General features: G+C 45.6%; 6 protein-coding genes across 36 annotated transcripts; 5 read left to right on the top strand and 1 right to left on the bottom strand.

Moving 5' to 3' along the window:
• The first annotated feature begins 1077 nt into the window (after positions 1–1077).
• On the top strand, positions 1078–3838 carry FOS (Fos proto-oncogene, AP-1 transcription factor subunit). Its single transcript, XM_065063901.1, has 4 exons — positions 1078–1381; positions 1847–2092; positions 2211–2318; positions 2444–3838. Exons 1-4 carry the CDS (start codon positions 1241–1243, stop codon positions 3050–3052), a joined length of 1104 nt encoding a protein of 367 aa, XP_064919973.1. The 5' UTR covers positions 1078–1240; the 3' UTR covers positions 3053–3838.
• Positions 3839–44899: 41061 nt separating this feature from the next.
• On the top strand, positions 44900–61673 carry JDP2 (Jun dimerization protein 2). The gene is made up of 4 exons (XM_065063899.1): positions 44900–45166; positions 54802–55025; positions 59628–59732; positions 60607–61673. Exons 2-4 carry the CDS (start codon positions 54825–54827, stop codon positions 60790–60792), a joined length of 492 nt encoding a protein of 163 aa, XP_064919971.1. The 5' UTR covers positions 44900–45166; positions 54802–54824; the 3' UTR covers positions 60793–61673.
• A 14270-nt stretch (positions 61674–75943) lies between these two features.
• BATF (basic leucine zipper ATF-like transcription factor) lies at positions 75944–81976 on the top strand. Its single transcript, XM_005502348.4, has 3 exons — positions 75944–76687; positions 78499–78603; positions 81336–81976. The coding sequence occupies exons 1-3, from the start codon at positions 76622–76624 to the stop codon at positions 81540–81542; spliced, it is 378 nt and encodes a 125-aa protein (XP_005502405.1). The 5' UTR covers positions 75944–76621; the 3' UTR covers positions 81543–81976.
• A 10954-nt stretch (positions 81977–92930) lies between these two features.
• FLVCR2 (FLVCR choline and putative heme transporter 2) lies at positions 92931–133779 on the top strand. Of its 10 annotated transcripts, XR_010472874.1 has the most exons (13): positions 92935–93631; positions 107179–107320; positions 108579–108719; positions 113419–113486; positions 114328–114431; positions 121254–121364; positions 122007–122112; positions 122591–122702; positions 123103–123158; positions 125351–125448; positions 130590–130689; positions 131085–131116; positions 132268–133779. XR_010472874.1 is itself a non-coding variant. In XM_065063891.1 (12 exons), exons 1-12 carry the CDS (start codon positions 93122–93124, stop codon positions 132322–132324), a joined length of 1539 nt encoding a protein of 512 aa, XP_064919963.1. In that variant the 5' UTR covers positions 92935–93121; the 3' UTR covers positions 132325–133779. The 10 variants fall into 10 exon arrangements, 8 of the variants coding, with proteins under 8 accessions (XP_064919968.1, XP_064919962.1, XP_064919963.1 ...); XM_065063891.1 differs by lacking the exon at positions 125351–125448; XM_065063893.1 differs by lacking the exon at positions 130590–130689.
• A 511-nt stretch (positions 133780–134290) lies between these two features.
• Positions 134291–136841, bottom strand: ERG28 (ergosterol biosynthesis 28 homolog). Its single transcript, XM_065063900.1, has 4 exons — positions 136587–136841; positions 136333–136423; positions 134962–135080; positions 134291–134792 (listed from the first exon to the last, which is right to left on the bottom strand). The coding sequence occupies exons 1-4, from the start codon at positions 136717–136719 to the stop codon at positions 134713–134715; spliced, it is 423 nt and encodes a 140-aa protein (XP_064919972.1). The 5' UTR covers positions 136720–136841; the 3' UTR covers positions 134291–134712.
• A 196-nt stretch (positions 136842–137037) lies between these two features.
• On the top strand, positions 137038–281177 carry TTLL5 (tubulin tyrosine ligase like 5). Of its 22 annotated transcripts, XM_065063870.1 has the most exons (37): positions 137056–137189; positions 137748–137899; positions 140415–140524; positions 142379–142461; positions 143416–143522; positions 144076–144206; positions 144884–144966; positions 146940–147009; positions 147303–147387; positions 149621–149692; positions 162878–162979; positions 163105–163196; positions 163697–163735; positions 165290–165397; positions 173211–173292; positions 174800–174861; positions 175614–175705; positions 178170–178211; positions 181107–181220; positions 181603–181694; positions 182293–182355; positions 183281–183319; positions 184244–184389; positions 185378–185669; positions 189669–189789; positions 191500–191646; positions 193900–194000; positions 198092–198225; positions 198923–199036; positions 199418–199828; positions 201312–201502; positions 220590–220744; positions 249609–249786; positions 257649–257869; positions 264939–265024; positions 265816–265839; positions 274450–281177. In XM_065063870.1, the coding sequence occupies exons 2-36, from the start codon at positions 137826–137828 to the stop codon at positions 265818–265820; spliced, it is 4044 nt and encodes a 1347-aa protein (XP_064919942.1). In that variant the 5' UTR covers positions 137056–137189; positions 137748–137825; the 3' UTR covers positions 265821–265839; positions 274450–281177. The 22 variants fall into 22 exon arrangements, 19 of the variants coding, with proteins under 19 accessions (XP_064919948.1, XP_064919947.1, XP_064919942.1 ...); XR_010472872.1 differs by lacking the exon at positions 257649–257869; XM_065063869.1 differs by lacking the exon at positions 265816–265839.
• Positions 281178–284248: the final 3071 nt, after the last annotated feature.

Raw genomic sequence — 284248 nt, 5'->3', positions numbered from 1 at the left:
GAGCCAGGGGCTGCCTGACATCCCCGTCGTGGGTGGGTGTCTCCGGGCTTCACTGCAACAAGGATCAAAACAAAACCCAAACTGGAGGAAAGGACGAGCCTCACCCCTCGCTCCTTGATGGTGGTTTCCCGGTGGCCCCTTGCCTGTGCCCTTGGCGCGCGTCCCAGTATTCCTGAACACTGCTCCCAAGTTCTCCTAACCTTCCTGGAGGGCTGCGGCCTCCCAGGCTTTCCTGGCAGGGCTTCCCAGCACTCTGTGCCACTACCCCCACTCTTGACTATTACTCTGCATGTGTAACAGATAAGTAAACAGCGCCAGATGAGCAAAACCCCTTCCTCGCCGCAGCAAAGAGGGTAGGTCAGGCTCTCCGCAGGTAGCGCCCGCTGTGTCCCCGTGCCCAGAACTTGCTCTGGTCCCGGGACAAAGTTTTGCTCGCAGTGCAAAGTGCACGCCAGCCCGCCCGGGCCGCAGGGGGACCCGGCCGTCGGCCCTGCTTTGCCGCCTCCTTTGCAGCACCTTCCTCCGCGACGGGGTTGTGCGGGAGCCCCGTCTAACTGCGGTGTCGCCGCCCGCCCCCCTCCCGGGGAGCGGGTCGCCTGCGGCGGGACGGCACCTGCGGGGGTAACGTTGGTGCATCGGGGCCCCCGGTGGGGTCTCGCCACGCGTGGGGGTGGGGAGGGGCCGCCGTGTCCCGTCGCGTCGCGTCCCGTCCCGTCCCGCGCGCTGCCCGCCGCACTTGGCTGCAGCCTGGAGCGCTTCCCGTCAGTCACGCCCCCTCGCACAGGATGTATCCCATATAAGGATATCTGCGTCAGTGGGTTCCCGAGGAGGCCGTACCACTCCGCGCGGGGGGGGGATCCGGCCACCGCCCCCCTCCTCGGCACCGCCCGCGGGATTCTCCCCGCCTCAGCGACCGCCTCCTGCACCTCGTCCCGTCTCTCTTCCGCGGCAGGCGACGGCGGACGGCGCTCAGGGCCGCCCCGGGGGTGGTGCAGGGCTGACGCGCGGCGGTCGGCCCCCCCGCGGGCGCGAGTGGCACGTCCCCAGTGACGTCGGCGAGAGGGTATTAAAGGGAGAGGCGCCGCGCGGTACTCAGCAGCAGAGGCAGCCCCGGCGGCGGAGCGCAGAGACGCGCGGCGCGGACCGGACAGAGGGACACACGCAGCCGGCCCCCTCCTCGCCTCGTCCCCAAGGGCGCTCTGCTATCACCGCACCGCCAGCTTGTGCGCACCGAGACGACATGATGTACCCGGGCTTCACTGGAGAGTACGAGGCGCCCTCCTCTCGCTGCAGCAGCGCTTCCCCGGCTGGGGACAGCCTCACCTACTACCCCTCCCCGGCGGACTCCTTCTCTAGCATGGGCTCGCCTGTCAACCCGCAGGTGAGGCGCCGAGCACACCGGCTGCGCCCCCGCCGCGGGGTGGGAGCGCCCGGGAGGGGAGGGGACGGGACGGGACGGGATCGCCGGACGGGAGCGGGCGGCTCGGGGCCCGGCGGTGCCCCCGAGGAGGGCAGGGGAGCCCAGGCCGTGGCGGCTGCCCCCGGGCCGGGGGCTGGGCGAGGGGAGTGGTCCGGTGCCGTGGCGGGGCGGGCGGGGGGAGTCGTGGCCCGGGCCGCGCTCTGCGGCGGGTGTGTAAAGCGGCTTCATTGATAAAACGCGAGTTCATTGAGGAGACTCCGGAGCAGCGTCTGCGTCAGCGCAGACGTCAGAGATATTTATAACAGGCCTCTCTCGTGTGGAGCCGGCGCTGGCAGCGCGGCGCCGCGGCCGGCGCGGCCCCGGGGGTGGCGTGGAGCGGTCCGGGTGCCCCGCTGACGGCAGCCCCCCACTTCCTCTGCCCCGCAGGACTTCTGCACCGACCTGGCCGTCTCTAGCTCCAGCTTTGTGCCCACGGTGACGGCCATCTCCACCAGCCCCGACCTGCAGTGGCTCGTGCAGCCCACCCTCATCTCCTCCGTGGCCCCCTCCCAGAGCCGCGGGCACCCCTACGGCGTGCCGGCGCCCGCCCCCGCCGCCTACTCCCGCCCCGCAGTGCTGAAGACGCCGGGTGGCCGTGGGCAGAGCATCGGCCGCAGGGGCAAAGTCGAGCAGGTGAGCGGGCAACGGGGTTACTGGGGGAGATGTGGAGGGCGGGGCGAGGCCGGCGGGCTGTCTCGGCCAGGAGGCACTGGGCTGGCGGCGGGACTGAGCGGCCTCTCTCTGCCCACAGCTGTCCCCGGAGGAGGAGGAGAAGAGAAGGATACGCCGGGAAAGGAACAAGATGGCAGCGGCCAAGTGCCGCAACCGGCGGCGGGAGCTCACCGACACGCTGCAGGCGGTAAGTGCTGCCCGGGAGGCCGGGGAGGATAGCCAGGGGGAGGGAGGGAGGGAGGGTGGCGAGGGGGGGGTTACTCCAGCCGGGGTTGATGCTGGCCCTGGCTGACAGCCCCACTTGCTCTGCAGGAGACCGACCAGCTGGAGGAGGAGAAGTCTGCGCTGCAGGCAGAGATCGCTAACCTGCTGAAGGAGAAGGAGAAACTGGAGTTCATCCTGGCAGCCCACCGGCCCGCCTGCAAGATGCCCGAGGAGCTGCGCTTCTCTGAGGAGCTGGCGGCTGCCACGGCGCTGGACCTGGGCACTTCCAGTCCCCCTGTGCCCGAGGAGCCTACCTTCACCCTGCCGCTGATGGCTGAGGCACCGCCGGCCGTGCAGCCTAAGGAGACCAGCGGTGGCGGGCTGGAGCTCAAGGCTGAGCCCTTCGACGAGCTGCTTTTCTCTGCGGGGCCACGGGAGGCCTCTCGCTCCGTGCCTGACATGGACCTGCCTGGAGCCTCCTCCTTCTACGCGTCGGACTGGGAGTCGCTGGGCGCCGGGACCAGCAGTGAGCTGGAGCCTCTCTGCACCCCTGTGGTGACCTGCACCCCTTGCCCGAGCACCTACACCTCCACCTTCGTCTTCACCTACCCCGAGGCGGACGCCTTCCCCAGCTGCGCCGCTGCGCACCGGAAGGGCAGCAGCAGCAACGAGCCCTCGTCTGACTCCCTCAGCTCCCCCACCCTCCTGGCCTTGTGAGGGGCTGTAGCACTGACTGATCTGCCGGGCCCCCTCCCCTGCCCGTGCACCCCCACGGACCTGCCGCTGTACCCCATGGGGCTCCCCGGGCCTGGGGAGGGCCCCACCACCGCCACCCCCCATCTGGCCTGGTGCCCCGGGGCCTGGCAGAGCTCCCCGCGCTGAGGCCTCGTACCTCTTCCAGAGATGTAGCAAATCGCATGGAGTTTGTCTCGTCCCCAATGGCCCATCCATGAGAGCTGGTAGTCTGTAGCATGTCCCACATGGCTGGGTAGGTGACTCCCTCCCCTCCTTAGTATCACTAGCATTAACTAATTAATCTCTTGGTTTTAAATGATTGGAATTTAACCTGGTGCTGGGTATCTCCAACTTGTATCTAGTGCAGCTGATTAACAATAACTACTGTGTTCCTGGCAATATTGTGTTCTAATGACTTAGCAATGACCCATCCTATGTGGGGGGGAAAGAGACTCTTTTATTTTCTAGTAGGTAGATAACTAGCTATATCCATGTACTGTAGTTCTACATTGATGTTCATTGTAACTTTACTGATCATGCATTGTTGAGGTGGTCTGAATGTTCTGACATAAGTTTTCCATGAAAACGTTTTTATTGTGTTTTTAATTTATTTATTAAGATGGATTCTCAGATATTTATATTTTTATTTTATTTTTTTCTACCTTGAGGTCTTTTTTGACATGTGGAAAGTGAATTTGGATGAAACTTAAGCATTGTTTGCTTATTATTGTTCAGAGACATTGTCAATAAAAGCATTTAAGTTGACTACTGGAGCTGTCCTTGTATCACCTTTTTGCATCACTTCCCTGTGACCCTAAAGGGGTTCCCTATCCTTTAATTTAGACTGGGCTTTATAAACTGTAGACTAGTGCTAGCTGCCTGAGCCATCAGGATGGGAATGCCATTAAGGCCAGACCTCAGGGCTGGCTGTGTCTACACCCTTCTCACTCAGCCTGGTGGGCAGCAGGGTCATGCCTTCCCCATCTGATTGGACTCTGGTCCTCTCCTGTGCCTCTGCATGCTACCTGCTGTGGCCTTTCAGTGACAAGCTGGAGGCCTCACTGGAAAGGAGGTAAAAAGGGTCGTGTGAGTTCATGCCTCTGAATCGAGGAGGCCATCTGTGGGCTGGGGCCCACTAAATTGTTTACATATACCTAGCAGCCCAACTTCTTTGTGCCTGGAGAGGCTAGACATGCACCCTGGCTCTCGGTACCCTTGTGCTTGGTCTGGCACCCCTAGGAGCAGCTACAGCAGCATATTTGTCTTTTGGCCATGAGGGGAGGAAAAATGCTCATGCACTTTTTTCTCACTTTTGGCTGAATGGTATAAGGCAAGATACTGCCCTTGCCCCTCAGCTTCTATTAAAGCTAGCCTAGTCCTTGAATGAGCTGAGTTACAGCAAACAGCCCACATGCTCTGGGAATGTGTCCTTCCTGGGGCTCTGTGCAACACGGCCTCTCCTGCCCCAGTCAGTTTAGAGGCTGCTACCCTGTCATTCCTGCTCCCCGTGCAGTGAAGTGCATGCCCCTCTGTCAGGACAGCAGCAGGGACAGGCCACCCCTGGGTGCAGAGCTCTGCTTTGTCCCTGATGCTCACACAGGAACATTCCCACAGGAGCAGCACCACCTCCCTGATGGCCTCCAGCTCTTCACCTTTCTCAAGGTGAAGGTAAAGATGCCACCTGCACTGGCACGTGTGTCCAGCTGAAGGCCACCTTGATGCTGTGCTCTCAGGCAATCTCTGCAGGCTAGAGGTTTCTCTGGTGTTCAGGGCTGTGTTTGTGTAACTCCACGTTTCCTGGTCACTGCAGCGGGCTCTGCTTTCTTCACGCATTCCCTAACCAGAACACACACAGGATGTATCTCATCTCAATTGCTGCTTCATAGCTTGCTCAACAAGGCCAGCCCTGTGAAAAAGCAAATATGCACACGGCTTCCCATCTTTCAACATTAAGCTGGAGGCAGCATTGACAACTGATGAAGAATGACCCCACTTGCTACTCAGATGCCACCCGCTGAGAAGCAGCTACTTTGATATCACCACTTGAGTTTACGAGGGCAACGCCCAGGCACAGCAAATGCACAGTAGTGCTGACCCCTGGAGCAGTCATGTAGGTGTAGCTGCAAGAGAGTGAGACTTCTGTGACAAGTAACCCTGTGAAGTCAGTAAATCTGGAATCACAACGTGCCTTCTGCTGAAAGACCATCAGGTTCAGAGCTGAAGAACTGAGAGCTCTCTGAGCACTCATACGTGCTGTTGAAATCACCAGATGTTCAGCACAGAGGCAGAGAAGACAGGGGTTTAGAGAGTCTCAAATATCACACAGTTCCCCCAAAGCAGGTAGAGTGATCCTGGCTCAGTCATCTCTCATGATCACTGGACAAGTTAAAGCAAAATCTAGAGCTGAATTCTGAGAGATGGCAGTCCTTCAGCCTAACTGAGGCTTTTTATTTCCAACAGCAGCAAGTGCCAAGTGTGTCAGGTTTTGCATTTGTTATGCGATTATGTCAAACTCAGGGGTGGCACTACATGAGACACATCATGTTTAACCCCAGGCTCCAGACCTACTCCTTGCCTTCAGCCAGGGATGATCTGGAATTCACGATGTACTACACAAAATTTATGGCTTGTCGTGGACATGATTTATCTGCTTCCTCGCATTTGAGAATGCAGTAGTGAAATCTCACTTAAATCAGTGGGAATCTTTCTACTAACTTCAACAGAGCCATGAGAGGGAGTAACACATCAATCTCTGCTTGGAATGGATTGCATGCATGTGCTTCAATTATAAACTGTATCTGATACATCACACAGATATCAGTACAAAGCTTTGTGAAACAAAACAATGGAATGAGATAAGACAAGCGGGTAATGCTCACATTATTTCTGACACCTCCTGTGCTCCTGATCCCATTGAGGGCAGTACTGTAATTAATTCTTAGAAATGAAACTGCAACACAACGCAGGGAATAGTGGAATCGTTATTATAAATTACAAAACGTAGAGCTGTAAAACAACGTGAAGAGCCTTAAACATGTTTACAGTAGAACAAAGATGGCCTGCCTGGCAGAGTAACCCCGGACACAGGGGGGTGCTGCGGGTCCAGAACTGTTCGGGTGCTGGCAGAGGCTGCCGTGTCACACGCTCCTGCGCACCCCGCCCCCACCCCTCCTCTTCAGCGCTCCGGCCCCGCGCCGCGGCGGCCCGTCTCCCCGCAGGCCCGAGGGCTGGGCGCGGGGGCCGGAGCTGGCACCGCTGCCGATACCTGAACTCACCGCGGAGCTTCGCAGCGTCGGGCCAGCCCCCGCGCGGCCCCGTGGGGCTCTGTCCCCGAGCCGGGACAACGGCGGAGAGGCCCAGAGCGGGGCCCAGCAGGCCTTCCCCGGGACCCTCCGTGCTTGCGGGGGCGGTGCAGGCGCTCCCAGGCCCACCCCGCCGCAGGCACAGTCGCTCTCCCCCCGGGCGGCCCACCACCCTCTCCGGCCCGGCCGGCGCTGCGGGGGCCGCCTCCCCCGCCGCCCCCCCGCCGCCCCGGGCCGCGCCTGCGCGCCCGCCGCCGTGTTGTCTGTTTGGTTGCCAGGGTGCCGCGCGGCGGGCGCGTCAGGGACGTGACGTCCCGCTCCCCGCGGAGACGCTGCGAGCCAACGCCGTGACGCAAGTACTTCCGGCTGTGCCCATATATGGCAAAGCGGCGGCGCCTTCTTCCCGTGGCCGCTGCTGGGTCTCGGTTGGCGCGTGGGGCTCGGGGGCGGGAAGGTTCCAGAAGGGAGGGGGGCGCGCGCGCGCGAAGGCTGGGCCGTTGGTCCAACGGCCGGGGCGCGCGGAGCTGTGCTTCAGCTTCGCCCGGCCCTCCCCTCCCGTCCCCACAGCTGGGGACACCGCTCAGTGCCCGGGCTGGGGAAGGCATGGAGCCCGCGGCTGAGCTCTGTATGGGGCTCCTGGCAGGTGGGCGCCTGGGGTGGGCTGACCGGGCTGCCTGGGCTCCGTTACTCCTCCTCCGCTTTGGGGGGTGAGGTGTCAGGAGAAGGGGTGGAAGCCTCCCTGGCTCCCTGTAGTGCTGGGCATTGAATACTGGGCGGATTCACAGGTAACAGCTTGTACCTCTCGCTGTCCTAGATTGGGCTTCCCTAGCATTGCCTTTCCACCTGCAAATCTCTCTTGGTAGCTGTGATGATGGAAAATGGAAGATTACGTAATTAAACTTAAAAAAATGCATAATAAGAACTAGCTTTCATCGCCATGTGAAATTAAGTGAAAGCAAACAATTACACTGTCAGTGTCAGAGCTACCCTATGAAACCTGACTTCAGTATAGCAGGTGTCCAGGTACGTGTATCCCTGAATACTTGTTCTGCTGGTTTTCATTGTATTGTTGTTACTTTGCCAATAAATCTGACTCCTCCTCTCAGTCAAAATAGAACAGGAATCCTGCCAAAGAAGTAATCCGAACCAGTGGACAGTCAAAAATAAATGAGTTGTTCAGAGGAGATAAGGTTCTAGAAAATAATAAATTAGTGTTTTTGTTCTACACTCACTGTAGAGGAAGTTAAGAAGATTCCTGTGCTTATACTTGGTTTTGTGACAGATTTATCAGAGGGCATGTGTTAAGCTGAAGTGTCCATATAAAGGATAATTAAAGATATAAAAAGTGCTGAACAGTTGCACTGCATGATGCTCATCCAGGAGTTCTAAGGGAAGATTTAAATAGCTGAGCTGCTTACTAATGATTTTGTGTAACATCTCATTTAGAAGTGCTTTGATAACAGCGAACGTGAAGATAGTTAATATGCCAATTAAAAAAAAAAAGTGACTAGAAAAGTTCTGGAGTGCTGAGCAATTAGCCTGTTAACCGTACCAGGCAAGTTAAATAAAACTATTTTAAAAGGCGAACTAGTGGACGTGTGTGGTGGGGATGGTGGACCAGGAGAGGTGGCGGAGCTTTTCTAAAGAGGAGTCCTGGCCTCAGATGTCGCTTGGAGTCCTGTGACGAGTTGGCAAAGCATGTGGAGAGCTCATGTGATCTCCTCGGGTTTCTGAAAAGCATTCAATAATATCTAGCAGCAAAAACCTCTGAAGAAACTAGAGTAAGAGGGGAAAGTTTTCACATGGGTAGATGATGCTGGGTTAAAGACAAGTTGCTGTAAGGGCGAAAAATATTTTCCTGATGGAAGGAGTCAATATGTGCCGTTCCACAAGGATCTAATTTGGAGCCTGTGGTCTGAGAGGAACTTTAGTAAAACTTCATGATACAAAGTGAATGGGTGATGCAGTTTGACACAGATAAATGTAAAGTGTTTTAAATGGAAGATAGTCCAAACTTCAAATATCCAGGAACAGCCTAGAAGCTGATTTATCTCTTAGGAACAAGATCTTGGCATAATAATAACAATTCTGTGAAAACCTCAGCTTAAGGCTTGGTAAGTGAATAAATCCAATGTTGGGAAGTAAGAAAGAAGGGCTAGAGAACAAAGCAGAGAGCATCATTATGCCATGGGCTAAATCCACCATGTGCCCATACTTTGTGTGCAGTTCTGATCTTCAGAAGGACGTAGAGCACTGTGAGAGGTGCAGAGAATTGGTGATGTGAGGTGTGAAACAGCTTCTGGGTGAGAAACAACTAACACTCATGGGCTTTACAGAGACATGAGTGAGGGCAGGTTTCTTTCAGCGTAAGAATGATGTGCATCGAATGAAACTTGGGAAAAACGTGGAATAAACCCAAACTTGATGAGGTTGCTTACTCCATATTGTTATTACTTGTGGAAAACGTTGTTGCATGATTTTGTGAATACTACAAAGGTTTTATCTGACCTGAAAAGAAGTCTTGAAAACACACATAAGAAAAAGCTAATGAGGACTATTAATTACAAAAATAACTCATTTTGCTGTGGAAGTCCTGATTTTTGTACATTTCTGGGGCCTTGGAGAATACTGTGGGGAGGCAGCACTACACCCTGACTTTGTCCTCACAGCCTGCTTCGTGTGGTTGCTGTCAGGTAGTGTCAGAAGACTGTGGCTGACAGCAGAGAGGGGGAAAAGGTGTGCTTGACCTGATCAACTATGACTATTCCTGCATGGGTTTGTAAGTACTTAGCTGAACTTTTGCTCCTATTCTGTGCTTCCTTATTGTAATTGTATTTGAAATTTGTTTAAATTACCACAAGATGTGATCTCATTTGTCCATGCTCCTCATCCGTTCAGATCGTTTGCTGATAAGGTTGTTCTTTGACGCTGCTTCCGGCAGACTTTCCAGACAGTTGGTTGATAGGCTGGTGACCTGGTGAGGTGCTGAAGTGAAACTAATACCACTCATTCTTCTCATTTGGAAGCAGCGGATGTGCACAAGGGACATGGATATTATATCAACAGGATATAGTGGGAAAACAAAAGAAGGTCGTAACTATCATGTGGACAAAATATCTTTATTATTTCCAGTTATGGACCTCTTGTTCTGTTTCCCCCCACTGCATCTTTGGCCTGCAGAACAACATTTTCAGATCTTCTTCACTGATTATATTTGAGCTCTGTTTTCATACAAATGTTTTGTAACTTGATCCTGTTGGCTAAAGACAACCAGCTGCAACTTTAAAGGAGTCATTTTAATTCTGATTGCATTGCATCTTTCATTTGGCAAGGGTTTAGCTCCTTTTAAATATCTTGTATCTTGTATCTTCTTATGCTAGGGAATAAAGGAAGTGAACACAACTCAGAGTATTTATCTGGTTTTGTTTACAAAACTAAATATTTGTTTTGCATAGATAGCAGCATTGCAAAGGCGGTAAAATACAGTAGCAGTGTCAGTCCTATAAACTGAAATGTACAAGATTCAGATATTCGCAAGTTATTGGGGTTTTTAAATAAAACACAACTTTGACACTGCTCTGAAACACAGTGGGTGCTTCAGGATGAGAATGATGCAATTCCTGCTATGAAGCATTTGAACTCTAATGGTAGGAGGAATGACAGTTGCTTGTAGCGCACAGTAGAAAGAAGGACAAGCTCTGTTACAGCATTTAAGCATGTGGTATGGCAACTGAATTAAAGTAGTAACGTAACCTAATGATGATGTGTCACTAACCTTGAGGACACACAGGAAGAGAAACCAAAGTAATTTGCTGTCATTACATAAGAGTTGAGTGCAAAGCCAAGAATGGAGTTTCAGCACAGATAAGGATTTCACTCTGAGCCTTTCAAAGAATTCAGCTCTTCATAACTTTAACTGTTCATGAGAGTCTCAGCTTTCCCCCTCCTTTTTTTTCCCCCTACTGTTTGTCAGCAAGTTCCAGGTGCCACAAGCCTGGGTTCCTTGGCTATGTCTGAGCTGTTAAATCAACGGGGTTGAGCATTGGACTGCTGATTTTCTACCCTGCTCTATTACACGGTAAAAAAAACTGGTCCCTGAAACAGTTTTGGCCTGTGTCAGCTAGCAATCTCCAAGATGGTGCTTGGGTGTAGCTCAGAGGGTAGCATGTTTCCCATGAGGAGGAGGCAAGACTCTGTGAAACTGGGCTCTCTCCACTCTATTGAGGGGTCATCCAGCAATATCCTAACATATTTCATCTTATCAAGCACACCTCTGTGCTTTGGCATATGACGAGTCCTTCAGCTTCATGCCATAGATTGCCTCTATGGGCTACAGCACAGCTCTTGTTTCTTCAATTCTGGGTGTTTGAAATAACACCCCTCAAATAATACTTATGCCTTAGGGCTACGGGGACACCACATGCAGTTCAGAGGTGACTATGGGCCAAGTGCTGTGTAGTGTGGATATGGTGCGTGTGTGGCCTGGCCCTTCCACCACAGAGCAGTTCCTGGCCCTGCTTCATTTGGTATTGCAGATGCTACTTTTGTCACCACTCTATAAATGAGGTCTGGCAGCTTAGAGAAGGATTTACCTCTCACTGTAAGGGTCATGTGAAGTGTTCAGTGCTCCAAAAGGAATCCTGATGACTGCAGTGTGTGGTAAACTACCCCCTAAATATTAGATGGGATTTAAGGGAAACATGAACTTATGTTTTTCACTGAAAGGTAGATACATAGCTTTAATTGGAGACAAATACAGTGAAATAACACACAAGGTAACATGTTACTCTAGCTCAGGGATGTCAAACTCATATTCACTGGGGGCCACATCAGACTTGTTGGTTGCCTTCAAAGTGCCAAACATAATTTTAGGGCTGTATAAATGTTTATCTTTGTTGCAGTCTGTGAGCTTAGGATGATGGCAAGCTGATGGGATGGTTTCTATAGCTTTTAGAACTGCAGAATGATACTCATACAAGCTCACATACCTCACCCAGAAGGTATGTTCCCAATTAGGAACATTTATTTGAGAAAAGTTTCATGTATACTGTACATACCCCTATGTTTCTAGGGAGCTTACCGAGGGCAAATGCTTAATTTGGTATAGCTTCTGGCTCTTAGTGCCAGCACATTTAGTCAAGACGTGAACTTGTAATCACCCTCCTAATGAAATGTCTTTTGTTGTTGCTTTAGTCCTTGTTGCAGAAAGGTACTACAGGAGTGCAAAACTCTCAAATGTTACACCAGAGTGGGATCACATGGCTTCTCAATAAACCTGCCATATAACGTAAACATAAGTAATTTTTGCCAAGAGGTCTTTAACACTTCAAAATTGAATATTTTTTTCCCAATTTCTAGAACCTATAATGTGGGAAACATCTTACTGTGCAAGTATTTTCATGCCAAAAATAAATGCAGTTTTTTTGCCGATTCCTTCTAGAGAGTAGTTATTAATAAGACAGTTCTGGAATTGGTGATGCTTGTGTGTTTGTGATCAAAGTGCCAACCAGTTCAATTTGCTGCATATGTGGAATTGAGTATAACTCCATGCAGCCAAACCCGAGCAAAATCTCATTTTTCCAAACCATTTTATGATCAAAGTCTGCGAAATTTTTCCTCTCTGTGGTACATTGTCACTTGCTGTTGTAACATCACACATTGGCTGCTGCTGAAGGCCTGAACTGTTGTGTGCCTTGAAAATCATTATCAGCAGATTTAAAGCACATGTAGTTGCGTGGTGAACGACCTCACAGCTTCCAATCTTGTCATAAATATAGCTTAATTACTGGATACTGCATGGCAGGTTGTGCCCTGCAGGTGATCAGGCACAGAATGTGGTAACGACCAGCTCTGACTCTTAAGCAAAGGTTTGTATTTCCTTCTAAGATACATCATGCACTGAAATAATCACCTATGTTTATGAGGACAGAGTATTTATGATATGATTTCCACCTGAGGATCTCGGAGCTCCTTATGGGCACTAATGATTGAAGTGTTCTGTTCTATTCTGCAGCTTACCATGAACTGTTCAGAGCAGCACCTAAGTACTTTCCCAGTAACCTCAAATGTGACTAATATGCAAGTGTGTAGTCTGTTCCCCTCTCCCCAGTGGATTTTTTGTTGCAGTGTGTTTGCATTACCTGTGAAAGCAGCACAGCTTGCAGTCTAGACAGGCAGGTACTGAAAGGTTGTTAGTCCCTAGGGAGCTCATTCTCCACATTTCGACAGGTCTTTGGAAAATGGGGTCTCCTACACAGGCAAGCATTGCGTTATTGCAGAATATACTTGTGCTAGAGGGTCAGATTTGTTGTCTACAGTCTATCTTGGTGTTTCAGGTGACTTTTTTTTTTTTTTTTTTTAATGTGCTGGTGCCAGGTCACTGAGTGCCTTGAAAGTGGCAATCTCAGCTTTTCACTGACTTAACTGTCCCACAGAACCACGTCAAGCAGGTGAAGAGTGTGATTCCATTTTAATAGCCAGGTGAATTGAGGCACTGAAACGGCGATTTCAGGACAGCTTAAATCCATCTACATGTGTGGTCCTGCTATCTTCTCTGCTCCCATCCATGTGATTCTGTTTCCTTCCTGTCTTCTACACAGTTACTTGTCTGACATCTCAATGAAATGGTTCAGGAAATTACATTGGCACAACAAACATTTTTATGTGGGAGGGTTGAGTTCAGCTGGTCTGAGTCCATGACTGAAGTTACTGCAGGATCAGTTAAATGCCAATACCAGAGCAATGGAAGAAGCAGACCCTGTAGCTGACAGAAGTGTATAAACTCCTGTGGAAGAGCATATTGAGGGCATAAGTGATTTGCCTAAAGTCAGTTTGGAGTGGCGACTCTTCAAAGTGTGTGCTAAAATCCTAACATTTTACTGTGAAGGTGATCAAACACTGGAGCAGGTTGTCCAGAGAACCTCCAGCCTAGAGGTTGCTAGAACTTGACTGTCTGAGATCCTGAGCAGCCTGCTCTAAGAGGCCCTGCTTGAGCAGGGTTGGGCTAGGTGACCCCTTCCACCCTATGTGATACATGGAGTCGATGATTGGCAGTGTCAGCTTGGTCACGGAAAGTAGAGTAACGCACTGGTGGTGTGTGTGAAAGCAGCTGAGTGGTGACACACAGCATTTGTGGCAAGGACCTATTCTAGATGTATGAAACATCTCTCTGCATATGTATGATGTGGATGACATGCTCTGACAGATCTAACTAGCAGTTTAAAATACCATCTTTGCTGTCTGTCATGGGTTGTTGGCTCTCCCAGGTGACAGAAAGAGAGCCTGTGTGTACCCTCCCCATCCTCAGTGCTATTAGCTAACCAAGTGACTGAGGAAAGGGGCTTGTGCAGAGCTCCTCAATGCCTAGTGACAAAGGCTGAAGTTCACATTCCTTTCTGCCTCCCCTGGAATGGATGTGTTAACCCAGTCCAGGAGAGCAGGTGGAGAGACTGGCATGGGAATGCCTGAAACCACCTCTGCCAGTTGCATCAACAGAGGAGTCAGACCCCTGAGGCAGAGCTTTTAGGCTCAGCCACCTCTAAACCCAGGTCTTTGGGTTCCCACAACATCCATCCACTGGGCTTTCTTTCCCACATGTCTGATTTTCCATAGTTGTCATCTGTGGATAAAGTGCCATAGTTTAAACCAACATGCTATAGTTCTTACTGGATCTAACAGAAGCATGAAAATGTCTTTGTGGCTTCGATGCTCGGTTGTGTGATGAATGTGAACATGACCCTGAGCTGTAGCAAAGCTATCTGGTAAAGTGGCACACGGCTGCTCCTGTCTGCTGAGTTTTGGCAGTCCCCCTTCCAGGTCCTGTGTCAGTGGAAGAATCTTGGTGCTACTTGGGATTTCATCATCCCAGTGCCTGGAGTCATGTGGTTATGTAAGAATTTAAATTTCGGTTTTTGTTAAGCATGTGTTTAGGTCTTGACATCAAGGAGGAGAGTTGGGCAATATGAACCCTGTATCTCCAGACGCTTGAAGCAACAAGCAATGTTCAGTGCTTACCACAGCAATATCGAGCCAATCTTGGGAGTTACTGGAGATGTGGCTGGTGGGCTGGCACCCGCGGGGGCAGCCGGCCGGGCAGCCTCCTCCACATGACTCCCCGGCTGAACAAAACGCCCCCAGCCTCTCTGTGCCTCGGCCAGGGCCCCGTGCAAGTCCCCTCCTGAGACCCGCGCTCCCCGGCGGCTGCTCAGCCTCTCGTCGTGTCGCCGCGGCTCCTCCGTGACAGCCGCCACTGTCACCGGCTCCCCGCCGGGGCTCTCCCGTCCCGGTGAGAGCATCCCGCAGTGCGCTCTGCTGGCCGGGCTCCTGCCCCGCTTCCCGGCGCTCGGCACTCGTCACTGCAGCCCTGGGCAGTCCCGGCATGTTTTTGCAGCCGTGCAGGAATGCTGCTGGTCCGGTGGGTAGGTCTTCATTCCTCGCCTTCCACTGCTCTCTGCTGGTCACCGGGAAGCTGAGCACTGGTGGAGAGAAGCAGAAGTGACTAGTTCTAGTTGAGGAGGATTGAATCAGGGTGCTCTGACCACGGAGGTCGTTACTCCAGCCCCCGGCTCAGAGCACGTCGAACAAGAGTGTGTTGCTCACTGCATTGTCCAGTTGGGTTTTGAATGTCTCTGGGAAGAAAGGTTCCACAGATTTTCTGGGAAACTCAGTCCAGTGTTTGACCACCCTCATAGTAAAAAATCAGGATCTTTGAAACATTCTTGGAAGAGTTCCCCCACTGCATTTGCAAACTTTTGATAAATTCCAAGTACTTTTTCAGCAAAGTGGATCCTCAGCCAGGTAGCATCCCGTACTGTTGCATGGAGTTATTCCCTCCCAGGTGAGGGGCTTTGCATTTGATTTTTTTTTTTTAAACTTCAAGAGGTTCCTATCAGCCATTTATCCAGCCTATTGGGATTTCTCTAAGTAGTAGCCCTACTCTCTGTGTATATCAGCCACTACCCCTGGTTTGGTGGCCATATGCTTTGTCACATCATTCAGGGTTTTGATAAAGGCATTACAGAGCATTTGCCCTGGTATTGACCCTTGAGAGGTGCTGCTCAACTCTCCTGGTTGTCACTTGGACTTTGTAACTCATCAAAGCTCATCAGCTTTGAGCTCGGTGGTCCAGCCAGTTTTCGATAAACCTAATTATTCATGTACCCAGTGACTATCTCACTAATTTGATAATACAAACACTAGGGGAGATGGCATTGAGAGCCCCACTAAAGTCAATCTAAACTAATGGCTCAGCCACAACCAAAGCGCTGATGCTTCAGCCCCAGAGCATCAGCCTGTTTTGCCAGCTGCGCGCCAGACAGACCTTCCAGTCCCCTCCACAGAACCTCTACCCCAGTCACTCACCTGATCCCATCTGCACTGACACTCTCAGGCTGCCCTCCTTGCTCTTGCCCATCTGCTTTCCAACGATTGCCCAGCCTCACAAGGGTGCTTCCTGGGGCAGGACCAGGTAGGCAGGTAGACTTTTCATGGTTGTTGATACATGGCCAGACTTGCTGTCAGAGTCCTTTGCCTTGCTGTGTATCTGCTGTGCAGTCTGATAATTGAAATAGCTTCTGATGAAATCTTATTCTTAATCCTCTCAAATATGTCTATGCGCTGATATTGAGTCTAGTTTACCTCATGAAGCTTTGGAAAGAGTGGTCTGTTCCTGTAAACACCTTGCAGAGCAGGGGCCCCAGCAACCTCTTATCAGATTTTGCCCGAGGAATTAGTAAAAAGTCTGAGAGAGATTGTGGGTTTGGGATCTGGCAGAGACTGTTGGGCTGGGTTCTGGCACTTCTGAAAAGTACTGAAGACTAAAGCACAGCACACAAGGAGCTTGGACTCCCACAGGCTATCCTAGTCAGGGGAAGAGTTTCGCTTTTGTTTATTTTGCAAAGTCTGTTTTTTGACTCTTTGAACTGTGTTCTGCAGGAAGGATTTAGGGAGATCTTGGGCTGAGCCTATCTTGGGTGAGAGAGAGCCCAATACTGAAAAACTGACAAGAGACCAGATCTTTGGAGTGTCTTGCTGTAATTACTGTGCTGGCAAGAGGACGTTCAGTTGGCACTGGCGCTGAAGGGCTTTTTGGATCTAGAAGAGAACATAGAGCCTGCTGGATTCAAATGTTGTGCTGTGTGTATATGTTTGGGCTGGTCTCTAAAGTAAATGAAAAGGCAGGAAAATACAGCCATGGTAGAGGGTACCTCAAAATTTTCTGCACTGCTATTAAATTACTTAAGTCCTTGCTCCAGAAATGGATAGCAAGAAAAAAAGCCCTGTCCACATATGGCTCGTGCTACATATGACTTGTGACATTTATTTGTGAACTTTTAAACCCATAATAGAAATCTCTGTGTGGCAAGGGAAGTTAAGAGTTGAAAGTTAAGAGTTGGATAAGAGTTTGGGTAAAGTGTACAGTAGAGCCTTCAGCTCTGTGAGCATCAGCACTGCAGCTGTTTCTCAAAAGTTAGCTTGTCTTCACCCCTTGCACAGTGGCAGAGGGAAGGCAAGTCAAAGGCTTCTGAACCCAGCACTGACCTGTTGCTGCTGCTGTCTCTGTTGGATGGGACTTTTACATGGTTGAAGAGTAGGCAGGGGACAGATGTTGAGGGCAAGTTGGAAATGGCTGTGGGGAGATATGGAGGGGAGGCAACCCGAAGCAGCAATGTAAGAGACATGCCAGGGACAGCATTAGAAAGGGTATCTTCCTGAGCCTGTAAAGGTCTGTCCAAACCCATCTGACCACTATGTGATAGATACTGCAGCGCTTTGTTGGGTTTGCAATTTCTAAGGCACTTCCAGAAAGTCATGCTCCTAGTTGTTTTTATTTCCTTGCTCTCGTCAAAGAAGCACCTATAGGTTTACGCTAATCCGATCTTTTGGCTTCCCTTGTACCTGAGAGTTTGCTGTGTCCAGCTGCTCACCATGCCACATCAGAGAATCAGCCCTGTGTAGTTTGAGATACATTCACTTTGTTGTACCTGCTTGGGTTAATCTTCCATTTATGTCCTGTCCAGAGTGGCCAATGGAAGTCTCTCTTCAAAAACAACATAACAGATATACTTATTTTCTTTCCTCACTGAGGACCGTCTTTCTTCACCCCTATCTGCTAACATTCAGCATGTTGGAAGCAGAACAGTGGGAGCCCTGGTCATTGCAGTCAGCTGTGCAACAGAAATGGCCACTGTTGTGCTTGTAATGATGGTTAATTACCTGGGTTTGAAAGGAAACAGTATGTTAGTAGTTACACGGCTACAGAGTCCTGCCCGTCTTACATGCCCTGCTTTGTTCTCAAGACCTTCAGAATAAGAATGGAGACATAGTGAACTGTACAAGCAGTAACAAATGCTGTCTCTCATTTTGTTGATGCTGGGAGCAGGGGCATTTTGCTGTGCTGAGTTTCCTTGTGAAGGGTATTTGTCCCAGGGAAGTTGTCTTTCTCTCCTGTGGACTGTCAAGCACATTCCTGCCCTTCCCTTTGGGAGCACTGCCATTGGAGTTGCAGAGCTGTAGATGGTGTCTGCAGAATGATGTCAAAGATGCAGAAGGAGTGGGCTTTGCTGAGGAGATCACATAGCTGCAGTACCTGAGGAGCCTTCTCCTTTTGCTAAACCTGTTGTACGGTCCTCCTGCTCCTGCTCTGCCCAAATCCCTCGGTACATGAGCTAGCACCTACCAAAGGAGAGGCAGGATGAGTCCTGCCACATGTCTGGCTAATGCTTCACAAGGAACAGGTTTTTCCTTTGCTTCCCTCTGCACTGTAATCCTTCTGCTGACAGTCAAGGCGTTAAAATAAAGTTTGCATGGCCCCTATTGATTCTACCCAATATGCATTTTTACTTTTATTATTTTTACTTTTATTTATTTTTCTTTTTATGAAAGCCTTCTTGCACTGTGCCTTTCAACTCAGGCTCTGGATCAAGTCTTGCAAAGACTGTGTGCAGCTGCAAGACTGCTGGAGGGGTTTTTATCGTGACATCAGATGGGGCTGGGGAAAAAAAAATAAATTTGTAAATCACAGAGCCAGCAACTTTCTTGGCGTCTCTGGGATTGTGGCTCCTCCTGCCCCTCCGGCGTTCAGAAATGTACTCAGCAGAGCTGCCCGCATAGAAAAACAAATGCATCCCAAACCAAAACAAACAGAGTTGGGTGTTGGTAGTGAATGGGCCAACGCTGTGCTGGCGTCATCGCTGCCCACTGCCAGCACGTTGTCATAGGAACAGCTGGATTATTTTACAATCCAGCTGTGGAGCCAATTCTCCAAAGGAGTAGCCTGGAGGGAGGAGAGAGGGGCGGGCAAAAGGGAGCACTGCTGCATTTTCTGGTAACTGGAGGGAGGAGTACTAATGGAGAGAGGGAGGGAACGATTACCAGTGAGTCCCACCTATCATAGCCTGAAACCGCAACGAGTCATTTCCAGATAACTGACTCTGCCATTAACTGCATCTGGAAGTTACTGTGGGAGAAGGGGGTGAGGAAAAAGGCAAATCTTTTTGTGTTGAGGCTGATAATGTGTGTTTCACAGCCATGTTGTCCTGCAGTGACCATGGCTTGCAAGCTGCAGGGAGTGCTGTACACCTGTATGGGGCCCCACCACTGCAGAAAGTTGGAGCTGATCAAGTAATGGGTGTTAGCTCACCAGGAAAAAGATTCATCACTGTTTCCCTTGCCTTCTCTGAAATATTTGTTGCCCTGTTTCCTTTCTGGTAGCTCCTTGAATCCTATTTTGCAGCTGCAAAGCACTGGAGGCATTATAGGTACCTAAGCGGAGGTTTAGTGTTTGTGCTGGTGAAGGCTGTCCTACCAAAATGAATACACTTGGTCCAATGGCAGAATGTCTGCTCTTTACACGAACTGCAGGCCTTTTTTTTTTTTAGCAAGTCACGCTGTTTTTGTGCTTGATGAGTACTCTGCCATGAAGATTTGTTGACAAAAGCTAAGAGCCTGCAGTGACTGGGAGAACAAAAGCAGCGTCTTTGGTCTGATACAGCTGAGGCTGCGGAGGGTTGCTCTTCCGGCGGGGGAAACCAGGCGGAAGGAAAATCTCTTGCCTGCAGGAGCACTCCTGGCCCGGGTGGGATCGGGGTGAGGCAGGGAGGCCCGGCTGGAGGTGCCGGTGTTAGCAGCTCTCTACAGCGCCGTGCCCAGGCCGTGGCTACACCGCTGCGGTCTGAAACGAGACACCCCGCATCCCCTCTCAGCCCATTTTAGCGTTACAAGTGGCGTCACGGAGTCCCGGCACGCGGTGGTGACGGCGGCGCCTGCGAGCTGCGGCCGGTAGAGGGGGCAGCCGGTCGGACCCGCTGCCGGCAGCGGGCAGGCGGCGGGGGAGCCGGGCAGCGTCACGGACCCTCTTCAGCCGGGCTGCCCCGGCGTAGCTGGCGGCTGGTGCGAGGCTGGGCCAACTCGGCCTTGGCGAGCTGCTCAGGGGAACTCGGGCTGACGGTGTGGCCTGGGCTCCTGGAGTGTGTTAGCGCTTCTGGAGCCAGAGCTGCCCAGCATTGCCAGGGCACGGGCCTGCAGCTCCTGGGATGGACAGAGCCAGCAAGCCCTCTCACTGCGCTTTGCCATACCTGGGAAAAACACAAGGGCTGGCAGCTGCCTCCTGTCGGCTCTGTCAGTGTGCTCTGCAGCTTGGCTTGGCTCTACAGAAATTGTCCTTATACCAGTCACAGGGTGGAACAGTCGCACAAGAGCTGACTGTGGATTGACTGCCAGGAAAGGTGAATTCACCTGCTGTAGAAAACAGAGTCTTGCTTCCCCCTTGCAAAGTCATCTGGCTGCTCTGATAGGTCTGGCTGGCTCTGGAGACTCCTTCCCTCAGTAAGCTTGCAGACGACACCAAGTTGGGTGGGAGTGTTGATCTGCTGGAGGGTAGGAAGGTCCTCCAGAGGGATCTGGACCAGCTGGCTTGTTGGCCCGAGGCCAATTGTATGAGGTTTGACAAGGCCAAGTGCTGGATCCTGCACTTGGGTCACAACAACCCCAGGTACTGCTACAGGCTCGGAAGAGTGGCTGGAAAACTGCCTGTCAGAAAAGGACCTGGGGGTGTTGGTTGATGGCAGCTGAATATGAGCCAGCAGCATGCCCAGCTGGCCAGAAAGGCCAACAGCATCCTGGCTTGTGTCAGACATAGTGTGGCCAGCAGGACTAGGGAAGGGATCATCCCCCTGTACTCAGCACTGGTGAGGCCGAACGTTGAATCCTGTGTTCAGTTTTGGGCCCCTCACTGCAAGAAAGACACTGAGGTGCTGGAGAGAGTTCAGAGAAGGGCGACAAAGCCGGAGAAGGGTCTAGAGAAAAAGTTGTGAGGAGCAGCTGAGGGAACTGGGGCTGTTTAGCCTGGAGAAAAGGAGGCTGAGGGGAGACATTATCGCTGTGTACAACTACCTGACAGGAGGTTGTAGCATGGAGGCTGTTGGTCTTTTCTCCCAAGTAACAAGTAATAGGACAAGAGCAAATGTCCTCAAGTTGCTCCATGGGAGGCTTAGATTGGATATTAGGAAAAACTTCACAGAAAGGGTTGTTAAGCGCTGGAATAGGCTGCCCAGGGAGGTGGTTGAGTCACGATCTCTGGCGGTATTTAGAAGATGTGGAGATGTGGCCCGCATTATGGGGACAGTGGCAGGCTTTGAGTATGCACATCCAGCCTAGCTTTCAGCATATGGGCTGCTTTACCAGTGCATCTCCAAGCTTGTGAGAGAAGCTCCAGTGAGAACCAACAGCTTTAAATTATTTGCAGGATTTGGACTTACTAGTAAAGACACCTGCTTGAAAAAATGACTTCTGAGCTTTTTTAGTAGTGCAGGTCTGGACCTGGCCCCTGTTCTGGATGAGTTATTGACCGATGAAAATAGCACTGTAGAAGAGGTCAGAGTTTGGCCTGTAAAATATAAAAAGAAAATTATTTGTCTGGCATCTAGACTGCTACTCCAGTTATTTCTACATTTTTGAGGAGATACAGAGATTCCTCTTTTCTCATTGTATTTTTGGACTCTACTGCTTTGGGGACATGTTCGAGGAGGCCAGCTGCAGGCAGTGACTAATGAAGTGTCTCAGATGTCTTTCCATGATGAGACAGCCACCAGTGTGGAAAATACCGCACTTTTTCTTTGGGGAATTTTGTCTCTTACCCTCTGATATAGGGAACCCACTTTCTTGTTCTTCTTTATTTTAGCCTTCAGCAGGGGAGGAAGATTTAGGGGATTTCAGGCAAGGCAGCAGGACCCTTTTTTCTAGAGTTTCAGCAGATTATCACCGCTGTGATGTTCAGGTTAGGCTTTGTTTCCAACTTATCCCCAGTCTCAGCTGTTACAAATGTACCTGGACTTGTCTGCCCATGCAGCACATCACCCTGAGGCTGCGCTACCAGTGGGTGAGACCTGCTAACCCAACTGCTGTTATAAGTAACCTGCTCAGCTGTGTGATTTGGCCAGAGCTGTGGCACCAGGGAACATGGTGAAGCAATAGCAGTGGCAGCCCCAGCATGCTGGTATACAGGCAGGTAGCTGTTGCCAGTGCATGGATCAGCTCTTGTGATGTGTGTAGTGAGAGAAGCAATTGATGGGTCCCTGGATTTTGCAAGTATGCAATGTAAGATCTCTGGTTGGTTGTGATCCAGCTATATGGAGCTTTTACTCTTCAGAAGGTTTGCATTGATGGGTAACAGGACTGTTCATCAGTAGTAATTACTGAAGATGAGACATGGAAGCTGGGGCAGAATGTGGGAAGGAAGAAGAGAGAAAATAAAATTGGTACAGAGTAATTGCAGGAGGGCAGGATGGTGTGATGTTGGCTTTTATGGGGATTACATCCCCTTGGTGTGGGTCCAGGGAGGAGCAGGCAGCTGAGAACATCATTGTCTTGTGGAATTACTTGGGCTAAGCCTAATCCACATTGGCACTTTGAGGGTGCAGTGTGGTAGCTGAAGCCCATCTCTGCTCCAGAAGTCCCCCAGCAGTGATAGGTCCCTGGCAGGGTGAACCCAAGACCCTGCAAAGTGATGCAGGGCTCAGCACCCAGGCTGCTGTGCCACTGCCTCTGCCGGTGGTGGTGATGCCAGTACAGGCAACACACACAGCTGAGTTTGAGCGTGCTGCTACCCAGCTCCTTCTGCTGCTCAGGTTCTGTCTTAAGTGGTACTGAGAGAGGCACTTGTAGCCAGTGATGGATCTGGGTCTCCTGTGCTTGCTGCTGCATCCCCAGAAAACCAGCAGTCTAGCACTGAACCAGTGCTTAGCCGCACTTTCAGACAGAACTGCCCATGCAGAAAGGAGCTTCAGGTACTCCTCCAGGGCATTGTTTGTCCAGCCTATCCCCAAACTTCTGTGTTTGAGAGTGTCCTGTAAGGAATCCAAATACGTTTTTTGAAAAGGATCATTAACAGACCATCCTCCAGAGACACTGAGTGTGCTATCTTGAACAGGAAACATAGATAGGAGTGATGTTGCTGGGTTGTGGCGTTTGGTGCCCTTCCAAGCATCAAGTATACTGCTGGCCTTTGAGTAGTAAGGCATTAAAAATTGTTTTGTAACATGTCAGAGCTGATTTCTCTTCCTCTGATTGCAAGAGCTTTTCTTCTTCCAAGCTTTTCAGTTTCCTAAGCTAGGCATCAGTTGTAATTTTTCATTGGAAGGAAACATGATCAGGTCAGCTTTGTCCCTCCAGTGTAAACTTTAGGTAGCAGCAAACTTGAAATCACTTGATGATAAAAAATAATGACCAAGTGAAGATTTTCTCCAAAAACCCAAATGTGCCTCTGTTCATCATGTTTATAACCTTGTTATTGCAGCCATGAAATCCTGCAGAGGAGAAGGTCTTAAAAGTATGGATAAATGTGATACTAATTAGCTTGGTGTCATTGTCCAAGCTGAATTAAGTGCTGAAAGAAAATAAACATTCACAGTGAAACACAGCAGGGATCTAAACAAATTCTTTCAGCTTTACTAATAATCTGCAGTGCTTCCTTACTAAATGAATGGCTGGAGAATTTTTTTATTTTAAAACCGAGGTCACACACCATCACTGCCAAGTCTGCACGGTTCAACATGGACCTGCTTTTCCAAAGGGCTTTTGCCACAGAGGCTGGGCCAGAATCTTCCCCTCTCTCCTATCAAAGTGTTTCTTTGTGCAGACAATAATGGTAGCTGCATGTGTCAACTAAGCAAGCAGCTGCATGCACAGTTTTTCATGTTGCTTTGGACTCCTGCCTTTTAGAGATCAGGCCGTGAGTGATTATGGTTTTTAAATTTGCTTTGCAACTAATACAATCCCTGAGAGTGCCTTCATTTCCAGAAGTAGCTGGTCAATGGATTTGCCTTTAGATAAGAATTTTCTACACTCTGCCCTGAGTGGAGCTTGTTGGCTACAGGGAAGATTGTAGCTGCAGTTAGGTCTGCTGTGAAATTCCCAAGATTCCCATCATCACCCTCGTTTAAACATCCCCCAGCCCTGCTATAAACAAGTGAGAGACACTCATGTTGCACCCTGGCTGGGAGCCAAGGATATCGGGCACTCTGGATGGAGACAGAAGGGGAGCACAGAAAATAGTGTCAAGTCATGAATCATCTCAGTGAGGATCGACAGCCACCATCAACAAAACCAGACAAACCTGGGACTCGCTGCTTAATAAGCAGTTTATTTCACATCAAAGTTACAATGTGCAGGCAAGCTGGAAAGTCAGCAAAGTGCTGCTGGCAGGCAGCTGCCTGTGCTCTCCGCACACAGGGCACCTCCTCGCCACGTCCTCTTGCAGCACGATACCTGTAGGGCTGTGGACATAGTGTATGGGCCTCTCAGCTGTTTCTGGCTGGGTTCCTAAGGTGACAAAGCCTGTGTAATCATGCTGTTTACCATGGGGCCCTTCTGGCAACTTTTGAATGTGCTAGACAGTTTCAATCAAATTTGAGAGAAGAGTAGAAATTTCCAAGCTTGTTAAATTTCTACAGGTTTTGTGATGCTCTGCAGGTGGACAAAAGAATATCAGGCCCAATTCAGCACCAGCCACAGGAGAGGCATGGAGCGTGCGGCTGGTACGGACCCTGGTCTGGAAGCTGTGACCCATGTACTCAGGGTGCACATGTTGGTATGAGAGCCTGCACGTGTGTACATCAGGAGTAGCCAGAGCAGGGGATGGGAAGAGGTATGAAGAGAAAGCCAGGATTAATGCACTGTGGGAGAGGTGTACAAAGGAAAAGGACACCAATGTGGAAATTGGCTCACCAGCTGTTTTCTTCTGTTCCAAGATCTTTATCCAGACTGCCTTGTGCCTCTTAATTCTGGAAAGAAATCTAGACAGTCTGTGCTCATGAGTGAAGATTTAGATGTATCTGTAGCTTCACACACTGAGTGTGAGACTCACTTGATTGCATCCTAAGCTCCTCATTAATGAGATTTGAAGCTTGAAAGTGGTGCCTCCATCCTGAGGGACTTTGGGGGAATATAGGTGCAGCCCATCAGCTCTTGGCAAGTTTCCAAGATAGCATGGTTTCTTTTCTTGGGAAGTCCTTGCTGCCTGATCTATAAATGCTGTCCCCTTCCCTCAGGTTGAGTGGGACAACAGAAACTTAGGGAGGTGCTGCATGGCAGGTGAAGTACTGCCTATGCAGAAAGTTCATGGGTCCACAGCCTTATGAGTTGTTTATTTTTTTGTTGTTATTTTTCATGAACAACCTCATGTCCTAGCAGGACTCATAGTTTTTACCTTATGGTGTATCTTACCACATTACACTGGAAGGGCTGTAGCTGTTTTGCTAGGCGGTCTCCTGCTGCATGGCTGATGCCAGCGGATCCTTGTGATTAACTGCACACCTCGGGGGTTCCTCCTTCATCTGTGCCACACTGCAGCACTTCTCATCTGGGCTGATTTGTGCGGTAGTCCATGTGCTCTGTGACTCTGGGGTCACCTTGGTCAGCCACCCTCCCCTCAGTTTGAATAGGGAGCACATGGCCTCTTATCTGTGACTTAAGGTTGCAGCCAGCCCCCTCTGCTCGCCATGCCCCCTATTTCTGCAAGGTTATACAAGGAAAGCTGAAACTTTCTTGGCAGAGGAGGGGGAGCAAGTTCAGTCTCCAGCAGACCTGGAACAAGGAACAGCTCGGAGAAGGTGTGCTTTCAGGACATGTGCCAGCACTGAACCAGCACCAGTGGCAGGTTTACAGAAATGCCACAGGCATAACGAGAGCTCTGGTAGTTCACAGGCTCCCCAGGTTTGACAGGCAATCATCCAGGCACACCTCTTGTATAAGACTGGCCCCTTCATTTCATGTAGTTACCCCCATCCCACACCCAATAATACATGGTTGCCAGCAGCACTTTTAGGAAGTTAACCAGCCTCAGTGCAGAGTCAAATGGAGACAGAGAATCTACCATGTTCACGGGCTGATCAGCCACACTCTGCAAAACAGTGTTTTATTTCTAATCAGAAATTGCCTGGTTATGGCATCCGGCTGTGGTTCCCATTCTTCCTTTCTTCAGGAGATTAAAGACTTTTTGAGTGCCCCATGTTTACTCCCTGGGATTACAGTGGGATAAAGGCTCTTCTGAGAGGCTGAACAGGCTGAGCTTACTATGGGGCAAAAAGTGCAGAGCTCAGCCATTGGAGTCTCTCTCCCCTCTCTGTCCACCAGTGGTCAACGTCCTTTTTAAAGCAGGGAAGTAATGCTTTTGCCAGTGCTGTACACTGGTGTTGCATACCTTCCTTTACCCCTACCCACCGTGTCCTTCTCTGTCTACTGTGAGGACTCAGGCTGGATTTAACCCATGTTCCCAAAGGGAAGTGCTTGTAGCCATTTTATATGATGCAAGGTGCATGTTGAATCAGAGAGGGACAAAACCAGCAGTAACAGAAGACCTTTTCTGTGTTGTAAGGTCCAAAAGCAATTAATCACTGCAGGGAAATAGGCTCTCTCGTCTACACAGAGGATGGGAGAGAAAAGTAAGTGCTTTAGAAGGGAGAAAGTAAAGAAAGGTCCTGGCAGTGTCCCTGTCAGTACCAAAATAAATCTCTGAAGAGAGAGAGGGGAAACAATGCCAGCAGAAAGCTGCCAGAGCCATGGCAGAGCAGAGCTTTAGGAGCAAATATCTTCCTGACTGCAGGCTGCCAGTGATTAGTTTGCTGTGGTGAACCCAGTAACTGCTGGCATGTACTTGTCTTTCTCATCCGTGGACTGCTTGCTAAACAGCCTGAGTGGTGATACTGAGGGCAATATCCTAGCAGGAATGTAGCTGAGCCATTGGATCAAATATTGGATTTGAACCAAACCAGTCCTGTTTTGGAGCAACTAAACTGTCCGGTGGGCTGGAAAAAGCTCTGGGGAACCTTGACCAAGGTTGCTAGAGAGCAAAGTAGAAGAGAGTTTCCATCCAAAAAGGATCCAGGCAACATCTCCTTACAGTAAACAGAAGAAAACCTTGCAGTTCTGTGATCCTTAAGCATACGGGGGAGTGGATGAGGCTGCCGGGAGCAGGCTGACAGCCCTGGGAGGTTTGTACTGACAGAGCACATCTGTAGAGGAGGGCTGCCAGGCTGTCGTGCAAACCCATTGGGGTACCATCTCACACTTCGAGCACATGCTGTCTGCATCTCCAGGGGCTCCTCACACCTTCCTGTACATGACTGCATGCGGGGAAGCAGGTCAAATCATCAGCATTATTAACAGCAAATCTGACATCTGGGCTGGCTGGTGGAACAGCCCAGGCATTTGCTTTGTTTGTTTTTCTTCTGCCTTTGGCGCTTTTGCACACAGAAGAACCGAGTGCGTTGCTAACACACTGCTCGGGATAAGCACTAAACGAAACTCCCACTATTTTGAGGAACCCAGCTGAGGCATTTTTTAAATAACTGATGCTTTTGTATAATTCCTGGACAAATTGAAACTAAAACCTCTTTCCTGACACACTGTTTTTGTGTGTTGTGCTGGTAGGCTGCTCTGTGGTTATAAATCAACATATTGACGTATCCTGATTCTGCTCTCACTTGGCCTAACTTGACACTCTGGAGTAATTTCATTAATGTCAGTGGAGATGTTTCCTCTTTACACTGGTGCAGAGCTAGTTTGGATGTGAGCCCCCACCATACATAGAGGAGAGCTGCAACGCTCCCCTGCTGCAGCTAGCAAGATCTGTGGAACAGAGGTGAACTTGCTGGAACACAGAACGTGAGCACAGGGCTGCTGGGGACTGGAGAGAGCAGCTCACCTTTGCCAAGAGCAGGTTTTCAGCTAGGGGCTGTTCATTCCTGCAGTATGTGCTCTGCAGCACAAGAGAAACAGACCTTTGCATTGACCATGGCCTGTTTGGAGATGTTCTTCAGAGGCACCTGCTCTCCTCCTTTTTCTCTTCACTTCCAAACCAACCCATCAGCATCTTGGTGCCTGGTGTAATGAGTGGCTTGCTCTCATGACGGTGAGGCTCCATGTTAGACTCTTTGAAGCAATTAGGGTCTAGTTTTGGCTGAGCTGCTTTCAAGAGCAGTTGAGTAGGTGTAGGTACAGTGTCTGGGGATGAGTTCTTGGGTGCCTGTGGCTGCTGAGCAGACCTCTGGTGAGTCCAGCAGTGGGAGGTTCACTGATCCCTCTGGGGGTGATACAGGGAGGGGGCTGGAGTGGGTGTAGCTGGTGATATGTATATGCAGCCAAAACCTGGTGTTGTAATGTCTGAGACGGTCTGAGTTTGGAAAAGGCCCCAATGATATCACCCTGCAGAACTGTTAACGGCAGAGTGCAGGAAGGGAAATGTTCACAAGTCCTTTCCAAATCTGTAAAGGAGAGGAATTAATGCTCCCTCTTCGCATCCCCACCACTCTGCTTAGAAATGGCTTTCATTCACCACCAGGCATCAAAATGCTCGTTTATTTCTCTTTTGTCTTCTCCTTGCTGCTGCCATCTACCACATGTAGCTGAGAGTGCTGAGGGCAGAAAGTGTGGGAGCAGAGGCTCTTCTGCATGATCTCCCTGCCAGGACACTGAACTCTGCATACCATCCTGCAGCTTTGCTTAATCCACTTACAGAAGAGATAAGCAGGCAACGTTGCTTTCAGTGCAACCACAGAACATGCAAAAAGAGATTAAGTTCTGCAGGAGCTCTCCCATGCTCCATCTCCTTTGTGGCTGCTCACTGTCTGCAGCTCTCGGTACCCCCACCTGCCCGGCACAACTGCCAGCCCCCACCCGAGCCCCTTCCAAGTCCTGCACTGCAGCCCTGCTTGGCTGCAAGACCCTCCCTGTTCATCGTGGCTGTTGCCAGCACAGCACAGCCCCTCTGCTTAAGAAAGCATCATTTCTCTGGAGATAGGGAGCAAGACTATGCATCGATTGCTTAGTTGCTCTCAGCTCTGCTTTTTTAATTTGATCCACCCACTGTCACAGGATCCTTGGAAGGGTGGGAAGGAGAAGCCCAAAGCTGGAATCAGTTAGTGTGAATTAAGTGAGCAATACCCTGCACAGCACAAGGAACATGAAGAATTATGTCAACCAGTGACAGCATGAATTAGGCAATTATCTTTGTGATTCTTCTCAAACCAAAATGTGGAGAACGTGGGTGAAATATTTTCCCCTAGAGCTTCACGTGGCAAGACCTGCAACCTGACAGGGCTGGTATGTCCTACTGAGAGCAAGTGAAAGCAGGGCCTGTTAAGCTGCTTTGACAGGGGGAGCTTTCTATTTTAGCCGGTTGCTCCCTGCCAATGCACAAAATCTTGCATTTCCCCTTCCCCACCACTCAGGAGCATGGGCTGATTTTCCTCCCACCATCTGTGATGGATGAGATCAGCATGGAGCTCTCACCCTGCTGCTTGCAAAAGGGCCAATGTTGTGGACAATTCGAGGAAGGGGCAAGGCAGGTAACAACCCTTCTCTATGGCTTTCATGAAACCTCATGTCCTGGAGTCACCTGTTCCAGCATGGACACTTGTCTGCAGACTGGCTGACATTTGTTTATGCTTGTGAACATTAGCTTGGTGGTAAGTGTGGTCCTAGCCTTGTGAAAACAGAAAGATAACAGGTGGGATTGACTTTCCAGTAACTTTCACTGATTTCTGGAGTGCAGCCCAAAGGACAGCAGTGGGGAGCAAGTCAGGCAGGGGGTCTGTGTTGCATTATGGCTGCAGAAAAGGTCAGTGTGATTTTCTTCTCTAAGGAGGGGAGTGAGAGTCTTTCTCTGAACAGTTCTCCAAACATTGTGATCTGAATTTGGGATACTGGAACTGTTGAGAGACTGGGGAGATGGATTGAGCATAGTGCTAGCCAGTTTAGCCAAAAGATGACTAAGGTAGGGGAAGCATTGTTGTCTCCAAACATCTGTGAGGAGATGGGGACTGTGTCAACAAAGGAGAAAATTTAGACTGAGCATCAGTAAAGTACTTCCTAGAAGTGAACTGTGTTTCCCCAGGGAGGGGGTGGGAGTCCCATATCTGGAAAGATGAGAACAGCAGTAAGTAATAACGAGTCTCATTACTTGCCATGCAATGATAACAAATAATGTAAAATGAGTCTTGATAAAGAGCTAGAGTTCTCTGATAACAACCAAATGCGCAAGCCAGAGGGTGAGCAAGGTGGGACTTGGGGGGTTACAGATGCTGGCAGGGCATGCCTGGGAGTTCTGCTGACACCCTTGAGTAATAAAGTCTGTATTTTGGCTTTTGCTCACTCAATACTTGGGAGCAGATGTAAGTTCGGTTCTGTGGCTCCTTCTCTGATGTTTTTCATTTGAAGGAGAAGGAGTCTGGTACAACAATGATCAGTTTGTGCTTTATTTGCTGGCAGTGGGATCCTAGAGACCTTCCCAGCTTTATTTCACTTCCATGCTGTTTGAAGTGGAAGGATCTCCCAGCAAATCATGCAGAAAGGCAAATGTATGCTTTAGATGGGAGTTGTTCTGTGATATGAGCCACAGATTGGACTGGAGTGGGGTCTTAAATGGACAGTCATATCCAGGAGTATGTGAGAAGCATCTCCTCTGAGATGTGGCAAAGACCCTAACCACCCTGGCCAAAGGGAGTCCTGCCTACAGAGCAGGCAGAGCTGTAGATGAGAGGAACAACTCGGTCTGTGTGCCCAAGTGAGGCCCAGACACTCATATCATAGGGCCAAGCCCCCAGGTTCTTCTGCAGCTGGTTTCTTGGAAAGAGACCAGAAACAATCTCCTTTTTATACACCACTCAAAAAGATGGAGTTAAGGCCAGGGATCTTTAGTGGTTTTGGGATTTTGGTTTTGGTGAATGATGAGTCCTTGATTTGCTTTGGTAAACCTGGAGCAAGATGGCAGCATTTTGTCTTGTTTGCAAACTTGAAGCCTTGGTTTTCTTTAGCATGGGCTGTAGTGCCAGCCCTGGAGGGTTAAAATGTGAAAAGGGAACACCCTTCGCTTATGCCCTTGCCCACTTGGTCTTTGGTGATTTTCTCCTAAGTGGTAGTCAGATGATAAAAGGGAAAATATGACCGAAAGGGTGCTTGGAGAACTGCACCAGTCCCACCAGTGGAAGAGGAAATGGGTGACTCAGGACCTGGGAGGACATCAGGGGCAGGAGGGAGGTGGCAGCTGCCTTACAGGGTCCCGGCTGAGAGTGGCTGAATGCTGTCCATGGGGGTCTGCCTCTGTCCCCCAATGAGCTTTGTGAGCGATGAAGGAGAGGAGTTTCCAGCCTGGCCGTACAGCAACCACACCTCAAGGAAGTGTCAGACCAGAGGCCACTTGGCCACATGAATATGAGACACAGGCAAACGTGCAGAAGAAAGACAAGAAAGGGGCTAGTGGTTGAATTTGCTTTTTATCCTGGAGCAGGTTTGTTGGAGCACAGCCATATCTGCACAGTCATCTCATAGTCTACGGGGAAACAAGCACAAAGGGAAAATAAACTATAAGAATCAGGCACTTCAAAAGCCAGATCAGCAAGGTTGTTGTCCACAGTTATCCCAGAAGAGGCTGCGTGATATCAGAGACACTTCCTCTCCTCCAGTCCTGCTGCCTTTACCCAGTAACCAGTCTCCTAGCATGCTCTTGCCAGGAACTTGTTGAACTTCCATGTAGAGCTTGCAGGAGCTGAGTGCAGAGGGTGAACAGTGGGTGCTGGGTTGGATGGCATGGCCAGCCTGGGTAAGAGGAGCACAGCATGCTTGCTTGAAGATCCAGCTGTAAGCTCATGGAGGCTCCGTGTTCCTCCAGGCTTGACTCAGTGCAGCCTGGCCCTGGTGCATGTGGGATGATTTCAAACTGTGTGTTGCTTATAGAGGCTTCCAAGGATGCTTCCATCTTTCCCTGATGTGCAAACCATACCTCCTCTTCCCCCATGGCCCTGCCTCAGCTAAAAGCTGTCGTCTTCTTCTTTGTCCTGTGAAGGGTTCAGTTCCCTGTATCTTTGAGGCAGAAGGACAGAAGTAATACCCAACGCCCTTGGATCCATTCTCCATCCTAAGAACCCACATGGTTTACCCAGAGCAAGGTCAGTGCATGGAAATTTATCATATAGCACAAGTGCCAAGAAGAGTGGGACAATGTGGGACAGAGCCAGCTTGCAATGGCAATGTACTTCCAGTGGGAAACTGGTGGTCAGCTTTTCTCCCATGTGCTATGGATAGGTGAAGGGAGCCTCAACTGGCAGCATGCACACCATATGCAATATGAAAGGAACCTCAGTCACATGAAACCCATTAGCAATGTCACCTGTCACTTTTGTCTGGCTTGTGGATGGCCTGGCTGATTGCTGACCAGCTGTCCCATTCCCACCATCTCCACCTCTCTGTTGTGACAGGGGTATCTAAATCAAGCAAATATGGGTAGCTGTGAGCTCACCTGTGCTGAAGTGGCTCCCGCGTCTGGCTGCTTAGCTTGTGTGATGCTCCTCAGAAATGTCCCACAGCAGGAGGCCAAACTGATCTTGTCGCAGGAAAAGGAACCACCACAGGCAGCATGGCCTGCACACCCTGGCCCTTCCTACAGTACCAGCCAGCCTGGCTTTGCAGACCACTAGTGGGGACAAGCACTCGGGGAAGTATTATCCCTCCATCCTCCCCCAGCTCCATTGCTAAAGCCTGGCCTAGTTGGGAGGCCAGGTACTAAAATATCTAAGGAATGAATGGAGAGTCCCATGAGGTCAATGCTGGGACTGATCTGGAGTACAAATTTCCCTCTGTCCCTCCCTAAAGCAGACCTGCCCTGAGTGCTATGAGGGCCGTGGAGAAGTTAACTCTGCAGCTGGGGAGACATCTGCAATTTGGCGAGGATAGGTTCTTTCCACAGAGGCTGCTAATTCTGCATGACTTAATCTGGCTTTGCTGCTTCTCTGTGCTGTGAGTCACGGTGCACACGGTCCTTTGGTCACTGTGACAGGCTGCAGGACTTCATAGTGGCCTTTTGCTCTTCCTAGAGAGGATGACTCTCTTTGACTTGGCTGCCATGTGCTGTTTGACACTTCCCATTTATGTGTAATAAGATCGCTGGGATCTGCAGCAGCAGCAGTAGGTTGTCATCCTAAGATCTTCTCAGCAACAAGCCATACATTAGCTGGCCAGGAGTCACACTGGTCCAGAATGATGCCTGTATAAAAATTTCCTCAGAGGAGCCGTTGACAGCTCCTAGGAATTGAAGATCTCAGAGAGATACAGCCATCGTGAGGCAGCCCATCTTGTCAAGGTAAAGCTTTACAGAGCTGGGTGGAAGGGGAAAAAAAACCACTCGGTATAAAAATAAAGCAGAAGATGATCATTCATTGCAAGGCGAGTGCTGCCTTCCTCACCAGCCTGCCCAGCACCCATGGAAAAGCTGTTGCTGTTGGTAAACCCAGCCCCTTGACCGAGGACTCTCTACCCCACCCTGCACCTACTGGGGCAGCTGAGCCCCAAGACCCTGCAGATTCCCGAGCTGCAAGCACTGGGCCACAGGCACCAGATTAGCTCTTTTTATTTCCTTTCATTTAGCAGGATCCTGCAGAGCTGGGCAGCTGCCAGTCAGTCTGTCAAGACGCGAACTATTTTGGGAATTTTTATGATGGAGCAATATTTTTTTGGTAAACAAACGGAAAGCTGTTAAACAGGGACCTTCACCTTGCAGCTCCCGGTTCAGCTCCCTCACTGCTGTGATGCCACAGTGACTGCACTGTCCACTCTGCGGAGCTCCTTTCATGGCTTCAACAGGGGCAAAACAAATAGCAGCTTTTTTTTTTTTCCCTTTTCATGAACTCCTCAACAACACCAAAAAAAAACAAAACCAACCAACCAATGAAACAAGAAACAAAAAGGAGTCATCTAGGTTTAAGCAGCACAACTGTTTTCTTGGTGGACTTAACCCCTCACACACCTGAGGCAAGGGCAAGCTGTGTATTGGCTCTGTGTGCCGTGTTATCTGACTGTGCAGCATCCAACCACATCCCAGGCTGTATTTCTTCAGGACTGCTGGAACACAAATCCAACCAGCAGTGACACAGATCTGACTGTGCATGCACAAAAGGAAGACTTCCTTTTTTTTGCAGTGTCTGTTAATAGGAAGCTCTGATGGAGTTACAGAGTGCACAGAGGAAGCTGTTTGTATGGAAGAACTGAGCAGAGAAGGGAAGGGCAGAAGCCTTTCCCGTTCTAAAATGGAGGGACTGCACTTCTCAGGGGAAAAACCCTAAGGAGCCAGTGAGTCCTTCTTGATGCCATGGGCTAAAATTGGTTTCATGATTCCTATGTATTGGTGGCAGTGGAGAATCCAGTCTCACATGGGATGTATCTGCTGCAGCTTTCGGGGCAATTGATTGATGGCAATCAACTGGAATGAGCTAAGACATTTGTCTGCTCCACACACGCTTCATCCATGTCATGAAGGCAGTTTGTGGTTTTCCTCAGTTCCCGGAAAGTCCAGTCCAGCTTGTACAACAGCATTGGCTCATGCAGGCCCGACTGGCAGCCCGGTAACTCCAGAGCATGCAGATTGCTGAAGCGTCTCAAGGGATGGCATTCTGCTTCTCTCCTCTGCCCCTTGTTCCACTCTGAAACTCATCAAGGAGTTGTAGTTTGCCCCACTGGAAACTTGCACAATGGGATCTTTTGCTTGCCCCATCCTGGTTCTGCTTTGGGATCTCTCCTGTAACTCATGCACTGTTCTCACTTTGAGACCCTAATGACTTTTTCAGAGGAGCCTTCGGTAAAGTTGCTTGTGAGCAATTGCACCTTCTCCCTGACCGCCTGTCTTCCCCTCTCTGTGGGCAGTTAAAAGGCCTGCACGTTTCTTCTGTTTGCTTTCACAGCCTCAGCAGATCAGCTCTGGCACCTCTGTCCCTTATCCTCCTCCACTGCGCTCTGACGGGATTCCTCCCATGTCCATTCCTATACATGACCCTCTTCTCACCTGCAGGACTTCAGCACACTTCCAGGGCAGCTGCTCCACCCCGCTGTCCCTTCTCTTCCTGCCTTCTGCACAGAGTGGCTTCCCTTGGCTCTGTACTCTGCTGTCTGCCATGCAGGAGCAGAGCTCACCTGGCCCCTCTGTGAGAGTGCGTTTGCTGCATGTTCAGGATGAGAGTCCCAGGAGTGCTGGGAGGACACAGGGTGAGCATCTCAGGAACTGCAGCAGTGGTGCTGTGAGAAAGATACACACCAGTCCTCAAGCTCCCTGGCATTTAAGACATCCTCATTCTGCAGCCAGATGTACAGAGACTGATTTACTCAGGTCTTTTGGATCCCAAGTCTGCATTTTAAACAAGACACATAAGCTGTCAAAATCCTTGCAGCTCATATCTTTTGTGATTAAAGCTTCTGCTGGCTGTTATTGGAGTCCCACTTCTATTTAATTTTCTTGCTTCGGCTTCCCACTCTTCACCCACTAACTTCCCCTCTCTTCATTGCACCCCATTGCACCCCCATGAATTGAACTCATGGAGAACAAACTTCGGGCCCAGTAAATAGCCCAGCTCTCCTCCTTTTTCCGTTTTTCTCCTAAACTGTTTGTGCTCTTCTGCAGGGTGTTATCTCTTCAGCACTCACTGGCTTACCGAAATCAGTGTCACTTATGCCTATCACTCCTGTTCCTCCTGCTCAGCCTCATTCCTTTGCTAAAGGAGGCTTCTCTTTCTGCTGCAGTTTTATTCCTCCAGCTTATATCCATCTTGGTCTCCCCCAGGTCTAGCTACACTTTGTCTTCTGTGCCAGCCCGGGAGCTACACTCCAGAAGGGTCACCGTACTGGTGGCGGGACAATCCTTCAAGTCACACCAATATAATGTGTTCTGCTTGTGCTTATCTTATGCTTCTCTGGGTCTTAGCCTATAGTTGTCCAGCTCTATCTTCTTCATGTCAAGCTGTCAGAGCCAGCTTTACCATCCCCTGCTTGGATTTGAGCACTTGTCACATGGAAGTACAGCAGAATACATGAGTTTTGTCCCAGCAATTTCTCTGCTCTGGCTTGGCTACAACTGCTTGTAGCTCTAGGCACTAGGCACCAAAAGAACGCTCTGAATCTATGATTTTTATGGCTGTTCTTCAGTCAGGCTGTAGATAAATACACCCACAAGGCAGGAAGGCAACTTAGCCCTTCTGTGGCAGTGACAACAGCCAGCTAGTCTATGGGGTCACTGGTGGGGGCCCTCCCACAAGGGTGCCTTGTGCTTGGGAGGAGCAGGGAAGAGGTCTCAAATGGTGACACTGGCAAAACCAGTGCCCTGGGCAAGACCTCAGTCCTGCCTCATCTTCATTCCATCTTCCTGTGCCTCCATGAAGGATGTTCTTTCTCTCAGCTTCTAACCTGCAGGCATCTCCTGGTCCTCAGTTGTTTATGATACTGCAATTTGTTGCCTTGGAAATAAGTGCTGTTTTATCCCAAACAGAGCCTACGGTTTCACAGCGCAATCAAGCGAGAGAAGCAGATGGTTTCCCCCATCTCTTCTGTTGTATTATCCTTGTCCCCATTTGGATGACAGGAATCTGTGATTCAGCACAAGTATCTGTGGCCCGGCTGTATCTACCCATGTAAGCCATTTTTCTTCTGGAATATGACATGCCTTTGTGTCTAGCATCACCTTTTTGGCTTCCTGCAAATGGAATTTGACCAAAAGCCTAAAATAAACAATTTCTCACTGACTTAAATGGTGTCTATAAGTGGTCAGCAGAAAGAAGGTTCAACACCTGCAGCTGCTGCTTCCCAGGCCTTTGTAGTATCTCTCCTTAAGCTTTCAGCCCCCTGTAAGCTCATTTTATTGTTTTATATGTTGAACTTTGAACAATATGTGCCTTGTACTCTCTGCAGACACTGGTATTCTCCTTTCTGCAGCTCTCCTGGGCTGAAGCTCAGTTGCAGTTTGGCAGCAGCTGCACTAGGTAGGACTGGGGGAGCTGGGTGGGAGGTAGATCTTCATGCAAATGTCTTTTCCTGGATGCAGTTTTCAGAAGAGCTGTTGGTACAGGGGCACAGTGGGGTCAGGGCTCTAATATGCACTTGGGGAATCTAAGAGACATGGGGACTCAATAGGGCTGAGGAGCCTTTGGGATCTGAAACGGCTAGGAGAATCGGCACTTCCAAGCCGGGGATTAATTGCTTTGCAAACAGTTCTGCTTTCATTCCTCGGTGTTATTCTTTGTGATTCAATCTGATTTGTTTGAATTCTGTTCTGAGGCTTATGTTTTACCCAGCACTTTGCTACTTTGGTGCTGTCTTTCATTGCCAAGGGAAATGGGAATGAGTACATTTACACTGGAGATTAACAGAATATTTCTTCCTTTCATAGCAGTAGGATCCTTGAGCAGCTTTCTAGTGGGAACAGGGAGAACAGGGAGAGCAAAACCCCAATTGGTTTCAAGATTGAGCCTGATTAGTTTATGAAGGAAATTATATAAGTGATGCTGTCAGAGCTTGTGGCTGGATTTAGTGATAGTGTCTCTTCCACTTCTACCTTTCTGGGAGCCAGCTCTGTTTAACATTCGTTTGAAGAAAGGAAAATTCTCCTCAAGGTTCAAATGTTCTGAACTAAAATGCAAAATGGAGTGGAGGCGATGACTGAAAATTTTGGTTCTTGGTTATCCTTGTCTAGCAGCAGGCAGGCTGCAGGGCCGGGGCAAGTGAGGAGGTTGGCTTGTGGAAAGAAACAGAATTCCTGTAGTTCGGTGTGGAAATGTGGCCTGGGGAGGGTAAGGCAGAGCCCTAGGGAGGGCGATCATGAGCGATGGGGCAAGAAAGGAGGGACCAGTGCAGTATTGGGGTAAGGAGTGCAGGTCCATGAGATATGGGAGTAGGAGAAAGGGAGAGAGTTGCGTTTGCTTCACATACCGTATCTGGCTCCTTTGCTTATCACTGAATTTATCCTTTCTGCAATGAGTAACTTGACTAAGGCTCCTTGTGCTGCACCATTAATCTGTGGCTTTCCATTAACAGGCAGGTGCTTGTACCCGGGGGACCACCATGCTGACTGCCAGAGATTCCTGGCACCGGGTACTACGGAGTTAAGCAGCCAGGGCAGAGTGTGCAAACAAACATTGAGACCTGTACTAACAGCCCTGCTTTGTGTTAGTGGGAAGCACAGGCTCCAACTTCTTCCGTTTTCTCACCTGTCCAGACTGGTACAGAGAGAAAATGTTTCTTGGATTTGCAGAGAAAACCACACCTATTTACAGTGGATTCCCCAGGGCCCTCCTGTGGGGTATTAACCCTTCAGCCCTGGGCCCACAGTCTCCTTTTGACATGGAGAATTTCCCTGGGAAAATCAGCCCTTCTCCCTCTGGTGCAGGGATTTCTCCTGTTTGTGGCTCAGGTCAGTGGCCCATATACTCCCTAGAGCAAGTCACTGCTTTCTCTTTCCTCTCCATATGTACAGTTATCTCCATCCTTTGCATAACTCTGCACCGGGGCTCTTTCTGTGAGAAGCAGGCTGCCTGACCCAGCTTCTTCCTCCAGAAAGCAGAACTTGCTCTGCTGCATTTGGGTTGGACCTGTGATTGTGTCTCTGTGTTTGTCTCAGACCCCACCAAGTTTCCCTGAGATACCAGCTCATCCCTCCCCCTTGAAATATCCTTGCTCTCTTCTGACTTCTTCCTGGTCTCACTGTTTGCTTTCCCTCTTTTCCCTGGTTTCTGAGTTTTCTCGGAAGGAATCCCGTGCTCTGGCCTCCTCAGGCTGGAGTGTTGTGTTGTTGTTTTTCCTTTCGTCGCTATGGGCAGGGATTTTGAATACTGAGCCAAGGAGAGGGAGGGAAGAAGGGAGGCAGAGAAAGAAGGAGGGAGTACAAGGGGAGGGATGAAGAAAGTCAGGAAAGTGAGAAAGCAAAGTGTGCAGGAGAGAGGGGTAAGGAAGAGACAGTGAAGGAATGAAATGGGGAAGGAGGATAGAGGGCATTGTGAAGAGAAAGAGTTTTGGATAAATATGGAGAGATTTTTCATTGGCTCTTTTAATAATAACACTATTGCAGCAGACAGCAATATCCAGAGGAAGACAAGGAACCCTACCCCCTCCCCCACCATCTGCCTAGGACACAAGGCATGAGAGGTTATTCAAGGCAAATAGATCCTTCAGAAAATGAACACCCAAGCCTAGAGCAGCCAGTAGGAGCACAGGCTGCAGCAGGGAAAATGTCAGATGGGAATTTGGTGGGTAAGGAGAGAATGTGAAGCACAAAGACCCAGAAAAAAAAAAAATAGGATGTTCTTTCAGTCTATTGGAAGTAGGAAGCCTGGGAGAGGGCTCACAGATTTTCTGGGAACAGGGAAGAAAGTAGAGCAGCTAAGGAAGCTTAGGGCTACTGCGGAGAAGCTGTGTAATTCCTATACCAAAAAGAAAAACGTAACCACCCCTAATAGTGCAGCTCAGCTGCTACAAACAAGGCACCCTCAGGCAGTGAGAACTACTAAACACAAAGGCTGGTGTCTTAGAAAACGACAGTCCCCAGGACTGGGCACCCGCACCTGAGGAGCAGAATGCTAGAGACCAGCAGCTGCGTGCAGAAATAGAGGAGAGCAGAGAGAGCCAAGGAACTGCAGACATGGGTCTTATTTCGATCCCAGGAAAATTACTGGGATGCTCATTAAGGATCTGCAGGTCCTCTCTGCATACCCACCTGATCTGCCACATTGCAGCAAAAAATCTGTAGCTCACTTTCCTCTGCAAAGGAAAATCATGCTCCTGGAACTTCCAGAAGTTATGGAGCGTTTCCTGCTGTATGAAATAACAGCAGAAAGTGGATTTTCAAAAGGCTGGGAACAGTGTCTTTCACAGGAACTTCTCGATGATGCCAAGTGTCCACGAGGTGATTTGTGCTGGCACTGCTGAAATACTGCAAAGAAGTAGAAAATCAAAGGTCCTGAAGGTTCAGAGCATTTAATCTCTGGCAGCCATGCAAGGGTGGCCTTATAGTAGGATGGAAACTAACCCAGAGAACATTGTAATGTCACTGATTGAGTCTGGGATAGACCTTCAGCTGGAATCCTCTGTGTGCTTCTCACCACCCTTGCTGGGGAAAATAGGGAAGACACAGACAGATAAAGAAAGTTGCTGAAAGGATGAAGCCCCTTCCACGTGAGCAGGGGTTGCAAGGAACACAACGTGTCAGTTTACAGAGAAGATAAATGGGGAAGGAATATGAATTAGATAGGACTATAACTTTTTTTTAGGAAAGACTATATATTTCAAAGCCTAAGCCAATCCTAGGAAATAAGAAAGGAAAATAAGGAAATAAGAAAAATGAAATATGAAATAAGAAGGGAATTCCTCTTTGCAGAGGTTATTCCACAACTGTCCAACACAAAGATTATTCAACTTAAGGATCCAGCAGTGTCAGAGACAAGCTCTTGCACAGCGTTTGCACAGCCCCAGTGTCTAATCAGTCCCATTTTTATAAACAAGCAGCCTGGGGATCGATCAACCGATTGGCTTGTGTCCATTAGGGCGCTGTCTGACTGCTGTGGCAGTCTGAGCACTGCCACCAGCCCGGACCCAGCTGCTTTTCCCCAGTGACTTGATGGCAAGTTACCATCCTCTCACTCCTTCTGCTTCTGTGATTTGTATCTTTGCTCCCCAGACCAATTCTGCAAAATCACTTCAAGTAGCAGTTCTTTAAAGAAAACTCAGACTAGAAATGAGGTAGGGTGGCATGAAGGGAACAGCTAAATCAGTGCTTAGTGGGGACCATATGACGTGCAGCCAGAGGAAGCCGAAGGGCAGCTATGTCTTGACTTGCATCACTGCCATCCTCTCCTGCAGGCTGAAGCTCTTTCTTGCTGCAGATAGGTGCTGTACTTTGATTTACATGGGTTTGAATGTGTAAGTCCTAGGTTGCGTCCTTCAGTGGATGATTGTCAGTACTGACCATCAGGATTGCAGATAATCCTAATACTGAAGGCAAAGATCAGAAGAAAGCGAAGCAGGGTCTACATGATTTAGGTGGATGGGTGACATGAAAAGCACTGTTTCATGTAGCAAATGTTAGATGGCAAGTGTGGGAGCAAGGAGCTGGTACGAGGAATCCCAGTTAAGGAGAAACACAGCACAGCTCTGAGCCTCAGGGGGTGGAAGGGGAATCATCAGCCCTGACAGCCTGCATGGAGAGGCAGTGCGGGATGGAATTTTACATGTAGGAGGTCAATGTGGCTTTATGTCTGCCAGGCATGTCCCACATGCATGTTTTTGTGCTAGTCAGTCCTGATGAGGTTACAGAAAGGAGATGAACTGGAGTGGCTCACAACCTGATTAGACCTAGAATATTAATTAATATCAAGAACTGTGCTTGGACATGCAACAGAGATATTTAGGTCTAGTGTATTATTATATTTCTTGGTCAAGAATGTCCGGGAAAATTACTGTGAGTTCATCTCTACTGATGGTGGCATCAGGAGGGTGCTGAAGGCAAGCAAAGGGCTGTCATTGCTGAGGTCTTAAACATGCTTTCAGTGCGCTCGGAGGACATGGCAGATTAAATGTTGGGGACTCTCAGGAGCCTTGTCAGCTCTCTGTCTCTCATCGCTGTGTGATGGATGGGCTGTAACATCAAGAGTAATGCTGAGAAACCTGGCAAGGTAGACCAGTACTGACTCAGCCTCCCCTGCCCACCTTCAGCGGACACGGGCCTGCCCCAGGCAGCATCTACTGCTGCTATGAGAGGGCCACCAGGCAACCCAGAAGGGAGGGGTGAGAAGGACAAGGATGGCTGCAGTGCTGTCACATGGCATCCTGGCCTGCGCCTGCATCTGGCCGACAAGCCACACAATTCACCCACATGGGGAAGGCAGAGAAATGAGTGCTGGCGAGCAAAAAGCAAAGACTTTTTCCCAAGGACTGAGAAAAACTCCTTTGCAGTCAAACTTCTGTGCTGGAGCAGCTCTGTTTTGCTCTAGAGTTTGCTCTGCTCCTGATAACTTTCTGGCCCTGTGTTGTGTTGCAGGGGCTCTGTTTCCACATCCATGAGCCTTCAACTTCCACACACTTTATTTTGGACAAAAATATGCAAATCACCCCTTTTGTCTGAAGAGAAAGCCATCTTCAAGTGGCGAGGTACCAACAGTTTTTTATATTCTGTGCAGTGGAACTATTGCTTATTTCTCAGCCACTCCTGTCTCCATTGTAGATGCTGCCTTTCCCACTTTGTTAATTTGTCTCTGTCTACACATGTTTCCACAGCAGTGGCAAGACTGACCGGCCCTGGAAGGGCCAGCCGTGTTTACCCAACCACTCCACATCCTTCAGCGAGCAGCCTGTTGTTGGTGACTTTTCTGTTAACTTTCACCCACTGAAGCCACAAATTCTCAATGAATTCTTATGCCTTTTCTAGCCCAAATGAAACTATCTGAAAAGTAAACATGTTTGGTGTTTACATGAGGCAAAACCCAGCTTGGGAAAAGAACAGTTCAAGCACAGGCGGCTGCAAGAATGAGGAAAATTCCCCTGTGAGACAAGAGTTCCCAACTCAAGAAAGAATGATGCAAGTTTGTCCCTTTAAGCATGTGCGTAAGCACTGTCCCAAACAAGGATACTTCCCTGGAATTAGCTCTTCAACGGTTAAGTTAAACAAGTCCCAGATAGGACTAACTTGGATTATCATAATAAGGGAGGGTCAGCTGCCCCAGGACCTGCAAAGTGGAGCAGGGAAGGAAAGACGTGGTAGGTTGGAGGGAGAGATTCGGCTATACTCTCTCCTCCTTTCGTCCCGACCTTAGCACAGTGTTAGGTACACAGCTTTGAAATCAGCGCACTGCAAACATGCTGCGAGTGCCAGCCATGCACAGACTGGTAGGTGTGGGGTCCCTGCTCCTCTCCCATGGGGCTGGCTGGTGGGGGGAAGAGCACCCATGAAGAGGTCAATACTGGAGGCTGGGGCTGTAGATGTCTATGTTGCAATAACATGTCCCAGCTCTGCCCACTAGAGAAAGGGAAATGAAAAAGGGAAAAATAGTGGAAGACAGAGCAGGAAGAGCCCTCTTCCAGTATTCAGCAGAGAAGGGGAAATGGCACTTTCCCACCTTCCCTATGGCATGGAAGGACTGCGGGAGGAACCACTGTGCTCGACTGGACCTTGCTCAGCTAGGTCATCAGCCTCTTCTGAAATCCTCTTGGTTTTCCCTCTCCCTTGCCTCTGGAGGCAACAGATGTGATGGAGCTGCCATGCCCTGAGGGCAACTTGTGTGAATTGCTAGAGAGACATGTTGTTTGTCAACCACATTGAGATCCCTGCAGCTTAAGGCACTAGAAAAGTCTGTCCTATCTGATATAGAAAGGTGAAGGGAATGCTTATGGGAAAAACTTATCTCAGCTCGTGCTTTTCCCTTCCCCCCAAGAGGAGGTGCCAAGATTAAAGAAATACTGGGCTTGTGCGCAAAGGTATATAGAAAGTATTTTGCCTGTCTGAAAATAACAAGATAAAAGAACAACAGCATGAGCAGAGTGGGAATGAGGATATGTGTGCAATGTCCTATCAAGCCAGGCTGTTACCTACTTCTGTATGGGACAACTTGGGCAGAGTATATCCTATATTGGACACAATGTTTCTGGTCCCCTGTTCCTGATCACTCTCACAGCTCCCCAGCTGAATTATCTTTGTTGCTGAGGCGCACATGAAGAGGACAAAGCTGGAAGTGCTGGCAGTGAGACCTTGTGGATGATGAACACCATGAATTGTCAGGGGTGAAAATAAATGAAATTGGTGAATGCTGAAAAGAAACAATGACTGAAAACCCAAGGAGAAGGAAAACAAGGTAGGGTGGACGGTGTCCCTCTGTGCAGCTGGGTGGGTTGGAAGGATAGGGCAAAGAGATGGCAGCATAACTCAGCTCCATGACAGACTCTTCTTGTGTGCAATGACCTGCCCACAGGGCCCAGGGACACAAAAGCGGTCTCAGAAGAATTTGCTGGCAGTGAGTCTTCTTTGGGTGACATGTCTCGTGTCTTTCCCCATTTACTTTGGGCATAGGCTCAGGCAGAGGGAGCTGGGCAGTACCTGTCAGCCCAGCGGTTTTCTTAACCGCCCTAGTATCTTTTTTTGTTTGTTTTTCCAAAGAATAAAGGAGCGTTTCTCTCCCAAAATGCTTGAGGAGCAACAGCCCTGCATCAGCCAGTACCTGTGGCAGGTCCAGTGTGGCCCTGCGGCTGTGCAGAGCTTTGCTTCCCAGATCAGTTTGACAAATACAGGTGGGAAGAGGCCGCAGGAAAGAGGAAGCACGCAATTCAAATCCATGCAAATAAGTTATCAGGAAGGCCCCAGTTCACCACTTGCTCCCCGTTCTCCACCTGACATGATGCTGCCTGTGCTTTGGGCAATGTCCCTCCTGGGACATTGCAGTAATGTGAAGGGAAGGAGACCAAAGCAATTGGGCAGAGGAACCTTGAGCCCCTCTGCTTCCTCCTGGCTCTTCTCCATCCACGTCAAAGGGCTAGTGTAGCTGGGACTGACAGCCTTTGACCTACGTATGGGGAGAGACATCATCATGTGAGGTGTGAGCAGGCCAGGCTGAGGTGGGATGAGAAGTAGCTCGCTTCCCATGGGGTGGGGGGATTGCCCTACAGCCCTCCCTGCCCCTGTGGCTTTGCTGCCCTGGGTGAGGTGGAATTGGTGCTGGGGAGCCCTGGCGACTCTCTCTGGTCCTTTGTCTCCTTGTTCCCAGGCGCAGGACTGAAGACCGGGGGCTCCGCACAGAGTCCGCCGCTGCGGACTGGCCCAGGCAGGGCTACTGCGGCACCGGGCCGGGTTGCCGGGGTTGCCCGCCACCGGGTCTTGTCGTGCGCGGGGGGCGCGGAGCGGAGAGGTGGGGGGGCGGGGTGGCGCAAATAGGAGCGCGGATGGAGCCTGCGCCCGGTCGAGGGGGGTGCGAGGTGCCGGTGCGCTGTGGTGCAGAGGGATCGGGGGGTGCCGGGGCTGCCGGCTGCGAGGGCGCAGGGGTGTCAAGGGGTGGCTGGTGCGGCGTCCCGGGGTGCAGGTTGCAGGGATGCTGGGCTGTGGAGTGCGAGATGCCGGTGCGCGGGATGTCGGGGTGCCGGTGCCCGGTTGGTCCCACCCCTGCGCGGCACTCCCCGCCCCGCAGCCCCGCTCCCCCGCCCTCCCTGACGTGTGGCGCTGGCAGCCCGACCGGTTCCGCATTCCCGACCCCTCCCCGCAGCCCGGGGCCGCTATATAACCGGGGCTGATGCAACCCACCCCGCCGCCCGCCACAGCCTGCGGGAGGCGCGCAGCGGGGCGGCGGGGGGCGGAGGGCCAAGGCGCCCCAGTGGCGGCCGGCACCGACATCGGCACCGACATCGGCACCCGGCGGGGCCCGGGGGTCGGGGCAGCGCCGGGCGGCGGAGGCGGCGGGGCTGAGCCTGCAGCCCGCGGCCGGGCCCCGCGGGCACCCCGGCAGCCCGGTCCCCCTGCACGGTGGGTGCGGGCGCGGGCGGGGGGAGCACCGGGCAGGCCGGGATTGCCGCAAGGGGTGGCGAGGGCTGCGTGGGGGGGGACGCTCGGAGGACCATCCCGGCACCCCGCGGCGGCGGGCAGGGTGCAGCCCTCCGGGCGGCAGGGGGTTCGGCTGCCAGCGGTCGGGCGCAGCGCGGTGGTGTGGGGAGACATTCCGGGGGTGGCGGCCAGAACCGCACAGGCGGCTCCGAGCAGGGCTTCTGCCCCCGCATCCAGCTCTGCGCGGGGGCTAGGGCTGCCTTTCGGGGGTGCCCGGCACTGGGATGCTACCCCCGCACTGATCTGATTCAGGGGCGCTGGGGAGCGGCTTCTCCCTGCTTTTGGGTGCCCTCCTTGCCTCCACTTCACCTGTCACTAGGCGCGCAGGTGAGGGGTCCGGACTCCCTGTGGCCACCGTGTGTGTGCCGCGGGCAGGGCTGGCGTTGCGGTGAGCCGTGCTTCCAGCCCGCGGGGCCCGGGAAGGAAAGGGGCCCCGGACGTTCCCCCACTGCTCGGTCCCCAGTCCGCTTTAGCAGTCAGGCATGGAGTTGAATGGAAGTTGCATTCTTTTGCACGGTCTGCTCTGGGAGGCACTTTTCTTTTTCCATGGAAGGGAAATATGTTTGAGAGCAAATTGGGGGAAAGGGAGAAATACCAAGAGAGCAAGAGCCACGTTATGTTTCCATTTTCCTTTAATGAAGGCCCTGTGGAGGTGTATTTGAAAACACAGGGTCTCCTATGCCTTCAAGGAGGGTGAGAACACTGTGCTGGCTGGTTCCAGGGCCATATGCAGTGTATGGTGGCCAATGAAATGGGGCCTGGCTCATTCTCTTGCTTGTCTTGGCAGCCTGCTCCATGGCTTGTATTACCAGCCCTGGAACACAACCACTGCCAAACTGTGTGTGTGTGCGTGTGTGTGTTTGGACTCTGAGAGCTCAGCAGAAACAAATGCTTCTGCAGCTCCGACCAGGGCTTTTTAGCTAGTTTTGAGAAAACTTGCATGAAAACTCTATGTGAAGGCTGTTGCCAGAGCCTGCACTGGGAATTTGTTGTTGAGTGTTTGTGTGGCGACATCTGGGAATGCCAGTCATTGGAGTTCAGATTGTTAGTATGACTCCTACTGATTTTTAAAAAGCAAAAACCTGCACATCTGGGGGATGACTGAGTGGGTGCAGGAGCTGCTGTCCAAACCATCCCTGTGTTAAGCAGTGATTGGTTGTCCCAGGTTCCTGGGGTCTGAGGGATTAAGAAGTTCTGCTGAACATTAACATGCAGGTTGCTGCCTCTGTCTCCTCACTGAGACATCTATGGATGCTTTTCCCTCCTCTTTATGGCTGAGTGTTGAGTGTTTCCCTCCTTACAGGATGCAAAGGTCTCTGTGCTGAAGTAATTTCTAAGGAAGAGTAGATACTCCCTCACACCTCTTCCCTCCTCCTGCCTCCTCCATCTGAGCGTTGTGTCCAACTAGGCTGCTCAAGCACAGGGCAGTGCTGAGCATCTGCTCTGTGGGCTCCTTCCCTGGGCTAGCGTTTACAACTTCAGCTGCACTGCCTGGGCCAGGTGCTCGGCAGCACACAGCGTCCTGAGTGTGAAGTTGTTGAGAGGCTCTCTTCACTGCAGTAGATTGTTCCTGGTGGCCCTGGCCCCAAGAGCAAGGGAGGCAGAGCCATGGTGTGTGGCATGGACCCTTTGCCAGCCTGCATGTGTCTAGTGCAGTAAGGAAGAGAGCATAACAAACCTGATGCTATCTGTCTTTGGCTGCTTGCATGGATCTCTCAGTTGCTTGCACTGTCTAAAGTATCAGTCCAAACATTGCAAGCTATTTTAACATGCAGCCAGGGTGCTGAAGGTCCATATGGGCCTCTCATCTTAGTAGGGCTGTTGCAAACTAGCCAGAACTGGTCTTTATGGGGATTAGAGGCCTTGTGGATGACCTTGGCATTCAGGGCATAATTTTGAGGAGTTTCTCGGGGGGGCTCTCATCTCTGAGGCCATCCTTGGCCCCTGAAGGCAGAGCCCTGTGCGGAACAGGGTTGTCTTCTTGAAGATTCCAGCCCTGACCGCATGTGGTCATTGAAGGTCCTGGGGGATTTCAACAAGTCAGATGTCAGCCTCAGTGTCTGAACTGCAGCCTAGCTCAGACCAAGATATTCCAATCCCTTTGAGCTGCTTCAGGCAGAAATAGAATAGGTTTCACCTTTCTGCTCTGTACTGCTGTCCAGTGGGTGGTGCAGCATTATTGAATGTCTGAATGTTAATTGCAATCTCTAATATAAAACTGTGATAATTAATTGTATTTTTTGCAGTTATTGCAATTAATTATTGCAATAAAGGAGTCTTGCTGTGCTAGGTGCTGGACAAAACCCCACTGTCACAGGTTGCTTCCAAGTCAATCGCTGCATTGCAGTGGTGGGGGCAGTGTAATGCCAAACTAGAACTTTTTACTACCCTGTGATGGTATGAAGAGAAGTGCTCAGGGAAGGAGAAAGACTGTGAGCTGACTGCTTTGCTAATGGCAGAGGGGAGGTTATTTACACAGCTGAGGACTGGAGGACCAGTATTCCCCCTCCTCATAATGGCGATAAGGAGTCAAAGCATCAGACAGGCAGGTGTGGGGGCTTGATGGTGGGACTCAGTGGGGGCTGCAAAATTGCACTTCTGCTGAGGAGAGGCTGTGTGCTCTGGGCTGTCCCATGGGTACAGCATAGGGAGTTGTGTGCAAGAGAGGCAGCAAGGCTCTCTGCATTCCTGTTTTCAGAAAGCTTTCCGTAGCCTTCTGTATGTGAACGACACAGACGTTCCTCTGCCATCTGTGTGAAACTAGATGTGCAGGACTGAGCCCATACCATTCCCACTCAGGAAATGGGTTTAGACTTTCATCTCCCGAGGAACTGTCCTGCACAGCTCCTTCCCGTCTTTGGCATTGTGGCCCTGCAGTCCACTCACCGGAGCTTGGGAGTTTGGGATGTGGGACATTACATGTGTTCACAAACCCTGCAGTTCTTTTCCCGCTATGCGGGATTGCCTTTGGGAAGAGGGAAGAGCAAGGGCAGCAGCTGGAGGTGTCTACGTGAAGGGCATAGATGCTTCTTTCTGCAGACCCAGGACCTGGTTGTAAGAGCTGTCTCTCCCTCTTGGGATGGAGTGTGGAGGTGGTGAGGCACTATGGTGTCTGGCATACAGAGGTGGCATGCTGCAGCTCAGTGCACCTCGTAAGCCGTGCTGTGATCATGCCTTAAACTGGCCTTTAAATAAAGGGGAATCTCCCTGATGCCATAAAATGCTAAGTAATGTTAGGGCATGCACAGTTTTATCCCAGTGTGTGTCACTGCAGCTCTTCAGCACAGTCCAGGTGGTGCATTCCTTGACATCAACAGGTTCAGCAGGGGAATGAATGGATGCAGAGTGGCTGTTGTTCAAGTCCATGTTTGCCAGCACTACTGCATGAGTACCTGAAAAGACTGTTTACAACCGAAGGGCTTGGCTGCCTCTGTGTTCTGATGGTTGGGCAAATAACTTTGATACTGATCAGTGTGGCCTTTGGCACTGACACTGCAAGTTAACTGCTTTTAGCAACGCAGACCAGAAGAAGCTCGACAGGAGATGGGGTGACCTGCTGCAAGGCACTACTCAAAACTAGGTGTATGAGATGTATTCAGACCAGACAGCAGTTGTGTGGGAGTGGGAGAGCATTGCATTTTAGACAACAGAAGAAAACTGTAAATGCATGGCTAGGTACTTGTGGCACTGGGACTGTGGGATAGTGGCTTTCTGCCTCCAACTTCATTGTGCTTAACTTAGCACTCACTGGGGGCTGAACCTCAAAGTGGAAGAAGGTCTGTAGGCTCCAGTGACCCTCAGCAGCCTACAGTCTCCCCAGCCAGAAGAGTCCAGATGGAAAAAAGCAAGTGGCTCTGTGCTTCAGAGAAGGAGTGATAGCCAATTGCCCTGCCTTTGTTTAGAAGTGACATTCTTGGGGCATGAGAAGTTGGGCATGTCAGGAAAGGGTTTTTATATAAATCATCCTTCTGGCAACAGAGGAACGAGAAAGATGTAATGTATGACATACAGGCTGAGCAAACTTGATAGCCAGGAGCTAAAAAAAGTTTAAAAAATGACAATAAAGCCATAGTAAAATCTAAGGAACCAGAAATTGTTCCTCATGGATGGTAGCGCTACTTGCGATTTCCACAGCAGAAGTATTACCTGTGGGCCAGGAGCAGATGAAAGGCCAATTGCTGTGACTTGGGTACTCCAAGACAGTACATACAAATGGCGATAGTATGTTAAGTGCTTACACACTGATGAAGAGATTGAAGATTGCTTGTGTGGTGGCTTGCAGGCTTTGGCGGTGCTCTGATTCATGGCAGCTGACGAGTAATGGCAGGCACCCAGGTCGAGCCTGGAGTGAGAGAACAACAGGCAAGCCTGGCCTTGGTTCTGCAGGCAGCATGGAGAAGGGCTGGTAGGACAGACTTTGCCTTAGTGCAGCACTTAACATGGGCAAAAGTAAAGCATGCTGGTATGTACAGTGTCACAATCTGCTGGCTGGCAATATTAGGTGCTAGACTGGCTCTCTGAGCATCAGAAGGGTACTTGGATCAGCCATTCCAGATGTCAGAGCATGTAAAATAGCTTATATTGGAAGAAACTGTGATTTAGGAGACAGCAATATGGAAAATAAAGTTGCAAACAGCCCTCACTCTTGCCAAGGAAACTGACAGCAGAGATAAGGCAGTAATGGCAATTTAAATTGAAGTGTGACTGTCAGAGCCTACTTTGGGATGTTGTGGTCCTCTCTGCCCAATGATGCTGTTGACACAGCAGTAGCAACTGCATTTGCTTTATAAAGAAGCAAACAGCACCTCTGGATAATCAAGAATGCATAGGATGGTCCTGGGGGAACAGTGGATACAAACTAAGGCAGGTTGTGCACAGGGAAATAAATGTATGATTTCAATGCAGGTAGGCATTCCTGTGCCCGTTTTAGTCTGTGGGTAAGAATAGCACTGAAGAGGTGGCAGGAGGGGTGTGAATACAGGCTGGTAAATGGAGTACAGGCCCCCGGGGACACTGGGTTACGTGGATTATGCCTACGCATGTCAGATTTATGCCGTAACTGCTGTGCAAACTTCAGCTCCTTAAAAAACAAGCAAACAAAAAGAGTCCTCAGAAAAAGCAGCAGTAAAATCAGAATAGGGAGGAAAAAACAAACAAACAAAGAACAAACCAAAAAACAAAACACAAATGCAGGCAAATGAAGATTAGAACTGCAGGAGAAAGAACAGGAGGGTATGCAGGGACAGTGTCACCAAGGAAGCTGAGCAATTGTATGTGACAGTAACAACTTGGTAAAGCTGCTTCTTGCTTGCTTGTGTGCTCCAGAAGATAACAGACCCCAGCAACAGGAGAAATAGGCACTGCATTTAAGAAATATGAAATAAACCAGTGTCACAGAATGGTGACCATGAGGACATATCTGGGGAACGAAGCACAGAAACACTCATCACCGATAGGAACGATGCAGCAAAACCAAGGTGAGCAACGGCAGCTTTACTGCTGTCAACTTATTGAGGATGAGACTGCTGATTAAATAACTGAGCTTGGCTGAGACCACAAGAAGAACAGTGTCAAAGCAAAGACGCAAAAGTGACAGCAATAATTAGGAGGGTTTGCAGACATTTCGGCAAGAGGTCGAGTCTTCTGTTACAGAATTTTAACCAGAACGATGGGAGTGTAGAGGCAAAGCTAAGGAAATACAAACTGAATTTTGACCCATGAAGTGGCATATTGACCAGTTTTTTGCTGTAAGGATAGTTGCTGAAGAGAGCATTGAATGACACAAGCTGCTCATCGCTGAACTGAAGTTTTAAGAAAGCCTTCTCTGGCTTCTATTTCACTCTGGAGCATCTTGATGTTGTGGCATGAAATGATGAATAGCATCAGAACAGACGGCACAGCTACAGCGAATGTAAACTTGAGCAGCTGGCGTCATGCAGATCCCAGCGTCAGATGTAAAACTGCACATTATCTTCCCCTCCTTGCTTTGCTGTTGGCTTCATTATGTGAAAAAACATAGTTGATACAATGCAGGAATTGTGTAGTTCAGCCACAGGACAGCAGAAAGCTAGGTTTTATGGAAGACACGACGTTTCTCAGCTCGTGTAAGAAGACATTGAAAGACTTCCTGGCACCGAGGAAAAAAGACCGTGTTAATAATCAATTATGAAAAGAAAAAAAACTAGTAAGTATCCCAGCTGAAGCACTGTGTTAGAAAGGAAAGGAATACAGAAATGAGTTGGTTGATTTGCCTTAGAAATAGCAAACGCTGCAAGGGAATATCCAGAAAGGAATTAGGAACTGGCAAGGCACCAGCCATATTCACCCCATTGAGCAAGATGTGGCTATTGAAAAATTGCAACTTGAAGGTCAAACTCAGGTCTTGAACTTCAAAATTATTTCTGCTCCATCATGCAAACATGGTAGGAATATGCTGGAGCTATACGCAGGCATCTCAGTGTCTTTCAGGGTAACAGTCTTGGGAAGAAGACCAAAGTATTAAACAGAATTACATGCCTTGTTTTTTTGACATGATCAGAGTACAACTTCTTACCTCTAGCATTAACTAGAAAAGAAGGTGACAGTATCTGGGACTTGGGATGAAGGGTAAGCCTTTCTTACAGGAGGAAGAGGCAGAAGGAGTAGAACAAGGGGGTCCCTCCGATCAGCAGGGAGTGACAGTGCCTGGGGCTGAGGGGCAGCAAGAGCTGGATGGGATGCTCTGTCACTGCACCCTTGCTCTGCAGAGAGGGACAGCATCTCTCAGTGTTCCCTTCTTCTTTCTGTGGTTATAGCCCTGCTGGGAATGGTTTTACATTCCTCTCCATGGTCTAACACAGCTTGACTCTTGGCAGTTCTCACTGTGCTCCTGATCTTCCTGCCCCTTGAGCAAGATCTTGCTTGTAGAAGTCACTTTCCCCCTTCCCACCTAGTTCTCAGCTCATGTTAATGTGCAGGCTCGTGTTCTTCCAGGTGACTCCTGATGCTTTGGTTTGAACAGCTTTACATCTAATTTACACTGATGCAGGTGTGATGTGGGCTTTGGCAGTGCAGTTGCTGGATCCAGGATAAGTTTTTTAGACCGTGTTAGGTACTGGGCCAGCTCCTTCACTCCAGCCTGTGCCTGATGTCACCCTGTGAGGGGGCATCTCCTGACACTGTACAAGGCAATCACTGCAGACGTGGAATTACAGCTGTCTGGTTTAGAGATCACTATGGAAGAATTAATACTTTGGATCAGTTTAGGTCCTTGCAGTCTCAAGGAGTTGAAGTGCGTCTTTTCTGAAGTGTCATTACAAAGTATTTTCTCTTTTTCTATTATCACCAAATGGGCTGGAGTCTATTTCATCGGGTAGTATCACTTCGCTTCAGAAGTTAGTTTTCTCTCCTATTTTTTCCCATCTTCTATTTTTCTGGCTTTAATGTCCTTGTGCAGATCAGCTCCCCTGGACCCAGCTTCCTCCCTTTCGCACACCAGCAAGACTGAGCACTGGTTGCTCTCCCTTTTCTGGTCTCTCCTCCTGAAAAACGATTGGAGCAGAGGGCTCGATTCCTGCTCCCTGCCTCTTTACAGTCATGGTCTTGCTGCATTTGCTTTCCACACTCTTTCTCAAGTCTCATTGGTCACCTCTGCTGGCTGCTGAGCGAACTCTGCCAGGGTACATCTCATGCTGATACTTGGACCTCTTCAGCAGCAGATTAGAGCATATAACAGCTCACAGCATACTGCATACTTAGGGGCGCTCTCTGATGCAAATCCCCTTGTCTGTTGTGCTGGTATAGCTTGTACAGAACCTGTGCTGGGAGCTGTGGAGATTGCATTAGCCTCTCTACCCTTGACTAACCTGTATGATTGGCTTTCCTTCCCTTCTGCTGCTCATCTCCCGTTCCTTCACATTAACAAATACACCAGATAATCTCCTGGGTAAAGAGATGTGCCAGTGCAAATAAATCCTTAACTTCTCTGTTTGTCATGATTAACCCTGTTTAATGCGTTCCTGCTGACCCTGCTTGAGCAGGGGGTTGGACCAAATGATCTCCAGAGGTCCCTCCTCACCTCAGCTGTTCTGTGACTGTGATCCAGCAGTCCTATCTCACATGCAGCTCTACTCAATTTTTCAGCCTGGTGCTGACATAGATTTGTCACCCCAGGCGAGGGCTGAGCAACTGTGTCAGCTGGCTTGACGATGTGTGTGTGCCTCTGCTTAGCACGCACCAAAAGTCTGCAGTGCCCGTTACCTGGTCTCTCAGCAGCTGAGAGCGGATGCTTTGGAAAGAACAGCGCAAGTGCATGTTATCCCTCTCTTAATGCACTTCCTTGCTCTGGCAGTCGATGCTGTCAGAGCTTCCAGCAGACTAATGTGACTGATGGTCCTTTGTGGATCTGTCTTCCATGAGTTTGCTCAATTGTGCATGGAATCCTGCCTTGTGACTGGCTCTAGTGGTTGTGGGAAGCTGCTCAGTGAGATTTTGGGTCCACTGCTTTAGCCTGTTGCTCTCTCCTGACATCGCTGGTCCCTTTCACCACCGCATGGGTGCCTCCTGGTGCGGGGGCTGGGTGGGATGGATGTCTGGGGGCTCCCGGAGTGCGCTGGGACCAGTCCAGCTGGGCAGAGCAGAGAGAGCAGTGCATGACACTGGGACACGTGGGTGAGTTGAGGGGGTGGAAGAATGGTTGCTGTGTGGACAGAAGTTGACTCTGCATGTTGTAACTGGGTCACTTGTGAGTGTCCCCGGCCAGTTACACAAGCAGGGATGTACTTGTGCTGTAGCCAACAACCACCCGCTCCCTTTGCTTTTTGGCTGATATAACAGCTCCAGCTCTATGGTCTTTCCATTTTAGGTGTAATTTTATTTCTTTATCTCTTAACAACTTCTTCATGTTTCCTGGTAACTCACTTTCTTTAGCCTACAAGTGACTTGCCAAAGCTTGTCAGAATCCTATTCTTACTTGTGCTGCAACGTTTTTTCCTTCCTAGGAGGAGAAGCCTTTTGCACCTTGCTCCACTTCCCATCCACTCCAGCCTTCACTTCCTCATGTCTGTGCTGGGAGATGCTTACTCAGTGGCAGTTTTTTCTTTTGTGGTTTTATCCCTGGTCCCCATGTACCACATCCCAGCCCATGTAGAGCCTGCCCAGAAGAAAACTGGCCTAAGACATATTATGGTCCTCTTTGTGCCATTTTCTTCTTGTCCTAATAACCTACACATTATGAAGAGCAAACCTTGATCTTCTGCACTCCAGAGAGAGGTGTACTAAAATGAGTACCACCACCACATCACTGTCATTGCAGCCAGCTCCTGTTCTGCTGGTGCTTTGCCTCTTCCCTTCCTGATCTTCACACCAGTAGCATATCCTTCCTAGCAGGATTCATATATTTTGGTTTCTGTCACCCAGGTTCTGCTTAGTCCTTGCCTTTTCCATCCCTGGTGAAGAGCGTCCGCTTTTCCTGGTTCACACGCTCTTAGGTGATGGGACTGTAGCATAAATTCTGTTTGTGCTGTGTTGTGAGGCCATGTAGCTGCGTTGTAATGGGCTGTGTCTCACTTTCCCTCCAGCCTACAAAGCTGTTTTCCCTGCTATGATGCCCGGGCAGATCCCCGACCCGTCCCTGACGGCTGGCGCGCTGCCTGGGCTCGGCCCCTTGACGGGACTGCCTGGCACAGCCCTGACCGCTGAGGAGCTGAAGTACGCTGACATCCGCAACATTGGGGCCATGATCTCGCCGCTCCACTTCCTGGAGGTCAAGCTTGGGAAGAGACCCCAGCCTGTGAAAAGTGAGGTGAGTCTCGGGGGCTGCTGGCTGCAGATGGCCCTGCAGGGCTGCTGCTTGCACCTGCCTGGGCTTCTCTCCTGCCTGTGCTTGGGTTTCCTGCCAGGGTGGCCAGCAACGTGTTTTATAAGCATGTCATGCTTCCCGTTTGGTGATGTGCATGTGTGTTGGAAGCTGCTCCACTGGCTGACTCTTCCCCATGCCTGAATTTCAGTCTCTGTGGCGTGGGCTGGGAGTGGTGGCCTTGGTGTCCCATACCTGACCGGTCCTATGCAGCTCTTGACAGCTGGCTGAACTCAGACTCTACCTCTGGAGCAGGGTTTCACACAGCCAGTGTGTCCCTGGGTTGGTGCATGCACCCAAAGGAGAATCCACACAGCCCATCAGAGGCCTTACACAATGCTTTCATCCCATCTCCAGTGCCAGTCAGCCCTTGGTGCTGCTGGCATTGGCATTGCCTTCCCACAGGGACGGGGAGAGTGGGTGAGTGGTGCTGAGCCACACCAGTGACTCCGCTTGTGCTGCAGGCACTGCTGGCTGGGGCTGCCCCTCCCCTGCTGCTCTGGGGTCCTGGCTTCACCTCAGGGCTCCTGGGATAGGGAAGATGGGCAGCTTCTGCTCAGTACCACATGCTGGCATGTCAGAACCAGTCTGCAGGGACATGGGTGATGCACAGCATTTTCCTTGTGTCATTGTCTCATGTGTTGGTTGTCCAGTCTTGGACTCCTTAAGCCTTGCTGTACTGGTGGTGAGTGTTTCACCTCCCACTGCCTGCAGACAGAGCTGGGAACCCATTGAATATGGAGGCCCCACATTGGTGAGGCTGCTGTCAGAAGGTTTGATAAACAACCCTTCTGAACAGTGCATTTGCTCCTGTGTGAGGATAGCTCAGATGATGCTGTGTGAGGATGGGGTGATGTGCATTCTCTGGAGGTGCTAGCGAGGAGGTGCTAGATGAGGTGAAAAGCTGCCTGTGATGAGCTGTGAGCCGAAGGGGGTAAAACATCAGTTCCAGGGAGCAGCCCACTCTCCAAATGATGCTGACACTTGGTTTGGCCCAACTCTAATAGCAAAAGTTCAGTGTCATCCAGGCCCACCTGCACAGAGGGTGCCTGTTCCTTCCCCCCAGCCCCTTGCGGTGGACTCCTGTGGGGAGAACTGGTACTGTGTAGTCTATCTGATCACCTTGCACAAGAGCCCTGTGCCCAAGAGAGTGTCTGGTCAGCTTGTGCAGCATCCCATGGAACTCACCTGGGGAAGGACTGGGCAGCTCCACAATGGCAGGAGCTGAGGCCAGGATGCAGTGAGAGGCCATCAGATTGTTCTGGTGGATGCTAATGGATTTGGTCCCTCTATGGGAAAAGCAATTGTGGGGTTGGCCAGCTGAAGCCAAATGCTGTCCCAAGCTCTTGGCCTGGGTATCATGCAGCAAACAGGGTGCAATACCCACCTTACTTCATGGGTTGGGGAAGAAAGAGGGAGTCTGTAGCTGTGCTGTCTCCCTGGGCACGACTCCTTTCCTGGGGTGTCTCAGTCACCTCTGAGCTGTCCCTGAAACAGCTGCTTTTGCTCAGTGGGTGTGGGGATGTGGTCTCGCCAGCATCTGTGTAACAGGGACAGGGCAGCTGTGCCCTGCAGTAGGTACTGTAAGTGCTGGGTGTCCTCTGGGCCAGTTGATGAGACTCCATGTGAAGGAAAGATAAGGGGAAATCCACTGGCAGCCCCCACATGGCCGCTTTCCCTGCAGCCAGTCCTCCCCTGTGTGACCTGTGAAGCTGAGGAGTTGAGGACAGCAAATGGAGCTCCCCTTGGCACAGGCTTTGCAGTGAAAGCCTGGGGGAGCTGAAGCAGTAGCTGCTTATCCCATGAGTAGCCAAGAAGCTGCCCACGCATAATTTTGCAATGCATCCTGCAGCTGCTGTCCTCTCTTGGGGAGCCAGAGCATGGGGACACTGGGTACCGACATACCATGCTCCGCGTGGTGCCCGTGAAGGCAGTCTGCTCCGCGCAGCTTTCTCTGCTGTGCTGGGGGTACCAGCATCTCCTGGCACTGGTGGTTTTGTTCCTGGATGTGTGCACAAATCCCACCTAGTGGGTGCTGGCTTCCCCGCAGACTGGTGGACAGCCCCACTGGGCAGGCTGCCTTCTCTTGGGGCAGCTGGAGACAGGTGCTGCTGGGCTCCTACGCCATCAAGAGATGTCTAGGGTGCCCCCTCTGGGACAGAGCCCTGCCCCTCAGGCTGGTGATCACCTCTGTCCCTGATGCTGCTGACTGAAGCAATTCAGGAGGCATCCCCAAACCTTCTACCCACAGGGCTCTCCTGGAGATCCACTGCTGAATCATGCTCTGGGGTGATACACCATTGCTGTCCCTTATGCCTCTGAGCAGAGTCTTAAACCGCAGCACCAGGGCCACATCACCTTTTTGAACTGAAGTCAAGCAGAAGTGGAGAGGGGGAAACCTTCTTTCTTGAAGTCACAGCAGCTGCGGTCAAAAAGCAGAGTCAAGAGTTCAAGCTGCCACTGTCTCTGCTAAGCCACCGTCCTTGAGCATCTGTACCCCATCTAAAGGACATGGCCCTTTGCTGGGCCTTTTGTGGTGTGGAGGGGAAGCTTCAGGGACAGGGAAAGGTCACTTATTCTTTGATCCTCACTGAATGGAGCAACAGGGCATAAAAATATTTTGGGCAGTTCCCAGGGAAACTGTGAGGCTTGTGTGGTCACTGTTTGCTCTTCCAGTTCCTGTTACAACCCAAGATGTACTTTGCAGGAAAGTTTGGGGGGTGTTTCTTGAGCTTTGGAGCTGTGAGCACATCCCCTCTCTACACCCTCCTAATAATCCTTAAACTAAAAGGCTGAGAGGCTGTCTAAGGATAAATGTGTGGCTGGTAGATGTGCGGAGGGAAATGGTGGCTACCCTGATGCCCACCTCATTTAAAAATCTGTGTGAAAATTTTGTAAGAGATGCTTGTGCCTTTCTGTGGGGTATTCCGGTCCTGCTGGGAGGAAAAGGCAGCAGAGCACGGAGTGAGAGCCTTCCTGGTCACTTTTGCTAATTCCTGCCACCCCTGAGTTGCACGGGTGTAGTGAGAGCTGGCCATTTCTAATTGGACTTGGGGGCATCAGTGCAGTTCCCATCCTGGTTCTCCCAAATGTGGTGCATGATGCCCATGTCACTGATTTGGCAAAGGAAGGGTGGTAGCCCAGCATTATGGAAGTCTGTGCATAGCTTGTACTGACTTTGCTTAATGTTTGTAGCCCCATCTAAAATAGTAGCTTTGGTATAATGCTTGGGAAGTAATGTAGAGAAGATGTAAAAGCTGTTAGTGCTACAAAACTTGGACGTTGTCTTCTAAAACATGCTATGTGCTGCATATTGCACATACAGCTTATTTAAGGTACCCCTTCATCTTAACTCTGCTGAGTCAGTGTTTCATGCCGTCTTTGCACGTCACATTGAGATGTTTTGATTAGTGGGCTTTGGACCCTGAGAATGTTAGCGGCGTGCACAGTTTGCTGTGGATGATGGCATCTGCAGCTTTCGTTTCCTGCAGGCACCACCAGTGTACCTATGCGTGGGGTGATCTGGTGGCCCCCCACTCCTGCCACGATTTGTGGCTTCAACATTGAGAATCTCTGACTTTCCTTTTGCGGTGACTAAGCCCAGGTGCAAAAGCAACAAGGTTGTTCAGATGGTGTGTGCTGCAAGAGGCTCTTCTGGGAGATGCACCCCTGAACCACACTGACTTGGGGAAGGGAAGGGAAGGATGCGGCTACCTTCTCAGGCTGGAGCTGCCCTTAGAGAAGGTGCAACCTGGATGCTGACTTCGCAGGGCTTTCTAGCACTTGGATTTTCCTTGAAGGAGCTGGTTTGGATTCTCGAATATAAGCATGCCATAGGCCATTTACACAGGCTTTGTAGTAAATATCCCTAAATACTTTGATTATGGGTTTCCAACCCGTAGGGCTTATTGGCCTGGCCTGTGTGGTTTGAGTTAGCACAGAACAACTGAGTTATGGTGAACAGCGCAGGCACTGCCGTGTCCTGCTTCTTTACAGGGGATGCAGGACCCATCCATGCCTCACTGTGGTGGCCCTGTGTCTCAGCCAGCCCTGGAGCTGCAGCATTCAGTCCCACATACTGGAAGATGGGGAGCAGCCTGGCATAGCTGGGGCATCTTTCAGGTTTTTCTGCCTCTTGCCCTTGGCTGCGTGTTTGATGCTTTGGATGACTGTGCTCACAGAGCTCTCCCTGTAGATGTCTGGGTGACAAACTGTGCCCGTCTTTGCAGGACAGGGCTCTGCTCCCCTTGTCTCTGCTGTCTCTCAGGGAGGGAGCAGCCCTGCAAAGAGTTGTCTGTCCCCTGCCAGCTGAGTCCCCAGCTGTGGGTACTGTCTCCCTGTGTCTCTACAGAGTGGAGTTAGAGGCTGTGGCAGCAGCACTCCTGGTTTCTGGTGAGGATTAGACCACGTCACTGGTGGCCACTGGCACGGGTGGCTGCCACCCCGCTCCTTGCCCTGCCATGGATGAGGCTGCCGGGTGCTCACCCCTACCTCCTGCCCTGCCCTGCACCTGCTGGCTCTGACCTGGGCTTCTCCATCTCGTTTCAGCTGGATGAGGAAGAGGAGAGGAGGAAAAGGCGCCGGGAGAAAAACAAAGTAGCAGCAGCACGATGTCGTAACAAGAAGAAGGAGAGGACGGAGTTCCTGCAGCGGGTGGGTGCCCTTGGCCTGTCCCAGGGCACAGCAGGAACCTTGGCAGGGGCATCTCTCTAGAAAGGTGCCCCGGCTGCGGGCAGCACACCCCCCTAACTGCCCCTCTGGCTCCGCTTGCTCCTGTGACCTTATCTGGGAAAATATGGGCCCGTTGACCCTCTTTTTCACAAGGCTGTGAAGGTGGTGGCCATGTGCATGCACAGGCAGAGCTCATGGGCATCCCTGTGCTCATGGTACTGAGGATGGAGAGGGCTGGAGGTGGGCTCTGGGCTTGAGGGAGAGAGGGCTCACAGGGTCCCTGCCCAGTGCTGGGGCAGGAGCACTCATGGGAATGTGGCACAGGACAGGGGCCAACAGTGTGCTGGCCCCTTGCCCAAATTCCTGAAGGTTTTCCCATTCAGAGGCCAGATGCCTTTTCACCCCTGACTCCAAGGCAGAAAAAACTCTGATAGCACCTTGCTGCTTTTCTACAAGGCACAGTGGCACATGGGCAAATCACACAGCAGGGGACAAGGAGCCATTTCACAAGGGCAGATATTTGCAGATAGGGGATAAAAACTTAAATACGGATTTGTTTCCAAACACCCTTCCAGACCATGGGAAGGAGCCAGGCAGGGTTATTCCTGTGGCACAACAGAGACCTGTCCTAGGACATGGCTGTGTATTTCCTTGCACTGGCACTAGGTAATGCCAATGGGGCTGGGGATGAACTGCCTGGAGGAACCTGGTGCCTTGGCAGGTCTTCAGGCTGCTCCTGTGCTGCAGGAGCCAAGGGGCAACACTGAGCAGACATAGCTCGTTGGCCAAATTGTTTCTCCTTGTATCTTGTCCTGCTGGAGTAAAGTCACATGCAGTTGTGTTTCTGTCCTGCTAGGAGTCTGAGCGTCTGGAGCTCATGAATGCTGAGCTGAAGGCCCAGATAGAAGAGCTGAAACAGGAGAGGCAGCAGCTGATCCTGATGCTGAACCGGCACCGTCCCACCTGCATTGTGCGGACAGACAGTGTCAAGACGCCTGAGAGCGAAGCCAACCCGCTGCTGGAGCAGCTAGAGAAGAAGTGAAGGTGGCACTGGGGCCAGGAGGAGGAGACAGTGGTGGCGCAGGGTCTTCCAGGGTCTTTAATGTATGTACTATATGAAGAACTGTGCACCCAGGCCTGGTGCAACCAGGACCCAGTGGTCTTCCTTGGGAACTATGGACCAAGCAAATATGGGAACAGAGAAGATCAGGAACCTGTCAACCATGTACTCTGAGGCTGAACCCGGGAGCAGGGCTAGTGGCACCGGTGAGGGCAACCTCCCTGTGATACCTCACCACGGCCCTTCAGCCTGCTCGTGGCCCCGGGGACCCAGGACACTGCAGCACGTCCTGCAAGGACCACGCGCCCCCTGGGGAGCAGGGGCTGCAGGCAGGGGAGCAGTGGCCGTGTGGTCCCTGCTGTCACCCTGCCCAGAGGCTGCCACCGCTCCTGGCGCACGCTCCCGAGGGAAACCCGAACCCAAGAACCGCAAACACTTGATGCAGCCCTGTCTGGTGGGCAGGCCTGTCGGGGCTCGGTGGCGCAGGCGCCCCCCACAAGCACACTCTCAGTATAATGTTTACAGCCCAGCTGTCCATGTCGGCCGTGCTTTTGAATGCACATTTTTACACTTTTTTAAAAGTATTTTTTACAAAGTTTTTATACAGCGATCTCTATATGGATTTATATAATCACTAGATGTGATCCCATAGAAATGTATGTTATGATGGTCTGTTTGTTACAAATGCATATGCCACAGTTATCTCCATTGTGTTACTTGTCTGGTAGTGTCTGGCTCCTTCCCTGGGAGGCTGGGAAGGGGGTCCAAGCTGCCCTCTACAGTGGTGTTGCTACCCTCTTCATCCATGTATGTCCTTCATAATACTCAGTTCTGTATCTCCTAGTAAATGTTACCTTTACGTACACCGTCCTCCTGTGCTCTGTCCAGGCCAGGCCATTGTGGGCTCTGGCCGGAGCTCAGCACTGTGGCAGCATGTGCTAGGTCTGACTGTGCCAGGTGTGTTCCTGGCTGACTGGGACAGTGGATCTGATCCCAGACCTGTTTTTAGTGATTCTCTGTGTGAGCAGTAATGGGCCAGGGGAATTCACGCTGTGGAAGCTGGAAACCTCGGAGGCAGCTCTGATCATTGTCAAGCAAGGAGTAGCTCAGTGCAGCACTGGAGAGGGCAGCAGGGCAGGGCTTGCTGGGTGGAAGGGCAGATGTGTGAGAGGGGGAGACCATCCCATCCTTACCTGATCCTTCTTGTTTCAGACCTGAATACAAGTTCTTGAACTCATTTCAGGGATGAGAAAGAGATGTGGGAGCTGGCAAAATGTCCTTGTGGTGGTGATTCTTTCACGGAAGGAGGTGGGGAACAGTTCCTTTGGGTCTCTCCTGGGTCCTAGCCTTTTCTCTAACTGACATGCAGGGAAGTCTCCTAAAGCTTGTCCTGGGCTTCGGCCAGTGCTGAGGACAGGGGTGTGGAGGTTGGGGAGATAATCAGTCGGGTGTGCTTCAGATCCTAGGACGGAAAGAGTTAGCATCCTCTTATGAATAACCAAGCCCTGACATGATTGCTGTGTTTGTGGCTCTTAGACATGAAGGCAGTGTGAAGGTGCCTTGGTCTGGACGGGGGCAGATCCCATCTCACACATGGGCATCACTGAGGGTTGTCTCAGAGGAGCAGTGGTGCGCCCAGTCTTCTCCCAGTTGGTGTCCTACCCATTACCAGTGTGGGTGAGGCTATTTTGATGCAAACTGCAAGTGAAAGAAGCTTTCAGCATCTGGTACAAATGCACACTCAAGCCGGGAGCACTGAAGCAGTGTTGAGGAGAGGATGTTGAGGAGAGGATGAACTTGACCTAAAAGTAACAACAGCTCCAGGGACATCTGTCATTAGCCCTTTCCCTGTCTCATACTTTCTTCCTGGATTTCCCTTCTCTTTCCATAATTTCTGTCTTTGGGACCTCCCAAAGTTCTGCTACCTGCCTTATTTAGTTTGAAGCATGTTGGATCTGCTACAGGCAAAGGTTTTGCCTTGGGAGGATTTGTTGACTGAGGTGCTCTAGAGGGATGTGCAAAAACAGGATCTGAAACAAAACTGGTGGAGAAAAGCGTTGCCTGGCCAGGCTGCCAGCACCTGCCATGCAGGCCTTGAAGCTGGGCAGCTGTCCCTCTGTGCTTCCTTCTGCCCAGACCCTGCAGCAGTGGCTCAGACCTGACTCACTTCTCAGTTGCTGTCAGGAGCCAATCGTCATACTTCTGAGGAACTCCATGCCTCTCATCCAGCTCTTCTCAAAGGACACAGAGCCTTTTCTGGGCCTGCTTCTCTCTTCAGGACTTTATTTCCCTCTGCAGGGAGTACATGGTAATGAATTTCCAGGCTCCTGCAAGTATCAGTTTCCTCTTTGGTGGTCAGCAGGAGCTCCCTGTGAGACATCAGATGGTCCAGCCACAGGGTTTGCTCACATGGAGAGCCTGTGCACTCACGTCCACATGGGAGGACTCTCAGGCGCCTGCCACGCACCTTCGAGCAGCACTGGCAGGGCCATGGGTGCCTGTGATGGCCCCTCTCTGGCAAGTGGACACACTCCAGTAAAACTTCCTGGTATGGAAACAGTTGATTTGAAAGAGAAATATAAGTTGCCTTTTCAATCTAATTCGGCTGGAAGCAGCTAGCAAAGGCAGCAGCAGCAGAGTGATGGATCTACATCGATTTAATGCTCAGCTACTCTGGCCAAGGCTGAGGCAGGAGCTCCCTGAGCTGTGGCAGTGCTCAGAAAGGTTTTTGTCTGGTCTCCTGTATATCCTTCGGCCAGCCTTTTGCTCCATTCTAGTCAGTACCAAGGGGTTTACGACTCAGTCTAGGGCATTTCTGTTTGGGGTACTTGGAGTTGCTGGCAGCTGGCACAGGAGCCTGAAGGACCGCAGCCCTACTGCAGCTACTGGCACACAAACCTCATCTTACTCGCTGGCTGGTCCAGCCTGAGGCTCGCTTGTGCTCACAGAAAGCTGCACACGAGATGGCTGGAACTAGGTTTTCGTGAGATCATGGCTGGGCGGCTGCAGTGCTCACGTACTGGGGACCAGAGAAGTGCAAGGAGAGTCCAGCAACCTGCGGCCGAGCTCCCTCCTCCCTCTTCCCTCTGCTCTCCCGGGCCGCTCCCTCCCGGGGCCACCGTACTCTCCTCATTCTCTGCTTGCGTGGACCCCTTTAAACCGCCCCACGGTCGGTGTTGCCCCCCCCGGCCCCGTTCCTCCCTCCGGGCCCCGGCAGGGCAGCCCGTGCGCTCCCCCGGGGCAGGAGGAGGCGGAGGCAGGAGGCAGGCGGCAGCCGCGCCGGTGCGGGAGCCCGGCCCGCCGGCAGGAGGAGCTGCGCGGCCGCGGGAGCGGTGGGGCCGGGGCGCCGCGGCAGGACCTGCCCGGTGCTCCTTGTTGCCGGGCAGCAGCCAGGCTGCCTCCCAGCCCTTCTGCGGCTGAGCCGCCGCCAGCGGGTCCGGGTGCCTGTCCCGGAGCGTCGGCTTTGTGTAACCGCTGCGTTGTGAGAGCCCTCCTGGAGCTCTGCTCCTGCTCCGGGGGTCCCGGCACAGGACATGAACCTGTTCCAGTGCGTCTGGAGGAGACCCACGAGAATGAACAGCAGGCTGGAGCACCTCTCCTATGAAGATAGGCTGGGAGAGCTGGAGTTGTTCAGCCTGGAGAAGGCTCTGAGCAGACTTTATTGTAGCCTTGCAATATCTGAAGGGAGGTTATGAGAAAGACAGGAAGGAAACTTCTACGAGGACCTGTAGTGACAGGACGAAGGGCAACAGTTTTAAACTGAAAGAGGGTAGGCTTAGATTAGTTGTAAGGAAGAAACTTTTTAGGATGAGGGTCATAAAACACTGGAACAGGCTGTGCAGAGAAGTTGTGGATGCCCTGTCCCTGGAGGTGTTCAAAGTGTGGATGGATGGGGCTTTGAGCAACCTCATCTAGTGGGAGATGGCTCTGCCAATGGCTGGGGAGTCCCACCCAACCCAAACTTTTCTGATTCTGTGGTTTGTTGTGCTGTTCCACAGTGTCAGATGGTTCTTGTCAGAGACATGAGCTCGCTCAGCGTTGCTGGTGCTTCATGGCCATTTCACCCACAGGTCCCTCTGCTTGCAAGATACCTGAGGTGGCTCGACAGCCAGGACCACCAGCAGTAATACCCAGGTTGCCAGCAGCTCCCTGCCAGCACACGCCCATCTCCTGTTTTGAGACCCACTTTCAGGTCATAACCCTTGTGCTCCTTCCTATACTCACAAATTCAGTCAGGAGCTTTCCCCAGGGCACAATACCACATTTTTCCTGAAGCCCAAGCAGATGAGCCTCGTCACATTTACATTACTTAGATGCCTGTCCCAGCTCCCTTGTGTCCTTCACATACTACCCCCAGTTCCCTCTACAAAGCCACTCTCACTGCTTCTCCCCCAGGGAAAGGTAGGTGCCACTTTGCCCTGAAGCACCAGACCTGAGACAGCATTGGGGTGATAGGCTGGGGGTGCAGCTACTGTAGGCTGGTGTGAGTGCTCCACACTGCATGTCTGACTCTCTTCTTCTCACTGGGCTCCTGGCAAGTTGCAGGGTCTGTGGGCAGTAGGAACCCAGTTTCCCCACCCAGTTTTGCCATCTCCTCACCTTTCTCTCTTGAAACCAGGTCATCCCGGTATGGCTGAGCAGCCCATCATGCTACCCAAAGATTGGTCATAGCTCCCTTCCTTTCCTCACCTTCTCCTCACCTGCTGCACCTGCCCTCCTGCAAGTGCCAGCCCATTTGTGCTGCCAAGGGCATCCAGCTTCCCCCAGCCCACAGCTGGCCACAGCTAAAGGATGTTTGGAGGCCATTACTTTGCAGTTTTTCATAGTATCATTCTCACTTTGTGCTTGAAAAACTGCCTCCTGGGCCCTTTTCAGCAGGGCCCGAGGGCGACTCCATGACACTGTGGTAAGCGGTGTTAACTAACCTTTGCCAGTGACCTGCCTCTCTTGTTTCATTTTGAGCCAAGGGCAGCAGGTATTAATTTATCTTTGTCCTTATTGGTTCTTCTACTCAACTTGCTGGAAAACAAGCCCCAAAAATCCCCAGCCTTGATATTTACCAAGAGACACGGAAACTGCTTTGATCACCATGGGTACCAGACTGCGGTGCTGCCATTGGCACAGCCCGTGGCTGGGCAGCAGGACTGGAGCCAGGGAAAACTCCTGCACTGCCAGGATGGTCACAGAGGAGTAAGAAAAAAACAACCACCACTTCCCCGAGCCTGAAAATATCACCCAGCTCCCCACGTTTTTGTGCATTTTTTGCTTATTTGTGATGACTGGTTGCTGGCAATTGGAGTGTAGGGGTGAGTCAGTGGGAGGCAGGCACCAGCTGTGGGAATGGGACCGTGGGCATCCCCTGCTCCTCTGCAGGCACCGTGCTCCCACTGGGTTGGGGAAACTGCCCTGCAGGGCAGAGCTGGGGGGGGTCACTGGTCCCTGGTTAAGGGCATGAGCCTCATCGCACTGTGTGGCTGATGGGGTGGCCAGGGGCATTTCCCAGCTGAGACGTGGGTGCAGGCAGGGTGGGTGCTGTTAGAGGTTCTGCCAGCCCCATCAGCAGGGAACTCATTGTCAGTGGCTCTGCCACTGGCCCTTTCTGTCCCAGGAAAAGCCCTTTCCTGCTGCTGGGAGGTCTCACTGTCTCTCACCGAGCAGGGCTGCTGGGAAGGGCTGGCACCCGTGACAGTGTGGCTGGGGTTTGCCTTTTCTCTGGGGCTGAACCCCTGGAGCAGAGGCCTGGGAGCAGCTACTGGCTTGGGCTGTGTCCCCCGCTGCGACTGGGTTTTAATTCCAGGTACAGCCAGTGCCTGCAATGCCTCCCTGAGCCTTGGCACCCACGGCAGCCTTGGTGGCTCTGCCTGCACACAGCTGGGTGTCCTGCCCAGTGCAGGCACGTTTCAGCTCCTCACCACACACACTAGGGAGAAAGCAAAGGGGGAGCTGGGGCTGGAGCTGCCATGGCAGGGAGGCAAAGAGCAGCTTGCACAGGCCAAACCGGGGCTCTGCAGCTTGGGAATTGCCTGGGGCTGAGTTTGGGTCAGAGCCTGGCTGCAGATGCAGTGTGTCATTGTGGGATGAGAGAGCTTTGTGTCACTGAGACTTTGGGTTTGTTTGTCAGGGTTTGCAAAAAGTTAATCTGAATTAGTTAAAGCAGTGGGATAACGTGGTGGTGCAAAACCCTCCACCAAATGCCCTGCTGCTGTGTTAAAGTGGGTTTACTTTGACTTGGCTTTTTAAGCAGAGTGACTGACTCAAGTGCACTCCAGCCCAGGGGGTTCAATTAGCAGAGCAGGCAGTGGGTATGAGTGCCCATGGTGATACACAGTTTGTGAGCAAAGCCTGCCTAAGGGGGAGGGAGTGAGCCCAGTTGTACCAAGACCACTTTAATTCTGAATAAGAGCATCTGTCAAGGGCTTTGTTGCACTTCAGTTGCTTCCAAGCTTAATATAGGTTTGCCATTCTGAATGTTTCTGTGCAGAGAGGCTCTCAGTTCCCCATCAGCAAAGGAATGACTTTACTCTCTCCAGCCCTTTGTCCCGCTGTCCATGCACAGAGTGTGAGCAAGGTGCCATGGGGTTCTGGGAAAGGTTAGCTCCTGGAGAGGAAGAAAAACACATAATTCAAGGCAGGAGGTGGGTCATTGCGGGTAGGACCAACAGCTTCACATCCCTGTCCAGGTCAAGGGACTCTGCTAAACAAAAAAGGCCCTGTTTTATCAAGCTGATGAGCTTTTCCAGGTCTGGCTCTCAGCACTGTGAGCTGGAGCTCCTAGGAAATACCAGCAAGAAGTTACTTCCAGAAGCCCACGTGGGTCTTAGCAAGAGTAGAGTTTGGGTCTGTGTAACAGCGCGGTTTCACTGCAGCCTGTCATGTCTCAGATGAAGCTTCAGGAACAGGATCCTTTGCCAGTAACCACCACCTTGTGCTGATGTTATCTGGTTTCTGCAGAATGAACTTGCTGAGTTGTCATCTGCAGCACCGTCAGGGGAAGTCCTGACTCCTGACACTGCAGTTCCTGCAGCTGCTTTGCCATGGCCCCAATTCCAGCAGCATCCTCCAGGCTGGCTGGATTTTCTGGACACCTGCTTGTGCTGAAACGGCCAGGACTCATCCAGAGGAAGCGGGCAGCCAGGCTTTGCCACAGGCCTGTGGGCTCCTGAATGCAGTGGAGCCTTTAGGCTGTCTAACATGTAGTTTCTGGTTAAGGATAAAATGGCTCCTGACAGCAAGGTGATGCTGAACACCTGGTGACCAGGCAGTTAGCAACAGGTGGTTTGTCCGAGAGCTAACGTGTGTGTATTGGCAAGTGCCTCAGTACGTGGGTTACCAGCTTCTCTGACAGAGGCAAACTCCGCGGGTGCCAGGCAGAGTCACTGCTGCATTACGTAGAGGTTTGCCGAGTAAGGCAGCCCTTTTCTGCTGTGCAGACCTTCCCTGTAAGCAAAGTGACCTGATTCATTCGGCAGCTCCAGCCAACAGATGAGTGGTGAAGCTAGTCAAGGTGCTGGTGCACACTGGCACTGCCATGTGAGCAGGCAGGACGATGGCGCCGCTGTGTGATGGGCCAGAACAATGGCACTCCATGCTGCCAGCAAAACCAAACTCACTGGTTCAAACAAACTCCCCTGGGTGCAGGCGCGAGGTCTTCGCTGTGTCTGCGAGGGAGAGGTGCGGAGCTTACTTACATGTGGCTGCAGGCACGCGCTCCACTGCCCTCGGACACCTGCGGGTCTCTGTCTCATGCACAAGTTTTAGGGGCAGTGCAAGCTGCCAGTGCACCTCACCAGGCTGCCTCATGTGTGACATGGAGTCTCATTCTGGCAGGGCTTTGGGGCACACTTCTTCACCTCTGTGGCTGCAAGGGCTGGGGCTGTTTGGTGGCCGGGTTCGTATGCTGGGGTAGCAGCACCTCAGCATTTCTCCCCGCCATATACACCAGCTGGCATCTAGTCAGTTTAGATGAGAGTGCCAATGGGTTCAAGACTGCTCCAGATTCATTGTAGAGCTACCCGATGGGTGCTGCTCACCGTGCAGCAGTGGGGAAAGGAGGAAGGCTGCATGAGGAATGGGCTGGAGAAGAGTACATCCATCCTTTATAACTGTGATGGAATCATAGATGGCTGTGGGGCAGCTTTCCTGGGGTGCTGTGTTTGCTCCTAGTTGCCTCACGGTGAAAACAGGAGACATCCAAAGATGAGTGCTGACCTAAATCAGGGCAGCAGGAAAATTTCCCTATGTGGAGACTAAAAGTCCCACTAGCTTAGAGCGGAAACTAGTGAAATGCTGCATGACAGAGATGTGCAGAGCAATGCCTGGCTTAGAGATAAGTCTGTTCCTCTGCTCACCCCCTCACAATATGTTCAAAGAAATGGAAAGACAACTCATTTCAAACTGGTAAATTGACACACTTCTCACAGAGCCAGCAAACTGGTTTGTGCAGGTGGAGAAGATGCCCTGTTGGCCAACAGTTTCAGAGGGCTCACAAGGGATCAGATATTAATATGAAAAACAAGGATACCTAAAACCCAAATAAAAAAAGTTTGGCCTAGAAAAGATAGAAGATGGCATAGGTCTCAGGCACCTGCCTTGGGGTTCAGGTAAAGAAGGGCAGGAAGGAGTTTCTGTCTTTTTTCCATCCCCTCTTTGAAGCCAGTGTTGGCAATTGTTAGTGACGGCAGGAGGACTGGCTCTTCAAGCCAGGGCCTTGCAGCATCACTGCTGGCACAGCTTAGGGTGCAGCACTTCTCCCTTGTCCCACCTGCAAAGCACTGTTGAGGACGATGTAACACTGAGAGCCTGCAGGTCAGCTGTGTACAGGCACTGGTGCTGGCAGCCAGTGCCAAAGCCATAGGAAACACAGCCATTCCATGGCAGTCTGGTTAAGGAGCACCTCTGTCACACTGGGACAGCGAAATGCAAAGGCAGAAAGCACAGGGTCGGTGGTCATCTGAAACTGTCCCACTCCCTCCCTCTGCCTGCTGCTCTCAGCTCCCTGGGAAATTCGTGGGGGTTCACAAGGCCTCTGAAATAGCCAGCACTAAGGATGTCCTCCCCTGTGTCCAGGTGGTGGACCATGAGCCTCCCTCCTCATCTTTCTCTCAAAAAGGCCTTGAGGAGCTCTGAGGCGGCCAGGGGCTCCGCGGGACAGACCAGGCGTGGGGCAGGGTCTCAGCTTTGCCGTTGCCTCCCCTGGCAGTCCGCTCTGGGATGGGCTCTTTCCCGATTGCTGCCACAGGTGAGAGCTGTGCGTGTCCACTGGCGGCTGTGCCAGCCGGTGCCAATGCAGTGCCTGGACAGATGCGGCTTACATCCATTTGTGTGTTTTGATAGCTCTGCCAGTGCAGTACTGCTGGTCCAGGCTACTTGTACAGCTGCCAGTGTTCCTTCTGCACAACTCCCCTGCCCTCTCCTTCACAGCTGCTCTGCTCCATGCTGCTTGTCCTCTCCCATGCTGCCTCCAACGCGCTGTGCTCCAGCACCGCTTATATGAGCACCACACGCATCCCGGGCACAAGCTCACTGCACATGCACTCATCAACACAGCTACTTGTGTTGAACACCTCCTCCAACCACACTGTGTGCACAGAAGGGTTTGAAAAGCACTTGTGCCCACCAAATGGGGTGGGAGGAAGAGTGAACCAGTGTATACACCCCACCCTAAGCCAAAAGTGAAGCAGATCCCATTGGAGTGGGAGTACAGTACTAGCATCAGTGCTGTTCACAGCACAGTCATCTCCTGCTGAGATGCGTGTCTCAGAGTCTAGCTGCAAGAACATGCCCTTATTAAACTGGACTCAATCCTTGGGAGGCTTGAACATATCTTATGGTGATGGATGGTGTTGAAGAACATTTTCCTCTGAATGGAATCATGGAGCAGCCATATAATATGTTCAAGAATCATATATTAATTTAGAGACAAGCAATGTGTTCACCCTCCACCCCCATGCCATGTGGCATGTTTGCAACCAATGCCCAGTGAACATCAAATGCCGCTCAGGCTGTGGTCATCCCCTGGGAGCACAGATTTTGCTGCTTGGTTGCTGTGGTTGGATTCGCTGCAGCACTAGCAGAGGCCCAAGGTTGAGTCTTTCTGCCGCTGCGCAGGGCTGGACAGCCACGCGTCTCTCCTCTCTTGTGTAGCCTGGAAATGCACGCGCTGGGCAGCATGATGGAAGCTGGGGCTTTGGGCCCTTAGCAGCACTGGTAAGTCTACCCCTGGGTGGATCAGCCCTTCTGGTTAAACGGGTCGCTGCCCTTCCTCTTTGGGCCTTCCCCATCACCACTGAATGAGACTCCCACCGAGATGAGTCAAACCGTCAGACAACATCTGCACCTCTGCGCGCCCCGTCCATGCGCTTGGATAGTTCAGCCAGTGGGCTCAGCCCCAGGCGGCGGAAGCAAAGGAGCCTTGGTTGACGGGGTGGGGGGGAGGGTGTCTGGCAGCTGAGCCTTTTTGGTGCCCCAAGCACGTATGTATCCAGCACGTCTGGGTGGTCTGGTCCATTTCTGACCAGATCCCGGAAGCTAGACAAGGCCTGTGAAGTCAGAAGTGAAAATTTGGCCTTAAATGGATATACTCTTCCAGGATTTGGGATCTGCTGACCTGGAGAGTCATGTAAGTGCACATATGAGTACTTGCTCATGAGCTGCTAAATCCTTGCCAGGAACAGATCAGAGGTTGCTCAACTAATTACCCAACTAGTCAATATGTACAGGACAGGAGAACAAGACATTCACCTCTTCAGTAGCCTGGGGTGAACTAAAATTATCTGTCAAACTCCTGTATGTGTCGAGGGTGAGACTCTGACAACCTCCTGCCAACCCTTCGGCTTGGAGGCTCTGGACAGGCTTGCTCTGCCCCTCCAGCAGGGTCAGATGGACCCCACCTACCTGGAGCTCTATGTCCATATCTGGAAGGCAGCACATTTGCTGTTTCCTTTGTGTTGTTTCCTTCTTTTAGAAGAGACATAAAAAGCATTACAAATGACATTCAAAAAGACCCCGTAAAAGTGGCAAAGTCAATTACTGAAAAACTAGAAATTGCCAGATATGGGTTTGCCTGGGCAGCATAGCTTCAGCTGCCTTGTGCATATCATCACCTCCTGTATTTTGTCCTGGATTGCCACCTCTTCTGCTGGACCTTGGCCAGAGGAATGATGAGCTGGTCAGCCAGGCTGCCTCCTCTCTTAGCAGTGCAGGGAAACTCCTGCAGAAAGAAAGGAGCTATATAGAGCCAAACACTGAAAAATCAAATCCTAGTTCGTTCAAACTGTATGTCCAAAACAAATCAGTATTTATAACCTAAATCTGTCTTTGCCTCTTGTTTTGCAAATATTAAATAGGGATAACTCCACCCTCACACCTGAAAAGGGGGCTGAGAAAACAGCTTCATTAATAGCCCTGAAGCACTCAGTGCTGAAGTGATGAGCACTAGAAAGAAAAGGAAAAGCAGGATGTTGAGCAAGCTCTGAGCACAGGACAACAATGAAGGTAATGCAGCCATCCCAGGGAAGAACGCTCTGTGCATCACACAGTTATAGAGCACAGCATGTTACGTGGCATGAGCGTGTAAATGCAGCATGCTTAAGGGAGCTAATTCTGGGATTTCCATACTTCCGTGTACTTGACGTACAGCCCTTGTCATTTATCAGACATTTGGGGTGTAAAGTCCCTGTTTCCTGTACATTGGCAGGTTGTGACAAGCAAGGACTGGAAGTGTTCCTGTGATAGGCATTGGCTCTCTGCTAAGTGGGATGAATTTGGTAGGACTACACTTGAGCTCTCCTGACACAACCTCACTCTCACACTCAGCTCAGCTGAGATGAAATAGCCATGCTGGTGGAGACAAGCCATCCCACAGCTGGGAAAGCTGCCCACATGGCAGTCAGGACCAACACGTGCTGACAGAGTGGGGCAAGGCAGAAACTTGTCTGGTAGAGTGCAAGGAATTTGTTCAACACCACCATTTGCTTAACATCTCTTATGAGCACCTAATCCCACACAAGTCTTCAAACTCACATGGGGAATGAAAAGAAAATTGTTGCAAGTGTCCAAATATTGTAAGAAATTATTTGCATAAAATGCTACATGTTGAAGCAGAAACAGCCTCAGTGGTTTACAGGAGGCTGAAGTTGGTAGCTGCTCTTGGCTGGATTTTTAAATAGCATTATGCAGTGAATGGTCATGCAAACGAGATGTGTATGATGGATGGGGTAAGATGCATTTTGAATGTTGCTGCTGTAAGCCTGAAGCAAGTAAGAGGGCTGGAGCAGCAGGTTCATAAGGAAACTCTAGCAAGCACCAGTGCTGAGGAAGCTGCTATTAATAGCACAGGTGGGATTTAGGGACATTTCTGGGCTCTGGAGGCAAAGGGAATGGCTGTAGTTAAGCTTGAGAAATGCCCCATGTGCTCTCTGGGCTCTGAGGAGCCCATCGTAGTAGCTTTTTTTTTAAAAAAATCCTTTTTTAAAACCTGGGAACATAACCCAAACCCATCTTACAGGGGCAGGATTCAGCCTGGATCCCTTCCGACAGAAGTTTGTTCCAAGCCCCTTTATATGAAGGGGCTTGAATAACTTTCCTGAACTACACATCCCAAGGTCTTCCTAACCTCGTCTTGCTTTGAACTTCAGACCCAAACTTTTCCTGCTGCAGTTGAAGCCTGGTGCTTTTTACCCGGCGGTGGTGGCACAGTAGACAGCTGACCAGCCTTTCCATTACAGCATATCAAAGACTGCTCCTTCCTCCCCACCCACTTCCCGCCCCCAAGTCTTCTCTTTTCTAGGCTAAATGGACCAAACTTCTTTACTCCTTTTTCTTAGCGCAAGATTTCTGTGTGTTTGTCCTTTGTATTGTTTTCTTCTGGGCCTTTCCACTTCCAGATCTGGGACTTTGAATGTGTCTGGCCCTGCACAGGCAGCACAGAGCAGTCACCTCCTCTGACTTGTACCCAGCACCCCAGGCCAATACCTGGCCCTCTGTGACACCTCCACACTGCTACAAAGCTGCTGTTTACGATGCTCTGCAACCCCCAGATTTTTCCCTGACATTCTGCTGCCCGGTTGGTTATTCCCCAGTTCTTCTACCTACATCACACTTTGCTTTGCATTTGCATTTGTTCTTGCTGAGCTGCATCTTGCTGCTTTCAAACCATTTCTCTGGCAGCCAAGATCATGGTAAGCCCGGCCTCCAGAGTTCCTGCAGCTGTGCTGTCCTGGAGAGAACAGGGCTTCCTTCAGCAGCACCTGCTGGTATTCAGAGGGGACAAACACAGAACTGGATGGCCCCATTCTTCCTCTAAAAACATCTGGAATTATCCCTGCCCCATCAAACTGCCAGTATAGCAGTAACCTAACACTTGTGAGTTCATCCAGTGCCACTGACAGCGATTTCACAGCTACTGTGATTAAGATCAAGAAACCTGAGTGATCCCAGAGAGAGTCAGGGGATGTTATTCACAGTGCAAATTTAGTCACCTAAATCAAGCACAGAGACCAGGAGGCTGGCTCCTGAGGCTTCCCTGAGAGCAGAAGAGGGGGAGAGCCTGGGGAGGGACAGCAGGATACCAGCTCCCCATGTTGTGCATGCAGGAGGTGCAAGGGCAGGGCTAGGAGAGCTGGCAGCAGACACTGGTGGGGCCACGCTGGTGGTTTCTGCTGCTCTGGACCAGGGGATTTCAGCTGTCTCCGGGGGAGCAGCACGGGGCAACACAGGTCCTGCCCAGCCTGGGGGAGTGCTGTGAAGGTTCTACCCACCTTCCTGCTGGAACAGTCTCATTTACAGAATGCTATTTCATGGCTTGTAAGTAACAGAAATTCATTAACATCATAGGCAGCTTGAGCGCGAGGATACAAAAGGAGATAATTCTGCTTATTTGCCCGATAATGCAGCAAGGATATTTTTCCTTGTGTGTTCTTGAGTGGCAAGGCTGGAAAGAAATGCCAGCAATGCCCACACAAGCCTGCACTGTGGTCCAAGCATGCACTGCTCTGTGCATGTGCTTTTTGTGCTGTGATAAGGCTGCAAACTCAAAGATGCCCATACTTTTGCCCTAATGACAGCCACATCTCAAGTGCCCTTGCTGCTGCCCTGCTGCTGAGACTTGCTCTCTGCTCCTGCTTGAGGCAGGAGAAACTCAACCAAAACACCAATATGCAGTGAAAACCAGTAAGTGGGAACTGGGAATCACTGCTTTGCACAGGAGTGGGTTACTATGGATGCGTTCATGCCTGCTTCTGTATCTGCTCCTCATGGCACATGCGAGAACTCAGCTGCTCTGAAGACACGTGCTCCTGTTTGCGGATGGAGAGCCTGTTGGTATGTGGCCCTGGTTCATCCCGCTGATTCTGGTGACATGAGCAGATCAAAAAGCATATGGCTCCTGCTTTGGCACTTCCTGCCCTTGCACTGTCACCTCCAGAGCTGCTAGCATGGGGTACCCTGCGGACAATCCTGAAGCACTGCTGTCCCAGGGGCTGCTCGCACATCTTCAGTCTACTGAGGCTCACACTAGGGATGCTATTAGTCCCATACAGCACAGATCAGGGGACAAACAAGGGGATGCAAAGCAACTTTGCTGCTCTCTGCATGGGACAGGTCCAAGCTGGGTGCTGGCAGAGAGGGAACAGCAAGGAAACAACTTCCAATGTGCCATAACACTCCTGTCTCCCTATAGCCCTGTCCCACATAGTCTACTGCCAGCTGTGGTGAGAGGGGGTGAGCAGGGAGCAGGCAGCGAGTCAGGACCCTGCATGACGGTGCCATGTCCCCTGGGCTGTAGTCAAGCGCATACCGTGGCTTGAAGTGAGAATTAGTCTCAGGTTTAGATTCTGGATCCACAGATTGTTATGTTTACAGCACTTTAATTTGTGTGCCAGTGTTGATATTCCCCTTACAGGCCAGTGGTGAGGCACTAATGAATGTTTTAAAGTGCTAGAAAGCTTTTGCCTTATAGAAAATACCAGTCCTACCAAACGCAGTCCAAATGTGCTATGATCCCAAGCCTTTCTTCCTAGCTGGGACTCATGCTTCATTGTAAACATCCGACCCATCTGCCCAAACAGCATTTACGTGACACCTGCTAAGGGGACCTGTCCCCTCCCTGGGACCCGCGTCAGCAGTGCCGGGGCGGCAGGAGGGGGTGTGTGGGTTGTGGGGAGGTGGGTGGCTGCCTGGGAATTTCCCCGGCAGGGCCGGGGTGGCAGAGGCTGCCCGGAGCTGGACCAATGTCCTGCTCGTGCGGGGCTGTCACGGCATGCGGTGCCCCTGGAATTTCTGGGTGTCCCAGCAGCACCTCCTCCGCACTGCCCTCCTTTGAGGGTCCAGGTTTCACAGCCAGGGACGGGGCTTTTCTTCCTTTCCATCTCTGCTGTTTGTCTCAGAGAAAACCCAACTCACTGTTTTTCAACTGCCTGAAGGTGTTTTTTGGGGGTTTTTCAGGCTATTTTGAAGCTCATTTTTCCCAGATGTGCTTTTTTTTTCTTTTCTTTTCTTTTTTTTTTTTTTCTTCTTCTGTAACTTTTCTTCTTCGCCTTAAAGTTTCCGGCCATGTGACTTTCAGCTTACATCCCCGAGGTTCTGAGAAACCACAGGAGGCCGAGACCTAAAGGGAAGGTGCAGAGGCTCGGAGAGGAGAGGCAGAGAAAGTGGCAGGAGGACAGTGTGCCTCCGGGACGGGCGAGAGCCGGGAAGCCAAGCGCCACCTCAGCGGGGCCAGAGGAGGGCAGGAGACAGGGAAGCGAGGCAGAAGGCCGGCACGCCAAGAGCACGAAGGAAGCTGAAGAGGCCCTGGGAGCCAGAGACGGGAGCCATGCCCCACAGCTCTGACAGCAGCGACTCCAGCAGCTTCAGCCAGTCTCCCCCTCCCAGCAAGCAGGTAAAGCAGGGACCCTTCCCCGGCTCTCCCCCACTGGAGAGCCCTTTGGGGTGGGCCATGGTTGGGCAGGACGAAGGCTGGCACCCACCGCTGCTGTTTTCACAGTGCGCTGTGGCGGGGCTTTCTAGGAACTGCTATGAGGAGAGAGATGTGGCGCTGAGCCGGGAGCCCTGGCAGGAGCCCCAGCCACCAAGCTGGGTACAGGTGGAGTGAGGGGGGCCGGTTCCCTCGGGCTGTGCCAGGGACAACTGGGGGGCCGGGACCCCTGGGCACAGTGGGGCCTGCGATACACGCTGGGCGGGCAGCAGGCAGGAGCTTCGGTGTGAGAGTCGATGCTCTGGTGAGGAGCCCGAGCGTTCACCTCCTCGCCATGGACCGGCATGGCTGCGGCAGCCCAGTGGCTTCCTGCTGCCGAGACAGCACTTGGCTCCCAAAAAAGTCCTGCCATTTCAGATCTGCTTTGTTTTCTGTCCAGCCTCAGAGATTTTTCATCACAGTAATGCTTGACAGAGGGATTTTGTTTTTTTACAGAGTAGCTTAATGGTAGGTCTTTTGCTGGAAGATACTGATACAAGTCCAAGGTATTTCCACTGCCTTTTCTGGCTAAGCTTTATTATATCTGTCATTTGTCATTTCTCTACAGCTGGCAACAAAGGCAAGTAACAGAGACTTTGCTCAGAAACCTTGGGGATGATTGCAGCAGATGATTTTGGGCTTTGGGAGACATCCTGATAGGGAATGGGATAAAGCACAGGGGTTGCCAAGGGACAGGAACTGGACTTGCTGCAGGACATAGGAACTGCTGTATCTAAGATAGGTGTAGGGTATTGAAGGCAATGATAAAACAGTTAAGTTCAAAGAAAAGAAAAGATCTTGGGTGGAGTGGAGGAGGGAGAGGATGTGGACAGACTGATGGGCTGGGAAGATAACATTTGTGGCTGAGTCTTGTAGTCCTGTGGAGAAGCAGTGGTGTGAATGTTAGCGAGTCCACAAAGAGGCAGTGCAATATGAAAATAGAAGATGAAAGAGTCTGTGTGACGGTTTCAACTGTCAGAAGGCAGCAGCAGACCAGATCTCAGCAGAGAACGGCTGCTGCATGAAGCTGGTGACCTGAAGCCTGGAGCCCTGTGCTCTCGCCTGCCCAAGGAGCTTGGGAGTGCTGCAGTCAGCATTGCTACCAAGGGACTCCAGAAAAGAGCAAGCACAGAGATCAGGGTGCTGGAGCAAATGAGATTTGGGAAAAAAAAAACAAACCAAAACAAAAGCTCTGAGTGTCTCTAGTTAAACAAAGCAGGAACCACATTGGTCTGCAACAAATAAAGCCTTACGGAGAATGGTGATGGAGAGGGAGTGGGACCTACAGGGAAACACAGGATGAATCTCTGGAAGGATGGTTTAGCCAAGGACCTGGAATGACTTCAGTGCCATATCCCCATGGAGAGACAGGGGAGGGAAAGGTTTACTGTACGACAAATTCAAATTGTCTCTCTTTGGGAGAGAGGTCCTTATCCTGGTCCCTCAAGCTATATCTCAGGCCTGTGTCTTGGTGAAGGGAGCGTGGTCTTTATCTGGCTGTGCTGGGTAATGAGATGTCCAGGGGTATCAAACTTGCCCCTCCTGGCAACTGAGATACCAATGTCATTACACATCCCTGGGGCAGGGCTTTATCCTGATGCTGAGGGTGTGTGGTGTCCCATGTTCTGTGTTTCAGTGATATTATTCGCTGTGTCTCCCTTCCCCATCTCCTGCTTGGCAGGACCAGGGCAATGGAAGGGATGCCCCAGTCATTCTCATGTCTTGTGTTTCCCTAGGACTCTTCTGATGACATGAGGAAAGTCCAGAGGAGGGAGAAGAATCGCATTGCTGCCCAGAAGAGCCGCCTGAGGCAGACACAGAAAGCAGACACGCTGCACTTGGTGAGCGCTCCCACCCTTCCTATCTCTGGTGCTGAGGGCTCACATAAGGGACAACATGCTTTTACCCTGGGTACTCAGAGCAGAGGTGCTCAGTTGGGGCAGGACAGGAAAAGTGAGGACAGGGCAGGAGATAGGAGTCAGCGCTTGCAGCGAGAACGCACAGCCCAGGATGACTGCCACTGAAGCACTTAGTTTTGCAGCTAGTTTTGAGTCCACTTTTATCTCTCACTCTGACAGTACTGATTTCCTTTCCTAACCTCTTATGACTAGCTCAGTCAGAAGCTCTTTGAAAGCTCAGGCTCACCTGCACTGGCTTTCCCTGGGCTTGTGCTTCATGCCATCACTTACACAGCAGTGCAACAGCGTACAAGGCTTTTCTGAAATGTAGCACTTTGTATTAATTGGTATGGGTGACGGTGCAATGTGGAGCCAGATGTGCCATCTCCTCTGGTCTGTTCCCTGAGACACTACACACTGTAGATAAATAAATATTAAAACATTTCTAATATTTTTAAATGTCTCTATCATAGCATAGCTACTGTATCCCTTTCTACATCTGGACACTGAAGAGTACCTGGAGGCTTTTCCTGTTATTTAGCACAGATTTTCCCTCGTTTGGTTTCACGCTGCTCTCCCACTCTCCTTCTGTGGCACTGCGGGCACCTCTGTGGCTCTTCCCAGTGTGAAGATCCAGGCGTCTGCTTTTCAGGAGGGACAGTCACTTCTGGCTGTGTGTGTTTGGACAGGAGTGTGTGGTCAGTGTTCAAGCACAGGCACTGGGCTCCTTTGCATTTTGCATGTTGCTAAGTGCAGACCCATGTGTTTTGGGCCACTGGCAGTCAGGGTGCAGAGCACACAGCCTGCGGTGGGCGGAGACCATTTTTATCCCTGTGCTGGGCTTGGCTGCCCTTTGAAAAGTGGTAGTTGGGCTCATGTTAACAAAAAAAAATCCTTTGACTTAGAGGTCTTCATATGCCCCTGGATCCTAATTTTTGGAAAGAATTCTTGAGAAGCTGGTCCTGAACCTTCCTCCTTACATAGTCCACTCAGTCCATGGTTGGAGCTGGGTTTAAGATAGTGATTTCACTCTTTTCTCAGTAGCTGGTGATCTTTCTAGACCTGACATAGCTCTACGCTTATTGCATTATGTCTGTCAGCAGCAGTGACTCTGGGCAACTGTGCCTGAGGAGTTGAAGAGAAACCCTTTCCTTGGGGTCAGTGCACTCTCCAAGGTAATCCTAGAGGTGGATATGGGCTTTGATGCTTCTCCAGGAAAATACTGCCTAGCTGTGCACCAAGAAGAATGTGCTCTTAGGGCAGATGACAAACCACTTGCTTACGAGATTACTACTGCTCAGCTAGCACTGATAGCACAAACTCCTTGCCTTCCCATGGGGACAAGAGCAGGGGGGCCCAGTTTGGTTCAGACAAAGTATCCTGGCAGACAGCTAGAGAAATGCAGGGAGGCAAGCAGAGGGTGGATATGAATTTTTGTTAACGTTTTTACAATTTGTGGTGGACAGTGATCTCCTCCTGCTCCTGGGTTCATTTCCTGGGTGCTCTTTGGTTGGCTCTGCGTTAGGGACTTTGCTTCTCTGACGTGGTTCTGCCCAGAAGAGTATGTCTCAGCTCGAGCTATGGTAGTATGAAAGGAGCCGGCAGCTCCATCCACCCCAGGGCTTTGTAGCTGGTGTTCTGAGGGGAATGAGTCATGGGGAGGCTGGGGCTCCCAGCCTCTGGGTGATTCCCGTCAGCTCCTGAGCTCGACGTCAGTCAAGATTTCCAAAGCATTTAGTCACGTCTGAGAGATGTTCGTTTGCTGTGCGAGCTCCTCCTGTGACAGCCTCTGTAACTGCCGAGTGCGTTTCAACCTGTGCGCGGAGAGTAGGCACTGTCAGCAGTCAGTGTGGCAGCAGAGGGGTGACAGGTTTGCTTTGCTGAGGTGGTGGTGCAGCTTTCCAGGACCTCAGAGTGCTGGGTCCCACTTTAGCTGTCTCAGTTGAGTTTGCAGAGCCTGCTACCACATCCTCTCTCCCTGCTCCGGTCCTGCCAAGGCTGCTGGATCCGTGGTTGTTTGGTGCCTGGGGTGCTCCAGCCTGGAGCTGGCTGCACTTCAGCAGCAGTAGAGGTAGCAAAGGCTGCAATGCTCTTGGAATCATTGAGACAATGCTGAGCATCATTATTAAGACGTTTGTTGTTATTCTCATTAATAACAGTATTAATTCAGCTCTTCTGAGGCCTCGGTTTCTCTTTTCTTCTGACTCAAGCGTCTCCCCCTCCTCCCCACCGTGCCGCTGGTTTCCCCGGCTGCTAGCAGGAAGCAGTGAGTCTTTTCTTTCCAGGGCAATGACAGGTTTCCTGTGGCAGGTGGTTTTCTGGTTAAAGACGGCGGTTATTCAGCGCGCCCTCCCCCAGCCGGCCAGGCAGCCCGGGAAGCGGCCGGCGGCGTGTGTGTGTGAGAGGGAGTGAGAAAGCCTGGGCGGGAGCGTGCCATCGCCATCGTCACTTCTCGTAAGCTGGGGCCAGGGAGTGTGGCTGGGGCCACCAGCATCGCGCCTGCACACGGCCTGGCGAGGGGGTTTGCCCAGGCATGGTTCTGTGCCGAATTTACCGGAAATATGTAATTCTGGAAACTCTGCGGGGCAGAGAGGCGCGGGACTGCGACCTCCATGTCCCCAGCTCATCCCTGTGGCTACTGAGCTGAGGAAGCCCCTGTGGTTTTGTCTTCTCAGGAGAGTGAAGACCTGGAGAGGCAGAATGCTGCCCTGCGCCGGGAGATCAAGCAGCTGACAGAGGAGATGAAGCACTTTGCCTCAATGCTGAGCTCCCACGAACCACTCTGCTCCATCCTGACATCCCCTCCGCCACCTCCAGAAGTGCTTTACGCCACACACTCCTTCCACCAGCCCCACATCAGCTCCCCACGCTTCCAGCACTGAGCCAGTCAGCAGGATGGCAGCCCGCCGGCTCCGCTGATGGCAAGAAGCAACTTTGTGGGGCTTGCTTTTCCATCCAAGGGAAAGAGACGAACAGATGGACACCCCTTCTCAAAGTGTGTACTCTGAGTGACTTGCCTAAGACTTGCTCCCTGTGCAGAAATGGCAGAGCCACCAGGAGGCATCTTCAGGCAGTTGCCAGCTTGCATCCTGGGAAGAGAAGACATCCACAAAAGGGCACCAACCCACTTCCCTGGTGCTTGCCTGGGGATGCTTGCAGGAGTGTGCAGCACCAGCAGCCTCCGTGAGCGGCTGGCTGTGGCATGCAACAGCCAGAGCTCCAGGGAGAGGTGCAGAGGCAGAGGGAAGATTGGGGGCCACAGAGTACCAGAATGAAAGTGGTTTATTTTTGTAAAATAAAGATTGAAAATGCTTAACTCTCTGTTTTCAAAATAGGACCCGAGCCACTCCTAAGGTGCAAGATGACACAGACAGTGGGAGGGGAGAGCTTGGTGTCCAGGGAACAGCCCTGCATGTGCTGGTGTCTAATCCAGGGTCGGCAGCTGGAGCTCCACATTTAGAAGGGGAGGCCATGTGCATGGGTTTGGCAGTCTAGAAAGCAATGGTTTGTGAGGTGATAAGGTCCCTGGGGGACATGGGTCCCTCTTTGCTGCAGGGCTGGACCTGGCTAATGATCTGATGTGCCACATAGCTTCACAGGTTTCTTCCCTGCTGACCCCCTCAGCTCCCTGCTGCTAATGGCTAGATCTTCATGTGCTCCCGTTGCAGGTGTGGAGGTGTGCTGCCATATCACGTCACCTCCCATGCGGGTGCTGGTGGGCTGGTGGGGCCTTCAGCTTGACCAGCAGTGTGGCTGAGAAGGAGCATCACAGCATGGAGGGGGTTGGTGGTGATGTGCTGGAGTGCGCGGGGGAAGCAGGACCCTGGTCCCTAGGCACCCCGCTAGAAAGCACGTATCTGCAGCCAGCGCTGTTTTCCCCACTAGTCACAACTCCACGAAAGGTTGATGCACCACCTCATGCATTGAAGCAGATAAAACCTGGAAGGTCAGTGAATAGTTGATTTGTTCTGCTGGGTTTGATCTAGTGGAAACACAAGCTGGTCCATACACACAGTCTCTGCACCTTAACACCCCCTAGCCAGCAGTCTGCCTATCAGCCCCACTCTATACACAAGGCTGAAGCCCACCTGCTAGTGCAGGTCCTGTTGCTAGTGCTGGCTCAGTGCTGCTGCCATCTCCAAGGATCATTAGCTGCAATTTTCTTAGCATAGGGGACTACAAGCAGTGTTGCTGACACAGGCCTTTAATTGAGCTAAATGGACCTAATTTGTAGATACCCTTCTTGCGGGCACAGAGAAGCAGCATATTTCCAGATGGATTTTGACTCATCATCATAGCCCAAGAGCAGTTGGGATGCAGCAGAAGTCTGCAATGTGCTGTGCTGTGCCCATTTTCTCTCTCTGGTTCATGCTAGTGGGATGTTAACCAAACACTGCCATGCCTCAGCAAGATGTCCTCAGGAGAGGCGCAGGTAGCACAACAATTTCTCCTGCCACGGCCTGTTAAGAGGCTTGTGAACCTCCTGCCTCCAGCTTCTCTGCCAGCATGGGAAGCACCACACATTGGCCTGGGTGTCACCACCCTACAGAAGCAGTGCTGAGGCAAGGGGCGATTGCACTGGCCCTTGCCTGTGCAGCTCGGACCCCTCCCCAAGGGGGTTGCTCAGATATAGGGGAGGATGGTGGTTATTCCAGCCAGGCACGTGAGTTTCTGCATACAGGACATGCAGAAGACACCTACGGGCAGCAAAAGAAGATTCTAACCACATTCACAAAAAAGCAGCAGGAGCAATTTTGGTATTTCTTACACCACCCCTATCTGTTAGATCTCGCACCAGCAGGCTTCAGTCCATCCATTGGTACAACAACCAGAGCTGCTGATCCCCCACACAGGCCATGCTTTGAGCCAGACAGGCTTGAAGGCCCTTCCCAAACTGCATTTCTCTGGGATTTGGTTCTTTAAGCCCAGGAGAGATAACTGGCTGCAGCTCTTGATGAGCTTGTTTCTACAGGCTCTGTTTCTGCCCCTTCAGCTTCTGGTGGGTTTGCTTCTGGATTTTTCACTTGCTGTTCCTTAGGAATCAATGCTGGGGTGCACAGAATCAGAGAAAAAAGCTCCTGCTACCTTGCTTGGTGTTTGCTGTGCAGGGCACCATAGGCTCTTGCTCCTCACTGGGGGATGCAACAAAGCCCCAGCAAAGCCTGCACTGACTTAAAACACATTATTGCCTACAATAATGAGAAATCCCCATCCTTTCTGTGAGCCTTTGTGTTTTCTCATGGCTATAAAATGCTAAGCTTGGTTGTAGCTGAAGACGGAGAAGGTCTTATCCTGATGTGTATGTATCACCTATGCCCACACAGACACAAAGCCAATATTTTTGCTGCAGAGCTGTTGAAGTCTGAGATACTGCAGGCTGGGTGGGGTTCTACGTAATGCCCACAGAATTGCTAGACTACTCACTGGTAACGTCTCAGACTTATTACTACGACTCAGAATGAAATTAAGTGGTAAGTGGTGAGACCGGGAGACGGGTTTGCAACAACATCCTCTCCAGAATCTAAACAATAGTCTTGGCATCACCAGTTGAGGTGCCTTTCCTCTGCATGGTTGGCTGTGAGCTGGAAGGCCTCCAAGCAGCCTTGTTCTCAGTCATTTTGGACAAACACTGGGTGTATGTTGGTGCTAAGGGATGCATCTTCCAATCTGACTTGTCTTTGCCCCAGTCTTGCCCTCAAAAACCTGAGCATAGAAGATGATCTGCATGGTTCAAGTGGGTTTTGACCTCTCAGTTTCTTCTGGGGATTGTTAGGTGTCTCAGATCCAGTCTCTCTTCGTTATAAAGAACCATTCTCCTGGGAGACCATCCTTAGCACCTAAGCAACAAGGGACAACGTATCCTTTCAGGGCCACCAGACCTTTCAACGAGTTGCAGAGAAAAGGTCTTTTCCTGAGACTATTTGCAGAACTGCACGAACTGGTTGTTCAGGCTATGGGAGGAGATTCCTTCACTTCTGTGCAGGTGCTGTCTCCTGTTTCTCTTTCACAGGGTCCTGGCCTCTACAAAAAGTTCCTCAGGCAAATAGTTTTGGTTTTTAAGCAGCCAAGTGCCAGTCCTCTGGTGTGGCCCTCACTGTTGTGAGCAAATGAACTGTAACTGAGCTCAAATGAGGAGCAATGGGTAGAGTGGTGGCCAGGGCTATAATCCCTGAGTGGAATGCACTTGTCTGCTCCTGCTGGCAATGCACTTTTGCACTTCATTTGCATGGCATCTGGCATTTCTAAAGTGTTGCATATTGTTTCTAAAATGTTGAGTGTTATCTGGCCATGTCCATTCTCTGGGAACACAGTCCTGCTTGCTGCACACAAATGGAGAAATTGGGTGATGGTTGGGCCTGTGGCAGCTCGTCCCTACCCAACCAGGATATCAGTGCCCTTTTGCTGCACTACATAGTCCCTCACTGAAAAGGTGTTTCAAAGCAGTAGAGGGCTCACGGGAGGTCGAGAGACTCATTTCAAGCTGAGAAAGGCCAGGCAGAGAGACAGCTCTTCCCTGCAAGCACAGCCTGCTGAAATCTTGTGTTTGTGCTGGCCTCTGCTGGGCAAAGGCTGAGCTCTCTCAGCCTGCAACCAAACTTCTTGGCAACCTCCTCTTTGCTCTCCCCCTACGGCAGAGCTGGCTTGAAGGTTAGTCTGACTATTGCCAGAGATTGGGGAAAGAGCTGGGGAGGCTCAGGATTAATGTGTGTGAAGACAAGGGTTGGGTAAGGTTCCTTAGTGGGGGATGTCCAGGTCCAAGTGGTTTTCCTTGGCCAAGGATCCTGCATCTTGGGTCAGGGGTCAGTTTTGCTTTGTGGTCCCACCATGTTTCTGTTCTGTGCTGGGCTGGATGTGGGGACTGAACATTAGGGAAGCATCACAAGTGGAGGAATAACAGCTACTTGTTTAAATAAAAACAGACACGGATGCAGCTCTGATGAATTATAATCACCTTCACCCAGACCTGAGACGAGAATGGTGGATTTCAGTGTTTTGATACAGGAAAGATTTTGTAGAAGCACTTGGTCTGAATTTCTGCCCAGCAGCCTTGTCCTGGGGGCTCTGCTGTGGACACACACTGGGTAAAGCCAGCCAAAAACCCAATGGCTTGTGGCTGGGAGAGCAGTGAGGGCAGGTGGAAGGTGGCACTGGAGGCGGCTGCTATGGGTGCTTTTCAAGCCTCAGTAACTGTTGCATCCACATTTGCTTGCTGGCTGGTGTCTTCTCTGCAGACAAAACAAAGGTGTGTGGTAAACATCTGTTGATACTATCGGAAGGTGGAGATCGGAGCTGGGGGACATGAGAGTTGATATTTTCCTTTATGACCTTCACCGAATCTCAGTACCTTCTATGGATCAAGCCATACTGGCAACTCTGTGCAAAAGGACAGTAAGTCACAAAACATGGAGGGTGCAGTAATTTTCTCCCTCTCCATCCCCCTAAAAGCACAGGCTCAGCACTTTATAAGTGCTCAGTATCAGCATTTCAGGGCTTCTTCTATGGTAAGATAAAGATATGACATTTGGTGCTGACTTAAGCTTCACGTGTCTCCCCAGATGGGAAACCCAGGGATGTTTTTCATGCCTGGTATTCCCTTCCTGCTTCATCCTCCTCAGCTCAGCTGCAGGCTCCCAATGAGCCAGGTGCCAAGGTGGGGAGCTACAGAGACAGCCAGTCCAGGGGAAGGTGCTTTCACCCTGCTCTATGGGGCTGTTAGGATCCCAGCTCTCATCACTATGATGCCATCTACATTGATTCACATGTGGATTTTCTCTCTTGGAGGACAGAAGGGGTAATACCCAAGCACAGTATGCATGGAGACAGAAGAGAAACAGAGGCATATCTTCAGTTTGGCAAAGGACAGACTATGCAGCTCTGCCGCCTGCTTTGCCATGGCTCCAAAGTATTTATGCACTTGTTTTGCAAATCTCATCTCAGAAGTCACTTCTGTTAGTGCTGCAGCATCAGCAAGAGGATAATCTCCTGCATACTGAACCAAAGCAGCAGCCCACAAAAGAGACCTTCTCTCTGCCTCTTACAATGATCATATAGTGTTCAAAGCAGAGAGTGTCATGCAAGAATGCTTTCTGGATGCTAATATTTCAGCACACAGATATCAAAGACGATCAGGAATCACTGCAAAGAAACAAAGTATTTTTATGAATCAAAAGCATGGCATGAAATGGTGACACTTTCTCCTAGCTAAAAGCACTGTGTTTGCTTTGCCTGGGTTCTTCTGCCATGTTGTTGCCACCTTATTAATTAATGATCTGCAGGGGACTTGAGGCAGCAACATGTGCACACATAAAGTTTTTTAGGTTTAAAAAAAATCTACTCAACTAAACAATAGGGAATGTATATTCGTTTCTTGCAGAGGCAGGGTTACAACCAGGTGTTAAGGGTACTATATAAGACCATAATTTCTCTTGCAGCTGAGGTTGCAGACACCAGCTGCTGAGAGTCCTGCTGCTTCAGAGACATCCATGCAGAGAGCACAAGTTCCTTCCAGCTCCGGCTCCAGTTCTGTACTCCTTCCTAAGATGCAATAACTTTCCTCCCCTCACAACAGTGACGGTTTGGTGGCCTTGGTCCTCAGGTCTTGTCCCAGGTTTGTCTTTTTTGCTGCAGTGAGAGTGGTAGAAAGAAGAGGAATGTGCCTGAGTTCAGCAATGAGCCATACACATTTCCAGCACTCTTTAATTGTTAATTAACACCAGCTGCAAGCATTAGGAGATGAAAACCTTTTTTGTGTCATTGACATGAACTGGTATGACTCACTGAGATGGAGGTTGGAGGATGCTGAGTAAGAAGGGTTTATATACTTCAAGTTTTTGGTATTTGGGGTTAATCTGTGACCCTGATCTGGACTGGGGATGTAAATCTAGTCTGTGGCTGAGTTTTGAGTCTAGCTGGTTCTTTTTTCACTTCTTTTGTTCTGAGCTGAGCAAAGAGATATTCATGTCCCACGTGTGTGCTTGGTGCACGACAAAGGTGTGAGGTGGGTTTGCTTCAATAACAGAGCAAACAGAGCCTGTGCACGGCTCTCCTCACAACTACCTATATCTCCACAACTTTTCACAAGCAAAGGTTGAGAGCTGGGCTTAGATGCTCGAGCAGTGCAGCAGGCTAACCACAGTTACACAGCTTTTGGATTAGAGAGGGTTCTCTTCCGGCCAGATCAGAGCATGGGGCAGAGCAAGTTAAATCTGTTTGCAGAAGGCCATGCAGAGATAGAGTAACCACCCTGTGTCTCGAGGGGTGTGCACTAACTAACAACCCACATGGCTGAAGTTCCATGGGTGCAAGTGCTCTTCCATGCTGCACATGCCTTTTATGCCCTTGCTGCAAGTAGGCAGCTGTGAATAAGAGCACTTCAGCCATGCCCTCCCACATACCCTTTACAAGTTCAGACCTATATGATTCACCCATACAAACGTCACACCTGAACTGGACAGGGTTAAATTACAGCCATTTCTGTGTTAAAGCCAGATTTTGGACAGAGAGATTAGTCTACAAAGAGGTGGTTATTTAAGCTCCGGTTGGGCAAGCCCTTGCAGGCAAGGTTGGAAAGTGCAGGCTGGCAGCCAGAAACAGCAGCCCTGCCCCTGGCAGGGCCACTGACAAAGGTTTCCCTTGTAAAATAGATGTAGGCGATACATCCCTAGTGAAGTTGTCTGAGAGCAACAGATGACATGTGCTGAAAGGGAGAAAACCATTATTTCCCTTCCATGAGTTATGCTTTCAAAAGGCCTTAAAATTTGAAGAGGACAGGTTTGGTGCTCAAAGTTATTCCCTGCACAGTGCTGGTGGTTCTGAGGTCTGCAGTTTTCTCTATATGAGATTTTAGATCGTGCAACTAAGACAGCATATTTTGTGTAGAGGAAGGTAAGTTTGCAAAATTTTGAATGTTGCAGAGCCCGCATGCTGCACTGTTATAAAAGTAATTGGCCATCACTGTATGTGTCTCCAGATCCTTACGCAATAAATGTAATAGGAAAGATTCATAATGGTTTAGCGTATCAAAATAATTGTGTATCTAACCTACATAATATACTAATCCACTGCATTTATAAGCTGTACACTGGGTCCTGCTTCCTGGTGGCTCGTGAGACGTAGAAAGCTACAGGTGCCAGCAGAGGGCTGGCAGCCTTCCCTGCTCCATAGGGGACGAGTGCTGCCTTGGTCCAGCGCCGCAGCCCTTGCCAGCCCACTCTGCACAGGGTGTCTCCAGCTGCGCACTGCATCCAGTTGTGGCCCAGAAGAAATGAGTGGTTCTGCCAGTTACGTGAGCCTCGCTCTTTGGTCTAATGATACATCTGTCTGACTCCTGAAGACCTTCACTAAAGCAGTTTGGGTGTTGAACCTGATATAAAACATTCTCCCTCCATCAACAAAGATCTTGAAATCTTCCTTGCAATGTCTGTTGCGAAAGGTTGTGCAGGGTAGACTGGGAGATCTTCTGACATCTCTTCTAGACCTTAATCCTATCAGTCAAAAAGTGACAGAGCAATCGAAGAGCTGCACAAGCTATGCCTTCTAACTGCAATGATCAGATTTAGGGGCACAAATCACAGTGCTGTGAGTTTGAGAGCAAGGGACATTCTGTGGACCTGTGAGCTTAGATACTTCCCATTTAAAGGGAGCCTAGGCATCCTCTGAAATCTCTGCAGGAACTGAATGGCTGGAAGACCCAGTAGATCCCTGAGTACCCTCTTCCCTGGCAAACTTCACCTTTTGAAGTTTGGTGAAGTTTGAACCTCCTTGAACCTCCAATCCAGTGCAGGAGAGAAAAGGCATCAAGGAATTATTCTTTTCACAATAATTATCTAATGTGCCTTCTGCACACCTTCCCAGCCAATTTCCACCACCCATTCATTATGGCCTTGCTTGTCATTGTGGCCTGTTGCCATCCACTAGAAATCAGAAAGGTGGATTATCATTGCCAGCATCATGCCTAGCAGTTTGGTTTATTGGGTGGGCTTTGAAACAAGCCAAGCTTGTTCCAAGGCATGTTCTTCAGTCCTTACAGAATTTAAAGGAATCACATGTACTCATTGGTCATAAATGCAGAATATATTCCAAGAGTGTCTGAAGTTGGATTTCTTGAGATCCATAGGGAAGCCAGAGATGTTAGGTTCTATCTGGTGACCTGTGCCATCACATTCAGTTTGGGCCCTGCTTCTGGTTTAGCGCCTTCCAGTCTTCACAGATACTTTTGGCTATAGGATCCTGTAACCTTTTTAGCACTTGTATCAATCTCCACATAAAGAAGATTTCCCTCTAGCTTTAAAATCCACATCAAGGGGTTGTCCTGAAATATAAATAATTTTTCATAGCTAAGAAGTTTTTACATAAAGATGCCTTGATGAGGGAAATCCAAAAGCAGCTGCTGTGTTGCTTCAAGAAGGGAAAGAGGCTAATCTGAGTAGGAACAGATGCAGCAATGGAGAGAGGAAGAAATGCAAAGCACAGGGGTTTTATTTTGGTCCAGAAATTGGCAAATTATATAAAGGGGTGATTGAACAGTTCACAGAGCCAAAAATGAAACAAAACAGCCCTAAAATCAGAGGAGAGGGTTTCTGGGAAGTGTGAGCCTATAAGCGTGAAAAATAATTGCCCAAATCAGCATTTATGGAGCCAGGGTTGCCTCGCTGCGCGGCCCATGGTCACTCGCCCAGCCGCAGCCACCAGAGGCTGGGTGCTACTCTCATCCATCCGCTTCCAGCTGTTATTTTCAGTAGGGTTTGTGTTTTAGTCTTTCTTGATTTGCTATTTGATTTTTCTGGTTGGACTAAGACATCAGTTTATTGTGAGCAAATGGCTCTTTGCTTGGTAGGCTCTGGCTTGCTATGAACTTTTTGTTGGTGATGGGTGAAACTGATGATTTTCAAGAGCAATTTAGGAGCTGAAGGTGAGACTAAAACACAACTCAGGACAACAGACTGTTTCTTGCTCCAGTTTGCAGTAGGGCTGATGGGAAGAAAAGGACCTGACGTGTGTTTCTTATTTCTCTCCTACATATCTAAAGGTTTTTCTAATGTGTGTACTCTTTGTTTGTTTGTTTTTCAGTCACATGTAAAGAAATCTAACCATTCCCAGAGCTTTTCCTAATATGTGACAGTATTTCTCAACTCCTTATTTTTTCTTTATACTCTTTCTGTTTTTTTCTTTTTCTGTGACCTAAGCCTGTAAACCACATTCAGTCCCTATTAGTCACTGATATCTTCCTCTGTGCTGCCCAGAGACCTTTGACTACAACAGCCTGCTGTACAGTACCTAACGACTTCGTTATCCTGCATTTATCTGAATTTACAAATTAAAGATGTAATGGACTGTGATAACACTTTCAGTTACAGATACCTAAAGCTACAGTCCTAAACTCACGCAGACCCAAATACTTGACTTAATAATGTTTCGCCATCTACAGATTTTGCTCTTTGCTCTGCTTTCGGGATTATTAATGAATGATGCTTCTCTAATCAAACCCAGTTTGCCTTGCTAAAATTGCCTTTTTGTATCTTTTCTTGATCTTTGCTTTTTGACTACTCTTTAATCAATAATGGTGATTAACTCTGGGTAACATTGATTTCTTTATAATATTGTGGAGAATTTTGTAAAGACCTTTCATATCTGATGAACCTGAAAGTTTATTTTCTGTACTATTTTAATGTTACATCCTCAGAGTTTTCAGACTAAGCAGGTGCTGGACCATGACAGTCCTTTTCCTGCTTCATTTCACCTCTGCGCTCTCAGACCACTTATTGCATTCCTGGTACATTTACATTTCAAATTTATTAGAACAAAATCCTCTATTGTTTCTGTTGTCTCAGTACAGAGCTTGGAGCAACTTCAGATGCCTAACCTAATGATAAATTAGATTGAAAACCTCTCTTCTGCCTCTTGCTTCTGAATTCGCCTTTCTTGTTTATTATGTAAAAGGGCTACATTAAGATTATGTTGTACCATGGTAGTGAACATGCCAGGTAAGGCTGGAGGTTCACTGGCAGAGCTGCAGGCTGAGGAGAGGAGAGCAGGAGCATTTGCAGCTCTGTCCTGGGATGCTTTCAGAAGAGCACATAGAGAAGGCTGCACTGATTTTACTGGTCTCCACCTGTGCTCCTGGCCACTCTGTTGGGAGTAGGAAACCCAAGCAGGTGACAAGAAGTGAGCTCTGTGAGGACACACAGCAAGAACCACTTAACGTGATATTTGCTCTCCTTGGAATAATTTGTCCAAAGGTGTGGTCGTATTTTTGTTTTGTTCATTGTTGCTGCTGTTATTGTTGCTTTTTCTTGCATGGGAAATAAGAGCATAAAGGCACCCAAGCTGAGAGTCTCCCTTTGCTCCTGGCAGCAGTCAGATGGCTAGCTCAGAGGACAGCGCCAGTAACCTCTGACAGTGTTCCACAAAGTAAATACAGGCCAGAGAAACTTCACTTTTTCATTCTCTGACCCACGTCTTTGCTTCAGGAATGCAACATCATAAAGACAGATCATTGCTCCATCTTTGCAAATGAACTTTGAGCTGTGTGTTTAAAGCTGGAAGAGCTGAATAACACCAGCACACAACCAAGCCTGCATTCTAAAGCTTGCGCTCAGTAATGTTTGCACGACTCAGATAACACAACGTCAATTAAATGAACTGTAGATCGCAAGTGACCTCCAGACAATCATCTGTCAGAGTGGTGTGTTGCTCAAGTGATGGGAAAACAGGAGCTGACTCATTAACTGGAAGTTCCTCATGAGGATGAATGCAAACACGGCTTTTGGCTCTTCTGCTTCAGTCACATTGAGATGTTTTAATTTTGGCATCACTGGGTGTTTTCACTTTATAGTGAGCTATGCCATGAAAAAAACATCAGAAGCCAACCCAAATGAAATCCCAAACCAGTTCATCCTCCAGGCACCCACCCCGGCACCTCTGGCTGGGTCGGGCACTGCCCGCACGCATACAGCCCCCCCGGACACAGTTCTGGGTCGGTCCATGTCCTGTTCACCACTTCTATGCACCGGCGACTGAAGTCTCTCCTTCACTGGCCATTCCCTCCGCCGGGGCGGCCGCTCGGCGGGACCTGGGAATGGCGGCGGCCGTGAGGAGGGGTCGCGGACCCTCTCACCACACGGGCAGCGCTTCCGCAGGGCCCGCACCGCAGCTGCCCCTCCGCAGGATCGCCGGCTCCCGCCCCTGACCCCACCGGGCAGACCGACGGCTCTCCCGCCCCCGCGGCGAGGCGGGGTGGGGCGGGGTGGGGCGGGGCGGGGGGCGGGGAGGGCCGGGCCGGGCCGGGCCAAGGGGCGGTGGCGGCGGTACCTCCCCGCACGGTGCACCCAGTCAGCTGAGTGGGGGCGGCCGGGTGGCTTTCCCTAGCCTAGGTCTAGGTGGCTACCCGCCTGCTGGCGGGTAGCGGAGCCGAGCGGAGCCTGCCAGCCTGCCAGCCTGCCTGCCTGCCTGCGCTGCCGGCATGGTGCAGCAGGAGCCTGCCGGGGCGCCGGGGCTGGCGGAGGGAGAGGCCGCTGCTGGCACCGCCGTCGAGGTGCGGCTGTCCCGGCGTCGCTGGGCCGTGGTGCTGCTCTTCAGCAGCTACTCCCTGTGCAACGCCTTCCAGTGGATCCAGTATGGCAGCATCAACAACGTCTTCACGCGCTTCTACGGTGTGAGCGCCTTCGCCATTGACTGGCTCTCCATGTGCTACATGGTCACTTACATCCCCCTGCTCTTCCCCGTCGCCTGGCTGCTGGACAAGAGGGGCCTGCGCCTCATCGCCCTGGCCGGCTCGGCCCTCAACGCCCTGGGCGCCTGGGTGAAGCTGGGCAGCCTGAAGCCGCAGCTGTTCCCTGTCACTGTCCTGGGGCAGGTCATCTGCTCCATCGCCCAGGTCTTCATCCTGGGCATGCCCTCATGCATCGCCTCCGTCTGGTTCAGCTCCCACGAGGTCTCCACTGCCTGCTCCGTCGCCGTCTTTGGGAACCAGGTAAGGGGTGGCTGTCCCCTGGCTGGCTGGGCACGTGGGACAGGCCTTCACCAGAGACCAGGTGGCCTTTGGCCAAAGACCAGGAGCACTAAGGGGGAAATGCAGCAAACCAGGGAGGTGGAAGAGATGCACAGGACCTGGAGGGCAGGAGCAGGGGTAAGAGTCACCTGCACAAAATTCTCTCTGGGAAATGCAGCTGGTACCTGGAGGGGTGCAGCTTGGGTTAGGCCGTGGGTGAGGGTGGCAGCAGAGGCAAGTGGGACCTGTTTACAAAGTTGGGGGAAGCATCAGGTGTGGGTATGATTTTGGCTTTGAGCGGTGTTTGGACACAGGGTCCTCCCCAGTGCCCTCCTGCTCCTGTGTCTGTGGATCTCCAGTCCAGGGTTATGATTAAGTAGCACCACAGATGGACTGGAGGGGGATGCACTATACTGGGAAACGTGCTTTAGGCAGAGTGTCCTGCAAACCTCAGACCTGCACCTGGACCTGACACTGCAATAACCTCCTTATGCTGACAATGAGAAGGGACAAGGGAGATTAACTGTCTCCTGAAAAGAGTACTTGTCACTGGGTCCTGGAGGAAAAGGACTTTAGCACTTTCATGCCTCTTAAAAGTAGGTACAGAGTTTCCACCAGGAGTTGCTTTGAGAAGCAGCAAACCTTCCATCAGGTGAGGGTGAGGTCAGGTCCCTGAGTACTCTTGTATCGAAGCAGGTCAGGGAGGCCAGCGACCCGCACTTGCTCAAGCTGTGACGATCTTGTAGCCAGGTAGTGCTGAGGAGATAAATTTTTCCACAGCTTTGAAAGGATCGGGGAAGTAGCTTCTTGACCCTTGCACCCGAATACCAATTCTTCCCTGTTGAATGAAGCAGACAGACCAATACTGATGCAACATGCTGTAAGTGAAATTAGTCTGGCTTTATAATGTTGACGTGAAGAAGAGGGAAGTAGAACCTGGCACAAGCTGCCACACTGGACCTGTACCCTTTACCATGAGACCCCTATAGATGGCTGCGCACAACTCTGGTCTGTGTTTAGCTCAGCCTGTGGGTGCTATTCAGATTTGAAGAGTTTGCAGTTCAGATAGTTTCTAAAGCACAGTTTTACTCACAGATAACTTTGTGTGCAGAGGGTTTGAGGTGTCCTTTCCCCACATTCCTGGGTTTTTGTACTGCTGAGGCAAAAAGAGGTGAATGCTTTGAGATGGTACTTAAGGAACTGAAGTTTGTGGAACAGCACTAGGAAATTAAGGAGCCGCTGGCTTACATCGTTTGGAAAGAGAAAAAATTACTTATCTTTCTAAGCTTTGCTCTTTGCTCTTATCACCCAGGCTAGTGGGCTGGTTTTTATGTGTTTTAAATGAATCTTTAGAGTGAAAGGCATTTAACGTGGCGTGAGCACTCTGCTGATTTAGGAGTAAATAAGTAACAGAACATTTTGCTGTCAGACTTTCAGACTTTTTTTTTTTTTTTTTTTTTTTTTTCAAATTATTCAGATGGAGTTTCTCAACAGTGTACATAAGAAATCCAAACAATGAGGTTTTCAGTCTGTGCTGTATGCGTGTGCGGTATCCTCATTGCCCTAAAAGGAGCAGACTAGTCTAGTGGTTGTGAAAAGCAAACTTTGGCTACACTTTTGGTGCCCTACAGTGCTCTGGGGGTTGAACTGACATGACAGTAAGGCCTCAGTTCAGTGTATGGCCTTTACTTTCTAAGCCCAGACTTCTCTTGTAGAGAAGCAGAGAAATCAGAAATGGCAATGACTGAAGAAAGGGCATGCTCCATAGGAAGGATGTATTCATTCCCTTAATTTCATTCTCTTAGTCAAGGGTCCTGAGGCACATAATCACAGTGAATGAAAAGTAGCTATTTTGTTTAGCAGTGAGGTTGAGCACGGGGAAGAAACAGAGGCATCCTTTTTTTCCTGACTCTCCAATTAAAGACCGTGTTTTGGGGAGTGTTAGCAAAGGGTATGATACAGCGGGTTTGTAATTGCAGCGTGCCAGTATGGCAAATTATTCCCTACTCTCATTCCTTTACAGCTGTATGGTTTTCCTTTCCTTGCACATCACTTATTTATAGTTCCTCAAGGTGGAAAACTCTGTCACGAATTATTGTGGCCAGTATTATTATTAAATGCCAAGTAGTCACGTTTGTCTGCATCAGGAATTGCAATCAGCTATGTGGAGGAGCGGGGCCATGTCACCGCTCCTTTGCTTGATGGTCCTGCCCTGTTGGCCGTAGGCAGCACTTGGGCAGCGCTGTCCTGAGGGAGCCCTGCCTGCTGGTTCCTCTGGGTCTGCCTGGGTGACGTCTGCTCAGAACCCCCCTGCTGCTGCCACTGCCTGAGTGATGGAAACCTTCAGGTTCAAAGTTAGCCCTGAACAGTAAATCATTGAATCAGTCAGACTAGGTGTTAAATATCTTTTACAAAACAAACCAACCCTAGCGGATTGTCTGATTCTCTTGTTTCTGGTCATGTGATGGCTCTAGTGTCTGAAGTGCAAAGAGGATTAGATGGAGTAGTCCTAAACTGATGCTGGACAGCTTCAAGAAGAGAAGAGTGTGGACACTGCTGAGGCGGCGATCACATTCTCTTGGCTCCCCAGTGTTGGTTTTCACTGCATTTTACTTCATTTTAACAGGGAGATGCATAGATTTTTCCACTATTTTTCCTTGTCTCTGCAAGTGCATGTATGGGTTGGTGTGGACTAGGGTTTACTTGCATGTTGTGTGCTTTAACATTAAAATATTAAAACTATTAAAATATTACTAGCATCTTCATGCTTAGAAGACTAGGAAAAACCTATGTGGGGACTTTTCCTCAGGCTGAAATTATGGGGTAAGGAAGACCAGTGTTCGAAGAGTTCACCGAAGTCCTTCAGATGTGTCTGAACTTTGGAAATAATTTTTCTGACATGTTTGAGAAACGCAGCCATGAGTAGCAGCGTGCCTGCTATGTCGCCAACAGTGTTGCTTGTGGAGGAGCTCAGTGCTGGATATCTACGTAAGTCCTGTGCACATGAGGTAGGCAGGAGGGAGTGGTTTGTGTTAGGACCATTTCAGTGTATTGATTCATCAGCTGGTTCCCTGTTTGGAGTGGTGATTCAGACCTGACAGGTTGCAGCAAATGGGCTTCTGATATCTATGTCAGAGGCAGACTGTCCCCTCACTCTCTCTGGTGACAGGACCACAGCAGATAGAAACATTCCTGAGATACAAGCATTTGCAGAAGCGTGTCCTTGCTGGAGCAGCAGGCCTTGCCCTTTAACATACTTGTTCTGCTGTCTTTTGGGATGAGGAAACACGGTGCTGTGGCGTTACAGAACTAACATGGTGGTGGGAATGTTTAGGTAATGAGTGAAATATTTGTGGCCTTTTGAGATTCATAAGTTGGATCCTGGTGGCCAGGTACCAGTTCTCTGCATCAGCTGCCATGGTGCATGCTGGACTGCTGTGCTTGGGCCACACTTCTTCAGGCACATTGGTTTTAGGAGCATCTCTTGGTGCTGCATCTCGCTGTTGTCACCTGGTGGGCAAGGGACATCGGCGGCACAAAGAGAAGTGTATAACTGTGTTGCACAGGACAATGAAAGAACATTTGTGCATTTGTGTTTGTGACTTTGCATTGATTTGCCACCAGTATTGTTACTTTTTTATTATTTATTTATTTAATTAATATTAAATAGACCTTGTTCCTGATTCTTGCTATTCTGAAAAAGAGAAACAAGCGGCTTGTGGGCTTGGGACTGAGGATGCGAGGGTGCTAGACAACTCTTCTGCTGTAATTTTGCCTCTTCATTTTTTAGCAGGCATTGATGAAAGGTGTTGACGTGGACTGGAAGTAAAACTTCAGCTTCATGTTCCTCTCTGCATTTGGGGAAAAATGATGCAGCAGCTTACTGATCTTCAGGTGGGGTCTGTCTTTGTTCTGATGCAGCTGGGATGTGATGTCAGAGATTTAGGGCTTCCATAACAGAAACTGCCTGAGGCAGAGCTTGTAGGTGCTATCTGTGTACTGCTGGGAGTGCCAGTCCAGCAGTGATTAGGTGATGGCTTTTGAAGTGGACAAACTGGACGACAGGTCATGAATTAAATTCAGGGAAATGCTCTCTTTCTCCTGACGGGTACTTTCCTCTTGTTCTGAACTGGGGGAAAGAGTCTGCATGGGGCAGGGGTTGGGGTGACCATTCCTGAATAATCAGGTCTGCAACATCTGAATGGCCATTGCTTTTGTGCTGGTGAGCTGGCAGTGCCCTTTGTGCTGAGCATGTGCTGCTGTTTGATGCCTCACTGCTAACTCTGTTCTGTACCTTTTGCCATTCAGGTGAGGCAGCATCTGAAAGTCTAAGAAGTGTTGTGGAAATGGAGTGCATCCTGTGGGATTCTTGTCTTCAAACAGACTTCTAGACCTTTTTGGCTGTTCTGTTCCTGCTGGAAGGTCCTCATCTCTTCAGCTGATATTTGATCCCTGTTAGAAACAGGGGCAGGTGGTGGTCTTTCTCACACCCCTCTGTAGCCTGGCTCTCTATCTCCCGGGGTTTTAGCTGTTAGAATAGAGAAGATTTCAGTGGGGAACCAAGAGGAGTTGGTATTGGCAGTAGTTAATGGTTGACATTCTCCAGCCCTTTCTGCCCCTGTAAAAAAGGGCAGGGATCGCAAGGAATGCTCTGTGGCCAGCTCTCCGAGATCCTGGACGTGGCTCAATGTGGGAAGGCGTGCTGGCCAAATAGCAACGTGGCTTTCCCAGGAATGCCTAGGTTTCTGTAAATGGACACTGGAGCCTGAAATGACCTTTTTCTACCTGTTTCATCTGGTGCTCCCTTCCCAGCCACCCACCTTCTCCCTCACAGAAGCAGTTGGCTTTTGGCTTATTGTTCTGTGGCAATTGCCTGGTAGTTAAATGAATGACTGCAATGTTTTTGCTGGGAGGGGCTGCCCTCTGGCACCCTCAGCACTTTCTCTGCATTATCCCCTTGGTCTGCCTATGTTAGGTGACTGTAGTAGGTCCTTGACCAAGGTATTATGTCCTGTCTGAGAATTCTAGCAGCCACTGAGGTAGCTGTCAGAGCTGAAACCCCTCTTCTGCTTTATTTTCTATCTACTGCTGTTTTGCTGTGTTGCATTTCTTTCCCAGTAAACTGGGGGAAGGTGCGTTCAAGGCTGAGGCCCTGAATAACTTGCATAGAGAAGGAGTCTTTGTCATATGGCATTGCATCATATTAAGCAGTATGAGGAGATGATGGCACAGAAGCAGAAGTGTGATGAGGAAGAGTTTGTTTTGCTTTCAGAAGAGCTTTGGTTGTGCAAGTGCAGTTAGAAAAAATAGTATCTCCCACATCAGTGGGAGAGTAAAAAAGCCTAAGCCCTATCTTATCTTTTCACAAGGCCGGGATTACAATTTTTCCTTTCACAACTTGGATACTTTATGCAAGAAAGGTGACTGACCTGTGGTTTGCAAACATTTAAGTATGTTGACTTCCTGACTATCTGGATTTCTACAGGCTTAATTTTGCTATGAATGGTATGGAAGAAGAATCTTCTGGACAACAATTCATACAAAAGTATACTGGGTAGGAACTGGCAGCTTCTGATTTACACAGCTCTTCAGCTGGGTATTTTCAGTTCTACTGTAGCCTTTTGTGCAGACAGGCAGCTGGGACCTGTGCGAAGGACTGGGGAACTGATGTGCAGTAGGAGTAACAGGGTGTGAGAAGCGGGTGGCTGTCTGCTCTCTGCAGGTTGCGATACGTGAATTGTAGGGCCAGAAAGTTCATCTGCTTCTGTGAAATGTCATGGTTATAGCATGGGAGGCACCTGTAGTTTGAACAGGAGGGAGCACTACAAGGCAGAGCTTTGACACACAGACAAGAGTAGAGGAAGAGCCTGTGTTGCCCAAGGCTTTGGAACATGTACATCCTCAAAGACATTCCCTGCGTGAACAGAGATCCAGGTCTGATGCATTTAAAAACGCTGGCAGAACTGTCAGAGAGGCATCTGGCATGGGTCCTATATGTACTGACCTTGGTTCAGCGTTCCTCTCTCTCACATGCGTAGAAGCAACGTAGTGAGGAGAGCCCTTCTGTTCCCCTTGGAGCTTCCCTGCTGCAACAAGAGATGCATTGTTCAGATCCAGCAAACTGCTACTTCCCGCTCCTCCTACCTGTCAGGTGGGTCCTCTTCCCACTGCTGGTTACGTTCTTCATCTTTGCACTGGTTTGCACCACAGGGTAGTTAGCGTGGGCTACGGAACAGCCTGACCTAGTTTCACCTGTTACTGAACATCAGCGATGTTGCTGTACTTGGCTTGTGCATTTTGTCTGTAAGATTTTTGGAGAGACAACCTATTGAGGTGGCTATTTGAGAGAGAGGTTTCTGGAAGAACAGCAGTTGCAGTGTGCAGGCTTGCTTTGTCGACTTCTCACTGAGAACCTTGGCTTTCCTGGCGATAATGTTGGTGGGTCAGTTTTCGTCGTTTATTTCGGTAATGTAACAGGATTTGTTTTTAAACTCTCCGTATCTGAAGTAACTTGTATAAAAAATCAAATATCATTAAAACCAAACCAAAACAAAACCCCCAACCCCAAACTGATGTCTACTGTTTTGTCTGGAGGAACATCTTGAAAATGTGAAGCCTTAAACGTATCTGTCAGAAAACAGGTAAATCAGTGTATATGGCAGGACTGACTTACTGAAACAACTGAAATATCAATAATTTTCTTCCAAACACGGTAGTCCCTCTGGTTTTCTAGAGGATTCCTCATCTTCATGTTCCTTGGTTGATGTGGCTATTGAAGATTAGAGGTAGTGCTGAGCATTGTAAGCAAATGGTTCAAGACTAGTACTGCATGTCCCCAGCAATTACACAAATCTTTCCTGCTCCCTGGCTTTTGGAGGCAGTGGAGGAGGCTCTGTTAGAAATGGAGGAGTGACCCTGGAGGGAACTGGGTTGGTGTGACCCTCAGAAGGCTTCTGGCAGTGGCACAGTGGGTGGCTCAGTGTAAGGCTGCCAAAGGGGAAGTCTTTGGCACAGATGAAGTGTTGGTTTTGTTCACACTTTAAACATTGAATTTGACAGAGTTTCACAAATGTCCCTCAAAGAGAAGCCTGCGGTGGTTAGTTAGGTTCTCCTATCTCCCTTCTTCAGGCTGATCTGGGGTGGTGGGTGTGGAAGATTGATTCCCAGATCAAAATGTTAAAAGTCACTCTTCTGGGAGTGGAAAGGTGGAGTAGCTCCAGAGGTGTGTTGACAAATGCAATGAGCTGTCTTTGATAGTTGGTGAAGCCCTTGATTTTATTTTTTTTTTCCCAAAAGCCTTTCCTTTGGAAACATATGGTACATTGGAACAGAGGAGCATCTGGCCTATGTCAGGTCGAATTTGTCAGGCAGCCCCAGGCCAGTCAGTGATGAGTGCAAAGGGAAAGACAGTAAAAAAGGGGTGTGTGTCCTCCTAACTCTCCAAAGTCTTGGCTTGGGAACTTGCTGAGACTGTGTTGAAACTAGTGTTTGAAAAGCCTGTTGTATTGGTGTTTGTCAACATGGAAATCTCAATCTTTTGATTGCAGCAGCTTCTGCCCATTTGGCCGAACTGGCTGCTGGCCCTGGGGTTTCCTGGGACTCCTGTCCGTGCTGTACTTCTCAAAAATTCACATCGCTTTTCCCTTCCTCCATTCCTGATTTGTGTATTTGGTAACAGAGTGGAGTTAGCATTTTGGTGTGTTTGTGTGCAAGTAGTGTGGGTCTTCTGTTGACTTGTTCTTTTGAACCCCTGAATGGATACCGCCTCGTAGAAGAAATCAGTTGAAACAAATTGATTAACATCTTCCACTGCTAACGCTTCAGATGTTTGCAATGCGATGTGGAAACCTCCCATAAGTATCACGTTGTGAACGCTGGTGCAAGACTTCACTTAGTTCTTCCTCTTTCTTGAATGTTCTTCTTCCACAGTGATCATCTTCTGGCCCTACAGACTTTCTGGCAGGCTCCCTGATTTGTGTTTGAAGAGTTTTGATTTAGTTCGTAAAGTTGTTCCACAGGCTTTTTTGGCACAGTTATGGTTTTACTTTAGCTTCGTCCAACTTGCTCTTTTTTTTTTGCTTGAAGTATAATGCCCAGTTTTTGAGTTGGGAGGTGGTGGTGGTTGTTTTGTTTTGTGGTTGTTTGTTTTTAATTTTAACTTAATCGTAGTTCTAAAAGATTTTGCAAATATTCTCTTGGCTTACACTGAGCCTCTGCAGTGTCTTTACAGTCTTAATGCCACTTGCAAGCATTTAATTTCATGGGCTTTTCCTTTCTTTTTAATTTTCTTTTACCAAGCTTCTTTCAGGCAGCTCCCTCTTGTGAGTTAAATATTGCTATAGTACTTTGGAGAGTGTTTTTTTTAGTCGCTGTTGTAAGGAAACTGAATTTGAGTGCAGCGCAGAACTATTCTGTAATACTCGTTGTGGTCACACTGTGCTGCTCTAGGTCGAAATCACAAATTGGGCTGCCTCTTACAGCTTCTCCTCAGAAAAGAGTATTTATGGAATCAAAAATGCAGTCTCTGCATCATCCCTGTCATGACACTTATTTAGCCTGCAAGGGCATTGTCAGGATTTCTCACTGTTGTCTTTTTATTGCCTTTGCAGCATCTCTCTCTTTCTGTCTTTTAACAGTTTAATTGACCTCCTGGGTTTGATGGTCTGCTCTATCAATATTTGTGCTTACTTATGGAATTTTATAGAGCTTCTGTATTCCTCTTGCTGACTCTTGGTTTTCTTTCAGGTGGAGACCCACTTCTCCATCGATCATTCATTTACAATTTTTATGCTGATACCACACTGATTATCTTCCTTCAACAGACTCTTAGTATACAAACAGCTAAAATTAAATTAGACATGCCATTTTCCATTTCAAGAGTTCAGGTACATTTATAACACCTTATTAGTCACTTGCTCTTGGCCTTGCTACCTGTTCTTGTATATGCTTGAATCTTGAATATGATGTTGTTGTTGAGACTGGTCCTTGAAAGAATTCAGGTAAGAGATACATTCCTTCTGTCCTTTATCAGCCTTCAAAGAATAAGTCATCTGAACACTGCACTGTGCTGTAGTTGTTGACTTCCCTGGTATTTTGTTTAAAAATTACCCCAGGGCCTTAAAATAAAGTGCCAGCATCCTGGTTCCTGAGGAGAGATTCTTGGCAATCAGGACAGTGTGGTGTGTTTTGGGAGTGGGCATGCCGAGTGACGTGCTGAATTTTGGGATCTTGAGCCTATCTATACCAGTCTTGGAGACCTTTCTGCCTGTACAAAGGTTGGAGATGCTAATTTGTTTGCTGGTGAGAGGGGCTGCTCTGTGAACTGTAATGACTGATGGTCTCTGTAAGAGGGGTAGCACAGGCTGTTGCAGAACCAACCCTGTTTTTACATCACTTTATTTTCCCAGCCCTGACATGAGAGTTGTGGAGAAGGGAGAACAGTTATTTCCCCCCCCTTCCTAAGGCATCTTTAAATTTTCTTGGTAACTGGTTATGGTGTTGTCTGTTGAGCTGATGGTGATGTGGGCACTGGCCTGCTGAGAACCAGGCTAAAAATCTCCTTGTGAAAGGTGAAGTATGTGCTGTATAGTACTCATTGTATTGTTAAGAGCTTGTCTTTTTTGCTGGAAATGGTATGGATAATCCAGGGTCTGTGAGTATCCTCCAGGAAACTTTTAGTTTTAGTTAACTCAAAGGGCCTCATCTTCGTAGGATTAATAACATCAGTTGCTCTGAAATATAAAACGTAGCTCCTGTTGCTGTGATTGTTGAGTGTTTTTTTTCCCTTTCTACTACTTAGTCCTTCTCAAAGACTTAACAAACTCGTAATGGATAAAAGTAGTTTCTCTTTCGGGGAGGGAAGAGAGTGGACAAAACATCAATTTATGGCTAGAAAATTTGTTCATGTCTTCTGAAAAGACAACAGCAGTGTCCAAGAAAGCTGAGGAAGTCTGTGTCCCTTTGGGTAAATGATGACTACAGGACTTCTCAGTAAAGGATTTCTGAAAAATTTGCAAACCAGATTCTTAATATCTTCTCTGCCAGCTACATCAGATCATTTTTCAGGAAGAAGCAGCTAGAGGGAGAGCTGAAAGGAATGAATCTTGACTGTGGCCCTGGAGAAACTTAAGTCAGAGATCAGAGTTAAGCATGGATCTCTCCTCCTCTCCTGTTCTTCTTTTGCTGCGGTACAGCAGCTCATGGGACTCACACGTGATTGCAGAGAGCAGGAAACCAAGAAGCACCTGGCACAGGAATCCAGCCCAGTTCTTGCAAGAATGAAACGGTGATTAGACAAAGGAGCAATTTCCAGGGAAGTGTTTATAGACTTTATTTGGTAAAGGTTGAAGGGGCACATGGGATACCTGATATGTAAGAGCTAGTAGGACTCTCCCCTTGAATGGAAAGGGGCAATGTTGAGTCTTCTACTTGAAGCCTGAATGTTTGTTTGGGGAAGCTAAGGAGATAGGAGTGAAGCCCAGCCTGGCTGTGTCCTGGGCTGAGCAGCCACACCAGAGCCACAGGCTTGCACTTTGGCCACAAGCAGGGCAAAATAAACATGCTGCAGAGACAAACAGGCTTCTGCCCTCTAGGAGTGATCTCTGTGGACATCTGTGTGGTGCAGTTGCCTTATCTGTGCAGATGTAGACTTGTCTCCCTTGTGCAGAGAAGGAGGAGGTGTGCAATTTAATGGAGATCAGAGCTTGAAGCCTCCAGGCCAGCTGCTGGTTGTGCTCGCTGGTGGTCAGGAGGTCTCGGGCTCACTGGGCAGCGTGGAGGAGAGCAGACCCGCCTCCCTGTGATGAGAGGCTGGAGATAAACCATGTCTGAGCAAAGCTGGGTTCTGTCAAGTCTAGTCCCGTGTCAGAGTCTGCCTGTGCTGTGTGGGTGTTAGGAAGGTTTAACCTTCCTAATGGTCTCTCAGGTTTATTCCTAAGCTCTTTCAGTCCTTGACTTGCTATCTGGGACAGCACAACTTGTGTCTGTCTTCAGTCCATTTAAACAACCCCTGTATGTTCTCATTCTTGGTAGTGCCCTGAACCAGTAGGACACATCTGCCATCTCTTGGTGTAACCTCTACCCTCACCGTCTCTCTGTGATATCCCAGCACCAAGAATGAACTCAGCACAGATGTCTGTGATCCTGACCGAGGCTATTCCACGTCTTAGTGGAGGGCGCTGTTTGATACAGGAAAAGTTTGGCCAGATGTGGCTGAAAGCTACTTGTTTGTAAGCTAAATAGGGTGTCTGAGTCTTAACAGATAGCTCTGTTTGAAACATAAGAATTATTCCTGTCTCAGAAATTCACCAGCTGGATGGAGGAGGGAGTTTATGGAGAGTTTTCTGGGGCTGGACGGCACAAGCTGGTTTTTATCCCAACTAACAGATTTGGGACCTGGAATGTAGCTCTTCTGTAATCTCGATCTGGCCAGTGTGTGGGTCTTCCAAAATGAGTCCATTGGCATGCCAGGAACATCAAGATATGACAGAGAAAGGACGCAGAAAGCATAAGGAATTTTTGCTAGAAGGCAGTCCAGATGACACGTCCAAGCTTGGTCCTGGCTTGTTATGCTTTGTATGCTTCAATGTGTTTTATGGGCAGCATAGTCCTCACCTTTCTTAGTCCTTGCTTTCCTTACCTGTAGAGTAGATAGACCCTTTCCAGGGACTGTGCAGCCATTGAGCACTGCAGAATCCTTCTGTAGGGCAGCAGTTGGCTCATGGTGCTGCCTTGCTGCCGTTTGCTCATCAGCGAGGCATGAACTATCCTGTCCAGTCCATTATCCTGCAACAATGGGTCATGGTGCTGCTAACTGATTCCTAACGATCTGATGTTTCCTGTAAGGAAATGGTAAATGCAATGGGCTTAATTTGGCTATATCCTCATTTCCATGTTTTGCATATTCCTACCTCCTCTCTTAGTGTGATGAGAGCAGTGGCAATACAGAGGCTGTATTGGTGTAGCATGAATAACCACTGTGGGTGGGATTTTTTTCATGCTGCTAGTCTGTATTGATTAAATTAGCACTATCCTGTCTCTAGGCAAATCGTACAGCCTGAAAAAGAGATTGGAAATCTCTCTTTCAAGCAAGCATGAGAATGGCTGCATAGCCACATAACATCTCTCTTGGGTGCTTTCTCGGTCCTTCCATCTACTGGAGGCTCTTATGTGTGCTTTGTCACTGTCCACAACAGCAAACGTAGGCTTAAATCGGGAAACGGCAAAAATGAGGGTGTTGCTAAACAAAACGTTGCTTTTGTCTCAAAGAGGGGTGAGTGTGCAGAGCCTTGAGAGCAAAGCAAAGAGCTGAGCTCTTTTTCTTGTGCCTGAAAGGGCTGCAAATGCTGGGAAGGGCCAGGGGAATAGGTAAATACACAGTGCTTGAGAACCAAATGGTGGCTGAAAGGCAGCCACAAACAGTGAAACATGAAGTAGGGGAAAAGTGGCTTTTGTAGGCTCCTCTTGTGTTTAGAGTACTCCTGAATGTGCTGAGTGTGCTTTGGCTCCCACTTCATGAAGAGTGTGCTCCTAAGCACCAACGCAGCTGTTTCTTCTCTCTCCCATTTGAGGGCGGCACTGAAGGTCTGTGCCACTGTCCACCCCACTTATCAGCATGGCAAAGCCTGTGCCAATACAGCTTCTTGTCACTCTCCAGGAGAAACAGCTGTGGAGTTAAAAGCCACACTAAGGTCCTCACTAAAGTGTGTGCTGCCATTGCAGGAGCTCCTCAGCTGGACAGGTGGGACTTTGGGCACAGTAGAAGCCAGAGCTTCAGGGGTTTCTTTGTGTAGCCCTTCACAGCCAAGCATTTTATTCAGGGGTAGTTGCCAAACCCCATCACACTACCTCGATGTTTACGATATGTGCCATCAGCGCTTCCTTTGCTCGCAACCTTGATGCTTTAGTAAGTTCTCCTGGTGGTCATAGGGGGAGCCTTTTCTTGGGAGGAGGCTCATTAAGAAATCATTTAATAAAGCATCTGAACCATATTAAGATCTCACTCATTAGGAGTGGGTAGGTTTTTGTCTCGGCCCTTGCACTTGTCTGGAAAATAAATTGGTTCAACTCATTAACCCTGCAAAGAATTGTGGTGGGTTTTGAGTCTTATTTTCTGCCAATTTTAATGAGCAAAATTGGATTACCAGGTGATCAGACCAGCATTGGAGCGGGTGCAAGGTAAGGAGTGGGATGTGTGGACAGAAACATACGTGCATGGGGGTGGACAGGGGAAGCAAGACCTCTACTTCGATGGAGGCAGCTATTAATTCTGCTCAATTCTATTGTAAAAGCTTGTCTTGAATATCCTGACAGTTGTGAGTGCAGTGGGGGAACCTGTTATGACCTAAATGGAATGCGTAACTGGCTTTTCTCTCTTAATTGTTGGATGGTAAAGAAGATTTTCACCTTGGTTGTGAAATTGGGTTATGTTCAGTTGAGCTCTTACTGGGCATCAGGGGACTGAGCTGTGAGGTGGTGTCAGTGTTGTGGTTCCATGTCACACCTTTGTGTCCCCTCTCTCTTCTGCTCAGCTCGGCATCGCTCTGGGCTTTCTGGTCCCTCCAGTTCTGGTTCCCAATTTGGAAGACCTGGAGAAGCTGGCCTACCACATCAGCATAATGTTCTTCATGACTGCAGGCGTGGCAACAGCCCTGTTCATCCTGGTTGTCATAGGTAAGGAGGTGGGAGCGTGCACATGAAACGAGGTGGGACTGAGAAGATCAGCCTGTGATCATGAGGGGCCTGTGTGCTCGGAAATCGGCTGGGGAGGTCATCTGGGGATGTGTCCTAGCATGCAGCTGGCAGGGCCATGCAATACCCTACCTTGCTGCTTGAAGCCCTTGATGAACAGATGCAGAAGGGAGTACAAGAGGTGGTGAGTGAGCTTGATTAATTGTTAATTTCCTCCTTTGCCTGTGTAGTAAAACCCTGCCACGAGTAAGTCCTTTAAAAGCCAACAGAAATCTTCCAAGGTTCACAGTTATGTTGCCTGCAAACAGGGTGCTGGACCTTGGGTTATGTGATGGACCTGGCTATCTCTTAAGGGTAGGGAGAAAGAGGCAGGTCATGTAGCATCACAGGAACAAACTGTTGCCAGGGGGAAAAAAGGTAACCAATTAAGAGTGGAGAGAAGGAAGCATTAAGGGCAGCAGCAGGACACCAGAGGTGCAATTCCCCTGCTTAACATGTGAAGTGGAAGCCAGATCTTTAGCATGAAAGACTGATATTCTCAGTGGAGAGCAGAGCTTGTTTGCTGAACTCCATGACTTTTTTTTTAATAGGCTCCTCTTGCTGGCTTGTTCGTGTTGCCTGCTGGCTGAATCAGATGTAGACTTTAAAGAATCTGGGGCAGGGAATGGGCAAGGTACAAAAATGGCTGTCTAGCACCTAGTACAGCAGTATCACCTGTGACCTGGATTTCTGGTTGCTACTTTAATGCTAGTTAGGAACAGCAGATGGCTTGCCCAGCCTAAGAAGTGCCCAGCCTGAAATAAAACTTGGCATAGGTCATTGCTCCCTAGGCACTGGGCACTGCAGGGCATCAGGCCACCTTTGCCAGCTGTCTTTTCCCATTCCATTTTTCCATTTGTAATGCCACACAACACTTTTGCAGCTGGCTGGCCACCGTTTGAAGACACAGACATTGTCAGTCCTGAGAACTCTTTTGTTGCTGCCAGACACTGGCTATGCAAAAAGCTAATTGAAGGCAAGGTGTTTATGCAGTGGCAGGAATTATTGTTGGAGAGGCTCTGTTCTTTCCAGTTCCTGGGTAAGTTCATGCATGGAGATCAAAGCTTAGGGACAATGGTGTGTTTTGTACACTTGGTTTTACTAGTCCCTCAGCTGTTCCTTGAATGGCTCTACCCATAGTGTGTGCTCAGGCTCCCTGATTGCACTGTTACAAACAGGTGCATTTTGTGTCTGGTTTCAGTCTTCAAGGAGAAGCCCCTGCACCCTCCGAGCCGAGCTCAGGCCTTGGTCCAGTCAAGAACAACAGAGGAGTATTCCTATGTGCAATCAATCCGCCGTCTGCTCCACAATGCCAACTTTTTGCTGCTTATGGTCACTTATGGTAAGGTTTGGCTTTTCTTCTGTGCAGTTGTCACTGCTAGACATGCTTAGCTTCTCCCTCCCTCTCCATGCTCTGCTGGGGCAGTAAATGGCCTGATTTGTTTTAGGGCACAGACCAGGGGTCCTTCAAGCCCAGAAATCTCCAGCAGTGGTTACAAGCAAGTGCCTAGGGAAGGACCCAAGCAAGGCAACCACACAGAGGGCAATATGCCCCACTGCAGTTCTCCCAGGTTTTGACTGTTTTCTGTTCAGGAGATTTCCTTGTTGTTGTTTTTTGTGTGTGTGTGGTGTGGTTTTGTTTTGTTTGGTTGGTTTTTTTCTAGTCAGGTAGTTATTTGCAATGAACTAATCCATATGCTTACCTAAGAGATAAATGGAGCTGTGTCTGAGTGTGTGTCACAGCACTGAGTGAAAGTCCTTTCCCAAGGCAAGGGTATGGCTGCCAGGCATCCCAGCAGAAGTCATGTGGAGCACGCAGATGTGCGGACTGCATCAGTGTCCTTGGAAGCTCTTATGAAGCAAAGGGAAGGAAGCACTGGAGGACATCTTCCTTTGCCAGCTGTCCTTGCACACTGGGTTTTCTGCTTGCTCCTCTTCAGCAGCCTTGGTCTGCTTCTCTGAGGGCAGTGTGGTGTGTTGAATCTGCTCCTGATGCTGAATTGTCATATGGAAAGTACTTTTCTCTTTAGCAGAAAGGCCGCTGCAGTCGATGCCTGGCTGCATGATAGGATAGACTGTAGCCAGCTAGTCTGCTGGGAGTTCTGCCCTTGCTTCCTACCAGCTTGCTGTGGAAGCTCCTCAGGGGGAAAGTTAGATAAAGCTGGAAGTTCTGCTGTTCTGCCAGAAGTTGTGCCTAAACGACCTGGTGGATGAGTAGCCAGGTTGGAGAAAGTGAGATGGTGGCTTCGTACCTGCTGAGGGTGCTAATGGTCTTTGGAGCTGCTGAAATCTCTTCTTTCTCAGTGCAGTAGCCTTCTAGAAATGCTCCTCTCAGATCAGCCTTAATCGCTGCTGGTTTGCATTGCAGCTGCTGGTTTGTTTTTTTGGTTTGTGTTGTTTTTTTTTCGTAGTAGTAGTACATGATGTCCTTTCAGAAAGTGGAGATAGAAAAAAAACCTGTCAGGCAGACTGTGTGTAAAAGTTGGATTGTGTCATCTACTCAGTTTGCACTTACCCTTCAGGGAAAAGAAAAGGGAAAGCATTTCTCATAGGTGTAAACAAGTCCTAGAGGAGAGAGGAGGGCTCCCAGTCCAAAGAGCATGTTTAGAATCTGACCTCCTTGGGGCAGTTTGCCTCTGGCAGTCACAAACAACATGGAAAGGCTGTGCAGTGGCTCATAATTCAGTCTCTCTTCCTGCTGGTCTGTGCATTTATTCTGTTCCTCTCTATCAGCCTCATGTCAATCACCAGCTTGACTTGAGATTGTGACGGTTACTCAGAGAGGGAACTATGCAGTGAAACTATTTTTTTTAAACTAGTCTTGTTTTAAAATGGTGACAGATTTTCCTACTCAAGTCAAAAGTTTTGTTGGCCAAGATTTAAGACATCTGCAGCCACATGAGTGCAAGTGAGTCATCATCACTAGCTAACACAAAGATATCTGCATCTCTGCTTTTGTATTAAGGTAGTGCGTGTCAGGGAAGAGAGGGGGAAACCTACTGCTTGTTCATCTCCTCTGGCTATAGAAAGAATGGAGGCCCTTACATGATGCCAGGTCAGAACAGGTCTGCAGACCTCTGAGGTCTTGGTATTACCAGCAGCTGCCAACTCCTTTTCTGCAATAAGACTTGCAGTGCTGGAAACAATGGTGGCAGTGCTAGTGAACTGCTATTCAGGAAAACCCTCTGATAGGCTTTTTCCAAAGCCTGCTGACATTGCTTCTTTAAAGCTGAGGCATAACATGGGGTGGGCATTAAGAAACTCTTGAGCTTATTGGGTTGTGCTTTGCACTGAAGAGCATGTTGCCACTGAGAGCCAGTAAGCAGGAAAAGGGTGGGAAAGGCTGATGGAGTGGGAGTCATGAGACAGCTTTTGGAAAGGTGACGTGTCAGTGAGGAGGAGGCAGGGCAGTTAGACCTGCATAAGGAACCGTTGTCCTGGAAGATGACAAGGGTGAAGAAGAGGGAGACCAATAGTCTGGCATGTAGGCAATAGGCTGCTTAACTATAGAAGACTTGGGTTCTGAGGCTTAATCAGGGCTCCTTTTGGAGCTGTAGGCAATAAACTTGCTGTTTCTGGCCTCTGTAAAATAGAGGAGACACTGTGAGGCCTGAAAAATGTTTTTCTACAGCACATTACAAGCAAACCATGGTAACTAGCTAATGAATCAGGTGGGGCTGGACCTTTAGATGTCCTGCTCCCAGTTACTAATTCTGTTTTTCCTCATCTGCATGGCCAAATGGACACTGCCCCACTGGAAACAACCCTTGTCTGTTTTAGGGGTATTCAAACAGCTGTAATTCATGAAGAAACTTCACTGAGCAACTGTGACATGTGAAATGCCTACAACTTTTGCCAGCCTTCACAGATGCAAATTTGGCACATTGTCTTGATTCTTAGAATACTTTGCCTGACTCTGGTGCCAAGTGTTGCTGCCAGCTCTGCATTGCTTTCTGCCCAGCTTGGGAGCAAGGGCCCTTCTCTCTCTTGGAAATCGCATGCATCACAGAGCTGCTGTGAAGCTGGCATGCTGACAGCATCAGCTCCCAGAGCAGTGTCTGGCTGTCCCCACAGCGCTGCTGTCCTCTTGGCTGGACAAGAAGTGGAGGTACACAAATGACTGGTCCATGTTTACACCCAGCTTTGAAATGAAGCAGTGGTGAGAAAAGGACAGTGCTGATCTGCGGTACTCCCATGTCCTGGCACTGCAGTTTGTGGTGTCTCCTAGTGAGTAGGGTACTCCAGAGGTAAAGATAGGATGAAGCTGAATTAGGCTCTTGTGGGCTGTTCTGTCATAGACAAGTGTTTCAAAGAGCCAGTTTTCAAGGCTGGAAGGCGCCTCCTTGCTGTGGGATCTCCAACTGTTCTCTCCTCTCTCTGGCTGCTGGGCCCTGCTGGAGTTTCCAGCATTTCTGAGTAACTTTTGAAAAGGATGGAATGGATTCTTCCTGACTAAAGAGCATGTCACACAGCTTACTAGCCTCTCCTGTAGCCTCCTGACACAGGCTTTTGGAGCAGGGAGTGTTGTCACAGGTAATTTTCTTATTTGGGATCACTTGCCTAAGATTATTCATCTGTTCTCTGTGCCATGAAGCTGTGGAGTGAGCTCTGCTTAATGTTATCAGTGATGGTGTGTGAGGGAAGTGCGATGTCCCCTCCAGTTCCCTATCTTGTGGCTCCTCAGAGTGCTCATGATCTGTGTACAGCAACAGGTGTCCAGTGTCCCAGTGGAGGATTGGGCCAGGTGCAGGATCGCTGAGGGCTTCAGGGTTAGGGGAGCTCAGGGTTTTGTTCCCTTTGTCAAAGCTCTACCTGCTAGACTGCACTTCTGTATCATGTAGTGCGGTGTTTCTGCTTTTAGCTGAGGCTGAAAGAGGAAAAGCAGGAAGTGGGAACTTGACATGTATCTGTTCTGTCAGGATTTCAGGCATCTGTTTTCAAACTCGTGCCTCCTTATGGAGCCCAGAGATGTGTGAGCTGTAGCGGTGAAATCTGTGTCCCCATCCTTCCCCCCATCAGGATCACTGAAGCCTTGAAGAGAAGCTAACTGCAAATGTAAATGACTTTCTGAGAAGAAAGTTGTGCTGGCTGTTACAGACCTCATCCACCTGGGGGAGGTTTCTCAGTATCGCCCAAGGTGAGAGTGTAGCCGTTGCGGTACTGCTAGTCCAGCACCCATGTGGATGTTCTTGGTTTTTGTACCTTTTGGCAAGGCATTTAGCTTGAGTTGCATGTAAACCGGAGCGGAGTGTCTGAATAGGGCTTGACCAGTATCACCCTCAACGGTTTCCATTCTCACCTTGGGTGATACTGAGAAACCTTCACCAGGTGGCTGATGTCTGTAACAGTTAATCGAACTTCCCTTTCAGAAAGACAATTACTTTCACAGTTGTTTTTTTTTCAGGCTTCAGTGACGCCTTTTAAAATGCAAGACTTTTCCCATGCAGACACACACACCAGGTGCCTGGGGGAAGTGCTGTCTGCTTCACCATTAGTTCTGCTCCTACTTACCTTCTGGTGTTTCTTAGCTTGGAGAGGATGTTTTTTACTGTCTCTAGGCAGGGAGACTGCTATCAGTTTTCTCTGTGAGAAAACCACACAGGTCAGTGACACTAGTGTTAATAAATCTCAGGTCCTTGTTAAAGGTGTGATGCTGAGGCAGGTGCTCTTCTGGTATTTTACCTTGACTGGGGGGATGAAAAAACTCCAATGCTAAATATAAATCTGGCTGTGAGAGAGGGTTGAGACCCTGTGAAGGACTTGCAAGAACTTTCAGTACCAGAAATGTGCACGGCCCTTCCTCTAGTTGTAAAGGTAAGAACCATCCTGAAACTGCAGAGTGCTTCCTCCTGCATACTGAAATCTGGCTGTCCTTGGTCTGCATTTCTTTCAGTAACCTATGTGTAGCCAGTTTGGCTGGCTCTCCTGAAACTCAATAACCTTGTAGTGGACCTCTGCTCCCAAAGTTATCTCTCTCTGCATTTCTGCCCTTTCACTACCCAGCAGGCTCTGAATGTGCTGCATTTTTATCCCCCTCTCAGGTCTGAATGTGGGTTGCTTCTATGCCCTGTCCACTCTGCTGAACCGCATGGTGATCCATCACTACCCAGTAAGTGTATCCAACCCTCATGGCCCTCTCATGCTTGCTGTTGTCCAGCGCTGGCTGCCAAAGGAGTGTGTGAGAAATACAATGCCACAGCACTTGTGGCTGACTCTGGAACAAGCTGACTGGCTGACAGAAGACCATTGGTTCCTTCAGTTCTTTACACCACCCCATGCAAAAGTTGGTGAGCGCTAGCAAAGTTGGCTCCTTTACACCCCAAATGACAGCATTTCCTTCTGAGAAGCTCTTCCAGCAATTGCCTCCACCCTGTTACTGACAGGAGTTGGAATTGATGATCCTTGCGGGTCTCTTCCAGCTCACAACATTCTATGATTCTATGATTTCTACTGGGACATCTGTACGAGGAGGCTGCCCACACTCGTACTCTGGTGGCAGACGGGTGGGGTGTCTCCATAGCTGGGCTACTGTGGAGCTTGCTGCTGGGGCTGCATGCCAGAGAGCTCCTTTCCATGCTGCCTTAGAGTGGGTCCAAATATTTCCTGGTTGATCTGGCCCAGATCCTAATACCAGGCGGCAAGTTGCACGGGGTTTAGGCTGACTCCTATGAGAATGTCTGTTCGTGCTGGCCAGTGCTCACCTTTTTCTCTGGGCTGACTCAGAGAGAAGTGCCAAACCACTTCATGGTTCAGAATAAGACACTGCATTAGCTCATAGTGGGCCCAAAAGTGTTCTTGCAAAGGTTAGTTCTGGTTGATGTGTTACCAGCAGAAGATGTGTTATGGACATTAACTTTGGTGTCTCTTCATCTCTGGGTTCTCTGCACTTTTTGCTTCTTGTTGGCTATGACTTGGTTCCTACATTTGTGTGTGTGTATGTCTCACCACAGGGGGAGGAGGTGAATGCTGGCAGGATTGGACTCACCATTATACTGTCAGGGATGGTTGGAGCTCTGATCTCTGGCATCTGGTTGGACAGAACGAAAACGTACAAGTAAGTCCCTTGTTTGCTTCTGTGTAGCTAGTGACTGTGCTCTTCCCCCATCCTGTGCAAGTAGCAACCCTGTGCAGTTGCAACTTGGCAGTCCAGGGCCTGAATCATTGGGAGGGTTTGTAGGAAAAAAAGGATGGTTCTTCAAAATCCAGTTAGTCTAAAGTGAAGTTTGGAGCTGTGTGAGCACTGGGCCCATACAAGGCCTGGTTCTAGTGCTCCCTAGGGAGGCAGAGGGAGAGGATGAGACGGCTCAGTGGCTGCTTTGTTAGGGATGAGCAAGTTCTTGGCACAAGCAGAATCAAGACTGTACCAGACCATTTCTCAGCCTTTACAAACCAGCTTCTGTGAATCTTTGTCTGAGTTAATGAAAGGCATGTTCAGTCCAGTGCCAGAGGCATTGTGTGAGGGTGTGTTGCTGTATTTAGGGCAGGCACTGGAGTTGCAGGTGGATGATTCTGGGTTTGCTGACTGATGGGTTAGGAAGGCAGATCGGCAGATCTGGCCCGTGTACCCTGCCATCAGCAAAGTGACAGCTAAGAGTCTCTGGGTGTTCTGCAGTTCCCAGTCCTCAGGAACTCAGATCTTGCTGATAGACCTCTGTAGGGTGTCCCAGGGATTGGGATGCCTCTCCTGTCATATGTTTGGGTCTGTGTAATCAGCTTTTCAATTTCTTTTTGGCTTTGAGAAGTGTGCTATAACCTGTTGTCTGAGTGGGCTGGGTGAGAGGAGGCTTAATGGCTGATGAGCTGAAGTCAACTTCAGAGTTCTTTTTCTTGCAGCAGCTTTTCATCTGCGGGAGTCCCACTGCCATTATCCTACCTGTATCTTGGTCCAGAAAAGCACATTCTCCTTGTGGGCAGCTTAGATGAATCTGGCTAGCTGTGGACTTGCAGCTTCTCAAGTGGCCTCTGGCCCTAACTGTCAAGTACAGGGCTCAAAAATGGAGAAGAAATGGTCTTCTCTAACAAGAAAGAATGGTAGCTGAGGATTCCTGGGCATGCTGGCAAAGAGGAGCAGATGACTAATACAGAGACTGGCAGGTTGCTTGTTGCTGTTTCTAGCTCATTGTGTGCCACTGAGTAGTTCTCATTTGTCAGACCTGGGCAACAGAAACACAGCTGGTGTGAATGGCTCCAGCTTATTGTGCAATGTAACTTGTCTCTTTCCAGCCCAGGACTGGTGGTAAGGCAGCCTCAGCTGGCACTGCTAGGGTGGATGGTCTTCCTCACTCTCCCTGAGCAGATCTGGGTTGCAGCAGATAGGCTGAAGAGCTTCATGGCTCACAGGGCAGAGCTGGGACTTGGTGGAATTGGGGGGGGGGGGGGAACGGAAATCCTGGATTTGTTCCATGGCCCCTGCTTGCTTGAAGGGACCACATAGATGCACAGAGCTGGCCCAGAGTGCAGAAAAATAGGGCTATGTCATTCATGGAATTTATCCTACAGACCCCAGGAACTATCTGGGGATAGATTTAGCCTTAGGTGAGGAAAAATGCTGCTAAGAATTTGTTCTGTGTTGCAGCCCACAAAGTGGATTTCTGTGTAACTAGCAAAATTTTGAGTGCTACAGTCTCTTTATATAGCTGCATTTAAAAGTCTGTTTAAAAAAAACTTACAAGATGCCAGATGTTCTAGGTAGGTACCCTCCCCCTTCCCTTCACTGCTCAGTTACTGTCAGGATCTAAATGGTAAGCACAGGAAAATCAGGAAGGAAAGATGTCAAGTCCTTTTTTTAGTCAGCTTGGATAGAGAGGGAAGCAAATGAATGGGATCCAGCTGTGATTGAGGGTAGCAGAATAACAGAATAGCAGAATAACAGAAGGAATTGCAGAGCTCTACATGCATGTTTGATCTTTACTGTCCCATCAGCAGTTCCTTGAAAGGGTGAAGCTGTGCTAAGTCAAGCTTTCTGCATCTGTCATGATCAGGCACCGAATGGCCTTGAATTCTTGCTTTTATTTAGCAGGCAAGTCCCTGCAGCAGCCCCTGTACTGTTCTTATTTTTGGAATTAGCAGACGCAGATTTGGCCCATACAAATACGTGCATTATGTTGTGACGAGTGTGTGGGGCGGCCTCTGGTGGGTTGGCTTGTTGAGAACAGCCTATCTCTCTTCGCAAGAACACGCTTTGACATCACGTTAGATGGTGATCCACGTACATCCTTCAGGCTCCTGGCTCAGAGGAGAGATGGGGTTGTGACACCTGGAGACTGCTGGGTATATGAGTGTTTGTCAGGGAGTCTGGCTCAGAATCAGGGATTTGGAGACTGGATTGATCAGCATGTCTCTTTGGCCACACTTTGCTTTTAAGGGCAGTGTTCACATGGCCTCAGGTCCAGCTGGTTGCCAGCAGCACTATGCTGTCATCTCTGCATCTCTTTAAGGCAAGATGTCAGAAATACCCATCGCTCTCCATTGACTAGGCAGAGAACCACAAGTGGTGTTGTAAATTTAGGCCTGTATAGGCCCAAAGTGCATTAAAATTTGGGGAGAGAGGATTTTGGAGAATGGGCTGCTTGAGGCCCTTCCACTGAAAGGTGAATGTGCTCTCAACCTAGCCTGGCCTGCTGTTTGTCTTCTTGTTGTAGCCCTTTTCCAGGTTAGTTCTTTTGTACTGGATATGCCTTCACCCTCTCCTGCCATATGTCTTATATAAATAATTTACCAAGGCTGTCCTTTTTTGTGACCTTCATACAGGAAGAAAGTTGCATAAAACAGAGTGCTGAAGGATGAGGGAGAGGTGAAAACCAAACCAACGCTCTCCAATTCTTCCCTTTTCCAGTATCTGACACCTCAGTGTCTTCAGCAGTGAGATCCCTCTGGGAGTATAAGGACAAGACCTTTGCTCAGAATCTTGCGCAGCCTGGAAGGTGCTGTTCTCGTGGCAGAGCCCATGGAGGCCATCTGTCACCCCAGTCCATACAGAACAGCGCTCTGAAGCTGCACACGACATCCTACTAAGCAGCTAAAGCTGTACCATGTGGCTGTGGCCTCCCCGCCTGCCCCTTGTTCATTTGTTGGTTCATATGTTGCTTGACTCTAAAGTTTTTGCAGCTCCAGCCCCCCGTGAGCCTGGTACTGTCCCTTTCTACATCCAACTGACCTTGTGAGACATGGCTTGGCTGGGCTGCGCCATGCCCGTTCCTTACTCTAGGTCTTCCTTTGGAATTGGCTGAATAGCAGGAGTTGTGCTCTCCATTTCAGTCCTGTTCCCTGCTGGTGCTGGCCCTGGCTGGCTTTTACCCCTAAGGTCTCTTTTCTCACAGTCCCTGGTGTGACCTCTTTAATCTGCCGCTTCAGAAGGGTATGGGGAATGTGGCTGGGCGGGCAGATGAATGTCAGGGCAGCTTAGGTTCACTTAAGTGACAAGCCTGTCAACTCCTTCACAGATCTCCCTCTGGCTCTGCTGCAGAGACTTGGCAGCTGGTGCCCTTGTAGCGCTGTGTCCACAGTGGTGTGCTGGGCCTCCTTCCCACACCCCACAGCAAGGAGGCAGGTGAACCCCAGCTGTCCTAAGGTGATGTAGCAGGATGTGTAACTTCCAGCCTACACGCACTGCACTAGTCAGCCTGTTAAGGAGATGGGCAGTACCTGTTCCACAGTTAAAGTTTTCAGTCCCTGTAGGGCCATTATGGGAACAGGTTGTTAAAAACACCAGGATGCTGTGCAAATGTCTTCTGTGAATCTACTTCTCCTCCTTTGTCCTTTTATCTCTCCCGATAATCTATTTATGGCTATTTATCAAGCAAAACTATGCATTCTTCCATGCCCAGTGCCCCTAGGACCGCAGAGCGTTCTTCTTGTCCTTTAGAGAACATGGTGACAAAAGGCCACTTCCTGAGAAACAGCCCTGCCTTGTTGTCTTTCCCCAGGGGTTTCTTTGTTTCCCTATTAACCAGTATCTCCCTGTGTCCCAGTAAAATCCTTTTCAAAATTTTGGGTCTTGCTTGGACTGCTGGGCACTACATCTTTTTTGTACATCAGTGGTATGCTCAGGGGAGCAGGGTCTTGCTAAAGTCTGATTTAGTCTGACTGTGTGCTTGAGGCTGTTCCCTGCAGCAGGAGATGCATCCAGGGCTGTCTAGGTGCGGGTTAGGGACTGTGGCCAGCAGGCAGCTGCTCAGTGCATGGCTTGGGGGCACTTCCTGATGTGTGATTTCCACAGCACTCAAGCCTGCAGTCTTGTTCTTGAAGGGCCTTCTGGAGCCTAATGATTCAGGGAGGTCAGCAAGGAAAGCTTGTAGTCCCCTACAGCCAGCCAGCTAATGTGCAGTGGATGAGGTTCCCATGGCAAGATGAAACAGTTCTCTCCATTTTGTCCTGCAATGATCTGCAGTTCCAAAGGAGAACACCTTCAAGAGCTGCCTGCTTCTATGAGCCTGCCTGCTGTAGTTCTCAGTGAGGGGCTGTATGTTCGGGGAACTTCTTGCTTGCAGCTTGACTAGTGACATAGCAACAAAGTCCTGAACACATCTGGTCACTAACTCATTCATCACCTTCGCCTGAAGATGAGGGGCAAAAGTGCAGCTGTTGGCAGGTGTCACGACAGAGTTAATCTGATACAAACTACTTGGAATACGTGAACCATAAGCCTAGGAAACTAAGTGAGATTTTGTGGGACTAGAGCTCTGCACTGAGACCAAAACTGGCTGTGGGGAGAAAAAATTCAACTATGATGTGCCAGGCATCCCTACTGGCAGAGACTAAGCTTCTAGGGGACACAGCCACCTCTTGGAGCCTTGCACTGTATTTTACCACTGAATGCTGTGTAATTTGGAGACTCGTATTTATAGAAGCAGCACTCAGTTCAAACTTGGTCTGTGTAGCCCAGGGAGCTGTAATTCCAGCTTCCTAGTCAGCACTTTTCCTCTGTGACTGCATATCAAGGGATGGGATGTGTAAGAACCCATGGGAGATACCTCAGGAACCCGTGTGGAGCAGAAAAAGGCTTTTACCTGCTTCTCTTGCTCTTTTTGGGGCAGCTTTCTAAGTCCTTTGTCAGTCTTTCAGCTCTTCTTCTGCAGCCTCCAGGCTATGTACTGGCCACATGGCAGCTCTCTGTAATGGCTTACAGCAGAAGTAAGCAGCCCCTTTCTGTTACTTTCACAGATGAATTTTACCTCCATGAAAGCACTGGAAAGAACATATTCTATAAATGACACAGCATTGGAGGTTAAGGGATTTACCTACTCCTTTGATACAAAAGAAATCACTTGTCACAAAACAAATCACTTGTCACAGCAAAATGTTCTTTAGCCTTTAAATACATTAAATGTGTCTGAGCCTATGCAAGCATGGATCGATAGTCAAAGTCTGATATTAGCTTCTCAAGCTTGTATTTGGATAATGATCATGTATTTGGAGCATGAGACACACTGACTTCAGTCATTGCAGCATTGAGGCAGGACAGGACCTTAGCTAGAACATTCTGGTTTTATCTGTAGTAATTCAGTGCACTGGAAACATTTTAGTACACAATATAATACTGGCTGCCTATTTGGGTTGCATTTTTGACAGTGATCATTTGTATTAAAAAGGAAAAAAATAGTGAAAATAGTTTAAGATTTAGTTTCTTTAGTAGAATTCTAGGAACTGATATCAAACGCATTCTTTAATGGATTAAAACTAAAATTTGGTAGAAAGCACTCAAGTAGCTCATGCTTACATATTTAACTTCTTCCCAAAAGACAATTCTCAAAAAAGTTTTGTCAACTCTGGTGACTGTTTCTGCTTTCAAGATCCTGGTGGAATTTCAGTCAGCTAAAGGATTTACCCTTTCCCCCCTCGCCCCCCTTTTTCCCCTTCCTTTTCTTCCCAAAAGTATGTACTGTGAAGAGCTACTTGCTACCTTCTGTACTAGAGAGAGCCTTGTTTTTTTTGGATGTGGGAAGGGTTTCCTTGTTGTCTACTCAGGGATGACAGTTGCTAACATCTCAGTTGCGGTAAAGCTGCCCTGGGCTGCTGCGTGTCTCGCAGTACCAAGCCCACCGATGCTCCTCAGCGTGGCCAGGCTGCAGGTCTGGCTGTTCCCAGCTGCTGGTGTGCTCCCTGGGCACAGGCTCTCTTCGGCCACTCTGCCCAGAGGTGACCACTTGTGGCTCAGTCGCTGCTGGCCATGGAACTGGCAGTAGCCCTGCTAAAAGTTCCCATGGCTTGAGGGTGAGGCTGTAAGGGCAACGTGGTTTGCACGTCACCTCTTCAGGTACAGTAGGCAGTTTAAACACAGAAGGGAGCAGCAATGGAAAGTGGTTTGGATAGCACTGAAAAATACAGGCCCATAACACTGTAGCAGAGCTGTCACCTCTTCCCTTTGCTTTTCTGCTTGGGAGTGATCAGTCCACTTGGGTCCTGCTTATAAGTAAGCATGTCCAACTGGTTATATTAATAGTAAAGAGGGTGCCTAAGAAGATTAATCATTTCTTTATTTTACTCTTGTTCTTCCCCTGGAGAGGCATGTAGAGTACATCACCAGGGACCTGTCAGCCCATGGTAGGATCTGAGCTTCTTGGCTGCCTCATAGGTGCCTCCTTGTAGATGTGATGCCCTGACACCCCGCAGGGAGCAAAGCTCCTGGTCATGAAGTGGGGATGTGACAACTCCTAGGCTCCTGTTCTTGTTTCTCCCGCAGCTCTGCTGTGTGTGCAGGCCCTTCTGTGCTGTCAGTCCGGTTCCCCTGCCCTGGGGTAAGGGTGTCAGAGAGCTGTGCAACTTGCAACTTTTTTTTTTTTTTTTAAATCTGTGCTGCAAACTATACCAAGATGTGTGGGCAAAAAGAACAGGAGGACTGGATTAAATAAAACGCTGACTCTGCTTTTCCTTGCAGACAGACAACACTAGTCGTCTATATCATGGCTCTGGTGGGAATGATAGCCTACACCTTCACTTTGAGCTTGGGCCACCTCTGGGTGGTCTTTGTGACTGCAGGTGCACTGGGGTAAGTTCATGTGCAGGCTGCTTTTCTCTACATGTGAGCTGGTAGGGGATGAGCAGGGAGCAGAGCTCATGGTGCAGGGGGAATTGGGGAGAGCCGTAGCCTGTGCGTGACTTCTGCATGATTTAAGGACAAAATGATCTGTTCTTCCCATCTCTCTCTTGTATGTGTTTCACTAGAGTCAGGGACATTAGTGCAGCCCTGTTCAGCTGCTGCTGCATTAAATGTTCCAGGTAATCAAGTGAAAGCATTTGGAAAGTAGAGTGGTACCACAGCCCCGTAGATGAGCAGCGGACAATAATGAAAAGCATGTTGGCCTGGGTGGCTGTTTGACTGTGCTGGAGATGGTGCCCCTTAGAGTTGCTTGTGGGAGATGCTGCTTTTAATGCTTCATCCTTGTAGCAACTGGCAGCTCCATTCTGGCCTGGCTTTGTGCCTTGAGGCTGTGGGCAAAGATATTTCTGAGTAGGAGGAAGACTTGTGCCGTGGTGAGGGAATCGGACAGCTGCTTGGGCTGTGGCAATGCCAGAGGAAACAGCCTGTGCAGTCACTGAAGCGTCCCAAAGGGGATATGGGCTACACCATGCCTCTTCAGTCTTCTTTCTGGCAGTTTTTGAGTCTTCCTTTCTGTGTGCTTCTTTACAGGTTTTTTATGACAGGATACCTTCCCCTGGGCTTTGAGTTTGCTGCAGAGTTGACATACCCAGAATCAGAAGGAACATCATCAGGACTCCTTAATGTCTCAGCACAGGTAGGTGTGCTGTTTTCCCTTTGCTTGCCACTTTATAGGCAGAGAGATTAAATTGTAGTTCCCAGCCTTGACTCCTTATTCTTGTCCATGATTATTGTAAAGTACTGCAGATGTAAGCACCCTGGGACCTGGCTTTTTGAATGATGTTCCTCATGGCATTTCTCTAGTGGCACCCATTTTGTTTCTGCTTAGGAAAATGCATCAGGATGCCAGTCATCCTTGTCTCTTCCAACATTGTCCCTAACAGCCTAGGACCTGGCTCTACTTCAGTGAGAGATGGGATTCCAGCCTTAAAGGTCACCTGTCTTCCCATCAGCTACAGGGAGGTGCCATTGGATGTGTTTATAACCAAACTTTAGCCTCGCTAGGCCAACAGCTTGGTTGGCCCATGTGCTCTGATACTTTGGTAAAGCCGAGAAATTCTTTGGGTTGCTTTACAATAACAGTACAGCTTGACACTGCCTTTGTTTGTTTGTAGATTTTTGGTATTGCCTTCACCATCAGCCAAGGGCAAATCATGGATCACTTTGGGACAAAGGCAGGAAATCTCTTTCTTTGTTCTTTTCTGTTCCTGGGGACCATCATGACAGGTAACTACATTTTTTTTAGTGTTCCTCTGCCATGACTCTTCCCTTTGGGCTTGACAAATGACTTGAAGAACTTTTGTGTGTAGTAGTGCCAGCAGGAAAGTGCAGGACCTGTGCAGCAGTACCATAGCAATGCTGCTGTGCTGCTTTAAGCATCTGGCCTGTGTTACAAAGATCCAGGGCTTCTTGCCCTGGCTGGTGTCTCAAAGATGTACATCCTGCATCCTTCCTGGTTCACATGTGCTCTCTGCCTCATCCAGGAGAGTGGTTTCTCTTGCTCACTGCAATGTGTTCCTGTCCTTTCTGGGGCCTCTGCTGCTCCTTTTGAGTCCTGGGGAAATCCATGTGGGTGCTGCCTGATGACTTAACTGTCTTTACATCTCTCTTCCTCCCTCTGTCCCAGCATTCATTAAGGCTGATCTCCGAAGACAGCAGGCCAATTTGGATAATGAACAGATGGTGAGTAAACCCCCGCTTCAGTTCCTGCTGTGCCCCTGCTATTAGCTCAGGGCAACACCCAGCCTTTCTCCTTTCTAGGAGTGGGGCTGGCCCTTTCTGAGCTACAGTTGCAGTTGTGATTCTCTTCTCTTATCCCACCACTTCTTGCCCAGCCTGTGGGGAAGCTCCTTGTTGGCATTTTCAGACAGATATCTGTAATCCCAGCTCTGCCAGCCACTGGGCCCCCTGTTTGCTTACTGTTAATGTCACGCACAATCTGTAGGCTCTGGTTCTCTGGGAGTCTGCAGGGCTTCACACATCTTTGTATTGGCTAGGCACAGATGTGGGGCAGCACTGCACTTGTTTCTCTCCCCTGACAATGCACTGAGCTCTCCAGTGCTTTGCCCCTGTTTAGAACTGGGTAACTATTATTCCAGGCCCCTAGGGAGGCAGGTTATTCATCTTATTCCCTGTCCTCAGCTGCCAAGTGGGGTTCAGTGTGTGGGACTGGAGTAAGATAGGTGGCAAAGCCCAAATGAGGACTTGAGCAGCCTGGTTGCCCACACTTTGAGCAGTGCCACAGACAAGGCTGCTAATTCATGTGTGCACACCAGAGCTTGGGGTATGATGTCCCAGGGGCATGCTGTGCAATAAATGCAGCTGTTTGCCTGTGGGAGAGGGCCTTCACTGAACTCATTGCAGTGGATACTCTTAGAAGCAATCCCTGCAGGGAAAGGGAGGGGACTGGTGATTGTTTGAGGCTCTTCTCCTTATTGCTCAGGGCTCCTCTTCTAGGACATTACAGAGATGTCCACTCAACATTCATTAAGCCCTCAGTGACCATGAACAGCAAAGTGCATGAGCTCAGTTCTCTGCTGACTTGAGTCGACTCTTTTCAGAAGGCAGTGCTGCCTTCCTCCAGATAATCTAACCAGTCCAATCTGGAGAGAGACCAGAAGGTCCAAGAAGCAGCTCTGCTCTGACCGGCTGCTCAGGAAGATGGATTTTCAATTACAAAATATATGCTTTTTCATTTTTTACTTATTTTTACTGAACTATCGGAGCACAAATGCAGAGGGTAGTATAGGTAAAGGGAAATGATGCTGCCTTGAGTAGTTCTTGCACGTATAATTCTAGACTAGATGCAGGGGGGGAAGGGCTGTACAATTTATGTAGTTTGGGTAATAATTTTAAAAGAATTCCTACTTTTTTCTGCTCTGAGACTCACAACTTTGGCTGATTTTAGCAGCGGTGAGCATCATGGTCTACAGGACAAAGGTTGGAAGACAACTGCTCTCCCAGAATCCTGGCATGAATGGGGCTAACTGGAACATACTTAGCTAAGCTGAGCTGGGCTAAAGACCAGTCTGTTTTGATACACACCAAACTCCTTATATCCCTTGATTAACAGTGCTGAAGTCAAAGGCAGAAAATGAATTGAAAGGCCAAACTATGCTCTGCAAGCCCTGAGGCAGTAGGGTTGTAATGAGAGGTGCTGATGGCACTGTGATGTAGTTTATAACATATATGTGGAAGGCCCAGGAAATATCAAGGTCCTTTGGCAATCAAGATGATGCCTAGTAGTAGTAAGATCCTTTCCTTTTGTCAGACACATCTCTCACCAGACAAATTGTGCATTTCTACTTAAGCCATTTTTAGTATAAATCTTTTTAGTATAAATACAATTGTAAGATCTTGCCTCTGGGGGGGGGCAGGCATTGAGACCAGAACAAAGGTGGTACAGCTGTCATTTCTATAATCCTGAAAGCCTCCAGAACTGACTGCAGGAAGAACCAGAGGGATATTTGTGAGGTAATAGGTCTCAGTCAAGCAAAAACTTCACTGGCAGCTCCTTTCCCTTGAGGAAGTCATGACAGACACCCTGCCACACCCCCAAATGTGGCTTCCACGTGGCTGAGCTCACTTGGGTACTTCTCAAACTTAATAAACAATGCCAGCTGACGGTGGGCTGAACCTGGTGTTCTGCACTGGCATGGATGCCTCAGTCAGGAGAGCAGTCAGCTGGGCTTGGGCATTGGGTGCCACCTTTGTGGATAGCTCTGACGGAGCTGGACCTTTTCTGTATGGCACAGCTGCCTTAGACATGTTTGAGTTATTTTACTGGTGTCATCCTTTGCCTGCTCGTCTTTTTAATTTCCCTCCCTGCTTGCTTCCATCTTTTCTGGGATGGTGACTTGTGGCTGTTGTTACAGAGACTCCAAGGCAGCGCTCAGATCATGGATTATGGGACTGTAGCTTGTAACCCTAACCCCATCAATTCCCATTCCTGCTCACTAGCTCATACACAAAGGTAGGAGAATCGCACTAATCTGCTTCTCTGAACACTCACGGGTAGCACAGGCACCAAGCCAATGGCACTTCTGGGCTGACAGCAATGGCCATAAAGTACTGAGAATCTTTCTGGCCTTGACCTGAGAGGAAAGACAGGACAGTTTTCAAGAATGGTGCAGAGATCCCACCAGGGCATAGGGTTTCAACAAGGTGCAGCAGGCAAAGCCTGGTGCTGGAGCAGATGGAGAAGTGACTTGTCAAGAAGTTATTGCAGAGAGGAGGTGCAGACATTTGAAGACTCTTCTCTGACATGACTTTTACAGTCCAGATTCTTGCCTGGAAGTGATACCAGGAGCCCTGTAGAAGAGTTAGCTTTGACCACAGCCAGGGCATATGACCAGCTTCAAGAAGGAAGTTTAAAAATGTATAGCAATAACAGAGTCATTGGGTTGGTGCCTTTTGGTATAAGAATGCCTGAAAATTGTAAAGCTCTGTGCTTGCTGATCTGTGAGTCTCAATGGCACTTGGCATTTTCTTAGCTGTTGCTCAAGGTGTAATGCTTTGTTACTCACTGTCCTCTGCTTCGCACTGGCTGAGCTGCGGGGTTACCGCTACCCTTTGCTTTACAAGGTGTTCACAGAGTGTGTGTATCACTTGGTGCCACAGCCAACAGGACTAATAGGCAAAAGCAAAGTGAGTCCATTGGGAAAAGCAGCCTTAATCTTGCCCAGGCTAGAGTGTGTGGTACAGTGAGCGTGGCAGCTGCCATGCTTGGATGCAAGCATGAGGAAGAGTCCCAAGAGCAGAGAAAGATTTGACTCCAGGCTGAAGCTTCTAAAGCTGCCGTCATGGCAGTTTTAGCAGGGTACACATGTGGCGTTGGCTGGGTATCAAGTAGTTCAGAAGCTGTAGCTGCACGAGCTGGGCAAGCCTGCTTGGAGTATACTGGTACTTTTTTGATGGTTGAAGTTTATGTCATCAGCTTTTGTTAGCAGACTTAGCTTGGTACAATTGCCAGTGTTACGATTGACATCACAGTTGCAAAATAGACACTGCGAGGCTCAGGCTTGTTGTTGCATGCACCTCATGTCAAAACTGCATCCATAAAGGAAAAAAGACTGGTCATTGTCGTAGGAGACTCCTTTTTGAGGGAACAGAAGACCTGCTGTTTTCCACAGCATTCTCCTGGAGGAGCTGGCAGCTCATGGCCTGGATGGGTGTACTCTTGGCTGGGTAAAGAACTGGCTGGATGGCTGGGCTGTGGTGAATTGAGCCAAATCCAGTTGGTGGCTGGTCACGAGTGGTGTTCCCCAGGCTCAGTATTGGGGCCAGTTCTGTTTAATCTCTTTATCAATGATCTGTATGAGGGGATTGAGTGTACCTTCAATAAGTTTGCAGACGACACCAAATTGGGTGGGAGCGTTGATCTGCTGGAGGGTAGGAAGGCCGTACAGAGGGATCTGGACCAGCTGGCTTGTTGGCCCGAGGCCAATTGTATGAGATTTGACAAGGCCAAGTGCTGGGTCCTGCACTTGGGTCACAACAACCCCAGGCAGCACTACAGGCTCGGAAGAGTGGCTGGAAAACTGCCTGTCAGAAAATGACCTGGGGGTGTTGATTGACAGCTGGCTGAATATGAGCCAGCAGCATGCCCAGGTGGCCAAAAAGGCCAACAGCATCCTGGCTTGTATCAGACATAGTGTGGCCAGCAGGACTAGAGAAGTGATAGTCCCCCTGAACTTGGTGCCAGTGAGGCTGGACCTCAAATCCTGTGTTCAGTTTTGTGTCCCTCACTACAAGAAAGACATTGAGGTGCTGGAGAGTGTTCAGAGAAGGGTGACAAAGCTGGTGAGGAGTCTGGAGCACAAATCTGATGAGGAGCGGCTGAGGGAACTGGGGCTGTTTAGCCTGGAGAAAAGAAGGCCCAGGGGAGACATTATCGCTGTGTACAACTACCTGACAGGAGGTTGTAGCATGGAGGGTGTTGGTCTCATCTACCAAGTAACAAGTGATAGGACAAGAGGAAATGGCCTCAAGTTGCTCCAGGGAAGGTTTAGACTGGATATTAGGAAAAACTTCATCACTAAAGGGGTTGTCAGGCATTGGAAGAGGCTGCCCAGGGAAGTGGTGGAGTCACCACCCCTGGAGGTGTTTAAAGGATATATAGATTGGGTGCTTAGGGACATGGTTTAGTGGTGGACTTGGCAGTGTTAGGTTAGTCATTGGACTTGATGATCTTAAAGGTCTTTTCCAATCTAAACAGTGCTATGATTCTGTGGCTGTCACAAGGAGAAGACTGACACTTGGATGTGAACTTCCAAAGGATGCAGAGCTGTCATTGTGCAGGCATCACACTTCCCACGGGAACACTGTACCATTGGCTGTGTATTCCTTTTGTGTGACTGTGGGTTTTCCCCTGTCTTTACCCAGTGGAGGTGCAATCCCACAGCGGAGGTAGGCATCTGGCTTGTTATTTTCTCTGGGGACCCATCATCCATAGTGTTGTCCTAACAAGGTGTGATTCTTCCTGATACAGAAATAGAAATGATCTGATGGAAGACTGTCAAAACCTTTAGCTGGATGTTCAGCTGTTGAGTGGCTTTGGTGCAGAGTAGAACTGTGGAACATCCTGATTTACCAATGTATTAAGGAACACACAAGGGAAAACCACATATGCTAGTTCTCACAGGGAGTGATCTTCCATTTTCACTTAGTGGTGGCTTCTGGTGATGAAATGGAAAGCCTAGACTCTGGCTGAGCTTTTGACCTTGTAGGGTGTCAAGGGTTTAGATTGCGGGGTGACAATAAAACCCTGGCAGATGTATTGGATGTATTGATAACCTCCTCTCCCCCCCACTTCCCCCTTTTTGCCCCTCCCTCTCCCCCCTTCCCACTCAGGACAGGTGATCGGGAGGGAAAGGAGGACAGAGAGAAGAGAGTTGGAAAAATTAACAATGTTTTACTAATGCTACTAATAAGAATAGAGAAAATAATACAAAATATACAAAACCAATCTTGAAAGTCTCAGCAACTGCAGAGCCGGCAACCAAAGTCCTGGATTGGACTCAGCAGCCAACCGGAGCTGGATTCAGTCTCTCATTAGGCCTCAGTTCGCAGGGATGACTAGCAAGGTCCTCTCCTAATGTCGGCCATAAGCAAAAGGGACGAAAAAGAAGGCAAAAAAAGGGACGAGATCCTCGTGATCGCCCGCTTTTATATGAAGTATTCACGTGAATGGGATGTTATACACTGTTGGTCAATTTCTTGGTCACCTGTTTCTTGTTGCCCCTCTTGCAAGATGTCTGTCCATGCTTATCAATAACTTTGCATTCCATTGCTATGTTTACCAAAACATGTATCTGGTTCACCAGGAAAATGCAGCTAATATGAAGGCTTTAGCTGACAGGCAAATTCACTAAAAGAGAAACTTGTTTTTTAACAAAACCAGGCCACAGGGAGAAGAGCAACGTATGAAGCCATAGCTTCAGTGATGAGAGTCAGCCTTTATCAGCCTTGACTCTGCCCATGAATTGCAGCCTCTCAGCAGCCACCTGTCAGAGCTTTTGGCCGCTGTGCTCACACTGCAGGATGTTTTCCCCTCTTCCTGCAGGATCTGCCTTTTGTTCACAAGCAGTTTTTTGTCTTCTATCAGTGCCTTTGTTTATTATAGAATGTCCTGAGTTGGAAGGGACCCACAAGGATCATCGAGTCCACCTTCTGTCCCTGTATGTGACAGCTCCACAGTTCACACCATGTGTCTGAGGGCGTTGTCCAGTCTGTTCTTGAACACTGTCAGGCTTGGGGCTGTGACACCTCCCTGGGTAGCCTGTTCCAGTGCTCCACCACCCTCTGGGTGAAGAACTTTTTCCTAATGTCCAACCTAAACCTCCTCTGGCACATCTTCTTGCCATTCCCTCAGGTCCTATCTGGTTATAATTAAACAGATGTTGCAATTAACAGAATTAGTAGTGGGAACTAAATTAGCCTAATGGCATTGTGAACACCCTGTCCTCGATTAATAAAGCTGTATTGTGGTTCCAGCAATCCTCCAACTTCTATCTGCCTCAGTTCCTGGAGTGCCAGCAGGGTTAGCTTTCTCAAGACACTTGGATCAAACACCAGTTTTAGATGATAATGTGTCTCTTTGTGGGCTGCCTTTGTTGTAAATGCATCTGAAGCCATTTCAACATTCTGCCGTGAGGTTTCATAGTAGTGTGGGTTGATTCGATACACATTATATTCATGTGTCTGCTGTGCACAGTCTGTGCTCGTCTGCTCCTGGTTTCCAGCATCCATGCAAACCTTCCTTTATTGTTCCTTTGCATTATGAAATAAGCATCTTTGTAGGTTTTCTGTGGCTTGTTTTGACTCGGGAGTGAGTTTTTCAAGAAGGGTCTTAGGCAACATTTCTTTGGAAATATCTTTAAGCATGTGAGGCTTTTTAAGAAAGCAGCTATCGACAGGGTGCAGGATTTCCAGATTGCAGGGCTGTCTTTTTGTTCAAAGCGGGCTTTGCTAGACCTCTTTAAAACTTGTGAATTTGATTAATATGTGTTCAGGGCACTTCAGACTACTCTGTAGTGGTCTTATACAGTGGGAGATAAACTGGTTTTTTTTGTTGTTGTGGTTGTGTGTGTCAGGGCCCTGTTTTTGATAGCAGAGAGTAGGGAGTAAAATGTTTTAGACTTTGTCCTGGTTTTTGACTTGTAATAAGACTTAAAACATTTGTCTGGAGTGTTATGCTATCAGCAGGGCTGAGCACTGATGAGTGGATGATTTTGGATGATTAATGACCTGCTCTAAATGTACAACCACAGCAAGGGATTTGTTTAAAACAGGACTGAAGTTCTGCTGTGTCCTCAGACCGTGTCCTGGATAAGTCAGGACTTGAAAGCAGCTAAGTACCATTTTTTGCTAGTTGTGTGTTTGCCTGGGTACAAAGATGCATCTGATGGATCTCAGTGGAATACCCAAAAGCACATTATCTTTTCCTCCCAAGGACAGTGTGATTTAGAGGCTGGCTTAGGGCACACAAATGGTGTATATCCCATTTCCTGCTTTCTAAACTTCCCTGCTCTCTTTCTGTGCTTACTGTGTGGCAAGCAGCCTTCTCCTCCTGTCCCAAAGTCATGGGCAGGCCATCTCCATGCCTTTTTCCAGCGCTGTGACTCCCAGCTGTGGGAGCAGCCTCCTTTCCCAAAGCTGGAGCCCTGCAGGCTGGCTGATCTCCTAAACATCTGTTCCTGTAGCTCCACAGCAGGTGAGTGGTGTTCAGACCCCAGAGGTGTTTGGGGAGTCTGTTAAGAGTTGGCAGCATGCTTCCACGATGTGTTCTGGTGTGGCATCCCAAGCCTAAATGCAGATTTCCCCTTACTCCTACCTCTGGCACTACTTCATGCACCTCCATACCCCTCCTGCTTACAGGAGTTCTCTCTTTGCACTTCCTGGCTTTTGCTTGTGGGCATCTCTTTGAAGCTTTCTTGATCTCACTCCTCTGCTTTGGGATATTGCTGCTCACCTCTATAAAACCTTTTCACCTGCAGTTCGTGTAGGAGGCTACTCAAAATGAAACTGTTTTGTATATCTTGCTTCCATGCTGCCTGGACTTCTCTTGAACTGCACTGGGGATGTGAACCTCTTTCCTGTGCACCTCAGGCTCCTGCCTCAGATGTCAGTCTTGTCCCACAGTGAGTTAACTCAGAGCCTGGGCTGTGGGACAGTCCACATTTACCCTTGCAAGTCTGCGTGTTGCCTTCTGAATCAGTGACGACTGGGGTGTCTCTTTGTAAGCAGAGTCAGAACTTGATAAGAGGTATATGAAATCCCCTGGGGGAAGGGGAAGTGTTGGGTCTGGTCCTTACTTGCCCCAGAAGGGCTCAGCAGAGGTGCTCACCAAGCTCCCCCCAGGAAGACTGAATTGGAATTGCAAAAGTTTGGCTGTTTCATGTGGCCCAGGATAGGGTTGTTAATTGGGCAGTGGTCTTGGTTGAACTTGCTTTTCCTCTAGGCAATGACTCTACAGTTCCCTCCATCTTAAAAGACAAAAATGCAGGAGGATTCAAGTAATCAGGCTAATTCTTCTATAGGATTTATGCAGAAAAAAAGCCCCTTGTGTATGTTTGCCTCTTATTTCTTATGGCTCTTAAAGATATAATGCACTTTGAAGAAGGCCTTATCTATACCACTCTGTGGAAGTATCCCAACCATTAGCCCAAGCTGGGGACAGGGAAGAAGCAGGAGAGGGGGTGCCAGCCCTGAATGGGGCAATGGAGATGAAATGGCTTGAAGGTGAGCAGAACCAGCAAGCTCTCTGGAAGTTGAAGAGCCCCTTGGGTGTGCCAGAGTAAGGACAGAGAGGAGCGCATTGTTTTGTTGAGCCTCCCGAGGGTGCACATGATGCAGGTTCTCTCTGTTCCTTGCACAGACACTGCACTTGCCCATGGCATGAAGGAGGAATTCCTGGTTCCTTCCCTTGTCCAGGGAACTGCCCCTGCAGCTTCACTGCTTTGAGGCTGATCTTGTGTCATGGTGAAGTGTCTTCAGTGAGCTGGCTATGGGGCTGATACCTGGGCCTGTACAGCTTCTGTGAATTAACTGTGGTATGAGGACTACAGCAAGTAGCTTAAGAGAAGTGGGACCCTTGCTCTGCCCCTTGTCTGGGCAGCAGAATAGTCTGGATAAGGAGGAGGGAATCAGGTGCACTCTCTGAGGATGGTGATTCTTTTTTGGGGATTTTGGCACACTAGCAGGGACCTGTGAATTAGCCAGCTGGTCTCTGAAGTCTTGGTCTGGCCACCCAGGATCCTAACCATATTGTTTTTCTCTGTCTGACTTGCAGAAAGTGATGCCAGAAGCCTGCACTGATCCCATAGTCCTTGAGGAAACAAAGCTCTAAAATGGAGGAGTGGCAGAGCTGGGAGATGCAGACCCCTTCATTCCCATCTTTGCTACCTCCACCATCCTCCTGTTACATGTACACTGTGGAGGAGGGCAGCCTCAGGACAGGAGCCTGGGGACCTGCTTGTAGAGAGTATGAAAGAGCAAAACACGAAGGGAGTTGCTCTCTTCAGTTACACCTCTGTATCTTGCTGTTTTGGAGACTTTGCTGCTTGAGAGGAAAAGCTGGGAAAACCCACTGCTTCTGCCCCATCCCACCATGTATACTTGAAAAAGAAAAAGCACACATACTGAGAAAAGCCATAGTTCCGGGCTAGCCCTAAGCATATGAGGGTGGCACCCTGCATGTCACCATGTCTCTTCTCACAGGCAAGCTGGACGTGGAATGCAGAAGCTGGACCACACTTATTCTGTGAGCAGACCTGGAAGAGCTTTCAGCTGGCTCTCAGAAAGAGGGATGGCTCTGCCTCGGTGCCCCTGATGCTCTGTGTTGCAGAGGTGATGGTACAGGCCTCAGCACACCACCAGCAAGTGCAAAGCAGTGCATCTGCCACTGCTGGCTCTGATTTTATTGTGGCTGTCCCAGATGAAGCACTCAGACTGGGGATAAACCTCTGTTCAGAATTTGCTGAGGTTGCTCTGATGTTCCTATATATTAGCAACAGTTGAGAGATACCAATATGCCTCCTCTGCCTGGAGGCAAGGACCAGTTCTGCAGCTTATGTTGAAGCTACAGCCTAAGCCCAGTTCATCACTACATCAGCAACAGGAGTGAGACAAACCACAGTGTCCCTGGGCTGAGGACTGTGTCTTCCTCCTTAAATGATAAAGTGCCTTTTGCATGTTTCAACACTACATAAAAAGCTTTTGTGAAGTGTTATATTCTCAATATAACCAGCCAAGACTGTGATGCTCTTCATAGCCACAGAGAGGGGTTTGAGCACGATGGGAATCCAAAATTGCTCCCATGTGGAAGCTTCCTACTTCATAACAGAGAAAAAGAAGAAGCCCTCTTACCAGCGTCTGTGTCTCATAGGCACTGGCCCTCTGTATGCTGCTGCTCATTTTCTAAACACAAATGTAGGTCCTGATTGCCCATCTTCCTTTCCAGCATCCCTCCACTGGCAGAGACATCAAGTGTCCTTACACTTCTTAAATAATGCAGTTATGCCTAGATCATTTGGGGAGGAGGGGACAAAAACCACACCCAGGTGGAATGGATAAAAATAATCCTGACAAACCATTTTTGACCAAAAAAAAAAAAAAAAAAAAAGAGTGAAATTGTACAGTCTTTTGACACATTAAAAAATTCGAGTCCTATCTTTGATAGCTTGGGATTGAGGATGGGCATCTAAAATGGCTTTTCAACAGATGTTTGTATATAAAATAAAAACATTAGAAGTGTACAATGAAATGTGACACATTTGTATTAAATGGTTGAAACAGTCTACAACTGTCTCTTTTAATAGCATGAAACATTTTGCAGAATGGAAAAATCATCTTTCTGCCCAATGCTACTTTGTGCTCTTTTCCTGCCGTGTTCTCCTCTTTTTTCCGCACATGTACTGTCTTCCCAGCTAGGAGATCCTGCTGGTTCCTTTCTACCTTCCATGCACTGCCTATCTGCTGTGGCCATTATTTCATCGAGATCTAAGCAACCTGTTCCTGTTTTCTCCATCTTCTGTAGTTATAGCCCACTGCAAAGGTAGCTCAGTCCTTGCTCACAGATGCGTGCAGCATGCTGTCACCAGTACGCTGCTGAAGTGAGAGCTGCAACAACTGTTCATGTGCGTGTGAGATGTGAGCAGTCCGACCTGGAACTTTGTGGGAAGGAGTCAGGGAAAAGTAGGTTTTCTATGAAAATAGATGATTTATCCTGCAACATACAGTAGAAAGTGCTGTTGGCTCTGAGGTTGCAAATCTTCTACCTGCTGCTGTATAGCAGAAAGACAGACGTAGCGCCCTGCAGTTTTCCATCATTTATTAGAAATGGCCCCTGAGGAACACATACATGCAAGTTACACAACGGTGTGGGGATAACACACGTTCTCTCTTTCCAGTCTGAAGTGTTCAGTGGATCCGGGGTAGCTGTACACCTCCTCCCTGCAGGTACACTGGGAGAGAAGTCCTTAATGCTCTAGGCATGCCTGGGACATTCCTTGCTGTCCTCCAGGGTGGCAGCCACCCACTGCCCCCCGCAAGCTTTCAGCCAAACTCCTCTGGGACTTGGTCTTCAGCATCAGTCAGTCAAAATGTTGCCTGGACAAGTGAAAACACTTGGTAATGAAGAATGATTGACAGAGTCCAACATTGATTCAGCAGAGCTTTAGTAGAAGTTTGGCAGTGAAGATAGGAGACAGTGCTGATCCACATAGGGCCCTCAGCTTCAGTTTTTTTTCTTGTTTTGTGACAGTTCTTCTACCTCCAGGTACTGCAGCCCAATCAACATCCCCAAGATAGAGAAACCTGTGATGGAGATACAGGATGAATTGTACGGAAAATGCTGGACAAGAGATGAGACGTTTCCTCCCACCATCCCCTCCCTGTCTTTAGCTCATAGCCCTATGGAGAGGTTTTTTGGGGGGTCATACCTCCAAGGAGAGTTTGTTGGGGGAGGGTCCAGAGCTCTACTTACTTGCTACCATGAGGGGTGCCATAACTCCAATCGTCAAGGCTGCAGTGTGGTAAATGAAGACCTCGGAGAGGAAGTGAACAAGAGCCAAAAAGAAGGTGAAGAGTGTGATGTAATAGAGGCTGTTGGAGAGCACAAAGAACCAGGTTATCATATAGCCCATAGTGTGGGCATGAGCATGGCTGAATGGAAAAAGAGGCAAATCTGCATGCTGCCCAGTCTATCCTCACTGTGGCAGCACAGAGGGCACTTGGTCTCTTGCCTGCTGAGGTGTAAAAGCTCCCTGGGCAACAGCTGAGAGGAGAATGGGGCAGCATGTTCAATGGTACATTGAAAATGACAGCCATTATCTGGCTTGAAGGCAGGTGAAGAGGGGAGAGCAAGGGCAGGGCACCAGTGAAGTCAGAAGCACATGTGCAGACCGAAATAGAGCAAGAACTGGATGAGCTGAGAACTAGGGCAACAGGACTTCTCTGACTCCAGGCTGCATCACCCAACACATCTTCCCACCTGTGCTCTGCTACCCTCTAGGGGACACAGCTGTGAAAGAGAACAGGTCCAAGAGATGCAACATAAAAAATCCCAAGAAACAATTCACTTCATGGTAATTGTCATTGCCACCACCCCTAAAAAAAGATAATAGAGTCCCTGCATCTCCCTACCACAGACAAGCCTGGGCAATCCAAGGACATGCTACCAGGTGAACAATGAATTCTGCTGCGGGGCAGGGGGACAGAGTGACAAAAGTTATAGCAAACTCCAACACAAGCTTTGTCTAGCACAGACCCAGAAACACCCTACTTGGAAACCTCTCCCAGAGATACTCCTGTTACCACACAGAGAAACGGCCTGTCTCCCACCACAGCACCAGGCTGCACCTTGGGCTGTGCCTTCAGGTGCAGATGAGACTGCTTGGAAGAAGGCAGCAGGTAAAGACCACTGCAAGGGGCCTCTCAACCTGCCACAGTCCTTAACTGAGCTGTCATAGGAAAAGAGGTGCTGAGCACCAGACCATAGCATTCGCAGTTGCTTAATGTCAGCAGAGCAGCAATGCCGTCAGAAGATGCTTTCCAAGCTGGAGCTCAGAAATGTGTGACATAGGAAGTTCTCAGAGCTACGAATTTCTGCCTGAGCTGAGAAACAAAATGCAAACGTGCAGGCTCTACCCACAGAGGCAGAAGAGAGGGAGCAGCTGTTAACACTCAAATCCCGCACTGCTCTTTAAGCTTTTTTGGGGAAACACTTTCAACCCTACGGGAAGCTCAGGGACAGCTTTCGATTCCCCACCTCCTCCGCGTCGCCCTCTAAGCCACGGCTGCTCGGGCTGTGACTGCCAAGCAAACCGCGGGGGTTCTCCGGTGCTGCTTTACGTACGTCCTATTGCGGATGTCGATGGCGCAGAGACAGCGGATCACTGATGACAGCAGGGTCCAGACGCCAAAGGTCCGAGCCTGGAGCCCGTTCACTGCGCAGAGAAGGGGGGAGCACATGGACACACACGCAGCCCCGCTCGCCGCCCCCCATCCCCGCCGGGCAGACGCGCCGCGGAGCGGCGGGCGGCTCCCGGGTGCGGCAGCAGCCGCTGAGGAGGCGACTCCAGGCCTCGGGGCGGCCGGCGCGATCCTTACCGAGGCCGGGGCTGGCGGTGTACAGCTTCTCCGAGAGGAAGCTGTGGTCGCGGAAGCTCTGCAGGGTGTTCCCGGCGGCGATGACCGACACCATCACTAGCCAGCTGCGCAGCACGTTTAGGAACCGGCTCATCCTCCCGGCGGCACGAATCCTGCCCGCAACAACCGCGCCGCGGATACCGCCCGGCGCAGCCCGTCACCTGCCGCGCTCTCCCACCGGGGCCCCTCCCGCTCCCGCGGCGCACGCCGCCGCCTGGCGCTCCGATTGGCTGCGGACGCGCCGCTCCATATACGCACCACGCTGACGTGAGGCCTCCGCCGCCAATCGAGTCCCTCACCACCAGGAGCCGGTCCCGCCTCTCCTTGGCCTCGCCTACTGTGCGGGAGGAGAGAGCAGCGGCGCCGGTGGGCGGAGAGAAGGCCCGGCGCGCGGTCCGGCTGTTGCGCCTGCGCACTGGGGCCGGTACGAGGCACCTGCGCACTGGGGCCGGGGCGGGGCCGTCGCTCGTCGGTTGTTGTAGTAACGGGGAAGCGGCGGGAGGGGCTGCGGCTGCCGGGCCGCCGTGTCTGCTCGGCCGCTCTGTCGGGGCAATGCGGGAGCAGGTACGGGGAGCAGAAGGCTGAGGGAGCTGCTGTTTCAGGGCGAGTGGCAGTCGTCCGGCGGCCCCGGGGCGGGAGTCACGGCCCCTCGGGTCCTTTCCGCCGCTACTGCTTCTCTTGGGGCCGCCGCAGGCCGCCGGGGCGTAGACCGGGCTCCAGCCTCCCGTCTGCGCGCGGCCGGGCCGGAGAGGCGTTCCCGGGCTGGTGGGGACGTTCGAGTGTCTGGCTGACCCCGGGCGGCGGGGCAGTCTGGGCGCCGGGGAGGAGCGGGCGCTTCCCGGGGCCGGGCCTGGGCAGGCGGGTGCGGTGCTGCGGCCGCGGGCAGCGCCGGGCAGGGACGCGCTTCAGCGCCCGAATGACTCACGGCGAGGCGGGGAATAATCTGCTGGAAGGCGATGCTTCTTCCTACGCTCCCCTGGCAAGGAGGCGATTTACAGTTTGTAACGGGCTTGTTGATAGGTCTGTGAGGATGATGTATTGACAGGAGGTGGGAGTTGTGTTACCTGATTTGTCTTGCTGTCCTGCTCGGTTATGTCTTCGTGCTTTTAATCCTTATTGCAGGTAACTGCTCTTGCAAGATCTCTTGAATCTTCAGGAAGGAATCTCAGAGGCTGGGCTGTATGAAAACTCCCAGAGGAAATGCCAGTTGGGATGGGTCGAGATCTGGAGGAAAGTGGCTCATCCTCAGAGGAGGAGGATGTAGATGGGCTGGAGTAAGTAGGAAAAAACCCTCTGAACTGTTTCTATCTCCCTGTGCTTCCTGCAGGATTTGTACTAATCTGAAAAGACAGTTGCATTCTTTATCTTCCTCCTGCCAATAAAGTGGAAGATGGTTGGTCTGAACCTCAAGCCTGTGGGCAGGCCTACCTACATTTGTAGCCTAAAAGACCACCATATTCATCAGGGTTGGAGGTGCAACTCTTCCTTGGCTACTCTAAAGTCCATAGTTTCATTGATCTCTTCCTGTCAGGTTCCTAAGCTGGAAACTTCCTTGATGATGTTTAGGAAAATGAAGGAAATTAATGTCCTTTCTTTTTCTTTACTTTTTTGTTTGTTTTTATTTTGCTACAGAGAATGGGAGTGCACTGTATGGTAGACTGATAGGCAATGCTTTTTGTCTGTTTCTAAAAACTATCTTGTGAGAACTCAACTCCTAGAGTTCTTATTACTTACTAGTGTCCGTTCCATCTTTGTTTAGTAACTTCTTTTATCTTTGCTTGTGAAGGAGTCACTCCATTATTCTTTCCCAGAGTGGAATCCCTTTCCTGTTTCAGCTGGACCTACTGTAATATGTCCTGCTAGTTTTCTTTTGGGTTCATGTTGTGACTAAGTGCCTGGTTGCAAGGTGCAGTTATTTAAGGTACTTAGTGGAATGTTGCTTCCAGAGCCTCATGGATGGGAAAGTCCAGAACTGCTTTCAACTAGAACATAATTGTAGTAGTGTGTCTGTATCAAGTGACCAAGGGTCATGCTGGAAATGAATGACTGTCACCTGGAGGATTGAGCCTTACTGCAAATCCTCAGGACAGGCTTAACATAAACTCCCCTCCTGTTGCCTCAGCTCATTTCTCATTTATATAAGCCTCTGGCCTGTAGTGTAAACTCTGGAAGCTTCTCAGGTCCCTTCCAGTCTGAACACCTAATTACATCCCAGCAGCTGATTTTTTAATTTTTTTTTTTCTTTAGAGGTGGTGGAAGCAGATGGTGGTGTTATGAAATTATTTTGTCTTGGTGATAGTGGTAATAACTTGGTGAAGAGAACCAAGGTTATACTTGAGAGTACTTGTCCTAGCATCAGAAAATTGCTCTTTTATTTCTGTTCCTATGTTTTAAGTGTAGGAAGTGTTCTGTCTTTTGTGGTTTTCCAAACCCTTGGCAGACCATGGTCTTGCACATTCTGTAGACTAATGCTTCTGTGTATCTCTACTAATATTTATATTTCTTCTTGTCTGTGCAGATAGAGAGGTGTCTCTTCAATCTCTCAGTCTCTGTTTCCGTTAACTTTTTCGTGGTTCCTTTTCCTTGCGCAGTGAGTAATAAGCAGTCTGAGTTTTATTTGCTTAGGGAGATGGCAGGTTTTTTTTCTCTGATCTCAAGATTTTCATATAATACACGTTAATTATTTGTGTGTGTCCTTAATTCCTCTAGGGAGATGGTAGTTCCCAATGCAGGCTTGTTGTTTTGGACAGAACCGATCACTGTATCTCAGAACCTGTAGCTTGAGTAGCTGTTTGGAAGCACCATTGCTGAATTCTGGGTTTGCATTCCACTGCATCTGGCAGGAATTAAAAAGCAAGAATGCACACGTTTATCTGTTGTGTTGAACCAAGCCTATTCTAGTTCCTCAAACTCTGTGTGAGTGCCTTTTTGTGCCCTTCACAGTCCAGGATTGCAACCGGGATTTGCAGTTCTTAAGTTGGAGACCAGATCCTGCATTGTAAGGTCTGGTTATGTGGATACCAGCAATTATAGTTTATCCTGAATTATAGATCCTGTTTTCAGGCTGTAAATCCAGACAACTGTAGCTGCGAAAATTCATGGGGTTTCTTTCAAATTACACTCAGTAAAATAAATACAAATAAATCAGAACTCCAACTTAGATTGACAAGAAAAACCCCAAAAGAGGATGATCTGGATGATTCCGTTTGTAGCTGAGTACCAAGGGTGCCTAGGATGTGTGTGTGAGTCAGCACTGGCAGGGTACAGGAACAAACACAAAACCGGGGCTGAAATGCAGAGAGTAAATTTATTTTCATTACCTTGCTGGCCAGGCGATCCCCAAAGCAGCACCCTGTCAGAGGGGCACACCGTGGATCTCAGTCCTTGCCAGAGGATTGCTGAACCTGCTTTTCTTCAGGGATTCACGCAGGCATAGTTCACCCCTGTGCTTTGATCTTTCCCTCAGCAGAGTAGGAATCTCAGGCATGTTCAATATGATGCTTCTAAGTCTATCAGAGGCCTGTGTTATCTGAACACAGATGTTCTACTTGTCAAACACACAGGGATAGACAACAATTAGAATGATATATGTATTTTTCTACATCCCAGCTGCCAAGTCACTTGAGCATGTTTATGATCCTCCTTACCAGTCTTCTGTTATCTGCCCGTGTCCTGCCACAGGCTAGGTGGGCAAACATGGGCAAGTATGGAGAATTGATGTGTCCTCATTGTAAGTAACCGCTGTGTGTCTGAGACTCAGCAGTTGCTTCTACTATCTTGCCATTTCAGGGATCATCCATGTATCAGGTGGACTGGTGGCGGCTGCAGGCGGGTCCCTGTCTTGGTGTTTCATGCTGAAGCCATTCTGACCAACGATAGCTACCTCCGCCTAATTGGAGGTGGGTGCAACTATGTTCCAGCTTTTGGCCTGAAGGTGTGACGTGGAAGTCTCTTACCTGGATGTTCCCTTTTCTTTGTGAGGGGGAATAGGACATGGTAGGAAAGAAATTGCAATCATCTCTTGTCTCTGAGCACTGAGATGTTCAGAAATGCTTGGTCAGTTGATGAATGTTTATCACGTCTTTCGGTTGTGACAAATGTCTATATTTGTCCCTCCGTTGGGTCCTGATGTGTTTTGAGTTGTAATTTTCTGCTTGCAAATTGAACTTGGAGGCCATGCTAAAGCTTACAAACAGAATATGAATTTACTACTATGTAGCTAAGAACTTAATTGTTGCAATGAGTTTTGAGAGGGTTCACTGGGAAATAAAGCAGCCAGCCCCACAGTGGTAAGAACAGTAGTAAGCTGTAGTAAGAAATCTCTGTGTCTATAGGCTCACAACTGGGAGTAAGGCCATAAGGAAAATGATTGCTGCTCTGGCAGCACTTGAGTCAGGAGATAAACCTCTCTAGTGTCAAATAAGGGAGAGCCTCTAAATAAGAGGCAGAGTTGTTATAAACACTCACTCTGGATTATGAGAGTTAGTACTTGTGGGTGTGTACAGCTGGGAGCTCATTCTAGATGTGCTGAGTTGGAGAAAAGCTAAAATCTACTCTGCTTCTTTTTGTGAAGATGCTGACGCTTCTTCTCTTGCTTCTTCCTTTCTTAGGTAATTGGTGCTCTCATTTCTAATATCCTATCCAAGCAGAAATGCTTCTGGCTCATTGGGGTAAGGGGTGGAGAAAGTGATTTGTATGTGGAAGCTCCTGATCCTTTTCATGTGAGTTAAAAACATACCTGAATAGTGGCAGAAACTGATGGTAATTGTAACTTGTATCCTAACTGGAGTGTAGTGTCTCTCCTGCTTTTTCTCAGGAGGCAGAGGCTTTTTGTGGTTTAACAAGTCTGCTGCTGAATAGTGCAACCTGTTAAATTTCCTTGAGCTTTGTCCAGTCCCGGAGTAAGATACATCTTACTCTTTTCTTTAGACTTATTGGTAGAGGTTTCATCTACCCTTCATCCTTATATTCTCAGTTTGAACCAGTTCGTAAAGCGCCTTTTCCAAGTGATTCTTTATTCTAGCATTGCAATTTCTGCCTCTATTTTCTTTGAACTCTTTTATGGATTGCCACATCCTTTAGTGTGGCAACTGGCTTCTAGTCTTGTTACTTGCTTTCTGTTTATCTTATACCTCCAGTGATGCTTACTGCTTTTTTTTAATGACTTTCTACTTGGATAGTGATTTTTCTCTTGTTCTTGTCCTATTTACTTTATTTCCTACTGTTTTTTTGTAGTTATTTATTGGAAGATCAGTGCAGATGGATGAGATGTGAACAAAAATTCATTGTTTTATTTTGGGTTTTCAGTATCTAAAATCGATCATATAAGCTAGCCATGTCAACGAGGGGCATATGGCATGATTACTTTTAGGTAGGAATAGTGATTTTGAATAAAGAAGAAAGAACTGAAATCAAGTCTGGAGTGTTATAAAGCAATCTGTATAAAGAGCTGTTAAAAAAAAAATCTGGGCATTTGCTAGGTTGTCCTGTAATTTATTTTGATACGATAGGGTTCAGTGATGCAGCAATGCAGTTCAGTGCCATCGTTGGAGTTAATGCCCCAAGAGATGGGCAGGTATTTCCTATCAGCCTTTGCCTGTTGCATGCTGCTACTGTGTGGATGCTCCAGTGGGGATTAAGTGCAGCTGTGCTGAGTGCTACGGTGCTCTTCTCTCTTCTTTGGTAGCATAGGTAGCTTTGGTTTATTCTTCTAAGTGCCCACTCAAGTATTTTGTCTCGTGTCCTCTTAACAGAGCGCTACCGCTTGTCCTATAAGATTGTGCGAACAGACAGCCGCCTAGTTCGAAGCATTCTGACTGCCCATGGATTCCACGAGGTGAGTGCAATAAACTTGAGATCTGATGGTTGGAAGGTGGTGATGATGATGATGATGAAGTTTGTGTGATGGGTGGGGTTTTTTTGGTTGTTGGTTTGTTTTGTTGTGGTTTTTTGTTGTTTTTGTGTGTGTGTGTGTGTGTGTGGTTTGTGTGGTTTTTTTTTTCCATTTTGTGTGTATTTTTGTTGGTGGTGGTGGTTTTTTGTTGGTTTGGTTGGTTGATTTTTTTTCCTACTCTGCAGGGTTAGAACCAGGAACTTGCTGTGGCCCCCTCAGGATTTTTTGTTTGTTTGGTGGTGGTTTTTTGTTTGTTTATTTTAACATGCTCTGCCCATCAGACAGGAAATATATTGTGCTTTTGTTCTCTCACAGGATTACCCTTTAGCCTCCAAAATTAGGGAAAAAGGAATGCTTAAGTTGAGTTGTGTTTTTTCTCTTCTTGCTTTTAAAGTGTCACATCACACCTTTGGGAAGGTCTGAAGGATTTAATCTCTCAGCCTTTGCAGGCTCACAGAAGCATTGATTTAGTGTTTCATGTTTCTCTTCTAGCACCTGTTTTGCTCTAAGTAATGTCCTATATGCAGCTAGTGACACTTTGAGAGATGTGTGTGCAAGGTGCATTTTCTTCTGGATAATGCCAAGTTGAGGAATTGGTCTCGCAAACTTTGTGAAGAAATCTAGAACACTTTACAAATGGTTTAAACAGTCTATAAAAAGAACAAAAGCACATGTTTGTTCAGGAAAATATGACAGGGTTATTTCCAAGCACCACTGTACAGTAGCTTAGGACAGGAGTCTGGCTAAAAGTGCACTAATATTAGAGATGAGTAGAGGCGATTGTCTTAAACTAGAATTACTTTGGTCTCATAGATGTCACAGTCTGTAGGACAAGTGGTGGTGCTTTTCATTACTTCTATGTTTCTATGTGTGTGGTGTTTTTATGTTGCTTTTTAGGTGCACCCTAATAGCAGCGATTATAATCTCATGTGGACAGGATCACACTTGAAGCCCTCCTTGCTGCGTTCCCTTACAGATATTCAAAAAGTCAATCATTTCCCCAGGTAAGGCCTTGATATCATGTCTTGCTGAATATTTTTGTGATGGCTTGCAAAAGTCTGAACATACATAGCTCTAAAAAAAAAAAAAAGTATGCACAATACTGCAAATTCCCAATGTACTGGGCTTGTGCCACATGCTGTCTTCATTCTAAATGGTCTTTTGGGTTTTGAGGAGACTGTATGTGAGTTGAAGTGCTTGTCTGTAGCTCAAACAACAGATTTTTTTATTTCTTTATTTGGTAGTATAAATAAAGTAATTGGAGCTTTGGGTTCTTGGTTACAGAGACAGTCATATGTCATCTGCTAAAGTTTACCAACAGCATTATAACAGTTTGCTGGGCTTCAGTCTGTCTTGAGAATTGCAAGAGGTGTTACAAATGAGGATGGATATTAATATGGCCATGGGGCAGAGACCTAACCTGAAGAGTACTTGCAGGTTAGGTTTTAGACATCTGCAGAGCTACAGATGCATTGGTAACTAGGACAGAGGGTTGCTGTAATGTGGGTATTTTTAATGTGGGGAAAAATAGATACAGTCTCGTGTTTTGGGACTTAGGTCCTATGAACTGACACGAAAGGACAGACTATACAAGAATGTCAGTCGTATGCAGCTGGCTCATGGATTCAAGACATTCCATATCTTACCTCAGACCTTTATCCTCCCTACAGAGTACCAGGACTTCTGCAGTAAGTAAATGGCTGATGATGCCTGGACCTAAAACAAAATAACTGGGTGGTGGGAAGGGAATTGCTTTTAATATCCCAACCTGTTGATCATGCCAGTGGTTAAGGCAACAAAATCACAGGAAGCTGGAAAGACAGTGGAAAAGGCCCATATGATTGTTTAATGTAATTTCTACTCTGTCTATTCCATGCCTGCGTAAGTCCTCAGGAAGCTGATGTGGGCTTAAGGCTCCAGAACTGAGAGATTTTTGAAGTGTGTTTTTTGGGGGGTTTGTTTTTTTGTTTGGTTTTTGGTTGTTTTTTTGTTTTGTTTTGTTTTGGCTTTTTTTTTTTTTTTTTTTTTTTTTTTTGTTTGGTTTTGATTTTTTTTTGGTGCACTATGTTGTTGTTGATGATCAGCTTTACTATATGCCTGACTACTATCTGGGAGTACTGAAGAGGAAAGTGCCAAAAAGTGGCATAGGACAGAGAAATGAATTTATCTGAGCAGCAGGAGGGGCTTCAGGGATGGGCTGCAATAATTGAGTCCCAAGGGGTAGAGTGGAACATCAGAAAAGTTGACTTAGATCTCCTTATGGAGTTCTCTGAAGCTTTTACTGTCGGCAAAATTATTCATTCTTGATCCTCTGTGAATAGGCAAAATGAAAGGTTTTTTACTTGTGCTGTTTTCTTTTAACCAGATACCTATTCTAAGGACAGAGGCCCATGGATAGTAAAGCCAGTGGCGTCTTCCAGGGGTCGAGGTGTCTACCTGATAAACAATGTAAGTGTTCAGCAAAAGGACTGCGCTTCAGTAATGTCTGCAAAGCTATTCCAGCTCCTAGGCAATGGAGCAGCCACTGGCCCTGCTCTGGATTTCAGCCATGCACTGGTGGACAATTCAACAGTCCTGAGCAGCTGGCCAAGCCTGCCTGGGCCTATGCTGCATAACCAAAAGCAAGCTATTTCTTGGTATGCTGTGCTTATCTTGCAACCCACTTTCAAGTCTTAGCTTATTAGGAGCAAGTACATGCTCCCTGAGTCAGTCTGGGCAGCTGTGCTTCTTCATGCTCTCCTTGTGGCTGACAGTAGGCGGGCCTTGGGAAGATTCCCAGAACTCTCCTTGGTTGTTTCCCTGTGTGAACTAAATGGTCCTCAGACAGTCCCCTTCTCTCCGTCATCACCCTGGAAAAGTCTGTTTAAAATGAAGCCCTGTGTGACACAGCAGGGTGCGTATCAGTCTTAGAGCTGTGTTATCTAAATGCCAGTGCGCTGTAATAGGGATGGCTCTTTGAATTCAGTGTGCTGGTTATAGTGTCTTTTGACCTTTTGGGGCTTTGCAGGGAGTTAGGTTATCATAGGTAACAAATACATCTGAGCAGGAGCCAAACACATGATGGGATTCCAGTAAATATTCTCAGCAGCAAAACTGACTGGTGAGTCATTTTGTTTTCATTCACTCAAACCCCTTTAGCCTCCCCTGCACTGAAAGGGTCATGCTGCCTCATCTGTTCTCTACTTGGATCATTTCCTATAAAATAAGGGAGCAATTTGCCAAGTGTATGAGTTAAGTATTTCCAGAGATGCACTCAGCTTTTTCTTTGCTTGAAAGAGAGGAATGAGCTCAGGCTTATATGGCAGTTGTCCATGAACTGGAGAAAAGACCCTTCTGGGACCAATCTCCCTTTGTGTATATCTGTTCCAGAAACACTTCAGCTAGTTTGGCCCAAAGACTTCAGTTTCCTTTGGTGTGATGCCATCAAGGGAGTGTCTTCTGGAATCTCATCACAAAAGTATTTAAAAACAACAACAAAACCCCAACAAAACAACAAACCTTTGAATTTCTCTGATGCAAAATAAAATGAGCTGTCACTTTTGTGTGATGTGCTGAGGGAAGTTGAGCTTGTTCCCTCATGTTGTATATGTACACTCTAACATATCTAGGCTTCCTGCTGATGATGCTGGTGATGTGGCTGAATACATGCAAAATTGAATAAAGGCAGGATGACAGGGTTCTCTTGGCTCTTTTGCAACTGCAGGCAAGAAATTGCTTGCATGAGTAGTTAAAACTGGTTACAAAAGAGGCACTTCAATAAGCAAAAGCTTTTCCAACTCTTGCAATGACTCTGCGATGTGTATTTGTGCGAGAGAGCTTTCTGTTCTGAGCTACGAGGGCAGCATCTTCCTGGTGCAGTAGCCCCTGCTGTGAACTGAACCTCAGTAGAAGGTATTTACTTATGTAGGCAAAAAAGCTGGATACCAGCCCAGGATCTAGCTTTAAAGATCACAAGTTGAAGAGTCACTTTCTTCCCTTGTGATTTCCTTGCCAACTGTAGCTGCATATTCCTTCCAGTGTCTTCTAAACCCTGCCTCCATATGTTTGTTTAAACACTTGAGAAACAAACAGAACGACAGTCACTTGTTAGATGTGGTTCTTTCCTGCCTATTTTGCATCGTTGTCATGTGGCAGTTAAATCTGTATTCTACTCTAAGGAGCATGTATCTGGAAGTTTCAACAGACGGTTTTTTTGGCAATGCAATTATTCCTGGGCTTCTGGTTAGGATCTATTTACCTCATGTATCTTGTGACTGACAGTGGTGTATTTTGGTTTTGTTTCCTCTGTCCCCAGACATAGTTGTTGGTACACAGTGGCTTTAGGAGGAAAAGGCTGGAAAAAATGGTGGGTTTGATCTAGTCATCTTCTTATGGAATAAGCCTCCTGTTTTTTCACTCTCGGATTCTCTATTCTTCTGTAGCCGAACCAGATTGTCCTGGAAGACAACATATTGGTGTCTCGTTACATCAGCAACCCCCTGCTCATAGATGGTGAGTGTGCTTAGGAATTGCTGTTCTCTCTTCCCCAAACCTCACACCTGAGGATCTCTGCAACCTTTGCAGGAATGTAGTTGGATAATTGAGTGATCTGTCTTTGTCTAGTACTAGAAAAATGTAGCTAGAGAATTCCTTAAAATCTGTAAGCTTTCCAACTAGGAAAGCTCCAGGCACCTATGTCAGTAGCAGATAATGGTTATTGCTGTCAGGGTCTGTTGAAATTCTTCAACTAGATATGATGTCTGAAAAATATTGGCAGTCACTGACTCCTGACAACTGTGTTTCAGATTTCAAATTCGATGTGCGCCTCTATGTTCTGGTTACATCCTATGATCCACTTGTCATCTATCTCTACGAAGAAGGACTGGCCAGGTAGGGGAGGTTTCTTCTTTCTCTGTGTACCTTGTATCTGCACTTAGTGATTCAGAGATATCTTGGCTTGTCTCTGTACTCCTGACACAATAGCAAATGAAGGGAGTGCCAGTTAGGGACTTCTGCAGAGTTCAAATATTAATATATGACACTTCATCATGCTGTGTCCCGTCAATTTTTCTATAGGTTATAGGATCTTTAGTGAGGGACTTTGACTCTTAAGGGTTGAATGGCCAGAGACACCATCATAGGCATGTCCATTCTCAAGGTTGGGTTCTTCTTGAAACTCTTGGGACTCTTGGTGCCTTTGTGCCCCTTCTCCATCCTCCAAGGTGAAGGGAATCTAAACTCCCTCAATTTCTGTTTAATTCTAAAGACAAAAGTAGTTGGAGACCTGTTGTTGCCTGTATTTGCCTTTGTTTTAATACTTTCAACTGCTTTTCTGAATTTTAGGTCGGTATTTGTATTTTCTACAGTGTAGTTTAGACTAGTTCACTGTTCTTGCCCTGCAAGACGTGAGTTTCCTTTTGCATGTAAGCCATGAAAGATACTTAAGATTCCCATGAGGAACACTTATCTACCCAAAATAGCTGTTTCTGTTCATCACAGGAGACTAGCTGAACACCTGTCTATAGTAACTAATAAACTAGAAATAATCACCCCTCTGAATTTTCAACAGACCAGAAGCTTAACTGTAATGGTGTTTGAGAAAAGAGCATTATAGGACTGTTCTGCAATAGTTTTGAGCAGTGCTGAATCTGTGTTAGAAGTACAGCTGATGTAGCCAGAAAGAACATATGTAGGGTTCAAGCTTGCATGGCTCTGACTTGCGCAGATACTGAATCCAGCTTTATCCAAAGCAGATACTGAATCCAAGAGGGTATATTAATTATGTTCCCATGAGAAATATCCTCCTTTAAATTGATTAACAGATCCCCTTCAGGTGTGTTGTGATGTGCCTCTCCCTGCAAACATCATGTGAACAGATTGTTTCCTTAAAGGAGGACAGGATGGGGCAGCTCATCTTGGTCAGTGGAAAACTTGACAACTATATGCACTTTAGAAAAGGAGCCTTAAACAGGCCTTGTATGCAAGACTTCTGTCTTGGGAATCAGCAATTAAATTGTTAGTTGCTAATATTGCATGTTATTGGAAAGTGAAGAGGGAAACAAGATCGTTGATTGTGAATATATGAGTAGATTTCTTGGATGTTCTGAAAATGCGCAGTGCACAGTAGGCCTCCAAAATATTATTTGCACCATCATTAATGTCTTAAAGGTAGTTCTGCTGGCCTTGTTGTAACAAGGGAGTTTACTAAAACCCTAAAAATCCATCTGTGTAAGAGATGAGTGTTCTACTGTGTTTGGGAGTGAGTGTGCCAGTTCCATGATAGATAGCTTTTTTCTCTGACAGTAGAGTAACATGTTTTGCTTGGGAGGGAAGTGTGTATGAGCATGCATATACTTTTTCTTTTAACAATTCTATTTGTATTAGAGATCCAGGAAAGGAAATGAGGAAGGGAGCAAGTGTATTACTTTGACTGAAATACCCTAGTCAAACTTTTAGTGAATCACTTAAGATAAAATCGTCAGATTGTTTAGGTGGGAAGGGAAGGCTTGGAGGTCTTTAGTCTAACCTCCTCTCAAGACAAGACCTTCTTCAAAGTTTGATAGGTACTCTACAGCCTTATACCGTAAAGTTCCAAGTACCTTTCAAAAACGGAGATTCCATAGTCTTTCCTGATGACCTGTTCCAATATTTGATTATTCTCACGGTGAATGTGTGTGTTTTATATCTAATCAGAATTTTCCTTGTTGCAATTTGACTGCCTATTGTCCTTCTGCTATGCACCTTTCTGAAAAGTCTGACTCTGTCTTTCTAGCCATGCATTAAGAGATGAATACAGCTTTTAGATCTATTCATAGCCTCCTCATCTGCAAACTAAACAATCCTTTTCTCCTCAGCTTCTCCTTGTACATCATGTTTTTCAGACCATTTTAATAGCTCTCTGCCAGACTTGCTTCACTTAGTCAATACTTGTACTGGGGGACTTGTAACTGGACAGGATGTTCCAGATGTGTGTCCAGTGCTTGCTAAGCACTCACGAGTAAGAGATGCTAATCACTTCCCTCAGCCTGCTGGCTGCACTCTTGTTGATACAGCCCAGCATGTAGTTAGCCTTCATTATTGCATAGGCAAACTGCTAATTGGTATTTGGTTTGTTGTCCACCAGGACTGCTTGTCTGTTCTTCAGACCTGCTTTCTGTCCACCAACCTCACTGTTGAACAGGGTTATTCCTCCCAGGTACGAGACTTTTGCAATTGCTCTTGGTAAAGTTCATGAGGGTTCTGTTAGCTCATTCCTCCAGCTTTACAGGACCCATTCGAGTGTTCAAGTCTTGAGCCCTGCCTCCCACTTCTCTCCCTTTGTCCCCAGAACCATTCGTGTCATCCTAGAAGGCAATCAGGAGGCATTAGATGTGATTTGCTCTCAGAAAATTTGTGCTTGCTATTCTCAATAATAATTTTATCCTTCATGTCCCTGGAAATACCTTGCTGGAAGATAGTCTAGGAGCTCCTACTGGTAGCAAGACTGTAGATGACCTGGGCTGTCCTAGGTAAAATGTCTCTTGAAACAATGATCTGATTTATCTGAGTTTGTGAGCTGGTGTCCCTACTTGATAACTTAGATGCTGGCTATCTGAATTTATTTGTTCTTTTGACATTCAGAATATCCTCCTCTAGAGCTTGAAACACTGTTGTGGTCAACTGTGAGTGAATAACTTAATTATTCTTTCTGGGTATTCATCCAGAAGCATCCATCTGAACAATTCTGGGCTTTCCATGTTGGTAAGATCCCATGTTGCAGTAGTACTTGCAAGTCACTTTTCAGTGTTCTAAAATCTTTAAGTCTTATACATGTTTAGATTCCATTTGTTTAAACAATAATCAAATCTACAACACACGGTGTCCACATACATGACAAGTGGAACGTATATGTACAGGACACCACAGTATTAATAATGGCAGTTATCCTTTCCTTCAACTTGCATCCCATATTACAGCTCTCTCTGAGAGTTACCACATATATGGAGACTAACTGTGGCATGAGGTATCTCAATGCAGCTCTTTGATACTGTCACCTGTACCAGTACAACTGTAGGACTGGTGTAGAGGAAATAATGAGATGCTATCTCTGGTCCAAGGACAGTCCTGACTTTGGAGGGTAACTCTAGTTCTGTGATGGAACTTCAGCTATGCCCTGAGCAATTTCAGCTCGCAGCAACACTTGTAGTTGAATGCTTTCACATGGTAGGTATAAATTTATTGCAAACAGTATCTTTACTCTGAAATTTTTCCCATCTATGGCTGACAAGTTGGTGTGTCTATGCAGCAGTTGCTGGCAACCTGTCTCTAGAGGACGGCATTCAAGCATGAGCAGAAGTTGACAGAAAACTTTAGGTAGGCTCTTCTGTGTGGCCTCCAGATGGCACTAGTGGTCTTTAGTGTTAGCGATTTGGCTTTTCCCGTGCCCTGGATTTGTAAATTCGGTTGGTGAGAGTTAAAGAATCTGGGGCGACTGGATTCTGGCTTCCTATTTAGCTTTTGTGCCTTCCATTTAACAGTGCAAGTGAAGTGCTGGGAGAGACCCTTTTATTGCCTCATTCAATGTAATGCTTTGGTTTAAAGCTGGGACTAAACTTGAGCTGTGTGGGGAAGGGGGAATGCTTTAACCTTTGGGAGTGGAAGCTGTTTTTTATTCTTTACTAAAGAAAAAAAAACGCACCGCTTAAGAGCGGAAGCAATTTGTAGCAGAGAAGTGGGAGGTAAGATTAGGGCCTGTATTCAAATGTGGTATTGAAGCAATCTAAGGGGAAACCTACCAGCACAACCAAGGAAGCTGTTTTGGGGACCTCTGCTAGGACTCGTGTTGTGCTACGGTGACTTCCATGTGTTGAGTTTGCTTTCTGAAGGTAGGTGGTCTCTGAAGTGTAATCAGGATGACTTCTTCTGGGTTGTTCTCTTGAATTTCTTTTTCCCTTTGTCTGTCTGAAACGTAATGTTCCCCTTCTGTGTTATGCTTTGCATATTCCAAGTAGAAGAGGAACCTGACTGTTCCAGTGAAGTTGGTGACCTCTACCAGAAAAGGAATGCTGTGAGGAAATCATAAGATGTAAAGATCTTTAAAAGGGACAGACTTGGCAAAATGTACATTTGTGATGTCTGACTGGATACTTTCTTAGGCTTCATTTCTCTTGGTACAACTACACTTGTCATTACATGATCTAGGGTGGAATTTGAGGCTTCAGTGCTAAGGAGAAGAAAGGGATTATGGATCCAGCATGTGTAACTTGTGTTTCACTTTCCATGTGGAAGAGTGAAGACAAAGCTTCTTTTGAAGGAGATGTGAAGGGTATATACCCAGAGATGTGTAACAAAGCCTTCAGCTATTGTTGCTTGATGTGTGCTGGAAGTACTGAATAACTGGCTTACCCATGCCAAAGTTCTCTTTTTTTTTTTTTAATGTAATTTTTCAGTAAAATATTGACCTCAAAGCTTTTTTTGTTTATCCCCTGAAAGAATATTGAGTAGAACTAAGAAGCGCTGATGTTAAGCAGTTTTTTTAACTATTTCTACCCCACCCACCATGGAATAAGCTGTATTTAGTAGGGACAGAACCATAGGGACAGAAACTTAGGTCAGCAGAATCAGGTGTCAGGCTTCTGGAGAGTTATTAAGAATGGTATCAGTGAATGTGCTCTGTTTTCATCTTGTTACATCACTACTGTTCTTGTCTCCCTAAAACTCTATAAACCTGCTCTTGCATGTTTTGGGCCTGGGCCACCTCTAGAAGTGAATGCTGCTAATAGATTCATCTGGGGGTATTCAGTGATCTGTTTGGAGGAGGTGGGCTTGGTTTTTTTTTTTCACTCTTTCTTGAGGATTGAAACAAGTTTGAAGCTGTGCTTAAGGCATAAAGCAGTACTAGGTCACTTAATATCCCTGTCTGTTGGACTGAAAAATGTGGTGTTGAACTCTTTGATAGTACAAATTTTTTAAAAAGTAGACAAAGTGTACTGCTGTACATCTGTTAAATTCACAGATATTTAGTAACTTGGTGCTGAAAAGGGCAATTATCATTTAGATTGGCGATCTGTGATTAACAGCCTGCAGAACTATAGCTGGCACCTTTGCATTGAAGATACAGGTTTGGAGAAAGAGATGGTCCTGGCAAGCTTGGTCCAGGTTTGCCTGAGAGTGTAACTCCGTCATCTGATCGTATGTTAAAAGTCTAGGTAGTTTTATTTATCTAAGACTTCCAAAATACGTGATGGAATATATTTATTGACATACCTTTTATAGCCTAGTATGAAGAAGTGCATTGTTAATAAACTACAGTCTTAATTACAAACGTTGACTTGCTTTTGAAGGTGGCTCACCAAGTTCAGTTATGTGGCAGTCCAAAGGCTGCTCTTATAGCCAGCTGTTGAATTGGTGGATTATGCTGTTTTTCTGAGAGGCATCCATGCAAGGAGAGAATGACAAGCCTGAAGAGGACATGGGACCAGGAGTAGCTTGTGTTTTTGTGAGACTTCCCCATTTTGCTGACTTTCCTGTCTGGCTTTCCCTCCCTCTGTGTACCTCCTTGTTGGACAGAAAGGAGCCTGGTGGTCCTGTCTTGCTTGGTGCCTGCAGACATAATGGGGGCTTGACACATAGTGTGGCGAATTCACAGTGAAATGGCTCTTCATTTTGGGGAGACTTCTCTATAGCCTACTCTTTTTCCTAAACTACTGTTTAGACTGCCTTATTCCTGAACCTGCATGACTGGAAGGGTCCTAGCCCAGCAGGCACTTTTTAGTTGGATTTACACTGAATTTGAAAAATAGATTAAAAAACAAACAAACAACCCCCACCCCAACAACAACAAACAACCAAACAGGCAAAACTGAGCTGAAAACCAAACGTTCTTACAAAGGGCCCAGGGAGCAGCAGCTGGAAGAGACTCTCCAGAGGGACATGAGAGGCAGGACAGACAGCCGGGCTTCACAGAGGCTGCTGTCCTGCAGCCTGAGCTCACCCCCATGGCCTCACAACACCCCTTCCTTTGGTAGCCTGGCTTCCTGATTAGCACTGGCTCTGCTGGGATATTTACCTTTTCTGTGCTGGATTCCTGTGGTTTCCAAAGAATTCAGGTGCTCGCTCAGAGCCAAGGGATCCACATTACTTCACAGGCTGCGCTTAGGCTAGAGCCGGCACAGCAGCCCCATCCCCCTTGCAGTAACCCTTGCCTGACAGGTCTCCATTTCTTAGAGAGCTTAACTCACTTCTGCATGGATGCCTGTGATCAGACTACAGCCACTTTGGTAGATGTGGCCTCACACAAAAGCTGTGGAGCCAAGTTTTTCACTAGATGTCCCCACTGGACCAATGAATGGTGCCTTAAGCCAGAAGACTTTCTGCTGCTTCTTGGCTTTTTAATTAAGGTAAGTAGGGTTTGAGTCACTGAGGGGAAAGATCTGTCTGTCTGTCTATATATGGCTCTTAATAGAAACTTACTGCCTATACAGAAACAAGTTATCTGATTTGAGACTGTGTTTTTTACCTTGGAGTAGTTGGGCCTCAGGCTGCTGCTGTGTGAGAGTTACAAGGAAGCCCACTGTGTATATTTTTTTATTATATGTAATATAAATATTTTTTATATTTTTTTTTTTACTATATGTATTTAAGTCATGGCCTAGCAATGCTCTCTGTTAAGTCTGGTTCCCATGCCAGGTAGCTAGACAGTTGTGCGATATATAGGACGTGGCCCTTAGTTATTGTCCTCGGACAAGGGTTTTGTTTTGAACAACCTGCTTTTGTTGAGCTTCACCAAAACTGCTCTTTTAATTGAAAGAGTTGTTTTAAAAAAAAAAAAGGAGAAAAATGACTCCTTGAGCAATATCTGTATATCTTGCAGTGATGTAGTTAGAATATTGACGAAGCATATCACCATTCTCCAATAAAAAGAAGCATGTCTTGCTAGCATCAGCAACCTGTCTTCTTGATGGCATATTTTAGGAAATTCTGAAGGAAAGGTAGCTAAATATTAACTAGCAAATTCATTTTTGGTCTCTTCTATAGACCCTTTTTCATCTTTCATGTTGCTCAAATTACTTTTTTTTTTTTCCTCTTTTTCTTCCCTGTTCCCCTGCCCCCCCCATAGTCCTTTGAGTCTGTCTTTGGGTAGCAGAGGGTGTTCTATCCGGGCATAGTGGGTCTCTGGGTATATTTACATGACCCTACTGTTGCATTTCACAGACAGGGTCAGCGTAGTAAAGAATTGTAGAGGCTGGGCAACTTTCGGTGACAGCCTGCACAATGGGAAACTAGAGAATGTGAGAAACGGAATAGAAAAGGTTCATTGAGTCAGCGTGGCTGAGGTTGGAAGGGAGCTCCGAAGGTCATCTGATCCAACTTTCCTGCTCAAGAAGGGCCACCTAGACTCAGTTGCCCAGAACGATGTCCAGGTTGTTTTTTTAATATCTCCAGGGAAGGAGACTTTACAACTTCTCTGGGCAACCTGTGCCAACTCTTGGTCACCCTCGTGGTGTTTCATAATGCTCCGTAGGCTCAAAATCCTGTAAATGGCAGCATGTAAGTTGAAAACTAGCAAACGTGTTACGAAAAGATAAAAAAAGGAAAACAAATAAATGAGAAATGAGAAATGAGAGGTTGGTTTGTTTGTTTCTTCCATGTCCATGCAAGCATCTGGTAAAACTGCTCCTGGATCTTATTCTTTAACACAGAACTGTTTGAATACTTTTGTCCAGCTTTGGTTAGGTAAATTCTGCCATCATAGAGATGTCACCAAAGCTCCTTTTTATGTTTAGTGATCCCCTTACAAGCTGTGACTCATACTCAGTTGCAAACTGCCACATCAGGTGGATGCTGTAGAAAATATTCATGTTGGAGATAGAGGGATTGTGATGGTCTCTTAGACTTCTGTTTTCTGTCCTGTACTGCCGGAGAACTGGGTCCCAGGTGGCATTTTGGAGTCTGGACCTTGATAGTGTTAAAATGGAAATATCTGTAGCTCTCCTCTACCAGTTCTAGTCCGTTGACCAATTCCCTTAGGGCTTTTTGTTTCTTCCCAATTTTAAAAGCAGTTCATGGGAACCGTGAAGAAAACTGAATGGTGCAAACAACTTTCTATGTGTCCTTAGTTCTCTAAACAGCTAATGGCATTTAATTGACTAACAGGAAAGCTGAAGTCCAACACACAGGAAGGGGAGAGGGACTGAGGAAGTGACTCCAAGCACAGAATGTGAGGAGTGTGCTTATAGAAATACCGCACTGGTTATTTCCAGGACATTTTGGTGGGAACTCTATTTGCAGTCCTGGAAAAGACTATCATAACTGGGCTTTTTCTGTAGCACTTGTTTGAGGGAAAAAGGATTAACTATTCTTCTTCCTGCTCCAGGGTTTCTTCTCTTCTCCTCCTCCTTTCCCAGGCCCTGGCTAGATGTCTCAAATAGGCATTCCAGAACTGCCAAGTTTCACGCAAACCCATGTAACATCTTCTGTAAATATTTAATGATCCAGTTTACGTATTTCCAAAATGACTTGCATATGGCAAACTTTACCTTGCGGTCAATTAATTTCCTGAAGTAAGGCCGGGGCTAAGGCAAGGGGTGGTGTACAACCCCTCGAGTGGTGTCCTGCCTGTATGTGTGACACTAAAAGGGCCAGTTGTTTGGGTTAAGGCAGTGTAGGGGGGTGTGGGTTAAGGGCCAAAGTTTGGCATGGTGTGGTGGATTTGGGGATTTCTAGAGACGAGTGTGGGCTCTGTAACATGTTGTGTAGACTGCTAGGTCAACAGGGAAAAGTGCTGCATGTCACTTGTTGAGTAGGTGGCCTGTTGAAGATGGAGCTTAAGCTTGCTTATTAGGCTTACGGTGAACTCTTACCAGATGGGGAGGGAAGGCAGTAATCTGCCAGGATCTGAATGCTGAAGGTGATTTTTAACAGGGGAGGCATGAAGCATGAAGGGGAAGCAGAGGTCTGGGATGCCTCTGTGCTATGCTATTAGTCTGGAGGTTGAGAGTACTTCTGGAATTTGAAGTAATTAGTAAGGATTTCTCCCCTGATTTTTCTGTTCCTGCTACCCAGGCCACCTGCTGCCACTACTACCACCCTACTCCTTGCTATTGCTTGCTCTTTCCCTTTCTCTGATCCAAGAGAAGGTGCAGCCGGAGGGGTGGTAAATGTGCTGTTGTTGGAGGTGAGCTCTGTTGCAGTGTGTGGTTGCTGGTAAAAGGAACTGGTGGTTGCCTTTGTTTGAGCTGGTGTGTGCCTGTGTGACTTGGCTGTGACCAGCTGAGACATGGGCAAGTGTGTCAGAACAACAGATTATGTGTGTGTCATTCCTCTGTTCTAAGTTTTGAATTTGGAAATCAAGGGCATCTTTCTCTGTCTTGCTGAGGAAAGAGAAGCTGCAGTGAAAGGGAGGGAGGCTGCCAGGGCTGTTCACAGTATGGTTGCTGATACCTCTGCTTGGGAGGCTGTATTGCTGGCAACAGTTTATGTGGAAACTGAACAGTGCACAATCCACCTCAGTTTAACCTTTCAGATTTCCAAGTGTAGTTTTGGGTTAGAAGCTCCCCACAGTATTTCTGTTTAGAGGCTTTTGGAATCTAAATGCTTGTGTATCACATTAGTAGGTGTCCTTATCACTTTCCAGAATTTTAAAAGGACAAGATTCATTAGAAGGGAAGGATCTTTGAGAGAATGGGAGTGCAGTAAGGCCAAGGAAACAAGTTAATGAAAGTGAATGTTGTTGATATCACTTGTTCAATTTAGACAGTTAACACAGGCAGTATATGATATCACAACAAGGGAAGGTGCTTCCCATGTCCTTGCTGCTGTGAGCTATATTATCTCTGAGTAACATGTATCACAGAGGTGACCCAGATTAATGCTGGGATAAGGGCCTGTCCTCCCCTCCATTCTGTACCCCCTAGTCCGTCAGCAGGTGAAAGAGTTCAATCAACACAGGAGAAATCCACTCTTGAAAACTTGTGGTTAGAACCTGTGTTTTGGAGAAAGCAGGTCTGAATTCTGGCCAAAACAGAGTTGATACCCTTCAGATGGTGGATACAGAACAGACATCCATTCCTTTCTTGATGACCTCTGTAATATTTCACATTTTTAACAGGAAGGACTGCTGGTTTAGATGAGGTGGGGTCAGAGGAATGCACTGAAGTGGCAGGAAACCTTCCTGTGTGACTAACAGTGGAAAATTTCACCTGTTGCTAGATCGGTTTCTTTTTCACTTGACGAGTCCTACAGGAAAAATCTTCTAAGAATTCAAAGCAATGTGGATCCAGCTGTTGAACCATCCAGACCACACAAACTTCACTACCAGCAATACACAGTGGTGTTAAGTGTATTGGGTCTCTACATTACAAAGCCTATGGAGTAGTCCAGAACTTGGACAGAGTCAGATCACAGTGGGGGAGAATAAGAGTTGCTTGGAGCAGAGCAAGAAAGAGGTGATGTTAGTGAGCCAAAGATTGTGTTTTGAAGAGTTTCACTTGATAAAATAGTCTCCTTTGGCTGAAGATGCACCTCTGCATGTGGACAGTCCAGCCTCCAGTTTAGCAGTACTCCTGGATTCCTGGCTGATTGCAGGCTCTCACATAGCAGCATCCATGAGTAATGCTTTGGCTAGGAAACAGTCCTGTCCTGGCAGATGATGACCTGGCCTCAGTTATTTGTGCCTTCATCACTCTTTGGCTGAGTAGTAGCAATATGAGATACCTGGGCATGAAGCCTTTAGTGCTTAGGAAAATATTAATAGCCCGTGCTGAATCTTGCAGCATGTGCCTGTGGTAAGTTGTGTTACTGAGAAAGCATCAGACTTGCCCTTTGTTTTCTGTGCCACCTTACCATGTCATTTCTAAATTGCTTTTACAATCTTGACCCTTATCTTTTAGGTGACAAATACTCAGTTCTTCGAAGGAGCCTGAAATTGGCAAAGGGCCCCAAAACTGGCAGAGAGGCCTGAAATTGGAAAAGAGGGGGGCCTGCAATGAAGTCAGAAAAGAGCAGGCTATTACAATGAAATAATCCTCTAAAAGACTGTCAGATTTCTCAAGATTTTATTCTAACCTCAGGTTAACACCTGGAAGATTCTACAAACATTGAAGTTTTCCTACTTTCTATTCTTACTGTAAGGCCTGTTCCTATGACCTTAGTGTCTCTAAAATAACCTGTGAATTTCTGTTGAAGGAAGACAGTCTGTAGCATGCGAGTCTCCTGCCTTTCCTGGAGAAAACAAGGGCGGTGGCTGAGTAGCTTTGTTACTAAAGTAGAAGTACAGTATGAAAAGCTGTAAAACTGCAGAGTGTCAAAGGTAATCGTAACTGGTCTTTCAGTGGTAGTAACACTTTTACATCCCAAGCAAGTACAAAACACAGTGGGGGTGTGGGCTATTGCCAGCATTGTACCTGTGGTCTGTCACCAGTCTAACATCCAGAGGCTACTGATAGATAGAGACTCTAGAAATTACTTGGATTTTCCATTTGCAGACTTGCACTTAGTGTGAGGCTAGTAAGGCTGTCAGACCAGCTCTCCGAGAATGTATTAATCTGGCATTTGAATCTTTTGTTTAAAACCTGTTTTTTTTTGATAGAAAACTTGAGTTATTTAATGTTTTGTGATGTTTTTTGGTTTTTTTTGATGCATTGCTGAACTGGCCCATGATATCCCTTAAGATAACAACATACTGGTAGAAGAGAAAGTTCATGTACTGAGAGCTCTAAAACTCATTGAAATACCTTCTGAATAATAATTTCCCATGGAAATGTAAATTCTATGGGCACGGAGTTCAGACCACCTAATAATTAAGGATGATCTCTCTAGAAGGAAGCTAATGCAAGCATTTGCAAGGTAAAGAAATACTGTTGTTTAGAAGGATTGTCTGTCTGCCAGGGCTTCATATCCTCATATTTCTGATTATGTGCATAATTTAAAAAATAAGCTGATAAGCATGGTGAGCCTAATTGCCCTCTGCTTCAAAGTATCGAGGGAGCCATGACTTCGTGAAATAGTTTGCTGCTTGTGCTCAGTAACTTCCAGGATCTGGCTGAAAGCATATTATCAGCAAATGCTTTCGGTATGCTGCCAATAAATGATTGTTAAGGTGGAGATGACGAAATCATAATTAAGAACAAATATAGGGCTGTTGCCACTACTTTCAAAGCAAAAGTGCTAAATCCACAAAACTTACAATTAAACAGAAAAGAAATTCAAATACTTTAAGCTGTGGAAATATGTGGAAAGGGGATCCAAACTTCCAAACTCTTTTCTGTTGCCAGCTGCTCTGACTTCATGTGTAGTTAAAGCTCGGAAAAATATGGTGCAAATTCTTTTTTACCTTTTTTCTAATCTTGCTGCTTAGAGTTAATTACATCATGGAGGTGTTTGGCTTGTTTTGTTTGTGTTTTTTTTTTCCTGCTCCCACCTGTGTATTTAAGGATAGAGTTAATCTGATAAGCATCTTCATGGATTTGCTGGTATAGTTCTTGTGGAGAGAGATTTCTCAAAATGGCTACCAAGTGAGGGCAGTAGTGGATTCATTTTCACTGAGAAATTGGTGTGGTGTGTGTGGGGGTTGTTGTTTTTTTGGCAGTTCTTTCTAAAGGAAGGATTTTGTGTGTGTTTAACTTGTTAGATGTCCTTGTATAGTTCAGCTTCTTCTGAACTGTGGAAAATAATAGGGGAAGGATGAAGAAAGATGACTATTAATAAGGTAGATTGCAGGTGCATTCTTTTCTGGACACTAACTTCATTGCACAGCCAGGTGCTCCAAATTCTCCTCCCTGTCTCACTCTTCCATTTTTCTTGAGCACTGCCTCCCTTTTCCCGCTTTGAGGCTTCACCCAAATCTACTTTTCTTGCAACTCACTGCCCTCCTTGGTACTTCTTCCCTCTTGCCAGGGCTTCTTAGGAAGGCATAGGTCTGACTTCCCTGTTGCCCTTTCTTACTCTATCTCTTTTGGGACATTGGCATCTTAAGCTATTGTGATATAGGAGGATGATCAGAGTGAATAAGGTGTTTTTTTTCTCCTTTTTTTAACTAAAACATGCTTGTTGTGATGAGCTGTGGTGGTTAGCAGTGGCTCGTACTGGTCATTCTGACAACCAGATGCCCTGGATTCTCCCATTGATCTTTTGTTTTATTTATTTTTCTCCAAAGTCTGAGGCCTAAAATGTATGTTAAAACAGAAATTGATTACATGCAGAATAAGATGATGATTGCAGTTGGATTAGGTAGGTCCTTCTGACTGAAACTATTCTGTTACATTGTATTTAACTTGATGGCATGTCCTTGTCTGGATGTAGGATTTTGCAAGTGTCACCCAATACAGTATTATCTTCTGCTTAACGTTTGAGAGTGGTTTCTTGCTTTGTTTTAAAGTTGTTTTGTGGCCTGCTTCTAAAATTGATCCACTTCCCTCTTTCTGCCTTGGCTCTGCATCCTAACACTCTCCTTTGTTATGCCTGAAAGTGGGTGCAACTGCATCTGATTGAAAGTTAGTTGGTATCTTTCAATATTTGGTCAAGTGGCTGTTCAGTCAGACCTGTGATCTGACTTGCCTGTAGCTGTGTAATTTGTGGAGCAGATCAAACAGCGTGGCTGGAGTGTGATGATGAGCTTTCAGCTGCAGTGCCTCCTCCTTACATTGACAAAGGCTGATGGTGCAACTACTTTAGAAAGCAACTTTTGCACAAGATGTAGTCTTTGAACTCTTTGAATTGGTGTGGCTGTCAAGTGAAACAGTCCTGCAGTCTTCCTGGCTGCTGTTCCCATTCTCACGTTAACCCTTTCCTTTCCTGCACAGATACATGATCAGTTCCTCTCTGGCTGCACAGTGCAAGCTGGAATGGAGGGGCAGCTTGGGCAACTGTCCCAGCAGTTGTTTGCAGGAAGCTCCTTCCCCTTCCCCAGAAGCTTATATTGTTTCAGCATTCATTCAACCTCTTTTTAAAGAGGTGTGCTGTTGATAAGATTACTGTTAAAATTGCTTCAGTGCAATTTTATGTTGTATTGCTGTGCTCAATCAGGGCCTTGTAGTGTCCATTGTATTGTGTCACTGCAAGCATTTCTGTATCCATGCAATGAACTGATCTGATTTGATAAATAGCTTAGCAAAAAAGGCCATTTTTAGATGGCTCGCTGTGCAGGACAGACACTCTTGTGCCAGTATTGTGCAGGTAAAATGAAGGTGGACAGCTGAGGACAGAGTATGGATAGCTTGAGTCTGTGTGGCCGTTGGAGAAGGTGTGGAAAAAAAAAAGCTTGTCAAGGTACAACTTTGTAGCTGAATCAGGGATCTACCTTTGTTTTTTGGTGTCCTTTTCCCTGTCACATCCTGTTCCCTCTGCCTCCCCTTCAACAGAAGACAAACAAAAATCCCTCAAACACCTTACAAACCAGAATCCTGGGCTATTTTTCAGTTGGATCAATTCTTTGATTTGTTTCAACACAAACATCTGTGATGGTAGTGTATGACTGAAGGAGTGGTGTTGGAGTACTTGGTTACAGTATGGGTAATGCCTTTTGCCCTGGAGGTTACCACTCTTTCCATAATAAACAGGCTGATTTAACTGTGATTATGTTGGCTGTAGCAGGCTTCATATAGAGATTAGGTAAGCTTGGAGCAGTGTCTTGCTCCTGATTGTGATCTTCCCTGCGGTCCCTTTCCTTGTACAGTTACATGACGCCTTTTCGATCTGGGAGGGCTGTGTAGTCCCTGAAAATGACAGCACCCTGGACCAGGTGCTGCCTTGTTGGACAAATTGGTCCTGCCTGCAGGTTGTACCTGGTTTCCTGGATGTTTCTTGAGAAAGAGGATTGACAGTTGTAGACTCTGTAGTTGGTGGTGGTAGGAACATGTTCCCACCCTCAGCTTTTCCTAAGGCATCCTTGGAGTACAGAAGAACTGAGCTGTGCTTATGAGACTTGAGGAAATACTGACTGTAGTATGCATATGTCTTATGATGGCCATGAATATGCGTATTTCCCAGGACCAGTGGATCTTACGTATTCATGGTAGGTCCTGTTGTGAAACTGAGGGGACTGTGATGCCGACTGTCTAAAGCAAAGTGGACTATTTGGGCAGAAAGCCTGAGGACCACAAATCTAAGCAGTGAAGGAAAAAATGTGCCTGGTATGGTGTATGTACTGTTATACTGTGAAAACTCCCAAAAGAGCAAATGAAGCTCCCTCCTCTAAGACACTGAAAAAGCGACTAAATGTACCTGGATGTGGCCCTTAAGAATAACTGTATTTATTGTGAGGGAAGGTTGTTTTTCATGAAGTCTCATTACACACATTCTCTCCCTGGCTGCTGTTGTTGAGTGGTCTGTGTTGTAGTAGGTCACATTTAGCAAGCATGTCACTTGGTCAAGAAGTATTGTCAATCTTTATCCCTCTTTACAGGTTTGCAACAGTGAGGTACGACCAGACAACCAAGAACATTAAAAACCAGTTCATGCATCTGACCAACTACAGTGTCAACAAGAAGAGTGGAGATTATGTCAGGTACTTGGCCAGAAAGTGGTACTTGATCTCTAGAGGTTGAGCCAATTTACCTAAGTTGGTTTAAGGCTGGTGCAAGTCCCTAGAGGTAGGCCAGCGGTGTCAGCTGCCTTGTCATTTATTTCTAGCTGTGATGATCCTGAAGTAGAGGATTATGGAAACAAGTGGAGCATGAGTGCAATCCTGAGGTACTTAAAACAAGAGGGGAGAGACACTGCAGGTCAGTAGAGATCTTGTTCTTCTATTCTTTTGTTGGATCTTAATCATCTCACTAGTGCAAATCCGAAGAAGTGAGGGAAGAGCCCGAGTGAGTCCCATTTAGCACCATAGCAGGGCGGAGGGAAGCATTGTTCCTTACAGCGTACTCAGTAGAGCTGTACATTTATTCTTTATCCCCAGAGATGAGTGTCATCCCCAGAGATGAGGCCTCCCCCTTCCCTTTTGCAAATACTATTCTGGGACTTTCTCAGGACGTGTTTCTTAATATTTTACTTACATTTCCCGTTTCTTAAGGTCATTCCCTTCCTTCTAAAAGCTTCCCTCCCTCTACTGCTCCCATGGCCTGTTCAGTCTGATGAGTGACCAACCTCTGGAGAACTGTGCCAGTTTGAATGACTCTTGGATGTGGTGTCATCTTTCCATGGCTCAGGTTTTTGCTGGGTGTTTTCATTTCAGTCTGTGTTTCATATAAAATAGCTCCCTCTTCCACACCTTTTCCAGGTCTGCTGGGAGTAAATGCATCTGCAGAGCAGAATCCAGGTATATCCTTTAAGGGATAAATTACCTGTGATACTGAGGCATCAGTAATGCTACTGATAGCAGCTATGCCCATATTGCAGATGTTGCCAGGGAACACTTAGATGTTGGAGGAAGAGGTTTGAATCTGGCTTTCAGATGGAAGTAGACTTTTTCCCAGTCACATGCATACATGGCTGTCCAGTCACTTGCACCATATGTTTTCAGTAAGCTGTGTATGCATAGTTGTTTATATTGATACATTTCTCCACCCCAACCTAAAGTATAAAACATGTACTTTTAATTATTAAGTAAATTCCTGAGCAATGCAACTGAGTTTCTCTAACTATCTGTTACAAGTCTTCTTGCACCTTTCTCTAATGCATCTGGTTCTGGCCATAAGGAGGCAGAATGCTGGCTGGGAAGCGCTGACCTTGTCTGGGCTGGCAAGATTTTTGTGTTCTAGGATGTTTATGTGCACTTAGACATTCTCATGCTGTGTTGCTTCCACTTAGTTGTCTTCTGGCACAGCAGTTCACATTGAATTTGCTTACGTGCTCCTCTGTAATTATTCAGGTCCCTGCATGTCATCATCTTAACATGAGAAATAGTACTTGTAGGCCTAAATCAGACTCTCTAGTCAAGTGGTTTGTACTAGATGTTCTTTGGGACAGGGGTTACCAAATGTGTGGGTTTGCTGGAGGTCTTGTGTGTTTACTTGTGCTCCCCTTGAGGGATGGAGAAGGCTCTCCTGTCAACCCTACTAACTTTTCAGTCTAGGACTCTAGTGTTCATTCCCTCCTCCTTTCACTTCTCTGTTGCTTGTCCTTGAAAACAGAAACTAAGTGTGGTGTTCTTTCTGTTGCGTGACTCATCTCAAGCCTGGTGTAGAATCCAGGCATACATCTAATGTGCATCTTTTCTTGTCTTTTTCTCCCTCTGTCAGCTGAGATTCCTGTTCCAGAGCTCTGTTTATAGGCTTATACAAGAGCTGGAGAGAGCTTGGTGAAACTGCAGATTATCTATAGGTCAACAGGGCTGAAAGCTGTCACCAGTCCTATCATTTTGAAATGATTTGTGAATCATGGTATGGGAACAGCTGCTTTAGAGGAAGGTGCAACATCACGGAACAGTTGTCTTATAAAAATCCACAAGAAAAATTTTTATAACTCTGTAGCTATGACTTATTCTCTGTGGTTTAGGGTCTTATCTCGCTGACCCACTCTTGTTTAATCCTTCCTAATACTCTGAGTGGGTGGTGATCAGACTCCAGCTGACTTGTGCTGATGTGCTGGCTACATGTTTCTGCTTGCTTGCACTGTACATATACTCACTTTTATCTTTCTCATTTGTGAGTGTTTTCACATGAGGATACTTATGCATGTGTCTATAAATACTTATGCTTGCATGGATTTCCAGATATCATTGCTTTGTCATCCATAGGCTCTCACGTGCTTTGATTCACAAAGGTATCTGTCCATATGCTTCTGCTCACGTTTTTCTAGATATTGTGTGCTAGTTCACAATCTAATTTTTTTTCCCCTACTTTTATTTTTTTTCCTCCTCCCCTCCTTGCAGCACTGATGGCCAGTGTGGAAGACCTGATTATCAAGACTGTAGTTTCTGCTGAGCTGGCCATTGCAACAGCCTGTAAAACTTTTCTTTCACATCGTGGCAGCTGCTTTGGTAAGGCACTGGGGGGCATCTTTGTTGATTAAGTCTACGATTACTGTTTGAAACTTCCAGCTTCCTGATGCTACAGAGAAACATGCATTCCCTATTGCAGGGAAGCTGGATGCTGGTTTTATTCTCACTGTAGGCCTCTGTGAGGGCAGGGGATGTTGAATCACAGTGACCCTGTGTCGTTCATCAGACTCTCATGCTATAAAATGGGAAGATGAAAAGGGACTTGAAAGGAAACTGGGGAAGTGCTGGAAAGTTGAAGGTACTGGCCCACTAGTGCCTTTGCAAAGGATAGTTGTGGATGATTAAACATCCCTTTAGAGAATTTAATATTTTCCGTTGATCCATCTAGTCTGATGTAGTTCTGAAATATTGTCCTACGTGCATCTGAGGACTAGGGAGGAATGTGTAATGCAGTGGCTGGAATGATGGTGGTGACATTGCTTCTGGGCTTGTTCTTGTGTGAAAGTACCACATGGTGGCGTGAAAACCTATTTCTGGCAGAAGCTGGATGCAGAACTATGTGCTGGCAGAGGGATTTGAGAACTCGCTGGCTGCAGATGCTGGGATGAGGTCCAGAAAGCAGCGGCTGGTACCAGAGTGTGCCTTCTCCCGCTTTCCAGTGGCTGCTTCCCAACCTTCCCGAAAGAGGCCTCCTCCTGCTGTTAGCTGCCCTTTGCTCATGTGGATACACGCATGAAGATGGAGTCTTGGGGAAATGAGTCTAGAATTAGTCTCAGTCAGTGCTTAAACCAGATATTAAGCTTGGCTTAAGCTATCCTGTGTTTAGGTATTGGGACTTATATTTAAACTAGCTGTGACAGGTAAATCCATTTGTGTGGTCCTTGCATTACACTTGGATATTAACAAGTATGCAGCTTTCAGCAGTTCAGCGTAAATGCTGTCATCTTTGGATATTTGGGGGTGATGAGACAGTGAAGAATCAAGGAGGAGTGGTAGCTGATATTTTGTTTAGTTATCTGCCAAACTAGTTACGTCTCTGGCTTTAGCTTCTCCTGACTATGATGCCTTTATTCAAGCTGGAGAACCTTGACATACATGTGGGATTTATGAGTTAGGTAATAGATTTAGTGAAGTACCAGCTTATTAGGTACAGAAATGTCAACAACTGGACTGAAAAAAAATGCACACCAGAAAACTTACCTGCCTCTTTTTTCTTCTCCCTTTTCCTCACTCAGTTTTGTCTCTGAATTCCTCTGAGCTGTGTATGTGGAAACTTAGGTTCCTCATGTATTTTCTGCTGGGCCTGCCTGTGAGGTTATTCCACTTCCTGCTGCCTCCCCAGGGCTGGACTAACCACCCTCTCAGATGCTCCCCGACAAATAAACTGTTTTGTTCCATTTATTTCAGTGTAAACATGAATTAAGAGCTTCCCAGGAAAGAGAGCTTAAGTAGGAGCCATACTGCTTCCCTAGGGAGCCTGAGGCATTTCCAGAGCTCAGTACTTTCTGCCACCTTCCCCCACAATTAAGTAGTGGTCCTTGTCCGAAGGATCTGAGCTGCCCTGTTTGTACTGTATGGCTCATTCTTCATCCACATATCTTGTTCTGACACTCTTCAGTTGTGCCACTTTTAACCCTTTTGTATTATTAAAAAAGGCAGGTTTTCTAGCTGGAAATGTTCAGAATGGCTGTGTTCATAGCTGTTACCATGAGGGAGAAAACTGGGAATGACTGTTGCAAGGCAGCATGCAGAGGCTCCCAAGAGCCTTTATTTTCATTCTGGGCTTGAACAATGAAACTGCCTGTATGTCTTGAGAAAGACTGATCATTTGAGAAGTATCTTGGACTTCAGAAACCCATATCTGAGATTCAGATACAGAGGTAGGCCTGGTTTGGAAAACTTTTAGAAAATATTACTAAATGTGTATTCTACTCTAGCCTTTGTAATGCTATTCTAAAAAAATAGGACTCCATTACAGTGGCCACCTTCTTGCTAGAAATTAAATCACAAGTACATATTTATCTAGGTTAGGTTACCCACTTTTTTTCTCTAACAGTTTAGCACTGTTGTGGTCCTCCATTCATTTCCCAAGTAAATGTTGTTGTGTGTGTTTGGTTGGTTTGTTTGTTTGTTAAATGTAATATACTTGTTTTCTAGGTTTAAGGGAATAGGCTCCATTTATGGCTTCTCCATGTTCTAAAATAAGACTTGTGAGACAGTCTGTATGGTTTCAGCTACCCATGCTTGCCTAAAAAGTGAGAGCGGTAGGTCAGGATGATTCTTTTTCTAATATCAAAGCCAAGTGCTGATGACAATTTGCGGAAAGATTGTAGTGAGTTCTCATTTGGCCATGTCATGTGAGCTGTTTACTGCATTCTAGTAATCAGTTCTCAGAGGACTTGGGATGCTCAGTAGTTTTGTACCTCTGAAGTGCATCACAGAAAGTAGTGTAAGTACTATGTGATTTTGCTGCAGCCTTCTTCATGCATTGTTTTTAAAAATGCAAGTGCAAGCCTCTGTTTTGTTCTTGTAAAATTCCTCATGTAAAATTAAGCTGCCCCCCCCTCAGTGGGATGAGAGGGAGAACTGGAAAAAAGAAAAAGGTAGACGTCTTGGTTTTAAGATACAGAGTGTAACAGGACAGAAAGGAAAATCATAATAATAGAATATTATAAAATGAGTGATGCAAAATACAATTGCTCACCACCTGGTGATCAGTGCTCAGCCCTTCCCCTGGCCAGCTTCCCCCAAAATATATACTGAGTGTGGTGTCATATCCCTTTGTCCAGTTGGGGTCAGCTGTCCTGGCTGTGCCCCCTCCCAGCATCCTGTGCATCTGGCACCATGTGAGAAGCTGAAAAGTCCTTGACTACTTAGCAACAACTAAAACATCAGTGTGTTATCAGCATTATTCTGAATCCAAAATACAGTACCATACAAGCTTCTGGGAAGAAAATGAACTATCCCAGCCAAAACTAGGGCATAAAGCCAGCCTAATTTCCGCCAAGACTCCTGTTCTTTCATGTTAGCCTTGAAGATGGCCTTATTAGCTTTTCTGAATTCAGAGTAGAAGAATGATTCCGAGTCTGATTTTGGTATAGGTGATGAGCCCGATTCTGATCTTCACCAGAGAAAGCAGTGATTTATGTAGAAGAAGGGCAAGCAAGATGGTAAAAAGTCTTGAGAGCAACATTAATGAGGACTGGCTGAGGTCACTTGGTTTGTTCAGCTTGGAGAAGTGAAGACTGAGGGGTGACCTCATGGTAGTCTACAGCTTCCTCAAAGGAGACAGCAGAGGGGGAGAGAAGGTTCTTTACAGAGAGGGTGGTTGGTCACTAGAACAGATTTCTCAAGGAAGTGGTCACGGCACCAACCCTGTCAGAGTTCAAGGAGTATCTGGATGATGCTCTTGGTCTCATGATTTAGTTTTATTTAGTCATTAGAGGAGTATGGTGTTTGACTCGTTGATCCTTATGGCTCCCTTCCAACTCGAGGTATTCTATGATTCTCTGAAGTTCCACTTAACTTTGAGAAGAAACTTCTTCTCAGTGAGGGTGACAGAGCACTGGAACAGCCTGCCCAGGGAGGCTGTGGAGTCTCCTTCTCTGGAGACATTCAAAACCCGCCTGGACACCTTCCTGTGTAACCCCTTCTAGGTGTTCCTGCTCTGGCAGGGGGATTGGACTAGATGATGTTTCGATGTCCTTTCCAATCCCTAACATTCTGTGATTCTATGTAGGTGCCTGAAATTAGTCCAACTAAGTGTCCTTCAGGCTTCAGTAGAAGGAAAAAAGGTTGAGAAGTCACCCTATAAGTAATGAACTTTCTCTGGTTACCCATTGTGGAGAAAGTGCCTCTGAGTAACGTGATTACACATTTGGCCAAGCTACTGTAACAAACTCTGGCAGGTGCAGGCTGCATCTTGTGAAGCAGACAAGAATGTCAACATGTGCAATAATCATGCCCCCTCTTATTGGGTCCTTTCCTGCAATAACACTGAGAAATGAAGACTTTCTCTGTTAAAGTTATCTAAAAAAGGGAGTTAAGCTGTATTATTTAGAGTGCAAGGCAACTTACCCCGCAAGACTGCATCACCAATACTTTCCCCAAAGCCTTTGGTGTCCAGAGTAGAGGGTTCTATTCTGTTACTTGATATGACACAGTGTGGCCTTTTGCTTATCTAAGCCTAAACTGTTATGCTAGCTTGTTGTAGAATAACAGGAGTGATTTGAGACCTGACTGTGATAGCCTTGAAAATACAGATTTGTTCGGGTCCCCATAGCTGTTAAGATGTGCTTTACCAGAGTCAGAGCAGGTACTGTACGGTCACTAGAAAAGGTGATGGAGTTAATTTAGAAAATACTATGTAGTCTCTGAAGCCTCAGGTTTGGCAGTGTGTTCAGCAAAGCAGTACATCTATCACTATACTCTTAGAAGCTTTTCTCCCTTGCACTGTCTGGTTGCTGCTTTGGGTGAAATTGTAGCACAGTTAACTTTTCTAACTGAAGCTCCTTGATGTATGTTGTCTATAAGCATGGTCTGCAGGATACCTGTAGTTAAAGCACCGAGAAGGTAGGAAGGAAAAATACTAGAATTTCAGTGGCACAGGTGTAGTTGCTTGTATTAGGAACATCTGTAAATATGCTTCTGCTTAAAATGAGATGATTGTTTTTTTATTGTACAAGCAGATGAGTTAGGTATGCAACATTTTTTTCAGTGTATATGCGTCCTTCATAACCTCATTTTGCCTCCATTCAATTGCAGAACCTGTACTTTGCAGTAAAGCTGCTTCTTTTTCCCTAGTGAACAAGCTGAAAACAAAGACCAGAATTACAGCGACCCTCTAGGAATTGAGCTTATTCATTCTGTGCAAAATCATGAAAACATTGTTTGCGCTACTGGGCTATCACTTCTGGCTTAGTTTCTAGACTTGCAGAGAATAGCAAATACTTTAGGGATATTTTCTAAAAAGGGGTGCCAGTGAAGTCTTTGACAGGACTATAAGCCGAGTTTGGAATACATGGTAGTTTACCAGAACCAAAAAGCTTGAAACCATGTCTCTAGCCTTCCTCTTAGTCTTGAATAACGGCATTGGCAAAAAAAAATCTCTGGCAGAAGTGTTGCTGTTAGACTTTGGCCTGAAGCTGGCCCTTCTCTTGGGAGGATGGGAAGCTCTGTCAGCAATGACTTCTCTGTGGGGGCCGGACGGGAGAGCCAGGCTGTTCCTGCTGAGTCTTGGCAATGGCTGGTACCTCCTGATGTCATTCCAATCTCTTTAGCAAACAGCAAGGGTGAAACATGTTTCTGTGGATTGTGTAACAGTAGCAAGAGGAGGGAATCAAGGGAAGGCACTGTGGAAATTTGATATCTTAGTTTCTTCTATTCTTCCCTTAATAACAATAACGATGCAAGGTGGGTTGTCAGAAACCTACCATTGCCACAGCGTAAGGCATGTGTTCCAGTCATTCTCTTTTTCTTTGCTCTCTCTACAGAGGGAAATAACAATCTTGCTTATGTTGGTAATTGCAGAGGATCTACTTCTGACCTTGCTATGCTCGTGTGACTGTACATCTTTGTGCTGCCTATGTATTCATTTTTACAAATGATAGTGGGGTTTCATAGTAGAAAGGATACTTCTGTATGTAATTGAAGTAGTACATCTTCCAGATGTGGAAGAGGGCCAAGGAGATATTTCTAGGATAGCTGAAAAAGCAGGCAATTTATGTTCTGTTTGTGCCCTAGTATCATAGGCAGATTTGAGAACCCCTTTGTGCTAAGTCCTATGTGGGAACCTGTGAGGCTTGATTCTGTTGCCAGAACAAGGATATTACATATCTCCTGATCATGCCCCAAGGTAGCAGAAACATCACTCAAGGTGTTCTAGATATGACCTACAATACGTGAGACTTGGGGCATTATGCAGCAGTAGTGGAGTCTTCCTAGGATGCATTGCAGATCACATTAGATATGTGTCAACAATGGAATTGAGTCAACAGGGATATCCCAAAGAGTTTTCTGTCCTAATAGACAAGGGAAAGGAGAATAAAGCACCAGCTGCATGGTCAAGGCTAGCTAAGGTCAAGAGGTCACTCACATGTATTTGTAAAAGCAGGTGGAGTGGGTAACTGGGTGGGAAAGAGGGAGGTTTAAAGAGCAAGTGGTTCGGAAGGGAGGAATTGTGGGAGAGGAGGACAAAGTCAGAGGAGCCAAAATACTAGCAAAGGTCTTTTGAGGGGCAGAGGGAGAGAATGGCCAGCAGCAAGAGCAGCAGCAGCCAGTCAAAACAAAATGCTCTGCTTCCTGCCTGGGGCTGGGAGGTTGCAGACCAGCAGCTGCCACAGGCCCACTCACTGCTTCTCTGCCTTGGGCATCAGTGTCTGGCCACTGGAGTTTGCTGTACCGTTAAGAGCTGCAGGTCTTCACCAAACCTGAGATTTTATTTTGAAAGAATATATCAAAATTATCAGCAGTTTCTTTTGATGAGAAAGTGTTGTTAATGTTTACACTTATAATCCTCACCTCCTCCTCTTCTCTCTGCTGCAGCCTTTTCTGTCTGGGGAGCAAGAGAGCCAAATGTAGATTCAGCCTCATTTCTTTGGAGCGAACCAACTCCTTAACTCTCTGCTGTTTTGCTTCCCACTCAATGTCTGGCTACACAGTCTAGAAAAGCAAGCAGGCAATACTCACTCTGCTGCCATTGCCTTCCTTTCCAAGTCCCCCCCACAGCTCATTAGCTTCCTGTTCTAAGCTACTTGAGCTCTCGCACAGCTGTCTGCATAGGAAGAGCTTGTCAAGCAGTCCAGCTCTCTGGAGCCAGCGTCAGTGTCAGGCAGGCGACAAAAGGCCAAAGCCAGAACTCAAGGAAAGCAGCATGGCAAAGAAACTCTCCTGCTTTCACTCCAGACACTAGGGAACTGGTTAATTCCATGGAAATCCTTCTTCTCTGCCAATACCCTGTTCTGTGGTCTTTTGAAAAAAATGGACATAAGTTACTCTGATGATCATTAGCTGTACTTCTTGATGCTGGAAGAGGGAATTGCATTAATGCCAACTTCTGATTTGCAGTCTTCTTTGTGTAGCATCCTTCTTGCGACTCTTTCCAAATTAGAGAGAACGTATGTATAAAGTGAAACAATAAAATCAGCCTTGGAATGGGAAGCTGGCTTCAGTCTGACCTGTGTAGAGCAGAACACATCTAGCAGATGTAATACGTTATGAATGTTTGAGAAACTAAGGAAAAAATATTTCTGTAGTGGTTTGCTGCGAAGTGGGAAGCTGTCAATAAGATAGTTATGAGAGGTTGTCCATGTAGATGGAGCTGCTGAGGAGAAGACCCTTGTAGTCCCAGGGGGATCTTCTACAAAACCATACATGAATAATTGAAAAGAATATGATGCTTGAAAAAAACAAGATTTTCTGTAGCTGTCTGGAACAATTAATATAGGGATTAAACCATAAAAAGGAGAATGAAGTTCTGTTGTGTCCAGGATCCAATGGAAGAAGTAGATGGGACCTCCTGGGCTTGTGTCAGTTCTATGTGAAAACAAGTAATAGAGTTCTCCATGAACTGCAGTTTGTGGATAGCAAAGAATTAATTTTTCCACAGAATACTTTTCTAAGACTCACTTTCTGTTTCCCTCTTTCCCCAACACACAGAATATATTGAATCTTGATTCTGAGGAAGTGAGATTTCTCACTCTTGGAATGTTATTATTTGTTCAGCCCTAGAGATTTCACTGGATTTAAGATAAATTATATGGATAGGAACAACATGATAGAGAATAATGTTGGACCTTAGCTGAATATTTAAAGGTGCAGTAAGGTGAACTTACAGTGTTTGCTGTGTTTTCAGAGCTGTATGGTTTTGATGTCCTTATTGATGATACTCTGAAGCCCTGGCTGTTGGAAGTAAACCTATCCCCATCGTTGGCCTGGTAAGTGATTCCCAGTTTAATATGAGACTTGGACTGTTGCTGGAGATGGTTGTCCTTGAAATGTGTGGTCCTAGGAGAGCATGATTTCATGATGTCTGCAGAGTATTTGTTCCACGGCTAATTGACAGAGAGGATAGTCCTTTGCTTTTTCTTTTGCATAAACGAACTTATTGCAGCAGGCTTTGTAATAACACAGTTGGGATTCCATTTTCTTTTTTATTATTGCTCCTCCACAGTCCATCATCATTGCTAACACTTCAAAATCTCCCATTATAGATGAATTTTGGAGCTCTCCAAACTCTTGTGTGGGGTTTCAATACCCTTGGCTGAGTAGAAAGTTTAAGATTTTGGAGTCCAAGCATTTTGCTTGACTTGAGTACACAGATGTATGCTTGGGTTCAAACTTTTGGTCTAGTACTCTCTTTAGCTAAAATCTAAAGAGTGAGTGTTCTTTTGGCCCTTATGCTGACCCTTAGACTCTAATGAAACTTCAGGATTTATTTTTGTACATCTCCAGTTATGTGTGTTTTCTGGACTACTGTTTAACTTTACAGGAGCACAGATGACAATGCACTTTTGTAGTACTGTGAGTAATATTTCAGTTACGATGGTATAAATAAGCTTTAAGTTATATGTTCCTGGAATAACCACATCTGACCTTCCTCTTGATTTTCTTTTTTGCCTGCTTCTTTATCCTGCATAGAATTTTTGTTTTAATACACTGTCCATAACCCTAGGTTTTACAGTACCCGTTTTGTTTTCAGGTGCAACTAGAGCATTTCCACAACATTTAATTTCCTTGTTTGGTGGTTTGTGCTCATAATAATACACACTGAATTATCTGCATCCTTTACTACTTAAAACTCGAATATCTACATCTTTTGCTCTGCTTTGTTATGATTGGCATTTTCTTTGCCGAGTATCACTGTGCCGCAGAACGTGGCTGATTTCTCTGCTCCCAAGGAGCCTGTCTGATCTGAACTGTATTCATTGATGATTTATTTTTTTTTTTACCCACTGTATAAAATGATGGATGCTTCTTATCTGTCCCAACTGTTTGATCTCTTCATATCTATCACCTTCCCTAATCATTTGTTCCCATCCGTTAGAACTAACCCATCTGATTTTATGATTTTATGTGGAAGATGCATAGGTAACTGTGGTTTTGAATAATTCTATGACAGCAACCATTGTCTACTCCATGAAATGTAGCGTAGATCTATTCAGAGAAAATGTTTCTAGCCAAGCAGAGCTAAAACAAGACTGTGTGTTGCTGCATTAGAAGACTAAAGCTGTGAAAAAAGGTAAACTAACTGAATAATCTGTTGCTGTTTCATCTTTACTTATGCATGTGAAAAACACCTACTCTTCCCCCTTTGTTGATTATGTCTGTGTTAAGGACCAATACAAAGAAACTATATTGGAAGATATCTTGGATATTGAAGCATTCCTCTCATTTAATGCCAGAAAAATAATGCCTCTTGTCTTGTGTTGCATGTGGTGATAGTGATGCTCCTTTGGACCTGAAGATCAAAGCTAGCATGCTCTCAGATATGTTCACCCTTGTAGGTGAGTGTAACAAAAAGCTCCTTTAGTCTTTCACTCACTTAAAATCAATAAAAGGTAGATTTATGAGCTGCATGTTATTAGATGATTATAATAGAGGAGAACTCTGGTTAAGGAGACTGACCATATTTAGCACTGGGAAGTTATATGTGGGCAGCTCAGCTTCAGAATAGTCTGGCTGTTTGTGATGTGCAGGTGGTATTAAAAGTCCTTAGTTTGGTATTTGGAGATGCCACTCTTTAGCAGGTGACTTCTGCTTAGCCCTCAGAATCGGTATTCATGCGTTGTTTGTTTTTTTGTGGTTTTTTTTAGGTTGAATGTGTGGGTTCTAGTTAAGCTATGTTAGAAGTACAGTGACAATTGTGAAAGCTGCATGACTGTCTAGTGCCCAGCACCTTTTAGGCATCCTTAGTACATCTGGGTTCAGTTACTTGACACAACTTACCCCCAATACTAAAAGAGGCGAAATTGTCATTAGGTAGTCTTCTCAGCCGTTTAAGAAATGAAGCCTATCTCTGTGCTACTGTTCAGTAACCCATCTTATTTATTTAAGTACTTGGTTTTGAAGCAAGTTGCAGTTTTATTCAAAAAATGTAATGCAATGTACAGTTTGGATTAAACAAAGCAAGGCATAAAAAAGAAAAGCATCTTTTTTGGTCTTTGGACAGGGACAGCAAGGTAATGTATAGACTGAGATAATTAACAGGAATGCTAGGTCTGTCTTAAAGTTCTTATGTGGCTCCTGATGCCCATAGGCTTTGTGTGCCAGGATCCAGGCCAGCGATCAAGCCGAGCAATTTGTCATTCATCTGAATCTGTCAAGAGAAATCCGTACCAGAAGCTGCAGGTAAGTGACTTCTACAAGCCAAAGCTGAGGGGGATAGCAGGAAAGTTACTCTCATTTAGTTTGGCTCACAGGTGAGAGATCCAGTGAGTGAGTGAGGTTATCTGGATTTCTAGAATAACTACAGAAGAGACTCAGAGGATGTACCTGGGCTGTGGGCTGTTTAGTCACTTTTGATTTGTTGTGGGTAACAAGCTTCCAGAACCCTGGAGCTTTATGAATGTGTCTAAGACCTCCTTCCAGGTGGAAAGAGCATTTTGCTTTGGAAATTTAAGGCTTCTTTCCCATTCAGTCATGGAATCTCTCACTTCCTTTCCTGTGGATCCATGGATTGAGGCCTCACATGGCTTGCTGTGACTGTTCATTACTTTTTCTGCTGAGAGAGTGCTTTGTTAGCACTGTAGTGCTGAAGGGCAGTTGCTCTCTCTCTCTTTTTGACTGTGAGACGGTCCATAAATATCTGCTGATGTGGAGCACTCACAAAAGGCAGGAGGTCCCCTATGTCGCTTGGCATTTCAGCTGCATTTCTCCTCAGGCAAACAGTGTATCCTGCCACTCGGCAGCTGGTGCACGTGCACCTGTGAGGGACATGCAGCATGGCCGTGTAGCTCAAGTTCAAGTAGGAAATGAAAAGTCATTTTTGTTTTGTGACAGAGTACCAGTACACTGTTCATTTTGGTACAGGGAAGACTCACAGAAATTACAACATTTTGCATCTTGTAAAACTGGGGAATCTTGTGTCACTGGGAGAGTGGTGAATAGCTGTTAAGGTGACATTTGAGTATCTACACAATGCATGGCTGAGTCCAAAGCTTCTGAGGCAAATTTAATAGATAGGATTTCATACAGATCCCTCTGACCATAAAGGTGCTATTTGTGGCAGACAAAATATATGTCAGATAAATTAGGAGCCATTCCAGAAGAAGTAATGTTCTCTTGTAAAGTAATGCAATCGGATCCTGATGATTTGATGTCCTTTATCTGAAAAAAAATGTGCAAGACAGTTGCAGAAAATGGACCTGTGGAGAAGCATTGAATTTTAAAGAGGCTTTAAATTTATAGATTTATTATGCTTAAAAAAACACAAATAGGTGTAAGGACAGAGCAGTGGTTATGAGGTGGGATTACATTATCTTTCCAGTGATATAGTTTTATAGCATGTTTTTCTTAAGTACCTAAATGGAAATCCCATAGCTGAATAGGTGTATAGAGATTTCCATGGTTCAGGAATGTTTTGGCCTGTTCTTTGCTGAATGCATTTTATCTCAGATTGTTGGATTTCTGATACTTCGGTTCCCATTCACAGTTGCAAAGGGTACTTTGAACTGCTCTTGTTTTTCTTAACTCCTTCATGATGTCTTAAGTTTTGATCGTTTGCATAAGTCATCTTTAATGATTGTAAAAGTTGTTTCTTGGGAAACAAATGCTGATACTAGCGTTCTTGTTGATGAGACAGTGACTCTGTTTTCTGAGTTTCACCGGACTGGACTGCAAGTTCCTTGTGCCATTTCTTTCGTTTGACTCTCTGAGCATTTTTCCCTCTAGGGAAATGAACAATTCAGCTCCTTCCTTTGTAATGTATTGTTGATTTGGGTTGGAGCTCTTTCAAATAATTGTAGGCAATAAAGGGACCTCAACCTAATTTTTATAGACCAACTGTAGAGAACTTGGCAGTAGTAGGGCTAAAAATTATAAATAGGTCTCCTGAGAATCCTTTCTTACATCATTTGCCCTCTTTGGCATTGGAGAGGAGGGAGACAGCCTGAATATCAACCAAGGCATGAAAAATCTGAGCTCCTATGATAATAGTTTTCTTTTGAACCTACCCCAGTCATTGAACTGGTCTTGCTTGTAGATCAGATGCCAGATAAATAATCCGGGGTACTTTTTGACATTCTGCTGATGTTTCTATACTTGTTTTGGAATGTTAAATACCATCTTGTTTCTCTACAAGAACTGGAATTTTGTTGAGATACTTAAATGAAATGGCTTCTGGAATGTCAAGATATTTAGTTCTTTCTTTTTTTATAGTATACCCTCTGTTGTGTGAACAATTTTACTTGACAGCATCTGCTTCTCCTTAATACATAGCTATTAAATATTTCCCTCTAGGTAGCTCTTATCTTACAAAAATATCAGTTCTGGTCATGAGAGTTGAGTTCATTCGTCCATTCTGCAGAGCTCTTTTCTGTGTGCTTTTGAAAACTATGTGTATGTCCAGATGCGTTCTGCCCAGTTGAGCACATCTGAGGTTAGGATCAGTGCTGCATTTGGAATGGGAACAGGATGCATTTGTGGAGGATGTGAGGAAGATCTGAACTGAGATGATGGAAGCAGTTAGCTGTATCTCTGGACTTCAGTTATACCTTTTTGCTTTGGGGTACTCGCCACTCCTCTGCAACTTGGGCAGGGATGATGCTGTCTTGGAGAACACAAGGTTTTTATTTTCTTTTTGCATCTCTTGCAGCGTCCTGGGTCTCTGCAGTTACAAACAGCAAACACCAGATCGGTAAGTACCCTTCAGCTCCCTTCACCAATACAAGGGATGCAATTTCAAATGCTACCTTGTGCAATACTTTTGGCAGAATTGGTTCCAAAATATATTTTGCAGCTAAGTAGGCTGGTGGCAGGGGGAAGTCAACAAGGAAAGAGGAGGTGGGTAGGTACTGGCACATGTTTCCATGTGGCAAGAGCAAAGGTTGGAAAAACCATATCAGTTCTGACAACTTAAAAACAGATTAAGTGAGGTGTGGTGAGAGTCAAGGTCAGTTGGGTCAAATCCCTCAAAGATTAAGCCTACAAGTATTTCTGAACTGCATTTTGAAGAAATTGCATATAGATGTTTAAAGATAAAGCTGTCATTCTGGTCATCAAATGATGAAGACAGTGGCAGCACAGTGTTCTGGATTTTGTAGGTCATTGAAAAGGAAAGTGCAAAACAAAGGAAGAGCTGGTGCAAACAGCAGCAAATAGGAATGTCACACCAGAAGGGAGGAAGAGGAATTTTTGTCTTGTGTACTACAGGGGATGGAATAAGTCTGAATGAAAAGAATAGCACAGGTGAATCTGTGTGAAAAAAATCAAGTGGCTCTGTAAGAGAAGTAATTATTTTCTGTGCAACAGTCATCTCAAGGAATCTGCAAAAATCTGAGAGTAAACTGGGTCAAAATAGATACAGAGATAAGAAGGATTTCTTAAAGATAACAGAAAAATGTAGAACTATTGTTATCATAAGTCAGAGTGATCCACCTTTCTAAATGTCGTATTTGGCATTCTTCTTGTGAGCCATATGGACAAATCAATGTTAGTTTACAATTCTAAGCACCTGGCTCTGTGGGAACACCATGGGCATTATTTTGCTGCTGGGCTTCTTGGATGAATGTAATAGCGATGACTCTCATTTTCTCAGCAGGAAGGAAGGGTAGGACAGATGGAATCATCTTGAGAACCTAATTCATTCTATGTGCCGCCGTTTATGTTGTTCTGTGTGAGTTTAGCTGGGGCTAAGAGAAAAGACTCATTGAATAATGAGGTTTCATAGAGAATAGGAAGGACCTTTGTGCCAACTGCTGTCAGTGCTTAATATAATCAGAATCATGATGTGGGAACCAGAGATGCTTGCAGAATTTGGAGATAAAACAAAGCGGTTGGATTTATCTATACTTTTAAAGATAAGCTGGGTCAAAGAGGAAACAATATCTTAATGGAGCTGGAAACATTTCTGTGCTACAGCCAGGGAGAATTCTGCAGTGAAACACTGAAAAAAAGTGTTTGTGCAAAGAAGTTCAGTGAAGTTAAGAGTTTTTCTCAAGCATGTTGACAACAGTGTAGTTTGTTCTCAGGAGGCAGAGCTGCCAATACGTAGGCATATATTTTCTATTTGTAATCAATGAAATAATCCCCATTGTGCTGTGATAATGGAGATGATTATTTCCTTCTGATAGGATCCAGCTGATAGGATGAAAATTTCTGTAATATTCTCTTTGAGGAGCTGTTCTCACATGATGATTGTTATGACAGTGTCAGGAAATGGTTTTTAAGAGGTGGTTACCTAGCAGGAGATTTTAGAGGAAGTGATGAAGCAAAGTTGTTGAGCTGTGCTTTTGAAATGGCAGAAAGCTTAGGAAGAAAGACTAAAAGCCTTTCAACTTAATGCCTTCCACAGCATCAAGCAAGCTTGTTTGACTACTGTTGTTTTTATTTCCTCTTCAAATGCTTGTCTCCTACCTTCTCATCCAGATTGCCTCATTTTATCTTGTTTTACTTAATGAGTTTTCATTAGGCTTAACAAAATGTTTCAGCTGGCACCTGCTATTTCTGTTTTCTCATTGGATCTTTCTGTGCCAGTCACTGCAGTGTAACCCATTGTAGTGCAGTGCCTGTTGCTTTTGCATTTGCTTCATCTGCAGATTCTGAATAGCTGCTTGCAATTTCTAATGAAACAGAGAGAATGGAAGTAAACTCCAGCAGTCTTTACGAATTAAGATACAACCTGGTCTTGCCATGAGTTTTACTTATCTAAGCAGTCCAGGATATTCCCCTGGGCTTATCCAGCTGACAGTTTCTGTTATATTTTTCTTCCTAGATTAAAAAGGCTCTCTGTGCATTCTCTGTTCAGTATAGCGTTAAAAGAAAATTTGAATTTTGTATAAAGGCATGAGGCCTTCTAGACTCTTAACACTATTTTTACAGAGATAATTTTTCTGAACTGGGTCTAAGACCAGCTAAAATGTACTTGAGAACATGAGACTATCTGAAAATTATTTATTTTCTTATTTTTAGAATTTGCATATGTATGCAAATTTGCATGATGTATCTACATACATGTACAAGAGCTGTCTAAGCATGAGAAGCAAGTTGAGTTCCAGCAGTATAGTAACAAAAGAGTAAGAGTTGGTGAACTGAATTTTTCACTTTTTCCCTGCAACTTTACCTCCTTGGTGAATTACAGTTCTGTTCCAGTGTAGCAACACAACTGGAAGAGAGAATCATGGTTCTGGTAGCACTGGGGTGTGGATCCAATTGTATTTGGGACCTATGAGTGTGAATGCTGGCTCTAGTGCTGCTTAGGTGAGGATTTTTCTATATGAAATTCTGCCTTTGGTGCTTTTGGGTATGTGTCATGTTTTTCCGGAAAGGACCAGGGGTGTAAATACTGGCACCAGTGCCTGAATTGTGAGTCTTGCTGTGCTAAAACCTAGGAATGTGAATACTCACACTTGGTGCCCTCTGTGGTGTGAACTCTTCAGCAGCTGCAGTGTGGAATTGTGAATTCTGGCTGTAGTACTCTGGAGTGTAGATTCTGCTGGGAATGGGGTCCTGGAATTTGAATGTAACTTTTTTTTTCTTTAAAGTAAGTTGAGAGAGGAAAAAAGAAAAATCTGGGTTCACACTGTCTCTACAGCGTACCCGTCCTCTGTCTGCCAGTGATGCTGAAATTAAAAACCCGATGCCCTCAGGCAGGGAAAAAGCAGCAGGAAAGCAAGGGAGCTCTGTGCTAGGTCTCTCCATGGAGGAGGTAAGTAGGTTATTAAATATCTTTTATTTACCTTGGCTTTCGTGCAATATGTGGGGTTATTTGCTCAGCAAAGAGCACGTGTGTGCATATGAAAAACATGACAGAAGTAGTATAATTTTTGAAATGGAACTGCTGAATTTTGCTGCTGGTACTGCCCTTGCCCTCAGTCATGCCAGGTATGCATATGTGCTCCAAGCAGTGATAGACTCCTTCAGAATTTAAACGCAAGATAAAATTGCTTGGGATATCATATGTACTCAGCCCGCTTCCAGGACTGCAGTAATCGTGGTGTCCTCTGAAACCCAGAGATTTTTCTAGGGTTTGTTTTTCATTGTATCTATTTTGCTGGCTATATTTCTTTTTTTCCTCTTTTTATTCCAAGGTTAAAGTTCTTCGTCGAGTGCGAGAGGAGAATGAACGGAGAGGAGGCTTCATCCGAATATTCCCTACCCCATTAACATGGGACCTTTATGGGTGAGGAAAAGATCCAATAGGATGGCTCAGTGTTGCACTGATGCTCTGTGTTGAGGGCTATTCTGTGTTAAGTATACGTAGATCAACCAGTTTAGCAATCAGAAAGATACATATTGAGGGTTTTGGTAGAGTTCACTTTAGTGCCGAGGATGTTCTTTTCTCATCCCTGGTTTTAACTGCTTCTTTGCCTAGCTGTACCTCATGGAAGGCTATCAAGCATTGTCTCTGGTGCTTTTCTGCCAGTATAAAAATGTCTTCAGATAGTCCATTGCTGCTATCTGCTTTTATATCCTAGAGCTACGTGTACTGTGTATGCTGTCATTAGGCCATAAACACAATATAGAACTCATCCTGTGAGTGATACTATATTATGCTTTTCTATTTTTATTTTTTTTTTTTCCAGTCTGTAATGTTTCTTTGTGTCTCTTGCCTCACCAGGAACTTCAGCTGAGAAGTGATAGCTCTCCTCCTTTCTTCTTTTCTGTTATGGTACAGCATATTGTCTCAATCCACTTCTGGGATGTTTTTTATAGAATATTTATTTCTGCACTATGCTGTGTTTCATTGTGTTGATACATCCTGTATTTTGTTTTTCTAGATCCTTTTTAGAGCACAGGACATCAATGAACTACATGCTGGCTACACGCCTGTTTCAGGACAGGTAGAAAGCTTTTCTGTTTGGGAGGGAGGCAAAGGGCAGGAAGAGCATGAGAAGGATTGATTCCTCCCTTATCCAATGTTACAAACACCAGTCTTTGATTTACAGGGGTGGCAACAGTTGTGTCTCTTCTCTAGTGTGTCAGTGATTGTGGAGGTTTCTCAGATTTTTACATGTTGCCTTTCTGAATCCAAGGGCAAAAAGAACAATACACAAAAGGCATGGGAATTGTTAGAGGAAAAAGATGAGTATAGACATGAAAAACCTTCAAGCACCAGGGTTCTCTGTGAAGGGATTATAGATGGTCCTTGCTTACCTTTTATTTCAGATTTTAAATCACATTAGAGCTTGTCCTCATGCAAAGTAAACACTGATATTTACTCCAGAGGTTTAGTATCCCTGTCTCTTGGCCTGTGCAATCATGATTTGATGCCTCTTTTTCTTGGTTGTGCTTGTGTGCAAGTCAGTTTGTAATACTAGCTGAACTTGTATTGAGAGCTGTGTGCAGTGTCTTTCACTATGTGTTTAACACCCTCCCTTCTCAACTGTTTTTCTTATCCAAATGTAAGTTTCACCATAAAGTAACTACAGAGTAAGGATAAGGTTGATGACTGAGGTGACAGAAGCTCTTCCTACATCAGCACTGTACGATATTTTTTTTTCTGCAGTGTACTTTGATGGGTGTGTCTAGAGGGTAGCTCCAAATGCCGCTCCAATTTAAGCCAGACAGATGGGAGCATCAGTTGTAGAACAGCTGCTCAGATTTCCTCTTTTGAAGCCTTTTTTTTCTTCTCTCCTTTAAGACAAAACTCACAAGGAATTTTGTAAATTTGACCTTTTCATTGTACATGTGAAAGACTTCAGAGGCTTTTTAATCCAATCAGTGATTCAGAATGGAAGGTAATTTTTGCCATTTTTCCCTTTTTAGGGGCAAGATGAAAAGAGACTTCATCACTGAGAAATCCCGGTAAATGGCTTGTTTTGGTAGGATTTATTCTAAATTTAGATTTCCACAGCTTCATCTTCCAAGTCCTGGGCCAACACCTTTTCTAGCCAAAATCCATCAAACTAATTTTAGAAAAAATACAGTAAGCAAAGAGTATCGTGGCCTGTGGAGGGCTTAAGTTTTGTTGGATTGGACTTTAAAATTGCTTCTATTTGGCTTCCTTTTTTGTCATTCCTACCATATTGATAAACCTCGTCTCACTGAGCTATCTCAAAAGATCCTGTAGTGCATGAGGGTTTTGGACTTCGTATGCCCATATATTCATTTTGCTAGATCTAAAAGATAAATGGAGCAACAGGAGTTTTCTGTGCATGTTCCCACTTATATCATCAAGAGTACTTTGCCTGATCTATGTGCACTGGCAAGAAAGTTGTTCTGTTTGTCTCCCTAAGGAATCTGACAGGGTTCCTTTTCCCTTGGTTCACGCAGAACTTGTAAAAAGGTTGTCATTTTTCACTTAAGTTATGTTGAATTTCTTATCTCTGACTGAACAATAAAGAACAAGCTGTCTACATAAAATATTCAGAAGACTGGATCAGGTCCATGTGCTCTCTTCCCACTCAACTCTATTGTTTTGAACTCTTGCAGTTCAGTTTTCCCTGTTAATTGTGCCTTGAGCTGCTGCATGATGGACAGATGCTGCTCGGTCATGGCATGATAAGTGCATTTTGGGGCTTTGAGATATGATGTTCTGTAAAGTACTTGCAAGACTCCTTTCCAACTTTTGTGGGGCTTTTCATAGACTAAAGTTAGACTGATCGTAAATATTTCTTCCCTGTGTCAGAAAGAGTGTTTATTGAAGGCATTGAATCTACTAAGTCTCTTGTATGATCAGGAGAGAAGCATAAAGAGAGACTGAGGATATCTCTGTATTGTGTTTCCCAGAGCAGGCCTTAATGAAAGGCTGGAGATGAGACCAGAAGCTGTAGATTCTCATGTTCTCTTTTACGAGAGAAAACTTGTTTCGCTGGAGTTACGGAAGCGCCGTCGATGTCATGGCAAGGCCAGAGCAGCACGGACAAGATCATCGGGTATGCATGGCTAGGGTCTTAGATGAGCAGCTAGTCACAAAAAAGTGAGCAAGGACTCTTTAATTTGAAATGTGTGTGAAAGGGGTTGTTCTGGCTTTTGTAGTCCCTAAAGGGATTCACCGGTTGAAGTTAATAGTTTTAATTTCAAGTGTTAATAGTTTTTACTTAATTTCCCTTCTGAGCTTCCTGCCTTCTTAGTGTCTAGAATTTCATTCTTATCATTCCACATCCCCATGTGTATGACTAAAGGTGATCAATATTTTCTTGAAGATGAGCTAGTGGTTGCATTTTGGGTACAAGAATTCAATGGTATTTGTGCCTTTATAGTCTTCCAGCTTTACAGAGAAAGATGAAAACGTGACCTTCCAGAATGGTTCTCGTACATAGCAGTGTGGAAAGAGAAATCCTTCTTATCCAAGCTGATGTGGGAAAAACTTAAAAGGGTACAGAGGTGAATGATCCTCACAAGTGGCTGCTCCTGAAGTCATTATCTAAACTTTTTCTAGTAGCTGTATGATACTGCTTACAATGGGAGATATTGTACGTTATAAAATGGTTTTTGGTGCTATGTTAAGATATATGATCTGTATTGGCAAATATGGTAATTTACATTTCATATATTTTTTCTGACACACAAAAATACAAAAAATGAGTATATATGTCAAATATGAGTGTATATATGTCAATATATATGTAAGAATTAGGATAAAATATAGGAGAATGCCTTTTTTCCCATTTGTGAACTTAAAATAAGGATCTTGTTCTGTCTTCTCTGATATTGGGGGAAAATGGGCTTCTCAACTCTTTGATACACAAGCAGAAAGAATAATAAAGAGCAGCAGTACTTAAGATGCTATTCTAAAATGGTGGTGTTCTATCCTTCTAGCAGAAAGGAGTTTAGAAATTAACCAACAGGTATCAATAGCAGGACAGTTTTTCCCCACTTCTTTTTTTGTAACCAGCATAGGTGATTTCTGTTCTCCTGCAGGGACGTCAGAACCAACAAAGCTGTCTGTCAAGTCAGGCACAGAAGACGAGGAGGAAGAGGGGGTGGATGAAGATAAAGATGAAGAGCTAGATAGAAACATTGGCACTCCTTCGGATGCCCAGGTGAAAAGCAAGCCAGAGCTCTCTGACTTGGTGAATACTACCTGTAAGGAAAAGTTGCCAAAAAAACTTGACAAGAAAACTGGAGATGGAGGAGAACCGTTTCTTCAAAAAGTAGACTCAGAATCTCCGTTTAACTTGCTGCACATTCTTCAAGAGCATGGAAACCTGAGGTGAGAGATTTCTACATGTTGCATTGAGTTTTGACCAGCATCTAATATTGGTTAAAATGTGGAGGATGTACACTTAGTGCCGCATTGTGAATGAGTATGAGGAAATAAGAGGACCCTAGAGAAACGGGCCTAGATTTTTGTCTGATTGTGTCTGCCTTAACAACTGGTTGGCACAGAAGGGAGATTATTGCACAGACTGACGGTTTACCTGAATGCCCAACCTGTTGTATCAGTACAAAGCATAAGCCATGGTTTCAGTTGCTCTTCTTTAATCTGGTGATATAAGCTATTCTTTGGTCTACTCAGGCTTCTGAAATGCCTTTCTATCTGAATGCAGGATGCCTGCTATTGAATTCTAAAATTCATCTTTTCATTCTTCGCATTTTCAGATAGGTGGGTATAAATATATGTTAAACTATCCAAGAAAAGTTAGTAGGAATACCTCAGTGCTGCTTCTTCATAAAATTAGTTTTTTAATTTTTGTACTTTTATTTTTGGTGTTAGAATTTTGACCTCTACTAGTGATCTCTGCTCGAGATCATCACCTCCTGAGCAAGACAAGAGGTCATTTGAGAATGACAAGTTACTGAAACATCTCATTGACTGCTGTTGAGTATGACAGTGTGGAGCAGAGTATGTTCTGATGCAAGCTCTGTTGCTTGAAAAAAAAGAGAGGTACCGGAGGAGACTGTATAAAATAACACCAACCAGGGTCCTACTAGGTGTTTAGAAGCTTGATCCTCCCCTTAAATGTGCATAGTAAAACTGTCTGTTTGCAGATGGACGGACAGGAAGGGCAAAAAGGAAGTGTGACCATATATATTTGTGTAGTAGGTTCTTACATCTTCTAGAAAATGAGCATTATGCTTTCTGTGAAAAATGTCCAAAGGTAGAGAAAATAATTACTTGTTGCTTTCTTAGTTTAGTTTCTGAGAGGGTTTATGAATTCTCGAATGGATTTGGAGATTGTGCTAATGTCTTCTTGTGGGAAGGACATTTGCTGTTATGACAGGAAAATACTGAAACCTGTTTTGAGGATGAACATAGCAATGCTGTCATCTACTTATATACAGAACTAACTCCTTCCAAGAACGTAAGCTCTGTCTGGTGTTCCTGGCAGAACCTTACTCAGCACCCAGTAGCATTGGGATTCCCCACAGAAGTGTGTAAGGGTTGTGGTGACCTCATGCTGCAGGATTGTGCTGGGCTTGGCCCCATCTGATCTGTTGTTGATGAAAGCTTTGCTAGTGGGGTCAACAGGCAGAAGAGCTGAAGTAATGAAATTTTCATCCAAAAGAAAGCAGACTTGTTACAGTCACTTTTTGTAAGTGGCAGGACTTTTCTCTCTCTCCTTTTGTCGGCCTGGTGAGGCAATTCTCTGCCTTCCACACATTGGGTGTTGCTGGTGAAGAGATGACAGTTGAATGAAACATGTTGCCCCAACTGTACCATTTTCAGGGAAGTAAAAAAGGGAGTTACTTGTTCCTGCATTTAAGGCCTCAGGTTTCAATATTCCGCACACCGGAGCAGAGGCAGTGTTATACAAGGACCTTCTTCAGTTTACCTTTTTTTAATCACAGAAGTACCAAGTGCAGGTAAATAATTGTATTGCTGTGCTGATATATTGATAATGGAGGGTCCTTAGTTCCTAACAGCACAAACCTTGAACTCCTGTTCATGAGATGTTTGAGTTACAGCTAAAAAAAAACCCTGCAGCCCTAGAGAGCCCTCAGGGGAAAGCCTTTTCTGACAGATGGTGGCCTGATGTAGTATTTCTTAGTCAGGATTCAGTGTTATCGTGATGTTCCACAGATATGGGAAGAGAAGGTAGGTGTGGTGACTAGCAGCATCCAGAGCTCAGAGGTGTTCCAAGGCCTGCTGTGCATTCTGGAGTTCACTGGAAGACAGGAATTGTAATCAGGTGTTTTTGTCATGTTTCAGTCACTGCAGCATTGGTACAGCTATCCACGGAGGATGTTAGTTCAACACTCCTGTGAACTCAGCATTTGCTTAGCCCCTCTTTGCCTGTCATGGCCTTTCAGAAGCATCAAAAGCTAATGATTAAGCAGATGCATGGATACTTTCAGTGTATTTTATTTAAATATAAATTTAAATTCGTATCTAAATTGACGCATTGATCTCCGAGTGCTACCATGTACACTGTAAGAGTGTTCATGAAATCTACGGACATATAAAATTGGAAGACTAAATTTCTGGACTGACTTTTTAATAAGTTTTCAGGGACTCATGTACATGGAGGCTGGTTTTAATAATCAATTCAAGAATGACACAAAATGTAGAAATGTACTAATGAAATTTGCTGATGGAAAAGACCTGAGAGTTATTGAAATTAGAAAATAGTAGTATAGTAAACATGGGAAGAGCTGGATGACCTTGAGGATAGGAATAATATAACTAGGGTGAAATTCAGTAGCACAAAGTACATTCTTTTAAGAACTAATCCTTTACAGCAGAAATTCTATTAGCTAGGTGTTCATCAACTGGAAATTAATTATAAGGAAAAATATCTTGCATGCTTGTTGATCACAGGAGGTTTGTGAAGCTCTAGCTCATGCATGCATGAAAATGCCAAATGTGGTCTAGCGTTTATCACATGAGATACTTTTGGGATGTCATTGCATTATTGTATACAGTTGCTATCACTTCTGTTCGTGGAAGCTAAATTGTGACTGCAGCAGGTGGAGATGAGCTGCTAGTGTCATCCTGTCACCAGTACGGTTGCTTTGTTAGAAGACACTGGAAGATGTAGATAGTTCACCCTAGTAGAATTACAACTATGAAAGGATGTAATTGCTGTTAATAAATGAATTGAAGGTAAGAGACCCATCAAGAATGAAATTACTTAAGATACAGGATGATGTTGGGAAAAGAAAAAGCAAATATAAACTGCTCATGAGTCAAGCTAGGCTGGGTAGTAAAAGAATTCTTCTAGTTATTAGAACAGTAAGTTCTGGAATAACATTCCAGGAGAGTAATGGGTTGAAAACTCTAGTTTGTTTTAAGGTGAAACTTGATAGTTTTATAGAAAAGATTAGGACAATGCCTGTGGTGGAAGGGGAATCTGTCACTGACACTAAAGCCCATCTGCTTCTACATCCTTATGAAAGGGAGAAATCATGCTTGGTAATTCAAGGGACAGCTTGTAGCAACTATGGGGAAAAATTAAGAGGAATAGTGGAGACTGGGAGAGCAGAATGTTGGAGGAAAAGGTTTAGGCCAAGATTGCAATGAACAGAATTAGGCAAAGCTTTCAGCAATTTCACTCACAGCAGATGCACATGCTAAAGTGACTACTGTTGTGAGGGAATAAGAGGCAATATGTCCCTCCCAGTCCAATCCCAGTCTTCTCCTCAGTTCATGCTCACAGCTTCCCAACATATTCAGCCAGTTGCACAGCAGATTTTGCTGATGTTCTTTCATTCTTAAGTGCTGCCTTGCTTAATGAAATTTGGCGTGTCCTCAGGCCAGCAGAGGAAGAGCTTACTTTCATAGATAAAATTATTTCATTTCCAATGGGAATTGCAGGGCCTTTGTTATAACTCTGGCGCTAGTACCAAGCCCTTTATTTATTTTATGGTCTGTTGTTGTGGTGTTCAAAATGCTTGTGAAGACAGAGGCCCAAGAGAGCCTAGAATTTGGTTTAAAAATACACAGTTTTGCTGATGTTCATATTATTGTCTTTTGGAGGAGAGGAGCTAAGGCTGTGCAAAGGCACGAAGAGCATTCCATTTTTAGAGATGATCTTAGAGAACATCTGCTGCCTTTTGTATCTTCTGCAAGATGTACACCATCTTGGCAAATTGAAGGTCTCCTTGAAAATACTAGTGGAGTGAAGGGGTCCTCCTTCCCTTGGGCTTCAACACTTGTGCATCTAGGAGGTCCTTGCTGGCTGTACTTTTGTCCGTAAGCTGTGCCTGGCTGCTGTAACTCTTCCCATTGCTATTCTGAAGAAAGCTGACCGATTCTTTTGGTCCACAGCAAAGTGCAAGCTCGCAGGGCTTTCTCTGCCTATCTACAGCATGTTCAGTCACGACTGATGAAGGAGGCTGGTGACCAGATCCAGAATCCTGCCTGGGCTGCCAAAGAGGATGAGCAAATGGTAAGAAGCTTTATGCTGGCCAGACTGAGAAGCCATGCTGACATCCACCTTGGTAATTTTGAGGTCAGTTCCCATCCTTGGAAGAACTGAAGTCCAGCTGAGATTATAGTTGTCTATCGTTGGTTGGACTTGATGATCTTAAGGGTCTCTTCCAACAAAAATGATTCCGTGATCTTTGTCCAGCTGCCAGTGCTATATTTTTAATATACAAACAAGGATGGACTGCTGGCTGACATCTGAGCTGCTGTAAGAGTAGACAGCTCTTCATGACCAGAGTGTGGTTGACATTCAAGCTGCTCAGATCTTTCACTGGTTCTCCTTAACTGATCTCTGAGCTTACCTGCTTTTGAGTTCTTATGTCTAAGATTCTTTAAGATTGCTTGGCCGTAACCAGTTTCTGCTGCATTACACAAAGCATTTATTTACTCAAATAGAGCAGGTACGTGGTTAAGCTTTTTTTCCTGTGTACAGTTTTACTCCTTGCAGGCATCTGGTTTAGGAATCTTCCTTGCATTCTAGATAGGGGAAAAAAAGTGAAAGCCACTGAGGAGAGAAAATTAATTTCTAGCATAGGTGTTGAATTTTTGTGATGAATTTTTCTAGGCAGTATTTTAAGGCCCTGTGTTTGATGTATATACATTTTTAAAGGGTGCAGCAAGCCCAGATCCCCTCACAAACCTTCCTAAAATAGCTTCGTACAGTAGGCTCTTGAGCTTTCTGCAAATCCAAATGTATTCTTGCTGAATGCATGTTGCAGGGAAACAGCCAGTGTAGTTCAGAGATAAAATTGTGTGTCAAGAATAATCAGTTGACTCAGTGGAAAATGTTACCCTTGCTCTTTCCAAGTAGAAATTAAAACTGGCTTTTTGAGAGTCACTTTGTCTGCTGTACTGTGAAAAACAATGTTTAAAATAACAGATCAAACCAGCCTGGAGTAATGGCAGTGAGAGGCGAGCTGTGAAATCCAATAGTTTGGCTGTGAGGCTGCTCATTTGTGTATTAGCAGAGCTCCTAACCAAAAGCAAATCAGAGGGAAGACAGAAGAGGGTTCAAAATACCCACAGGATGCAACTCGCCTTAGGATTTGCCTTGCCATACGTTTCCCCCACCAGAAGTCAAACAGACATGGTGGGGGATTGGAATTACATGGCTGTAGATGTAGTCATCTGTTGCTGTGGAGAGGCTGTGGCAACTCTATCCATATATGAAAAGTGATGAAATGGGACTACATCACCATAGTGGAGATATCTGGCCAAGATCACCTTCCCTGTGATAGCATTGAGAAGGCTTTACACCAGTATGCTTCATCACAGGCTTTCTTTAACACATTACAGGTTGTTTTTTGGAAATATTCTCCTAAAATATTGGACTTGACAGGTTATTCTGTGTTGTTGCTGCTTTTTGCTGCCTCTTCTTTTTTTTTTTTTTTCACCTGCCATGCTTTTCAGACAAACACTCTTCAAGTGTTCCCAGTTCTGACCCACCTCAGGAAAGGCTCACCATCATTCTTCTCCCCCCAACTTGGATTTGTAGGGCTACATTTAAAATGCACATAGCAGAATGCTTTTGTTTGCCAGTTATCTGTTCGTTTTCTCAGGACAGTCTATTTAGTTCTTGCCAGCCATTAGCTGCCGTAGTACCTCTGTTCTATTCTTCCCACGTCTCGCAGTTGGTTTGGTCCATTGTTAACTCCATCTCTCTTGCTTGCAGGAGCTTGTGGTACGCTTTCTGAAGCGAGCTGCTAGCAATGTTCAGCAGTCTTTGAGGATGCTGCTCCCCAGCCGTCATTTTGGACTAAATGATCGTCGTCGTATCCTGGCTCAGCAGCTGGGCGAGTTCATAATCTGGTATAACAAGGTGACTAATTATTTCTTGGCTCTTCTTTTGGTAACTCTTTTCATTTCTGTTTGCTTCTTCTAAAGTATCTCCTGCTGGCTGTTGTTTTAAAGGGTCTGTTCTGTAGTTTGCATGGTTTGTTTACAATTGCATGTCCAGTAATTGTAGCTTGTCTGCTCAAATTGTCAGACAACAGTATTACTGCATATACATACAGTCCAGTAATCACGTGCATAAACTTCAAAAGACGTGTTGAAATGTAGTGGGATTTAACTGGCAGTTTGCTGCTTCTTTGTCTTGTCTTTGAGTCTAGTGCCTTGTAATGCCTATTCCCATTTCTCCCTATTTTTATGACACTTCTCTAGAGATTATTTTTTATACAGAAACATGTGAAATGTATATTTTACTATTTGTATGGTACAGCGAGGCACTGCTACCTCTCTGTAGTATGGGACTCTGCATCCTCAGTGATAAGGAAAAGCAGGTCCTAATTTAAATAATTTCCACCTCTTTAGATGCAGAAGATACTGCTCTTAGCATAGTGGTTTCATGCTAATGGTTGTTTTGTAAGAGCAGTTTCCACTTTCCTTTGCCCCCTGGCATTTCTTTAGTGTTAGAACTGGAGCAGTTTAAATTTTGCTTTCAGAGGTGGCTGTGCACAGAGGCCTCCAAGCTCCTACTCATTAGCAGAGGATGTTCTCTTATGCTACCTTGTCAGAACTGACATCTGGTAACTTGATCTGTCAAAGTGAGGGCTGGTATTGAACCAAATCTGTTCCATGGAGTGCCTTCTATGCCTAATGCTCACTGAATTACTGTGTTAGGAGTAACCACAAAACACTCGGGTGGCTCTGTGGTTAGTGAAGAATGCAGCTGCTTTGGATATAATTTCTACTCAAATTATATTCAAACCATCAGGATTTTCTGCTAACTCTCAAGTAAATTCACAAAATAAAGCTGTGTAACTGGTAATAAATCAGTGCATAAACATATTTTCTCAGTTAAAACAAGTGAGAACAGATCACTTGAGATTTTAAGATGTACATGTTTAAGCCATCGAGAGACTCTTAGGCTATAAGGTTTTTTTGGTGTCTGATTCCAACATACAGACTTCTTTCACTGACTTGTAACTTCAGATTTAGTAGAGCTTCATGCTAGCTGTTACGTATCATCTTCTGTAATGACACACAAGAAAAAAATCCTGCCTTCAGCAAGCTAGGTGAAACATATGGCATGTTGTCCAAACTTCTGCTTAAATAGTGAAGGGTAGAAACGTGTTTGGAGTGGCTGTTCCCTCCTGTTGAAATGTCTTTCAAAAGATGTATCTAAACCTTTCATCCTGGGAATGCTTGAAGTACCAGTAGGAAGCAATGAAGTGGAGGTCAAGTCTGGTCAGATAAAGCTTATATGCTGGTATTGGTATTTCAGACACACCTATAGAGTTTTTTTAATTAGCAAAAATGTTTGTATCAATACAGGCCCTAGTGTCAACAAGTTCTACTGATACAAAATAAGTCATTTCTGTCTGAGAGCTTGCTCCTGTTCTCACACACAAAGGCTTACCATCTTTTGTTTCAGTATATTTTAGTATATAAATGCATATTTGCCACAGACTGTATTGCTTTACTTCCTTTGCTTTTGCTAAAGCAGTATGTTTTTGGTATGTAGATAAGCCCTTGGCAGTTTCCTGCATGACAAGAGAAATTAACTCAAGAGGAAAGCTCCTGGTTTACAGTAGGAAATGTGGGTGCCTCTGGCAGACCTCCTTGATTGAGTTTCTTTAAGATAATTTTATATTTTTGTCCACCTTTCTTCCTGAATAGCTACTTTTGGGACAGATGCTTAAATAAAAGCTATTTTGAGGAACTCTCTATTTCTGACAAAACCAGCAAAAGTAGAAATGGGACCTAGTAGTATCTGTAAAGACTTTTTTTTTTTTTCCGCCCCTCCCTACTTCTTTCTGTCCCAGCAAAGAGTATATGTGGAGGAGCAGCACATATTTGTAAAGACTAAATCTCCTCTCAGCAAATCAGTCACAGTAATTTTATGCCAGGTGGAGGAATGAGGAGTTAAGTGTATCCTTAGCATGCTGTCTCTGGAGGTCTCTATATTTATCCACTCTATTGCACGTAGTGAAATACGTACAATTTGACTCTTTAGAGTTGATATTCTTTAGCTCCCATGAAATTGTTTTTTGTGTTCCCTGAGTTGTAGCTATGCCATGGAACAGAAAGTAACTACATAGAGACACTTCCTGATATTGCTTATTAACAGGAAACAGAGCAGATGGTTCAGAAGCAATCAAAGAAGAAACAGGAAGAGGAGGAGGAAGGAGTGAATCCTGAAGATTTCCAGAAATTTATTACTGGAGCAAGGTAGGAATGGATCTTATTTCCTTTGTTAAAGGATCTCCCAGCTCTGAAGGTGATGGAATTGTCCTAAAGATAATCTAATTGATCTAAAGGCCTCTTGATACCTTTATTGACCATAGCTGCTGCTCTTGCTGGGTGACAGAGAACTTGTCTTTTCTCATTTCTTCCTTCCAGCAGCCAAACACTTGGAAGCATCTGCATCTGGCACATAGAGAAGGATATACAGTAGATGTTTTGACCATTGTGTAGGTTTCCAAAGTACAGCAGTGGTTGCCCTGATTTGTGTAAATTTCAAACTGATGCTGGTGAACGAATCGCCTTCTTTCCTGGGATGCTAGAGTCAAGGTGGCAGTACTTTGGAAGGAGAATGAAAGTAGAGCTGCTGCTCAGACAGCCTTGAGCTGCTGTGGTTGAACAGGTGTTTTGCCTCTGGTTCTCAAGTTTCTGCTTTCCAGAAACCAATGTCATGCTTGCTGCCTCTCTTCAGGAACTCCCCAGGTCTGGACTTCCTGAGATGAGGAAGGAGTTAAACTCCCTGTCTTCATCTTAGCTGCTTATTTGGCTTGCTAAGGCAGTTCAGTGCAAGCAGTTACTTTCAGAATGAAAAGACAGCATTTTCTAACTGTTCATGCTCTGAAATTTTTCTGCCTTAAACTTACAACGGTCTGGTAGGAAATGTATTTTGAAAATAGGTAAGTAGCCTTTATGGCCTGTAGCACTGTGTGAAAAACAATGGTATTATAGCTTTCTGGCAACAAAGAGGTCTGAAATTATTCAGTGAACTGGAATACTGGAATTCTGTCCTCAACGTCTCAGATTCTTGAGGACAAAACCAAATACTTTTTGATGCCTTTATTTGACTCATATATGACATGCCTATATGGGCAAAGACCCCTTTCAGTATCTGGGCAGATAGAGGTCACCTTCACTAGTAATGCCCTTCTGTCTTCTCTGGCGAGGTTGACAGTCACTGCTTATTTTTCATGATCATTTACAAAACTGTTCTTTCTTTTTCTCTGTTTTGATAACACTCTTATTGACTGATAAGAAGCAGGTGATAGCTGAGGCTTCTTAACTAAGTTCAGGAGGCTTTACAGTCTCTTCTGATGTTACATTGTCATGAAAACAATGACCCTTACAATTTGCTAATATAATGGATGAAATCAATACTGGAACAGATTTACAGGCTCCAAGAAAAATCTCACTGTTTTTCAGATAGTTCTATAGAAGAATGATACTCAAGATGTCTGACTGCCATGTACCTTAGCATCTACTGCTGTCACTAGAAATGCAGATTACATGGGCCCACAGCATGCTTGTGGTTCTTTGACATCCCTGGCTGTAAAATGACTGCCTCCTTGGGCAGGTCATTTTGCTTTTTGCTGGAAATGCTAAGAGCTGTCTGTTGGGGGCAGAACTGCATACTCTCCTGTTTCCATGTTATTGGCTACCATGCCATCCTGGCCTGATGCACAGTCTAGGCTGGGGCTGGAGATTTTTTTGCTGGATCACCTGCCGGAGTGATAAAGAACAGCAAAAGCCAGTTTGCCAATGATCAGACAATTTCTAGTGATGATCTTTATGCTTCTTATGAAGTACCAGTTATGTTTGAAACCCCTGATATCTGACACTACTTTGTGCTGTGCTTAAAGCTTAAATCAGTGAGCTAGTCATTTGGAGCCAAGCAAAGGAGATAGATTTCCACTTTGAGTGTGTGTTCTGCAGTACACTGAATGCAGCACTGGAGAAAATGGGTAACAAATTTTGCCACTTAATAGTTGGGATTGTCTCATTGACTCTGATGTCGCATGGATGGTTTTGTGTTTAACTAAACACATCCTACAGCCATTGCTCCTAAACATCCTCAGTGCAATGTAAAAGTATATACTTATGCTGGTAAACTTACTTAAAAGCTTAAAGCACCTTTTCACCCAAAATTTTTCATTCTCTACACCTCTGTTCTCATTGGTTTGGGAGAAAAGGTGAACTTTGCAGCATGCCCTGAAGGTGCAAGCTCCAGTGGGATCAGCTTTAGACATTGTTTTTACCAAAGCTCAGGCTAACTAAGACAAATACAAGTTTGATATGTAAAGGACATTTTGAAGGACTATAACTGCTTTGACTATGCAAATTTATATTCGTGTAGTAGGTTTTCTTGTAGTGTTACTGACAGTATACTTCTTGCTTTTGGTGTTTGCTCTGACATATATCTACTCCCTGATCCTGAGACAATACTAAAAAGCAAAAGGAAAGCATATGGGATTATCAGATACCAAAACAATTAGAATTACAGCTTGCACAAGCTCTAATATGAATGGCCAAGTAACTGATACTGTTTTGGGACCATGAGATGATTAGGACATAGAATCACAGAATGGTTGGGGTTGGAAGGGACCCCTGGAGATAATCTAGTCCAACCCACCTGCTAAAGCAGGTGCACCTTGATTGTGCAGGAATGTGTCCAGGTGGGTTTTGAATGTCTCCAGAGGAGGAGACTCCACAACCTCTCTGGGCAGCCTGTTCCAGTGCTCTGGCACCCTCAAAGCAAAGAAGTTTCTCCTCACACTCAGATGAAACCTCCTATGCTTCAGTCTGTTCCTGTTGCCCGTCATCCTATCGTTGGCACCACTGAAAGGAGTCTGGTCCCATCCTCTTGACACCCGCCCTTAAGATATTTATAAACACTGATGAGATCCCCTCTCAGCCTTCTCCAGGCTGAACAGACCCAGCTCTCTGTCTCTCCGTATAAGAAAGGTGTTCTAGGCCCCTAATCACCATCATAGTCCTCTGCTGCACTCCTTCCAGTAATTCCTTATCCTTTTTCAACTGGGGAGCCCAGAACTGGATGCAGGACTCCAGATGTGGCCTCACCAGTGCAGAGTAGAGGGGGAGGAGAACCTCCCTTGGCCTGCTGGTCACACTTTTCCCAATGCACCCCAGGATATCGTTGGCTTTCTTGATCACAAGGGCACATTGTGCACTCATGGTCAACCTCTTGTCAGCCAGAACTCCCAAGTCCTTCTCTGCCATGCTGTTTTCCAGAAGGTCCACTCCTAACCTGTACTGGTGCATGGGGTTATTCCTCCCCAGGTGCAGGACCTTACACTTACCCTTGTTGAACTTTATTAGGTTCTTCCCTGCCCAGTCCTCCAGCCTGTCCAGGTCTCACTGAACAGCAGCACAGCCTTCTGCTGTGTCAACCCTTCCTCCCAGTTTGGTATCATCAGCAAACTAGCTGTGGGTGTGCTCCGTCTCTTCATCCAGGTCATTGATGAACAGGTTGAACAAGACTGCACCTAACACTGACCCCTGGGGAACCCCACTAACTACAGGCCTCCAATCAGACTCTTCACTATTGATCACAACCTTCTGAGCTCTGCCATCCAGCCAGTTCATGATCCATCTCACTGTGCGTTTATCCAGCCTGCATGTCCTGAGCTTGCCTATGAGGATGTTGTGAGAGATGGTGTCAAAAGCCTTGTTGAAGTCAAGGTAGACAACATCCTCATTGGGGCAATTAAACTCTCTTCTTGTAAAGAAAATGAGAAAGTATTCAAATTATATGAGATTCACAAAATATTGACTGTTCTGTTTGTTTGTCCTGCAGTTTTGGCTAATTAACAAGCTCTTCTGTTTTCTTTCCTCTTCTCTTCCCACTGCTGAATTTAAACTACTGATGATGACTGTCAAACACAGACTGAATTGAGTTCTCTGATGAACAAGATAGCCGCCTGTTCTAGAGAATACCCGGGGAAGATTCACACATGTAGCTGTGAGCTGAATCTCTCCTGTTAAGCTTATCTCAGAAATATGTTTGGACTTTTCACTTGCTCTTTATTTATCCTGGGAAGACTCCTAAATACCTTGAACTTTCTATTGAATAAAAAAAATGGCATTTCAGTGGGAATCTCAGGTTTAACCGAGGCATGTTTATTTCCTTCTGTTCTTACCCTACAGAACTGAGCAAAACATTAGCTTGCCTGGCCTCACCTTTTTTTCCTTCAGTCTCTCTATCGTTTCTTGTCTTTGATTGTTACATGAACTGAGAAAAGCTTAGAATCCTCACTTATGTCCATTCTTCTTTGTTATTGTAGTGAAAATGACCTGGTGAAAGTGCTGACGTTTTACACACGCAAAAATAAGTCAGCAAGTGTCTTCCTAGGAACAAACTCCACAAGCACAAAACTCGGCAACACCAGTAAGCAGTTAGAGAAACAGCCTCAAGGGGGTAAGTGTTGCAGTTCTGAGATGATGATGCCTGGGCAGATACAGTTTAACTTCAGTCTATGGAAAGAGAACAACCCCCTCCAGAATGTTATTCAGCTTTCTTGAGGTTTCATGTATATATATCTGTACGTATATATATATTTATTTTTTTTTTAGTTAAATATATATATACACATATATATACATATACATATATATATATATATATATATATATATATATATAGTAGAGTAGTGTAACTGCACTCCTGCTACCATTGCCTGAAGTGAAATAGGATGAGTCTGGAGTAGCATTCATAAGGAACTAGATAAGGTGTTTCATGACTAAAGATGAGAGTATGCAAACTGAAGGCACTGAGATTTGAAATGAACAGAGAATCCCAAAATCAAAGTAAGGGATGAGAGAAATCCAGGCCCTTTAAATTGTGCTGCCTACAGTGAGCATACCCATTGGAGGGCAGACTCCATATACTTGAGCCTAAATAAGTGTTCCATGGAAGAAAGTGCCATGCCAGCCATACATATCTAGTAGTCCATGCTACTGTACATGACAGCACAATTGTGATCAATAGAGTCGCATGGTCTACAGTAAATATTAGCAAGAAAGTGCATTGTAACAAGGTTTAAATGTTTCAGTCCTGTTCTAATGATGTCACAGTTTACATTGATCTAAATCCTAACTCCTTGATTTGGTTATAGAGCAACTTGAGATGGTGAAAAAAATAAAAGGTGATCAGCCCAAAAGTTCAGTTGTGGATCTGCCTGCAGAAGGAGCATTAAAAGGCTATAAACCCAAAGAAGTTAAACCAACCTGTAAGTGAACTGGCTTAAATAATCACCAAGAAAAAATACTGAAAGCACATGCTGTTTTTAATACTGTTTATACAGAAGTTGTAACCTTTGAATTCAAACTGAGGGATTCAAATGCCCAATTTTGGGGAAGGTTCTACAGGTTTTTCATTTAAACCCAAGATAAGATACTGTAGAGTGACCAGTATGAAAGAATTAGCAGCTCTTCTGTGGGGGAAGCTCTTGAAAGAGGATGTTCATCATGTAGAGGCTCTTCTTGTCTTTGCTGGTAGATGAGGTCATTTTGACTTCAGTGTGTCTGAGTAGAGACATCTTTGGTGTACTGATATTGTCTGAAGGACCTGAAAGCACCTTTTTCTCAGTGTGCTCGTTATCTTTGTGTAGTTTCAGAAGGACCCACCTTCTCCTTAAATGCTGAAGTGAAATTACATCGATGTGACCCTTCTAGTGCTTCTTCCTCTGTTTCTGGTGCCACGTTGCAGAGAAGTACCAGTTCCTGGATATCAGCTCAGTCTGCGGCCTCTGAAAATTCGCAGTTGCCTGGTCACCATTCCTTGCCAGCTCCTCCAGTTGGTCCCAGGCTGATTCAGTCCCAATCTCTGCCACCCTCCTTGCAGAGTACAGCTCCTGACAGCTCTTCGGCCTTCACGAACCCAGTGTCCAGTGGGGCTTCTGGCTTTACAGGGTTACATCGTTGTCATTCTGGTAGCTACACCATTGGCCCATTCTCGTCTTTTCAGAGAGCTGCTCAGGTCTACAGCCAAAGATTGTCCCGACCATCCTCTGCAAAAGTAGGTGAGTGTTCTGGGATGCATAATAACCTGTTAGTTCGGTATAGAATTGTATAATTTCTGGTCTGGACTAGGTACAAATTTTACACTTCTGTTACTATGAGTCTTGTTGAATGGTGTTAAATTTCTCATGGAAAGGATGAGTACAGGAAGCAGCCCTTGTTTAACAAAGATGCCCTTTTATTGAACAGGGAATCATAGAATCATTTAGGTTGGAAAAGACCATTAAGATGCTTTGAGTCCAACCGTTAACCACTGTCAAGTCCACCACTAAACCATGTCCCTAAGCACTCTCTCTCTATATCTTTTAAATACCTCCAGGGATGGTGACTCAACCACTTCCCTGGGCACCCTGTTCCAATGCCTGACAACCCTTTTGGTGAAGAAATTTTTCCTAATATTCCATCTAAACCTCTCCTGGTGCAACTTGAGGCCATTTCCTTTTGTCCTATTGCTTGTTACTTGGGAGAAGAGACCAACACCTTCCATGCTACAACTTCCTTTCAGGTAGTTGTAGACAGCAAGAAGGTCTCCCTTAGCCTCAAGCTTTGAAGTCAGCCTTTGAACTTGTTCAAAAAGAGCTGGGAAATGAAGTACTATATATTTTCATATGATTGTATTACTAATCTCTTGTTTATCTTCAGTGATTTTTAAAGTAGTTTTTGTTAGCAGAGGTCCTGTCTCAGTCTATGTGCTGTTCTCAGTTCTGTATTGTTCTGTTCCTTTAATGGAACCTCATATTTGTTAAATACTTAAAGGTGTGTTAAGACCTCCAAAAAAAGAAAGATTTGAGTGAATCATTACTGTATCTCATTCTCTAGAACCTTTCAGCATTGCCATATCCGAGACTATCTTAAAAACAAGACCTCTCATTTACCATGCTGAAGTAGAACATAGTTGAACAATGCAACTTCAGAGTATAAGGAATCTGAAGGGTAGATGAAAATGTAGGAATTTATAGATGCAGACTGTAATCTATTAGGAAAGTTTTGGGAACTGCACACAGGCTAATAGCTGTGGTCCTGATAAAATATATATTTTTATTAATGGTGGTATACTTTTGCTTTAGGTTATATGTCAGGGTCAGCACGTGTTCACTACAGTTTCTGTATATATATTGATGTTATTGTTGTCATATATATATATAGACATCCTTTCTAGCATTGAAATCTGACTTCCCAACTGAGTAGTGTATTCAAAGGGATCCCTTTTTTTTTTTTTTTTTTAAGCAAAAACATTACAGATTTAACGTAGGTAACAGCAACCAATATTCTCTAGAATTGTTTGCCATTACATACATTATGATAAAGAGAATATGAGTTTGGCATTGACAAAAGCTCACATAGGCAATACCCATGTAGAATGGAAGACTGTCTTCTCCCTAGAATCTGCATAAAATATAATACCTGCTTTGTATCTCTGTGATCAGCAGGCTGAGACAGTCTGGCATACCGCTCACTAAGCATATCCAAATGTTTGTTTGGTAGATTCATGCCACTGCAGTCCAAGTGGGCAGCGTGTGGGCTCAGCCAGGACTCACAAAGATGCAGAAGATACTTCTTCCAAGGGCAAACATTACAGCCACAGTATGGTAGCAGCAGAACTGCAGCATCTGGCAGAAAAACACGCAGCCTGTCAGTATTCCCCACCAAGCCACATCAGTCTCCTTACACGGCAGGTATGTAAGCAGTAAAGCCAGAGACCCTGTGACAAGAGATCAGTCTGTCACAGGCTTCTGTGTCAGCACTGGGCTGGTATGAGGTGTGCTGGAAATCTCATAATTTATTTTTGTCATACTGCTGTTTTGAAGTGTTTACAGCAACAAGAATTTTTATTTTCTATGAGATTACAAGAACATTGCTAAGGTGCTTTTATAGAAGAAAACAAGACTGGGCAGAGGATTAGAAAATGTTATGAAACACCAAATGGTCTTATTAAACATTAAAACCAAGTCTTGTCAGATGTGCTTCCATGAGACTTGCTTCCTCATTCCTCCAGTGTGTCATCACAGTGCTGGGAACGGAAGTTGTCACGATAGGTTCTGATGTAAATTCTGTATTCTCATAGCATTGTAATGACATACTGAAGTACTTACTGTGATAAATTTTGACTCGAAATTAACTTGAATAACAGAAATTTATTCCCGATGGATTTCAACGCAATAAGCAAAAACAGCGCTGGGCGACCATGAGGTTGGCTTCTCCAATGGCGCGCCGGAAAAACTTCTTCCGGCCTTTTATAGGGTCCCGGGTTCGTTGCTCAGAGTGCCGGTCACTCGTTCTTTCTGCGACTGTGTCCTCTGTTGTCAGGCGGTTAATCTCCTATCTTCTCACCTACCCCTGCCACCCTCCCACCTTTAGAGGATCGAACATTTAAGGCAATTGCATAACAAAGGGCAGGGGCTTCCCATGTTGCACAATAACCCCTGAGCGTTTCCTTTTAAGAAGTGTTAATGAACAGACATCTCTAACTCAATAACCCCTGAGCGTTTCCTTTTAAGAAGCTTTAATGAACAAACATCTCTAACTCTTAGAATTGTTTATTACACTTACTATTATGGGATATGATTATCCTTTTGCTAATCATGGTGGGTGGTATAGATCAAATTTACATTGGCTTCTGGTGGAATTCTACCTAGTTTCCTATTTCTTTTTGAGTTATGTCCTAAATGTTTACACAGGTAGTAATTTTTCTTCTTTATAATACACTATAGTTGCGGTCATCAAAGGTGTTCAAGCTGGACACTTCTCAGTTAATGCCAACTGGAGGTTCTCCAGGATAGATACTTTGCCTTGGAAATTTATTTTTTCCCCTCCTTGTTAGGGCCAAACAGTCTAAGTATCTTCCCTCTGATACTTTGATTCTGGAATTACTGGTTTAAAAGTGATGTTTTGTTAAGTTTTCTGAGGCATGCTTAATAGGTGAAATAGCTGCTGCTATTTGTTTCTTTTTGCTTCTTTCAATTTTATTGTTATGTCTGGATTTTGAATATCTGGTTAGGTGATTGGCAATATGTCTTTTTCAGAAGATGGGGTGCATTTGTAACTCTAGGAAGCTGAATACAATTTTGGACCCTTCTAAATTTAGTTCAAGGTTTTGATGCAGTCTGGGCAGTTGCAGATCTAACACAGGCACTCTGATCTTTGCAGATAGGTCTTGAACTTTAAAGGGTAAGTCACAAAAACAAAGCACCTTCTTGTTGATGGACTCAGCAAAGAATGTGAGCACTGAATACACCTGTGATGCTGAGGCCTGATCTTGTGTCAGGCCAGACCCTACTTAAATAATTTGATCTTGCAAAGCCTGAAATGGTTTGGGGAACATCAGGACAAGCTTATTTGCTTGTCCAGTAACATTCAGAGCTATCAGTCTGGTTTTCTTATTGAAATCAGAATTCAGCTTTTTGAAGCTTAACTTTGTCAGCAAAACTGTTAAAAAATTTGTTAGTGAAACGTCTTCATTCAGGAAATGGTGATTTGATATAAGCTAAATGTAGGATGGAAACTGCCTCCCTGGATAAAAATTAGTATCTAAACAACTGTTGGGGAAAAATTGAAATGCATCTATTTCATTCTAGTCTTTTCAGAAAAGAATTTTTAAAAATAAATTCTTAGACTTTCTCCCTAAATTCACTCATTTCCCACTCAGCTCCAACTGTTGTGGTTTCTTAGGTCTGTCAAGATAATGCAAATTGTCCTCGTGGTGCCATTTATATAGCTATTAGATGATTTTTAAACTTATGTATTCCAACCATAGCTACTTTTTGCTAGTTAAACTTGGAAGTACAGAAGAGGGAAAGCAGATGGGAATTTGTGAAGATCTGCATGGGAAGGGCTGTGCAGCTTCCCGAGCGTGGCTGCGCAGGGGGACAGAGGAGCACCCTCTGGTGATTGTGTGGTGGTGTCTGAAAGCTGTTCAGCCACCCGTCAGTCAGTTGGTGTAGGTATACTGCAGTCTGAAAGTGGCCATGAAGTGCAGCGGTGGCTCTGGAAATGTGTTGGTTGTCGTAAATGTCTGCATTGCTTTTTGCATCTGGTTTCTCCCAAGATATTTCCCCACAGAAGAGGTGAGAAATGTATAGGAGAATGAAGGTGCCAATTCCCTTTTTTCTGACAAGCAAACAATAAAGACTTCAGCTCCTGGCGTGCAGTGTAGATTTTCTGAGTGACCTTGATATATTTTGTATTTGGCTACACAGTGTATGTACAGGCTTTGCTTCTGTAGTGAAATATAGAAACATGGGTTGGGTTGTGTCTTAGTGGTTTCTGTCATTATGAAAAAGATCCATGTGTAAAGGGATTCACAAGTCAATGAAAAGTTTAGAACCGGAGCTCTGACAATGAATTTCTTGTGTGAGCCCGTGTCCATTCAGTTGTAGACATCTGCTCTCTACTGTGATTCTAGAGGTCGTATTTCTACAATAATCCCTTTGGAGATGAAATATGAAGCTTGCTTAATATGAAAATTTGGATGGTTTAGTTGAGGACAGCTTTTCTTTTAAGGCAATCTGATTCTTCAGTACTGATTTTATGGCATATGGTAATTTCTCAGCTGAGACTATTATTTTAATCATGCCTTAAACAGTGATGTTTTGGAAGGTTCAGATGTAAATTTAAGGCCCAAAAGAACGTGGCTAAAGCATACTGCTACTACTTGTGCCTTTTTTTTTCCTTGGACAAATTCTGCTCTTCCATCATCTAAGAACTAATTCTAATTCTAATTCTTCTTCTTCTTCTTATTATTATTATTATTTAATCCACCATGACTTTTAAAACCTGTCTTGCAACATGGATCAAGGATTATAGTTCTTTGGGCAGACAAGGCTTCCGTGACAATGAAGGGTAACAAGAAGTACCAGGCAGCATAGAATAAAGGAGTAATAGTCTGGCAGCAAGTTCCTGTATAGGCAAAACTGGAGGAGCCAAGCAAGGGTTGGGCTCATTTGTGAGGGACCTGGAATCACCTGGTGTTGAACTACTGGGTATTGATGTGGATTTGAAGCAGGGGGATGTAATGAATAAGAGAAGTTCAGGCATTACGGAGTAGGCTGGCAGTTTGGAAAGTGATTTGCAGAAGGGTAGATATCAGTGAAGCTATTAGGGAGTGCTGTGTGGTTATAGATTTGGGCAGACAAGGATTTGGTCTGAACCAGGAGCGGGGAAGATGGGTGCAGAAGGGTAGATGAAAATGTAGGAGAGGATTTAGGAAACAGCTGGAGAGAAGTGAGACGTCAAAGAAAATTGGTATGGGTTGAAAGCGGGCAAGACTTGAGATGGGAGTGTTTGGGGACTCTCCTTTGGGAAGGAGAAGTGAGTAATTGGAAACTGAGAGAAGGTTTGAGGTAAGGCTTGTTATGAGTGTGATTTAGTTAAACAGGACACTAGTTTCCTGTGCATTTCTAGACAGGAAACTGAATTGTTCTTTTCCCCCTTTTCGCTCCTCTGTTTAAGATACTTGAAACATAAAAGTCCATTTAAAGTAAAAGCATTCTAAAATAAATTTGCATGAAAACAACCTTGGAAGAGAAAATGACTTACCCAAGTAATACAAATAGTAAAGTTGTTTAAAGCTGCTCCAGAACCTCCGAGTTAGCCTACCTTGTTGGAAAGTACCTGACTCTTATGAAAGGGACTTGATATTTGGATTTAATTAAGTTTAATGGCAAGATTAGGACTACTGATTTGGATGGGGTGTGTGAAAGAGAGACTTTAGAAAATACTGCTCTTGCTGTGTACTGTGTTTCTTTTCCAAAGGCACAAGCTTCTGCGTGAGAGTTGGATGTCTTTGTCTGTGCCTTGTTTCCTTGTGTTGTGCCCAGCTGTGTCCTGGGGGCGGGGGTATTCTGAATACATTACCTCCTTCCAAGAGCAGCTGGGAAGCTTATTTTCCATTCCCATTCTTGTGGGAACTGCTTCTGGTATCTGTGTACTAGTGTGGGTCTCCGGGGTTCCCAGGAATGCAGCCTCAACAGCTGTGCTTGGAATGATGTTGCCATTCTGGTCGGGAGTCCACCTCTGTCCCTCCCCAGTCCCTGCTGTTCTTCACTGTTTTGTACCCATGTTCAAAGCACCTCTTTCACATTTTCTCCCTTACACTCTTGCATTCTGCCCTCTGTATTAAATCAGTTTGATTTATCAAGGCTAATTGGCTGCTGAATGCCAATGTTCAAAGGGAAAATTTTAAGTGTAAGTGTATGGCAACCTTTGAACAAGATATTTAAAATCTGTCATCTTAAGAAAACAAGATTTTTGTGATTACATCAGCTTTCTGTCTTGCCAGTCCTCTCCATTCACTTCTGAAGCACCAGATGGGAACTTCACAGTGATACTCATAAAGTGAGCAGTTCTTATAATATGGAATGTGGAGATGGTAGCAATGTAAAGCCTTACTGATGTGCAATTTCATTCCCTTGTACAGTTAGCTTTCAGTCCTTACACGCTGTCTCATGAAGTGTGAGAGAACATGTTGCCTTTTGTTAATTTGTATTTTTGAAAAATATTTTTTGTTATATCGTATAAAATTTCATCAGTTGCATCTTCATGCTTGGAAGATGGAGAAAACAAGGATGCCTTCACAGGGCTATACAGTAGAAATATTGATCTAGAACCCATAAGAATCATTACTTAATCCCCTGCATCACTCTATGATGCCTTACTGCCCAGCTGCAGCAATGAGAGAGAGATTAATGGAGAGAAAAGAGGGACAGCGTTGTTCTATCTTAGACTAGAAAAGGAGCAGCTGTTTGGATAACTTCTCTAACTGTCTTTAATGGTGAGTGCAGGACAGATGTTGCCTTAAGGACACATTGGAGTATGACAGTCTCAGGTTATGAAAGATAAATATTCAGCATTACACATCAATAAATACAGTGAAGCTGCTGAGAAAAATCTTTATTTTTTTATTACACCTGTTAACAATGAATGTTAGTTTTTCCTTCTGAGGAATTCTAGTCCATTTTATTTACTTAAAAACACAGATTTACAATATTTTTGTGATTATGTAAAATCTAATAATAAAGCTGATTTTGAGGTTTTGACAAACAGTGAGAGTTAAATACTTCTCTCCATAACATTTCTCTTGAATGCTGCCTGATTTTTTGCAGTACTTACCATCTAACTAAAATATTCCACAGTATCCAAAAATAACAAGGTGTTCCACTAGCTACCCAATGCGTTTGGGAGCAAGCAACATGGAGATCTCTATGGAAAAATGTGTACCTCTGAGGATTCAGCTTTAGCCTGATAAGTTCATGGCTGAGTAGGATAATATGGATGTATCTGAGCTCAGAAGGTTGTAAGAAAACAAGAGAGAGCCCCTGTCCAAATTCCCTAAGTTTCAACTAAATTAGTCTAGAAGATAGTAGGTTCTTATTTGTTTCTTGAAAAATGCTAAGTGCATAGAAGTGCAAGGCCCGTGAGAGTGTATCAGTTGAGAGCTAAAGTGGAGTTCAGCGTTTCTGTTCTGTTTGGACTGCTGCCTCGCTGGTCAGAATGCGTATAGCAAATAGCAGTGAACAGGCTTCTAATCTGGAACTAGCTGCAACATGTGCTGCTTCTTGCATGTAAGCTGGGGGGACATAGAGAGGAGAGATCTTGATGATATCATAGGGAGCAGACTTGTGAATGCCGTGGTAATTGGCCAGAGGGACACGCAGGGATGCCACAGGAAATCAGATTTCCTTAAATATGTTATTGAGAGATTAATGTATTAATTCATTGGGGATAAAGTCTTTCCTTTGCATTATTTTTCACTACAGTAGATACAGAGGAGATACATTTTCTTTCCAGGTAATGAAGTTAAGCTCCTAGGAGAAAAAAATAGGCAAAAAATGTTTTGTGAGACTTCTGTGGCTGGATGGTATACATTTAGGAGTTCAGAAATGCAACAGTGAAGTGACGAAGTTCCTACTGAAAGGTGTGGTCAGTGGTAAAGCTGGTATAGAGGACAGAAAGGCAAAAAATGTGCTGATCTGTAATAAGGGCCCTAAAGTTCCCTGTTCCTACGTTTATACAGTCCTAAAATTACATTCAGCCCTTTGAAGGAAACTGCACGGCTGATGCGGCCCCCAGTGAAAATGAGTTTGACACCCCTGCTGTAGATTAAAGCAGCGAGTCTTGATCCACTGGCAGATATATATTAAATTGAAATCAGAATGGAATTTTGATTCACCCAGATAAACATAAATCAGACAAAAAACAAAACAAAACACCCAATCCATGTCTTGATCTATTAGAATTATTTGAACTGAGAAAAATAGCATCGAGTGGAACTAGTTCTTCTTGTTCAAACTTCTAAAAAAGTTTTTGACAAGCTTTCAGCAAGGACTGTTAAGCAAGGCAGGTATCTGCTGGGTGAGAAGTAAAGTTTTGTTGTAGATACAAACCAGACAGAGGAAAAAAAATAAAATAAAATTTAAAAATGACTAGCCAGGTTGCTGTACAGCAAGAGTGTAACTGAGGATGTAGAATACAGAATGCACGTGATGGAGTGTGAAGGTAAAGATTCGGAAGGTTCATGGTTCTGTGATAATGACTGCCTATTATTACCTAAAGAATGAATATAAAAGCAGGTTATTGCAAGGTAATATGGGGTGTGAATTTACAGTAGATTAACTACTCTGTAGTGTTCATCCATGTAGAACATGTGCTTGTGCAGCTCATGTTTGCCACATGAGGTAACTTCTTGTTACCTTCAGTATAATGTGGGCTACAAGTGTCCAGATGTTCAATTGCTGTGAAGCTACATGTGTGCTGTAAACTTAAACTTGAGCCTGTCTCCTGGTGATTTGTCAGTACATCTGTATTCTCTTGATTATTATGAGAAAAGCTAAGACAACATTAACAACTGCATTAATTGGGCAAGACATTGGCAGATGAAGTTCAGTGTTTACAAATAATTGGTTACATGACAAGCAGTAATTTTCACCACTTAAAGTAATAAGCTTTGAATTAATCAGAAAATGAGTGTTTTCTGGAAAGCTTAGTGGAAATACCTGTTCTAAGTCAAGCAGTAAAGGCAAAACCAAAAATTATTAGCATGTTTAAGGAACACGATAGGAAATAGTATGTAATTGTGTAGGCATTGATTAGACGTCATCCCTTGAAGAACTGCTTTCAGTTCTAGTTGCCATTCCTAAAGTGAATTCAGGAAAAATAACTGGGATTTGCAGATGACTGACTACAACAATTACCTGCAAAATGCATTTTTAATAAGAAAGTGAAAATATTAAGTTTACTTGTTTAGAGAGCAGATACATATGAAGGAATTATACAGACCAGTGAATGACAAGGTAAATAAAGTTCATTTTATTCATGTTTCTCATAATAAGAAGGGGATATTCAGTTTAGTAGGAAGACAGAGTAAAAACTGATAAGTGAATAGTTATTGTCACAGAATATACTTACCTTCTGAAACTTCCTGCAAGAAAATACCATTAAGGCAGAAATCTTAACAGGCCATAGTTACCTGAGACAGATTTTGCAAATTTTAGATCATTTTGCAAATGATAGATCCCTAGATTTTAACATACAGAAACAACAAATTAATTTTCCTTATCAATAAGATGTTTCAGTTAGATGCATGCAAATTTTTTCTATCTTCCACAATGTGCCAGGCAGTATAGCGAGTTTGCTGGGCCATTGCTCTCAACTGACCTTTTGTCTTTAATACTGAGGAACAATTCTACGCTACTGCTGCTTCCATATTTATGACTTTTTATTTGCTACATTGCTTTACTCTAATCAAACGAAATATTTCCTTTATCATAAGCAGGTTACTGAGACACTCATGAGGAAATCAGTATCCGAAATTAGTGATTTCCCTAGTTAAGGCATGCAAATGATTGCTAGAGAGTGACAATGTCTTTGTCAGTATGTGTAGTGTTGTCAGTATGTTAACGATACTCAATTTTTCATTTGTCCTGAGATTTTCTTGTTCAGTTTGCCCATTGCCTAGCATGATCCCAGAATAGTAACAGTACTGTTGGAGAATCAAGGAAGATACGTTGGTGGTGAGTTGGGGAATGAAGCCTGGAGATACAGTTCAGTAAGCCCCTCTCGTTGTGTAGGGACTTAATTGCCTTGCTTGCCTTGATTTGTGATATAGGAAGCTCACTGGCTACTGTGTTGCTTCTGTCCCACTGAACTTAAGAGGGTTTTTGCATCTGTAGCTACTGTTAGCCGTTGGCCTTTCTCGGTGGATGAAGGCGGTGACCAAAATAATCCAGACTTTTCCCTCTGCCGTGTTCCTTACGGGGCATTAATCCTAAAGTCTTTATTTCATGTGTGTTTAGCATAAAATATTTCAATGTGCTTGTATTGTGGGACTTTCTATGCAGAGGACACTAAAATGCACAGCATGTGTGTAGATCCAGAGCCAGATGGCTGGATCCTGGATATATGTGTTTTTTCTTTGTGAATAGCATGCTACTTCTCTCTGAAATATGCAGTAAGGTGAAAAGAAGGTTTTCTTCTGCAATGCTGGATCTGTGTGAGGTCCCTATCACTGACTGCTGGGGGGGGCTGCAGTTGATATCTGTAGTACTTTGTAGTTATTAATGCTAGTGAACTGAAGAATGTGTTGAATTGGCCAGCTTCACCAGGAGGAGGAAGAGAAGGAGGAGGGGAAGCCTGGTGGGAGCTCTGCCCCTCTCTGTGAGGGAGAGTGTGAGATTTCGGGACCCAGCTATCATTAGGAATAGCTCCAATTCTTCTAGCCGGGACGTTTAATCACAGAGATAACATCAGACCACCCAGGCAAGGGCTATAATGAGCTGCCTCCCTCTGTCTTGCGCAGCCAGTCAGTGCCCAAGATCCAGCAGCCAGGATTCCTGCAAACATGCTGACAGATCCACAGGAGTATGGGGCAGTTTTCTCATTCTACATTTTTCATTTGGACAGAAGGTGGAAATTAGCAAGAAACAGATGAGTTTACTAAACCCTAGGGCAGGGGAGAGGGAGTGAGGAAGAGTTGGAATGGGCACTTTACAGTGCCCTAGAGTGACCTTGTGGGGCTAATATGTCACAGGAATCCCAAAATTGCAAGCTTCAGCTTAGCATCAGCTGCAACAGTATTTGAATCTAGACCAGTCCTCAGTTGCCTGTCTCAGTTACACAGTGTGGTACCCTGGCCTGCCTTATCCTCAGCAGAGGAAAAGTGCCACAAAGCAAACTGCCAGGGTGCCAAAGCACACTCTACAGGTCCCGGTGAGCATCAGCTCTTTCAGTTCTAGACCTGAGCACTGCTACATGATGACTACAAAAATACCATGAAACTGGGGATGCAGCAGATTTCTCCAATGATTTGGTGGGCTTATTTTCTCCACCAAATGTTTTTCTTCAGTGTTTGTCCCTTGCTTTGACTCAACTGACTTTATCTGAGCCTTATTCAGATTTATTTTCCTGACGTAATCGTTTGGTTGGTTTTTACCCTTAGAATTAGAATTACAGCTGTAATTAGAATTACAGCTGGCAAGAGGGGTCAAGGACAGCAAAAAGAACTTTTTCAAATACATAGCAGATAAAACTAATACCGGAGGCAATGTAGGCCCACTGATGAATGGGGTGGGTGCCCTGGTGGCAGAAGATACAGAGAAGGCAAAATTACTGAATGCCTTCTTTGTCTCTGTCTACTCTGATGGAGGCTGTCCTGGGGAGCCCTGTACCCCTGAGACCCCGGATGAAGCCAGGTCAATGGAGGAGTTTGATTTAGTCAATGAGGACTGGGTTAGGGAGCAATTAAATAGTCTGGACATCCATAAATCCAGATGGGATGCACCCGCGGGTGCTGAGGGAGCTGGCTGAAGTCATTGCTGGACCGCTCTCCAACATCTTTGCCAAGTCTTGGGAAACAGGGGAGGTGCCCGAGGATTGGGGGAAAGCAAATGTCACTCCAGTCTTCAAAAAGGGCAAGAAGGAGGACCCAGGTAATTATAGACCGGTCAGCCTCACCTCTGTCCCTGGAAAAGTAATGGGACAGCTTATCCTTGGTGCCGTCTCAAGGCATATCAAGGATAAGAGGGTTATTAGGGGCAGTCAGCATGGCTTTACCAAGGGTAAGTCATGCTTGACCAACCTCATAGCCTTTTATGAGAATGTAACAAGGTGGATGGATGATGGCAGAGCGGTGGATGTGGTCTACCTTGACTTCAGTAAAGCCTTTGACACAGTCTCCCACAGCATCCTCACATCTAAGTTGAGGAGGTGTGGTCTAGACCATAGAGTAGTGAGGTGGGTTGCAAACTGGCTTAAGGAGAGAAGCCAGAGAGTGGTAGTCAATGGTGCGGAGTCTAGTTGGAGGCCAGTATCTAGTGGAGTGCCTCAGGGGTCAGTACCGGGGCCAATATTATTCAATATATTCATTAACGATTTAGACGAGGGAATAGAGTGTACTACCAGCAAGTTTGCTGATGACACTAAGCTGGGAGGAGTGGCTGACACGCCAGAAGGCTGTGCTGCCATCCAGCGGGACCTGGACAGGCTGGAGAGTTGGGCGGGGAATAACCTGATGAAATTTAACAAGGGAAAGTGTAGAGTCCAGCATCTGGGCAGGAACAACCCCAGGTTCCAGTATAGGTTGGGAAATTACATATTAGAGAGCAGTGTAGGGGAAAGGGACCTGGGGGTCCTGGTGGACAACAGGATGACCATGAGCATTGTGCCCTTGTGGCCAGGAAGGCCAATGGCATCCTGGGGTGTATTACAAGGGGGGTGGTTAGTAGATCGAGAGAGGTCCTCCTTCCCCTCTACTCCGCCCTGGTGACACCACATCTGGAATATTGTGTCCAGTTCTGGGCCCCTCAGTTCCAGAAGGACAGGGAACTGCTGGAGAGGGTCCAGCGTAGGGCAACAAAGATGATTAAGGGAGTGGAGCATCTCCCTTATGAAGAAAGGCTGAGGGAGCTGGGTCTCTTTAGTTTGGAGACTGAGGGGTGACCTGATTAATGTTTATAAATATATAAAGGGTGAGTGCCATGAGGATGGAGCCAGGCTCTTCTCGGTGGCCAACAATGATAGGACAAGGGGTAATGGGATCAAGCTGGAACACAAGAGGTTCCACTTAAATTTGAGAAGAAACTTCTTCTCAGTGAGGGTGACAGAGCACTGGAACAGGCTGCCCAGGGGGGTTGTGGAGTCTCCTTCTCTGGAGACATTCAAAACCCACCTGGACATGTCCCTGTGTGACCTCACCTAGGCGTTCCTGCTCCAGCAGGGGGATTGGACTAGATGATCTTTTGAGGTCCCTTCCAATCCCAAACATACTGTGATACTGTGATACCCTTCCATTGGTGGAAAAGAAGGCAAGTGTAAAGGAAAAAGGTATCTCACTGTTACTAGGAAGAGGAGCAAGAAGCCAGGAGATGAAGTCCGAGGATTATTTTTCTTTCCTCTTTCACGCAGCTCTGTGCTGTTACAGGCTGCCATCTACTCCTCATCTGTAGGCTGTTCACATGGGAGCTGGAATTACTTTTGATGCTACTGATATGCAGCATCAGCAGTTAAATAACTGATCTCAGTAGAAGTTGCAGGATGCAAAAATGTCAATGTAGTTTCTGCAGTGCTCGAACTGAACCCTTTTTGCTCTGAGGCTCCACAGGGAATCAGGAGCAGAGGCTTTTGTTATGATGCAGCAACATCTGCAGAGAGTCACCACATGGGCCAAGCTGAGCAGCTAGAACTCGTGTTATGGGACAGATTACACCCTGATCATCAAATGTTTGGCAGGACTGTGCCTTGTCAAAATCACTCCCACTGGGAAGTTTTCAGGCAGAGAGTGTCTAAATGGAAGCCTGACTTTTTCAGGAGAAGGAAGAGGGGAGTTCAGCCATCCACAGCAGAAGCAGTAACTTGGGTTTTTTTTTCCCTTGTTAAATGGATGCATATGCTGGAGACACTACAAAGGAATTTGCAATTTTGTCAGGTTTCCCAGGAATGTCTCTGGCAGGTCTTTGTCTGGAACATTTTCTGGAGACTGGAACACTTGTGCTCTGTATGCACATGTATATCCTGTAAGCTGGTAAGCTCCACGAGCAGAGAAGGAATGTCATAGGCCCTTGGCCAGATCAGCTGTGGTACGCGCACAGATTTCACACTTTCCAGCCTGTTAGCCCCAGTTCTTCCCTTCTTCTGGCTGTTTCCTCCTGCAAATTCAAATCTGTACATAAAATCAAGGTGTTTCAGTATGGGGTGTGGTCAGCAAACTGGTCTGGATAACAAGTAGCTGGCCCTAGAAAAAAATCTGTTAACGGAGTTTCTTCAAGGAATCTGTAGTAGGTATATTTTGTGCCACTATTCAGATAGTGAAAATGTGTGTGTTAGAGATTTGTGGTTTGGAGTATCCTTTGCCTCTTAAGAAAAGAGGCAGGTTAGGATCCCCTGGGGTTTCCCATCCTGAGATGACTCGTTGGGTTCCGGTACCTCAATGCATTAGGCAGGCGGACTGCTTCCAAGAGTACTGGAAGACCTGGGTGCTCTGTTAGACCGAGTCACACCAGCCTGCGCTAGATCACACATGTACACGGGAGCTCTGTGGTGAGGCCAGGAAGTTGCAACACAGTGACTGGGGAGAGGACAGATTAACAGTGAATATTTATATTGTTGTAGCATCTATTCATATTCATCTCTGAAGGCTTTTTGCCCCTTTTTTTTTTTTTCCCTTTTTTTTTTTTTCCCTTTTTTTTTTTTTCCCTTTTTTTTTTTTGCCCTTTTTTTTTTTGCCTTTTTTTTTTTTTCCCTTTTTTTTTTTTGCCCTTTTTTTTTTTTTTGCCCTTTTTTTTTTTTGCCCTTTTTTTTTTGCCTTTTTTTTTTTTTTTTTTTTTAATGGTAAGTTGTTACCTTCCCCTCTGTTCCTGGGAATATAAATATTTCACTGATCTTGAAAGCCTCAGGGTTATATGTATCTGAGGAAGGCTTGGCAGGTGAAAATACACTGGCTACAGAAGCCAGGTAACAGAAGAAAGGAAAGATTTCTTTTACAATCTATTGGATAAAGATGGCATTGCTGGATGAATGTAAGTAATAAAGAGGAAAATTAGGGATTGACTGAGTGGTCTTGAAGGAGTCAAGCTGAGCACATAGCAAAAAATAGATCAAAAGGCGAAGGAGAAGATATTGCAAATCTTGTACATTTTCAGATTTCTAGTAGAATGCTTCCTCTTTTGAGCTTATGATACTGTGTCATCTTATCCTGTCTGAGGCACCAAAACCTAAAGCTACTGGTCTTGTCATGAAGTAGAGGAGCAGTGATCTTACCTATGTCTTACCATGATCTCTGTCCCATCCTTCTTTAAAGGAAGAGTTGCGCAGTGAAGTGTTGATGTTCATATATACAGCTTTGAAACTTGTTGTTAGGGTACACTGTGCCAAAAACTTTGTGGCATTAGGTCTCCTCCTGTTTCAGACTGTGAACATTTAAATCATATTGAAGTTTGGTTTTTTTTTTTGAAGAGCAAATGAAGTAGACCTATAATGACTGTGTTCTTTTGGCATATCTCTTAGTCTTGATATTTGAGATATGGCTTGAATGCTGAATTCCTTTTCCTCTTTACCAGTCAGAAAGATCCAAATGGAAAAGTGATGTGTGAACTGGAGAGGATGCAGGTGTGGCTCCGAGTACGATAACTGAACCATAGACTTTCTAGTCTCCATTCCCCAGCACTTTATAGGCAACAGGACATGACAGGCTTCTGGCAGAAAAATACTAAAACTGCTGGCTGGGGAGTGTGAAGTAGCCCTTCTTTGTAGTGTGTTGCTTTCTCAGTGTTGTAACACATTGACCAGTGAAACTCAGGATGTTGGTAATGAAAATGTAAGTCACTTTTCCAGTCTCTGCCAAGAGGGTCAGGGTAACCACTTCTAGTGATGATGTGTCCCTGTTCACCCTGCTTGACTCCTGCAAACCAGCAAGAGAAACACTCAGGCTTTTAGGAGGTTTTTTGTGAATCTGTGGAGGCTGATCTGCAGCACTGTTTGGTTGTGATTGTGGGGTTTTTGTTGGTTTGTTTGTTTTCTTTTGCCACTGTTAATATTTGTTGCTTTAGCTTATTTGAAACATTAGTCAAGATCAAAATGAAAATACTTCATTTGATAATGGGATACTTAATATGATATGGGAAATATAATTAAAAAAATACTGAATATGATAATGGAAAACTATTGAAAAAATAGTATAATGTAGATCAGAGATGTGAAAGATATTACGCTCCTCTTCTGACTCCTGCTTGTGATTTCTTAAAGCTACTATACAATGGGTCTTTGTCTGTAGGATGCTATTCATTAGAAACAAATTCTGTCCTGGAATTTTCTTTTTTTCTATCTGTATTTGGAGATTTTGTATTTCCTATTTAAATTATGAAGCAGATTAACACAAACAAGACCCTCAGCTCTTATATCCAGCACTTTAGGGTATCATTCTGTATTGTGAACTTGCTTTCAATCTTAAATTTATTCAGAAATAAATTTCTCTGAATAGAGCAAGACCATGGAGACTGATTCTTTAAGTTTGTGTCTCTGCTGCCAAGAAAGCAAGTGTATTGCAGTCATAACTACCTTGTAACACTTCAGGTTTTTTTTACAAAAAGAAGTATTTTGGCATTATGCAATAATTTGTCTTTTGACTTAGTAGCACTGTATCAATGTAAGTATAATAGTACATATATGTGCTGTTAGGTTTTCTAACGCAATGCTCTATTTATTGATATGGCTGTGACAACCCACATGTTCTTCCCTCTTGTTTCTTGATATTAGATAATAAGCAAAAGTACATTGAGTGGGCCCTCCTCCTTTTATGAGAGCTTTTTGGGATTTACTACCCTATTGCATTCTTCACTCAGCAAGCTCCTTTCAGCTTGTGACCTTTTTACTGTCCAGAACAGTTTAAAAATGGTGGCAAAACTTTGACTCATTCTATCCTGAGAGATGTTAGCTGTGTATTACCTCACCCTTTACAAACTCCACAGAGCATATATTGATGTGAGGAGAGATGTTTGAAATCAGGGGTGCTTTAAGCATGCAGTGCAGTGCACACAGGTCTCCTGCATATTGTCAGTATCAGAAAAAAATATTCTGAAGCCCCTCACTGCTGGTAAAAAACAGGAATCTTAATTAGCAAGAGAGTTTTAATCTATCTTGATCCAACTCAGTGTGAAAACTAACTTTATTATTGTAGATCCACACCAATAATAACCTTGCCTCTTGAGCCCCACGAGCCTGCCTTTCTTATGCTTTGTTTGTTTAGGGCTTCTTGTGTGTGTTTTTTGTTTTGTTTTGTTTTCCACTACCCACAGTTGCTGAAACTGTAAGCTATTCTTTGTGGAGATTTTGGGATCTGCTTTGGTTCAGGTACGTAATCTCCTTTTAAGCCGAAGCAACAACTGATTTGCTGCTAAGTATTTGCCTCTGTAAAGGGAAGAATACAGTTTCATCAGGTGCCCAGGAGGACTAGTGACTGGAAAATGGAGCTGCTCTGCTGAGCACAGATGTGTTTGGGGTGTCCCAGCAGCCCAGCACAGCAACATCCTGGGGAGCAGCTGAAAGGTCTTGGCACATGGTGCAGGAACAAGCAGGAGCACCCAGCTGGGTGGGCTGGCTGCAGCTCGACCTTTTGCTTTTGCTGGTGTTCTCTCCTTCATTCTGAATCCCTTGCCTGTATTTAATTAATCCTGCTGTAGTTTAAACACCTGTCTCTCTGGAATGTGTGAAATGTCCCTGCTACCCATGCTAAGCTATTTGCTCACCTGCTTTGCTTAGAAAGATAGCTTTCAAATAAACAATGGTACAGTATTAGAGAGGAAAGCATATCACTTTAATAGAGCAGGGGTGAGGTGGTAATTCATCAGACTAAATGGTTCTTGCTATCACGATGATGAGGAGGGAAAATTGGGTAAAGTAATCTTCATTTCACACGTTTGCGTTAGCAAAGCTGACAAGCTAAGAATTGTATATATCCTATTTCATTTATTGTGTTGGCATCTGTATTTGCCTCATTTGCCATTCTTGCTTCTTTTCAGACAATAAACTCTTTGTGGCCAGAAACTGTCATTGTTAGGTATTTGTATAGTGCCTGGCGCAATCAGAACTAAACCTAATTTGAAGCTTTCTGTTACTGCAATGAAAATGCTTTACATTTTAATTAAATCCTACAGAAAACAACAACATTTAAGGGTGAGGTAAAGGCACCAAAATTATACCTAATGCTGTTTACCATATCAGATGGGTAGCACTGCCTGTTACCACGCTTGCCCAATATGTCGCATGGTAAGATCTTGTTTTAAATTGCTTATAGTGTTCTGAAACAAACAGTCCACTGGGACTTGTGTTTTCTGTGCTTAATGTTCAGTTTTCAGAACACTTTAGGCGAAGTGAAGTGTTCCAGCCAAAACCAAGTCTGGATTACAAAAAAAAAAAAAAAAATCTGTGCATGTTAATATCTACAGAATATTTGTTTTAAATCTCTGGATTTGGAATAGCATTTTGGAATTTAAAATTTTCCCCAAGCTTGATTGCACACTGAAAAGCTTTGGGTGACACATACTCAGCAGCACCTGCCAGAGCTTCTTGGCTTCTTGGAGGTTCCCTCCACACTGAGGATGCTAAACTGAATTTCTCCATATTTGCACCTCTAGAATACTGAGGCTTGAGACCCCATTCTCCTGTGTTCTCAGTGACCTTGTGCGTGATGGGTTGGTAGCCTGTCTGACTTAAGTGCAGAATGAGTGGGAATTCTGCCAAGGTGTGGAGAACAGCTAGGACAAGGAGGCTGTGAAATTTAAACTGGGATGTAATTTGGGAGAGGACACTAAGAAGCATTTGGGTGAAAGGACAGAAATGGAAGGAATCACAGTGTGGCAAATGTGGTGCAGTGCAGTGCCTGCACTCTGGGGCTGGGTGAACAAAGAGGCTGGCGAAAAGAGTGGGCTGGGCAGGGGGAATAAAACAAGAGTCACCTGGGCATGGGAGGGCATGGAGCACCTGGAAGAGGAACTAAGAATAAAAGTGCAGGAGGACAGATCAAATAACTACTCTTATGGAAAGTTCCAGGCCTGAAATGGTGTAGCTCACGGTCCAGAGGTAGTGGGGATGCCAGGGCTTGAAGTCTCTAAGAATGAGACTGGACTGAGCAGAATAGGGAGAGTGACTCCTGAAATGTGAAAGCTGGGACTGGCTAGGTGAGAATAATGACACACAGACAAGGAGCAAGAATGGGAAGGGATAGAGCTGAGAAGGGATGAGACAAAAGCCATTGCTTTTGGAAAAGCGTAGTGCATAACCACTATAACTATAATCCTGTATGGAACTTGAAGTAGGAGTTAAGATTTCTGAATTTACAAAATGCTTAGATGTCTTGTACTACTGAACAACAGAACAAATGGCAACCCACTGTGTTTCCAGCTGTAACATAAGTTCATGTTCCAGAGTTCAGTCAGAGCGTGTGAAGTCTGCAGTCCTGCACAAGCCTATTGTAGGTATGAGGGTGGTGTGTTACAGTGAAGCTGTGCAATTTCTCAAACAAGTACATACCACAAATTCTGGTAAAAGAGCATTAAGATCTCAAAGATGGGAGTTCACAAGCTATACTTAAGTCACACTTACATGAGTTAATAAGCATTACCTTTGAGATCTGGAGCAGATGCAGGGCTAGTTATTAGGCTTTTCTTTCTGTCTGTGACTTGTATCTCATTGGCTATATGCCTTCCAGTTGCCACATAAGTGAGTGGAGGCAATACAGATGACTCTTTCTTGCCATATGACCTTAATCTTGGTGCAGAACCAGGTCTGCTCTGTGCTCCTAAAAAGCAGCATGTGACCGTGTAATTAAAGGCAGTCATAAAGTTAATTCTGGTAATAATCTGACTGGGTATCATAGCTTTGCAACCTTTGTAGTAATTAATAACTGTCATACAATGTTGTGTGGGTTGTTTTGTTGGTCTTCATTTTGTTTGGGGTGGTTTTTTTTTAATGTAAACTAATACACTACTCTAGTAGATGCTATTACACTACATATTTAGGCTCTCCTCAATAAACCAACAGATAGTCTGCTTGCAGAGTCTGATCTTTGAAAAAGATAAGCAATGCAAGAAGAATGGTCAGAGAAATAAACAATGGCACACATCTTATATGCTTAAAAACACATGGATAATTTCTTCAGAGCTTTATATAACAAACATAGCCTAAAAAACTGTTAGGTATATCATTTACTGGTGTGTTTACTTGTGTGAATGATTTGGAAGTGGCTGGGTGAGAAGTTTCTGTCGTGTGGTAGAGTTTGCTTTTGAATTTTATATTAAAGGTACATAGACTGTTAGGTTGTGCCTATACGTATGCATGAAGAGGGGATAGGTACATGTGGCTAACTTAGTGACACAGCACATGAGGAAAGGGCAGACACTCTGATCTCTGCTCAGTGTGATGTGAGCTAGCATTTGATTAGTGCATGTAGAGTTAATTTTTCACAGGGCAGGAATGTGATGTTGCTTTCTGACTTTGGGATTTATGCCCCATCTTTGTCCTTTTCCTCCTTTGTTCATCTGTGAATGGAAGGGTTGTAGTTTTAATGCTGGTGCTTGAATTCATCTCAAGCATGGTGGCTGTTGGTGTCATCTCTCCCACTGCTTTATGCAACTGGCAGTTCTGCATAGGAAGACTTCCCTTCTCCAGCACTCTTACTTGTCTCAGTACATGCTGTATGCAGTTTACTTAGTGACACCTTTTGTGTTTTTCTTGGCTTGTAATTGTTTCTGATGTCTTTTTTTATTTTCTTCCCCTCTTTAGTTAACAAACCTGAACTTGGCAAGTGGAGCTATAAGCAAGGGCAATGCAGCTGCCCCACAGAGCTACCAGTCACTGCTCAACAAAAGAGGGTCATTGTTGACTGCTCAGTCAGACACTCATGTAGCTGACAAAAGATCTGTCTCTTCAGCAGTCAGGTAAGTTGAAGTTGCTGCTCCAGCTTTTTGAAGAAGAATGCAGTGCACTTAGGAGCTCCTTTATAATTTCTATTTGGCTTCTTGCTCAGATTATAACATCTAAGGGCCTACTACTGGTTCTCCTCAGGACTATTGTAGTAACTATGCCTATGATAAAAGAGCCATGTTGCCAGAGCTGGCAGGTTCATGGTGAAATAAGGGCATGGGTGAACATGTAGAACGAAAGGGAGATGTCTGTTTCTCTTTGATCATTTCTCATCCTTGCATCTGTAAGTTTAGGTTTGCTGGTGTTGAGACATATGCAGAATGCGAACTTATACCTGATTCTGCAGAAATCTCCAGTAAGACCTTGTGCTCATTCTTTTTCCTTGAATATCAAGTTTAGATTGTTCAAAGGTAGAGCAGCATTTTGCAGTGTTTATAAAACTTACTTTCTCAGATGGTTTCTTTATGCTTTTTATTAATTTTGGACATTGGAGTTTATATTTATGGCTGATATACTCATGGGACTCAGGGCAGAGGCCTGTGATTTTGCAGTAAAACAATTCTTCCTGGAGTTGAAAGTGCACCAAGATTTACCCTGAGGACTCTGGATCTTGGAAGGTAGGAGCAAGTTGGGCTTGCTGCAGTATAGTGGGCTAAATACAGGCCCAGAACTGCTGGAGACTTGAGTTCTTCTTCCTTTTCCACTTCAATAAATACTACTTATTCCTTTGCCTAAGCACTCATTTCTGTCTTTTAAAATATAATAATGAGGCAGAGCTTTTCCAACACACGAGTTTAGAACTGGAAAGCACTGTATCCGTGAAAATAGTGATTCTTGTCATTGGTGCCTAAATGCTACTGGAAAATGGAGGTGAGAGAAGCAGACATACAGTGCAGAAGGCATCCTTTCCCAAGTGGTTCCATCAAAAGAAGATTGGAATGGGATTTGGAAAGCTCAAGTATGTAAAATTGTTCTTATTTCATCAGTCACTGCTTTTTATCCTGCCTAAAGAGGAATGTGAGAAATGAATTCCTGGCCTGTTTCTGTTCCAGCATGATGTTTGCCTCTGGGGTTTAGAGTTATTGAGAGAGGAGGTGATTCTGCTCTTGGAGCCCAGCCAGGCAAGCTATTACCTAATCCAAATAAAGAACCTATCCAACAGGTGTAAAGTGCTTTCCTTTCCTACATAGCTTGAGAGAGCAGCAGTGTGCCAGCTGTCCTAGAGCTTCTGTTCCTTTCTCAACTCTGCTTGCACCTCTGCATGGACTCACAGACATAGCTGGAAAAGGATTACTCATGGTCAGAATCTTCTGTTGCAGAACTCTGCACAAGTCACTGTAATTATATTGCTCTGAAACCATTTCAGTTTTATGTTGCCTGTAGATCTGAGAACCCATCATTTGATGCCTAGAACTCCATTCTGAATGATTTCCAGGGTTGTGCCTCATCTAGCATTTTATGCATAGTTTAATGCCTTTAGAAATTCTGTTTTCTTTTGTACAGCAATCCAAAAGTACTTCAGAATTGTCTGGCCACAGGTGGTATAAGATTCCATCTTCAGACCTTTTATGAACCATTTGGTCTTTCAGTACTTCAGTTTCCCTGTTTCTATCCACAGAGCAATAAACAGAAATATTTCTTAAGACTATTTATCAAATTAGTTTATGTTTGTGGGTGCTTGTATTGAATGGCCAAAATACCAGGAGTTAAAAGTTTTAGGTAAATCTGGAAGTGTAAAAAAGGGATTCTTGAGACAGTGCTGGATTACTTGGGCTGTGACTTTTTATTTAATGAGAATTGTAAAAGGAATATTGAAGTCATGATATGTAGAGATGGTTAGCTTGTATTATAAATGCCTTTTTTGCTACTTGATCTGTTACATTGGAGTAGGCAGTTCATAGAGAGTCATCTGATGGGTGCCAGCCTGTGCTCAGTGCTGGATGACTGTTTGAAGAAAAGCTTCCTGTTTTGTTCCATTAAGGTTCTGGTCTATCAGTTGTAGAATTCAGCAAGGATGGAAATGTTTTGTAAATGGGTCTCTTATCTGGCTTGCACTTGGCTCCAGTTCAAACATCTGCTTCTGAAACTCAGTCCTTACAGTTTTCGTATGATTCTGTGGCAAATCTAAGCCATTTTAGTGCTGCTGAGGTTTGTTTGAAAATTTTATTTTGACGCTTGCAATCTATAGGATTCAGGCTATTCTTACTGACAGTTCTTCCTCCTCTTTAATTCCTGTTCTCCCAGCACTGACTTATCTAAATGTTTCTCAAAAGTTCTTCCTTCTTTTGTTGAATTCTTTTGGCTGTATAAGATGAGGTGTGAAATCAGTAGTCTGCTCGCCAAAAGGCAAAAGATATCTTGAGTTTGTAATAAAGAGACAGAGAACAGTTCTGGGTATGTTAAAATGTTATTTCCTAAGTCTGCACAGCTGTCCATTTTGGGACTTTTTTCCAGAGTTCTGTCAGAGGATGTGTAACCTCCTATGCTTCTGTCTGTGCCTGCTGCGGTGAAATGTTCAGTGTTTTCTCAGACCTCTGTTTCATTACCTTCTTGTTCTTTCAACTTGAAGACAAGACCAACCTAGCCTCTTCTAAAGTACTCAGTATGTTTTTTTTCCTTGGATCTCCTGACAGATTATCTGACTTGGTTAGGGGAGGCAGGCAAGCAAGCCTTGGGGTCGTATGGCAAGTGTAAATTATACCAGACAGCCTGGGAGGGCCACTGCAGTCAGAAATGAGGGATTCTCTGCTCCTCATTGCTTGACATACATGAAATACTTCTTAGCTCATGATTTCAGCCAAGGTGCTCAGATCCATTGAGAAATGATGTTTTGTTGGCAAGCTGTCTAATCTGGGTCAAATTGTATAAAATCAGACTTTTTTCAGTTTTCTGATCTAAGGGTTTCTAAGGTTAATTTCCTCTGGTGTCATTATCAGTGGTAGTAACGGCAGCAGTTGCTCAGGGCTTCATGGACTGTGTGCACATACCTGCCGTATGTCCAGGTTCCCGAACAAGCTCTACTTTGTGTATTTTCATTTTATTTTTCCTTGTCTGGAAGTATCAAATGAGGTGGGAAACCAGAAGATGATACCCAGACACTTGGCATCTCAGGCTTTCAGGAACCCCAAATGGTATGCCTCCTGTTTGGAAATTGTGGAAATATCTGATGTGCAGTAAGCTTGCAGCTTTTTGAGGGAATCAGACTTCATGCCCATTCACAACCTAGTTAGAGTATTCGCACAGTAGGTGCTTCTGGGTCACATTGCCATATATTTACTGCTCGCGTACAAATCAGCTGAACAGTATGGACGCAGTAAATCCAGTACCACTTAAAACATTAGCTTACTGTGCCTGTTATAGTAGAAAATATGTGGTTTTTTTATCCTAAAAATTCTACACAGAAAAATGGTTTTACGCTCTTGCACACCCCAGCTCACAAACTAAGACCCTTGTGCCATGTGCCCTGACAATCTTATACTGCTTTTGCAGTCTCCTAAACCAGGACCTTCTTTTTAATCACTGGCTTTCCATAGCCTTGACTGGGTAGTGGGTGCTTCATATCCTACTTCACTGCCTGGTGCCTGCTTTGTGCCACTTTCATTTACTGCTAGGAGTACATGTACTGCATGTTCCAGGTTTCAGATGTTCTGCTCTGAACATACTAAATATATATCCTTTGGACTCGTGATTATGTGGAAGAGACACTCATCTCTCTTCAGAGTTTGTTCTGTGCTGGTATAAGTGGCTTCTCTATTTCCACTGAGTTTTGCCAGAAAGACCCCAGACAGTTATCACAGGCTAATTGTGGTTCACTGGTCTTGGTCCTTTGTGTCAAAGGGACAGTTTGTGCTGCACTTGACATAAAGATGTAAATGGCTTCATTGATTCCTCAGTTTTTATTTTACATTTTGGAGATGTAGTATGTAAAATAAGAAATCAGGCTTGAACCCTGACTAGACAGGCTCTGAAGAGCTGTGAGAAGAGCAATACTGGAATGGCCAAGAGATGTGCTAATGTGCAAGGTGATTCTCACTGTGACAGAGGGTGAGCAGTTGACAGGACAGTTTTGCTTTTCTGCAAGACTCATGAGCTAGGCCAGGGTGGGCTTGGCATGGTAGAAGCGGCATGGATATTGCAGTAGAGGCTGTGGAAAAGAACTAACTATACATGATCTCGCAGCTAGAAATACAGAGGAGAGAATTCCCAGAGATCTTTGCAGCTAATGCCAAGTTTTTATAAGAATAAATCTGTTTTACTGTTACATATGTGTTGCCTTGTGTTTTTGCATCTTAAGGGTTGATAGTAACTTTATTCTCTTCCAAATGTTCCCTGCAGCCTCTTGCAAGGTAGAGACTGCCTGACTACTGTCCTGTGCCACACTTGCCAAGTGGTCAGAGCCTATATATTTGCACAGCATCTAGGTGCAAACTAACTTGGAGATGGTGCTGCGCTGATGCCTCTGGAGGAAATGAAGGCAGAAAGCAGCAGGCACTGAGGGCTACACAATAGGCCTTCAGTTTGGTGTAAGCAAACAGTGTTGACCTTAACACCTCCCTAGCTAAGCAGCACAGAAGTGCCAGAGCAGCAGCAGCCCAACAGCACAGAGTCCAGCCGTGTGCTAGCATAGCCTTGCTCCTCATACTGCTTGTCCTCTTCTCTTTACCTTAATGCCTAAATTTAATTCATTTATTTTCTTTGAGGTGAAGGAGTAATTGAGGGTGGGTACAGTGATTATTATTTTGTTTGTTTGTTTGTTTTCCCATGCATCTTCTTGGCAGCTCTGTCATGCTGCCTGCAGTCTTTCAGAAACAGCATTTCTGAGTGCCCCAAATTTGGGGTTTGGTCTCTTCTTACCTTCTGCTCAGAGGAGGTTTGAGAAGGGTGGGTGAAAAATTGAAGTACTGCCTGGGAAGCTGTACCTTCTTGCAACTCATCCTGTCTCTAGTTTGAGCACGTTCTTCTTCTACCCGTGCATATTTGTGCCTGTAACAAGCCTTCCCCTGCCCCTGCAACCTCTTACCTATTTTTTTTTTTCTTTTTCTTTTTCAAAAATTATTACTTTTTTAAAAAAATTTTTTTATATGTCTGCCAGGGTCACTGGTGACAACTTGTTAACTGTGGAAGTGAATTGGCTGACTTAAACTTCACGAATACATGGCTTGCCTTGTATTTTTTCCTATATATATTTTGGTCACACTAGAGAAACTTGTGGTGGCAGGTCCAATTACTCTCCATCCTGCTCGGAAATCGCCCTGAGCCTGAGCACCACAGGTTGGCAGAGGCCTGAAGGATCCCTGCTTCCCACAGCTCGGCCTTGGCTCTGCCTGTCTGGAGCCTCCGGGAGAGGAAAGGCGGAAAGCTCGTGACTTGCCCAGACAGTCTGAGGCCTGGCCCCGCAGCCTCGGCTCCCCAGACGCTGTTGAGTCGGACTTGGCTGGCAGCCGCCGCGCTGTTACTTTTCCGAGGTAATAAGTGAGATTAATCGCAGGACCATTTCCAGAGGCGAAGAGGGTTTGGGCCGCATGCAGGGAGACTGTAGGAGCCAGTGCTGGGGCTGCAAGCTGGAGGCGAGAGCTGGGGCTCACGGCAGGGCAGAGTGGGGCTCTGGCGGACTCTCCACTCCGCTGCTGCTGGGAGGCTTAGCCAGAGCCTGGGCCTCCCTCAGCCTGGGTCTAGCTGAGCACAGGGGGCACGACACCTGCACTCCCCATGTCTGTTGGATTTGGGCAATTACGGGTTTTGCGAATAGCCCTTGTAATTTGAGGAGAGCAGGTTTCTCTTTGCATGACTTCCTTCCAGAGAAGATTTGAGGCCCTTTCCTATTATTCCCAGCGAGCAGTCCATGCTGGTAGGTGGAGGGGAGTGGTGAGGGTTTCATAGCTTCCTCTGTGCCAATACTGCATGGTTCTGGGTTTTCCCATTTCAGCTGCCTCCACAGACTGGCCTTACCCTAATCAAAACATGGGATTTGTCGTCTCGGACTGGGCTGCTAATCTGTCTAGATCTCCTGTCCTGTGCTTTGGAGCACCTACCACTACCATCTTCAGTAGAAGCACAGAGAACGTTCTGATGGGCAGCAGTGAAATTCCCTGTCTGGGGGCAAACCTTGCTTTTATCCTCTGGCTGTTAACAACTGACTTGTAGTTTTCACAATACTTTATGTTCTACGAAGTCTAGTGTGGATGTTGTTGTTAATCACATATCTTTACTTTCTGGAAAAAGTGTAGTCTCATTGAGCTGTAGCAGTGAGTTCCACAGGTGAATTTTAAAAGTTTCCTTTTTATTTTTTTTTTTCCAAATTTGCCAAAAGTCTCTGCACCCTTGTTACATGAAGGCAAACAGAAATGCTTGATTTATTTTATGCACTATTTATTCTCTATGTTTCTATCATCTCCTTTCTTATTTGTCTGTGCTAAACTAAACAGTCCCATTCTTTTCAAGTTCTAAATGGAAATCTTCCCAGTCCTCTAATAATTGTCTGGCTGTCTTTATAGAGATGACAAGAAATGAAAATAGTACATCAAGTAGGAGTAAAACATTGGTTTTATGTAACTAACACTATTGTATCTTTATTTTCTAACTCATAACTTACATATACTAATATCTTGCTGGCTTCTGACCATACTAAACACTGGATTCTTTATTAATATGCAGTTGTTTTTCTTTGATTATTGCAGTAAACGTAAAACTGAGCAACAGGTATAGGCAGTTCGTGCTGATGCAATTCTTATTTCTGCCTCCCCCCACCTTCCTCACCACTAAACTCTCCTCTTCCTGCTCTCAGCTGCCACCAGTGGGTTTTGTTGGCTGGTAGGGAAGTCACATGCTGTTTTCTCTTCTAATAAGCATCTAATTCAATATAGAACAAATTGCACAAGCATCTGATTCAGTATCAAACAAGTTGAAAACTTTTAGCATCTTGCGCTACTTGACTCATAACTTTCCCCCAGCCATGGCTGATATTAGATCTCTTTGAAATATCCTGTGTAGGTTCTAGATATTTCATCTTGCAAAGTGACCAGCAAATCTCCCTTACCTCTGCAGTTATTTAAACCTCCCAGTCACCATTAAAATAGTTGCTTTCCAGAGGGGTATTCAGAGGGTTAATGTGGCCATAGCTCTCACGGGGCGACGGGCTGCGTTGCTCACAGCCTTCTGGGAGCGAGGGACCCGCGTAGTCTGTGGGAGCAGCTCTGGCCACAGCAGCCGTTCTCTCAGCGGGAGCTCCGAAAGGGTTACAAGAGAGCCTTGGCTGTTTCTTTGAGCTATTTGGAAAGGACGGGCCTCAGACAGCTTGGCAGGAACCTGAGGCCCTGTTTTTTCCAGCCCAGCCCTTCCTCCTGCACAGAGCTGTCAGGGAATCCCACGAATGTCTGGTTTCTCCCCTTTCCTATTTTTTTTTAAGCAATATTTTTATCCATTCCTGGCTCTTCCCCACACAAGAACCTCAAGTTTTGTCCATTGATTGGTCTTGCAGGTAGTGAGGTAGAAATGAAAGTCGTGCTACCATGCCATAGCTGTTGGAATTAATTCACAGTTGTGCAGCTGAGAAGGGCATTGGGAAGTTTCCCAGAAGAGCGTCCTTTCTGGCATTGATCGTAGGGCAGGTCCATCTGGCCTAAGAACACAGGGATTGAGTGGGCCCATCTTTGAACTGTGCTATTCGTGTGGGCCACAGTGAGGCACTTTGAAATCTCAGAGCTGCATGTTCTGTATCCTCCCTACCAGACACACCACAGAATGCTGCTTTGTAAAAATGGAAATCCCCTTTGTAAGCCAGGCTTATGAAGGACAGGATGGGTTAGCAACTTTTCCTTCATTTGCCTCATGCTCTCCAGGGCTGTCCTGAAGTTGAACCCACTGTGAATATTTTGGAGATTTCCAGGTCTACTCTCTACCTTTTCAGTTCAAGAAAAAGGATGTGTAATAGAGGGTAGTGTTAGAAAGGAAGTTTGGTTACTTGTGAGAGCAAAGCTCTTGAACAACTGTGTTGTACAGCTGAGAAAGATAAATTGAATTAGGATTATCTGACTATCCCAGTAAGCCTGTCAGATGTTGGGAGCAGGGTATGACCTGAGATCCATGTGGAAAGCCTTTCCAGAAGGCAGCCCTCGTGTGGGGCAGTCCCTGGACAACCCTCTGAAGTCAGCAGCCAGAGAGCCTGGGGTCAAGCTCAGGTGAGTTCAGGCTTTCAGTGACCAAGTATAAACACCAGAGCAGGAGGCAGCAAAAGGAGCCAAAAGGTTTTCCTTCCTTCTGGGCTTTGATTCTGTGATTGCTTTGGGGCTACCTTTCATTGTGCAGTGAAATTTCCACCACCAATGCATTCACATTTTCCATTCAGCCTGAGGTCATGCTTTAGCTTGACTTGCTCAAGATAAGCAGGGTGCCCTTTTTGGTCTTTTATCCTGTGATATAAGTGGGAATTCCCTGCCAAAAGCACACAGAAACCCCTTTCCTGTCCCTGAAAGTGTTAGTCAGCCTTTCCTCTGAAGATCCTGCTTTGTCATCTAATTTTCCCCACCTTTCAGACTGGGGGAATTTTGTAGCTGACATAAGAGCTTATGAATTGTATGCTATTAATATATTGACTCCATGACAGCCTGGTATTCTCCAGGGCTTCTCTGGGCTGCAGGTATCAAGCAGCAGCTGTTTGTGAGCCACGTGGGGCTCTTGCATTTAACAAAAACCTCTTTTGAAGGAGGGGGAGGAGGGGAAAAAAGCATTAATAAGTCAGGAAGTATTTCAGCTTCCCTATGCATGTGGTGACAGCTTTGCCTTGTGATCCTGTTCACAAGCTTATAGATTTCTGAAGTGTACATGTATTGTGTAATCTGAAGAAGATGGTGCAATCAGAACTCCACTGTGGAACGCCAGCTTTTTGTTTAGGGAATAGTGTGAATTAAAAAGAGTAATATTCATGGTTAGTAGTACTTTCTTAGTCTTTACCCCACGCTGTATACTATCAGCCAGCAAGTATTTTGACCAAAATGGCCCAACTTGGTTGCTAATGAGGAAGAAAGCATTTTTGGTAGCTCAGGAAAGCTGATTGTCCAGAACTAGTAGCAATTACAAATATTTTTTAAGTGCACTGTTAAAGATTGGCTCTGCAATATCAGGATGGAAATACCAATGTATCCAGAGGCCTTTATCAAAAGCAGTTATTTCTAGGGTTTCATTCTGTAACAATAGTTGAAAGATGGATATCCTATTCTTAAAAAAAAAAAGGGGGGGGGTGGGGTGGGAAAAGGGGGCAAAAGAGCTGGGTAGTGCTGAAAGATACCACAGTTTCCAGACACTCTCCTGTTGCACTCACTGAACTTTTATTAACTTTTCTCATCCAATTACTGTCCGCAGCAAACCAGGTGGGGAGAGGCCAAGGCAGCCTGGCTGATCCAAATCTACTGAAAACTGGCCCTGAGACAACAACCTTTAGTAAAAGGAATTTCAAAGTGAGAGTGCCTTATCAAAGACATGGTTTATGTTCCAGCTGCTGGTATCAGTGATGTTGCATGACTTTTTTGCTTGAATTTCAGATTGCATCTGGCTCAGTAAACGTGTTCCACTGCCCTTTCTATCTTTCTGCTGTCTGGCACATGGGACTTGACTGAAAAGTTAGTCTAAGATGATTGTTATCTGGCAGTGCTGCACGTGCTACTTGGCAGCTAGCTGTCTGTCAGGGATGCTTAGCTGGGGCAAGAGTAAACCTTTGGAGCAAAAAGGCTGTGGCTTATGTGGTCTTAACCTTTCGTGTGCATTAAGAATTCTTTATTTGCTTGTTGCTGGGGAAAAAAATTAGTCTTCTCTGTGAAGAATATAGCTAAGTTAGGCTCTGAAAGTCTTCAGTGTTGAAAATAGAGTGTTCTTCAAAATTCAGCTCAGCCTACCAAACCAAAAGTTTTCTATGTGAAGAGGAGGAGGAAACCTCAAGTCTGGACCATCTGTTTCTTTTTTGATATTGGGATAAAAATGCTGATGAGTAAAGAGATGTCAGCTTCTCTTCTCTTAGCGTTTTGAAAAACTACAGACATGAAATTGAGTAAGTTTAAGAATTTGTTTCTTGCTGCTGGTGACTGAGTGTAGATTTATAAGGAGGTAGCAGTCATACCAGTGAGGCTTGGCATTCCTAGAAACAGTTTGAACTTTCAGATCCACTTCTATTTTTACAACTAATACAGCACTTTCAGGTTTTTTTCTGAGATTTAAGCCACTGAAAAAGTGGAATAATACTCTTTATAGTAGTCAGAAGCTCAGGTTTGATACCTGTGTTGGTCTTTTATGGTACTGATGAACTGTACTTATTAAAGACAACATACTGGCTTACAGTGTAGTGACTTCTGCTTCTCGTGACTGTTTCTTAAAATATCTCAAATTGTGGTGTTAGAAAAAACTTGAAATAGGTTGTTAGAGTGTTCTGTTCAATGTATTTCTGATCTCAGCTCTACTAGAAGACGCTTGGGTGTAAGATTTGTTGTCACTCTCACGATGCTAAAGATTTTTGGCTTCTCTGTAAATGTCTTGTGGTGGATGATAATTTGAACAGCAGTTAAAACCGACTGCCAATTCAGGCAGTCAGCACGGCAGAGAGAACACAATATCTTCTTTTGTGAAGAAGTCAGCAAGGAAAACAGGGTACATGGAAGATCTATGCACAGGCTTTTGTAAATCTCACAAAAAGCCCCCGAAGTGATTCTTCAGAGGCTTTGCTGCTCTTAAGATGAGGTGCATTGATAAACACACCTCTTTGTAGTAAAGAACGGCATGTAATATCTCCAGAATATTCTCCAAAAGAGTGAGATTTTGATTCCTACTGGCTGCAATGTCCCCTAGCCTTCTCTTTTCAAAATGTCTTACAAAATAAATAAATAAATAAATCAAGGAAGTTTAGAGCTTATCCCTTATGAACAGTTCCAATAACGGCTGCCTATGAAGATTTTTGGAACAGCTGCCTTTCATAGAGTTTGGATTTGAATATTGAGAACTTGCTAATCTTTCTTCAAATTTGAAAACCCTTGAGAAGCAGCTATGTTTTAACGTCAAAGTAACTTCATTAAAAATCCCCAGGAACAATAACTTTCTCTGTTATCTATTAAAGCTCACAAATATTTTAAATATTTTTAGTTCTATAAATAAATGCATAAAATACATTTTAAAATTATTTATTAAATAAAATCACTTAATACGTACTGGTAAAATAATTTTGAAAGCCCCGTCCTAATAATTGGCTTATTCTGCTGTATTTCAAGAAACTTGGATCCAATCCTTTTTTAGTCATTTTAGGCATTGTTTGCATAACTGATTCTGGTTTTTTGGAAGGTCAGCGACATGTTTTCATTTGTTTCTGAAATTCCGCTTTGCTGCTGCTGATACTAACCTAAAAGATTTAAATATTAAGGTATCCTCTGCTATTGGTCTAAAGAGAATAAAAGTTATGCACAAATTTCTAGGTAGTTTTGAGGCACAGGGAACAGAATATGATTCCATGTAGTCCAGTGGTTTTCTTTATTGGTATTTTTCTAAACAGAAAAAAATTGTTTGTTAACATATTGTGACTTCTAAAGCATTGCAGAACCTGAATATGTGAGTGTGGACATTAGCCCTGTGTTACTGGGGAGCCTTTCTGAGAAAGCAAAGAGAACCATGGTGCTGGATATTTTGTTGCTTGCAGGTCTCGCTCTGAAATTATCTAAATTCCTGATATCATGTAACTTCATAGATTGTGAATTTTTCTGCTTGTTGCTCCAGAATGTGTGGTTGTTTGCATCTCGTTTATCAAAATCTCACTCTGTTGTTTACGGTGTATATTGTAGCAAAACTAGGTAGCAACTACTCTTGTCACTTCCAGTTTTTTCCCTCATGTCTGTTATTCAGCTTTTATGTGAGAGCTTGCTTACTGTCCTATACTCCAGTTTTTCTTCAGAGAGCCATCAGGACAGTACACAGCATGAAGGTTCACTTCTGTGCAAATGTGACTGTGTTCAGCTCAAGCCATCTGGAGGCCATGTTTGGACTCTGATTTGTCTTTACTATGGACTCATTTTCTGTGAAATGTACCAGTTGTGGCTTTTGTGAGAAAAGTCCACTCTGTTTAGAAAATTTGCTGAAGTATCTTGAAAGGCATCAAGTATAAAGAAGTGGCATATAATGCAGATTTCTTGATCAGGCATGGGATGCTGTTGTTATTGCCCCCTCTTCATGTGCCTTATCTATGTTAGGAGGGGACTCTTGAAAGGACATTATTACACTAAGTGGCTGTGACATTTTAGTCTGTCCCTGTAAGGGTTTAGTATCTGCAGCTGCATCTTTGATGTGCTTATGCTTAGCATTACATGCAATTGCTTGGTGAAATTCCTGAGGTAGTGATTCCATGGTTCCCATCTGTGTTCCTGAGTCTGGGAGCTTCTGACTAATTATACAACTTTCTCTGTATACTGTAGGAAACAATTCCATTTTTGGCTCTAGAAAAAGGGATTGAGTTGGACTGGAATATAGGATTGCATAACTTTTTTTCATCTTTAACCACAAATTCCTATGAAAGCTATTGCACTTCCTCTGAAGATACCTGAAATTGGCTTTTGGTTTCCAGAGTCATTACAAATATTCACAACCCATATACAGTCCAGAAGACGTAGCAATTGAAAGGCCCACCCAAAATAAGTCATTAAGGTATCAAGCAATGGGCCCCTCATTGTAAGAAAGGCATTGAGATACTAGAGAGAGGTCAGAGAAGGGTGATGAAGCTGGTGAGGGGCCTGGAGCACAAGTCTGATGAGGAGCAGCTGAGGGAACTGGGGCTGTTTAGCCTGGAGAAAAGGAGGCTGAGGGGAGACCTTATCGTTGTCTACAACTACCTGACAGGAGGTTGTAGCATGGAGGGTGTTGGTCTCTTCTCCCAAGTAGCAAGTGATAGGATGAGAAGAAATGGCCCCATGTTCTGCCATGGGAGGTTTACATTGGATATTAGGAAAAAAGTCTTCATGGAAAGGGTTGTGAAGCATTGGAACAGGCTGGCCAGGGAAGTGGTGGAGTCACCATCCCTGGAGGTGTTTAAAAGGTGTTTAGATGAGGTTCTTAGGGACTTTAGTGCTAGAGCTAGGTTATGATTGGACTCAGTGGTCTTGAGGGTCTCTTCCAACCAAAATGATTCTGTGATTCTATGATCCTGAGGGGGAAACAGCAACATCCCTAGATTCCTTTTCTTCTCAAATCCCAAGGGGAAAAGGTGGATATAGTATGCATTTGGGATGATCAGCAGAGCTGGCACAACTGCATAATAGACTCTTCAGTCTACACTGAAGGAGGAAATGTGACAAATATGGGTGCCTGTTCAAATGGACAGAATCAAAAAGCATTTTTCTAGGTGCTGCAAACAAAACCAGTGCTTACCGTCTCTACCTCCTAGGTTGCAGTTGTAAGCAGAGGCAGAAATCTCATGTAAAAGACTTCAAGTTCTACTTGATCAGGTAGGCTTTGTGCAACTCAGCATCTTTTGCAGACAGGGTCTGACAGAAAGGGATCTTTCAACAAATCCTAGACAAGTCTGAGAACTGCCTTTTGGAGTGGGCCAGCTCTTTGTAGAATGCAATATAATTACTTGAATATCCTCTTACTCATCTTCCTCTAATGACAGACTTTGTCTGTCATCAGATTTAGCAGTTTCCTGCAGAAAGGTATTATTGACCTGGTTTACTGAGGTAAGCCTGGGCCTTTTCTCTAGTTTCAGAGGTGTAATCCCTAATTCCCTATTTTCCATGCTTAATTGGTCAGCACGTGCGTTACTGCCTGCTGGGGAGAGAGGGAGACAACTGAGTGATTTGGGGGATCTCCCACAATTTTCCGCTCCACCACCTGCTTTGGAAGTAACTGTAGAACTGCCAAACATGCTGAAGTGGTTAAGTGTACCAGCTCCTAAAGAAGCTGAAGGGGAGGAGTGGTTCTTGCCTGATGGATTTTCAAAGGGAGCTGAGACTTTGAAGTTCTGTTTTAGCAGCTGCCAGGTATGGTGCCTCAGCCCTGTGCAGCACTTCTGCCCCCAGCCTTCATGTGTTGCATTCTTCTTTACAGTGCCAGGATGGAGAGAGAGAGAAATAAAAGAAAATTAATTAAACCAAGAGTGTGTGCGTTAGCAATAGTGTTGCTTTATTATATTTTACCCTTTGAGTTATAGTGCCTTGTGCCATGTGTCATTGAAGTACCTTGCAGTTGCTTGGGCCTATTAGATTAACAAATTTATTTTACTTTGGTTTTCTTTGCCTTTGTAATTACTGCTTCCTCCCTTCTCTTCCTCTTTATGTACCCTCCCAAAATAATCACGGTAATTTTAATCTTTTGTTCTGCAATGACCACATAAAACAGGCAGAGATTTACATCTATGATGCCCCACAACTCCTTGCTGACACTAGAGAGGCCAGATCATCTTTCCGATAGGGAAAGAGACAGAGAAACATGGTGGCTAAACCAAGGCTTCAAATAAAGCCTCTGTTAAAGCAGGAACAGACACCACTCACTGCTTTATCTGCTGGAGGTAGTGAGCTGGGAGCTTCCCCTTTGCTTGCTTAACTCTTCTCTGCAAGAAACAAGGTGCTGTAACTCCATTTATTCCACTGAATATGGAACTTATTTATGATAATGTGAACTCCATGATTTTTCCTGTTGAAACATGGGGTTACTGGAAATGGTGCAGGCTGAGCTCTGTTTTCAGGCGAAGAGGTAGATTGATCCCCATAGGAGGTAGGAATTTATGGAAAAACATTAGGAGTGGAATGGGAACTGTATTCTGTATAGCTTAAAACAAAAGACAAACGAGGAGGCCAAAATTGTCATAAACTGGAATAGTCTCTTCTGGAAAGGCAACACATTTCTGTGGTATTAATCTTTGGAGGACAAAGTGCCAAAAAATGGGGAGATTGTTGCTCTGCAGTTCTTGAAGAGCTCACTTTTCCAGGTGAGGTTTTACAAAAATAAAAGTCTTTCCACTCTTTCCTTGCAGTTCTTTATAATCCAGTCCTGGTATGTCATCACCAGTTTCTGGAGGCGATAGAGGGGGACGGATGCATAAGAAGTTTTGGGAAGGAAGTGCACTTTTTTTTTTTTTTTTTTTTTTTGTTCCAATGCTGGCTATAGATTTTTCTAAAATATTTTCTCTTTCCAGATTAACAATTGGTAACATGTGTTCTGAAGTTATTTTTTAGGCTGCATTTTAGCTATCAACAAAACATAGCAAATTTGTTTTAAAAATACCTTTTGGGTTTTTAGGGCAGAATTCTCTTCTGAAAAGTAGTAGAAGGAACACTACGAACCTGGAAAACTTCTGTCAGTTTTAACTTGAGAACAGCATTGCTAGGAATTTGTGCTGCCGTGTTGCAATAAGCACTTTCAGAAAGCATCTTCTGTTATCTCTAAGGAAGTTGGGTGACCAGGGGAGTGAGGGGAAAATAGCACTTATCTTTACAGTACAAATACAGCGTCATGTGGCCACCATGAGGCTTGCAGGGATTCAAAAAAAACTATCTGTAAGGCAGCTAGCACCACGACCCTGGGATTGCTTTGGTGCCAATGTGCCATGCTGCTCCTAGGATGGCTGAAAGTCTGTATGCTGTGGCTCGTGTGTAGTATCTCTCTGTGCTCTCTGTATCCGTAGCCTTATTTTTTTTTCCCCTCTGTAGTGGTTGTGATAGGATGGTCTCATCTATGCAGCACATACAGTTACTGGGTCAGCTTCTGCAATAGATAATAACTCATGCTAGTATTCCCTCTTTGGGGATCTCAGTGTAGCCCACCACCACTGCCTGTTTTTAATTTATGTAATCACTTTGTTATAGGCTTCAGAAAGTCTGTGCTGACACAGTTACCTCTTCCTGTTCTTTCTCTAACCTGTTGTTAAGTGTTCAGGGAGCCACAGCAGGTGAGCTGATTTTTGTACAGTAGGTGGAGGTAAAAAATTTTCTCCTGTAACTCCAGCATGATAGAACTGCAAAAGGAACCTGGGGAGGAAAAAATGTTCTGTTTAACAGGTAGGAGATCAGTCTCAAATCCAGTCTATTTCTTGTCGTACCTTGTTACCTTATGTCAGTCCACTTGAGGGACAAGAAGAGCAGAAACTACATACGGAATCAAGTTTATAACATGGGGAAGATAAGAATGCTAGAGATGCCTCTTTGGCCAGCATGTGCATGCCATCATGCTTAGGGGACTGTGTAAGTCTATCTTAATATTTTATTGGGAGACTCCTTTAGCTGCACTGCACTGGAGCTAGGTTGATAAATTTTGGTTGTTTAATGGAAAAGGTCTCCTGAGGACCTTTACTCTGCCCTGGTATCAGTGCTTGGGGAATTATCTAAAACCAAGAGAGTGTTAACCACAAACATACAGCCTCACAGCAAGGACCTAGAGAAGTGACCCTTGGTTCTTGTGGGGTTTGTTTGTTTGTTTGTGGTTTTTTCTTATTTTACTGTATTTCAGCAGCTAGACATTATAGAGCTTTAGTTGTCTTACTGAATGGTAGCAGGAGATGCATCTTGCTGGGTCCATGCTGCTACCCCGCCTCTTTGTCCTGGAGCATTTCTTCTAATATGACTGTGGCCCTGCTAGCTTTTAGGTGACACTTTCCATAATCCCTGATTAGGTGAATTTGTACATCTTTGCTCTGAAAGTGCAGAACAGAACAGATTCTGGCTTCCCCCTTAGGTATATAGATTATAAATGTAGAAGTGCTGCTGCTTTTGTGAAGTTCTGATAGCTGGCTATAGTTCTTGACCTTGACATTTACAGGCACGATGTCAGGGAACTGTATGCTTCAGCATGCATCGTCCCCATAGACATACCATCTAAGGTGTCAGATTTATCAAGTCTTCTAGTCTTCTCTGAAGAGGAGACACTCACCAGAGGGTCTTCATCTACTACATGACAAGCTCATAGGTATACTGGATGCCGTAGAATGGAATAATAGAATAGTTTGGGTTGGAAGGGACCTTCAGAGGTCATCTAGTCCAACCCTCCTGCAATGAACAGGGACATCAACTAGATCAGGTTGCTCAGAGCCACATCCAGCCTGGCCTTGAATGTCTTCAGGGATGGGGCATCTGCCACCTCTCTGCGCAACCTGTTCCAGTGTTTTACCACCCTCATCCCAAAACATTTGTTTCTCATGTCTAGCCTGAATCTCCCCTCTTTTAGTTTAAAACCATTACCCCTTGTCCTATCATAACAGGCCCTGCTAAAAAGTCTGTCCCCATCTTTTTTATAGGCTCCTTTTAAGTACTGAAAGGCCACAATAAGGTCTCCCCAGAGCCGCCTTTTCTCCAGGCTGAACAACCCAAACTCTCCCGGCCTTTCCTCACAGCAGGGGTGTTCCATCCTTCTGATCATTTTTGTGGCCTCCTCTGGCCCCTCTCCAACAGGTCTATGTCTTTCCCATACTAAGCAAAGCTGATTGCTTTCATGAACTTCAGTGCAAATTTTGTGGAATCTAGGGGCTCATCATGTTCTTTAGGAGTTTTTGTGTGCTTGATATTTAATATTTAGACAGCAAAACACCTGAAGTGAGGAGGAGATGGCATCTCTCCTCCATAGTCATATGTCACAACTAAAAGAAGTCATTTGGGCCTCAAGGGGTATGACATATGGACAGCACAACCCTGGAGGAAGCCTTAAGGCCCCGTAGCGTATTGTTGCTTTGTGTTAAGTCTGCTGGAGGCTGGTGGTGGCAGGGACATCTAGCTCTGGGTGCAGGAAGAGTGCTTTGAGTGCTCTCCCCATCTCATGAATCCTAATCCTACAAAACTCAACAGCCTGTTGTTTGTTTGTTTGTTTATTCTTCTCCAGTGCTCTAGATTTCACCAGTTTAGCCCAAGTGTAACTTTTCACTTGCCTTTTGAGACTTGAACAGGGGGCCTGAGCTGCTTTCTTCATTCCTCTTATTCAGTGGGATCTTGAAGCTGCTGCTTGAGCACATACAGCAAAGAGCACCACACTCTGGGAAAGCCTACGCAGGAGGAAACTTCATGGAAAATATTAAGGAGAAAAAAATGTGTTTGATGGACTTTTAATATAAAAAGGGTGAAAAAAAGAAAAGGAGGAGGGGGAGATTTATTCGCTGTAATAGGAACCAAATGTTGGCTGGGACAGCAGCTGCACTCTCACTCTTTCCCTGTAAACTCTGTGACCGGCTTTTCAAAGGAGGCATTACAGGGTGCAGGGCTAACTTACTGGTCCTGACTTAACCCTTGCCTCTCTGGAGAAAGGTAGGGAATACGGGCTTCCAGGAGACATTAGTGACTAATTACAGGCCCAGTCACAAGCGTATTCTAGACAGATAGCAGTGCCTATTTAGTGTTTTCAATTTCATGTGCTACTGCTGCTGTCCACTCATAAAATGCAAGATCTGCTTGCATAAAGCACTAGAGTAACTTATGGCTAGGAATACAGAGCCCATCAGTCTTTTCTGGTTTGGTTTTCAATAGCCTTGCCTACAATAGTAGAGAAAAAGTAGAAAAAAGTCATTACAGACATGTTTTATGATGATCCACTTGATCCATGCTAGGATTTTACAGTGGAACCTCTGCAGTGAGGAATACCTTTCCCATATCTGTAAGTGGTACAGCATTGCATCTAAGTTTCTGATACTTTGAATCTATGGAGTGTGTATATTCACTCCAGAAACTCTGCCTGGACTAAGACAAGTGATGAAATTTAAGGTGGCGCTTGACACTTTGTCTAAGTCTGAACAACGTATTTTAATCAAAGCAGAGCTAGGCAGTACAGTGAGGTAACTTTGCTCAGAGTCCACCTGCTCTCTCTGAATTAATACTTAAAAATCATAGGGGGGACACAGTTCAAGCATTTGCATGTCAGATTTAAGCAGGTAATTTTTCCCAAGACTTCCTTACAAGAGAAAAATGATACCAGGTTTCTGTGTTAGTCATCTAGTATGTACGTCTTGCTGTTAAAATATTTTTGCAGGCTCTGGCTATGTTTGCAGGTGTGGAAGTATGTGCAGGAAACACGAAGACAGAAACCACCTTTCACTCAGTAAAGCTCACCCTGTGTTCACACTAAGTGAGGGTTAGAAAGGCTATGTGATTTTGTTAGATCACATGGAGGAGGTAAGCTTCTCCAGGGACCCAATGAGCCACAATAGGATGAAGGCATTGAACTTTGCAGCCAGCTGGCTGTTAGTTTTCTTCTTGATTTAGCCTTTCTACTGGTGAATTTCAAAGCTACTGTGTGTAAAGAGAAGAAAAAAAATACAGTGTTGTTTACTTGCCAAGTATTCCCCAGATCAGAGAGACTGACAGTATTTTGTAACTGGCATGGAGCCAAGGATGCTACTAGGAGCCAAACAAAAATTGGCTCCACTGAAGGGCAAATATTTCATTTCATTTGCTAAGACTGGCATGTTTAGTGCTCCTGAAAGTAAGAGGTTGATAATGCCAACTACATCCAGGAAGAGCTGAGGTAGATAAGGCCTTGCCTGCAGAGGTTTTCTAGTGCTCCATAATGTCACCCTGCCCTTCCCCTCCTAGGCTGTCATAAGGCTGTTGAGATGCACCTCACTTCTAATCTGCTACACTCATGACCTTGCCTGTGTATGGAGACACAGGACCTAAAAAGCACTTAATTCCTGATCTGCAGCAGAACTGAATAGGCACTATATTGTCTTGGTTATAAGAAAATCGTTTTACTCCAAAACCCAGTTTTCTCAGTGGCAGGGAAATAGCAGGAATAATTTTCAGAAGCCGGGGAGCAAGAAATAAATTATACAACAGCATGTACCAGAAAAGAAGAAAGCCCATGAACTTCGATAGTACTTGTAGAATAAAGGAGCAAGAAGGCAGGGGGCTTTCCGCATATAGCTGTTATGCATGCACATCTAGAATAATGGCTTAGTTTTGAGCATTTGCCCAGCCCCAAACGCTGATAAAATGGAAAAAGTTCAGAGAAAAGCAATATACAATCAAAGGCCAGAAGGGACTGAGTTGAGGAAAAAGAGGGAGGGAGTTAGGTGTGCCAAGGCTGACTGAGCTCAAAGGAGGCATAGCTCTAGTAGTGAAGGTTTAGACCTGAATTAATAGGAAGGTCATGCAATGAAACAGAAAAATGTAAGTATTAAACTTACATTTTAGAATCTCAAGGAAAATTCTTGATGTTGAATGTGTACCTGCCTGTGCGGCTGAGAGTGTGACACACTCCTCCAGCCACTGAAATGTGCTAATCCTGTGCCACAAGGAGATGAGTTGGATGCTTTTGCTCACATCTTTGTTTTTGAATAAAATTCTTGTAACAACATGAACTCTCTCACTTGAAAGGGCAAATTGTGAGAATAGCAGATGGGGACTCCTGACATTTGCTAGTAATTATGCACATTAAAGTGTCCTGGGATGCTTGAATTGTGCCTCTGGTAGCTATTACAGTTAACCTGTGAATGGATCTGGAAACTGTACTTAAATCCACAGAACTTTTCTTCTTTGCCTAAACCACCTCATTCCCAAGGCTTTTCACACAGACCTTGTACATCTTCTGTCATTTAACAGTACAAAGATACTGATGGTAAGAGCCTGTTCTGTAGGTAGAAGTAGCTTTTGCTGCTGGGAAAGTGGGGAGCTGAAAAACTAAGGCTGAAACTATTAAAACATGCCTGCATCTGTTCCTCATTGCTAAAAAGGTAGAGTTTGATGGTCTGGGACAGAAACTCTCCTACATCTCTGCAACACCTTCACTATGGAAGATTGTAGTTGTCGCTTTGAACTGCATTTGAACCCAAAATGCATTTCCACGTATTGTGCCAATGCAGTCTTGACGCACTGCTCATTAACTTTAAAAGCTGCTTCTTGGCGTCTCTTGCAGAGCCCAAAAGAAGATTGCAGGCCAGGTGATGGCATCCTCCTTCTACACAGACCAGCTTCTTCTTGCCCTTTTCCTATCTCCAAGTACCTGCCCTGGGGTGGTTTTGGGGCAGCTCTCCGCACCTCAGAAAAATCTGCAAAGTCCCAGGCAGACCTCTCTAGGAATATTAAAAATGCTTTGTTTGCACCTGTTTTTTGTGTTTTTTGTTTTTTTTTTTTTTTTTTTTTTTTTTTTGAAAGCTACCTTTCTTTACCTGTGCAACACAGCTGCTGCTGCGTGTTTTAGGGGCTTGCATGTTCCAGCAATCGGAGCTACAGACCATGCTAAAATGCAGACTCTTGCTGACTAAACGGGACCAAAGTCATTCTTTTGTAGACACTTCTGATAACAGCAGAGGCCAGGAGCAAACTGTTCTCAGAGACTTGTTGCCCTGTTTTTCAATTTTTGATTTACCGCTTTTGAAGCTGAGGGGAAGGAAAGAGAGAGAAAAGACAAAGAAAGGCCTTGAGGCAAGCAGCTCTGTGAGGGGCCTGACAGTCCTGCATCCCAGCCAGGCCTCCAGTGTCCTGGGCTTTGTCCCACTATGTTTATCATTGCTCCATAGCCAGCTCCAATCTAGGGCCTATTGTTAGGGATGGAAGAAGCAAGTAGTGTGCCAAGGAAAACGTTCTGTGTTTTTCTGAGTGCCTGAATATAAGTCAGCAGGATGCTGGGAGCTGCCACGCTAGACAGAATCATTAGTTACTATGCCAACTACTTTCTAGCAGCTGGTGCCCACCAGGGCTTTGTACTGAGAGTTTCCTGGACTCATCATACCACCTGAATGCCCTGTGGGAAAGAAACTGCTGCCCAAGATTGTCTTACATTCCATGGCAAGGTGGTAACACCGATTTTATAAATGCACTGGGTTCCCTTGTTGCCAGCCATGACCCTTGTTCATCCTTAGCTCAAGCCTTTACAGGAAAGGATGCAAAATACTTTCATTGTTAACTTGTTTCCTCACTTAAAAGGAGGATAATTCTTTTCTCAGTTTGTTAGACCTCCAGCTATACTGGCTCCTCCTGTGATCCTATCAGTTCTCACAAACTAAGCAGGGTTAAATATAGAGAAATATTCTTTGAGAATGCTGAAGCTTCATTTTCACAAGTAATTCGAGCCTAGTTTGCATTGCCTTTCAATGGGATGTAGGCACTTTGCAAGTGTTTCAAAAGTGCGTGCTTGGTAAGTGACAAATGGGGAATATCAGCATACCTCATGAATTGGTATTGTTGCCCACCACACAGGAGCTGGTATCAAACAAGTGCCCAGCTCTGCTGTTGGAGGAAGGCTTCAGCTGAAATATAAATGAAAGCCTTATGTGTAATATTTATGGTACCTAAAATCCATCAATGTTTTTTTTGAACACTGGAAACTTTAAACCAAATTTCTGTCCAGATCATGCACTAAGAAATTATATTTGGAATCCCTTCTACTCCTGCATTGCCCACCCCTCCCCTGATTATTTCCTTGTAGTTTCACTTTACTAAAGATTTTTCTTTGCCTTATCCTCTGCTGTTGTCTTTTATTGTTCAGTATTACTCATCCTAGCAGTGGTTGTGTTGTAGTAGACACTGCTTTGTCAAATGTTTGAATGAGTTACTTAGAAATGGCAGATGCTAGAGGAAGTGTGGGCTATCATTAGTAGCTACCAGTGTCATTCTTTTAGTAGGAACTTGCTGTATGTGAGATAGTTCTTCGTAACGGTGACATTCTCAGTGAGTGGTGTTCTGTGGCCTGGTCTCATGTACAGCTTCAGTCTTCAATATTCCCTTCAAATATGTTTGAAGGGGGAACAGAAGCTACCTCTCCTTTTTTGTAAGAGCTGATAACCACATCCCTTCTGTATGGAGGTCAGATTTCATTGAGACTTTTTTTTTTCTGTAGTGAATGAACAACTGTATTAGTATTTTATTAGTATGTAGTATTTTAGTACAGTAGCATTAGCATATGTCAGTACTGGTGTAGGTAGTTGACTGCCTGAGGGTTGCTCACATCAGAAAAGAGCTGAGGAACTGGAAAAGAGAACTAAGGCAGAAAGGGAGTTTGGAAACAGAAGACCTGCAGATGAGTGCATTCTGTTCTAGCACTTTTAGGCTGGGTTGTAATCATAATAGCATGGAGATCTGTTGAAACTGGTCTCAGAAGCAAACCTGTATCTTTTGTGATGCAGAAAGCTGCAGCAGAGTGGTCTTACGCTGTCAGTGAAGAGAAAGAGGGAATTCTGGCCCGGGCTTTGTGAAAGCTACAGTTGAAAGAAACACAGTGGGTTTCTTGCCAAAAATACTGAGTAGCCCTAAGAGCTGCTGGAAGGACAGAATCTTGCTTACAAAGGATGGGCCATAATGCCAAGGCTGAGATTTCATCTACACAGTGAAGGCCTGAATCCTGGCCAGGTCTCTAAACCAAGCAACTCATAAATAATCCTGAGCAAGCTGTGAGAAGATTGCTCACAACCAGCCTGGCTAACAGGATGAAACGAAATCTCTTCTGGTGGCACAGGCAGGAATTTCTATTTCCCATTTGTGCGTATGTGCATTTATACCTATATCTGTCATCCATACCTGTGAGCAAATGAATATTCAGTCAATCGTTAGCATTCAAGCAATAATCCTGAATGGAAAACAAGCAGGTCTGTGAGTACTGACTCTATGATCCTCATTTCCATTGAGGGTGTGGGGGTTTTTCTGGTTATTTTTGGCCTTGCCTGAAACAGTGTGAGTTGTGAAAAAGCTTTTCTTTCAGTTTAGGGTGTTTACATAGTCTTTCTACCATGTGAACTCTATAGTATCTATTCAGGTGTGAGGTCCTTTACAGCTATTTTCCAGCCTTCATTACTGTGCTGAGCCTGTTGTAGAATGTCTTTAACAGAAGATTTAACTTCAGAAAGGCTGCGGAGGTGCTATCCTGCTGCGATGAATATCTGAAAGGCAGAGACTGAGAACAGGAGCTGTATCATGATAAGTTCCTATGAACGTGGCAGATAGACTGAGAGCTGGATCACATCCCTAGCTGCAGCACATTGTCTCTCAGATCCTGAGCCCTGTTCTCTTGTACCAGGGCAAGCTTTGCCTGAGATGGAGTATCAGCAACTTGATAACATGTTACATGGGGCTTTCCAAAACTGCAGATGAAACCTCTCTACAAAAATGATCCTAAGACTTACAAATATACAGGATTTCTGTTGTGAAGTATTTAATGCTTATATTGTAAAAGACTGAATTTATGTATAATAAATTTGTATTGATTTCCATCTATAAAGAAGCAACACCCATGGAAGCTAACAGCAGCATATTCAATCCAGAAGGATTCTGCAGGCTAACTCATGCAAGCAACAGCATTTTCAATGTAGTATCTCAAAAAGTGAGTGCTGTTGTGCTGCATTGTGTGGAGGGAAGTTATTGGAGCTGCATGGAGTTGTGTACAAGACTATCTATGCTGCAAGAAAATGTTAGCCAAAGTTTTTGTGGTGGTTTGGTTTTTGTTGGGTTTGTTTTTTTTGTGGGGTTTTTGTTAATTTGTTTTTTGTTTAGTTGGGTTTTTTAAATTTAGTTCTTCCTAAGAATTTAATAACAAGGTTTCAGCAGTGTTTTCCTGGATAGTTTAAACTGGGCTTATCTGGGCCTAAAGAATTTATTTTAGGCTGTAGATCATACATTGGTAAAAACAGACAAAGTGGATTAAAACTGGTTTAAAACCAAATGAAAGCATTTGAGAGCTCATTGAAGTGGACAAAAGTTGGAGCAAGGTGGCAATCCTAGTGCATTTTTAAAATTCGGACCATCAGTCTTTAGTACTTATATTTCCGTGATAGTTAATCCTTTGCCAGATATCTCAAACAAAAGAAATGAGGATCAAGCAAATGATATGAAAGTTTGCCATTCAGTTAGTGGCCCTCACAGCACTACAGACTGCAGTCACTGGACATCATCTCTAAGGCACAAAGCCAGCTTGGCTATCGACAGGTCCAACTTTAGTGGAGTTTTCATTTACATCAGTTTTACCTCCTCCATTTCATTTTGACTTTTATGTTTTAGAACAAATCACTTAATCTTTAGCTTCCCAAGCATTCTTTGGGATCAAAGGATACATTTTACGCATTGCAGTTTCTGAGCTGAGGGTAGATATGAGGGAAATTGGAATAGACATTACTTGCTATAATTAATCATAGAACTTGAATGAATACCTTAAAGAGTGCTTGACTGAATTCTCTAACTTCTGGCCGAGGCAGGTTTAGTTTCAGACCCCTGGTACATAAACAATACTGGTTCCATTTTGGTAGACCAGATGGACTGACCAGTTCAGTGTCCTGTTCAGACCGCAGCCTATGGAAGATTCTGTGGGAAGAGCATTAGGTGATGTTATGGAATGGTGATACTTCTCCAGTATGCTCTGGGACTTGGTAATCAGTGATTTTCTAGCCAGGAGATGGTATCTTTTATATAACTAGTGTTAGTGGCTCTTGCTTCTGTGAGTTTGATCATTTTTGAACCTCTGTAATTTTTTTGCATCCTTAGCTTCCCATAGTAGGAAAGCATCCACAGTTTATGTGTTAGGAAAAAAACTACCTCCTTTTGTTTGTTCTGTCTTGCCCACCTGATAACTTCATTTGGTTTTGCCTGTGTCTTGTATTGTGAGAGGTAATTGTTCCCTATTCTATTTCTCCCTGAAGCTCATGATTTTATAGATATTTTCATATTCCCTTTCAGTTGTCCTTTTTCCAAGCTGAAGAGTTCTTATTTAGTTAGTTATTCCTCAATATATAAGCTGTTTCATACCTTTGATCATCTCTACAGCACTTCTTTGTACTTTTTCCAGTTCTGCTCTGTGCTTTTTGAGAAGGGAGGAGGCACAGAGGTTAGAACTATCCTCAGCGTGCAAGACATGGATGCAGTTTTCGTTTATATGGTAGCATAGTAGTGTTCTTGGTTTGTTCCCTATGCCTTTCCTAATAATTCCTAACACTGAGTTTGCTTTTTGAGAGTACTTTAACATTTTTTTCATAGAAAAATCTATTATATCTGTAGTCTGTAGGTCTTCTTCCTCAATAGAAATACCTAGTTAAAGTCTATCATTGTGTAAAACTAGGATTGTGTTTCCTTGGGTAATTTATAGTTATTACACTGAATGTTGTCTACCTTTTACTTCCCGGCTGCCCCCCCCCCCCATTTCTTAGTGACTTTCAGTTTTTCAGCAGCAAAGGAGCAAAGGGTTTTGTTGTGGTTGGTTGGTTGGTTGGTTTGTTTGTTTGTTCTAAATTTTATTTCACTCTTCCCTTCCCCCCCCCTCAAAATGTTCTGAACAGCAGAGACTGTAGCACAGATTCTTGTGGGCCCCCAGTGGTAATCTCCTTCCGTGGTGGAAACTGTCCATATATTCTAGCTCTGGTTTATTGTGTTTAACTAGCTATGAAATCGATGAGAAGTAACACCTTTATCGTATGTTGACTTACGTTATTTAGGAGCATTTTGACTGAACGTACCAAATTTTCTCAAGTGAGAAATTGCTGTTGTGAAAAAGTTACTTTAGGCAACTGGACAATTACAGTTGTCCATTTCAAAACAGAGGCATTGAAGATCATAATCTTTCAGTAGTACTGAAGAGGGATTAATCAGGCTGTTTACTGAGCACTAGCATGACTTTGATGTAGCTTCTGAATGCTCTTCAGCTTGGTATCTGGTGCAGTTGATGTTTGTTTCGAGGGCTGGTCTGTCATAACTCCCAGCTATCTCCCGAAGGGTGCATCCGAGTCCCAGCACAGTCCTTTGTGTTTATCAGCTGTCAGCATGACCTCGCTATACTGGGGGTAGCAGGGACTCCACCTGCTTCAGACGGGGGAAAGTCCCATGAGCTTGAACATAAGAATGGATGGTGGAGTCTGTATGTATGCAGTGGGAGGAGCAGATAGTACCCTTGGGATGGGGGTTGAGTCCGGGTGACAGCAACCTGCTGATAGCCTGTGTGGTGAACTGCTGGGATTGGAGAAGAGACAGCTGGGGATTGTTTCAGAGATTCCTTGTGTCTTGTTGTATTCTCCTTTGAAGTTGTGTTTTTTGTGGCATACTGTGCCCATTAGGGGACAGTGCTGGGAGGCCAGCAGCACACATGCATCCAGGGATCCAGAGCTGAGTAACTGCAGGTCCAACCGCAGTAGCAGAGGATCATGGCCCCGGTACTGGGGCAAAAGGGGGAAGGCAGGTTCAGAAGAGGGAAGCAGCTCTCCTGAGATTAACCACAAAGCCAGATTTGGAGACATACAATTTGGGTTTCAAGGCCTGAGTGCTGTCAGCAGCATTACAGTTGTCGCTTCACTGAGCACTGGTGAAAGGAAAATGACTGAAATGCTGAGAATCTTGTAGCAAAAGGGAGCAGGGAATGAGAGTCATTTATCTGGTGTCACACTGGGATACAATGGAAGCAAAGGACTGAGGAAGCATGAGTGTGATCCCTTAACGGCTGAGTCCAGAGAAGGCTGCCTACAACCAGTGGCCTGTAAGAGCAAAAGTGGTAGCAGGGCTCCAAACAGGAGGAGGATGCAGGGTGGAGATGTTGGCAGTTGAACTCCTTTTCCATTGGGTTGTCTTACTCCATTATTGCTGAGGAGCTGAGTACGAAGAGTGTTTAGAGTCCTTGTCCTCAATTTGCTTCGAAAGGGACACATTAAGTTACTTTTGAGGGAATGTACATAGGGCTGGCGATGGTTTCTGGTCTTGTTTGAAATGTCTTTCTGAATATTTTAAAAGTTTGCTGTGATGTAGAAGCTTGTGGGGGAAGGTGCAACACATTCAAGGGAAGCTGTGACATGTTCAAAGAATCTACGTTGTGAGTTTTGATAGGAGCCTGAAGCAAGGAGATTGCAGTTAACTCCTATGCCAAAACCGTGACTTAGACTCTAAATCATGGCATGAAATGTAAAAGACACCAAGTATCTTTTACATCCCAGTAACTTATGACATGCAGGAAATGCAAGGGAAGTCTGCCCTGGGAATCCAAAGGAAATAATTGGAAAGACTGGCTGAGAGAAACATACAGAGATAAGCATGAACTTGGGAAGCTCAGGCATTGAGCCTTGAAGGTTTTATTATCCAGGGTGTCAGGATTCAGTGGGTCACAGGGCATCCTGTCTTGTGAGCACAGGACATGTGAGGTGCTGGGTCACTGTAGCCCTTCAGAACACCTGGTCCTGTCAGTCTGCCACCTGCTCCCTGCAAAGCCCCGCGGCCTTGTGTAGAAATGTGTTGGTGCTGCCTTCTCACTGAGGCTTACACACTTCAAAGCAAGCCAGTGAGCTCGTCTTGGTACTTACCATGTTGCAGGCCACAGCTGAACTCCCACTGTATAAGCCTGGATGGTAAGAGCTCCTGCCTCTTTGCAGGAGGCCTTTTCTCCTCTAGAAAAGGCTTGCATTACTCTGATGATGGAAGAAATGAGCCTAGGATCAGATCCCTTAGGTCTTTTGGATTTTGTCTGTATGGAGTCAATATGTGCCCTAGTTGCAGCCTTGCCCTGCGAGCCCTTTATCCTCTTGGTGGATATTGTACTGCATGTCTGTCTTCTATTCTACTCTTACAGTAGCATGTGCGTGCTTGGTTTAAGCCTTGTGTTAGTGTATTAACAAAATATCTACAAATCCAAATCAATAATTATCTCATTAGCGAAGGGAATCCTTAGCTCTTTTTCTGCTGCAACTCTGCCTCTCTTCAATGCTAATCAGCCACAGACATGCACCAGTTTAGAGTTTTTCTTATATTTTCCTTTCTTCTCCTCAAGCATGGTGTTATGGCTAGTAACATAGCCCCAGCTTGACATTCAAGAAACTCCTTAGTAAGACAACACTTGGTACATGGCACTTCCAGCAGGTGTTATGCTTGCCGGAGCCACTTAATGCGAATTCATAGCTGGCTCAGTATTAAGGGATTTTTAGGAAGCAGCACTGCCTTACAAGCAGGAGTCCTTATACACAGAGTGGAGAAAGCATGATGGCTCTTCTTTTCTCAGGGCTCCAGAGAACCACCGTTTCGCATGGGAAGGAGAGATGGAGAACAGTGTCTGCAACAAGGTGACACGGAGTTCACTGACACAACCCAGCTATCAGCTCCATTTTGCTGTGCAGCAACTTCAGCAGCAGAAACTTCAGTCACGACAGCTGTTGGAGCAAAGCCAAGCCCGGCACCAGGTAACTAAGAAAAAATCCTGCCTGGGATGCAGCAGTGCTTACCGAGTCTTGGATGTGCAAAACCAACCCAGAGCCAGTACGTATGGCACAGATTTTGTGAAGGAAATAGCTCTTTAAGTGAGTTGCAACAAAACTATTATTACCTGCAGTGATTTTGGTAGCATTTTGATGCTGTAGTTCCCTGTGGCTTCTTCCACTACACTGGCATCCTCCTCGAGTTGGCTACTGGCATGCTGCTGCTTGCTTTTCTGGACCAGTTCAGGGCATCCCCTCATAGCACCTCGGACAGCCTTAGAACTGTCTACACTCTCCAGAGTTCTTTATCATTTAATCTTGTCACTGATGTTATGTTTCTGCTTTGACTTGAGTGCTTCTTGGGTAGACCTTCAAGCTGGGTCACTGTTGTATTTCCGTGTTTCTAAACAAAGGGTCTTGAAATCCCGTTGGCAACTGTGTCTTCTGTGGCAAACAGACCACATCAAAGCTTCATTTTGACTAAATTCTCCCCCTCCTGGATATCTTCTCATATGATGCAGTTAGCAAAAGAGCAGTACGTAAAGGAAATTCAAAAATGATTTAAGAGAATCTTTATTCTTTTGAAGAAATGCATTAACTTATTTTAAGAGCCTTCAGTGTGCAGGAGGCATGGCCACTGACCCTGATGCCAGATGCAAGTTTTCTCTGCTATTCTGAAAATCTTCTCCAGGCCTACTGCACATTTTGTTATTACTGTATTTAAGATCTCCTTTTGCCAGTTTGCACATAACTGTCTGATGGATACAAGACTCCTCTGTTACAATTACAGGAGAAAAGATGGGCTAAGTGTCCAAGAGCTAGAAGAAATATGAAAATGGGTTTGTGTTATTGATGTTCTAGATGACACCTAGATGCCAAGGGCAGACAACTGTGTCTGGAACAGCATTTCCATCCCGCCTGGGGAATCTTCCAAGGTTACAGTTGGGTTCATTAATGCATTTGTTACCTTTCTTTGTTATTATGGAGAGAGAAGTGTGTTCTTTCTTCTGATTGATGTCCAAAAGGCTTCCCTGCTAAAAGGAAGGAAGTATTCGGGTGAACAGACCTTCACTCGAAAGAGATTAGTCTCCATTAAGAAGGAGCTGTTTGCTGGGCAGTCAGGCACGACTGAACTCCAGTAAAACCATGAACAGAGCTAACACGCAAAGGTCTGAACACCCACTCTCCCTTCTATGAAGCAGATGAGTCACAAGTCAGGGTCCTTGAGCATAGGTTATAGGCAAATTGCCTTCATCCTATTCTGGGAGCATCTTGAAGGGGAAGCCCTTCTGCCTTTGCTCTTTGCGTTCCTTCTTTCAGGGCCCTCACTTAGCTCTGCAGTTTCCGTTCCCAAATTCCCTCACCTACAGTTCTCTTGCTCCCCTTCTGAGCCGGAGATCTTCCTTTCATCTCAATCCAAGGGGCTCTGGGTGGGCAGCTGTGGCTGCTTATGAGCTCAGGAAAGGGCTGTAAGCTGACTTGTGCCTGTGAGGAGGCTGGAGCTGGCCATGGGGCCTGGCTGAGCCTTCTTCTAATTGCTGACATTGAGCTGATGTTATTCTTGGCCTGAGGCAGAGCCATTACTCAGGAGTTTCTGTTAAAGTGATTCTTTGTTAAACCTCCTCTCACCCCCACAATGTCTCCCTCCTTTCTCTCCCTCCCCTTCTTCTGAGCCAAGCAGTTTGGAGTTGCAGTGTTGAGGCCATTGCCATGCCGCAGGGCTCAGGCTGCACTGAAGTTGCCATTAATGAAGAAAGGTATTTACTGAACTTTGGGGCTTTCAGACTTTCTGAAGTGAAAACCACATCTTAATAAAATGATTTTCTCTTGGACACTTCCTCTCCCACTAGACATTGTATGGAGCCAGTCAGACCTCCCCTTCCAGTCACAGTTGCATGGATCCTCCAGTGCCCCTCCCGGTCACTGCACTACCCTCATCTTCCTCTGTCTATCCCCTGCTCCCTCTCTAGTTCCCTGTCACAGACCTCTTCCTTCTGCTAGTTAACTTCTCAGACTTCAGTCCTTTGACTTGACCTTTCCAAGAACTGCCTTCTCTTTTCTGCTGCTTGTACCATCCCTGCCCTACATCTCTTTCCCACTCACACTGCTTTGACTTCAATCCCACCTTTTCCTTCTGGCCATTATTTGTTCTCTCTTTTTCCCCACAGTTGGCGTAGCTTATCCTAACCTGCATGGCTTTACCGCATTTCCTACTCAGTGTCATCTAAGCCACCTATCTCCCATTGCCTGCTCTTTCTCTTCTCTTCCTCCTCACATATTGAGATCTACCCCATCCTTTGTCCTGTTCCTCAGCCTTTTCTCAAGAGAAGAAATATATCCCCACAAGCTGAAGGCCTATCACTTGAAAGAGTGTCATGATCCCTCTACTTTGGGAAATGCATGCAGGATATCTCCAAGCCTGTTTCATCTGATTGTTCCAGTTCTTGTTACGGTTGGAAGGCGGGGTAGCCATTTGTCACCAGCTGAAGTGCATTTCTTAATATATCTCAAGGCACACTCTGAGTATGGCATGACCGTACAACGTGACCAGGTGCCAGTCTTTCCTTTGTGACAAATAGACTAGTCATATGTATATGGATAGCACGCAAACAAGTAACAGAAGCACCTTGATTAATAACATGGGCAAATGCTTCTGCCTGCACATTGACCAGTTTGACATGTTGGAGATGAGATGGATGCGTTGGAAAGCGTGGAAGTTCCTAGTCATGTATTTGTGTAATAGGAAAATCCCCATCTACCACAGAGTGGATGTATCTTACCATGCAGGCTTATTGTGCGCTTCCTTGTGGCAGCGCCCACTCTTGATTGAACCCTTTCCAGACACTCAGGAATGATAACTCATGATTTCTGCTCCAGGCATTTAACAATTTGCAGAGCAACAAACACTGTGTAGGTGGAGGAAGAAGAATTACAACCAACACTTTTCATTTGTATGTGGAAGTTAGTTCACACAGTGTAGTATGGTCAAAGTAGATCTTTGATGCCAGAATAGGCACTTCATTGCCCGGACAAAAGAAAAACACCAAACTGAGTGGATGAGAATATAACAAACAAATGGATGCAGGGATAGGGCCCAGGAACAGAGACAATAGAGAGCCTGAGGAAAAAAAAAAATACAAAGGGGCAGAGTTTGGAAGTGGAGACAAGAAGCTTAAATATGGTATCAACAAAATCAAGGAACAAGAATTAAAAAATCAAACCAAAAGACAAGAAAAGCTGGCTTATGGCAGTGTTTTTAATGTTTAAAGGAGTTTTCATGTGACACTTCATGACCTAGATGTTAGTATCACTGCTGCAGTTGGCAAGGCAGTTAGTATACCATCATTGTTTATTCTCTAATTGTTTCCTGTACTGGAAAGATGCCATCAGCTGTTAGGGAGGTTCCTCCTTCTCTGTGTGGTTATGTTCTGTCTGCTTAGCCTAACATCTACTGGGTTTGGAATTTTATGCCAAACATTTCACATGGGAAAAAGCTGACTTAAAACAAGAGAAGTATAGTTGTATAGTGGAATGATCCCCATCAGTGCTGCTTATACCAAAAAAGCTCATGTTAAACAAGGCATAAATCACATTAACGAGTTGTGTGGTCAGTTATGATCACATTTTCAACCAGAACTTTAAGTAGATTTTATGCTATAAAGCGTTGGGCTAGGTTAATCTTAAATAATTCTCCTCTCAGTCATTTAAAAGTGGTATGTTCTCTGAGCTATTCCTCATTTTATGGAGTTCAGCAAACTTTTTTTCTTTTAATGTTTCTGACTCTCTTCTGAATTCCCTACAGTTTATTTAGATCTGACTGGGAATGTTGGGTATTCAGAATAATATTCCTAGTATTCCTAGAACTACGTTATTCCTGCCTCAGGACACAGAGCCTCTTAGAATGCTGTTTTAAACATCATTAAACTGTTTTCTAAACTATTATATATTGGTCTGCTGTCAGATTTGCAGTCTTTCTTCCCCTTAAGTCTCTTGTTTGGTTTTGTTTTGCAGCTTTCTCCCTCAGATTGTTTTCCCGCTAAATGTGCTAACTGCCGTTTTTCCTATTTGAGTCTTGTGATACTGATGAGTCAAAGTCTCAGTCTAAGTAAAGCAGAACAACTGTTCTGAAACCAGGAGTCTGTGCTGATTTATACCAGCTGAGATTTTGTCCCCATATTTTTGATCCTGTCACTATTATTAGAATTATGGTAACACCCAGATATATTAAGGATTTTTCCAATACAACGATACGGCACAATCCATGCCCTAGAGAGTTCCCAGTACCAAAAGAGAGACAAAGGAGAAGGCACCAAGTCAACTTATTTTAGTATATTTTAGTGTCATTCTGAAGAATTTACCAAGGAAGACACCCTTCAGGACAGTCTGTGTACGCCATGAATTTGCTCCTCTTCTTTAAATTTCTTGATGACCCCAAGATTCTCCTCTTACTGCAGTTTAATTCCGTGGCAGTTATTAGTACATTTTGAGCCTGTTCTTCATCACCGCTTTGTGAATTTTCAACTCAACTGATAGTTGCATCCAAACTGGTTTAAGTGAATGCATTAATATGTGTTCAAAAGAATCTCAACTAAACAATTTATATGACTCCAAAGGTCTTCCAACCCTTTTAAATTCTCTGTATCTTTGCAGTGTTATCTGAAATGCAGTTGCTTTTCTAAAAGTGGTGGGTTCTACTTTGTTGAGTTTGCCTTTAAAAAAAAAAAAAAAAAAAAAATCCTTGTAACTGTTTACTGCTTTTAAACATTTCTGTTTCCAGCACTAGTGATTTGGAACTAGCTGCACAGATCTTTATGCAATACACGTGTGTGTGCATCTGTCTGTCAGTTCTCATATGCTGCTGAGTTTCAGCGTTTTCAGACCTGCTGAGCCAATTTAAACTGAATGACTATGAGATAGAAATTTCAAAGCTGTGTTTCATATATATTTCGTGAAAACAGAGGGGTATATATCCAACGACTGTTCCCATTAAGGCAAAGGCTGCAGCATGAGGCCACTTCAGATTAGACAGCAGAAAATCAACACAAGAATGCCCCAAACCCACGGAGGGAGGCATTATTTGGGGCAGACTTTATGTTAGATACTTTAAGACTCAGCCTCAAGACAGATTCACAGGAAATGAGCTTCATTACCTCCTCTGGTCACAGAATGAACATGTTTTTGCTTGCAACATTTGTTCTGCTACTGTGCTAGGATGGGTGTTAAATAGAGGGATGGTAAGTGCCAGGAACATTCTTTCTGTTTTCGAAGATCATTAATGTATCTGCTTTTTTTCAAAGTACTACAGTACCTCCCTGCTTTTAATCATGAGAACCTCAAGCTCAGCTACTGCTGGCTGATACTCTTAGATGTGCATCGTACTTATTGACAAGCTGTACATCTTGAGATTTTCTAATGAAAAACTTCTATTTTTGTACTGGTAACACTTTGTGTACATTGCTCATGTGTAGATGTGGAACCAAGGAGAGGTGTGATGTAATCAGGCGGATATTGGGTTGGGAGTCAGGATCTTCTCTGAGCTCTCAACCTGGCTTTTGATATTGCTTCAGCCTCTGGCTTAGGGAGAATCACCTTCTCCGTCAGCACTAACATTCTTCATGTGCAAGACAGGATTAATGTTGTCCTACCTCCCCAGAGAATTATGCAGGAGAATTCACTCACTAATGCTTTATATGATTTTTAGCTTAAAAAATCTCATAGTGTTTTAAGTATTTTTCAGATTTGTAGCCCTTAGATTTTGCCAGGGAAGCAAATGTCTTCTCAACATTAAGCTAAACCTGCCATCCTGTGAAGTGTGGTTCCAAGTTTTTTACATGCAGCAGCAATAGTTGTAGGTTGCTACCTGCTTCAAGACTGCCTATATCAGGGTTTGTCTAGGCTGCTGCTCTCCCTAGACCCTGAGCCTTCAAAATCCTGAGTGATGAGGTCTGTCTCCTCCTTCTTGGGTGTGCTGAAATCTCTTCTGAACTCTTCCTTTGTGTGGTCAGGCTCTGCTCTCCCCAGCCGCCCTCTTTATTTGCACAGTAGCTTCTCCTGGTTTCCTGTCCTGTCCCCGTGGAGTTCACAGCAGGGCAGTATGCTTTGTAGCTGAATCCAGAAGCCACGGTCCATGTCAGCTTCCAGTCTCCCCATCCTTGCCTGGAAGGCAGCCAGCATATCAGCACAGCATGGAGACAAAGGCCTTTTTGGAAGTCCATTACCCCCCAAGAAAAATATCCATGACCTCTCTTTAAGCAGGTTTTGCTTTTTCTTCAGAGTCATGGACCTCCTTTGCAATGCCATGTTAACACAGGGAATGGGTTGAGACTGTACACTTTATGGACTACAGGATCTCAGTGGTTTTAATATGAAGGAAAGGAACTTACAGGAAACATACAGAATATCAAACCGAGCACGATGAAATGTTACCCCTGAATAAGAAGGGGGTGCAGTCAAACTCTTAAGATGCAAGAGACTAAACCAAGTTCCATTTTATTTTGTTTTGGTGCGGGAAGGTGGAGTGTGACTGTATTTGCAAGACTTCTGCACTTATATCAGCTACTTCTACAAAATCTGAAAGCTGTGATGAAGGCAGAGCTTCAGGGAAGGGAGAGGTTAAGAAGGATTGGGAGCTCAAGGGCATCTTGTCAGTGAGCTCCAGTTAGGAAATGGGCCTGTTTTGGCTCCTGTGCTTCCTTTTCTCCCTCGAGCTCTGCCTTTCAGAAGCGCCTTCCCACACAGCACTGCCATTTGCCAGAGAATTGCGGGGGAGAGGGGCTTTTCCTGTGGGTGCGCTGAGGTACAGCCGGCCCTCAGACTGCGGTTTTCTCTGGAGCCTAGAGCCCACTTGCTGTGGCTTGGTGTGCTTCTCACCAGGGAAGAAACTGAGGACAAACGCAGCGAAGGGCAGTGCTCCCAGGGTCACGCTGAGGTGACTGGCCAGTGCTCAGCTATTCCCCTCATCTCCTATCGCTGACCTCTAGCTGCCAAACTGCACGGTTACAGTATTGCCTCTTTGCCCTGGGAATCTGACTGACTTTGAGGAAAGACAAGACGGAACTCCCAGCAGGTTCCTCCTTTCTGGAAAGAGCAGAGCAGTTTGCAGAGCTCCCACAGGGAACCGTTCCCCACTCCCTTGCTTTGCAAGCCCATAGCTCAGTTCTGCAGTGTCTCACAACATGCAGATTATTTTGTTCCGTTTGACAAATCTCCAATGTACTTACTCTCCCACCAGCTATAGGAATAGAAATATTTTCTGTTCACTGGTATGACTGGGGATTTCCTTTTTGTTAGCTGCTGACCTGAAGTCCCTTTTTCAGAGATGGTACCCTAGAGCCTTTCTGTTATTCCAACCACCTACAGGGTTAGACTGAAGAACTGGCATTGTAACATCTTCCCCATAACGTTTTTCTTTCCTAGAACTGTCTCAATCTCACCTCCTGCACAAAGAGTAATTTAGCAAGATAAATGCAGAAAGACAAAACAATAAAATATTTATTTCTTTGTGGGTGGGAGCCCACTGCAAGGTTAGATTAAGGATAGGTTCTCTTGTTCTTTAGTCCAGAATAGTATCTTTCTGTGGCAGTAATGAGTTTGTCTGCCTTCCTAGAAGTTAGTCCCAGCTTCCAAGGGTAAAAAATTAATCTCTAAAAACTACTTCATTGACTTGACCACTTAACATTTCTTTCTATGCATGGGACCATCCCTGGAGCCCTGTAGTTGCTTTAACCAGGCATATATTATCCCTAACAAAAATGTCACCTACCTCCATCAGCTCCCTCAGCAATATTCAGAGAGGCAATTACCAACTACTGTGGTATTTTTTTCTTTTTTATTGTTGTTTTTACCAGGCTCTCTTTGCCAACTACTCACAGTCCAGCACCAGCCATATATCTATGCCAGCTGGCTCTGATGCCTGCAAGACATCAAGTGCCATTTCTAGTATCCAGAAGGGAGCCAGTGTGCACAAAGTGATGCCATTCCAGAGAATGTCTCCTCAGCTGGTTCCAAAGCCTCCTGCAAACCGCAGGCAGACAGTGGTCAGCAAGGCTGCAGCCCAGAGGATTTCCAAGTAAGTTTTATCTCTTCCCGTCTACAACAGGGAGCTGGCACTGGCTCCCCAAGAGGGAATATTGGAGAAAAACCTGTATATGTGCAACCCTGGCATAGATCTTTTTGACTCTGCTGTCCAAGAGAAATCTCAGAATAACCTGAGCTGTGTGTGCTGCAATACGTGTGCACTATGTTGCATTTTCACGTTTCACAGTGGTAAGGTAGGTAATACTGTAACATCATACAAACATAAGGACGTAGGAAATGCCTGATTGAATAAGAGAAGTATCTGATCCAGGGTGAGATTCAGTTACCTAAATACAGGTTGCTAGTGGCATTTTAGATTCCTAGCGCTATTCTACCTGACCTCTAGCTGCTGCTCCAGATGAGCACAAGTCTTCTGCAGATCCTGTGTTTTATCTGCCAGCCCCATGCAGATGTCTCAGATAACCCGAGAGTACCAAGTATGGTACTAGACATCTGTGCTTAAGACCCTGAGTCACTCCCTCCATGTTTAATCTTTGATGGGGTCTAGAATCTGGTGAGTCAGAAGAGGCTGCCAAAACCAAACAAAACAGCAAAAAAACCTCCCAACAATATGCTTAACAAGCTAATCTGCCCTTGAGCCAAGTTTCCCCATAAATTTAACGCACAATGATTGACTTAAGCCTTCAAGCACAAGTGTTTATTTCACTTAAAGCGTTTATATTGTGCCTAATGTAGCGATAGCTTTCCTCATTATCTGTATAAATCTTTCTTTTAACTTTTACTAAGCTTTTATTTACATAATGCTTGCCATTCTAACGTATATGGATTTGGCATGTGTTATCTTTACCAAAAAAATCACCATGAGATTTTGCTTACTGATTGTTAGTTTCCTTCCTTTCTATTTCTTGGTGTTTTCTCTTTTGTGCATTATGAGAGAATGTGAACAGGAGTCCTGGATTTTCTTTTTGTCCTCTGCCTTTCTTGATAGCTTCCTCAGCTCTCTATCTCCTCTTAAACAACAGAACTGCTTTAGACTAAATCCTTCATCAGGCTTTTCCTCATACATCCTCAGACTTGTTTCATCCCTGAAGGGCAAAAATTGCATTTATAACTTCCTCCCTTATACCTCCTCTACAGCCAGAAGAGTTGTAAAGCTTTCAGAGCAGGTTCCTGTGAGGTTTCCTGATTCTGTGTTCCCTTCCTGTTTAAAGAGAGAAGTTTTAGTAAAAGATTACTGATGAAAGATTACCTTGTGAATATGCCAGGGCACTGTCAGTGTATGTGGATCAAATCTGGAACTGCAAGGCTTATTTGAGGAGCTTGGACAGGTCTGCTTTGAGGAAGCTTGTGTATTTCTTGCCTGTACTCTCACTATCTTAAGAGATAGCACACTGAATTAATCCCCCAAAACTATTTAAAAAGAAAACAAGATGTAGTAGACTTTGTCAACTCGGCAAAAGCAGATGTGAGCATCAGGTCTGGCAGGTATATGCTGGTGGGTTTGCGGTCTGATTTCTTTTATGTTGGGTAGCTCATGTTAGTACAGGTGACAGGCTATGACAGTGGGTTTCTCTGCCAGGCAGCAGGGATGTGTATTTGAAGATGCCGGTGTGCTGTGCTCACTTCTTGGCAGAGGAAATGTTTATCCTTGTGAGGATGGAATTGCAGCTCCTTGGACAGACTTTACTTTGCTGCATTTTTGTGGTTTCTGCTCTGTGACAGGCAGGAGTGTGGGAAAACCGGAAAAAGTTCAGCACCAAAAATGCACAGAAGGGGATAAAAAAGCAAAAGATTCCTTCAGAATTTCAGAAAACTAATCCAAGTATTGAAGGCTGCAAGGAGCCACTCCGGAAATACTTTCCAAGTTGCCTCCAGTTGCCTCCAAGTTGCCTCCGGAAATACTTTCCAGGTTGTCTCCAGCACAAGGCTCCAAACCCATTCTTGCCATTCATGGGATCTTGCAGTAACATTTTTTCACTTACATGGAAAACAGCAGTGCCCAGCTATATCTCCAGCATACTGGGAGCTGATAATTTAAAAACTGCTGCGTCTCAGTCTAATTTAATCCATTCATTGTTGTCAGGAAAAGACCAGAGATGCATCCACAGAGGAGAGGGAATGGAGAGAAGCCTCTGTGTCAAAGGAATATAGATTAGAGAAGAAAAAGATGTCTTGCATGCTCTAGCCTGCTCTTTACAGTCCCAGGTTATTCTGTACAAAGTATTCTCTCACACTGTGTGTAGTCTGCTTTCAAAAAACTCCAGTGGCAGAAACCCCACCATGTGCTATACAAGACTATTCAAGAATCTAGACAACCTTATTATCAGAAAGTTTATCTGAATTTTTCCTTTGTTTCATCCTGTTGTATCTTGTTCCTCCTCCCTGAACCACCCTAAACACTTTCCCTTGCAAATACTTTCCATCTTTTGAATATCCTTCTACTTCTTGGGGTTTCCTAATGTTGCTTAGACTTGTTGAGGCTTTGTTAAACTCAGATAGTAGTTACACCTGCCAAGTCCTTAATTGTCTTCAATTTACTGTATTTTCTTCAGTTTGTCAGAGTGCTTGCCTTGTGGCACTCAGAACTGTGCTTTTCCAGTGTGGGACTACCATACCCTTAGGTTAGGACGTGGCAAATATCCCTCTCCATAATGTCTGATCTAAATTTGACTTTTTGGCCGCTTCATTTCTCAGTCAGGTCACTTTTGATTTGCTGCCCACTCTCACTCCCTAATACTTGTTGGCTGTTTTCCTGACCTCTTTCCTCAAAAAAAGATCTCAGTGCTATATACTATTTCCTCAAGACTCACTGAAACTAATCCCATTCTGTTGTTAAAGCTCCTGTGTTTTGTTGGGGTTTTTTTTCTCCACGTGTTTCAGTAAGCCGGACTTTATTTCTCTGTCTGCTCTTGCACCACGTGGCTTTTGTTTCACATCTTAATAAGGAACATCTTTTTAAAGTTGTTTGTAGAATTTCTCCAGAGATTGGACTGTGAAGACAAACTGAAATCAACTTTGTCTCTTTGACCTGTCTCTGCCCTGCATGCCTTATCAATTCTCTCCCAGCCGGCACACATGGCTTGTAGAAGAGGAAGAAGTAGAAAACGCAGCTACAAAGAAAAGAGATGCTAAAGATGGACAGTTCTGACTAATTCAAAAACTATCTAGTAACTTGGACACTTCCCTGGTTAAAACACAAAGGAAAAAAGTAATGGAACAGCAGACAATTCAGTCTTGTCTTTTCAGTTCCTGGCCTCTCTTGTTTTCTCAGTTTCTCAACTTGTAAAAGGTGGTAGGTTGACTTTATAATGGATTGTGTCTAAGGCAGACTCCTTGCTTAAGCTGTCAGAGCGGAAAACTGGGGCCCATATTAAGGTTTGGAAAAAGACTAACTGGGATAAATGCTACACTGACCATAAAATGGTCTTATGGGGCTCTCTACTTTTAAGTAACTGTGCTCTTATCACAAGTAGAAAGAACAGGTAGCCCAACAAGCTCTTTCTTTCCAAGAGTCAGACTGGGTCCTTGCTACGGCTTATGTTGCTGCTGCTATTGGCAGGTCTGTGAACCATGAACAAACCTGCTGATAGCTGACAGCAACTGGTAAGGTATTGGTAAGCCATGGAATGAAGTGGATGTCCCTGGAAGCAGCTTTTGGTGTATTGAGTCTTCACATTACAGATGACAGCATGCAAAGTAGAAAAATATATTAGCTCCACGGTCAGAACCCAGAGTGAACTGGTACAAGTGGTAGACGAAAAATGTTTCCGCCTTTGGGAATTACTAAGTCACAATAAATACAAATTTCTGTGCTATCATTCCTATAGTAACTTTACCGAAACCTGCTCTCTAACTATGACAGCATCAAGTAAGGCCTTGAACAGCCTGTGAACAGAACTATTCGTCAAAGAAAAGATCTCAGAAAAGTTCAGCCGTCAATAATAGACCACTGGTTATAAAGAGAGGAAATGCCAGGTAGAGAGGAGCATATAGTTCAAAATGTTACTGGGGAGAGAGAGGATCCAGGAGGATCACTGAGTTTACCAGCAATAGACTGGAACATCACAAACTGTTGGGGGTGTTGATCAACATGGCATAATTTCTTGTACTGAACTTATGTGTAAATGTCGTTCCCAACAACTCTACTTGGGAAGTCTGTTGAAACAAGTATTTCCCTCAAGTCCTAGCACCACAGCACAAAATGTTTCTACCTTGTTCTTCTTTTGTATATTTGCGTTGCATGGTGCCAGCAGCAGAAGAGCCAAAGTTCTGCTTCATGGTAACCAGTACAGAAATAGGGTAGAGGTGATGCCTTTCTCCAGGGTTCAGGAAATCCATCCCACGGTGGGGTGGAGTCCTGACTACAGTTGGACATGGCACTAGCCAGCTGTTCTAGGACAGGCTGGCCAAGCCTGACAAATGTGCCAAAAGTAGATTGATGGTCACAGAGCAAGCCCTGTAAAACACTATCATTCTGGTTTGTATCCTGTCTTGCCCATATGTGCTTATTCACAAGCATGTGTGAAGCATCTTAAGTGAGCTGAGTACATCACGCATACAAACCAAGTGCCCGCTGAAAAGAGGACAAGCAGCGGGAAAGCAAGCATGTAACAGTTACTGGAACCCCTTTCACTTCATTGCTACTGCCGTCCTGCAGCACACTTGTTTTTTTAGCTCCTGAGCATCTGGGTTAATCAAGCTGCCTGACCCTTAGACATTTTTGGCAGCAAAAGCAGTGCATCTGAGAGACATGCCTTGATTTAACACCCTGACACAGCTGGGCTCACTAGGCCTGTAGCTCTTAGCCTTTGGCTAGCCCTAGATCATACACGCAGATACACACACGGAGCTACCCTGTCCAAGAGCAACAAAGAGGAACAAGCCTCCCTGGCTCTGGGGTTTTCACATCTGTTCCTGTCCTCTTGTCAAACCTGGGCTTTTTGTGATTTGAATTTGTTAGCATCATTTCTACCCCCTCTGGACCATTAGATGCATTCATAGCATCTGTTCAAGAATTTAGTCAAGAAAGGATTTCTTTGTCACTTGTGGAACAAGAGCATCCACCAATTTTGCAGTCCAAGGCTGGGCAGTTTAGGGCTGGTTTAATGCCTAAATGAAGGAAGTCAGTATCAGTTTCAATGAGGGGTTAGCTGTATAATAGAAGGAAAAGGGCAATGGCAGATTCTTAAGTGAAGGGGACAGAGTGAGAGTTGTTTGGGTTCTTTTTAGTATTGAAGAAGAAGAAATGGAGGACATAATGGACTGCAGTGGTGAAGTACAAGCAAAAACAACACAGACATTAAAAGCAGGAACCTGAGAAAGGGTTTCAGCCAGCCCAAGGAAGAAAGTGGAAAGGGATTAACTCAGTTTAAGCAGTGAATATGTTCTGGCACAGGAGCTTCCATCAGGACAGCAGAGAGAACTTGAGGAGCCAGCTTAGTCTGATGGGAGATCCATGACCCAGAAGCAGATCTGAGAATGAGCGGAGTGGAGGTGACAGTTGAAAAAGCAAGAATCAAGGTACACTGTGGGTAGGAAGAAAAGGAGAAGGGCAAGTCTGTAGAAAGATATTTTCTAAACGTAAACCACATTTAAGGTAGAAGTGTGACTATTCCCTGTTTTGGGTTTTTGTTGTTGTACTTGCTGGCACTAGCCTTGCATTCTACCTACAGAAGGGTGAGCTGAATTTGGCTGTCAGTTGTGCTACATTAACAAAGTGGACAAGCTAATTATGAGCATGGAATCTCTACGCAAGAAGCATAAAGATCCATCTTGATTTTCAGCTCCCAGAAGGACCATGCAGTATCAGCAGCAAAAGAACCCATAAGTACAGATTCAAAATTCTCTCCAAGAGACAATAAACATAGAAACAGGCACCTCATTTGACAATAGCATTTCAGATTATGACTGACTGAAGTCAGGGCTTGCATTTGCAAATGTGTCTGTATCCCTCTCCTTTTCTCTATGAACTCCAACTTATTTCACTAAAATCCAACTGCGATAAAATACTGGAGTCCCTCACTGGCCTTTTAGCTGCCAGAAGCACCTGGATTACTGGCAACTTGCTAACTTTGAAATCTGAAAGCAAAAGGTTTAAGACAAAACTATAGAAACTGCACACGTGTGTCTGGGTCTGTTAGTCATCAGGGCATCACGTGGGGATTGGACATTACGGTGCTTTTCTAGGGGAGAGCTCACAGTAACTGTGTGACGCTGCAGAGCTGAATGAGTGAAGGAGAAGGACTCTGGCAGAGAGACAGAAGCGAATATGCAGAAGTCTGGAGTGATCAGAATAGAGCTGGGCAGGAAGGAAGAAACGCAAGAAAGGATAAGGGAGGAGAGAAAAAAACAGGAACAGATGGATCAGTTGTAAAGATTTTAAGGACAGAATACATCATTGCAGCTGTATAGTGTGACTTTGCCTTGTGAGTAGACCCATTTTGTTTTATGTAGGAGAGCATGGTGTCAATTTGGTAATACATCTTTATAAGTGTTAAAGGAAGTGAAGTTGTACTCCACAGAATATAGTTTTTCTGGAACTCAAATGTTGAGATAAATGCAGGAGGATTTGCATAAAGTATCTGCCTGAGGACTGGCACTGGACTGCGGGAGATGAAATGCATTCTGGGGGTCTCAGTTTCCAAGACAAGTGGGAAATCTTTCCTAAATGAGCTGTCTTTGCTGAGACAAGATGCAAGAACTTATCTTTTGAAAGTGGCATGGTTTTGCCAGCATGTGCATCTCTGTTCTGAGGTCGCTTAATCATTTTACTTCAAATCACGGGAATAAGGTGACCACAGCATTAGTAGTTGAGTTGTGCTTTGGTGGTCCAATACCATTTACTGTTGTCTTTATCCTGCAGAATCAGCTTCCAAGACATGGGACAATTAAATGTTTTAGGCACATTGGAGTCTTGCTGGTGGCTTGAGTGTTCACCTGTCTTACTCTGCCTTTTTCATACCAAGTTCAGGCACAGCTTCATAGATACAATGCTAGTGAGATTTTGTAAACTGGAATTCTCAATTTTTTCTTTAAGACTTTTACTCTTCCATAGTATATCTCTTTTTATCTCTGTCTGATTTGATGCTTTTACCTGTTAGGGTGACCTCCACTGAAAAGCAACTGAACGAATTCCAGAACAACCTTCATGGTGCTGCATCCTATGAGCCAGGGACAAATTCGACAGGTAAGTGCTAGTGCTGAAGATCAGGAAAGCAGTTGTGGGCATGCTGGGATGCTTTCTCAAAAACTGGCAGGAAAAAAACTTTCTCAGCAAGCAGAAGAAACACAGCTGCCTGTACTGCATGTAGTGGTTTCTAGGTAACAGTCTGAGTTCAGCTGTGCAGGGAATTTATTTCTCCTGGGATTAAAAAGACTAAACAGAAGGGAGCAAAGGCTGCATTTCATAGAGTTGGAAGAGGAAGATCCCTAAAAATGTAGCTGGAAAAAAAAAAAAACTTGGCTAAAATGGCTCCTCTTTGCATTAGGCTTTGGCTCAAAGATGCTCTGTTGTTTAAGCTTGGCCTGTAATAATGGGCCAGGACATTCTTTACATTTTTCTTCCGTGTTACAGAAAAGCCCCTGAGTTCAGAAAGGCATAGTTGAGACTTGTGAATCAGCTGCATAGTGAAGTTAATCAGCAGAGGTGAAAGTTCCCAAAGGAAAATCACTGAGACTTACAGAAGCAAATCTTCATCATTCCCTAGTGGTTAATTGATTCAAACAAGTTTATCTGCTGTTAAGGTCCCAGTAAATGAGGACCCAATTAATTTTGCACTGATGCACTATTAGCAGGTAGAGTGTAGTCTTGATGAAACCATATTACCCGTGGCCCACAATAATTTGTGATGGTGCTGTAATAGAATTTATGGACTAGAATGCTTTAAAATATTATGTTTCTGACCTTTTGTTTTGCTGTGAAAACCCTGAAAACATGACTTCAGTATCACTAATGCAGTGACCTTTGTGTTTTCACAGGCTGAAAGAAAAGCTTGCATAAGGGTGAACCACCTAATTCATCTCTTGGATATTTAGCTCTGAAACTTAAAGATGACATTTCCATTATTAATGTCAGTGATTTTATTGCTGATCCTCTAGCACAAACATTCAGCTAGTGCACTTATTGTACAGTTCCAAACTGCCTCCCACGCTTTACCATCTGCCAAAAACTCCAGTTATCCTACCAGAAATTTTATAGGGTGAATAGCCATAGTCAAAAAAACGACTCTACAGTACATTGGAATGTGACGGTGTAGGAATGCAATATAATGGGACTATCAAAATAAATAAAATTATGTCAACATGGTAGTATATGTATAATTGAGGCAAAAGTTCTGGTCTACTGTATGGTTCAAGTTGAGTTCTTAGTAAGTACAGTATATAAAGGAAGGTTACACATAAATTTACAATTAAATGTAAAAATTGAGTTCTCAATATATTGACCAAACTGGTTTGCTGAGTGGACTTAGATGCAGATGTTTGTGTGCTCAATTCTGCCTTTTTCAGGGTTTTAAGAGCACTCTCAGAATTGCCACACTGTAATTTTAAACCTCTGCAAGAGATTTCTCTCTATCTCTTATGGGTACTCTTGTTGTTACATGTGTCTGTGATAACTGTAGGTAGCATTTTTCTATCCTTCCCCGTTTCTGTGAATATTTATGCAAACCACATGTGAGGATTGTTGATACTATGAATGATGGAAGGCAACAGCCAGAGCTGCAGGAAGAATATAGGCTAGATAATTGCTACAAAGTTCAGGGTAGTCACATTCTCTGGGAGGAGTGAGAACTGAGAACCTAAGCTCATGTTCCCTTCTGTAGGACGAGGCGAGCAGCACTGTACTAAACGTATCCTCTCTGAAGCTGAAGCAAAGGGTTTACCATGCCATTTAGCTAAGAGCGTGAAGGCTTAGACTGAAGCCTGGTTTGGCTAGGGTGAGGCCAGCAGAACCTTGGTGGGTGGGTCACTCAAAGCTTCCTTGTTGCTCAAAGAGGTATAAAGCTCCAAGAACAGTGCCAAATATTGCAGTGATTGAACTAACTAGAGCAAAGCATTTGTTCTTGGAAACTTGGGAAGGATATTTTCTTCACCTTTGCACCAAGCCACTGGTATGCATCAGAGGCTGCTGTGCCCAGTCTGTGTGTCTCAGAAATTACTCTGGTCCTTCCTGCAGGAACAGCTGGTTTTCCTCTTCACTCTCTCCGTTGATTGCTTACACTAGGGCCCTGATTTCCCTCATCAGCAGCTTATTTGATGTTACTGTTTCACAGGTATTTAGTACCCTAGATACCAACTAGAGGGGTTGGAGACATAAGTCACAAAGCAGATTACAGAATAAACTGCTAGCATTTAAATAAAGAAGGCTGTGAAAAGTTGTAGAGATAAAAAAGGAACGAGGCAGAACTTATGTATAAATGTACCAATGTTGAAAAATGTCTGAGAAGATTGAATAGGCCTTCTCTAACAGCCTGAGGGTACCTATGAGGGTCTGCAGAGAAGAATCATAGATGTGTCAAAAATGACCTAACCAAAAATAAGTATGATGCTCAAAGAGCAAGTCAGGCAGTATGGAAACTTTTAACCAGATTGTTCAGAAAACAGTTCACCAGTAGTACTGTAGAATACTGGTTGTAGATACTGTTGTGCAGTGGGTTCAAGCTCTTGAGGACAGATCCCTTGAGATGGAATAAAAGGGAGAATAAAAGTCAGCGTTTCTGCAAAGCAGCTCAGGGTTCTGAAACAAACCACCACTACAATAAGTGTGGCAGCCTCTCATCCCTGTGACCACATCCTCATCTCATGGAGAGGCAGAAGTGGTGTGTGAGCTGAGTGCCACTGGCATAATGAGAGAGAAGGCAGAGATTCTCATAAGTATTTACTAAATCTGCAAGCTACCATTTGGGCATTATTTGTAGTGTCTGAACAGACAGTTTCCTATCAAAGTTCCAGGAAGTTTTAACAGGTTTTATTCTATTAAAGAAATCACAGAGTTACTGAATGTTAGGAATTGGAAGGGATCTCAAAAGATCATCTAGTCCAATCCCCCCGCCAGAGCAGGAACACCTAGATGAGGCTACACAGAAAGGCATCCAGGCGGGTTTTGAATGTCTCCAGAGAAGGAGACTCCACAACCTCCCTGGGCAGCCTGTTCCAGTGCTCTGTCACCCTCACTGTGAAGAAGTTTCTTCTCATATTTAAGTGGAACCTCCTGTGTTCCAGTTTGTAACCATTGTCCCTTGTCCCATCATTGGTCACTGAGAAGATACTAAGAATTACTACCTTTATGGAATATTCAATGTGCTTCTGACATGATTTTCACTGAAATTGAACACTTAGCTGCTAGTGGGTTGTCAGTTATTCTGAAAAAAATTGCTTTTTAAATTTTATGTTACTTTGAGGGTCCCTCAGCGTTACACTGATTGCTTCATGGAATTTAGCAATTCAGTTAGTATTAGTGAAATAGGGTGATTGGAAACTAAGAAATCAATTCTCTTTTCCAAGTCTTCTTCAGAATATAGCTTGCTGAGTAACCACTAAGATAAGTAATATGATGGGTTGTTCAGTTCCAGGTTGTCTGTATGAGGTTTTGTTTGATATGATGAGTTCAGATGATGAAGAAAGGAACCTACAGGCCAGTCTTTTTTTTTTTACTGTATATATTAACAATGTAAGATGTATGGTGACATTCTGCCATATGTTGCTGGTTTTTCTGTTCCTCTCTAGTGGCATAAGGTGAATAGTGCATTAATTCTTTTTCTCAAGAAAATGAAGTTCTAGCTAAAAAAGGGTCATATTTCCACCAGAATTTAGCTTTTGAACAACTGGCAAGAGACATCAAGGACATTCTGTAGCTAAGTGGAAGATCTCATAGTTAGAAATTTACTGTATTTACTATTCTTCCTTTTTCGCTAACACAGAGTAGGTTTTAGGGACAATAGAAGATGAAGGGCACTTTATGAAAATATAACAGCATAGTCTCAAGTAGCTTCTACATTTCTGAACTGGACTGTTTTCTGCAAGAACCTGGAGACAAGAACAATCTGAAAGTGCAGTTGTGGAGTGGATGCACAAGGTGATGACCCCAGCTGATTTTATTTGATTTAGTTTAATTTGTAAAGGTAACAGCAACTGAGTGAAATCTGTCTTCTGTCTTTGTGCTTCTCTTTCATTTGCTGCCAACTTCTTGAGAGCTTGCAAGATTTTTATTTTAAAAGCTTCAGAAGACAGAATGTCTCTGGGGTTCTGCTTTCCTATGGCACAAATATAATGTGCTAATAACCTATATGATTACAAATAAATATGAATCATGATTAAAACCGGGCAAGTCCATTGCCTGGCTCCAGACTTCACAGGACTTTCACATTCTCAGACTGATTAACAGTGGTGCAGTTTTATTGTGCTAATGTTTATATTACTAGTGTCCACACAGCTTTTCCACTATGTGTGTGGGAGAAGAGAAAAGGCATTAGACTTACTGATTAGGGAAGGTAAAAGTTAGTAATATGCTATCTGAGTTTGACAGCAGCAAAGACTGCTAATTCACGCAGTTGCAGATCTTTACCTAGTCTGGTTTAAAGCATGAATCCCGAACTAATTTATTTGTATTCTAGTTCGCTTGAGAATACTTTATACAAAAGGTGAATGTTGAAACTCAGAAGCCAGGGAGGAAATTTCTTGGGCCAGGTGGTACAGGCTTGATTTTATTCCCTGTGATTTCCCGGTCTGTATCTGAGCTTAGTTGCAGGATGATGCACAGCTGTCTCTTTATTTTGGACATTCACCTGGCCCTCACATCTGCATGAATGCCAAGTCTTGAAGGTATGCAACTCTTTGAAATAAAGTGTATCATCATCTGTAAGGGCTTAAAACTGGATCCTGAACTGTTGAGAGACTACTTGAAGAATATGTGGATTAATAAACTGGTTTGGATCTAATCCATGTAGGAGGCAGGCTGCTGTTCTTAGTTTTCTAGTGATTTCCTTCTTTAGGGTAAGGTGGAGAGCAGTGTCTGAACACCATCCAAATAAGGTGAATGTGCAAGCAGTGTGGTCTGATACACAGCAATGAATGTAGCTTGCTTGCAAACTAGTTGCAAACTAGTTGCAAACTAGTACAGAGCACTTTTACGCTTACGCTTCTCTGCATCTAGCACACTCCAGATTTTTTCATTTTACAGGAGATCTGCAGGTAGACTGCATATTTCTGAAGGTTTTTTTATATCCAAGATTATTGTGTGGTCCTTCATAAGAAGGTCATATATATCTTGTTATTGAAGACCTGAAATTAGAGTTAATGTCGGAATGGCTAAGCTGTGACTGGCTGTTTTCTTTCCACTGCTTGAATTAACATTATTCCTGGAGTGCAGCCTCTTTCATATAAGCTTGAGGAAAGAAGAGATTCTTTTAGCAGGTGTGCAAAAGTACAAGCTTCAAAATTGTACTGCATCAGCAACAAAGAAAAAAAAAGAAAAATACAAGTAAACACAGCAGACATTTAAACAACACACATACAATAACATTAGATTGTTTGCCAAATATAAACAAAGAAAATGCCTGAGATTTATCAGCCAGTGTCTCTCAACTCTCTTGGAGCACAAAGAGTGGGGATGGGATGGAATGGGATGGGATATGTACTGTTGCCACTGTGCATGGCCTGTGTCAAACTCTCAGCCACTTGCTACAGTAGGATGGAATTCCCAGCTGCCCAGCCTTGTCCAGGCTTCTTCAGCTTCTGCCAGGCTCCCCAGCAGCCTCAGACGGCAGTAGATTGTTGAACACCAGTGTATTTATTTTTATGTTGTTACCACATTCCCAAGAGGAGCCTTGGCTATGATTTCAGCTGGTCTCACCATACTGTCCAAATCCTTCATCAGGAGCAGCTGGGAAAAGAAGTCACTCAGGTTTCTGCACAGCACATTGCTGGTACGCCTCTTCCCTCCCACTAATCCTGTTAATTCCAGTCTTCATTTGCCACCCTCCTGTTCTCTCTTGTTGCTGTGACTGACTGCACAAGTGGTGTTGACTTTGAAAGGTGACCTTCAGCTGGGCACCTCGAGTAACCTCTGCCTCAGACTACTTTGGCTACATATGCACAAGATATCTTATGACACAAAAGAGCAACTTTTGATGTCACCTCAGTACTTATCTTAGTCCAGCAATGGAGTAATTATGAGCTCTTCCACAGAAATCCTTCCAGAACCACCTGTCTGGCTGAGAAGCTCTGGGTGGGTCACTGAAAGGGAACTGCAGTGTGATACCCAACACCCTGCATCAAAAGACCTCCTCCTTATCCCATTTTTAGTGCTCTTTGAAGGAGCGGGGAGCCATTACCTAATGACTAGCAATGAGCAAACATTGATTTCTCTGACCAATACCTTTTAAATAGATACAAATGATCCACAGGGCATGATTCTGTTCAGGTTTATCCAGTTACCAGAAAACTGTAAGTCTCATTAAATCCCAGCAGAGTGTAAAGCTCTGCCAAAAGCAGCATTCCAGGCCCTTCTCAGTTCATGTTAAGATAATGTCTAACTCAGTCATCGCCTCTCAGCTGGAGCTGAGGGTCAGTGCTCACTTCTAATGATGAGAAATTACATTAATCCTTAGCTCGTGTGAGCAGCCTCCCTCTCACACCTCTGGTCAAACTTTTGCCTTTCTTTAATGAAAGGAAGGAGCTTTTTCTTGTTGCTTCTGGTCTCATGCCACTGAAATGACATTCCAAGTCTCAGGACCACTGGGAAAGCAGGAGAAAAAAAGAAAGGACAGTCTCTAGAAATTGGCTTCCCCGGTTAAGAACTAGAACCCGGCTTGAATTTTAGGAGCCTTCACTTCTGACAGGCTCAAAGAAAACTCTGAAGCAGGATAAGTAATGACTTCAGGCAGTTGGCATTTTTGTCTGCCTGGAGGCTGAGTGTTGCTTGTTCTCAGTAGTTGGGTGATGGCGAACTGCCTGCATTTCATTGCTGTGTTGGAAATGTCATTCAAGATCAGGTGTGCAAAGACTGGGGTGAGGTTATATAATGTCTTGGCTACTTCTGTCTCACATCTGGCCTTTTGGCATTAAGCTACCTATAGAGAGGATGACTTTGCCCATCCAAATTGGATTTTGTTTTAATCTGGCATTATTTTATTGAGACTAAAAATAGAAGCCAAAATGTGTGTGAATAGGGTAAAAGGAGTGTCTGGAGTTATGAAATGAAATGTGAGCAAGAGCCAGAGAAGAGAGAGCCACAACAAACCAGGGAGTAGGTAGCTGAACAAGAGAAATCAGCGTGAATGCTGTCAAGTACGGAAAGGCATTAGCAGTCAGGGTGGGGAGCCCACCCAGTGTCTTCTCTGCAACATGGGGAGTGGGAGAGCTCATGCTGGCTTCTACTGCTGTTTTTCCACTTGCTAATGAGGCTGCTCACCATTTTTTTCAGGCGGGGAGACTTCACTCAAATACAGTTGTGGGTGCTGTTTGTGTCACCACCCCCTCCTCAAGTAAATTTTCATGCTGCTTTCCCGTGCCTGCCCAGTCCAGCAAGTCAACTTGAAATTGTGCCCAAAAGATGGGGGAGGGCACGCTGGCCTTCTGTTGTCAGCTGTCCTGGCTTGCTAGCGTCAGTCACAGATGGATATAAATAAATCCTATCCATTTAGTGCCTTTCTTAGTTGCACTATATATTATCAAGAGAATGCTGGGCATCACTCTAGGATTAGAAATTCCCTCAGCTCTAGGATAAAAAAAAATCTGAATTTCTAGGATTAGCAGAGCTTCTCAGGGAGAATGGAAGTTCCTGTTTTCAACACTAGATTTGCTTCTCAGTTCTGCCACAGACTTGCTGTGGGTACGATGAAACAGCCCAAACTAGCTCTAAAAAATGTTAGCATGGGTCCTTGACCCAGTGCTGTCATCTAACCTAGTGCTCTGCTCTGTCTCATTCCTGCAGCTTGAAAGCAGAGTAGTTCAGGTGCTGGTGTCTGACCCAGACTGTGCACGTCTGTGCTGGGAAAGTCTACATGACACTGAATTTTAGTGTGCAGGTATCCCGTAAATGAGTTTATAGAATTCCTGTGATTTCCTTGTGACTCAGAATCATACCCATTAAATGGATGTAATTCTTTTCTTCCCACTATGTAACTGTTCTAGGTACAAAAGTGTTGAGGTGCAGTCATCGATGACATAATAGTATGTAAACATGCAGGCAGACATACAGGCAGATACTTTACATCTCCTGGCAGGCAGAGAATAAAGGAGATTCATTCTGTTGTATGTGGTGATTCACTCCAATGACTCTCATCACTAGGGAGAATCAACCCTTAAGGTTGGCTGCTGTCTGGAATGTGGGGTTTTTTCTGTCCCCCCTACTCAACCAGAAGGAGGTGGAATGCTCACCAGTAGCTTTGAAATTATAAGACTTCATAGAATTATATACATAAGTATTTATGAAGTTAATAAACTAGCCATGAGCTGCATTCATGGTAGGAACCTACATACTTGCTTGTAGACATAGGAATGTCCCTCTCTGTGTTGAGTTCTCAAGGTAGCTGTACAAGAGGAACTCACACAAACTGCTTTTAATTCCATTTATGAGAAAAGGCAAACTATATTGTGCATTTCTGTAGGAAAAGGAAGGCCCAAAAGTCTCTTCAAAACAGGAAGATGAGGTTGAAGTTGGCTGCCTCTTTCCTGTCACTTTGTTTCCTTAATTTCAGCATATTGCCAAGGGATAGGTTTTCTGGACTGGTATCCTATCTTAATACACATCGTTGACAGTTTGGTTCCTAATTCAGGTTCCAAACTTTGTGTGCAGTGACACAGCTGGCAAACCTGCTTTCTAAACATCTTTCCAGATCCTCTGTACTGTGTGATGTTTGGCTCTATGCTGGGCTTTCAAGGAGAGTGTATTTTTAAAAATATAGCAGTATTTTTAATAAACAGCTCTCAACAAATGTCTCTGGCATTTAGGAGCAAGCTGATGTGCTAAATACATAGGACAAGCTTTACCTACTAGATTAGCTGTTAGCTGTAAGATGCAAACTGTCCAAAATAAACCTGGTACATTTCCAAGTGTTTTGGATTTTTCTTTTTAAAGTACTGTCTAAGGACAGATGACATTGACTTTTTCCCATAACATGGCTAAGTAGGAAAATGTCTCAGTATGTAGAATTCAAATCTATAACAATGGGAAGAAAATGTTTTCCTTATCCTCATTTTGTTTCTTTTAACGATCAACCTTTTCACAACCCCATCTCCCCTGCATCAAGGTTCTCAGCATCTTTTGGAGTGGGGAAGTAGACTCCCATGGGTAAAAGGCATGAAGAAAGAGACAAAGCGTATGGGGGAAGAATTCAGAGCTACTGGAGGAGCATGTGAAGAAATGAGTCAGAGGTGAAGAGGGTGTTCTGGGGCTTGAGAAGAATACCAAGAATACTTTTTCACACAGTAGCTTATTAAGTTAGGTTTTGTCATACTGATTTTTGACCTCATCTGTTCCTGTAAAGAGAAGTTGTGTGATGGGGAGACTCAGATTTCTGATGATGGCTGACATTTGCAGAGCAGTGCAGCAGTTTTTCTCCACAAAAAAAGTCCCTCGTGATTCATCAAAATCTTTGCTTTGTGTTTTTCCAGCCTCTGCTTGCAGAGAAGGACTAACACTGAACACCAGGTGAGGAATCCAGGGTGTTGCTTCAAGCATGGGTCAAAGGCAGCAGTGACTTCGTACCACCACACTCCCATAACACCCAGGAAAGAGTGAAGAGGAGGTCCTGGTGAGGGGAGAACCCACTGAGGAGAGTGCTTGAACATCTGTAGAAGCTGGTGATACACCTGCAACCTGAGGTGAATGGCTGCCTCTGAGAGCTTCTGCTGCTGAGTCTTGGGGTCTCTTCCTCACACCTCTTCTTGATCACTAACCGTGAAATCTTCCTGTAAGACAGAGGTCTTCAAGCCGTCTGTATTGTTCTTCCTAAGGTCTAAGCTTGAACATAAAGTCTCATTTGCTCAGCTATTTCAGTTTGTCCTAGTCTGGTAAGAGCCAAGAGTCTCTGCTGTCATTGTATGGCAACCATTAGCAGAGAAAAACATTAGAACATACATCTGGAGACATCCATGTTGGTTGCCATCTTGAATTTTGGCACAGAGCCATAGAAATGATTGGTTTGAATAAAGTCATTTCATTTGTTTGTTTTGGTTATAATTTCAGTTATTCACACCCCCAAAATATTTGCTGTCATTATATTGGACAGGATTTAAAATCTGTCTTTATGTTTCACTGCTGGATGCTTATGTTCTGTGTGGCTTATTTTTGTATTTTGATTTCTGTTTGTTTAAGCTTTGTAAACTTTTAAAATTGGCTGATGTTTTCAGACCCAGGCTTGAACCCTAAGGCACAGGTGGCTCTTATCAGTTGCAATGGTGGCTTGGTGAAGCACTCCAGTTAAAATTTGCCTAATGCTATGAAAATTAATTTGCTTGTGTTAGAAAATAACATCAGCAGCTGGAAAATGTATTGGAGAGATGATCCACCCATCCTTTAAATACACAGGAAGCAGCTTCAGCTCTGGCTCTTTGTTGGTGCCAGGTTAAAGGAAAATCAGTGTTTTGCAACTTCTGCCTTGTCAAGCAGCAAGTGGTATGACTGTAATTCTCAAAGGGTACAAAATCTCGTGTTGTTTGTATCAGAGCCCTCAGAGACTGGATTCTAACAACCTGTTTGATCTTATTGCACAGCTCCTTTTTCATTTCTAGCCTGTACAGTCAGTGTTAAGGCAGTATTCTCATATGTTGTCAGGTAGATAATGATCAACCCAAATGGCTGACAAAAGGAACAGTGTCAGAGGAGGAATGTGTTTTCTCTTGAAATGATGGTGTTCATGTTTACTCTTGGATTGTGCATATTTTCTGTCATTCAAGACCAGACAAATTGTGAGAAGATGAAGTAGTTATGTTCATACCCTGTTAGCTTTACTATCACTTGCTCAAGGCATGAATTCATAGGACAGAACATGCATTTTTCTATTTCTGTTCCACTCACAGATAGAACAGACATTGAATACTTCATTTGTCCAAAATGCTCTGATGTAGCTGTTCCCTTTCTTAGTTCCTTGGTGTATCTTTCATTTCCTAGACAGTCATGATACTGTTCATTTTCTCTGTATTCTTCATCTCTGTTCTTCAAGAACTCCACAGCACTTGTCTGCTGCCTGGGCCGCCATCACATATCAGTGAACAAGAGACTGGTAAAATCTTGTGAAGTTACTTTCAGATCACGTCCCTTCTGTCTTTAGTCACTTAATTCCACCCATGGATCTCTGAGGTAGATGTTTCTACTGGAGCACCAAGTTGTTGGATCATGCTTACTGAAAATTAAGTTGCAGAGGTTGCTACTTCAATCTTCTGCACATTCTCAGTAGCTGTGGGCTTCGCGATCTTGGGCCTGTCTTCTCATAGCCTACTCTGCTACGTGTGGTATTGGCTACAGCCTCCAGCTTCTTGCTAGAACTGTTGGAGGTAGTATTTCACTGTAAGATTTAGCTTCAGTAAATAACAGATTCCATTCCTTTATTTTCTCCCAGGGGAACTGAATTATCCTTATTCCACTGGGTTTCATTTGCAGGATAGAGTACCACTAGGATATATATCCTTGTACAGCCCTCATCTCTGTTTTTGTTCTCTCGTTTCTTTGTTCAGGTTGTCACAGCCACCACTGAAAACTATAGAGAGGTTTGGAGAACAGAGATTTAAATGCACAGTTGTCCCAGGAAAGGTGATTGTCTTCAGAGCATCGTCAGCAGAAGCAGTATTCTTACATCTTTGTCTGGCAGATCACCAGTTAGTACTGGCTTATTATGAACATACGTTAATTGTTTTGTCAGCTTTGTCAGTCTCCCACCTACTCATTTTGGGGGGGTGATTTGTACTTAGTTATAGCCAGAATATTTTCTGAACTTCTTTGCATTGCATGTTAGATGTAGTCAACACCCCATCTGTAACTGTGATGGCTTACTAGGAGTGTATCAGACATCTTGTCTGATTTTTGATATATTCAGAGAGATGCACGTTGCAGTCCAAGAATGCTGTTACCTGTTAGCACGTGCAATAGAGAATGAGGAACAAATCCTGTGAATCCAACCTCTTATTTTTTCCATCTCCCTGTAGTCCTCAGCCTGGAGTCAATGTATGTCTTTGTGCGTGGTGGATACTGTGTACTTAAGGATAACATATGTATTTTGTCTCTTTGCAGCTCTGCTACTTCCATGTGTGTCCCTTTTCAAAAGCTTCTCAGAGAGCACTTCAGTTAAGAGGTTCAGTGGGAAGGCATAGAGCAGTTTCCCACACCTCTTGCAGAGAAGGCATTTTGCAGGAAGTGTCTTCTAGTGCAAGGGAGGAAAGGGGTGTGTAGCAAACCGTTTTGGATTTATAATAGTTGCACATGAGTGGAGTACTGTTACATATATGCTTCTCAAGTGGGGATTAGTTTGTCTTTGCTCTTACAACATTTACTTCCCTGTATTCATCAATGAGTTTCATCAGAAGTGCCTTTGTTTACTGTGAGAAAATAAAATTACCAATAGAAAGCCCCAACAATCATTCAGCATCTACTGCAGTGGTGAGACTGGATAATGTAACCAAGGGCTCCTCCTCTTCTGTCACATTCTGTAATGCTTGCATCACTTCTAAGTAAAGAAGCCTGTTCCAATGACAGAGAATCAGGCTTGTTAGTCTTGAAAGGAGTAAGGTACACGTCAGAGTCCTGGAGGCTGAGGTTATGCAGAGTTCATACAAGCGTTGTGTGCTCTGTTTAGACGATGAGCATACCACAACGTAAAAATTCAGAGAAGCAGCTGAGTTGTACTCAGTACACAGATTATTAAATTCACTTTTACATCACTCATCTTGGCCTTTAAAGCAGCCTCACAAGTTGTGTGAGTGCCATCAGCAGGAGATCAGGTTGTGACACTCGATAGACCACTTAGTCTTGGATGCTAAGGAGACATACTCGGATTTACATTCTCAAGACTAGATATGCTTTTGGACAATCGTGGTTTGTTGGAAATGCTCCTCATTTTGATGCCCGGAAGGCTGACACACATATCTCTGATAGCAGTTTCCCTGCTGTGGCAGAAAGTTTTGGTAAAGTGGCAGAAAGTCTTTGTTTACTAGTAGGAATCTCAATGCTGTGCTTCTTCCTTATACCAGAATATGGATAGTCTCTGTGTGCATGGAGTTGAGTGTCTGGTAGTGCTGGACCATTCCTCCTCTTTACCTGTGAAAGAGAGTGTTGACTTATAGACAAGTTTACAGAACAGACTGGATTCTCAGCTTGCATTCTTTCAGGCCTGTACCTTGTACTAATACAAGAGTTCCAGTCATTTTGGATTATTTGTTTGAAACGGAAGTAGTCTGGCTCCTGACTTATTTTTCTTAAGGTTTACTTGATCAAATGGCCAAGGACTTTTCTTCCTCACTCAGTCCTAGGTTTGCTGGTTGTAATGTTCCCGTTTGAATCTGGATGGGTTATTTGCTAGCATATAAATAGTTGGATTTTTTTGGTTGCACTAAGTAACTGGCTGATTGATCCTCTTTGTACTATTTCCTTTTGGGACACATTATTCATATGGATCTGTCATGAGTTTCTTCCAAAGGAAGCTTCTGAGCTTTACTTAAACCTGGGACTTGACCTCTTTTGCTTCTTTCTAGAACCTCGTGTTTCTAGAGCGAAGACATCCTTGTTTATGCCAAACATGAGGAGGACCTTATTTTATTTTTACAGAGTCAGGTCAAGAAGTCCTTGAGATGGGTTATACCAAGAGCACAAAAATTAACATTTGTAGTTCTCTTCATGCAGAAAGTGGTTAATTGAAGAGGTGGGCAAGGAGGAGTGTAAGGCAGTAATTGTTCACCATGTTTCCCACTAGAAGAAGAGCATCAAATGAACCTTAACAGTTATCAGATTCAAAGCAAAGAAAGGGGGAAGAGGGGCTGATTTTTCTTCATAGTATATAATTGACCTATGGAACTCCTTGTCACAAGATGATGTGGATACAAAGAAGTGTATGTGGTTTGAAAAAAGTAGACAAATCCATGAAAAAGTAATCTATTAGGGCATATTAAATCTTAAAAAAACCCAACCAGCCAAACAAACAAAAAAAATACACAAGAAACCAAGAAACAACCAAAAAACCCCCAACCAAACAGAAAATTTAAAAAAACCCACCACAAACCAACAACAAGCAGGAAGTTTCTAAGACTTTTCAAGTGACTGTTACAGGGAAGTATCACAATGGGATTTTCCAATTTTCAGCTTGTCTATCAGGCATATGCTGTTGACCACTGTCAGATACAAGAGGTGGCCTAGATGGTCTTGCAGTTTGACTTTGTATGGGTGTTTGTATGGGTGTTTTATTTTGACAGTTGCAGTACAGTATACTAAAACATGCAGTTTGTCCACACCCTCACCTACGTGGGCACTATGTATTGCAGAGGCTTTCAGAATGATGAAGCTTTTACAAGAGCATTAAAGGACACCAAGATCCACCTCTAAACAGTTGTGATTTGGGGGGAAAGTAGGCTGCTGTATGGAACTCATCCATAATAACGACGTTTGTTAAGGGTTAATTGCTTAAATGTGGAAAAGAAAATACCACCAACTGAAGCTCTTAAGTTATCTTATTCGTACACGTTTACTTCTCACCATCTTTGTTTTCCAAAGTGCTTGAGTACAGAGCACCTTAAGAGTGAATGTGCACAACCACAGCACATCTTAAAGAAATACAGTACCTGGTAACTGCTTTCTTCCCACTTTAGAACCCTACTGTCCTTTTCCAATGAATGAGATTAAGTTTCCCATCTGCCTTAGAGATGAGTATTTGGGAAACGCAAGCTGATCTTCTCCAAAATTGTTGTATTCTGAGTTTTTGAAACAGCCTCTTGGTGCAGTTTTAACACAGAGGACAAACTCCCATGAACTAAAGGTGACAAACAAGACACCAAACCTGCCCTGAAGAGTCTGCTCTGTCTGTTACCTTACCAAAAAAAAGGATTTTACTGGCCCTCATTGAAAAAGAGCTTTCACTGCTGCTTCAGATTTAAAGGAAAGAAACACTGATCACTGTGGTGACCCTGGTGTGAGGCCTTTGCCAGTGCTATTCACTGAATCATGGTGATTCCCTGGGGAAAAGAGTAGACTTAACAGGGCCCCTTCTGTACAATTCCATGCCTACAGCACACACAATGGACTTGCGAAATCATATATTCTCTGAAAAGGCATAGCTTCTCTATCTGACCTATCAGACGAAAAAAAGTGAGTTGGTCTTAAGAAAACAAACTTGATGCAATTGTTGAGAATTTGGGGCTGTTAAAAATGTATATTTTATTACCAGAGTCTCTGTCATTTGTTTGGGGTAGGTAGAAGATGTGCTGTTATCTCAGCATTTGGTTATTTCAGCATTTGGTCTTCACATTTCAGATGTGCTGTTATCTCAGCATTTGTTATTTCAGCATTTGGTCTTTTGCCTACTGGTGTTTTGGATGTGCAGCAGAAGACAACGCCAGAACGTCAGTTTAATTTGGTGTCTCTACAAGGATATTTCAGAAAATCTCATTTTACCATAGTTACGGCAACGGTAAAGTGTAGCCTCCTTCCCTCACACTAAGAGGAGACAAGTTACTGTACTCAATGTATTTATGTTCAAAACTCATAAAATCTCCACAAAAAAATACTTTGGAGTTACTGATCTAATTGCCGTGTCTTGAATAATATCATGTCAATAGTCAGGAAAGGATCTTTTCAAAGTTCCTCTGCTGGCAAGTCCCAATGTTTGACTGTCATCACTCCCTCAATTTTACTATAAAATTTGTTGGGGTTTTTTTCTGAAATTGGGGAAGAAAAATGACAAGGGATTTCCCCCACTGTTTCCAGTAATTACTATGCAGGATTCATCTCATGTTTTTCAAGCGGATTTGCCTTATTTATATGGCTTTCTGAAAAGGTCATGCTGTGTCATATATTTAATACCTATAGGATGTCTGTGCCATTCTTCAAGGTGTGCAGATGGACAGCTGTGAATCTATCGGGAGGGCAAATGAAGCTGTAAGCATATGTTAGTGCCACTAGTTACAGTACTGAGCATTCCCATTGCATGATGCTTCCTCCATTTAAATTAAGATTGTTTTCCCTCCTGCAAGTGTGTTTTCTCCAGCATTCCTAATTCTGGAAATTCAATGTGGAACACATTTTGTCTATGATATCAGATTTCTTCTTTTCCCCAGACCTACAAAACTCATGTCTCCATATATCTACTGAAAATTTCTCATGAAAAATATCTAAGAATAAAGACTGATGGCTCTTCCTGACAGATTGTGGCTCTGCAAGTTTCTTAGGTCTTTTGCTTTTCTGAGGGCAGGTGAAATAGATAAAAATGAAAGACAATTTGAAATGTGTAGTCTGCACATTTTAACTGCTGCCACACCATACTTCCCTGAGATTTTATTGCCATCTCCCTTATTTTGTTTCTCTTTGATGTTTGTTTTATTTATTTGTTTCCATTTCTTCATATTAGCACAATAGAGGACTTAGCATAGTAAGCATCCAAAGGCAGCTTGTTGCAAGCTGGATGCCTCCAGAGACTCTTGTTGCGAGTCAGGCTGTCTGCTGCTGCTTTCCCCCACAAGTGGAGTTTCTTATGAATCCTTGAAAACAGTAGAGATCTCCCAAGTTTCCAGTCTACCTACGAGAGGGTTTCAGAACTTCAAAAGACCATAATCTTTTATTTCAAAAAAGGACCAGAAAACAGGTACCAAGACATCCCCCAGTCATTACAGTACAAGCATTGCACAAATCCTCGAAGATTTGCCCCTGGCTGCACCGCAGATCTTTGTTTTGTCTGCTTCCTGAAAAGGATAATAACTACAGGAGGAAAAAAAAATCCTTCCTGAAGAATGTCAGGAAATCTCTTGTATGGTCTGACCCAGCTGGGTTATTTCATAAAGTCATGTACATGCACAGGCCATGATATATTATTATAATGCCCCATGCCGATTTCTCTATGTGATGAATGAATATCCATAAAGAGCTAGTGAGAAACGCCTTGAATGTTGGCAGACCAGAAAAGGAAGTCACCTTTGCTTTCTGCAATATGCATAACCCCTACATGTAATTATTTCTTGCATCGGTCTCTGTGGACAGCAATGAGGTATCATCTTTCCTAGCCAACTAAATGGAATGAGAGATGAAGAATATCACCCTGCACAAAGATCACCACCATCCTGAAAGGGGGAGAAATAAATCTTTGTCTTCAGAAGATACCAATTGAAAGACTGGTATAATTCTGCTTGAAATTCCTTGGTATAATTCAACAGTGCCGGCATATACCACAGGGGACAGAGTTTTTGCCTGAAAGCTGTTTACTAAATCTGCAGGATGTGGGAAACCAGTAATGTGTGCGGGTTTTTTGCTGCAAACCACAGCTGTAGAGAAACCTATTTCTGTAGTAGATGTAAAGGTCCTTATCCCTAAGTGTATTTTCCATGAAATCACAGCCCAGTACTGGAAAAGGCCCAGCTGCTTGGTTCAGTGCCTTCAGACCATCTCTGCCACCTTCCCTATGCAACTTAACCCTAGATAAGGATGTTCTAAAAGCAGGCGAGGAATTGAGGTCTGTAATCTTTGGATGTCACAGTTTGTTTCCAGGAAAGATTAATTTCAAAGTACTGCACCATATTCTTTCTGAAATTTTGGGCATAAGTAGCATCTCAAATGCATTACTTTCAGAGAATGGCAACCATTAATCAGCAATTTTCATTTGCTCTATTTCTTGTTGATATATTTGAATCAATTTCTAAGACAATCTATCTCCAAGTGTGTAAAACAGTCTAATCTCTTCTATGTTAACTTGTTGCATGATAAAGGATCTTGCATTTGTACACAGCATCTGAAGCCTCTCTTTAAGAGATGACAAAAGACACTGAGCTTAGTTGCTTCTGTCTGTCACTTCCTGAGCTGCATCAAAAATGAACCGGGGCTTAAATGACTTCCCTGTCCACAAAAGAAAATATTGGTAAAGCAGAGACCTGAAAGTCCAGGTGTTATTTTACTAAACATCATAGTATGCATGTTAGTTATTAATTTTATACAGCTTTTGACCGATATATTCTAGTGACTTTGAATGTAAAAAAAAGATAAAAGGTGTTATTTTTAGAGAATTAGAAGGCATGTTTTCCTCTTTGCATCGTATCCGAATTGCTGCTGTTACTCTAAACCACAATTAATGCAGGTTATAGGCAGCCTATACAACAAATCAGTGTAGTTTTGCAAGTGTGTAGATACCACACTGTTGGCTTCATATATATTGAAAACTATTTTCTTGATGAATTTCATTGCCTTTCAATCACCTATTATGAGAAGACAACCCAGTACTACAGAGTTGGTGTTTTGCATGCCACTGGAAACACTTGCAGTGGGTGAGAAACCTTTTCTGCACAATGGCGCTGTCCCTAGAGCTGCATCCTGCTCACCCTGTGGTACTGAACTTGCCCTGCACTGAATCCCGGCCCATACTGAAGACATCATAAGAATGCATAAGACATTGCAATGGATCCTCTTCTGTCATGGAATGACTGTGGTGATTTCATTTCCAAAGTTGTCTGAGCCTGGAGACCTCCTGTATTTCTGGTCTGCTGAGGACACTCTAGTCATAGGTAAGGAAAACGTCAGAACAGCATAGAAAGAAAAGGATCTGTGAACTGAAAGAATGGAAATTTGGTAGCTACAGTGACAGACGTGTGACATCACAGGACAGAGCAGAACAGAGCTCTGATGGTGCCAGAGGAATGGATAGGTATATTTGTGGTTTGTATCTTTTATTACTTTTGGACATGGTCCATCTTGTTTACTGTATTGATGTCCATTGGTTATGGAAGGGTAAAACACAAAGCAGTATATCCCAGTTCACCCAGTGGTAACGGGGATGTGCTACTGCTTTTTGAGTCTAGTGAGATAGCCAGAGACTGTCTAACCCAAAGACCAGGGAACAAAGACTCTTTTAGTCCACAAAGACTATTCTTTGCTGAAATACCAGTGCATGTTCCTTTACTTACTGAAAACAGTGTTCCTTGCAGAGCTCAACAATGCACTACAGCCTGAAAACCAAGGTGTTCAAGTTCAGCTCTAGGCCTCTTGCATGCTATGTTAGAATATGCCACAGAGAAGCAGGTACTACACAGACGGTCATTTCATCATCTGTGCAGGATCTGCCTGATGGTAGTGCAGAATAGGGTTTTTCACTCTAACTATTGATCTTTGTTAGAGAGACAGAAAGTGTGCTGGGATTGTTTTAATCAGCTTTTGTTTGTTCCTGCAAACAACAAAAGGGAACTGTTGGGAGCTGTATTCAGTGCTGGCAGTGACGATCCCACTTTCTCTTTCCCA

Source organism: Columba livia, chromosome 5 (genome assembly GCF_036013475.1).
Source record: "Columba livia isolate bColLiv1 breed racing homer chromosome 5, bColLiv1.pat.W.v2, whole genome shotgun sequence".
Lineage (NCBI taxonomy): Eukaryota > Metazoa > Chordata > Aves > Columbiformes > Columbidae > Columba > Columba livia.
This window is presented reverse-complemented; position numbering and strand designations above follow the sequence as displayed.

Coding starts and splice junctions, on each gene's coding strand:
- FOS (XM_065063901.1), top strand. CDS start 1,241: ATGATGTACCCGGGCTTCACTGGAGAGTACGAGGCGCCCTCCTCTCGC. Junction 1,382..1,846: donor GCTCGCCTGTCAACCCGCAG/GTGAGGCGCCGA, acceptor TCTGCCCCGCAG/GACTTCTGCACCGACCTGGC. Junction 2,319..2,443: donor TCACCGACACGCTGCAGGCG/GTAAGTGCTGCC, acceptor CTTGCTCTGCAG/GAGACCGACCAGCTGGAGGA.
- JDP2 (XM_065063899.1), top strand. CDS start 54,825: ATGATGCCCGGGCAGATCCCCGACCCGTCCCTGACGGCTGGCGCGCTG. Junction 55,026..59,627: donor CCCAGCCTGTGAAAAGTGAG/GTGAGTCTCGGG, acceptor ATCTCGTTTCAG/CTGGATGAGGAAGAGGAGAG. Junction 59,733..60,606: donor GGACGGAGTTCCTGCAGCGG/GTGGGTGCCCTT, acceptor CTGTCCTGCTAG/GAGTCTGAGCGTCTGGAGCT.
- BATF (XM_005502348.4), top strand. CDS start 76,622: ATGCCCCACAGCTCTGACAGCAGCGACTCCAGCAGCTTCAGCCAGTCT. Junction 76,688..78,498: donor CTCCCCCTCCCAGCAAGCAG/GTAAAGCAGGGA, acceptor GTGTTTCCCTAG/GACTCTTCTGATGACATGAG. Junction 78,604..81,335: donor AAGCAGACACGCTGCACTTG/GTGAGCGCTCCC, acceptor TTGTCTTCTCAG/GAGAGTGAAGACCTGGAGAG.
- FLVCR2 (XM_065063890.1), top strand. CDS start 93,122: ATGGTGCAGCAGGAGCCTGCCGGGGCGCCGGGGCTGGCGGAGGGAGAG. Junction 113,487..114,327: donor TGGTGATCCATCACTACCCA/GTAAGTGTATCC, acceptor GTCTCACCACAG/GGGGAGGAGGTGAATGCTGG. Junction 122,703..123,102: donor CCTGGGGACCATCATGACAG/GTAACTACATTT, acceptor CCTCTGTCCCAG/CATTCATTAAGGCTGATCTC.
- ERG28 (XM_065063900.1), bottom strand. CDS start 136,719: ATGAGCCGGTTCCTAAACGTGCTGCGCAGCTGGCTAGTGATGGTGTCG. Junction 136,424..136,586: donor CACCGCCAGCCCCGGCCTCG/GTAAGGATCGCG, acceptor TTCTCTGCGCAG/TGAACGGGCTCCAGGCTCGG. Junction 135,081..136,332: donor ATCGACATCCGCAATAGGAC/GTACGTAAAGCA, acceptor GCTCTCCAACAG/CCTCTATTACATCACACTCT.
- TTLL5 (XM_065063869.1), top strand. CDS start 137,826: ATGCCAGTTGGGATGGGTCGAGATCTGGAGGAAAGTGGCTCATCCTCA. Junction 163,197..163,696: donor AGAGGGGAGAGACACTGCAG/GTCAGTAGAGAT, acceptor CACCTTTTCCAG/GTCTGCTGGGAGTAAATGCA. Junction 249,787..257,648: donor AAAGCCAAGCCCGGCACCAG/GTAACTAAGAAA, acceptor TGTTTTTACCAG/GCTCTCTTTGCCAACTACTC.